Source organism: Schistocerca americana, chromosome 8, assembly GCF_021461395.2.
Source record: "Schistocerca americana isolate TAMUIC-IGC-003095 chromosome 8, iqSchAmer2.1, whole genome shotgun sequence".
In the NCBI taxonomy this organism is placed as follows: domain Eukaryota; kingdom Metazoa; phylum Arthropoda; class Insecta; order Orthoptera; family Acrididae; genus Schistocerca; species Schistocerca americana.
Window position 1 is genome coordinate 348,862,762 of NC_060126.1, and position 288,358 is coordinate 349,151,119.

A 288,358-nucleotide genomic window follows, 5' to 3' on the forward strand; every position below is an offset into this window, starting at 1 on the left:
TTCAGTTTTGCTCAGCTGTTTGAAAAGCATATAATGTAAGAGGTTTATCAGCATAGTAATTCATAAATTTTTCTAAGGGGACGTTTCATACCCTCTACTATCATGGGGGAACAACCTGACGTTGTTAACACATGTCCTACATCATGTCCCTTCCTCTTATCAGTGTTTTCCAAGCGACTTTTCTTTGATGATTCTGCGGGAAACTGCCTCATTTCTTATCTTATCAGTCCATGTAATTTTAACATCCTGTAGAATCACATCCCAAACGCTTCGATTCTCTTTTTTTCAACTTTTATCATAGTCCACAATTCACTCCCATACAATTCTGTGTTCGAAACGTACATTCTCACAAATTTACTCCTCAAATTAAAGCCACCGTATGATACTACAGAACTCTGTTGGCCAGGAATGTCCTCTTTGTCTGTGCTAACCTGCTTTTCACGTCTTCTTGGCTTCGTCTGTCATACGTAACTTTGCTTTCTGGCTAGCAAAATTCCTTCACGTCATCTGCTTCCTGGTTTCCACTTTTTTCATGGTGAGTTCTCATAAATCTCATTTATGATCCTCCTCATTACCTTCGCGGTCTTCAGTCTCTCTCAGACCATATTCTGTACTCAGGAGACTTTTTATTGCGTTCGGTATGTCCTCTAATTCTTCTTCACCTTCCCTGAGGTTGGATATGTCGTTACCGAATCTTATCGATGATGTCTTTTCGCCCAAAATTTCATTCCCAGTCTAGGTCTTTTCTTTTGTTTCCGTCATTACTTCTTCGATGTGCAGGTTGAACAGAAGGAGCAGTTCCAGCACTTCGTTCTTGGTCCTTCATTCTTAGTTTTTATCTCTTGGTTCTAGTACATACTGTAGATTACTAGCATTTTCCTACACCTTACATGTATTTTCTTGAGAATTTAGTACATAGTCTATCATTTTAAATTGTAGAGAGCTTCTTCTGGGTCGACAAAATGCAGATGTCTTGGTTTTACTTAAGTCTTGCTTCCATTATCAAGCGCAGCAACAGGACTGTTTCCCTGATGCCTTTATCTTTCCTAAAGACAAACTGCTCCTCGCTTAAGAGATTCTCAGGTTTTTTTCCCCATTCTTCTATATATTATTCTCGTCAACAACTTGGATACATGAGCTGTAGAGCTGATTATGGAAAAACTCTCACACTTACTTCCACATACTGTTTCCAGTATAGGTGATATGTTTTCGAAAGTCAGATGATTTGTCTGCAGATTCATAGGTTATACAGGTTAGCTTCAATAGTTGCTTGACTGCAACTTCCCCAATGATTTTAGAAAGTCCGAAGGAATGGTACCTCCTCTTCCAAAGCTCTGATAATTTCTGACTGCCGGCCGGTGTGGCCGTGCGGTTCTAGTCGCTTCAGTCTGGAACCGCGTGACCGCTACGGTCGCAGGTTCGAATCCTGCCTCGGGCATGGATGTGTGTGATGTCCTTAGGTTAGTTAGGTTTAAGTAGTTCTAAGTTCTATGGGACTGATGACCACAGATGTTAAGTCCCATAGCGCTCAGAGCCATTTGAACCATTTTTTTTGAATTTCTGACTCTAATATGTCTTCCTTACATCTTAAACTCTAAGTAGCCCTATAATTATTTGAGTAAATCGGTTGAGATGTCGGTGAACGATGAAGGCGTATCATTTCCAATAGGGTGATGCCTAGTAAAGTAATATGGAGTTCATGTCAACGTTCAGGTACTGGACAATGTCAGCCTTCAGACTTCTCGTATAATTTTGGAAGGAAAAACTGTGAAAAATGTAAACCAGAATGTGTGTCATGGAACTGAAATTTCTAAGTTACAGAAAAAGCAAAAATTGTGAATGATGTCTATTAATTTCCGAACGATGTTCCTAGCATTTTGAATATTTATTTGCTGCATAATACAATGTTGTGATGGCCATTCTGTCATATTTAACAGTTTATATCTCTGTGATGGTTGAATTAACTGGTTCCATTATTCAACATACAGCTTTCTCCCTGTCTCTATCTCGATGTTCAAGACAATGATATTAATAATCCATTTTGATATGAAATGCTCAGTTACCTGCAACTCAAAGAACCAGGAAGCAAAGTCACTACAAATCACTGATAGTGTATTAGGATTCGGACGAGTGAACTCTGCTTACAGATAAGTTTATTCACACGATAGTGCAGGAACGTGTTGACACCGGTCCAGTCTGATAGAAGCTGATAATGGGTTTTAATTTGACGCTAACAGCAGTCAAGTTTTATTGGAGGAATTTAAAACTTTCCAGTTCTTCCTCAAATTCGGTGAACTGTGTACCACGTAAAACGTACACTTACAACTTTTTTCGTACGATGTGGAGCACGTGGAATTATTACCTGTGGCTAAATTTGTGAAGTGCTGTTAAATTAACGTCACTGGAAAACTGTGTTGTTTTCCAGAATAATGTGTGAAATAAGGAGAAATCAAGAGATAATAAAAACTAAATGCGACCCTCACAATGCTGCAAACATGCAGTATGTATGTGCTATCTGATGATAAATCGCTAGGCGATTCGAAATCAATGGAAAATAAAAACTGAAGAATAAAACAAAAGGCGACTGGTGGCAGTAATTTCGGTAAACCTTTATTCGTATATTCGTCTCACTATCAGTGTTGAAATTCTTCCAGTGAAGAGCTCATTACTTTTGTGTCCTTAAGACGAAAAATCTGAAATGTGTAAAGCTTAATTCTGAACCAACACACACACACACACACACACACACACACACACACACACCGAAATCAGGTGCATAGGTGCATAGAATCTTGATTCAGTTTTGGACTCAGCTTTAAGTAGTCCATAAATGTCTGTGAACGAAAGCAAATTACAGCGTAAACAGGTTTCATGAGGCAGACACGTACCGCATCGTTGCAACACAGGATGCACGTGGTCCATGCGGAAAAGAGACTAATTAATTGTAATTAAATCTGACAACGTTTCAGTGAGCGGAAGTCAACAAAACAGAAACAGTGAGAGAGAGAGAGAGAGAGAGAGAGAGAGGGCATAGTGCACGCGCAGGCGCCGGTACGCATTAGCGTAATGCTGGTCGTCTTAAAGCGCGTCTCAAAGTCCACGCGGGAAGAGAAGGCTGCGCCCAGCCACGGCGTCCGGCGCCAGACACACACACACACACACACACACACACACACACACACACACGTGAAGCCGCTGGGCCAGAAAAAAAAAGAATAGCTGCGGATTAAAAAAGGTAAAAGGAGGCGCAGGGAGGAGAGGAAGTGGAGGGAGCGCGGCGCCTTGGGCGCTGGGTGGAGCTTACGTAACGCGGACTCCTCCCCCCGCCGCTGGCCGCGCTAGTGGGCCGCCGGCAGCGCGCCACGCGGCCGCCCGCGGAGTCTGCCCGCGGCGTCGCCAGCGTCTCTGGCGGCCAGTGCGGCGGCGGCGCTGCGACGCGGAGGGACGCAGGTACGTCACACACTACCCCTCCAACCCCTCCCGCCTCGTGTCTGTGTGTTTGTATGTGTGTGTGTGTGGGTGGTGACGTCACTAGCACGCCGACAGCTGCCGCGGCCGGAGCCGTTGCGGGCGTGTTACGATTTCTCGCGCCTGTAATCGATATACGGAGGCCGTGTATCGCAAGTTTTCTCCGCGTGGTCTCGTTTCCCAGAACTTAGCTTCTTGGCTGCATTTCACTTCGGCTGGATCGTGGCTACAGTGCTTCCTTGGTAGTCGCGCTCACTTTACTTCACTCAGCACGACAGTGCCAAATAGAGTAGCCTTATTTTACTTTTGTTACTAAATTATTGAATAAGTAAATAAACACCATACATGAAATACTGAAATATTTTGAAGATTCAGCAGATGTTTCTTCTCTTAGCACTTTTTAAACGGATTATCACCCAATTTATGGAACACTGTAGTCACAGTAACCTCCACTATTTTTCTGCTCTGTTAGCAAAGACAGATGTAGAAATTTCTAGTTTCGGGACGGTCGCTGCGTTTTAATGTTGTAATCATAATGTTGTTAAGTAATGATGCTGAAAGTCGGTTTTAACCGAAAAGTAGCGGAGAAGCTGTTATTTTCGGTTAATTACTTTTTCGGAAAGCATTTCACCATGTGTCAAAGCTGACCATCTATTCCCATTCTTGTTTGCGGCAATATCTACAGTTAATAGATGGCGTCGTAAGAAACTTACGCTCTACACGATTACTTAGTAAGAAAAATATATATTTTCAGAAAAATATATATTTTCATTGTAAGCATGACACTTACCTTTCACATTTTCATTTATTTGTTTATTAGAGAAGTCATATTTTCTTATTTGCGACCATAGCTAAACCACTGTACGACTCTTTGCAAAATGAAGCTAATTAATCCTCATAACTAATTTGATTCACTGTCCTGACCAATAATAAATCACAATGTTCACATGTAGAGACAATGATTTCCGCTCCGTTTCCTTCTTTTCCGGCAAACCGGTAGACTGTATGTTAAAATCTTACTTGATTCACTTGTTTATTTACTCAGAGCAAAAAACAATTAGTTTGTGTATGTATCGTCAAAAGAAAAGCGTACTTTCCTGTGTGATATCATTTTGATACTCATATTTGCACTGTGGAATTCCAGCGATAAACGGTTTCAATCTTCTCCGTGACATTCAGCATATCGATTGGACCAGAACAACCTGTTGCGACCTTAATCACTTCTCCGCTTCCGAGGTGTATTAAGAATATTTGAAATAAGCCTGCCGTTTCGCGCTGTTTCCTGCTATAACGCTTTTTCTGTTTTCATTCCGTCGGTGTTATAAAACGTAACGCGTCCTCAGTTTTTTCGCCAGTAACTACAGTTCTTTATTTGAAACAATGTTTAAGTAGTAGAATTAGTGCTGAATGACATTCTATGGTTTGTTCTTAGACTTTTAACAGCCGAACAATTTTGCTGTCCAGTTTCATATGGTAATGAATGTTGCGTAAATTTTGATCTATAGCGTTATTCTTGTCTACTGAGGAATTAATATACGGCTTCAAAGTCGATAAACGTTGATATAAATATGAAATAAAAAGTTGCAGTCTGTCATTTTCTGCGCACCACGTATTAGTATTTTCAGTGTTAGAGACGTTTGTGGTGTGTAACTGTTCTTTCTTTTCACGTGTTTCCAAAAAAGTTTAAAAAAGTTTCTATTATCTTTTGTCCTCTCCGTGCGGTTCAATTGGAAAAGTGCTGAGCAATGTGTTATGTCCTGCAATGCTGTCAGCGCTACTGCAGCTTGAATTTGTTGGAGAGGCTCGACTTATTTTACGTAACATATCAACATTATATGTCATAATGGAAATTTTCTCACAAGTAAATCTTGTTCATTGTAGTTACAGCATGATGTATACGTTGCCATTCAAACACACCAAATGTTATTGCATTTATAATTCTGTTCTATTTTTCCGTCTGATAAATGGCTGATCAAGACGGTTATTACAACAAAGTTCCAAGTTCGAAGTTACAAAATTAGCACGTAATGCAATGCATTTCAAAAATAACACCATACGGTTTTAAACGCTGCCATGCGGTTTAGTCAGTAGGCGTTGAAGATCGTTAAATACAAATAAGACTCGACTTCATAAAGTACACTGATTTCCTGGTTTGGGATGCTTTCGGTCACTAGGTCATTGAAGAGACAAGTCTTTCCGATTGAATGCTCTTATTGTAACGTATTAGATAAAGAGCTGTTATTTTACCGATATTGGAAAAAAAATCAAGGAAAATGATGAAACAAAATCAGTTACCATGACCTACTAACAGATGGAAAGCAGGAGTTTTGTATGTGATCGACGCTGATTCACATCCTAGCAACCTGTAGTGTTGCTAAATAGGCCTATATCCTAAGGGCAGGGCAGATGATGGGAAATAGTTTTTTTTTAATGAGACAAATTTCAGAATATTTTCTCCACAGAATGTTGTAGGAGTGACACTTGCATAAAGCCGGGAATCTAAAACAAAACTTTTCAGATTGTTGCCGAAAAAGTACTCATTAGCGACGAGAAAAATCTGGTTTCCCTTGCTTGCTACGTTGATTTTTACTATTTGATTTTTACTATTTTAACTGGTGTTACTTTAGTGATATATATTTATAGAAGGGAAAGGGGATTTTTATGTAAACATATTGTCAAGGAGCAGCAGTTAGTAAACAACTGACTTAGGCAATAATGTTACTGATTTTAATAGTGCTGTACAAATTTCTGCATGAGCTTATTTGCTTATCAGGTTTCTTAGAAGCTGTTAACAGTCTTTAGTATGTTTACAAGAATGCTTTTCTTTGCTCGGTATCTGTTTGTCCTGTTTGAGGACCACGTTCTAGTCTCAGATGCTTCTCGATTAATGCTTGCCTTTTCTCCAGTAGACATATCTTTTGGGCAAGTCGTAATTTTGTTCTTTCGAATCATTCTTTTATCCTTTTTATTTCATTTCATTTCACCTTGTTATCATATAAATTCCAAACACCACGAAGATGGCAGACTTCCTATCTGCGTGCGAAACTTACAAACTTATTACTAAACTTGGCACAAGGATCTAGACGTGCATATTTTGCTCAAAGAAATGTTGACACACAAAAATCGAAATCTGTTAAGCCAGACCTATCGAGACGCCACATATTCGTTTGCTTATTAGTATTTAGTCTCGATGAAACTGAACAAGAAACCTTCACAATGACCCGCAAACTGCCCACAGTTGAGTGCTTTTTAGGCCACAGTAACTTACCCAGTTCAATATTGTAATGTGTTTTCATTATAAATTAAGACAGTATGTGATATATCTGATGCGCTTTTGATATCTTCGTAATTGTCACTGTGTATGTTGATTTAAACTGGGCGATGGAAACAGAGAAATCACATAATTTTAGAAGAGGTTGACTGAGTTTGTTAACTGTAGAATACGATCGTCTGTGTAGGGAAAAAATCCTGAAGGTGGGAGATCATTCCGAAAACATTGTGTTTAAAATAATAACTAAAATGCTAATTTGACTGGTGTGTTGTTCATTAAAATTAGTATGTGACAAGGACAATGAGTACTTACGATATTATTTTTTATTTCTTATTCAGACTAATTGTATTTACAAGACCCAAAGAGGCAAGCTCAACCTATTTGAAAGGTAGATTGTACATCCGTAGTCTGTAGCGTTTCTCACACGATGACTAAGAGAGTTTCCGTACTGAAAGCGGCAAGACCAAGCTTTCGACTCTATGGACGTACGGGAGGTGGGAGACATACATTAACAGTGGGTGTAAATTTGAACAGCGTACGTATTCCGCTAGTGTACGATGGTCACATAGTTTGGACAGGAACAGAGAGTATCCATATGGGCTGTATTTAAAAAAAAATGTCGACTTAGTTGCTACTCAAGACGTAAACAGAAAAGAACTTTTTTACTCATCTAGATACGTTCGTTCTTGGGAATTTTAGACAACTTTTCTGCACTTGGTGTTGTCTTTCCTGTAACACCTCCCACTGAAATTTTTCATAACAGAGTCGAACTAAATAAATAAATTGGTGAGGAATCGCACAGAACTTCTCTGAATCTTCGTTATCTCCTGCTTTTCTGCAAACTAGTAAAAATTCCAGGTTGATAACAATAATTTGTCGGATGAGAATGTTGTAAACTATCTTTTTGGTGCCTGAACGATACACTCGTATTGTTCTCTCAGTGAATATCAGTTTGGTATCTGTTTTCTCCAAAATAAGGTTCACGCGATCCTCTCACCTTGGAGGCTATCGTAGATATTTAACATTTATGGCATTTCAGTGAAAGATTAGTAACGGTATAATCCAATGATAGCGAATCCTTTTATCTGTTCAGAAACATTGGCAAAGTGGAGTACGGTAACTCCAAAGACAGTAAGGCATAAATTTGGCTGTTTCTTTTCAATTTTGATTTTGTAACAATGAGACATTCGGTTACACAGTGCAAGCTAATTATTTCAACTGCTTTCATGTGAACATACTGACGTTTTCGCTAGTGGTGTAGTCAGTGTTATCCAGCGTATGTTAATGAAAAGAGAATATCAATTAGGTATGTATAACGATACAGATAGGCCTTAGATCTCTTTTTCGGCGTTGTTTACGATTTCGTGGTCCGCACATGAGGAGAAAAATCAGTAGAAACATTTTTTAACTAATTTATGTAAAGTCTTTATACTCGTTATATGACAACGTGCGGTAAACATCTGAAACCTTCAGGAAAGCTCTCTGATACAATTCTCTTCCATCGTCAGATACGAAAACTGCAATCGATTGGTCATTTTTCTACCCTGTACGATACCTGTATTCATCGACAAATACAAAATAATTGACGCAGAACAAACGAAAGAACCCTTGGTGTATCCGAGTCCACCGTTAATGATAAGCTCCTGGAACTTTTCACATCTTTAAGATATCTAGGGCTGTCTCCACGAAGCAATCTGAAATGTAACTGACACTGAAATAATTAGCAAGAAAAAGTAACAGATGACTTAGACGTGTTGTTACGATTCTGGGAGAGCGCTGTGAATCTGTTTAGGAAACCGCACGCAAGATTCCTTAGCGACCCGATATCAAGAATTATTTCGTGTCTGTACGTAGTAGGCTTCTCGGAAGAGGCTGAGCGAATTCAGAGGCGCGCTCGTAAGATCGTATAAGGTTGTTACAGCGCGGGCGAAAATGTAACAGAGACGCTCAGGAAACGAAAATGAGAATAGTTAGTGGAAAGGCGTCATTATTCTCGCAAAATACTGGTGACAAAATTTAGAAAATCGATATTGCGGGTACACTGTGGAGCGAGTCTGCCACTTCCATCGTAGTCTTATGAACGATAGGGAGCACATATATCCATTCTGTCCTTGCTCTACATATTGCAACTATTTTGCAACATCCATGATATTATTATTTAGGGATCATGAGGATAAGGTCAGATTCCTCTTGTCACGCGTGAATGGATCAGTATGTCGTCATAATCTTCCGTCCAAAGACTGGTTTTATGCAGCCCTCCAAGCTAGTCTCTCCTGAGCAGTTCTCCTCATTTCTGCATAACTGCTACAACCGACGTCCATTTGAACCTGATTACTCTGTAGTCCAGCCTCGGTACCCCCCCCCCCCCCCCCTCCAACCACGCATCACTCCTCCCCCTCCAATCATTAACAATTTGACGATTTCCTGATTGCACAAGATCTGGTTATCAACCGATCCCTTCTTTTAGTCAAAGTGTGCCATAAACTTCTTTCCTCCATAATTCGATTTATTACCTCCTCATCATTTGAGGAAATTCATGTTACCATAACCAGCTGCTTTTGCTAATAATGCAGTATTGACGACTAGTTTTGTTAAGAAATTCCAATTTTCAATCTACGTACGTAATAGTAAAATTCTGTCTGTGATGTTTGTCGACTTGAAAATGTAATTTATTTGTAAAACTAGTCGCTAAAAGCAGTTTGGATGGTATTATTAACTTCTGCAAAAGCAGTGTGTCCCAGGAGGAATGATCAATAATCCATAAAGAAATATGACAGGAACGATCACTTCAACCATAAAACTTCATACAGGCATACACCGCATTCCGAACGGTTTCCGAGACAGAACACATTTAATATACATTTTTATTATTTTCTCTCTTATTCAATACATCGTCAGGTACACACACGCACAACCGTTAGTAAACATCACAACACGCGTTTTACAAAGTATGAATTGAAAAATACGTATTTTGAACCGATTCACCTCTAAGCAACATGACGCACGTCACATTACAGCTGTTGTACAGTTCACAATAGACGTCCCAATGTCTCACCGTGAACTTCAACGCATTTCTGAACATATTGTATTGCTTGCTTCTGCACCTTCTGTAATGACACAGTAGCGTACGTGATGCGCGTATGCAGTTCATTTCGTGCATTAGTTCTTCCGAATCCTTATCATGTATGCAAGTCCGAAGTAACACTGCATAGTTCTTCTTAACAACACATATACTGGAATATCGTATTTATCCGCCGATATCAGACAGCAACTTTCTATTAAAATGTCCTCGCCCGCGTGGGAATTACATAATGTGTGTGGGAGTACAGGTTTTGAAGCAGGAACGACGACATATAAATGTTTAGGTCTGGCCGTGAGTCGTGCACGGATAACCAAAGCGGTTGAAGCTACGGCTTGCTTAAAGCAGGAAATCTGGGTTCGAGTCCCGATCCGGCATTAAGTTTTCATTGTCATTATTCCCTTGTACAGCTGATGGTTATTCATATTCGCAACTGCGAATACATTCTTGTATTTCATAACGGCTGCAGTTGCCGCAGTTTCCGTTCCTTTGCGTCATTCTCCTTAACAGAACAATCACTACAGTTTCATATTCCCTTACAAGTCTGGAAAAAAAATGCTCTTGTCAAATGACTGGATCTATCGACATGTTACCGGTCATGACGTACCAAACACTGACTGAAAAACCATTTAGGAAAATGGTCTCCACTGTAGCGTGGCGATTTTCCTGCGACAGTCGATGATTATTACCTGTTTTGTTGATTTCATTCCGTGTAAACGTGGCTTCATCAGTGAATACTATTAATGTAAGTAAATGACAAGTTCATTTAACCAGTGACCAAATTCAAATCGTTTCGCTTTGTCGCCATTGTGAAGATTGTGGGGACGCTGTATGTGAAACGGGTACAAGTTCTCCGCACGCAATGTTCGGCATACACGTGTGACACTCTGATTTGTGCAGACAGTCGCCTTGTGCTGGCAGTAGAACTACGCTGCACCATTTCAGTGATGTGTTGCTCTTCCTGAACAGGTCGTTGAACGGTGCGGTCATAATAAAAATGGGAACTTACCTGTTCCACGTACTGAGGCAAAAACTCTACGACCGGGAATTGGACGGGGCCGGAAAATCCCAACGATATTCCTCGATAGCAACAGGAGAACTACCGTCGCAGAAGCCGTAAACATAAGCCATATCTGCATATTCTTTATAAGTGCAATTGTGTGGCATTTTAGCCAACGAGCGTACAAACACACTTAACCGATACTTCATTAGATTCCTCGCACTACTTCACTCACAATACACCACGGACATCTGCGCGTTCAACATGCTAGTTTAATGGCAGAAAGACATCCAGAGCAAAGACTTTGAAAGCAACGAGCTAGATTGGAAGAGATTAAAAGCCAAAGAGGTTTCTTGTGTAAGATACATACGTGCGCGCCACTAGCCCAAAACAAACGTACATTAAACGTATTCTTTCTCGGAAAACATTCGGAATAGGGCATATGTCCATATGAGATGAAATTATTTGCTTCAAATGAGCCTTCCTGTCACATACCTGAATATTGTCCATTCTTACTGGGACACCATGTATGTTAGAACTACAGAGGATGTTTGACAAAGAACCCATGTTGCGTTCTTCTGAAACACGACATTTCAAACGCTATTTTGTCACAGCCCGTAGCTGTGTACAAAATATAGGTTGACTTTTACACAGAAGATTGCAGCAACCAGCCACTTTTTACATGGATATTTATTTGCTTAAGCAGCGCCGTTACCTATTTCGAACAGATAGGTTCATCTTCAGACGGCTAGTTCACGTTTTACATTGGATTTCGCCTATTGTTTCCTCACCTGACGAAACTTCCTTGAGGTGGTGGTGCCGATGAAGAATTCGCGCCATTATGTTCCAGAGCAGGTTGCTCATTATCTTGCAGCAGCGGAAACTATATAATGCACTTTTTGTGTATATGTATTCTCATAATGTAAAGCACCTTTCATACACTAAGAAGAATAACAATGTTTATTGTTGTGATATCCCCATCTTTGTATACATACTTCCATATGATGAAACTACTTAGTGATATATACACAAAAGTGCATTATACAATTTTCGCTGCTGCAAGATGAGTAACCTGCTCTGGAACATAACGGCGCGAATTCTTCGTCGGCACCACCACCCCAAGGAAGTTTGGTCAGGTGGGGAAACAAAAGGCGAAATATAATGTAAAACGTGAACTAGCCGTCTGAAGGTGAACGTGTAACCGGCTACGGCGCTGTTTAAATAAATGAACTACTTTGTAAAAAGTGGCTGGTTGCTGTCATCTTCTGTGTGAGAGTCAACCTACATTTCAAATGCTCCTATCCTCTCCTCGTTCGAACCGTTTATTGTCCTTGTTTCACTTCCGAATGAGACTACACACCAGAAAAATACCTTCAGAAAGGAAGTTCATAACATTTATATCTACATTTTCATCCACACCAATACTCTGCAAGCAACCTTACGGTGTGTGGCGGAGGGCATTTCGTGTACCATTACCACTTCCCGTTTTTCGTGTTCCAGTCGATTATGGTTCGCGGGAAAAACGATTGCTTCGATGAATTTCTCTGTTTCAGAAATTCTTTTCTTGCTGTTACCAGACTGCGATTTAGATCCTGTTTACTTTGGCCGCTGTAGCTTATTGTGCCTCCCAAATTACAAAACTCGTCCACTGCAGTTAGGGTCTATTTTTCTAATATACATTCTACAGCGTTGCCCGATATGATTCGACTGCATCTCATTATCCTTGTTTCTCTTTCGGTGACTGAAACTAGAGCTGTAAAACTACTGTAGGCTACCGTACACTACCATAAGTAAGTACAAAGTAGTTTTCCTAGTAGCTTTGGTCAATTGAGATCATACCCGCATTACCTGCACGTTATGTGTGTTGCATACCTCTCAGACTTTAACTCATAACGATTGATTTCTTTACGTATTTGATCGGTGTTTTACTAGATTCTCCCGAAAACTGCATGTAGTGAACTGTCTAGAAACTGAGTTAGGATATATAAACGGCAAGGTAGTCTACAGAACATTTTTGTTCTACATGGCTATCCTTCAGTCTGGTACTCATGTTTCGCATTTATCAGTAAGAAAAGGAAAGTGATACCTATGATAACGTTGAAGAACTTTTTTACTGAGTACAATATAACAACACACACACACACACACACACACACACACACATTATTGTTGTTGTTATATATATATATATATATATATATATATATATATGTGTGTGTGTGTGTGTGTGTGTGTGTGTGTGTGTGTTAGTGCATGTTATCTGTAACTGCATCAAAAGTGGTTGCATAAATACGCAGAAATTACGTGAACAGCTATTTTTATTATTTTTAAAATGCAATTTACATTCTGTAAGTGTATAAAATACACAATGGACTAACACTGAATGATGTGCGTTTCTTACCGTGTACAAAACAATCAACCAAACCAAAAGTAAAGAGAGAGAAGTCGACTGCACCCATTTGCTCTCTTACACATTCATTTATGTCTGTTTCCATATCAGTCCTACCAATACTACCGGTAATCCTACGATTTACTACAGCATTTATTTCTGTAGTATACGAAAATTATCGAGCCGTAGCTTTGGCAGAGCGCAACCGAACTGCGAATGGGTAATATTGTCCCAAAGTACACCGAACAGTGGTTGTGAGTGTGTACACGTATATGTCCAAGGCAGCCAGACTTGCGACGAAAAGATGATAATAGAGCCCGACGGGGAGGAGTTTTAGTTCACTGTCACTCAAAACGAGCTGTACAGGTCGGGCGCACGTTATCTCGATCGATGAAGTGGACTTTTACATGCTTCATCCACGTCTGCAGCGCCGCTTAAAAACGTGATACTCCCGTCCACACGGCGGAGAAACGGCTCTAATCTGCTGGGCCGTGATGAAAAAGCCGGTCACCATTCATCGGCCCGCGGCATCGCATTTTACGTGCGACAGTAAAATAAGTGCAGCACACCTCTTCTCCCGCTATCCCCCAAAATCACCGCCGTCGCTGCTCCCGGGACAGTTTTCGTCGCCATGTAAATGAGCGTTACTAGTAGAGAGATTGAGCGCTAGCTAATTTAAATGAGACGTATCCGTACCGGCCTGGTAATGAATAATGGATAGATTCGTCACAGATAATCGCCGGTGACATGCGGCAGGCCCATGTTTCTTCGCCAGCGAGCGCAATAACGTATGCGTTATTCAAATGGCCGCGATAAATATGGCATCAAACCGAGGAGGCCGTAGCGCTGCCGCACCCCACCCGGCGGTCGGACGCGGCGGACACTGTTAAATGTGTGCGGGTGCGCCCGTCCACAAATATTGTTCCGGACTGCCGCTTGATAAGGAGCGCGGGCGTAATCTGCCTTGTCGGCACGAGTTTTCGTCAGAGTAATTAGTGGCGCAGTAATTGGCGCCAGCGTAATGCGACGACACGCCTTCATTAGAGGAACACGCCAGTCGGTTAGCGCGCGCTGCCGCTGTCACTGCGCGGCATTCCCTCACGCCAGCCAGCCATCAGCAGATAAAACACGCCGACACGCGACGGGACGGTCCCGGGCAGAAGCCGCCGCGATGGGCTGCGCCTTCGCTCCGACAGTCCGGAGTCCTTCCGCGCTGCAGATTCACCTACTGGTCCCTGTACTGCAACGTCGACAATCTCTACAGCGTCGGAAGACTTCCTCCAGAAATTTCGGAACAGGACGTGAAGCACAAACTTGTGCAGCCACTCGGTCTGCCTCACTCGACTGTGTCACGAATAGTGAAAACTCCAGTTCGTTAGAACAAATCATCTGCCTGTTTGACGAGGTCGGCGCTTCATGTGCCTACCTAAAATGTGTTTACAAGGGCCATATTTTACTGCAGTTTGTATAGACAAACAAAAATCTATTGTCGAATGTATGAAAGATCACCTCTTCTGAGGACGGTTTCACCGATTTGCTGGATTTTTGTTGTTGAATTCGTTATCGTGAGGACAAGGTTTTGTACGAAAGAAAATTTTTGGAAAATCCAACAGGAAAGTAGGAAGTTAACATTAGTTACCGCAGGTATGAAATATCATCAGTTAAAAATAGCTCGTCAGATTTGATAGATTTTTGTCTTTGTTGCTTTTGTACTTGTCAGAACAATCCTTGTATGAAAGAAAATTTTTGAAAAACCAACGAAAAATTCGCAAATTAAAATCAGCTGTGAAAGATTGTCATTTGAGGACCACTCGACCGATATGGTTGATCCTTTATTTTTGGGTTGTATTCATAATTGTTGATGGTAATAACATTTTTGGTATGAGAAAGAAAATAACAAAATTGTATACAGTTTGACAGTTCTGCTGTGATGTATTTCATAACAAAGAAACTCAGTTTGATAGTTATATACGTAATATATAACTATTTATGTAATACCTAAAGGAGTAACGTTGTTACCCAAAACCTCGGAAAATTCTTGACCGCTTTGCTACAAATTTTTACACGACACTCTAATGAACGTTCGGGCGGACAAAGGCTTTTTTTTGTATTATCTGTAAGATATACAATTATATGTAATATATAGAGGGGAAGCATAGTTACCATTAATCTCGAAAAGTTCTTGGCCGATTTACCTCAAGTTTTTCGTGATACTCAAACGAACATTCGGATGGTACGCGCTATATATTTGTGCAGTATATTACACATATAAATATATATGTAACATATAAAGGGGGAAATTTGTTACGAAGAATTTCAAAAAGATCTTGACACACTGCAGCGGAGTGTGCGCTGATATGAAACTTCCTGGCGGATTAAAACTGTGTGCCGGATCGAGACCGAGGTGCCAAGAACGAGTCTCGGTCCGGCACACAGTTTTAATCTACCAGGAAGTTTCAGATCTTGACAGATTTACTTCAGACTTTTACACGATACTCTATTGAAACGATAGTGGACATAGAGAGCGGGGAGGTGGAAATGGATACAAAAACGGGGGGGGGGGAGGAGGTTATGACCATACGACGTTCGGTCGTTTTGGTACTCAAATGACACAGCAAGTTGTAGCATTACTGGTAGTACTGGTAGCACTGTGTAGGAAGAAAAACCATAAATGAATGTGTGAGCGGGAAACTGGGAGCTGAGACGACTTCTCTTGGTTTTTGTTTGTCTTGTGCATAATTACAACCGCGCGTTATTCAGTGTCAGTCGATCGCAAATGCGTCAATGCGGAAACGATTAACGTTGGAAAAAAGTTAGTTCCAGTTCTGGTCACCTGGTGAAAATCTGGCGCTGTATAGCATCTCGTCGACGTCTCCGGGTTCATGCTGAACAAATGGTGTGAGTGGCAGCTAATAATAAACTCAACATCATGCCTTTCTCATTTATTTGACCTTTGCTGCCCATGTCCCCTTCCTAATCCATTATACATGGAAACAGTTCCATATGTCTTTCTTGCATTCACAGCGCCCAATTTGCAGCTGGTGGCCAAACTTGGAACTAGTTTTTTTTCCAGCATAAATCGAATCCGCATTAACGCATTAGTATATCTACCAAGTTTCGTTGCCCTACGGTAATTGCATCCTCTGCGAATAGGTGCACTTTCTTTATAACCCCCCCCCCCCCTACGGCATCTCGAGACGCGACAGAGGCACGAATTATGGTGTGAGCCGTGGTGTGAGCTGGCGAACAAAAATAAAATAAAAATAAAAATTGTATTCTTATTTCAAACTTACTCCTTCAGTCTTCCTACCAAAGGATTGCATAATCTGGTGCTTTATTGATTATTATTGCACTCTAAACATGCACATTAAACTTCTGTAAAAATCACCAGTAGCTAAGAATCTAAGGGCAATCCCTAGTCAGTTTTTCACTGTTGTGTACTCTTTCATACTTAGGTTTTAACAATTCTCCGACCGACTGTTTGTACAGGATACACGAAATTGTGTTTCGTTATTCCGATAAAACTCTGGAAAAGATATGTAATCAACATCAGTTCACGATCTAAGCTTTCTGAAGCATTCTGCTTACTTATAAGAAAACACACAAAAAGCCCGGTTTCTGATATTCTTTCTAACTTCATACCTCGAAAAAAAAAATGGTTCACATGGCTCTGAGCACAATGGGACTTAACTTCTGAGGTCATCAGTCCCCTAGAACTTAGAACTACTTAAACCTAACTAACCTAAGGACAACACACACATCCATGTTCAAGGCAGGATTCGAACCTCGTCTGATGCAAAAGCAGGACAACCCCACTCGCTTCCACTAGCGTTCGAACATTCTGTAGCCTCGTGTAAACACTTCTCGCCCGGAAATGTATTGCCACAGACATTTGCCGGGTAACAGTCGGCAATGTCGTCATACGTGTGAGATGTGGCCGGCCGTGGTGGCCGAATGGTTCTAGGCGCTTCAGTCCAGAACCGCGCGACTACTACTGTCGTAGGTTCGAATTCTGCCTCGGGCATGGATGTGTGTGATGTCCTTAGGTTAGTTATGTTTAAGTTGTTCTAAGTTCTAGGGGACTGATGATCTCAGATGTTAAGTCCCATAGTGCTCAGAGCCATTTGAACTATTTTATGGGATGTGGCTTCAATTGGTGTGGATTCAATTGTGCCGGATGGAATTGTCAGGATATTTTGAGGGTAATATGCAATTTTTATGAGACGACTTAACTCATCTTTAAGAAGGTTGCGGCAAACAGGAAACATGACTTCCATACACTGTGTCACTTCTCTCAGTGTATTGTGTCAGAGATGGAGTATGTATCATATCATCACGATACAACTGATCTCGCTTATTTAATATAATACGTGCTCCCATTAGTAGAAAAGCTCTAAAATATCTCCGTGCTGCTGTCCACCTCTGGAACAAGTTACCCTGCACTCTATACACATTTCAATTTCCTATTGCATTTATGAAAAATCTGAAGTACTTGATTTGTCAGCCACATAATGTTTCCCAAATAAAGTAACACACATGTGCAGCTTCTCTCGGTCATGCAATGAAGCAAATATTTCAGTCATGCTTATTTCTCTTTTTCTTACTCAGTCATTCACACAAGTTTCTTTCCTAAGCTTTTCATCGTTTGAGCTCTGGCTTGTTCCTCCTCCTCTCCCTCTTCCACACACGTCTCAAGCCCATTGCTGTTAGAGGCCTCAGTTTAAATCCACCGACCTATTTCCATTTTTACGACTTCTTTATTAGATCGTTTTCTTGTCTTTCAATTCAATATAAATTTGGCGATTGATTTTAGGATAACAGCCCGATGCACTAGAGACAGAGCTCACAACTGGATGGCAATGCAATATTAACGTGTTTTCTTGACTATCTGATCTGTAGGGTGAGGAACGAATTGAAAATGGTAACACCTGACATCTTAGATGTTCTGCAGGACCGACATGCTGTGCAGGTAGTGTCGGAATGCGTTCCAGGCGGTACGCAAGTGGACGGCGACGTCTGGGCAGAGAGAGGGGGAAGGGAGGATGGATATCTCACTCTTTCTTTGTCTGTCCGTCTAGTGGAAATTTAGCATTTGATATTACTCTACCTTTTGGATGTGGTAGAGACTTTGAATTTTAAATATAGCTCAGAACTGGTTGACAGTGCAGTATTAACTCGCTTTCTTGCCTGGTCTGTCCCGGAGGGTACTTCGTGTAAGCTGCCATTTCCCCCTCTTTCTGTTCCACTCTCGATTGACTCGCGGAAACGCCGGCCGCTGGTGGCCGAGCGGTTCTAGGCGCTTCAGTCTGGAACCGCGTGAGCGCTGCGGTCGCAGGTTCGAATCCTGCCTCGGGCATGGATGTGTATAAGGTCCTTAGGTTAGTTATGTTTAAGTAGTTCTAAGTTCTAGGGGACTGATGACCTCAGATGTTAAGTCCCGTAGTGCTCACAGCCATTTGAACCACTTTGGACTCGCGGAAAGAACGATTGCTGGTAAGCATGTAAGCTCATACCTCTCTAATTTTTATCTTCATAGTCTTTTCGCAGATGTACATGGGAGAAATCAATATATCGGTTCAGTCACATAAAGAGAAACTGAAGCAAAACTCAAATTTATTACTTGTCTTTGTTGTAAACTCATAAAAATCTTTGAAACCGAATGAAAAATTTCGCACAACCAAAACTGAATAGTAGAAAATAATTATTTAAATAAAAATGTATTTTTAATGTACCACGTTTTAAAATCTGACTTAACAGTGTAAAATAGAGACTTTTACTCATATACAGATTCCTAACCTCATATAAATAGTGCTGATAGTTTTTTATTGTGAATTTTTAATAGCTAGGGAAATATTTTTAAAATTCGAAACGAAAACCGTGGGGCCCGTACAATTAATAACTGATGCATGAATGCATGATAGCATAGTATAGCATGCGTTCCACGCTTTTCGTTTTAAATCTTGCAAGTATTGACATAGCTGTTAAAAATTCACATTAAATTCACAGCAAATAATTGTAACAGCTACCTGTATGCGGTATGAAACATGTATGACGGTAGGAGAAATTATGTAATACCTTTAAGTTTGATTTTAAAACCTGGTCCATCAAAAATATACTTTTATTTCAATATTTTTAATTTATTTACTTTTTTTACTGTAGCTGTTACCGTTTTAAGTGCAGAGATCCTAGTAAGTGTAGGTCTTTTATTATATACTGTAAAAGATGTAGTTGCCTGGTTAGAAGTAAGAGAGATCATGATGATCATAATATTACAAGGTAAAAATGAATGAATGAATGAATGAATAAATGAGAACTGATTGGACAGAAACGACCGTGGAAAATTAACTTAGGCCACTCTGGACGGCAAGCACTACCACTAAGCAGTTAATACAAGATGAATGGGGCAGACGTAGCAACCACTCGCGATTTATCGCCTTAAAGTAATGGATAATAAATGCATTTGGTTTTGTTTTTCTACAGTCGCCTCTTAGGTCAGTTGGTAGATTCATCTCCAGAACTGCGATTGAGGAAGGTCTACAAATTACGGGTATTATGCTCATATCCGAGTTCTATAAACTCTTTATTAGACTTCAGACCTTTTCCTGGACATATTTCTTGAGTCGCTGTGTGTATACTGTGTGGAAAATAGCATTTATTTATCGTGTTTGATAATTTATTTAATACTCTGCGCCTGTTAATGTTGCGCAGGCGTAATGTTACAGAACAGCAACTCAGCAGCAACATCTGTAACAGCTGATATAAATAGCTCCTATATTTAGAGACGAATAATGCTGCCTGCGTACTGGAGCCAATCGACAGACAGAAGGAATGGTCCGGCCGCTGGTTAGCTAGCAGACAGAATCGCCATTGCGTTTAGAAGCGACTTAACGTTCGTACAGTGTATTATTTAATCCTAATATTACACGTAGATTCATCGTTTACGTTGATATGTAAAAACGTAAAGTTATCGACGTACGCCGTCCATTGAAGCTCTACGGCTAAGATAAATTTGTGTTCCTCTATCAACCAGCAACGTACGATATTCATCCAGAACCTTAAAAATCCAATTTTATTGATTAGTATTGACATATACATTTTATAATGACAGTCACTGTCCTGTATTGCGTCGAAAAAGTCTCTCGTAACTTTCGTATTATTCCACGAGATGACTTTCAAGCCACTGCAAGGACGCAGCCAAATTGTGTTAATGACAAATTACACAAAACGTTATTTAGAGCACGACGTGCCTATTTTCGCTAACGTTAAATACGGGATGTTGTGCAGAATCGATCAAATTAGCACTATCAGGACATTCATTATGAACCACCATGGATACGCAGGGTGACTTAGTCAAAATGCGGATTTAGCTTTAGCGATGGACTATTGTTAACGCGCTCACAATGGAAGTTTCTTCGCGTGAGAATAAATATTTAAATTCGCGACTCATTACTGTTTCTGCCCAAATGACCACGTACGACAACGAACAACGAAATAAAACCCGTGTATTCTTATTGTGTTATTTGTCAAATTATTTCACAACTTTTGCCATTAACATTGAGCAACAGCAATAACCAGAAACGTTAATAATTTGCGAAATTGGTAATAGACGAAAGGCAGATGGTTAAGCCCAGTATCATCTAGAAATTAGATGACTTCATTCAAGAAATTAGTTTAGAAAAGTCTGTTATAAGTGGAAAGATTATAAAAACGGAGATATTGTAAGCAGCAACCGAGAATTTTCACAGTAAAAAATCTAATCTAAATATGCAAATCATTCATTTTGTCGGAAGTCGAAACTCGAATACCTTCATGCAAGTGGATTATAAACTAGACAGAGTTATAAATTAAACATATTAGAAGGAAAAACTGCAAGTCAGAACCGTAGATGTCTGGATATTAACAACAAATACTAAGTATTGATCAAAGTTATCAGTAAACAGAACACAATTAACGAAAGCGGTAAGAAAATATGTATGGTGTTGGGCAGTCGCTTAAAGCACTCAACAGTAGGCTAACAAAGTAGATCTCTAAGTACTTCTTGATAACGCAAAGATGGTAACAGGGAGGTGGATCCGAGAACGTCCAAAAGATCTAGATACATAATCGGAAGTCCACGTGACGAGATGTCTGCGTATTTTATGCCATTTGTCATGACGTTCAGCACGCATGTAACTAGTTTTTCTAGATTATGAGAAAAATATATGCGGATTATTGTCACACCTGAAGATGGCAGTTAACATGCCGAAAACGGTAATGTGAGTGTGGAGATGTTGATATAATAAATTATTGTCGAAACGTGCATGGTTATCAAAAAACTAGTTATAAAAAAATTTGAGAGTTGGAATTATTCTAATCTCCTGGGCAGTATGTGCTGTGTTGATTACTTGTGTAAGTAAAGCTGTTTGCCGAACAGGGAATAGTTCCCGGATGCCTCTCTTTCACGAGCAATGAGCCATCCGATCGTAACCACAGCGTTAACGAACCAGTGGATTCTCCCCATTTTCCCGTATGGCTGGAGTGCTAAACGTTATTAAATGTTCAGATATAGTCAAGAAAGCTTTTATCTCAGTAAGCACACTGTGGCCGTTGAGAAGCTAGAACGTAGGGACCGCCACATTCGGTCTTCCGGAGTTGCCCAATACGACTGTAGGATACTTTCACAGTATCTGGAAGAAATCGAGTAAATGCGTGCTCAGCTAGCGAATTTGGTTGCTCTCTGACAGATGTAGGCAGATATTCGAATTAAAGGCGAAAAAATACCCTCTCCTGTCCACTTTGAGAAAGGAATGAAAATAAAACGAGTGCTATTTTGTTGCATCGACAGGCTGTAGTGTTCTCTCTATTTTAGTATCATATTCCTCGTAGATGAGGTTTAAGCAGCAAGTTCATTGATAGTGCTCATGGTACATTGGTTCGCAGAAGCCTCTGTTCTATTCCGAGCCAACTGATATATCTGGTTGGAAAAAAAAAGTTTGTTCCACAACAGTGACCAGGCGAATGACGGATGTGATAAACCCATCCCAAATATTCCCAGCTGAGAACACCCTCTGCCTCATACTCAGGCCAACTTTCCATGAAGTTGACTTTGTATGTGTCCTTTATATCTCTCCACTTAGATGTCACAAGGTAATCTGATCGATGTGACCATGTCTGAAATCCGATCTCTGGCAACATGATCTTAAATTAGCCAATTTTCTCTGCCATTTCTGAGCATCTGTTAATGTAAGTCCAGTTTTGTGACTGCTTACGATTTACTTCACCATTGTTTCTCCAACATAACGCCTTGGAATGCGTCAAAATTTCTCCATCAACATAACATCTTTAAACATTGACAACGAACAGTAGAGTGCTCCACTCATTGTGTTTGGCACGCCTAAAATTCCTTTCAATTTATCTGTCTAGTTTAATCGGTACGTCTTTAGCAGATGTTTTGTTCATGCTCGCAGCTATATTCTTACAGTTTTATGAACAACTTTTGTCCACTTACTTAGTATATTTCAGTCTCAATAATTTTAAAACATCGACAGTCACGAACTGCTTAAAAAAAAGAGAATATCGAAAACAGGTATTGCGTCAAGCCACCCCTCTCCATCGTTTATTTATTTTTATGGTACGAGCTGGTACAGAGAGCGATTTGTATAGTTATATGCAGAAGGTAGCGCTGGGCAGAGTAATTCGGTTGAATGTGATGGCCAACATGGCTAGTAGAACGTTTTCTCGAAGAACTGTGGGAGAATAGTGCGGCAGAAATATGAACTTCGAGATCCTCTGAACTGCTGCAGTCGATGGCAGGCAGTGTCAAAGCTGGAGACTGAAAGAAGTCCTTCGAGTTTCACTGGGACATTCTTAACGCCGGTAAATTCGTACTCTGTAATTTGTACTGTCTTCGACTGCTAGTAGCATTAAATGTTCGTAGGTTACTTTCTTCACAGTTTAGTCAAACGTAAATCAGTAATTACTTGAGACGTTCGTTTGACCACCATAATGGTTTAAGAGGTATAACATTTTTGCTGATGGGATATCAGTTGTTGCATTCCAATCTGTAAACTTGCCTATCGAGACAAGTGTAAGGGGCTTACACCGTGATGTGGGTGCAAACCATTGCACAGCTTCGCATTTTATGAGCAAAAGCGGAACAGATAGTCATGTTCTGTCTTAGTAATAGAAATAAGTTTGACAGGGAATCGAACTCCGAATATTTAAATTTGTAGTTTGAGAATTACCCACACAACCCTCGGTCATGATCATGCTAAATTTAAAGTATAGCCCTCTTGTCACTATTCAGTCGTTGATCTCTCTCAGATAAAATGATAATACGTACAGTATGAATTATATTAAGATGACTCTAGCATACTATTTCATTTTGCGCATGAGACATCTGAGCTCGAGAGAACGATCTGGTGGGTTTTGGTAAAGTATTGAGATAATAGCGGCTCTAAGCAACTACTGTGTATGGCCTATATTCTTATTCTGTTGGTTGGGGCGCACGTATGAGCATTTGCGAGCAACGATAGCGTAAGAATGCCATTAATTGTCATACTACCTATCCAGTTAACTTTGCTTTGTTAAATTATTGTGGTACGCGGTGGCATCGCCAGCATTCAGTTACTTGCTCACGCTTTGGAAAGATGTGTCTTTTCATGCGCTCTTTAAACTATTGTTGTGGAGTGGGGCATGTGAGGTGTCTCTCCCAGCAATAGCAGTTTCCGTCTGGTCCATTTGCCAAGTGAGTCGCAATTTCACTTCTGTTGCACATGGGTTGTACTCTCGGCTGCTGCAAAGAAGTTCTATTCAAGTAACAGACTAGTTGAAAGACATAAATTGCATTACATTAGATATTTACTTCTGCAGCGTTTGTGTAGAAAAATAGCTTCTACGAAAGAAAGATTTGCTCTCAGTCAAATGAAAAGGGCTGTTTTGTCACGACCTGCATACACCGAGAGCAAACTCCAAATTGTCCAATCTCTTCGAAAGCCGGCCCTGGGGGATTGTACGGGCGGCGTCTTTTAATTTTTTGTGCGCCCACGCACACTTTTAGACGCCACTCCAAGATAAAGCAGGGCCATTAGAACACCCATAAAGGGCGGAGAGGTTTCTGAGACAGTCGAGAAGCGTCTCACACCACGAAGAAAGAAGCTCTGGAGGCGCAGCGGAGAAGTACGTCCATTGTAGAGCGAGTTATGTAAGGGGCGGCCGCCGGTAACCTACACACACACTCGCTTCAGTGTGTACTTGGCTGGTGTGTCGTCAGCGAGGTCGTATCCAAAAGACTGCTGCTCTAGCACGGACAAGGAGCCACCGATAGTGGGCGTTTATTTAAAAAAGAAAAAAAAAAGAAAAAAAGAAAAAAGCGCGTAGTTTTTAGAACCACCTGCTTCCACGCCGAAAGTAAGGCTTGTAGCAGGACAGATACAGCAATAGGCGTTAATATTTTAGTAGATCAGCCTAAAAGCAGCGTTACAACACACAACAACGTGTCCCTTGTTCACTAAAGAGCTGGCACATTCTGGCAAATAAAGACTTACTGTGCACAGTTGCCAGACAAAGCTTTACATAGCTTTGCTCTCATGTCTTCACAGACTGTTCACTGGGGCATTTGGTATAGCTCGATCATTGATTCTACATCTGCTTTTACACATACATGCTTCCTCTGCAGTTTACACGTAAGTGTTTGACCGAGGGTGCATTGAACTATATTCAGACTACTTGTCGACCTTTCCACTCCCGAATTGCACGTGGGAAAAACGAACACCTAAACCCTCCTATACGAGCTCTGACTTCTTTTAATTTATTACGGTGATGAGTTCTCCTTTTCTAGGTGGGACTAAAAATAATATTTTGGCATTCGCAGGAGAAAGTGAAATTTCGAGATAACATCTTGCCGCAAGGAAAAGCGCCTTTGTTTTTGTTTTAATGATTTCCATCGCAAGTCACTTTTCATATCCGTGACGTTCTCTTGCCCGCATCTCGTGGTCGTGCGGTAGCGTTCTCGCTTCCCACGCCCGGGTTCCCGGGTTCGATTCCCGGCGGGGTCAGGGATTTTCTCTGCCTCGTGATGGCTGGGTGTTGTGTGCTGTCCTTAGGTTAGTTAGGTTTAAGTAGTTCTAAGTTCTAGGGGACTTATGACCACAGCAGTTGAGTCCCATAGTGCTCAGAGCCATTTGAACCATTTGACGTTCTCTCCCTGTTTCGCCATAATACAAAACGAGTTGCCGTTCTTTCAAATCTTTGACGTCCTACATAGTAAAAATTCCACCATACCGCGCAGCAATTAGAAGATGACGGACAATTGCAGTTTAGGCGGTCTCTTTAGTACTCTACTAATTTACACCTCTTTTACAATGTATAAAAATACTTTTTTTTTCTAATGAAATTTCTTTCATGGGTTTTCATCAGTCCTGTGTAATTAGGTGAACTGTGGAAAATATAAATTTGTTGAAGTCATGAGCATCTACAACTTGTTTCTTGTGATTGCGCACATTTTACTTGTATGATATGTTTGGCTAAAGTTTCCAAATTTCTTGTAGAAAACAGTATTTTTGTTCCTCAAGGTGTCAGTGAGGCAAAGATTGCTGATAATTTTCCTCATTTTTATAAAGCAAGCCATTTTGTTGGTAAATCTTCGAAATATACCCTAAACTGTATAGCAGCGGCGTATCGACAAGGAGAATGAGAACTGTTAAATCACCACGATTATCTTTTTCAAAAGGCATTCAGCACTTACCACTGAAAACTATTGCTACTAACAACAGATACACTTGTCTTTCTCAAACATTGTGTCTACAGAGCAGTCATAAGTAGAACCTGCTAGTTTCTGACAATTTGAGAAAGACGAATCGAGGGAAGAAGAATAAGGCTTAACCACTCGTCGACGACCGGGTCATTAGAGACGGAAGAAAGGACTGAGAAAGAAACACTTTGTCTAAGAGATTTAGAGAAACCAAAGAAACAAATCTGAATGGCTAGACGGAGACTGGAACCACTGTCTTACCGCGCTCAGGGTACCTGCTACACTTAGGGGCGGAGTCAATGCATTTGTTATCAGCATGTAAGATGAAAGGGTTGACAACCCTCCTTTTGTATACATTCTCAGTATTGTAAAACTTTTCCTATTGATAAAATATAGTTTAGGTCACTTTCTGACAAGGATGATCTCTCAGAGAGAAGACGTCTGCAGCTCGTGGCCTAGTAACTAACGTTGCTGCCTCTGGATCACAGGGTCCCGGTCCGACTCCCGGCCGGGTTGGGGATTTTCTCTGCCCGGGGGCTGGGTGTTTTTGTTGTTTCATTATTTCATCATCATAATTATCATCATCATTCGTCACAATGGCTAGATTGTATTGTGGAAAAATTGGACTGTGTAAGGATTTTGACTTTGTACGGGCGCTGATGAACGTGCAGTTGAGCGCCCCACAAACCAGACATCATCATCATCATCATCATCAGAGAGAAGACAGTTCTTGCATTGTCGTAAAGGAGGTGCAATTGCCAGAGTGGAAGCGTTGGGAAAAAATGTCCTTAAGATTTTAGAGGGTTTTCTCCGAAAACCAATCTGAAGTGAACTTTCTGTTTTCGTCTTGCTGTAGTAGGAATCTTATAGTGGCAACGTGTTTTTAAGTGACACGCATACATAGAAACAGCACTTCTCATCTTCATAGTATAGACATTTGTCGACTTAGTCTCTAGTAAAATAACGTAATTTCCATTTACAGGGGCAAACGAAAATAGAAGAAACAAAGCAAATCGCCACAAGTAATTGTTGGCCTACTTAAGATCAGTAATAAACGTGATGACTGGAATCGTCGTCTCTACTGACAAAATGAAATGACCTAAAAAGCTTGGGAGCAGAAAGTATTTTAATTCAAACTGGTGGTTTGTAAGTCTGATTCAAGTCTTTCGTACTTTTCTATTCACCGCAGCAATGTGTTTCACCAGTTTCTTCACGAATGAGTAATTGCGTCTGATGTAAGCATAAAAATTATAACCCAGTAAGTAACAGGTAACCTGTATGTCTGTTAGAAGTCTCAATCATAAGACAGCATAATACACATGACATCAGTAAGAGTGAAGGCATTAGTGTGACTTTATTTTGTTAGCTGAGAGAGAGAGAGATATGACTGAGTGCTTGAGGCACTGCACAGATATTCAAGAAGAGCCTAGATCGAATCCCCGTCCAACCATCCAGATATAGGTTTTAGGTAGTTCCCTTACACCAGTTAAAACGAATTCTGGGCTAGTTCCTTTGCAAAGACATGACCAATTTCCTTCCGCTTCCTTGGCCACTCTCTGCTTCTTGTCTGTTTCGATCTCTCCTACGGGGCTTTAAAACATTAATATCCCATACATAGTTCAAGTGAACTACCTGGCATTGCACGTTTTCAAAACTGTTTCACCGTCATTTTGAATGTGGAATAACAGAAGTTAAGGAAACGTACTGTCTTCGTTTCAGAAGAGAACAAGAAAATTTGTTTAACGTCATCGGTAGAACAGTATACACGTTTCTTTAGTGAAGAATATTTATACTGTTATGTGCCGTAAAGCACGAAACTGCCTTATAAGAAATTAGGAATACCGTGACGCCTTTACCGAAAAGCAAGTTGAGTAAGGAACTGCTATCAGAATTTGGAGAAAGAAATGAGAAATGAAATTTATACGCGACGCTCTTACGAAGTGTCGGTGGGATCATTTGTGCACAATCTAACTCTGTGTTGATCTTATTTATTCCGATAGGCTGCGGGAAGTAACGCTGTTTTTGAAATGAAGCTTCAAACGCTGTGCACGACAAACAAATGTACGCTTTGCTCTGTGGCATGTGTAGATTAGTGGCTTTCTGAACGTTTTCTCACATAAATTAGTGTTTAAAGGAGTATCGTAATAAAGCAAAAAGAAATGCAATCAAGTAATACTGCTCTGAAAAACTACTCCAGACTATTACTTTAATAATTTTTGTGCCCATCTCGGATCCCATCGTCTAACAAAATAAATTTTATAATATGACTTGTGTACTGTCTCTGTGTGAAGGCAGCTGCGTGGCAACTGTCTCGTTCTCGTAACTGTCATGTGACGCTCAGAGAAACATGTGACGATCCACGTACTGTTAATTTTAGGAATGATACTAGGTCAGAAACACAGTGGATTATTCCACCGGCAACTTCCATGCAACTTTTATTCATTCACAAATGGAAGGACGTGACTGGAGTAAACATTTACGACGTAATGGCGGACATTAGCTACTGCTATTCTATGAAAATTACCAACGGCACGGAATTTTTCTGTCATTTGTGCTACGTATATACAAATACGTTACCGTTCCTCCTTTTAAGTGCACCTATTATCACCTGAGGGCCACATGAATTGCTTGTTTTGGCCCCTAAATTGTTTCACAGACGCACTGTAGTTTGAAAAATTCATCTGTAACGAACGTCCTCGTTTATCGTGCTCAGGACTGTTGTCTCCGTTCCCTTTACATACCTAATTACAGGCGGAATTAATGTAACACATTTACAAGAAAATGAAGCTGTTCACAATGAAAATTATCTCTCACTTTCCTGACTATTACTAGCATTTTTAGGCGGCTCTGCAATCTGTAAACAGATATGTAGATTAATTTGTTATAAACGCGAAAGGGTGTTACAGGGATCAACACTGCCATGAATGTTCACTGGAAAACAGTTTATTCCTACGTTATCTTCAGTCATTAGATTTGAAGAATAAGTATTGTCAGTTGTAATGATCTAATCATTTAATTAGTGCGAACATAATCACGTTAACAATAAAGACGCCGCAGGTTCCACTACCTTGGCTTCCTCGCTCTGTTTTGTGAGCAAATCACTAACTGCAAATGTTTGCTCATTGTCCATTGCTTCAGGAATATGTACGAGAAGAAGGACTTGTTTTCAGCATTTGTGTTATGACAAACTTAACATGTCGTTGACTACAGCAGAAAGTGCGAAGGATGCGATGTGTCACATGCTGAAGGTGGCAAAGAGTAGCTTTCCACTCAAGAATGGTCGGCGCCTCGAGAATCGTCCGATATTGCCACATCAGATCTCAACATGTAAATTCATAAGCTTTGTATAAAAATATGTTCTTAATTATGAAGATTTTTCTTCTGATCGTAAGCATGAAACACGGAGATCAGGTGTCTTCAACCTAATTCTTTGCACTGTTGATTCCTACCACCATTACATTATGGAATATGCACAGCAGTTCAGTTTATTTTGTTGCGAAAACCAGACTGGTCCCTCTTTTATCTGAGTAAGTACAATGACTCCTCTACTCTTTTATGGTCTTACTTAGTACAACGATTCCTCTATTCCTTTACGTTTTTACTTATCTATTGCTCTGTTCGCTGGTCTAGATAGTATAATGATTACTAGGTCACCCGGCAAGGCTCCGCATTTGCCAAATATGTATGGAGGCTGCACATACATCCTATATTACTTGCACCCCTCTCTATGCTCATACTTTCGTCTCTCTCTCTCTCTCTCTCTCTCTCTCTCTCTCTCTCCGAAAGTCTCCTTCTCCCCACATCTCTATGCGCATAACCTCCTCTCCCTTCTCTCTGACCATATCCTCCTTCTCCATTTCCGTCTGAATGTTCAGTAGAGTATTGCGTAAAAATTAGAAGTAAATCCGCCAAGATCTTTTCGAGAAATGAATTTCCTTTACTTCACGTCTATGGTCACAAATTTTTTGTCGTCATATTACCAGTTTCGGTCTATAGTGACCATCGTCAGATCTGTTTTATACAAACGTGGCATAATATTCTGGAGCCATAGTGGCATCGTCAATGGCTAAAAACAAAATCAGAGCTAGCATCGTCAAATGTATATAAATAATGGTATATACAAGAGTCATCTTGTCAACAGCACTACTGTTCAAAACAAACTCTTTTCGAGAAGTCTGGTAACAGCGTCAAGCCTTTAGATATTACATATATATTTATATATGTAATGTATTACAAAAATACATAGCTTATATCCGTAAGAATCTTCATTAGAGTATCATGTAAAATTGGAAGCAAACCAGTCAAGAACTTGCCGAGATTTGTGGTAACAATGTTTCCGCATTTATATGTTACATATATATGTATAAATTACACAGTCTATCTGCCTACGTCCATTCGAATGTTTGTTAGAGAATCGCATAAAAATCTGAAGTAAATCATTCGAGAACTTGTGGAGGTTTATCGTAACTACGCTCCCCCTTTATATATTACACATATATATAAATATATTATATATATTACAGAAGTATACAGCCCTTGTACGTCCGAATGTTCGCTATTGTCGTATAAAAAATTGTTGGATTTTCCAAAAATTTTCTTTCAAACTATCATTATCCTAACAATAAAGAACCCAACAAAAATGGTCAACCAAATCGGTCAAGCTGTTCTCAGTGCGGCAACTTATTTTTATTTATATAGATATGTGAAATTCAGATTCACCCTCAACCACATTTGTAGTTATTTCAGCAAGAAACGACAGCATTTTATTAAAAACCGTGGTATTGTGAAAGAAGTCAGTTTGCATCAATTTTCCACAAGGCAAGTTTCTTGGAATGCATCCTGGGGAACTTCTTTTCATTAATCATAACATCAATAGTGCAATAAATTTATATGTTAATTCTCGATACATAATCGCGGGATATATTTCGTTGATCATTTGACCACGCATTGAAATTAATTACTTGCTTTCAAATACTGGAAAATTTGTGGTGGAACGGCGATTTGTTTTCAGTTTCTGAACGAGCCTCATAGTATCTTTTTTAAAGTGTCATTCAATTACTTTCCGCATAAACTACCGGATAAGATACCGCAGCGCTTAAGACAACGGGGTCACATTAGGGCGCAGTGTCGTTCCAGACCATGGCGATGTATACAGATATAAGATTACCGTGATGTCCCCAAGTCACCTAAGGAGAAACCTGCGATAGTACCTTAAATTAGGATATGAACTATTTCTGGATTCTTGTTTACGGAGATTTGCCGTGAAACTGCTTTGTGTCACACTGCTTGTGAATAAGATAGATGACGTAACAAGTAATGCGCTATTTAACAATACGGACGAAAACTGACGCGGGTGTAAACAAATGTTTGTAGTAATGCAGAACAGAAGTAGGGGTTAATTTGCTAATAATGTGAAGCCGTCTGGAGCAGAGCCAGAGGGTAGCTGAGCGAGAAAACTCACGGCTTTGAACGCCGTCTCACCCACAAAGTTGTTCAGTAACTGATCTAAAAATATTTTTGATGTCTAAAAATTGAGTATAGATAGATCTTGTATAGTAGTAAATAAAACTACCTTTTTTTTGTATTAGGCAAGGTTTCTGTGTGACTCATGCTCCAGTTTCCCCAACTATGATACTTCTCAGCAAATAACAAAACTAGGAATTTACCTATACGATAGATCTGTTCATTCTCTTAAAGTATAGTAATTTACAAGAGGAACGTCTCTTCCAATTAGTCACTCAACATATTTGGTCAGCAACTTATTCCAATGTCTCCGCCACCGTAGCAAAGTGTTCAGCGTAGATGACTGCTATGCTGAGGATACGGTACTCCCACGGATTATTCTTTGGTGGGAAGACTGATAAGAGGTGCACTCAGCCTTGTGATGCCAATTGTGAAGTTGCGTGACCAAACAGTAGCATCTCCACGGTCTGGAAAGTCTGCTAAACGGTCGGGATAGTGGAGTGCTGACCACATGTCCCTCTATTCATCCGCATGACGCCTCAAGGCAGAGGATGACGCGGCGGGCAGTAGATACCCCTTGTGCCTTAACGGCCTGGACGAGGAGTTCACTATTTCAATGTCCGAAATCGCTAGGCGCAGCCTTTCACCCTCTTCATCGCCAAAAGCTACGAGATTCGCTAAGAAGATATCCGGGTGAGTGCCGGAAACAGATATGCGAACATGCACAACATTTCCTGTTCAAACTGTCACTCACAAAATCATAGCACAGAAACTGGCAAACTGAAGCCGAAATTCTTAAAGGACTCCCACGAAGCCCTGCCAGCTGAGTGCAGTGAGTGGTCAAAATCTTCAGTTTCTTTATTTGCGGACATACAAAGATACCTTTTCTTCGACCATCGGGTCACTCACCTATCACAGTTATGCGTGCCAGTACAGAGATCTGCATCTGGCTTATCACGGTATGTGTTGCCGGTGATAGATGAATGTACAGAGCCACAGAGAGTGTATGTGCTAGTTTTTTCTTGTCTGGGATTAGTAATATTGGATCTGACAATTTATTTTTGAGCTAAAGCAATGCCATTTGTTCTGTTGTACCGCTCACATAGAATGGGAATGTTTTACGATACTACGTTGTATCTCAAACACAGGCGCAGTAACTTTCATTCGACCTTGGATATAATGTTCTTATTCGCGGTATTTGATCCGACTTACGAGGAGTTTCAAAGGACTCAAGGAATGAAGATGTAGTCATGGCGTCCTGTCGAGGTCATTATAGATGGATCACAAGCTCAAAGTAACTACCGTAGTGTTTGCCTCAAACAATTTGGGGAAATCAAAGAGAGCTTTATATGGATGCTGGCTTTGAACCAAGGGCCTCCCGATGAGAGTTCCTGTCTTAAGGCTTTATCACTTCGCTCTCTAATAGAAATTTCTGTCATAAGTTTCGACCACATTCGCAGAGTGGTTAACATGCATATATGGCTACGTATTCCCATTGTGAAGCAGCATAGCTTTCAGTCACACTTTGGATAATTCGCCAATACATGACAACCGATGCTCAAAAGTGAAATCTATTGCAAAGTCAATATTGTCACAAAAGGTTAAAAACTTCTTCGCAAAGAAAGTGCGTGTGCAGTTCTGTACACTATAATCTTCAACTGACAAAAAAGGGGGACATGAAGCACAACCTTAGTATTCCGCGATCGCAGTGTAAAAACTTTTATTGTCCCAACATGAACAGTTACAATAGTATTATGCTGCCGTCTCTGATCTTATGGAAGTTGTTATGGAAGCGCCAAGTTACATTACAAATAATGTCAAAGCACAAAAGTTGCGCCACACATATACAAACTTGTATCTTGAAGAAAAAAATAAATAAATAAAAAATAAAAATAAAAAAAGCGTCGGACGTGATCCTCCCAAGTGTGCCGCACAGATTTAAAAGCATGTAATGCCACGTGGCACATTCATAACAAGTTCTATAAGATCGGACGATGGAAGCATAAGACTGTCAAAACCAGCAATCTTGGAGTAATAAAGGTTTCTATACTGCGATCGGGGAGTGCGAGGTGTGTTCTCCATTTCCAACCACACAGGTCGCCCCAGAGCACAACATATGTGTACTTGACAAAAAAAGCGCTTAACGTTTAAACGAGACGTAGTAGAACAAAACTGAAAAAAGATCGTGGTCAGAGCACAAATTATAATGGTCGAACATTATTGGGATGAAATGTTCATTTATAAGTGTTATTATATTGAATTATTAGAATTGCTTAAGCTGGAAATGTTGTAGCAGATTCAGAACCAGATACCTTTTGTAACCGCAGATACGCAACATTCGTGGTTTCGCAGGAACTGAATTGACAGTCTTCTATTCCAAAACGCTGCAAACTTTCAGCACGAGTCACCGCTGAAGCGGATGTAAGTGATTCGCCCACCAATAGCACTATCGCAAACACGCAGAATGAAGCTCGATGTAGTGCAGGAGAATCTACTGTTATGGAATTACAATTTATTAGAGCAATAATATTGCACTGAAGAAATTGACACACTACAATTCATAGAATGAAGGGAAAATTAATTCCCTTGCCTTAATCACTGCATTCTCTTCTACAACCACTCTGACAGCCGAGTGCGTAAACGTGCCTCACCCGGGATTCAGGGAGGGAGTGTTGTGTTAGCAGAAGAGCCAACACCATGTTACGAGACGACGCGAAATGCACGCGCTTTAGCTCACGCAGGCTGGCGAGAGGAAGGAAGGACTATACTGACGTGAGATCTGGAACATGACAAGGAATTACAATTCAGAAAGCGGACGTAATTAGTTTGATACTTAACTTTAATCCATTAATGATGAACGTCGCTCTTGACGGTACATGATTCACAATATTATCTGTTCAGAATACATTCTTGAAGAATATGGCGCCTTGCTAGGTCGTAGCAAATGACGTAGCTGAAGACTATGCTAAACTGTCGTCTCTGCAAATGTGAGCGTATGTAGACAGTGAACCATTTCTAGCAAAGTCGGCTGTACAACTGGGGCGAGTGCTAGGGAGTCTCTCTAGACTAGACCTGCCTTGTGGCGGCGCTCGGTCTGCAATCCTGATAGTGGCGACACGCGGGTCCGACGTATACTAACGGACTGCGGCCGATTTAAAGGCTACCACCTAGCAAGTGTGGTGTCTGGCAGTGACACCACAGGGAGCCTGCCCCGGATCGAATCCACCTCGCGGATTAACGATGAGGGCAGGTGAGGCGGCCAGACTGGATGTGGTTTTGAGGCGCTTTCCCATATCTACCACACCCAGCTAGGTAAATACCGGGCTGGTTTCCACGTTCCGTCTCAGATACAAGTCATGCAAACATTTAACGGAGTTGTCAGACCTCAACATGAGATTTATGTAGGCGCCGACAGAAGGGGTACAATAATTCCGTCCGTGCTGGCGTCGGGAAGGGTATCCGGCCACCAGCTGCTACTAACATTGTCAAAACTCATACAGGAAGAAACCGGAAAAGAAAAGGGTGAGTTAGAAGAATCACTCTTTTTTGTTACGCAACATTCACTGAAGTAAAATACTATGTCGGACAATCAGCGTGATGGATTGTGTCTTGCTCCAGATATTGCAGAGTATGCATACAATGAAAGAAAAGTAGATTACTGTTTAACGTCCCGTCGACCGCATGATCGCTAAAAATGGAGTGCAGGCCTGGATTGATGAAATCCCCCTGTCTTTTTTTAGGGAACCAACGCGTTATTTGCCTAGAGTGATTTAGGGAAACGACGAAAACAACGTATATCTGGATGGCCGAACAGGGATCTGAACCGCCATCCTCTCGAACACATATCCAACATCTTACCGCTGAGCCTACTCGCTTGGTCCGAGAGTCGGTAATATATCGATAACAACAATATTGTAAAAAAACTGTCGTAATTTTTTTATTGTACAACCAATAGTCTGTGCGGAACATAGAATTAAGTACCAAGTCGCAAACAACTTCTTAAATGAAGACTGCGGAGTCACAAAAAGTCAGCAGAGAAATATATCTACAGTTTTCGATCGAATAATTGCTATATTTACAATGATTTACGAAACCATTTCTCCCGGGACCCAAACGTGATTACTGGCAACACTGTTTACATTAAAAATATAAAAAAAACTTACTTGTTATTCGGCTCAGCAAAGTTTAGATAATATTATTCTTATACAATATCTTAGTCCCTTAGTATTGTGTAAATTGGAGGGGGAGGGGCAAGAAATGAAAGGAAAGGGAAGGAACTAATGATATCAGCTGCATCAGGACTTGTCCAAAAGAACAGATACCATGCATTCATACAGCAGGAATCTAAAATTAGCATGGAGGATATGGACAGGGACGGTGGTTAGGTGCCGTTACGTGATAATGTGAATCGCCCAGGCAGTGTGCCGAGTCAGACCGCGCACTTTTCAAAAACACTGTGCCTGGGTGATGAAGTGGTTAACGCAACATCCCGGTAAGAACGAGATCATGCTTTCGACTTCCGGACCAGCACACATTTTCACTCGTCGCCGTTGATTTCACACAAAGTACCGACGATGCTGATATCAACAGTTCCTTTCCTTGCCTTTCCTTTCTTCCCCCTCCCCCTTGAGTTTACATAAAATGTAACACAGCTCCGGAACCCGCGTGATGTCCGTTCTTACGGGCATGTCCGAAAGGACAGAAACAACGCATTAATTAATGTAATTACTCTCATAAATTTTGTTATAGGAACAGTGAAACCAAAACGTGACAGATGGAAAAAGTAAGTTAGCTGTTTAATATTTCAAACGTAATCGCCATAACTCTTAACGCATTTATCCCCTATAAAGCTAAAACGGTCAGTACCTTCATGAAAAACATTTGCATCTGCCTATGGAACCATGATTGTAACCAGGCTTTGTCCGAAGATAGTTGACGATCATGAATGTATTTCTTCAAGGCTCCAAAAATAAGCCTGGGGAGACATCGGAACTGTACTGAGGTTGTGTAAGCCCTTCCCAGCGAACCTTCTGCACCGTAGTTGAAACAACCTCGGAAAAATGTGGACGGGCGTTAACCTGTAACAGAATGATGATATCTGTCATCATGGGCACTCTGCAAAAACTGAAGCGCATAATCTCGTCCAAATGACCGGGAATGTTGACAGCCGACATAATTCTGTTGTAGGACAAAGTCCTTCCGCATGTCGCCAAGGTTCTTTCTACCACACTGGAGAAGTTTCGCTGGGAAGGCCTTACACATTCTCAATACAGTTCCGACCTCTCCTCATCCGATTTCCACAGTTTCGGAGCCCCGACGAAAGACATTCGTAGACGCCGATTTGCTTCGGACGAATGGGAGCACGCCCACGTATAATTGTAGTTCCATGGGAAATGGCAAAACTTTTCCACGGCGGCACTGGCCGCCTTGTCTCACAGTGGGAAAAATGTATTCAAATTTACGGAGATAACTTTTGTAATAATAAACAGTTTATTCACTTCTTTTCCATATGTTTCGTTTTCATTTGACAGCCCCTTATAATATATCCAGAGTATGAATATTTCGCATAATCTATTAAAATATCAGGATTGTAATATAATTATTAATAGAACATCTATTTTCTTCAATATTAAAAACACTTTAGCTATACCTTCACATCGATTTTTTTCAATAAGTATTTGTTGAGTACATGAGCAAGGTAAAACCTAATCGAGGGTTACAAAACGTTATTCTTAAGAAAATAATTCAACAACTGGGAACATATGCTTCCTCAAGGTTGGCCTACCCTAATACAGGCCTACTCCAATAGAAGCTGAATTTTTGGAACGTAAAAGAGACAGACGTTGTCACATACTTGATTAAAAATTCAACAAATTTTTGCATCTCTTCTGATACGAATCGCATCTGTAACTAACCGTAACGCTAAGTGCGTAAGCGATATAAATCGGGACGAACGCATAAAAGAAGTCATAAGGCAGCAAATCGATGAGTTAAATGTACAGAGGATATTTAATGTGATGTGGTATGCCTCTAGAGCGAAACACGTAAAATATTATTGCGTGAGTACGTCTAGAATTCTGTTAATATTTGATATTCTCAACACAGGATTAGATAAGGCAGTCTAAAAAAATTCAGGAGCGCGTCTCTTCTATTTATAATTTAACAGCACAGCAGTTCGGTAATGGTAGCTCTCAGATTCAAGTATTTGATGAGAAATTTGGAAGAGAACCGAGCGATGTGTCACGGTGGTTAAGAAACGGGACTCGTAGTTGGAAAGAGCTGGCTTCAGAACCCATTTAGGTTTACCACGGGTTACGTATATCATTTCAGAGTAATGTTGGAGAGTTCTCTTACGTCCATCACAGATGGTTCTTTCATCTGTACTTCTCTGACTAAGATAGTGCTTCGCCTCAGTAATCTCGTTGCCGACACGTCGCTAGCCTCTTCATGTGTTTCTTTTTCAGAAGAAAGAAGATGATACATTGGCCAACAATTTTTTGACACGTTCAAAGTTCCATTACTCCCGACAAAACTAAACCTCTTTTACTGATCCTTCATATACCTCACAAGGAAATCTCCCGCTAATGATATAAATAATTGCTGACGTCTTAGGCCTCGCTCGTGATTATTTGTACTGGTGAAATGATTGTCTCATATGACATTCACATTTATCAGCATGTTATGTAAGGAGGTCCATTACACCTTATGAAGAAGACAATTTAAAAATTATCGAACATAGGTCATTGACTCCAATAAACCTTTATTTATTTTCTGTCGGGCCTGCAGCATGGTAGATGTCTTGTAATGACACTGTAATAATAGTATTGAACCAGAGCGCAGTTGTAATTGATGTTGTTTTATTGCTGTCGATTACACAGTAACAATAGGCTTATTTCAGCTCTGCGGCCATCTTCAGGATATATTCAGGCAAATATGCTTTGTTAACATTTGCCAAATTAAAACTAATAACAATTCTGTTTGACTGTATTGGTGCTTGAATCAATATTGCATTGTGGCACTGTCGCTGTGTTACAAGTTTATTGCTGCATAATTACCAACACACAATCAAATTAAATTGTTATGAGTTGGAACTTTGCAACTATTAACAAAGCATATTTGCCTGCATATAGCGTGAAGATGGCTACAGAGCAGAAATAGTCGTGCTGCTTCTATATTATCTACAGAAACAATCTGGTTCAATACCGGTACTGTTATTACAAACATTTGTCTGCAACTGGTTGGCTGACTTTTTCAACCTCTCCAAGTTTAATATCGTAAAGTTGATAAATTTACAGTCACGTTTAAGATTTTAATAATCATTGACATAGTGATGTCTGCATCTACAACTCTCAAGAGGGAAAAGATGACAATTATCAGCCATTATTAAAGCTATCAGTGGCTCGAGAAGAAGTTCAATACTCTGAGCCAAAATTTTTGATCATTAGTCCAATAACATAAAACCTCAGACAGGTAGAAAAGCGACTTTTAATCAAACCTATAATAATTTATCCTCTACTACTCTTTCTATTCCACAGACGAATTTTTAATTCACAAATAGTGGCCCTTATTTAAAAAAAATAAAGAAAAAAATTAAGCGCAGTTGCAGGAATAGGACCAGGACACTGAGGCGACAAAAGTCATGGAATACCTCGAAATATCGTATAGGACCGCCTTTTGTCCGGTGTAGTGCGGCATTTCCACGTGGCATGAGCTCAATAAGTCGTTGAAAGTCCTCTTCACAAATGTTTCGCCGTGCTGCCTCTACAGTCTTCCATAGCAGCAAAAGTGTTGCGGATGCATCATTTTGTGCACGAAATTACCTGTCGATTGTCTTCCATAAATGCTCGATGGGATTCACGTAGGGTGATCGGGGTGGGCATATCATTCACTCGAACTGTCCAGAATCATGTTCAAACCAATCGCAAACAATTGTGGCCCAGTGACATATTTGGGAACATGATGTCCACGAATGGCTTCTAATCGTCTCCAAGTAGCCAAACATAAACATTTCCTATCAATGATCGATTCAGTTGGACAAGTGTACCCAGTCCACGCCATGTATGCACAGGTCATCCCATTATGGAACCGTCAACAGCTTGCACAGTGCCTTGTAGACGACTCGGATCCATGGCTTCTTGGGGTCTGCGCAACACTCGAACGCAACATCACATCTTACCAACAGAAATCGGGTCTCATCTGTCCAGGCCACGGTCTTCCAGTCGTCTAACGTCCAACCGACTTGGTCGCAAGCCCAGGAACGGCGCTGCAGATGATGTCATGCTGATAACAAAAGTGGTCTCGTCGGTTGTCTGCTGCCATAGCTCATAAACGCCAAATTTCGCCGCACTGCCCTGACAGATGTGTTCGTAATGAGTCCCACATTGATTTCTTCTGTTATTTCAAGCAGTGTTGTCTCTTGTCAGCCCTGACAATTTTACACAAACGCCACTGATCTAGGTCGTTAAGCGAAGGTTCAGATGGCTCTGAGCACTATGGGGCTCAACATCTGAGGTCATCAGCCCCCTAGAAATTTGAACTACTTGAACCTAACTAACCTAAGGACATCACACACGTCCACGCCAGAGGCAGGATTCGACCCTGAGACCGTAGCAGTCGCGCGGTTCCAGACTGAAGCGCGATTAGAACCGCTCGGCCACACCGGTCGGCTTAAGCGAAGGCCGTCGGCCACTGCGTCGTCTGTGTTTAGAGGTAATACCTGAAATTTGGTACTCTCGGTGCACTCCTTACTCTGTGGATCGCGGAATACTGGATTCCCTAACGATTTCCAAAATGGAATGCCCCATGCGTCGAGCTTCAACAACCATTCCGCGTTCAAAGTCCCGCCGTGCGACCATAATCACGTCGGAAACCTTTTCACATGAATCACCCCAGTGCAAGTAAAAGGTAAGCCAATGCTATGCACGTCATACTGCCGCTATATGTATAAGTGTATATCGACATCCCGTGACTTTTGTCACCTCAGAGTGCGTTCAATAACGTTAAAATTAATCATGTATACATATTTGTAAACACACTCTTTCCACATTATTTCAATATAATATCTTCCAGATAATCAGTGGAATATGTAACTAACTACACTGACACATTAGGCACCCTCTGCTACACACAATATAGGGCGCTCGCGGTGAACAGGTGTAGACTGTGACCGCGAAATTCTGACGCTCCGGTGAGGCCACGCTACCAGCAGAGGCGGCGCGATTTTCGCATTCCCGGGGCCTCGAACCGGCTACCAGCGTGGGGGAGAGACGCCACGCAGGCAGGTAGGTAGGCAGACAAACGGCGGAGACTGGTCTGTGTGTGGTCCGTGTGTGGCCAGCGCAGGCAGCCGCCGCCGCGGCCGCTCGCTATACGTCGATAATTGGATTCGTGTAATGGATTCTGCCCTGTCCGGACAGGGACGGCGCGGGAGGCTGGCTTTGTTCGCCGCGGTCCGCGATCGGTGCCGGACGCGTACAGTCGCTGCCGCCGCACCACGGGCTCGTGCCTCGACTGCTGCTGCAACTGCTCCATTCAGTAGCCGCCCCGTCGACACTCATATTGAATGCACTAGTTCCGTATCATCACTTTCTCGTAGAAATGACTTTAGACTTTGTTTCTCCGGGGCTTAACACACACACCGCCGGAAGAAAATATAGTCCACGCTTTCAAAGGTTTCCAGTTAACTCAAGGCTTATTGTTGCAACAATGCATAAGAAGTACATGAAATGATTATAGCCCAAGCGGTTCTGAGGTACCATCTAAGGACCCATGCTGAAACACCTATATTAGTATGTGGAGTAGGCGCCACAGGAAGCAATACAAACTCTCAATCTGGCATCCAGTAGATAGTACAAATGGCGAATGATATCCTGGGATACTTTATGATACGCCAGTTCTACCTGTTCATGTACAAGGGTCGTTAAGTAAGTATTGCCCCCCATTTTTTTCTCAGAACATATTTATTGTTAAGAATCAGAATTTGGTGATAATATTCATCAACATATCTTGTCCATGTCCTATTTTCTATTTCGTCTCCACTACGTTCTAAGATCGTATGGCAGTGTTGTGAAAGAGCATGTATTCCCTACTGGTAAAGGCTCTTGTCCTGTAGGCGTAGCCATGTTTTCACTGCATGACTGAAACTCTCGTCATCTTCAACGTGTGTTCCCCGTAACGGCCCAAAGAGATGGAGGTCCGAGGGTGCCAGGTCTGGACTGTAGGGTGGATCAAGCAGTGATGTTCAACCCGATTTGGCGATGTGTTCCCGGGTTCTCAGGCTTGTGTATGGGCGTGCATTATCGTATTGGAGCAAGATGTCTGTTGGATTCTTGCCCGATCGAAGACGTCGGAAACGGTTCTTGAGGTTATTCAGTATTCAGTATGCCTCTGAATTGATGGATTATCCTCTTGGATCCACGAGAATGATACCATCACAATCCCAGAAAACTTTCACCATTTCTTTTCCGGCAGAGGCGGTTGTTTTGAATTTCTTCTTTTGTGGTGAATGCAGATGATGCTACTCCACGTACTGCCTTTTTCTTTCCGGCGCAAATTGGTGCACCGAGCTTTTCTCCCCTGTAACGATCCGTGATAGAAAGTCCTCTTCGCCAGTCTGCAAACAAGCCAGATGAAATGGTATTTCTTTGAATCTTGTGGTCTCCAATGAGCATTCGTGGTATATCTTTGAATATCCGAGAGTCTCCATCACTGCAGACACACTTCCAATGCTGACCGGCAACTGTAGAGCCAGTTGTCCAGTTTGATGCGCCGCTCTGCACGAATAATAGCATTCGCACGATTCAGCATGTCAGGAGCACTTTTTGTTACAGGACGTCCCGAGCGTGGCTGATCATGGAGCTCTGTTTTAGCATTTCCTGAGACTGTAACTTTCTACAACCATCGCCCAGCTGTGCTCCTATCAACTGCAGTATCGCCATTCACTGCACACAAACATCTGTGGAAGATCACCACGATTTCTTTTTCTGCACACATGAATTCAATAACAGCACGCTGCTTCTAACGTGAATCGTATGTAGACGCCATTTTGACGGTGCACTACGGCTCTGCCACCTGCCAGAATGGTTCGAAACTTCACCGGTTCAAAAAAAAATAAATAAATAAATAAATAAAATCAAAAAATCAAAAAATGTGAAACACCAACAAGGACGTTCGTATACGTATATTAATGGCTTTTTAAAAAAATGTGGGGCATTACTTATTGAACGACCCTCGTTGTTCTGTAAGAGTAGTTGGCTGGCGAGTCGCACGAGTCACTGCTCGTCTCATCATATTCCACTCTTGCTCGATTCGAGACAAGTTTGCTGATCGCGCTGGCCAGGAAGATTGCTACACGTCCTGCAGACCACGTTGACTTTCGCGGGTAGTGTGTCGGAGAACGTTATCCTGTTGAAACAACACTTGACCTTCTTGTAATAAGAATGGCAAAAGAATGGGTCTAACAGCATGCTGCAGACACCGAGAGCTTGTTAGCATCCCTTCACAAACGCCCAAGGCGAACGAGAGTTGTACGTTATTGCACCTCAGACCATAAGTCCCGGGATGTGGTCAGTTTGTCTTGAACGAATGCACTCTACGAGACAGCGCTGACCAAGTCTACGTCATGCCCACGAACAACTACGACTTGCCTGCAGGCAGAATCTACTCTCATCGTCGAAGAACACGGCGGGCAATTCCATCTCCCGAGTGACCCTCTCACGGCACCAGCCGAGCCGTGCACGTCGATGCTCTGGCTTGAGTGGTGTGTGCGTGCCAGTAGTCTCACTGCTGATGATCGGTTGGCTACAGTTTGTGTGGACACGTCGGCGGGCGTCTGTGCTGCGCAGAAGTCAAGACCTCGAGTACGGGTGTTAGAAATGTCCACGTGACCGCTGATACCAGAATCGTAGCACAACTGACGTAACACGTCCATCTTGTGTGGTAGTTCCCCGAAAGGACCATCCCGCCACTCGGATGGCCACAATATGACACCTTTCAAACTCACTCAGTTGGCTGTAGGAAGCGCGCTTGCATCTACTTGGCCTGGTTGTCTGAATGTTTCACACGTTTGCACCACACTGAGCCTTCTGGCTGTGAGCATTCACTATTAAAGGGAATGCTCTGGTAGCTACAGGCACTACGACGTTGAAACCAATAGCAGTACGTAAAGCTACTATTCCCTAGCTGGCATATACCGTCATCGGATCAAAAGCAATGTCGTCTTTCCAGGTGTACTAATTTATTTTTCCATCAGCGTATATGGACACCCAGAGAGGAATGCACGCCTGTGCACAAATGCAGATTCTAACAAAGCCTAAAGGTTACACGGTTGTAAGCGTTGCGGTACTTTTTGCAAGAAGAACGATTCAACAGCTAACTCCAGATCCGTAAACCTAGTTGGAGTTGCCCATAGGTTTTCTCATTGTGTGTACAAATGCGTCCTTGTCTGGCTCCTATGAGAATACTAAACAAAGGGGTCTCCCCATCTTCTTTTGTTATGCAGCAACTAGAATCTAGATACAGGTTTCCGAGGACTGCAATGTGTTGGTCAGGAGTTTCATATAGGCTTACAGTATACATGCATACAGGGGGGCTTGATAAGTCTGATTAAAAAGCAAGAACAAATCTTAGTTTCGTAAAAAATTTACAATATTTCTCGACATAGTCTCCTTTCCGGGATATACACCTGATGCAGCGATCCTGCAGCTATTTCATCCCATCGAAAAAATATGTCCCGTCAAACTGCAAAATATTCATTGAGTGCAACTATCACTTCCTCATTTGGTGAAAATTTCTTCCCAGCAAGCCAAAGTTTCAAGTTAGAGAACAGGAAGAAGTAACTCTGGGCTAAGTTGCGTGAATAGGTTGGGTGGGGAACCAACTGAAAGCCCCGTTCATGCACTTTCGCCATTGTTATCGCTGATGAATCGGATGGTGCAATTTGTTGGCGAAAGAGCACTTTTTTGCGTGCCAGCTTTGGTCCTCTTTCAGCCAATGCAAGCTTCAGACGGTCCAACAATAAAGGTTCCGGTTATGGTTCTGCCTTTTTCCACGTAATATATGAGGATTATTTCATGGTAATCTCCCCACCCTCAAATAAAAAGCATTGGCCATCACCTTATCAACTGAAAAAACTGGCCTTGCCTTGTTAGATGCTGTTTCATCAGACTTTGTCCGTTATTTTGATAGCTGTTTAGACTTTGGTGGGTAATGGTGGATCCATATTTCATCAACAGTCACAAATCGGTGCAAAAAGTCTTGCGGTTTGCGATTAAACATTGCCATACATTGTGTTCAGATGTTATGCTGCAATTGCGGCAATTGCGGCACCGTGCGGGCTGTTATGCACTCGTTCAGTAGAGATGCCCGCACTCTCAGCAGTCTTACGAATATTTATTCCGCAGTCTTGCATTACCATATCATGGATTTTGCCAGTGGTTTCGTGTTGCCTCAGTTCGGCTGCCGGAGCAAGCTTCATCTTGGATGCTTGTACAATCTCGTTTAAATTCATTAATCCAAAAGTAATTGGTCTTCATTGATGGTGCAGAGTCCACATGAACTTCAGCCAGTTCTGTTTTTATTTGTGCGGCAATGCAACCCTCAAATGAGAGTGTTTAGTAGCACCATGAAACTCGGTTTTATCCATTTTTAAAGGTAGTCGACACACTGACAATTTCAGACGGCTGTCAACAATAAATTATGCGCTGTAAAAAGTTGAAATTCCTTATATGAACCTTGGAATAATCAAGCAATCCAACCATGAATGCACAACAAAAAAGTCCCATTCTTTCATGAAAATTTATCAAATTTGTCAAACCACCTTCGTATGCGTACGTGTGTGTGTGTGTGTGTGTGTGTGTGTGTGTGTGTGTGTGTGTGTGTGTGTGTTCCGCATCTCCTCCTAAGTCACCACTGATTTCAACCAAACTTAAAACACGTATTACTATTGTCTGGAGAGAATAGCTATATGGGTAAGAACCACGTACCTATAAAAGGGGCGAGAGTGGAGGTAAAAAAGGTAAATGGCCGAAATCGCATGAATTCATCCAGCATTTGAGAATGAGAGCACTTAGTGACTTGAAACAAATCTTACACATAATTTAAAAGCTTTACGAAACTTTGTCTCGCTGACAACCCCTGTGCAAAATGTTGAAAGGAGGAAAGCTTGTCGCTTATTACGTTTTCGCTGTTCATACAGTAAAACTGTAGATCCAGACACGACCTTTTCATTTCCTGCTGCTTTACTATGAACCGTATTCACACGTACCCATATGTGTACCTGCAAAATTATATCATTGTACGTCACATAGTTCAGGGAACATGACGTCATAAACACGTGAGAAACTGTCGCATTCTACATGACTTATTAATTTCTTACGACTTTGCTAATAACTCTATTCAGAACATCGTTCGCTTACAGTATCCAAATGTATCACTGAATGCACCAGCAAAATTATGTGATTGTATAACACGTTGTTCCAGAGATATGACGTCATAGAGATTGAGTTACAAGAAAACAAAACTACAGGACGAATTTCAATAGAGACGTATGTGAAATATGTGTACAGACATGAGTAAAATACGTTAAACATATATGAAGCATATCTGATATGTGCGTACTGTGGCAATGCCGTGGGTAAAAAGCTGCTCTTAAACCCGTGAATCGATTTCAACTGAATTTGGTACACATATCTGGAAAGAAACACTGTAGGGGTAAGCACCAGTAAACTCCTACTGGGGTAGGAATGATAACGTGGAGAGAACGGAGGGGGAGGAGATGTGCAGACGGAGGGAGGGAAGGGTGACATGGACACACAGAAGAGCGGAGGAGATGGGCATAGTGAGAGGGAGTGGGAAATGGACTGAGGCAGGAAGAGACAGAAAGTGAGACGGGGGAGGAGCAGATGTACAGAGGATGGAAAGAGCAGGAGATGGACAGAGAGGGGGGAGGAGGAGATGGCCTGAGAGACGGCAGAGGAAAAGATGGTCGGAGGGCATGGAAGGAGGAAAAAGAGGAAGAGAAGATGGACAGAGAGAGGGAGGTGGAGATGAGCAGGGAAAGGGGGAGGAGAAGAAAGAGTGAGTGAGGAGGAGACGGACAGAGGAGATGGGCTCATAACGGGGAGATGGGGAGGAGGATATGGACAGTTTTGGGGGGGGGGGGGTTGAAGAGCAACTAAACCGGAGGGGGGGGGGGGACTGGAAGGAACAGAGGGACAGAGGGTGTCAGGAGGAGCAGATATACAGAGAGCTGGACAGGAGATAGACAGAGAGTGGGGGTGGAAGAGGTGGTCAAGAGAGGGCGGAGAAGGTGACGGGCCGGCCGAAGTGGCCGTGCGGTTAAAGGCGCTGCAGTCTGGAACCGCAAGACCGCTACGGTCGCAGGTTCCAATCCTGCCTCGGGCATGGATGTGTGTGATGGCCTTAGGTTAGTTAGGTTTAACTAGTTCTAAGTTCTAGGGGACTAATGACCTCAGCAGTTGAGTCCCATAGTGCTCAGAGCCATTTTTTTGAAGGTGACAGGCTTATGGAATAAATTCGTACCCAGACAACGCTGGCTACTTACATTGTTCGGCAATAATTCTTGGTGTATACTGTGACACGCTTTTGGATAGGAGTGAAGTGTAGCTGCAATGGACAGCTGAATTCGTAAACCAAATATTTGTTCTGAGCACGATCTCCCAATTCGTAATCCAGCCTGTTCTTCAAGTAATCGACAAAAAGTTAATGATTAGTATGGCGCTAACTTTTCTTAAGAAATTCAGTAAGCTAAACGTCCACGTTTTAACTTAAGTTGATTGTAGGATTCCGTGAGACCATTCGCGCCAAAGCTATTTGGTCATGGAACGTACACCGGTGAGCTGAAACATATGAACAACGCCCAAGGCCAGGTTGAAAGCTGTCAGGGAGATTTATGGGCACGCGGCGCAGGAGCAGAGACCAGTGGGGAAACGTTCTGCGACGATACGTGCTGCAAGTGGGGAAATCCACTGAAATACGTGACTTCGGAGAAGGGCTTGGCCTGGCGCCTGCTGTTGGCATTTCTGAAACGGCGAAGTTGTTCGTCTGTTCGTGTGCTGCTGTCATGAGCGTTACGGAAAGTGATTGAAAGAAAGTAAAACCGCGAGTTGGGCCGGCCGCTGTGACAGAGCTGTTCTGGGCGCTTTAGTCCGGAACCGCGCTGCTGCTACGGTCGCAGGTTCGAATCCTGCCTCGGGCACGGATGTTTGTGATGTCCTTCGGTTAGTTAGGTTTAAGTAGTTCTAAGTCTAGGGGACTGATGACCTCAGGTGTTAAGTCCCATAGTGCTTCGAGCCATTTGAACCACGAGTTGGTGACAATGCGTTCGACGCCCACATCTCACCACAGAGCGTTGGTAGGCGACGATCTGAAGCAGATTTGACGATCAAGTACAATAATGGTGAAAGCACAAGTGTTTCTCTGTAATTTGAATCGTTCCACATCCCTCACCGCTCTCCTTCGTGATAAGACTTATGAAAAACGGTGTGTGGGTGAATGAGTGAATGAATTAATTGATGTATTAAAGGATGAAAGAAAATTAAACTACGATACTGAATCTTGATACCAAATGTATACCAGAAGTTTTATCGAAGAAACTGGCCGATGAAAATGTAATCCTGGGCAAAAATTTTTTGGCCAGGCTCACAAGGTAATGTCTCAGGCATTCATTCATTAACGTATGATCAACAACAACAACAAAATCGCCTTAGACATTGATTTGGTTGAGTGGCTTGCGTCTTAGTATACCTCATCCGCAAGCCGGAGTTCCCCGATTTTATTGTATGTACTACGCATTGTTTGTTATTTACTTAAAACTGAAATGAGTGCCTATCACATGATAGAACCGAAATAAAAATAAACTGTTTCTAAAGCGCTTGTACTACATTACTATATACACCCACGTAGCTTCTCTGAAATCCAAGTGCTGGCAAAGAATTCATCGAACCGTTTTCACACTATTTCTCCACCGTTCCACTCATACAACGCTCGGGAAAAATGAAGACATAAGTCTTCCAGTGCGAGGTCTGATTTCTCTTACTTTATTACAATGTTCAGCTCTCCTTATGTAGGTGTGTGTCAAAAAACACATTCTCTTTCGGAGGAGAGCGTGGAGACTGAAATTTCATGAAAAGATCTCGCCTCAACGAAAGCGTTTGTCTTAGTGACTGCCACTTCAGCTCGCGTTACCATAACCGTGACTGTCTCTTCCCCATTCGTGATAGCGCGGTAGTACAAAACGAGCTGTCATTCTTTGAACTTTTTCAGTATCTTCAGTCGATCCAATCTGGGAAGGACTTTATACGACGTGGCAGTGCTCTAGCAGAGGACTAACAAGCTTAGTGTAGTCAGTTCCTTTAGTACACCTCTTACATCTTGTAAGTATTCTGTCAATAAAACGCAGTCTTTGGTTTGCGTTTCCCCATTCAAGTTATTCGTAACTGTGATGCCTAAGTGTTCAGTTAAACTATCAGTCTTTAAATTTGTGTGATTTATCATGTAACCGAAATTTAACCGGTTCCTTTCAGTACTCATGTGGTTACTGTACGCTTCTCATTATTTTTGGTCTATCGCCACTTTTAGCACCATATAGGTATCATGCTTAACCCTTTTTGCAATTCGTTTTGGTCTTCTGATGACTTTCCTAGACTGTAAATGACAGCATTTTTATTATTCTTATACACTTATACTGTCGTTAACTGACCATTATCCGTTTCCCTATCAAAAACAATAGCAATATTTCTGTGTCCATGCGAATGTTCATGTATGTTCATATGTGTGTGAAATCTTATGGGACTTAACTGCTAAGGTCATCAGTCCCTAAGCTTACACACTAGGTAACCTGAATTATCCTAAGGACAAACACACACACCCATGCCCGAGGGAGGACTCCAACCTCCGCCGGGACCAGCCGCACAGTCCAAGACTGCAGCACTTAGACCGCTCGGCTAATCCCGCGCGGCCATGTGAATGTTGTATCAGAAAATAGAGCCCATGTAATGTTTTTATTGATAGGTGCCCTCGCCACTGTTTACATCGTAATTCCTACACTTTTGATGTATTTCACTATGCAGACGTACCACACGAAGTAAAAGGCGGTAATTATTAACACGTATTAGACATATAACAAGAGTAATGACCACTAGATTTGACAATTTCTGCCTACTGACATGACCAGTAGTTCTGTATAGTTGCTAATTTTTCTAGTTATAATGTTTGGTTTCACCCACACTCGTGCCACTGGGAATGCTGATTAGTTATTTCCTGATAGTGAGTAATAAGTCTAATTAAAATACAAAAAGAAAAAGCAACGTCTTTTGCTTTTCACTCTTAAATATTAAACTTTTGTATGAAGAAGCGTCGCAAGAATACATAAAAATTTATCGATAACTATCTGGCAAACCCGGCAGTATGCATGCTTTCATTTTCCAAAACTACTGTTGGAAATGTACAATTTCTGTACGCTAGGCGCAACTACTGTGCATGTTTACAACGCGATGTCGTAAAAGTCTCCTTGGCAACACGTCATCATAGTTCTATAGATGGCCATTGTGTCCGCGTATGGCAGTTTGCGCTTCATAGTTGAAAGCTGTCGAAAGCTCCGCCAGGTGTCAGGGACTTCCTTTAGCTATCCCGACTGAGTAGCAAAGAATAAATGTATTAAAACTTCATTCGGTGGACCAGTTGGCGGCCGTATCACTTACACAAGGTGTTAAAGGGGCAGTGTATAGGTGGAGCTGTCACTCATACTCAGGTGATTCATGTGGAAGTCTTTCTGACGTGATTTGGCAGCACCGTCGGAATTAACAGACTTTGAACGCGGTTGGAGCTAGAAGCAAGGTGCATGCCATTTTGGAAATCCTTAAGGAACTTAGTACTCCGCGATCATCAGAGTCAATAATGTGACGAGAATACCACATTTCAGGTATTACCTCTCACCACGGACATCGCCGTGGCCGACGGCTTTCACTTAACGACCGAGAGCACCGGCGTTTGCGTAGAGTTGTCAGTGCTAATAGACAAGCAACACTGCTTGAAACAACCACAGTAATCAATGTGGGAAGTACTGCGAAAGTATCTGCTAGGACAATGTGGCGAAATTTGGCGTCACTGGGCTACGGCAACAGATTACCGACGCGAGTGCCTATGCCAACAGAATGACATCGCCTGCTGAGCCTCTCCTAGGCTCGTGATGATATCGATTGGATCCTAGATGAATGGAAAACCATGGCCTGGTCAGATGAGTCCCGGCTTCAATTGGTATGAGCTGACAATAGGTCTCGACGGAGCTGTAGACCGTGCGAGGCCGTGGTCCCAAGTCGTCTATACTCTGTGCAAACTGGTGGTCGGTCCATAATGACGTGGGCTGTGTTTCCATGGAAAGGAATGTGTCCCCTGGATGTTCGTCAACTTCAAGAGCTTTTTTAGCTATTAATGGACGTCGTGTTCCCAAATAATGATGGTCTTTGCGTGGATGACAATCCGCCGTGTCAGCAGGCCAAAATCGTTCACCATTGGTTTGACGAACATTCTGGACAGTTCGAGCGACGTAGATCCCGTACAACATTTATGAGACATAATCTAGAGATTAATTTGCACACAAAATCCAGCAACGGCTACACTTTCGATATTATTGACAGCTGTAGAAGCAGCGCGGCTCAATATTTCTGCAGAGAACTTCCAACGACCTGTTGAGTCCATGCCACGTGGAGCTCCTGCACTACACCAGCCAAAAGGAATTCCGACATGATATTAGGAGGTCTCTTTTGACTGTCACCTCAGTGTGTTTATTACAAGGGGTAGTCACAAAGTTTTAATCTTCACCTCGAAGAAACAAAGTTTGTTTGTAGGTACGTGTCGGCTGCTCTGGTACACAATGAAATCGCCACACCATAGTATCATAGCACGCTGCTAGGGAGACCATAACAGAATGGCACAACCCTTTGATAAAGTTGTGTGCTCCCGTACTGTGGCGCTAGGATTTCAGACTGGAACAGGAGCGCAGACATTTACCGGTGAACGAGCAAACAAACTAATAATTGTGTACCTCTGTTTCTTTGAGATGATAGTTAAATCTTTGTTGGCTACCGCTCATAGCTGGTTTCTACAGTTATGCTGATCACAGCTGAAGATTTTAAAACAAAGAGTATCTGTGGACTGCAAGTACTACGTAGTTGAACTGAAGAAAACAAGGAAGGTAGTTCGCCGTTACTTTCACCTCCACATCGGAGTGCGGAAGCCCTAAATGGGAATAAAAACTTAATATGCAACCTGCAGTAGAAGGCGGCTACTGGCCTACAGCTGTCCAGGACGTGTAATTTATTATGCAGTTAACGGTCTTGTTCCATTACGTTGAAGACTCAGCATGGCTTTCCCAGTATCCGATCATGATGTTTATCTTAAAATGATTTGTTTCTTTCTTAGGTTACTGGGTAATTAACATATACGTTTAAGCACAAGAGGCAAGTTTATTGCAAATGCTCGTTAGAGTAGTCGTTAAAGTATCTCAGAAATACTTCTGCTTATAGTATTAATCGCCGATGTGTAATTAATTCCTTTCTCCAGATTTTCCGATAGCGGAAGGTGTTGTGCTGTTCATTTTGAACATAAATCTGAGATACTATTCCAAGTTATAAATGGGACAGCGAAAACTGAATGTGCTCCCATGCCGGGGAAATCCCTATATACGAAATATGAAATCACAAAGCACGTATTCCCAAAAGGTCTACAGTGGTTTCGATTTGTTTTTCGGGATAAGAAATTAATAATTACTTATAGCACATACGGTTAGATGCATCCTAGTTGAAGGTCACTAATTTTCTATATTGTGTGAAAATCCTCATAAAATTTTTTGAGATTAAAATTTGCAAAACAGTTAGATTCTACAGTAGTTGCTTGGAGCTTCGTATTAACATTACGAATTTACCGAGATACACTGTTCGTATGGAGAGAGCACGTATCTCAAGCTATCAAATTCGTCAGAAAATTCAGAATTGCGGGAAAGCAAGACAATTTTTCTTGTCCTGTTACCATTGCTTTCTTACTTTTTTCTTAATGCTCGTACTGTTCGGCAGTTACCAGATTCTATACCATTCTTAGATAATCCGTGAATGCACTCAGTCTGTAATAAATGTCGTCAACGAGACGATGAACACAGACCTCCTTCTTTCAGTGTTTACCCCTTCAGGAAGAGCTCACTTACTAAGCAGACTTAGCACATCTATGTTCGCACTATTTTTTTCATTCTGCGACCCACTGCCCTTACACTCTCTCAATCACCAATTTCCCTAAAAGACGAAAACAGTCCGCATCATACATTTACCAAAGGTGTAAAATTTGCTCCTTGTGTATCTGTATTTCAACTATATGTTGTGTTTTTGGAGCCGTCATCGGGAAACGACAATGCATTTTCTCCGATGAGTATGAAGAATCGCCTAAAACAAAGGGCTGGTCGCTGTGACAGGAAAACGATCGCTAATACATACTCGATTCGCATTTGACTCATTACACAGTCTCGGAATGCAGTGCGCTAAACGTTGAGCTGTGTGTATAGTTCTTGTGGCAAACAATACAACAATAAATGGTCATAGAATTATTCATATGCTGATGGCTTAAGCTCGGATGTAAAGATACTCTTGCTCTCTACCTCAATCTGTTTGTCGATCTATTTATCTTCTTCTACATATATACCCCACAAGTGACTGTACAGTAGATGGCGGAGGGTACATCGGGGTTCCGCAAGAACTACGTCATCCAAGGATTTCCATTTAACTTTCCCGAGCATTTCTGTTACACTTTCGTAAGGGCCTTATTGTCCCGTTATGACACTAGCGACGTGTTTCTGAATTCGTCCATTATCTGCCTTCGTGACTATCTAGTTTTTATTTTATTTTATATTGTAACTTTAGTTCCGTAGAACCAAACAGAGTAGCAATTTTCCATGGTCATGGAAAGAGTCAATACATAAAATCAGCATCAAAAAATAAAAGTTCAAGTGTGCGTGAATTTCTTAGGGACCAAACTACTGAGTTCATCGGTTCCTAATCAGCATCAGAAAAAATAGTAATAGATGAAATAAAATTTACACGAATCCTACGCAGACGAAAAGTTGTTGAGTATATACTAGCATAATAAAAAATATAACATAGGAATCTTCTTAACTGTTTTCCAAGAACTCGCCTATATAATGGAAGGATCAAATTTTTCAATTCAGGCTTGTAAGTCTGTGGATTACTGCAAAGACTTGGTAATTCTTGCAGTAGCTTATTGAAAATGGATTCAGCAGAAGAACACTGTACACCTATCTGGACAAGAGTCAAGGAGGTCCGATCCCAATGCATATTGAATTTTTCGCTAGTATTAACTTAGTAAAGGCTGCTAACGTTATTATTCTTGGGAATAAGGTCACATTGTTACCAATAAAAGTCATTAACGAAAATATATATTCAGAGGTCACTCTCAAAATTTCTAGACTACTGAACAGGCATCTATAAGAAGCTCGCGAGCTGCGAATAGGAAGAGTTACCACCAGAATATGGCACCGTATGTCTTACGCAAACTAAAATAAGTGAAGTAGACTAATTTTGTTGTGGGACTATCATTTACTACAGATAACTTTCTAGAGGTAAATATAGCAGGTACTAAACATGAGTTTTCCATGACAATTTACCATCTAACTGAAAACCTAAGAAAGTGAATTGTTCAAGACTCACTAATCATGTGCCCATTATGTGCAACACAAATGTCAGTTTTAGTTAAAGTGCATGTTAGAAACGGCTAAAACTGAGTCTTACTGTGATTTAGCTACAGACGGTAAACGTATGGCTTCTACAGCACTATTTGATACACTGACTCTGTTTCACTCAATATCCTTCATTACCTAGCTAGTGTCATCAGCAAACAAAAATTTTAGAATCACCTAGCATATACTTATACACAGGGTGTAACGGGTACAGGTACAGATACTTTTATATGTGTTGCCTTAATATGTACAGCCATCAGTGTTTTTCCTTTTTTTCTTTTTTCCTGCATCTAACAGACTTCCCACAAACTCGTCACAAGCCTTACGGACTAATGTTTTTGAGTGGATGTACCTGGTCCACAAAGTTAACGACGCCTGGCGGTATAGACTAACCATTTTGCGTCAACGCATCCACACTTTAACACTTGACCTACTGCCCAGGGGAAAATAAGCAATAATGGCTACCTCTATCCACATGTACTTGGAATTATTAACCAGCCTAAAAACATACAACTTATAATAGCTATAAATATTAGTCTGTAAATGACTTAAATACTGATGTTATCTTGTTCAGTACACCATACTCAGTCACCAATGGAAATATCTGCGATCATAACCGTTACGCCCGGTATCTAAGAAACAGTAGTTGTCCTAGCATTGATACCTGAGGCACGCCCAAATAGAGACTCCAAACGCTGCTCTTGGTTGCACTATCGTCTTGTATACGATTTTCTTTATAGATGCATGGCAATTTCCCAGAACCGTTTCAACAAATCTACATCTTACACTCACCCTCCCTAACACTGATCTTACGTGATGGCCTCATTTCACATAACTTCCTAGTATTATCCCTAATACTTACACAATTTGACATGCTCGTGATGTTCACTACTAATCTCATTATCAAACACTACTGAGATGTTTCTCTTTGTTATGGGTGCTGTCCATCATTAATCTAGATTGAAAGAGATGTTATTCTTTACACCTCTCTTCCTTTGTATCTACCGATCTATCTGTCTATTTATCTACCTACGTACCTATCCATCTCCATTTGATATCTGTGAATTATCCCATCCCGTAGTCGACTGACATGACAAAGTACAATGTACCAAAGCCGCGGGATTTCCGTGTGGCAGTGTGAGCTACGAGCACGCGCCATTCCGTAACCAAAGCTGCTCCGCTCTGTGCCTGACAAGTTTACGGTGTTCCCATATTTCTGTGGAAGAGTGTGGCTGTGGAATAAGAATGGAAAACACGATCATCTCCGTACTGAAAGAGAGATGATCATAATTAACGTGTCGTCGATATCGAGGTTGTTACGGACTGATAACAAGCTCGTAATAGATCAGGCTGGGGAAGGAACGGGCCGTATCAGTTTTTAAGGAACCATCCCGTCATTTTCCTCAAACGACTTAACCACGGAAATCTGAATGACCCGACAGGCCTTTTGAAACTTCTCCTCACGAAAGTGAGTCCGATGGTCAGTGAAAAGTCACCCAATAAGTCCTCTGTATTACGTCAACATTTCATCTTCACGTAGGTAAAGATATATTTTAATTTACATTTACATATATACTCGACAGGTCACCGTGTAATGCATAGCGAGGGCTACAATGTACCAGTATTATTTATTTTCTTTTCTATTCCATTCGCGTATGGAGAGAATGAAAGATGACTGTGCCTTTGTACGTGCCTTTATCTCTTATTTTCATGTTACTTTCTTAAAACAACAGATGACCGCTGCATATCGGTCGCATATTCTTCGTCCTGTACAGTTTCTTTAAATGTACCGACCACGATTTTTCGAGAACAATGTTTTTCTTACAAGGATTCTCATTTAAGTTTGCCAGGCATTCGTTTTGCTTTTGTACCGGCTGCAATGACGTGTTACTATCGCTCCTGAATTCGATTTCTATACCACGCCTGCTTGATAAATACTCCGTATGATACGGAAGTAATGTCAGCAAAATTTTGCAGGTGACACATTTCTCACATGTAAGATAACTTCAAAGTTCCAGAGTGAATTTTCAGTGTGTACGCTGATTAGTAATTCGTTGGTAGACTAAAACTGTGTGTCCTACAGGGGTGCGAACCTGGGACCTTTACCATTTGCTGGCAATTGCTCTACCGACATCGGTATCTAAAAGCAACTCAGACGGAGCCTCATAGTTTTTTTCCCGTAAGTAACTCTTATGCTGCCTTCCAAACTTCATACTTGTTCCCCGGCATATCCAGCAAGCTATGCAGGACAACTTCTCTGTAGTCTGTTAGCAGGAGACAGGTACTGCCAGAAAAATGCTGTGAGTTGTGCTTGCATAACTCAGCCGGTAGAGCACATGTCCATGAAAGACGAATGTCCCAAGTTCGAACCCCGGTCTACAGCACAGTTTTAATCCATTGGGAAGTTTCAGTTTCCTTGTGAACATAACATTTATATCTTGTATTCCACATCCAGTTATTATTTATAGATTGATCGTTGTGATGTGGAGCTTCCTGTCTAATTTTACTGTAACTTAGAGGACAATTTTATGATATATTTATGCCATAACCTACAAAAGTAAACTAAAACACCGAATCGATCGGACAGAAGATGCTGTCAAATAATACTTCTCACTATGTTTGGGAGGTGTCTGTCAGGTAATTCACAACGAAATTTACAAAATTATGTTTTTATGTTCTTTTTTTGCCGGTAAATTTCTAGCTCTACCTACTGGCTTATTTTATACATTCAGTTATACCTTTCGAAAGCGACTGAAATCAAACTTCGTCATCGTTCATAGTTTCAAAAATCTGGAATGACATTTACACACGTCATACACACATCACTCTGACTAGTTAAAACTGAAGAGAAAAATTGTGTCATATTTTCGACGATTTAAGATTCTAATAGTTTCCGTAACGCTACCGTATGAACTCAGGAGAAAACTATGTAGTCTGTACGTGTGTAACTATATTTGTGGCATTGAAAACAACACGGGCCCAAAGAACAGAAACAAAGTTTAAAAAGAAATAGATGTATGTTAAAATCAAATATATAGCGAAACCACACGTCACATAGGTTTAAATTGTTTCTTAATTAAATCTCGCATGAAGTTCCAGGCACATTCCGCGGTGGTTCCTTTTAAAGGACTCGGGCGATTTCTTTCCGTAAATAATATGAGCGTGTGTGCCATCTCTAATGACCGCGCTGTCGGCAGGAAATTAACATCTCATCTTTCTTCCTCCATTTTTTAAAGCACTGTACTGTATTCTCTTCATTGGAACGTTGTCGATTTAGGTAAACCACATAAAATGTGAATCTAAGAAAGTTTATTTTTATCTAAATAAATAAGTGATACACACACAAGAAATTGAGGATATATTGCGATCAGTTTGACTTTAGGTAAGGTAAAGGCATAAGAGAGACTGTCCTAATGTAGCACTTGATAATGGAAGCAAGATTTAAGAAAGTGCATGACATGTTCATGGAAACTTTCGACCCAGAAAAAGCGTTCAACGATTTACAGTGGTGCAACAAGTTCGAAATTATGAGGAAAATAGGTGTCAGCTGTATGTAAATACCGGTAATATGAAATGCGTACAAAAAGCAAGAGGGAATAATAAGAACTAAAGACCAAGAACTAGGTGTTCGGATTACGAATGTTGTAAGACGGGGGTGCATTTCTTCGCCCCTACTGTTCAATCTATACATCGAGGAAGCAAAGACGAAAAAAATAAAAAAAAATAAAGGTTCAATAGTCTGATTAAAATTCTGGGTGAAGGTACATCAGCGAAGAGAATCCGTAGGACCTGTAGAACGGAATGAATGAGGACACACTATGGATTCAGGATAAACGGAAGGAAGACGAAAGTCGTGAGGTGTCACAGAAATGAGATAAGCGATAACTTAACGTCAAAATTTGGGACTGGGATTTAAAGTAATTTTGTTGCCTAGTAACCAAAATAACACATGATGGATGAAGCATAGAGGACACGAAAATTGGGCTAGCAAAAGCAAAGAGGGCAAATGAAGTCTTTTAGCATTAACCGTCGGCCTTCATTTGGGGAAGAAATATTTGAGAACATAGGTTAGGAGTGCAACATTGTGTGGAAACGAATCATAAATGGTGGGGAAAACGGGGAAAGACAATAATCCAAGCGTTTGAGATGTGATACTATAGAGGGCTGTTGAAAAATATGTCAACTGATCAGATAAGAAATGACGAAGTGCTCGCAGAATCGACGAAGAGAGGAACGTAGTCTATGGAAAACATTGAAGAGAAGGAGATTGAGCAGGAGAGCGCGTGTTAAGACATGAAATAATAACTTTCGTGATACTGTAGATGGTGAAAAGTGTAGGGGAAGACAGAGATTGGAATATATCCAAAAAATAACTAAGGGCGTTATATGCAAGTGGTAGTCTGCGATGAATAGATTGACATTGGAAAGGAAATCGTGGCGGGCCCCATCAGACCATTCGGAAAACTGACGACCCAAAACAACACACAGGGGTATGCATTGCAATATCTAGTACCTCACCAATACCATCACCTTACTTCAGAAGTGTTGCCTCCTAGTTACGGTAGAAGTGTGAGACCAAACGTGTTTTAACAGCACAGAGTAAAAACTCGGTGGAAGCATGTGTCAAACATAACTGACTCAAGACCAACGACGTCGAAATATTGCTATTCTCTGCCAACAGCAAGAAATTAACTGTCATTACCTCCCTTTCCTGTTCCACTCGCATATGGTTCCCGGGAAGAATGACTGTCTGAAAGCCACCGTGCGCGCTCTAATCACTCTAATTTTGCATTCGTGATCTCCTCGGGAGGTATAAGTAGGGGGAAACAATATGTTCGATACCTCATCCAGAAACGCACCCTCTCGAAACCTGGCGAGGAAGCTTCACCGCGATGCAGAGCGCCTCTCTTGCAGAGTCTGCCACTTGAGTTTGTTAAGCATCTCCGTAACACTATCACGGTTATCAAATAACCCTGTGACGAAACGCGCCGCTCTTCTTTGGATCTTTTCTATCTCCTCCGTCAACCCGATCTGGTACGGATCCCACACTGATGAGCAATACTCAAGTATAGGTCGAACGAGTGTTTTGTAAGCCACCTCCTTTGTTGATGGACTACACTTTCTAAGGACTCTCCCAATGAATCTCAACCTGGTACCCGCCTTACCAACAATTAATTTTATATGATCATTCCACTTCAAATTGTTCCGCACGCATACTCCCAGATATTTTACAGAAGTAACTGCTACCAGTGTTTGTTCCGCTATCATATAATCATACAATAAAGGATCCTTCTTTCTATGTATTCGCAATACATAACATTTGTCTATGTTAAGGGTCAGTTGCCACTCCCTGCACCAAGTGCCTATCCGCTGCAGATCTTCCTGCATTTCGCTGCTATTTTCTAATGCTGCAACTTCTCTGTATACTACAGCATCATCCGCGAAAAGCCGCATGGAACTTGCGACGCTATCTACTAGGTTATTTATATATATTGTGAAAAGCAATAGTCCCATAACACTCCCCTGTGGCACGCCAGAGGTTACTTTAACGTCTGTAGACGTCTCTCCATTGATAACAACATGCTGTGTTCTTTTTGCTAAAAACTCTTCAATCCAGCCACACAGCTGGTCTGATATTCCGTAGGCTCTTACTCTGGTTCTAGGCGCGCAGTCCGGAACCGTGCGACTGCTACGGTCGCAGGTTCGAATCCTGCCTCGGGCACGGATGTGTGTGATGTCCTTAGGTTAGTTAGGTTTAAGTAGTTCTAAGTTCTAGGGGACTGATGACCACAGCTGTTAAGTCCCATAGTGCTCAGAGCCTTTTGAACCATTTTCTTACTTTGTTTATCAGGCGACAGTGCGGAACTGTATCGAACGCCTTCCGGAAGTCAAGAAAAATAGCATCTACCTGGGAGCCTGTATCTAATATTTTCTGGGTCTCATGAACAAATAAAGCGAGTTGGGTCTCACACTATCGGTGTTTCCGGAATCCATGTTGATTCCTACATAGTAGATTCTGGGTTTCTAAAAACATGATACTCGAGCAAAAAACATGTTCTAAAATTCTACAACAGATCGACGTCAGAGATAGAGGTCTATAGTTTTTCGCATCTGCTCGACGACCCTTCTTGAAGACTGAGACTACCTGTGCTCTTTTCCAATCATTTGGAACCTTCCGTTCCTCTAGAGACTTGCGGTACACGGCTGTTAGAAGGGGGCAAGTTCTTTCGCGTACTCTGTGTAGAATCGAATTGGTATCCCACCAGGTCCAGTGGACTTTCCTGTGTTGAGTGATTCCAGTTGCTTTTCTATTCCTTGTACACTTATTTCGATGTCAGCCATTTTTTCGTTTGTGCGAGGATTTAGGAACTGCAGTGCGGTCTTCCTCTGTGAAACAGCTTTGGAAAAAGGTGTTTAGTATTTCAGCTTTACGCGTGTCATCCTCTGTTTCAATGCCATCATCATCCCGGAGTGTCTGGATATGCTGTTTCGAGCCACTTACTGATTTAACATAAAACCAGAACTTTCTAGGATTTTCTGTCAAGTCGGTACATAGAATTTTACTTTCGAATTCACTGAACGCTTCACGCATAGCCCTCCTTACGCTAACTTTGACATCGTTTAGCTTCTGTTTGTCTGAGAGGTTTTGGCTGCGTTTAAACTTGGAGTGAAGCTCCCTTTGCTTTCGCAGTAGTTTCCTAACTTTGTTGTTGTACCACGGTGGGTTTTTCCCGTCCCTCACAGTTTTACTCGGCACATACCTGTCTTAAACGCATTTTACGATTACCTTGAACTATTTCCATAAACACTCAACATTGTCAGTGTCGGAATAGAAATTTTCGTTTTGATCGGTTAGGTGGTCTGAAATCTGCCTTCTATTACTCTTGCTAACCAGATAAACCTTCCTCCCTTTTTTTATATTCCTATTAACTTCCATATTCAGGGATGCTGCAACGGCCTTATGATCACTGATTCCCTGTTCTGCACATACAGAGTCGAAAAGTTCGGGTCTGTTTGTTATCAGTAGGTCCAATTCTGTGAAGACCAACCTCAGCCAAAGATGGAAAGAAGGGCCACCGCATTACGTTGCTGCTTGCTTGGCGGCCAGCATAACCACTGTTTCGCAGGCGCGTGCACGGACTCACGATTCACGCACACGGCACGAACACTATGGATATCCAACAGACAACCTGCGACTGTCTAATGAAATTAACTGGGAAGAACTACAGTGTCCTGATTTTATCGCCAGTATGCTCTGGCGGATGACGTGAAACTGCGGAATATAATGAGGTAGTGGGACAAAGGAAACCGCTCAGGTAACTAGTGTCTACGGAAAAACACAAACCATCTTGAAAAATTTAGTCTGGAGGTTTTACAAAACACAATTATACTAAGGAAAAAATAATCTGCAGATACCTGCTTCATTTTTCTCCTGCATTATACAATAATTGCTCCTTTTTCAGTTCTATTATAAACCAGAGAAAAGTTAGTAGCTGTAAACTTTCTCTACGCCATGGCTTCTCGCGCACTGTGTTTATCGCCATTGCGAGAAATGTAGGTGGAGATACAAGAGTTTGAGGTACAGTCTAATGTCAGTACAGCTTAATAGTGCTTCCTTAATGTTATTTAACACGGACTCGAGAGAAACGCACCGAATTTTTTTTTTTGTAATGAAAAACACGAACTGAAAATGGGAGGGCCGGCCGCGGTGGTCTAGCGGTTCTGGCGCTGCAGTCCGGAACCGCGGGACTGCTACGGTCGCAGGTTCGAATCCTGCCTCGGGCATGGGTGTGTGTGGTGTCCTTAGGTTAGTTAGGTTTAGGTAGTTCTAAGTTCTAGGGGACTTATGACCTAAGATGTTGAGTCCCATAGTGCTCAGAGCCATTTTTTTTTTTTTTGAAAATGGGAGGAAAAGTAAGAGCGCGCCTATGGAAGCTGTGCAGAGTAATAATGATTTATTTGCATCAGAATTAAAATAGCAAAAGTCACTGTGTGGTGTATGAATGAGGGGACCTGAAAAAAGGTTTATGACACCGTCCTCCCATTTTTTCACGTATTCTGCGCGAGGAAGTGACAGCGTGTACAGTTGAGAATATGCGTCTCTACAACTTTAGTCCTTTGCGTGTTCCGTACGCAGAGGCAGAAATATAATGAAGTCAGGTGCTGGGAACGTAAAGGGAAGCCATTTACATGAGATAGATCACTTTCTCGGTCTGTTTCCCATTCGGATGCATTGAGTACCTCTTTATTGTTTTCCTCCTGTACCTATAAATTTAACTGCATCAGTCATTCCGACTTGATGAAAATTCCCGAGAGACGGGCAGTATCGAAGAACTACATGTGTTTTTTAAGGCACTTCTCCCGTTGGGAACTTCTAACTTCCCAGAATTACTCCAAAGAAAGGTGATCTGTTACTTTTTTCTCATCGTAACACTAACGTTCTCCGAACGCAAACGTTAAGAAGCTGAAAGGAGTCTCTAACATACAATAAATCGTTGATCCGAAATCAACAAGTCCATGGCAGTTGATCTGTTTATTATCAATAGGTTTCATTTACTTTTGTTAAGAATCAACTGCCAGCCCTGCAGCTAGCATAAATTCTTTCAAATATTCATAAACCTCCATACGTCCATCATCCGATAGCCGACGGGACGACGGCTGTTACTATATCTTTAGGTAGTAGAGACAGCACATGTGGCTGTATTATTTTTTGTTTTTATAATACATTACACTATCTTCAGAATCCTCTACAATACAAGGTGATTATGAGGATACTGGATAATCATTACTACGTAACGATTTCTTACACTCTGTGAAATGTATAGTGATGAGTAGGCCTACCTGGTATCCGCATGATCACCTGGTATCCCAGAGGGGCTTGAAGATGGTGTAATATAAAACCGAAATATATTGCAAGTAAAATAAGACCTATAAGTCCAGCAAAAGGTGTCAGAGTCTTTCCTACATAAAGCTCTTCACAAATGTCGCAAACTTCAATAATTAACCTTCGTAAAAATGAAAACACTACTAAATAATCTTTAGCACAAACGGTATTATTTCTCGCATTTTAAAATCTCATTGACCAGCTACCTTGGAAGTGAATGTGTTTGACTAAACTGAGGTAATTTTATCGATCTGCACTTAAAATTACACTTTAAATAGAGATTAATTTGTATTAAAGACCGAAACGTTGTTTTACGTTGACAGTAAGTGATGCGTGATGATGGTGATGATCGTCATTTGCGCTGATTCCACCTACACACGCCAAACCACATAACTGAAAATTGATCTTGCATATGAGAGATGTTAACCGAGAGTTCTTATGTGAGACCCTTCCCACCTTCTTTTCCTTAGCTGAAAATAATGGCGACTCTTTGATGGGCCGGATCTCATATTAAACAGTCCGCTCTACTTCTTGGAGTATAAAATGAAAAGAAACCACACCCAAACATTTTAATTTCGCTTGAGACGATTTATCTGTGGTCCCAGAAAGAAACAGTCCTAATACCACGATCCCAACCAAAATTTTTTGGTAAGTTTCCCTTCGTTATCAGGCGAATGACGGAACTAGAAGAACCCTCCGAAATATTTCCAATTGGGATTCCCTTATTCCACTTTCAGCCTGCTGGATCATTGACCGGAGGGAACCACGTCAATTCAATGGGTCCAATCTCAAATATCATGCTCTGTTGTTTGGAGAAGAGACTGAAAAAAAAGCAAAGAAATGCAATCGTGTTTCAGTAGTTTGTCTTTTACTCAAATCCTCCGCCAGTTGTGATTACAATTTGTGTATTATTGAACTAGCAACTGAGATAAAAACAAGTGAATAGTTTATGAAAAAGTCCATTCTCGGAATAAAAATAAACGTGTAATTTATTCAGTCATGTTGGAGCAAAATGCACAGCAAATCTCGTTTCACTGGCTACTGATGGCACTTAAAAATTACATTATTTCATTTAAGAAATCTGTTGTTACTTGAATATCATGGTAGATAAGGAAGTTTACGTATTAACCATATGACAAAACACTCTTCTCTTTGCATACTATCATGTGACTAAATCTCGTTTCGATATTTCAGAGTGATTATGAGATTTGAAGACCTTTATGGATGTGTAATTCTCACATTACGACTGATATGTGTGACTGAAACTGAGTGCATCACAAACAATCCTTGTTCTCTAGATTGGAGATAGATATAGATTTCCTCCACAGTTTAAAAGTCATTCAATATGTCAGGTAGATTTCATACACAACAGTGTGTGCCGTAACATTTACCAAACGCAAACTCATGGTGAACCTTATCTTACATCCCACACTATTCGAGTTTAATGAAGGTGTTTATTTAATTTCGAAATATCTCAATAACTATGCCCATTAATGATATGATAGACGGTTCATCATGAAACTGACAAATGAAGCTATGAGATGCGAGAGAATCAGTTTTTTTTACCGAATAGTTTCTTTAAAATCGTTTGAACAGACTGCAAAGAACCAACTTGTGCAGACTGCCGTTGATGCAGTCTAGCGAGCTTACTACCTGTCGTGCCGAATGTTACACCATGTGAATGCCTCGGTATGCTGTCCGAACTCCCTGCAAGATAATATTCAAGTTGGCCAGATGTACGGGGAACCTTACTCCGTTTGAGATGGGCTTAAGCATTTGTTTTCAGACATATGTCAAGCTTGATATGGAAACCTATATTTAGTTTACCAAAAGCAGTCCAGAGCAACATCATTGTTCACCCAGTCGTTATTTTCAGTCGCCAAAAATAAAAATTATTTTTCAGCTAACTCAGCAATTCTATTAATACTCTGCCTGACAAATATAGTGAACCTCTCAGAAGGCATGGTCAGACGTCAATATAAATTCGTAAATTTACACACTACTGATGGGCATCCGTCACGTGGAATGGCCACCAAAGTGTATCAGAGTCATTTTGTGTTTAGTGTTGTCACCAGGCCTATTGTGGTATATAATGAGGGTGAGTAATGTCATATGTTGAGTGATCAGTGTGAAGGGCACAAAGATGCGGTGTACTCGTATCACACAGCATTTCCAGCTCGTGACAGAGTATGAAGGGGGCTCCGTTGTGGGTCCCCATTTGGTCAGTTGGTCAAATAGTGCATTATCCAGATTTTTAAAGCATGCAGGTATGACAGTGGCTGAGTGTTGGACTGCATGGGAATGCGAGGGCAGGCATACTCATCGTCAAGATTCCGATCGACCACTACAAGAGAATATCGCTGTACTGTGCACCAACCATATATTTGCCCCTTCACATCCGTGTCTGCCATTCGAGGACAAACAGTGGAGTTCCTACAATATTATGTGTCATTCCACGCCATTGGTCGGAGACTTTCAGCAGGTGGAATTTTGAATTACTCCCCCACACGCAGGGTGCTATTAAAACCACAACACAAATGGCTGCGTTTGGAGTGATGCCGTGATTATGAAGCATGGACTGCTGAGGAATGGCGCCACATTGAGTTCAGCGATGGATCGTGGTTCTGCACTAACCTGGAGGACCATCGATGGTGAATACTGTGGCGGCCTGAAGAGTGGTTCCTTTCTTCCAATGTTTTGGTGTTGCACCTGGCGGCATTGGGTGGTGAGCCGTGGGTTACAGCTGATAGTGAATTCTGATGGTACAACCGTGATTCACGGACGTCGCGCTTTCTCACGTGTTACCTCTCATGCGACAATATCATGGTGCCATTTTTCAACAGGACAGTCTCTTCCAGGACAGGAACGTATACCGGCCCCTGATCGAATCCGCTTAGTGGATTAACGGCGAGAGCCGATGTGGTGGTCAGTATGAGCACAGATTTTAGGCGGTTCCCCACATCTGACTAGGTAAATACTGGACTGGTATCCACGAACCACCTCAGTTACACGATTCGCAAACATTTAGAAAACGTTCACACCCTTTCACATGGATAACATTGCATTGCGGCATGTTCCCTCCCTGAAGGTGAGGGGATGGTGACAGAAAGGGCATCCGGCCACCCCTTAAATTAGCCATGCCAAATACGTAGTAACCATAACGGCCTTGCGTAGGTACAGATCACAGGCAAAAGAAAAAAAAGTCATTTCAGATTATTGGATACGCAGTGACGTAAGAGGTCATAAACAACTGATAGTGCTACAAATTACTCATTATAGAAATGAAATACAGCAATAAACGGTGATGACTATAGCGTCAGGCCAAATTTGGCAGCGGGAAGAATCAGCACATTAGCAGCTCGAATTCCAATTATGTCTGCTGATTCAGTAGTAGGGAGATGTAAAGCCATGAAACTATGAGAGCACTCTAAGGGGACTGAGTATATGAACAAGACGAAAGCTGACCTACCTTACTTAGCTATACGTCGCAGAAAAAAGAATTTCAAATCGCATTTCATTCCGTTTATAAGACATCTGTAGTTAAAAATCAGAAGTATTTTATGATAGATTTACAGCTTGATGTTTGAAATTCGCCTACAATCGTTAGAAATTCTTGTAAAAGTCTATTATTTCTTATGATATTTGCATGGAAAATGCGTGTTTCAAGACATCACGGTGCCACACTCGACGTTTCGAGGAATATCTATATGAGCGAATACAAATATCACTTGATACGGAAGTATCATAAAAGACAATATCATTTGTAGCATTCCGATTTTTTTATAATTACAATATTTATAAAATACATTCTTTTCCAGAGCAAACTACCTCAGGCAATCTTTGATAAACAGTCTCCATGCCTGGTTTGCAAAATCATATTACCCTGAATGCAACTTCTGTGTTGAAGATGCCCAGGTTCGTTAAATGTAAAGGTCTGTGAAAATTTATGTTATTCCTCTGCAGCAAGGTGCAGTCGATTTCTCGTCTGCGGTTTGGGTGCCACATATTGGCGAAACTACGATGTCTTACCTTCTGACTGTCAACGTTGCTCCGAGCCGTTGGTGCTCTTCACGGAATTGTTGATTTTGCTGACTGGTGACGGACACATTAATGTTGCCCTCCAGTCACCTCGCTTCAAATTGTCGCTAAGCAACGGCGTGTGATGCTGTAGAGAACTCTGATAGTTGGGAAGTGTGTCACGTCGAGGTCTGTTGTTTACTCGAAGAGGATCTGCAGAAAATGATAAAATATACAGCGATAATATCATGGGGGGGGGGGGGGGTAACTAGGCTGGGACGACCGCGGCAGTGCCCCCAGAGGATAAGGTGTCTCTGGAAAAAATAGAAAGGAATGAGGAAAAATCAAAACAGATAGGAAAAGTGGAAAAAATAATAAAATGAAAAAGTCAAGAGGAGTCTTTCGCTACGTTAAAATAATTAAATATTATTTCGGAAATCGTTATAACATAAAGATATGCGAATCCGTTACCTCTTTTTCCCAGGTCGAAAATCAGTCTGCATTAGGATAGGATTATTAACTAAGACATAAAGGGAAATGACTAGATACTCGTATGAGCAAATGTTTCAGTCAAAACTATGGCGGAGAATCAGTTATGAGGGGCATATAAAAAGATGTGAAAAGTAACATTCGATTAACAATTTAAATTTAATTCTTAAAGGCATTGTAGAGGCTAGGAAGCTAATCAAGAAACAGCCGTATATTTGATAAAAAACTGGGAACAACTAGAAGTTGTTTGGTGACAGCAAGCTACGTCGTTGGTTGCATTTAAAAACTTGGTACGTTTTCTCCGACTGTCTCATGTAAAACTTGTTACGTGGTTTCTTCCAAGGTACAGGTAAAAATAGGCTTTGTGACTGAGGTATTACATTGTGGCAAGAGTGCGTCCCAGCTTTTTATTCTTAAATACTTAATTCGAGTCAAGATTCAACATACAGCTCTGCTGCAGTACGTTATTGCACAGCGCTACCATTACTAGGTTTCTTGGCAACCTTCTGCTACTGCTGATTTACTGAAGGTAATTTGACATAAATAAGTTATATGTGCAGATCATTCTATAAAAGAGTTAAATTTTACAAAAAAAGAATCTTCAGCCATTCGAAAGAAAAAAAAAGTTATTTCAACTTTGTAAAAGCAGTTAACCTGCAGAAACAAGTTCTAACGCTTTCTTGGACGACAAGAGACTGTGCGGTATTGGGCTTCACGACTCACACGTCTCTCCCAGTTGACTTACACATTGTGCGTGCAGCCGATTCTCTTATTTGGGTCATCAACTACGTCGCTCAAGCCGTTTAATTCTTCTCCGAAGACTGTATCAGTTTAAGGGGGATATTTTTAACCAGCTCTGTATTCTTGAAATAAATTAAGTACTCGTTGGCTCTTTCAGTCAAACAACAATATATTTTCGACTCTCGTCCCAAAATAACAATTATTCTTTACAAACTCCAGCAAACCAACCGGTTACAAGAAAAATGTCAGGATCTACAGTTCATACAGTTACATATGTTCCGCCTCATGCATAAACAAGACATAAAGTAAGAGTCTCTCTATAATACACGCTTCATCTGTCTCTGTAACAATCCTCACGACACCACACACCAAGGAACATTATGCAAACATTCTTTGACATAACATCCAAGGCTCTGTCGGTAACCACTTGTCGGGGCCGCTTGTCTGACGCAGCTCCTGGCTCCTTGTGACAGCTGTCCTTCCTGCACATGCAGATATGTGTGGCGCAGTAAAATGGCTCTCTCGCCCTTGGCATTAAAATATAGGGTGTTCGAGAGGGTGGAGAGCCATGTGTTTCTAGAATTTATCCCGAAATTCTCGAAGCACTACAAAGGCTGACAGTTGAAGTTGTAGAAAACAAGTCTCGTTAATGTAATGAGGGACGTTAGAAAATACATTTATTTTGCATTACAGCTTTGTTTCTAAATATGACATACAGTTGCTCAGCATATTGTGTTGAATGTGTCATGATTTTGTTTTTCCTCGTACCACCGACCAGTAAGTGTCCAAGAGTCTTTGGTTCAAATGGCTCTGAGCACTATGGGACTTAACATCTTAGGTCATCAGTCCCATAGAACTTAGAACTACTTAAACCTAACTAACCTAAGAACATCACACACATTCATGCCCGAGGCAGGATTCGAACCTGCGACCGTAGCAGTCCCGCGGTTCCGGACTGCAGCGCCCAGAAACGCACGGCCACCGCGGCCGGCTCCAAGAGTCTGAACTGGTGATCTTGCTGAGAGAAGAGTGTATTAAGCGTAAGTGTTCTGACCTGCTTTTCCCACATACGGTTCCACTGGGCACATGCCTAAATTAGTGTCTAAAGGGTTTCTTTAATTACCTTGCTAAATGCAGTTTGCATTTTTTAGCTTTTCTTATGTTGTTCCAATGAGGATAGGCCTGTATTTTAAGAAAATTACAAAAATAATTCTCATCAAATTCGCAAACCTTGTGACAACTGTATTTCTTTAACTCTATATAACAAAATCAATGAAATTGAAGGGGGTGGGGGTACCTTTGTAACAAGTAATATTCCATATTTAGAATACCTCACTTCACTAAACAAAATTTTACTTCCAACAAAACTAAAGGATTAAGCAAATAAAATTCCATATATGTGGAAATTAAATGTCACATTGCATATTTGTATAAGGTTATGTTACAAAAAGTGTTAGAAGTGTCACAAAGCTAACCACTTTTACTGTAACGTCAAAGACACCAAATACAACACATTGGCTGACAAATAAGAAATCAACTATATACTTAAAGAGAGATTCATTAACTCTCTTAAGGCTCTTACAAACATAACTCATAAGAGGAAGACATGTAACTAACTCTTCACAGCAGTGGATTTTAAATTTCCAGATTCAGTCTAAAGATCTGGAAAGAACTAATTCTGCAGCTAAGGCCTTCCACTCTAAGAGTATGGACGTCACACCTGCATACTACTTCTAAGAGCGGCGATGTCAGAGAAAGATGGGCTGTAACAGTTTAACGCTATGTCGGCGACAACAGCCTTAGAGACGAATCGCAATCTCGGGAGGGGGAGGAGGAGGGAGGGCTAAGGATATCGAACATGTCCTCTCGAAAGGATCTGTCCCAGAATTTTCAACATACGATTTAGGGAGGAAATCATGGGAAATCTTAACCTAGATGGGCGGACCATAATTTGAATTTCTGTTCTCCCGAATGCGAGTCCATTGTCTTAGTACTCCAACTAATGGCTCTTGTGTAGTCAGAAACAATTCCCATGAAAGTATCATATGTCAGAGTACTTTACGAAACTTAAAACATCTGTGAAAGTGGGGACATTCACTGGAAATTGAATAATAAACGAATTACATCAGTAGAGAAGCGCCTAGACGATCTTCGCGAGAAAAGATGACAGAGTCAGTAACTGGATCTGAAGTAACATTTCCTTTTACTACCTTCCTCCGCAACTAAACACCTGGTTTTGAGGAATGATGTATGTTATAAAAGTGTGCGCAACAGTGCAGTCTTTTTTCATATCTACCATCTATGATGAAGATCTTAAAAATTAAGCACTTGAATTTCTCTCTGACATTTTTTTGGTGACATTTCTCTTCTGTTTCCAACGCAGCTGATGTTGATACGAACTTTATTTAAAGTACAGATATTAAAAAAATCTCTATTGTACAAGACTTGGAACTGACGTGACATCGAGTTGCCCAGAAGTACGCACAACCGTCCTGATATACCTAGGACTGTTGTGAAATCTGAGATTCCTTTTGTCAAGTTAAAACCATTTTCAAAAATGCTTTTCTTCTAGAATGAGTGAAGCATGGTTATCCATTTTGGCAGTACAGTTAATAGAGGAAAAACTTTCAAAAGTCGAATTCGGGGAAGATCAATTTGGGTTCTGTAGAAACGTTAGAACACGCGAGGCAATACTGACCCTACGATCAATCTTAGAAGATATGTTAAAGGAAGACAAGCCTACGTTAATAGCTTTCGTAGACATCGAGAAAGTTTTTGAAATGTTGACGGGAATATTCTGAAAGTGGAAGAGGTAAAATACATTGAGCGAAACGATACACACAATTTGTACAAACCTCAGTTATAATAGTCGAGGGCTTGAAAGGGACGCAGTGGTTGAGAAGATACGTGGAAAAAGACACAGTGAGATGAACGGAAATGACACTTTTATTCAAAAGCACTGAACTCATAGCGATTTATGATGGTCTCCTGGACAGAACAAAATGCGGGACGTGGTTCTTAAGAGGCTGTGCGATCAGCACGCACGGAAATGCATGCTCTGCAACGTGCGCCTATGCTCCCAACAAGTTTGGCAAGGGGTTCTCGTGGTAGAGCGTTCCATTAGGCCGGACCATTCCTCCACAACGAGGTTGACAACTGATGAATGGTCGATGGCGCACATGAACTTACTGCAATACGTCTCCCCACTGCATCCTACATGTACTCGTTGTGATTTAAGTCGGTTTAGGAAGAGGCGGGGGTTGGGGAGGACAGCTACAGGCCAGTCGATTCGCCGAATATCCTCTCGTTCCAAGAGGTGCCCCAACTGAGCTGTTCGATGCGGCCGCACGTTATCATCCACAAAAACGAAGCCGGGGTCAGATGTACCTCTGAAGAGACGCACATGAGGCAGGAGAACAGTGTCACAATAACACTGACCAGTGAGTGTACCGTGTTCAAATATTTGGAGACTAGTACACTCATGCACCATTATGCCTCCCCACACCCTAACACGCGGACCAACGAAATTATCACGTTCTACAACGTTCCTGGGTGCATTACGTGTTTCTTCTCTTCGTCATACGAGAGTTCGTCAAGAATTGTCTGTTAAGAACCATGTCCTGCTTTTTGTAATCTCCAGGGTAAAATCATTAAGTCGAGATGACTTCCGAGTTACTATTGTCTTTGAATAAAAGTGTCATTTCTATCCGTCTCATAGCTTACTGTACTACTATGCAGCAGATATTATATATGGTATAGGATTCATCGTGCTACGTTACTTGGCAGTGACACAAGTACCACTGTAAGTTACTTGTTAATTCTCAGTTCTTCCGTAATCAACCTCAGAGAAGTCGACCATTTTGGGCTAGCATCTGTCACCCCATCTCTCCAGCAGTTTCCTTGTTCATCGCTGGCCCGAACAGATGCACCGTCAATATTGTCCTTTCATGAGAATTAATTTATGTAATAAGGATATATTGAGATGATTGTATGTGACAAGTTACAACTGTGTGTCGGACCGGAATTCGAACTCAGAACCCTGTCTTCAAGCACAGTACACTACCAGTTACGGGTAATGGGTAACACATTCTCCGTGAAGGTTACAAAATTATAATTTTTCACATATACTCAGTTTCCTTTCTCTCCCGAAACCGTTTGAACCATCGTAAGGACTTTTTTGCTCTACATTCATTCACCAAGAATTCGTCTGTCTCAGACGCCGTCTCTTCCAACGAATAGTAGGACCTGATGATGTTTGTTGCTCCACTACATCTACATTACGCATCTTCACACACCACTACGCCCGTAGCAGAAAAATCTTCGGTTTGGTGTGTTAGACGCTATGATATCCTTTGCATATATTTCCGTGTAATTACTTAAAAACCGTTGCCATCCTGACACAGGGTGTATAAGAAATATTTTTACATGTGGGGGAAAGCGGGAGGTGAGCTTCATACCATTAAAGCCTCTTCAAAAACTTCCATAAAAATATGTGTTCTGTAATCTTTCCTTTTTCAGTAACTAAGCAACCATCATTTTACAAAAACATGAACGCAAGAACTCATAACAGAAGTTCAAAATACCCTCCGAATGCTTACGCTCACGCACTCATCAAATCGGGAGCTGTGGCGCCCTTTCAAATACCGTTTCATTGTGTCCAATGGTTATGCAGCCTTCCATGGCACATTAATGAAACGTCTCTATATTAGCAACGCGTGCTGCGTAAACCATTTATTTTTTGTGTCCCCACAGTTGATAATTCAGAGGTCTGAGGTCGGTCATGCAATTCATCCTCTGCTACCTATTCATCCGTGATGAAAGGTATCATCCAGACAAGAACTTCAACAATGTGACTGGAATCTGTTGGAGAAGATATCATCAATTGCTACTTCATAACACTTGTCGAATTTTACCTCACAACGCTTTGAACATACTTTCACCAACAACTCAAAAATGAATAATTTTTTCCGGACATATATTTATATGGACTTCCTTTCTTTTTTTGGTGTGAGAAATCCTCCCCACAGCTTGAAAAGGGGTTCTTCATGCTCTTTCTAGACGTCGGTCCAATAACTGACTTTATTACATTTTTTACTTCTTTCTTTGTTGTTGGTTCACCCCATTGCTCTTTACGTGCCAGTGTGGGCTGTAGACGGTGCGAGATGCTGCTCTGCAACTGAAAATATTGCTAACCACATAAGTAATTTTAGAAATAGTAAAAAAATAAAGTATGCACCAATTTCAAAATTATGAAAATGATTGTTTCATATTCATGACCTTCGAAAGAAATATAAAAATCTTTAAGAACTTGCACTAAAACGGCAAGGGTCTGCACTGGGAATGGACACTTTGGGGTAGGAGTGGTTGAGAGCTACTGATAGTGCAGGTGAGCGATGTTAGCGGAGCAGGAGGGTTGGTGTTTTCGTAATCAGTATGACGCGGGATGGGCGGTGGTAGGCAAAGGTAGGATTTGAACAGGTGTAATGAGGATGGATGCCAAGCCATGGCTATAGATATGAGGAAGAAAGAGTAGTGAAAGGTGGGAAGAAACAAGGGAATCCTGATGTACAGTCGGCTGGGGAGTAAGGTCGACATAGTAGCAGCGGCAAGTTTTGGGGCGTGTTCCGTGTGGAAGAAGGAGCGTGTTAAATTAAATTGCATAGAGAAATTAGCGAACAGTGTATAGCTGTGACGATGGTAGGATGTGAGGGTACAGTGGCTGCAGTAAACCAGGAGTCGAGTTTACGGATGTTAGGATATACCGAAGAGTTCAAGTGTGTGAGGGGGCAGGGTGAGACCTGCGAGGGCTGCCCAGAAAGTGATGCACCGGATTTTTTTTCTCAGCCGAAAACAATGCAAAACATAACGTGTGTATTATTTGAAGTCCCCTAAGCGAGCGCCCCAAGTTTCCGTCACTTCCGATAGATAGCGTAGCTGCCGGCCAGTGCCGGCCGAAGTGGCCGTGCGGTTAATGGCGCTGCAGTCTGGAACCGCAAGACCGCTACGGTCGCAGGCTCGAATCCTGCCTCGGGCATGGATGTTTGTGATGTCCTTAGGTTAGTTAGCTTTATTTAGTTCTAAGTTCTAGGCGACTGATGACCTCAGCAGTTGAGTCCCATAGTGCTCAGCGCCATTTGAACCATTTGCAGGCCAGTTTGAAAATGGCGACTGTAGGTGATGTACGTTACAAGCAACGTGCCGTCATTGAATTTCTCACTGCAGAGAAGGAAATTATGGGAATATTCAAAAACACTTGAGCAAAGTCTATGAAGGATCTGCTGTCGACAGAAGTACAGTTAGTCGCTGGGCACGGTGAGGTCATCAGAAGGCTGTTCGGCGTAGCTCCACGATTTGCAGCGAGATGATGATGTCATTCGCGAGGACAGACGCATTATGACTCGGCAGCTGGCGCTGCGTCTGTCAATTAGCAAAGGAAGTGTGGATGCAGTTATCCGATCTCTTGGATACTCAAAAGTGTGCAAGATGGGTCCCGCAGTGTCTAACAGGGGATCACAAATCACACAGAAAAAATATTTGTCTTTATTTGTTGCAACGATTTGAAGCTGAGGGAGAGGTCGTATTGTCCCGGATTGTGACAGGTGATGAAACATGAGTCCGTCATTTTGAGACTGAAACAAAACGACAGTCGACGGAATGTCGCCATTCCCAATCCCCACAGAAGAAAGAATTCAAAGCAACTGCTTCCGCCGGTAAGGTCATGATCACCATGTTCTGCGACTGTGAAGGTGTGATTCTCATTAATGTAATGCCAACAGGCGGTACATTAATTGAGAAGCATATGTTAACACATTAACAAAACAAAGACGCGCTTCCGGCGAATTCGGCGCCACAGCAACCCAGAAGATGTTTTGCTGCAACACGATAACGCTCGGCCCCTCACAAGTCTGAGGACTGCTGAACACATCGCAAAACACGGTTGGACGATGTTACCCCATCCACCCTACAGCACTAACCTAGCTTCCACGGTATTCCACTTGTTTGGGCCACTAAAGTATGACATTCGTGGAAGACATTTTGAGGACAATGAGGAGTGATTTACACAGTGAAGCTCTGACTCCGCCACCAGGACAAGGATTGGCACCCCAGGGTATACACGCTCTTGTTTCGCGCTGGAGGAAGGCGATAGAGTGGGATGAAGATTACGTGGGAAAATAGTGTAGATAAAACATCATTTCTTCGTTTGTGTAATTCTCAGTATGTTCAATAAAGAATTGTTGAAGGAAGAAGTGCGGTGCATTAATTTCTGGGCAACCCTCGTAAGTATGTTTGTTTGTTTGGTTTAGAAAAGCAAACCCCTATTAGGAGAATCTCAAATCCACAACTCGTGTGGATGTACAGTATCTGATGAAAAGTATCCATGCACCCCTACGCAAAGCGGAATTGTCCACTCGATGTCACCAGAGGCGGAAACACTAGTATAAAAGGAGGTGGGGATTGCTGCGTTATCAGTGGAGGAGCAGGCACAGCAAAATGTGTCCCTCAGGAGAGCTCAGTGATTACGAACGTGTACTAGTCATTGGATCACCCGAGTAACAGATGCACCAGGAACGTTTTAGCCCTTCTGTAGCTGCCCAGTCCGCAGCTCGTGGTCTCAGGGTAGCGTCCTCGCTTCCCGAGTACAGGGTCCCGGGCTCGATTCCCGGCGGGGTCAGGGTTTTCACCTACACCGAGATGACTGGGTGTTGTTGTGTAGTCTTCATCATCATCATTCATCCCCATTGCGATCGGAGGAAGGCAACGGCAACCCACCTCCATTAGGACCTCGTCTAGTACGGTGGTGTGGGTCTCCCGCATCGTTCCCCTACGCTCTGTCAAGAACCCTGGGATTTCATTTCCATTTTCCATAGCTGCCCAAGTCGAATGTTGGTAATGTGAGTGTGAAGGGAGAACGAAAAGGAACAACAACAGCTAAACCAAACCAGGGAGACCTCATGTGCTGACGGGTAGGAACCTTCGATCATTGTGGAGGAACTAAACATTCCTGTGTTCCAAAGCGCTACCAGTAGTCCAACTAGCAGAATGACTGTGAGTAGGGAGTTAGAAATTATGGTGTAGGATGATCGAGCAGCTTCTCATAAGCCACACATTTTTGTAGTCAATGCATTGCGACCCTTTGAGATCGCATAAAGTGCGGCGCCACTGGAAGGAAGCAAAAAAAGAATAGTGTTTAATGTTCCGTCGACAACGAGTTAATTAGAGAAGGAGCGCAAGGCTGGATTAGCGAAGGATGGGGAAAGAAATCGAACGTGTCCTTCCAAAGAAACCATCCTAGCCTTTGCCGCAAGCGATTTAGGGAAATCGCAGAAACATAAATTTGAGTGGTGTTCCCGAAAGCGAGTCTGGTGTGCAAAACACTGCACCACCTCCCTCGGTGATTACACTGGACTTAAGATGAATGTAAAAGACTGATTTGGAGTGATGAAGGCAAATGCATATGGAAAGCATCGCACGATCAGGGTGAGTGGCGTTTAAGTATATGGGCAGAGTGATGGAACTCGTGGAGAGGATATGCTGGCTGCATTGGTATAGTACAGGAGAGAACCGACCAAGCGTGTGGAGTATATTGGAGGGATGTGAACGCCAAGTTCACACGGTTTGTAGTTTTTTTTCTATTGTGACTTTTCTGTTGAATGGGTAGTAGACGAGGTTTCCATGATAATTTGCGTTAGTGTGTCAGAACAAGATATGTTAGTGTTTTGAGCTTCTCGGATTTAGTTTGTATTACAAGCAGTAATAAAACGTGCTTATAATAGATACCAGTCTCCGTACTCTTTAGCTCATTTTGGAGTTGGCGAGGTCTACTGTGGAAGGCTTCGGCTCCCGTTACCGGCGGTCGAAAAATAGCGTTAATGACAACCAGGGGAGGAGGAAACGAAATAAAACCTCACGAGATGACAGGGTATGTGATACTATTTCATTCAATACAATATCAAATAAAATTTACAAAGAAGTTGGCAGTACGAGCCCACTTATCAGTATGATGTTGCATACCCTCTGGTGAAGACGCACGCAGTGATTCGATTGGGAAGAGTGCCATAAGCTAGCTGTATCCTCTCCAGAGGTAAGCTGGTCCACTATTGTTTTAACTGATCCTTGACTTGATGAATTCTGGCACTGCCACGTAGTTGACTTCCGAGCTGATCCCAGACTATACTGTCGCGTGTACACCTGGGGATCGTGCTGGCTATAGGTGTACCACAGCAGATAGTTCAGAGCGACACGTATGGATGAGCAATGTCAGATTCAGATATGGCACAAAGATACAACTGCATGATAGGGAACACATAAAGATACAGGAGGTCTGTGACGTATCGGTGAGTTGTCAGAGTTGACTCATCCCTACCAGCCAAGCCCCTACGTTAAATCCGATGGCTCTCCACACCATGACGTCACGGGTAATACTGGAACTTTGGAAGAATGGGATCCCTCTTCAGGTCACCAACAGGTCACCCAGGGTTGTGCAGAATCGCTATTCATTGCAGAACGCAATACGACAACATCCATTACCAATCCATTCTTCCAGGTCACAGCAGCAATCCATATCAAGCAATTTGTGTTGTGATGTTAACGGCAACAGTACGCATTGACGGTAATTGCCTTGTCCGACTGTTGTTAGTGTCTATCCAATGGTGCGTGATGAGATAGAATGTGCAGCACGTCAATTCTTTTTCTCGGATGGCAAAATGGTTCAGATGGCTCTGAGCACTATGGGACTTAACAAATGAGGTCATCAGTCCCCTATAACTTAGAACTACTTAAACCTAACTAACCTAAGGACATCACACACATCCATGCCCGAGGTAGGATTCGAACCTGCGACCGTAGCAGTCGAGCTGTTCCGGACTGAAGCGCCTAGAACCGCTCGGCCACCGCGGAAGGCCTCGGATAGCAGGCACTGATGTGAAGGATACGATTTCCTTGGCGCACAATTCGGCGGTCCTTGCTCATGGAGGTCAGACGAGATTGAAATTACCTTTCATGACGAGTATGCCTGCCCTCACGTTCCCATGCGTCCAACATCGGGCCGCTGTCACACGGGAATGCCTCACAAATCTGGATACTGCTGCCGGCCACTGTGGCCGAGCGGTTCTGGGCGCTTCAGTCCGGAAACGCGCTGCTGCTACGGTCGCAGGTTCGAATCCTGCCTCGGGCATGGCTGTGTTTGATGTCCCTGGGAGAGTTAGGTTTAAGTAGTTCTAAGTCTAGGGGACTGATGACCTCAGATGTTAAGTCCCATAGTGCTTTGAACCATTTGGATGCTTCACGCGTCAACCAGCTGGTCAAATGGAGACCTACAATGAGACCTCTTTCAAACACTGTCAGATGTTGATATCGACGGCATGTCCGTGTGCTCCACAGTAATCACTGAACAGCTGACGCCCTTCACACCCCTCATATGCCCTGCAAGGATTAGTAACGACACTAAACACCACCAACACTAATGCGCTGTTGTGGCTGTTTTACGAACGGTGTTCATTTTTTTCGGATACAGGTTGGTTTCATTCAGAATCCCAATACACCATATTATTCTCCATTCTTTTGGCTACAAAGACCTATTTAGCACCATAATCTCCATTCAATGCGACGGTGTTATGCCTCCTTACTGGGAGGGCCTGTATACCCAAATGATACAACTGTACTGGTATACGTTGGATCCAACGTCTTGCTGCATCAACAATTTCTCATTCACGTACTGTTTCCCGCGCAGTGCATCCTCCGTTGGGAGAATGAGAGGAAAGTGGGAAAGAGAGAGATCCTTGCTGTAGGGTGGATGAGGAATAACAGTCCAATGAAGTTTTGTGAGCTCCTCTGGGATGTGCTCGATTGTTCAAATGGCTCTGAGCACTATGCGACTTAACTTCTGAGGTCATCAGTCGCCTAGAACTGAGAACTAATTAAACCTAACTAACCTAAGGACACCACATGCCCGAGGCAGGATTCCAGCCTGTGACCGTAGCGGTCGCTCGGTTCCAGGCTGTAGCGCCTAGAACCGCACGGCCACACCGGCCGGCGTGCAGGATTGCCCTGGAGAAGAAGTTCGTTTGCAGATTTGTGGCGACGAACTCACTGAAGTTGTTTTCTGACATTCCTAAGAATACCACCATCCACTTCATAATTGATCGCCGGCCGCGGTGGTCTCGCGGTTCTAGGCGCGCAGTCCGGAACCGTGCGACTGCTACGGTCGCAGGTTCGAATCCTGCCTCAGGCATGGATGTGTGTGATGTCCTTAGATTAGTTAGGTTTAAGTGGTTCTGAGTTCTATGAGACTGACGACCACAGCTGTAAAGTCCCATGATGCTCAGAGCCATTTGAACCATAATTGATCGTTGCACCATGAGAGAGGACATCAAAAAGAATAGACCCTTCAGACTTTACCGGCAGAAGGTACGGCTTTGAACTTTTCTTTGGAGGGAAGCTGGTGTGATACCACTTCATGGATTGCAATTTTGTTTCTGGTGGAAATGTTGAACCCATGTCTCAGCGCCTGTCAATGTGTGCGACACTAAATTGTCACGATCAGCCTCGTAACGCGCAAGCAATTCCACACAGATATTCCTTCGTTAAGTGGTGAAGAACCCAGCGGGCACACACTTTTGCGTACCGCAAGTGGTGGATGAGTGAGCCAGCGCTACCAACAGAGAGTGCCAGTTTAGCAGGGAGGTGTTCGACTGTGATTCGTGGATCACTTCGAACGAGAGTGTCCGCACGTTCCAGCAATCCGAAAGTCACAGCTGTGTGTTGTCTGCCGGCACGCGGGTGACCGGTGTCCGATATGTGTGGCCTTGTTGTGATGATGACAGACACCTCTCCCAACGACTCATTGTGCCTTTGTTCACTTTCAGGTCCCCGCAGACATCCTGCAAGTGCTTATGAATATCTGTGGTGCTCTGGTTTTCTGTCAAGAGAAACACAGCGTCAGCTCTCTGCTTGTAGCGCACCACCGTTATAGATGCCCTTTTGAAGGCTACGTACAGCGCCACCACCTAGCGGAACTTCGTGAGATTACAGGGAAAAGCGAGAATATTCCACGATGTCCCAAAAAAGAATGTGTTGCATTACTTGTAGAGCGCCTCTCGCACCTCACACAGAAAATTGCAACACTAATCATTTACAAACCCGCTAATGGTGAGTACGTGTTCGAAGTTATATTGACGTCCGACCATGTCTTCTGGGAGCTTTACTTTTTTTGTTCGGCAGTGTAGACTGACAGAGGTTTCTTGGAGGAAGGTCCGTGTCGTAATATGCCGCTGGGCTCGGAGCTGGGCTACACGTGGAGACCTCTGGCGGGCGACGTCGCAACTAGCAGGGCGTCGATCAGAGGGGGCGGGAGCGTCGCGACGCGCCTGACGGACGGCGGACGTCGCCGGCAGCAGCCGCAGCCGCAGCGTCCAAATAGGTCGGCGCCGCTGCGGCGGCACTAATTACATTTCCAGAAGAGTGCCCTGCCGTTGCCCGCCACCCGCTGCCTCCGATGCAGACCTCGGCCCTGAGCTGGCCGAGGCGGTCAATTTCTCAGTGAGGAGCACGACGGAGTCCCGGCCGTTTCGACAGCGATGTCGGAGGCTTCTTTCCTGTCGCGTCGATGCACAGGTTATGGGAGCAAGAACAAGAGCTCCAGCCCATTCCGCAAGACGTTCCAATTTCTGCTTATGAAATTATGGTACGCAGAGAGAACAGGACCGGAAAGTTAAGACGGGGAATGAGATAGTAACTGCAGTTGATGACCAACCCTCGGAGTTCATAAAGAACGATAAAGGAAAGAATAATGTAAGATAGGGATTTAACACCCTGTCGACTACGAAGTCCTTAGAGAAGTAGCAGGCGCTCAAAATGGAACACTGTCTGAAAAGAATACAACGGTCTAAAATGGAAAAAGATATTCGAAAATCTCAGGAAAAGTTAATAATGGAACACTGTCTGAAAAGAAGACAACAGTCTAAAATGGAAAACGATATTCGAAAATCTCAGGAAAACAGGTGGAAGTTGTAGGCAAAGACGGGAGATATGCATTACTACACTGCACAAGTGACAAAAGTCATGAGCTAACGATATACACATATACAGATGGCTACAGTATCGCGCAAACAAGGTATTAAAGGACATCGTGTTGGTGGAGCTCTCATTAGTACTCAGGTGATTCATGTGAAACTTTTCCGACTTTAAAATGGCCGTACTAAGGGAATTAACATACTCTGAACGCGGATTGGTTGTTGGAGCTAGATGTATGGGACACTCGATTTCGGAAATCGTTAGCGAGATCTACAGCGACAAGACTATGCTAAGAACACCAAATTTCAGTCCTTACCGCCCATCACGGACAATGCAGTGGCCGACAGCCTTCACTTAATGATGGAGAGCAGCGGCGTTTGCGTTGTCAGTGCTAACAGTCAAGCAACACTGTATGAAGTAACCGCAGTGGGACGTACGACGACCGTCTCCATTAGAGCAATGGGGCGAAGTGTGGCATTTATAGGGTATGGCACCTGACGGCCAAAGCGAGTGCCTTTGTTAACGGCACGACACAGCCGCAGAACTTCTCCTAGGCTCGTGGCCACATAAGCTGGACCCTAGACGAGTGGAGAACCGTGGTCTGGTCATACGAGTCCCGATTTCAGTTTGTAGGAGATGATGGTAGGGTTCGAGTGTGGCGCAGATTCCACGAAGCCATGGACCCAAATCGTCAACAAACCACTGCGCAAGCTGGTGGTTGGTCCACAATAGTGTGGGCTATATTTATAAGGAAAGGACTGAGTCCTATGGTCCAGCTGAACCTTTCATTGTCTGTAAATGGTTGTGTTTGGCTACTTGGATACCATCTGCAGCCGTTCACGGATTTCCAAACAACGATCTCATGTCTCCTGGCCACAATTGTTCGCGCTTGGTTTGAAGGATATTCTGGAAACTTAAGGCGAAAGATCTGGCCATCGAGATTGTCCCACATGAATCCCACCGGACGTTTATGGAACGTAACCCAGAGATCAGTTCGTGCACAACACCCTGCACCGGCAACACGTTCGCAATTATGGGCGGCTGTAGAGGCAGCTTGACTCAGTATTTCTGCAGGATTCAAAGCCTTGTTGAGTCCACGCCTCGTCGAGTTGCTGCACTACACCGGGCGAAAGGAGGTCCGACACGATATTAGGAGGTATCCCGTGGCTTCTGTCACCTCAGTGTATACAGGGTGTCTCTTCTATCAGTCATCAGGCGCATTTTACCTAATGTATCGCCAGATACTTGCGATTTCGTTTTTGCACTTGTGACTGCAGTCAGGCAAAGGAAATAGTGCTCATCACGTCTTTCATGCGACGCCCAGCGTCGGTGGAAAGCGTCGTTTTCTATCCTGTTACAAACAAAATGGGTCTATAAAGGGGTATTTTATTTGCTCATTCGACATAGTGGTACCATATTAATCCATTGCGATATTCATTTAATGACATATCTCAAGAGGGACAGTAAAACACGGCGAATGACCAGTATTCCAAAGTATTTCAACGGCGATAGCACCGCCCTAGCCCGCACTCACCGTTACCGACACGCCGGCAGTGCTCCTCAGTAAACGTTGCTGGGGTACTGACTTTTCTTCGAGTTTTACTGTCCCCATTAATACACACCGACGATAACACATCGCACTAGAATAGTTTGGGACCTTCCAGTCGAATGAGAACGTGAAATTGCGCTTCAAAAATCATTTTTCCCGTAAAGGGAAACAAACCGACACTTTCTGTCGGGACTGGACGTCGCGTGAGGACTCCAGCTACACAAGGCAAAAAATTATTTGCAACTATCTGCCGAGATACTGGAGAAAATTCGCCTAACGGCTCATAGGTGAGACACTCGGGGTATAAAATTGGAGAACAGGAGTGGGGGACCAAGAACGAAGGTCCAGATTAAGAAAGGTGAGAGATAGGGATTGACTCTTTCTACCCTGCTGTTCACTCTGAAGGTAGAAGGTCAATGACGGTCATAAAGGAAATGTTTAGGATTGAGATTAAAATACAGGGTGAGAGGATATCAATGACAAGATTCGCCGATGACAGTGCTATCCTTATTCAAAGGGAGGAAGAGGAATTACGGAGCATACTGAATGGTATGAAAAGCCACCTGAGCACGGAATTTGCCTTGGCAGTACACATATTCAGGATAGGCAGAAACGAGGTTAGTTACGAAATTAACAGCAAAACTGAGGACTATAGAATAGATGATGTGAAGTAATTTTGCTGCATTGGAATAAGATAACACATGGTAGATGAATCAAAGACACAAAAAGCAGACTAGTATAGACAAAGAAGGTATTCCGAGCCATAGGAACTTTTACAGTATCAAACATTGACCATAATTTGAGAAAGAATTTTCTGAGAATGTACGTCTGGAGTACACATGGTATAGTAGTCGTGCGACCCATTTCACAATACTGCTGAAGTATGTGGGACCCGAACCAAGTAGAGCGAACAGGGGTTATTGGACTTATACAGAGAAGAGACGCACAGATGATCACAGATTTGTTTGATCTGTTGGAGAGTGTCATAAATGCTGGAGTCACTGACCTGGGAGACTCTTGAAGATAAACTATCACGAGAAAAGATATTACAGTGCCTGTGTTGTTAAGAAGAACGACGTAATATTCTTTCGGACATCAGTTCCCCCTTCTTTCACCCCCCCCCCTCTCGCCGCCCATCCTCACCCCTAACTGCACACGATGTGTGCGAGTGCAATTTGTGAAGTATGGACAACGACATATGGAACTTAATGTCTGGCCATGAGCTGTGCAGAGACAGCCAAAGTGGTTAAGACGACTGCTCGCGCAAAACGGGAAATACGGGTTTGAACCCGGAGAGGCACAAAATTTCATTGTCGTCATTTCCTTATACAGCAGACGGTTGTTCCTAATCGCAGATGTGAATACATTTCCTTTATCCTCTAGAAAGCTTACATAGAAACTGTCGGGAGCCAGTTTTAGATGATGACCCTAGTTATATACTACAACGCTGAACGTATCGTTCACATAGGGATCCTGAGGACAAGATTAATTACAGCACCCACTGAGGCATTTAAACAATCAATCATCCCGCGCTCCGTACGTGAATGGAACATGAAGAAACCGGCGGGTGTAATGAGATGTACCCTAGGTCATGCTTTCACAGTGGTTTTCAGAGTACGGATGTCGATGTGGAACGAAAGGTGAAAAAGAAACTCAAAGGAAGAGAATCGAAGTGCTGTGGAAGGATGTTGAAAAATTAGGTGGGCTGATAAGAAAAGAAATGAGGATATTCTCTGCAAAATCGGCGAGAAAAGAAATATGTGTAAAACACTGAAAAGAAGAAGGGACAAGACGATAGGACAAGTGTTAAGCTATCAGGGAATAACCTCCATGGTACTAGACAGAGTAGTAGAGGGCAAAATCTCTAGGGGAAGAAAGAGGTTAGAATACTTTCCGAATACTTCCAATTTCGCTGAAAGTGAGACAAACCAAACGAAGGGTGAAAGTACATTCATTACCGAATTCATTCTAAAGGTGAAAGAAAAGAAGCTCGGCAGTTGTAGTGAGTAGACAAGCCACAACCATTAAAGTAGTTGGCGTGGGAGGACAGTTGGAGAACGTTCAGTGTTTCACTTGCGATGAAAGAAAGGTGACAGGAGGGAGTAGCAAGTAAAACAGATTTAAATAGACAGGATTCCCTTTGTCCCTCAAGTATCATCGACTGATAAATTGAAAAACCTTAGTACGCTTTTTATCTGAATGTTTCTTTTAAAGGCTGGAGACATGGGCAGTGAAAGTCTACCATTATCTTTAGTTCTTGTTGGGAATGCTTCTGTGTCTGCTAGTCTGAGGAACAAACTATTGATCCTTTTACCGGCCGGTGTGGCCGAGCGGTTCTAGACGCTACAGTCTGGAACCGCGCGACCGCTACGGTCGTAGGTTCGAATCCTGCCTCGGGTATGGATGTGTGTGATGTCCTTAGGTTAGTTAGGTTTAAGTAGTTCTAAGTTCTAGGGGACTGATGACCTCCGATGTTAAGTCCCATAGTGCTCAGAGCCATTTGAACCATTTTTGATCTTTTTCTGATGTGGAATGTTGCGCTGAAGCTATCATTTTGCGTGTATAAGACGTGCTTATCGATCAGCGCCGCTGGCTAACTATAACTGAGAAACATGTCTGGTACTTCCCATATGAAATAATAAAACTCCGTTTGACTCTTTTTCGCTCTTCACACTCAGTGGAATCACAACTTCAAGACGATACACGTGGAATGGCTCGTCGAAGCGACAGTTGCAAATGCTTTGTGTGACAACAGCGTCACAGTGAGAGGATTTTAGTACACTGAGAGATACTAACACTAAAAATCCGGCAACGGACGTCGGTAGGAAGGCGACTATGCCACTAACTACTCACCGTTCTGGAAGAACAACTGAAACGGCCAATACCACAACAAGTATTTGTTTCCGGACATATGTTTATACAACTTAACCACCCCTGTTAGAATATGGAATATTTTTGGACACCCTGTACAGGAGGCTGTGGTTTATACTGGGAACTGAAGTTCGTAGTTTGAGTAGGTTTTCGCGATTTTCTTCACGTACTTGCTGCTTAACATAGCCCATGATGTCCGTTACACTCCTCCCAGAAAATAGCTCCCGAAGCTATTCACACTGTCTTTTGTGTACACTCATGAAATTTATTGTCCGACCAGATTTTAACAAAACAGTTTATTTTCTGTAACATTTACATCATTTTATAGGGTGAGCACTTAACTACACAATCACCGTTTTGGTCGATGCGTTTTGGTGGAATTTGTTTGTAAGACCATTTCATACCAGCTCGATGGCGTAGCCTTGCAGCGTTAAACCTCTCAACTGGCTGTCGCAGCTGAATCGTGACGTTTGTGTCGAGTGACACACCTGTAGAGATGGAATGCGTTCACAGCAATACTCACTGCGAAACACTTCAGGTTTTTCTTTTTTTACTTTCGCATTCGTTGTCTTCGCCAGCTCACAACCAAAGTCACCTTCGGTCTAACTTAGACCTCATCTGAAGATCGACAAAACAGAGTGGAACTGGTAAAGGCAAAATATATTATTATAAAAAGGGGCTCGTCGCAGATTTTTACGACCTTTCAGCATACATTAAACTAATTCCTAGTAATGTGTTGTAGATTAAAACACGCTGTACTACACTGCCATATAGGACATTCTTTGTGTGCCAATATTCTACCGACAAAATGCCGTTGATCGCAGCGAGTGCCACCGCTTCCCCAAAAATGTCTCTCTACACAAGTATTCCATCCCAATCAAATCACCGTCCAGCCATATGTTCTTTCAACTTAGGAAAACGGAGGTAGTCACTAGGTGCCAAATCCAGACTATAGGGCGGGTGGGTTAAATGTTCCATTCAGACGTTTGAGAACAGCGGCCGGTTTGAAGGGCAATGTGTGGGTGAGCGATGTTGTGAAGAATGCTTATGCATTTGCTCAGAATTCCTCTTCTCAGTTTCTGAATTGTCGTCTGAGATTTTCAGCGTTTCACAGTACTTTCTAACGTTTATTGTGGTCCGAGAAGGCATAAAGTCGACCAATAACACCTCCTTGCGGTCCCAGAGACCGGTTGGTAGGACGTGTTCTGAGGCATCAGGGGATCACAAATTTAGCATTGGAGGGCAAAAGGCATAAAGTCGACCAATAACACCTCCTTGCGGTCCAAGAGACCTATTGGTAAGACGTGTTCTGAGGCATCAGGGGATCACAAATTTAGCATTGGAGGGCAAAAGGCATGAAGTCGACCAATAACACCTCCTTGCGGTCCCAGAGACCGGTTGGTAGGACGAGTTCTGAGGCATCAGGGGATCACAAATTTAGCATTGGAGGGCAAAAGGCATAAAGTCGACCAATAACACCTCCTTGCGGTCCCAGAGACCGGTTGGTAGGACGTGTTCTGAGGCATCAGGGGATCACAAATTTAGCATTGGAGGGCAAAAGGCATAAAGTCGACCAATAACACCTCCTTGCGGTCCAAGAGACCTATTGGTAAGACGTGTTCTGAGGCATCAGGGGATCACAAATTTAGCATTGGAGGGCAAAAGGCATGAAGTCGACCAATAACACCTCCTTGCGGTCCCAGAGACCGGTTGGTAGGACGAGTTCTGAGGCATCAGGGGATCACAAATTTAGCATTGGAGGGCAAAAGGCATAAAGTCGACCAATAACACCTCCTTGCGGTCCCAGAGACCGGTTGGTAGGACGTGTTCTGAGGCATCAGGGGATCACAAATTTAGCATTGGAGGGCAAAAGGCATAAAGTCGACCAATAACACCTCCTTGCGGTCCAAGAGACCTATTGGTAAGACGTGTTCTGAGGCATCAGGGGATCACAAATTTAGCATTGGAGGGCAAAAGGCATGAAGTCGACCAATAACACCTCCTTGCGGTCCCAGAGACCGGTTGGTAGGACGAGTTCTGAGGCATCAGGGGATCACAAATTTAGCATTGGAGGGCAAAAGGCATAAAGTCGACCAATAACACCTCCTTGCGGTCCCAGAGACCGGTTGGTAGGACGTGTTCTGAGGCATCAGGGGATCACAAATTTAGCATTGGAGGGCAAAAGGCATAAAGTCGACCAATAACACCTCCTTGCGGTCCCAGAGACCGGTTGGTAGGACGAGTTCTGAGGCATCAGGGGATCACAAATTTAGCATTGGAGGGCAAAAGGCATGAAGTCGACCAATAACACCTCCTTGCGGTCCCAGAGACCGGTTGGTAGGACGAGTTCTGAGGCATCAAGGGATCACAAATTTAGTATGGAGCGCAGCGTGGAGGGTAAAAATTGTAGAGGGAGACCAAGAGATGAATACACTAAGCAGATTCAGAATGATGTAGGTTGCAGTAAGCACTGGGAGATGAAGAAGCTTCCACAGGATAGAGTAGCATGGAGAGCTGCATCAAACCAATCTCTGGACTCAAGACCACAACAACAACAACAACAACAACAACAGCGGTCCCAAAACGTACTTCAATTAACTTTACCGACAGACTATGAGTGTTTGAATTTCAACGGAAGAAGAGGGATATCACCACTCGCGCGTTGTTATCTGGTCTCTGGTGTAAGGTGGAACGCTGGGCCGGGCGTTGTGGCCGAGCGGTTCAAAATGGTTCAAATGGCTCTGCGCACTATGGGACTTAACATCTGTGGTCATCAGTCCCCTAGAACTTAGAACTACTTAAACCTAACTAACCTAAGGACATCACACACATCCATGCCCGAGGCAGGATTCGAATCTGCGACCGTAGCGGTCACGCGGTTCCAGACTGGAGCGCCTAGAACCGCTCGGAGCCGGCCGGTGTGGCCGTGCGGTTCTAGGTGCTTCAGTCTGAAAACGCGCGATAGCTACGGTCGCATGTTCGAATCCGGCCTCGGGCATTGATGTGTGTGATGTCCTTATGTTAGTTAGGTTCATGTAGTTCTAAGTTCTACGGGACTGATGACCGCAGATGTTAAGTCCCATAGTGCTCCGAGCCATTTGAACCATTTTTGTAAAGTGGAACGCCCGGGTTTCGTCATCAGCGACTATCAAATCCCAACAGATGTCCTTTGCCTCTGCACAGTGGCAAACAAATTGGCTGGAAGAACGATCTCGTTACCATTTCTGGTCTTCCTTCAACATTCGTGGCATCCTCTAGCGCACAGGTTCCGAAAATGCATCTTTTCTTGTAAAATCCTATGGGTGATGCTTCGGTAAACCACAGAAACCAAAATGCAGAGATACATTATCAACAGATCTTCACGTACGCTTTCCTCAATCCTCCGACTGTCAATTGGGAAACTGACGGTCTTCCGCTCCATTGATCTTTGTTTTACAGTGCAACAGGCTGTAAAGTCTCTGCACCACTTGAAACTTGCGATATTTTTTGATTTGCATGCACGACTCTCCACACATATCCGTCAATCAGGGATGCATTTCAATCGGTTCAACGCCTTTTGTGATCAGGAACTGCGCGAATTTTGCACTTGGCGTTAGCGTCGAGCGGGAATTCCATTCTAAACGGCTGTCAACCGAAAACTGAGCGCCTCAAAGAGGAGCGAGTATGCTTGCTTAGGAATAAGGGAAGTGCCAGTAACAACAATGTGGCCACCAACCACACACCTAGTTTCTCCGCGTCCTCACCGCTTTGGAAATATTTGTTTTGGTATTATGCTCGTAAAAGCAGAACCTACTATCTGCTTTACCTGAAACTGATTCTAAGGGTTCGAACCACTTAATATCCCCACATTCTTCGTCACAAATACTCATATAAAATTACTGATTTCATTAACTGTATCGATAAAAACTAGTACAGTTTTACGTCTTGAAGTGTAGAACTTAACGTTTTTCGTTATTAATGCTTATTGCAAGTCCTTTCAACACGTATAGTCATGTTCGGATGCCGAATTCTCACTAGTTGTACGATTTCTCCATCAGGCACTTTCAAAGGAGGAACACAGAAAATGAATACTAATAGTAATTGTAAATGACGATCGCTGAAGTATAGACAAGACAAAATACTGCGTAAAAAACTAAACTCTGTCCGAACGTGCCTCGATGGCGCAGCCGCACCGACCGACCGCCGTGTCATCCTCAACCGATAGACGTCACTGGATGCGAATAGGGAGGGACGTATGGTCAGCATACCGCTCTGCCGTGACCGGAGCCGCTACTTCTCGATCAAGTAGCTCCTTAGTTGGCTGCACAAGGCCTGAGTGCATCCCGTTTGCCGACATCGGTCGACAGACCCGGGTGGTCATCCGTCAAAGTGCTTGCCATACCAGAAAGCGCTTAATTTCGGTAATGTTACGAGATCCGGTGTTGCTGCTGCGGAAGGAACACATAGAAAATGTTGCGGGGAAGGCTAACTGCGTTTTATTGGCAGGACACTTAGAAAATGTAACAGATCTACTAAGGAGACTGCCTACACTACGCTTGTCCGTCCTCTTTTAGACTATTGCTGCGCGATGTGGGATCCTTACCAGATAGGACTGACGGAGTACATCGAAAAAGTTCAAAGGAAGGCAGCACGTTTTGTATTATCTCGAAATATGGGAGAGAGTGTCGCAGAAATGATACAGGATTTGGGCTGGATATCATTAAAAGAAAGACGTTTTTTGTTGCGACGGAATCTTCTCACGAAATTCCAATCACCAACTTTCTCCTCCGAGTGTGAAAATATTTTGTTAACACCGACCTACACAGGGAGGAACCATTACCAAGATAAAATAATGGAAATCAGAAGTCGTACGGAAAGGTACAGGTGTTCATTCTTTACGCGCGCTATACGAGATTGGAGTAATAGAGTATTGTGAAGGTGGTTCGATGAACCCTCTGCCAGGCACTTAAAAGGACAATGGCTAAAACATAGAATGGCAAACGAAAAAAGAAAAACGCTTCTGAAAAAGACACGTTTTAACTCTGTACATAAAGTTAGTTGTTTGGATGCTTTTACTGAAGGCATTGATTTGTAATTTTTCCATGTAAGGAAGCGAAATGTGGGCGACTAATAACTCAGAGAAGAAGGAAACATTGGAAAGAAGTTCGCATCTCGTGGCCTAGTTTAGCGTCGCTGCCTGTAAATTGAGGAGTTTTGCGTTCGATTTCCAGCCGGGTTGGAGATTTTCATCGCACAGGTACTGGGTGTTTGTGTTGTCCTCATCACTGCATCTCATCTTCGTCCGCGTGCAACACCCCGAGCTGGCGTCATATAGGAAGAGTTGCAGTAGACACCTGAACGACACCAAACGATGTCTCCCAACCAATAATGCCATACTATCATTTCATTTTTATCATGTTTGCTCCCATGGGGAAGCAGATGTGCCCAGAGACAAATTTCATTTAAAGTAGTAAAGAGCACAACAATCAATCGCAAATAATGTTTATTAAAGCTCCAGAATTCGGTCACTGTGTGGCCATCTTCAGTCCAGGGAATGTAAGTTCGCAATCAGCCTTTCTCATGAATAGTCCAGTTGTGGCTATGTGTATATATAAGTGGTATTCATGTTTTAATTTACATTTTCTGCGCTGAAGATGGCCACACAGTGACCGAAATCTTGACATGCAATAAACATTATGGGCGACAGACTACTGTACGCTTTACTACTAGTCATTTCATTTTTATTGGAAAAACAACAATTAAGTCGCACTAGAGACTTAAAGTTACTGTTTATTTGAAAATACGGTATTTCATTGACGGCACAATCACACTAATTTGAAAATGAAATTAGCGATTTTGACCCTCATGAGCCATCATTAGATCATAAAACAGATGCTTTTGTTCACTGCCACTACTGCAGAAACCACACCGGATTCGAAAGACAATGTTTAAATTTTGCTTAAAATTTTTCAGCGGTGGCGGTCAAAGGCTTCCCTATAGCGGGTCATTCTTGGTTCCATCAAGAGGGCCTGGTCAAAGAGGGCCCAGTAGCGGACAGAGGTTCAGGGCACGCTCTTGCTCTTGACGTGGGAAACTGACCCTAAAAGCGGAAGAATCAGCGGTGATCAACGGCATGACGACGCAAAAGGCAATGGAAACCACTGCATTAGCCATGTATTGTGTATCTACAGGACTTGTGGCTGGTAACTAAGAAAGTGTGGTAATGACCTCTCCCAGTGCCAAAAGATTCGCGTTTCCAGAAGAGAACTGTCAAGGGAGAAGTGACCATTAGAAAAAAGATGGAAAAATCTGAAAAAGGCTAGTATTCTAAGAGTCTGAGCGTGAAATGTCAGAAGTCGGAATGGGGTAAGGAAGCTATAAAAGCTGAAAAGAAAATGAAATGGTTTGGTCTACATACAGTGGGAATTTGAGAAAGTGAATGGAAAGAACGTAACGATTTCCGGTCAGACGAATATAAGGTAAAATCTGTAACAGCAGAAGATGGTGTAAAGAGTATATGATTCGTCATGAATGGAAGGGTTGTGCTGTGAATGAGTTACTGTCAACAGTTCAGTTATTCGATTGTTCTCATAAGGAATTGGCTGCAAACGAACGGCAACAATAATAGTGCACCTATTCATGCCGACTTCACGAGCAGAAGAGGGTACCGAACTTGTAGAGGGTGTTGAATATGTAATAATCCAGGATGACTGGAATTCTGTAGTAAGGGGAGGGTTAGAAGACAGAGTTACCGGGGAATATGAGCTCGCTAATGGGAATGAGAGAGGTGAAAGAGTAATTGAATTAAGTGTCAGTTAGTAATAACGAACGGTCTGTTCAAAAACCACAAGAGATGGGGCTATACTTGGAAAACGCTTGGAGACACAGCAAGATTCAAGCGGCATTACATCGCGATCAGACAGAATTCCGAAATCAGATATTAGACTGCAAGAGGTACCTAGAAGCCTATATTTACTTTTTGTAATGATGAAGAGTAGAGTGTAGTTTAAGAGAAGCGTCTAGAAGAGTCACTATGGACTGAAGTGAGATGCTGAAGAGCTAAGGGATGATGAGCTGCGTTTGATGCTGTCTAAGGCGATAATGAGTTCTACAGCAGGCAGTTCAGTTTAAGGGGAATAAGCAGCTGGGAAACGACAGTCACATTTGGACAGACAAACATAGGTACAGGGGAGAAGAAGCGTTGAGTAACAGAAGAAATAATTCAGTTGATGGACGAAAGAAGGAAGCACAAACATGGGCAGGGACAGACAGGGATAGAGTTCCTAGGTATTAAATAAATAGCAACTGAAGGGAAGCCAAGGCTAAAAGGCTGCACGAAAGATCCTTAGATATCGAACAACACCCGAAGAAAAAAGAAGAAAAAAAACTGAAACTGAAATGTGTGCAGAAGGCGAAGCGTTTATTGACACAATACTTAGCAGGTGTAGCAATCTGATGAAGAGACTGCCGACGCTATACCCGTCTGTCGAGAATTTTTGCACGGTATAGGATCCTGATGAGGTAGGAATGACAGTGGACATAGAAAAATTGAAAGAGAGACAGCTCGTTTTTTACCATCGCGAAATAAGGGACAGTGTCTCGGATGTGATAAGCGAGTTGGTATGGTAATCGCTAAAAGAAACACCTTTCTTCGTTGCGGCGACATCTCTCATGAAATTTCAATCCGCCCTGCCACGCAGCGTTCGGCGCCATTTGTAGTGCGGACTCGTCTCGGCGTGGTCGTACAGAGGAGAGGAGAATGAACCACAACACCGTGAAACACATCCGTCGACCGGGAGGGGGCAAAGGGGCCGGCGCGCACAATGAAGCAGGTGAACCAAAGGGAAGAGAGCGCCGGCCGGCCAGGTCGAGGGGCCGAGTGCGCTGCTGGCTGTGGGGGCGCAGGCGCGCGCGGACACGTGCACTGACGTCAAAATTGCGCCGCGCGGATTAGCTGCGCCCTCGGGCGCGCTGTTTAGCATTTCCAATTAAAGGCGGGCAGCAGCGGCCGAGAGGACGCGATTTTAATTGCAGATGCCGGGCCAGGCTCGCCACTGGCGCCAGGGCTGGCTGGAGCTGTGGCCGCCATCGAGATGGCCGACCTGACCGGCGGCGCTCTCCACTACAGCGTCCGACTGCGAGCAGGAGAGTGATCACTGCCTCTTCCGACAGCGACACTTGCACGGTTATTGACCGTATTGGTTCATTGTAGGCCATGGCTGTTACAAAGTGGTTCCAGAAAGTAACTTACATTTGTCGTCAACCACTAAGACCTTGCGCAGCTAGAGTGGTGCATAACGAGAACAGCCCACACGTTCGGGTGTCCTGCAGACACACAGTTTTGCAGCGACACGGTCAAGATGTGCATCAGACTGTGCGAGAGAAATGGTGCGGCAACTGCAGACGTATTCCAAAACTGGAGTGTGAGAAACAGTACAGTTCTCGTGGGCAAAACGGCTAAATCAGTGGTCGTCAAACTTTCTTGCTCAAGACCCAACGCTGACAGTGTGGGGTGACACCTGGGGCCACATATATACCAATCCCATTATTAGCAGATAACCTACATATTTTAGTCTGTTATGAGCCCCCAACAGACGACGCGGTAAGTTGTCCACTGACCCTTCCTTTTGTCCCCCTTACTCCACCACACCTCAAGTACTGGGTGATCAAAAAGTCAGTATAAATTTGAAAACTTAATAAACCACGGAATAATGTAGATAGAGAGGTAAAAATTGACACACATGCTTGGAATGACATGGGGTTTTATTAGAACCAAAAAGAAAAAAAAACAAAGTTCCCAAAATGTCCGACAGACGCGTGAAAGATCTCTTGCGCGCGTCGTTTGGTGATGATCGTGTGCTCAGCAGCCACTTTCGTCATGCTTGGCCTCCCAGGTCCCCAGACCTCAGTCCGTGCGATTATTGGCTTTGGGGTTACCTGAAGTCGCAAGCGTATCGTGATCGACCGACATCTCTAGGGATGCTGAAAGACAACATCCGACGCCAATGCCTTACCATAGCTCCGGACATGCTGTTCACAACATTATTCCTCGACTACAGCTATTGTTCAGGAATGATGGTTGAGCATTTCCTGTAAAGAACATCATCTTTGCTTTGTCTTACTTTGTTATGCTAATTATTGCTACTCTGATCAGATGAAGCGCCATCTGTTGGACATTTTTTGAACTTTCGTATTTTTTTTTTTTTTTTTTTGGTTCTAATAAAACCCCATGTCATTCCAAGCATGTGAGTCAATTTCTAGCTCTCTATCTACATTTTCCGTGATTTATTCAGTTTTCAAATTTATACTGACTTCTTGGTCACTTGGTACATTGAAGTACATTAAAAGTCGGCACTGTTCGGAACATTTTGTGTCTACTGTTACACAGTGTTCCCAGCCTCAGCGACATCAAAGATGTCGCACTGTAATTGCCTGACTATGTGTTGTTGTGTTGTCTGCGTGAGTGGATGATTAACTGATTAATGGCGGTAATTACATTCAAATGCGTAGTGCAATATAATGCACACTCACAATATCTACTAAGTGTCTTCAGTATCATTTTTCTTCTACTGATTGGTTCGCATCACAACAGCCTCTCTAATACGCATTTCCTGGCGGGGTCAGGGATTTTCACCTGACTCGAGATGACTGGGTGTTTGTGTTGTCCTCATCATTTCATCATCATTCATGAAAGAGGTGAAATTGGACTGAGCGAAAGTTGGGAATTTGTAAGGGCGCTGATAACCGCGCAGTTGAGCGCCCCACGAAACAAACAGTACCATCATCTAATACGCACTCATGAATCCATGTTATTTCCATCTGAAATTCATGCCATAGCATCTGAGCGGTACGACGAACACACGGCCGTGAGTTGTCAGCAATGGGTGAAAAAAAAAAAAAAAAAAAAAAAAAAACATTACCCCTCTCACATCCTCTAACCATGCGGTAGCCTCGCTACCTGTTCGTCTGCAATTGAGGTAAGCAATTAACTTTACTTAGCCCACGGCCAAATTCACCATCGTTAACTGAAATGAAGCACATCTTAAAGCATTACTGTCTCTCTAAGCACTTTTATTTGTAAATGAGAAGGAAAACTACATTCTTAAGCTCTTAACGTTAGCTGACGTTTTTGGATTCGGCTGTTACTTGTTAGATGCATATTCCTCTAAAATGCGGCTGAGTACTGTGGGCCGTAGGAATATGTGATTCGAGCCGCAGTTTGACGACCAATGGTCTACATTACACACTTACGCACCCCCAAATCCTGGCGGTAGGCGAACCAAATGCAATGTCGATTACAAGCCGCAGTGAAATGGTGCCCATAATTTCACCAAGGCTGCACAGATGTGGGTGATGTTGACTGGGAAGGAATCGACTACGCACCACAATATCGAGGCTGTCGAGGAAGTGATTCGCCGCACTGCATATTTTTCGGCGATTAGGACGTTCACCTTTCTCGAATGGCTCAGTGACCTAGGAACTGGACGCTGGATAGAACTCTCTAACCGTTGTTCAAAGGGACTTAGTGATTATGTTGTCGTATATCTGTGTTTTTTTGAAGCGTAGAGTAAGATTCGATAAAAGTTACTTGGCCTTCCATAATAAATGGTATTTCATCTTTTAATCCCCTCTCCTAAGAATATTTATTGCGACTGATATTTCGATATTTTGTCATTTTCAAGCGCAATGAAAGCAATCGCCAAATATAAATCAATGGAGTTAAAAATAAACAAAACTTGAAACGTAAGTGTTCTTACGTGGGATGTTAAAGTCCACCGTACAACTTTAAATCGTGATATGCTTGAACTTTCTTCTCAGCAGTCTGAACCCAGATATTTTTCTCTTTGGTCTTATTTCATCTCTCTCACTCCATATGAGCGGGGGAGGGGGGGGGGGGGGACCGTTGGGATACCAACGTTACAGCCGGCCGCGGTGGACGAGCGGTTCTAGGCGCTTCAGTCCGGAACCGCACGACTGCTACGGTCGCAAGTTCGTATCCTGCTTCGCGCATGGATGTAGTGTGATGTCCTTAGGCTAGTTAGGTTTAAGTAGTTCTAAGTTCTAGAGGACTGATATGACCTCAGATGTTAAGTCCCATAGTACTCAGAGCCATTTGAACCAACCAACGCTACAACATTCCGCTCTTCAGGCAAGTTTTAAAACTATCAGAATGATCAAATATGATTGATAGGTGAATAGCGGTAAAGAAGTAAACAGCCATATGTATGATAAAACACTGCCCCCCCCCCCCCCCCCCCCCGCGATGTTTTTCCGCCTGTTTGTGAAGACTGATTTCAAGGACTACTGTAGGAGTTTTCATATGCTTTTTACTGATAGACAGACCGGTTCAAAGGAAACGTTTATATATACAATCTATAAAAAATTAGTGCAAATTTGGTGAATTATTGTGAACTAAATTCCACGCAGCGCTTTCTTTCCGTCGAAGATTTGTGTCTATAATTTATTACCACTGTGCCAGACGACGTGTCCGGCCGTAGTTGCTTAGTGCAACTCACACGAAGGCTGGGCGGCCGCTACTAGTGGTACACGTATACCCGCTCTTCCACATACTGTGTGAGCAGTAGCCACGTGGGTAGCACAGAAACACCAATCATATTGCATAAAAATAGAAACAACATCTACAATACATCATGAAAGGAATCGTTCGTTAAGGCAATGTGATGTCGGATATCAACAGTGGTAAAATGAAAATGGTGTAAGCACGCAAAATGTGTGAGCCTGTGAGTGCAAAGATATTAGTATCTCGAATCGGTGGCATATGATTTGTAAAATATATACCCATAACAGATGAATTTGCTCGCTGCATATGTAGTAATGTAAAACGAAGAAACGAGTAAAACTGCGAAAGAAAATTTGAAGCAAGTAATAGCTACATACACGTATATTTAATGGAACATACAAGTAGGTCTAATCATGACACATCAAATGGTAAAAATGAAATGACTTGACAAGTCACAGGAAACAACGAATTCCATTACGAATGCCTTGCTCATTTTACCGATGAAAGCTACCAGTTTCATAGCTCAAAATGTATGTAACTAAGCATTTTACACAACTCTACATAATTAACTTGGGAAAACTTTATAAAGTGTTGTTCACATATTGCACTTGTTACATTGCAGTGCAGATGCTGGTAATGCGTTCTTGTACTAAGCTGAAGGCAACAAATAAGAGGACAGTACAAAATTTGGAAGCACCACGAGAAATAGATGCTAGAACATAAATCTACATGACAGCCAAGTCTGCAGGTTGGGCTGTAATGTTTGGTCACGAATGGCACCAGTGCAATGTCCTCAACAAGCGAAACCGACAAATTGTTGGTGCTCCTATAGTGGGTGTTTCCGTAATCAAGTTAGCCGAAGTGTTTGGTATTTCACGAAGTAGCGTGTCGAAGATTTATACTGCACACAGAGAACGTGGAAAAACATCATTAGATAATCACAACATGGACAGATGTGTATGTTGAATGATCGTGATGCACGGTCATTGAGGACTGTGACTAAAAATAAGAGAACGATAGCTACAGAAGCTACTACAGAACTGAATGTCGCACTCACGAATACTGTCAGCACAAAAACAAAACGGGAGGAGTTTCATAAGCAGAGAACTGCAGGCCGAGCTAGAATTCCAAAACGAGTTATCAGTGATGCAAGCGCCTATAACAGGGAAGCGTGATGTCGAAGGCGAAAAACTTGGACTATGGTGCAATGGAAGAAAGTCATTTGTACGTTTGGGTCTTGTTTCTCACTGTTCCCGACTTCTGGTCGAGTTTACGTCCCAAGAATGAAACATGGCGGGACTTCGGCGAGTATTTGGAAGCCATATCGCCGTATTCCATGGTTACTCGGCAAGGTGGCATTACGGGCAAGGATTATGAGACCAATTTGGCTGATCGTGTCCATCTCATGCTGCAGTGTTTTGATCCGTAAATGATCATTAGTTTCAAGACAATAGGAACGTGTGTTCACTTATGTCGCAGTTCGTAGTAATAGACGGCAAATCATCGAGTAAAACTGAAGTGATATCAGGTGTTCCGCAGGGAAGCGTCCTGGGACCTCTGCTGTTCCTGGTCTATATAAATGACCTTGGTGATAATCTGAGCAGTTCTCTTAGGTTGTTCGCAGATGATGCTGTAATTTACCGTCTAGTAAGGTCATCCGAAGACCAGTATCAGTTGCAAAGCGATTTAGAAAAGATTGCTGTATGGTGTGGCAGGTGGAATTTGACGCTAAATAACGAAAAGTGTGAGGTGATCCACATGAGTTCCAAAAGAAATCCGTTGGAATTCGATTACTCGATAAATAGTACAGTTCTCAAGGCTGTCAATTCAACTAAGTACCTGGGTGTTAAAATTACGAACAAATTCAGTTGGGAAGTGCGGACGGCCTTTCCTAAAGTATACCTTTCGTTTTCCATTTTTTTTCCGAAGATACCCAGTCACGCGTGAGTGGAGGTTTATAAGATATTTTCGTTTGTTGACAAAGTTATTGTCTTTGTTAAGGTTGGTAACTACACAGCACCACCACTATCATTAACACCACCACCGCCACCACTGTCACCACCAATACAACCTCCCACATCACCTACATCTTCATTATAACCAGGTCTCATCGATTTCTTCACATCTGTTTGCAGAATCGTAGTATTCCTCTTCTAGGAGGTTAGCAAATAAGAATCTACCGTATACATTCGTTCTAATCGTCGTTAGGTTGGTAGTAGAGCTTCGTGAGCTCTCTAGTCGCTAGAAAGCACCAATCTCTTTGGCTAGTGGCAGATTTCTGCGTGTCTAATCAGTTACGAAGTAAACTGGTTGTGCCACTCCCCATTTGTACCAATGAACAACATCGTTCTTTAATCCGTATTTTGAGAATGGCTCTGAGCACTATGGGACTCAACTGCTGTGGTCAGCAGTCCCCTAGAACTTAGAAAGTGGTTTGGAACTCCCAAGCGCCAATTCCGAAACATTATCAGGAGCAGTAGCCAACAGTAAACAATGTCACAGTGATATGCTTTGTAACAGGTTGAAGCTCGTAATTCGTAAAAAACGCCCATATCTCTTACAAACGGCGTTCTGTTCTTGTGCATCAACGCGCATCCACATCACTGAAGCATTTCGTAATATGTATTTCAAGGTATAGAGCTGACTTTGTCCATTGTGGGCATGGGACAATGGTTGGTCAAATATTTAACACAGAATTTCGCTAAACAGCAGTGCAAACTGAGAAGGTGTTTTGTTTTCGCTATCAGTTTCGGCAATATGGCATCTTCAGGCACCATATGCACCTCTCAAAAATTATAGATACTGGCATCCTGGAGCTATCTGTTACTGGATGTCGTGAATTCTCAAGTGCTACCTTCGAAGACTTCGCTGCAACTCAAGCCAAGTCTCCGAGAGTAGCACTCGAGCTTCACGACGTCCAGAAACAGATGGTCCCAGCATGCAAATATCGATAATTTTGGAGATGTGCATACGGGGCCTGAAGATGCCATATTGAATAGCAGAAATTGATAGCGAAAATGAAATAAAATAACTTCTCAATTTGCATGGCTGTTTGTTGAATTTCTTTGTTAAATATTAGATATGTGGTTAATATTGAGTTTAATTAGCCCCCTGGGGGGTAAAAGTATAAAGGTTCGATTGTGTTTAGATCACGAAACTAAATTATTTGTAAGAATAATATTATTATCAATGCAAGCAGTTCTGATACGGTTGAGTGAGCTTCATATCTTTCTTGGTTGATTCGATCCCGGGATTTGGATGTTGAATCTATTTTACGTAACTTCTTACGACAACGGAAACACGGATGTATATAAAGAGTCCAGTCAGTTAATTGCTTTAGGTGCCACGAATTTTCTTTTTGAGCAATTGTGCAAAATGTGCTCCAATGTTAGTTCCGGTTTCCACAATCGTATTGATTGTCATCGGTAATTCCCCACTTGTGTAGCGTTGCTTTGGCCACGGCTTGGCCAGTTCTGTTATGGCTGAGTGAGCTCCAAATTTTTCTTCATTGATTCAATCCCGGGATTTTGATGGTTGAATCTGTTTTACGTAACTTTTTATGACCGCCGAAGGAGTCTACTGATTTCTCTAGTCATGTCTTACATTATAGCTCTGTGGGACGACTTGGCCATTGTTTAGTCAGAATGGTTCTCTAGATTCTATTCGGGTGCGTGGTAAGTTGTTTAATGTTTCTTGATTTGTTCAGTCAGTTTCTCGGTCGTTTGAGTTTCCTCAGTTCCTTTGTTACTGCTTGTTATTGTTGGAAATTTGCAGGGGCAGTATTGGCGAACACTGACAATCATGGTATTGGTGTAGATTTGAGAGTTACTGTCTGAATCCCCATCTCGTCATTTAAATGAGTATCTGCTTTGTTGACATGGTTACTTATACCCCAAACGCGGGGGAAAGTGTTCGGCTACAATGTTTGTGCTGTAGTTCTTAAGATGTATGCATTAGATCCCCAGTTAGCAGCAGCCAGTTATCTTAATACGTTATTTCTTGAGTCTTTGTGTCCTGTTAAGTTTTGGTGTTTCCTAATTATTAGGAATCCGAGTCAACCCCAAATGCCGGCCGGTGTGGCCGTGCGGTTAAAGGCGCTTCAGTCTGGAACCGCGTGACCGCTACGGTCGCAGGTTCGAATCCTGCCTCGGGCATGGATGTGTGTGATGTCCTTAGGTTAGTTAGGTTTAATTAGTTCTAAGTTCTAGGCGACTGATGACCACAGAAGTTAAGTCGCATAGTGCTCAGAACCATTTGAACCATTTGAATCAACCCCAAATCTTTTGGGTGTCGAACATGTAGTAAATTTTTGTTGGGAAGATTACTTTCAATTCTCTGTTTGCTTTCCTGTTGGATAGATACAATGAGCAGACTTTAATTTTATTCGTGTATGTAGATAACCTCCAGGACTGTTCACCCAGGACAACACTCTGTTTATTCAAAGCGGCAAAAAGCGTACACACATGGCAACCAAATCAAATGTGATCACAGCCGTACGAGTTCGAACTGTACAAATACTAACATTATCGCTTGACCCAATGTCTTGGAGGTTACAGATTGTGAAAAGAATGTGTGAACGTCGTCTTCGTCACATAATCCACCCACTGCAAACATATTTTTTTACTTAACGCTATGCCGGCCGAAGTGGCCGTGCGGTTAAAGGCGCTGCAGTCTGGAACCGCAAGACCGCTACGGTCGCAGTTTCGAATCCTGCCTCGGGCATGGATGTTTGTGATGTCCTTAGGTTAGTTAGGTTTAACTAGTTCTAAGTTCTAGGGGACTAATGACCTCAGCAGTTGAGTCCCATAGTGCTCAGAGCCATTTGAACCATTTTTGAACTTAACGCTGTCTGTGTGTGACTGTAAAATGGAGACATGTATTATTAAACATCTCGTGAAAATGCTTTCTCCGAACTGTAAAATGTTCCGCTGTCGACCAGAAACTGCTTCATTAATCACTTCACAACAAATAAACGAACCAATTAACAGCACAACACAACAGTAACCATGTGAAGCCTACTTCACACTATTATTGCTACTGTTATTATTATTATTATTATTGTTACTGTTATTAGTGACAGTGGTCAGCCACAAAGTACTGAGAAAAATAAACTTTCCAGTTTCAGCCACTACAGAAGTAAGAAGAGATGTGTTTCACAGTAGCAAAGATGAAGAAGTGCTCATAGCTCTTAGGATATGCAATTTAGAGAACACTTCCACTAGAATCAAATGAACTATATGGGTACACCGGCCTCGGTGGCAACTCGCACTCTGTACGTTACAGAAGAAAGTGCACCATGCAATGTGTTGAACCGCCACAGTTTTGAAGTTCACTTCTGTAAAGCTTCGCCTAATTTATATTTTTCTGGTGCTGTACAGGGTCCCATGAAAAACGGTCAATATTCACTCATATGACAAGAACGATTATTCGAAACAAAAAATGTCTGGTAAACATGTTTGATCATATATGCAGACAAAAGTGACAAATAAAAATTTGTACCAAGGCAGGGTATTGAACCCGGGTCACCTACTCACTTTTTTCTTTCATTTTGTTCGATATAGTTCTTTTCGTTTGGTCTGGGCGGACGTCACAAGACATTCGTTCAAGTTGATCGTTGATTCCTTGACTCAGTTTTTTTATTACAGAGAGCATGCAGCCCTCTGACCGAACACTCTGAGCTACCGTGCCGGCGCTCATTAGGCAATTAGGCAGATGCACTAACCGCTACACCACCGTGACACAGTGGCTTTGTACGTTACAGAAGAAAGTGCACCATGCAATGTGTTGAACCGCCACAGTTTTGAAGTTCACTTCTGTAAAGCTTCGCCTTCCTGCTCAAGCCAAATTCCCATTCCCGGCTCTGCCCACTTGGTATTACCCCTAAAATCTGATGGCATTGCAGAGCCTCTCCAACAGTATTGGAACAACATCTCCCGAAATAATACAGTTGGAAAGCCTTCGTGGAGACCCTCTGCCATGCTGTTCGAATTTGGGGAAACACCAAGTGCGCTGAAGTGTGAATGGGCATTTGGATTAAGGAGGGCGGCGTGCTATGGTCGTGTGACTAGGGCCTCCCTTCGGGTAGACCGTTCGCCGGGTGCAAGTCTGTCGATTTGACGCCACTTCCGCGACCTGCGCGTCGGTGGGGATGAAATGATGATGGTTAGGACAACGCAACACCAAGTCCCTGAGTGGAGAAAATCTCCAACACGAGCCCTTAGGATTGACATTCTGTCGCGCTGGCCACTCAGCTATTGGGGGCGGACGTATTCTATGGTAATCTGTGGAGTTATACAAAGCCACTGTGTCAGGTTGGTGTAGTGGTTACAGTACCTGCTTCATGGTCAGACGACCTGGGTTAAAATCTCTGCGCCGGCAATGGTTGCCGAGCGGTTCTAGGCGCTTCAGTCCGGAACCGCGACACTGATACGGTCGCAGGTTCGAATCCTGCCTCGGGCATGGATGTGTGTGATGTCCTTAGGTTAGTTAGGTTTAAGTAGTTCTAAGTTCTAGGGGACTGATGACCTCAGATGTTAAGTTCCATAGTGCTTAGAGCTGTTTGAACCATTTTTTGAAGAATACGGAAAGACCACAAGCTAACACTGTGCTACGCCTCATAGGGTATATGAAAACCGCGTTCCACTCCTCTCAGAACGGTTTCCAGTGTAATATTATGCCAGAGGTCACCAAACGTTTTTCACAGCGGACCGGATAATCGACAAAATGACGAAAACAGACCACATCATCATTCTGTTGAAAACTTGCTAGTAGGTTCGAAAGCTCTGGAGAAAAAGAAAAACAGCAACGGTGAACGAAAACAAAGTTCATCATTCCCTGTTATTCATGGGCTGAGTGAGATTCAATGCACAACAGACAAGGTCGACCAACATATCTACTAAGAAAAGCCCCGTAGGTGGCTTTAGAAAAGAAAAGTTTACATCTGATGTAGTAGTGCGCACATATTCGAATCTCGCAAAATAAGCAGCAAAAACCGTTAGTGAGATTTTCGAAACTGACATTTGTACTTCCAGATATCATCGATATTTGGTTTGGTATTGCAGCATTCAATCAAGGGAACTGCATTCAAATGTTCATCAGTCAATTTCGTGCGATGTTCTGACTTGACATACTGTTGTTGTTGTTGTGGTCTTCAGTCCTGAGACTGGTTTGATGCAGCTCTCCATGCTACTCTATCCTGTGCAAGCTTCTTCATCTCCCAGTACTTACTGCAACCTGTATCCTTCTGAATCTGCTTAGTGTATTCATCTCTTGGTCTCCCTATACGATTTTTACCGTCCACGCTGCCCTCCAATGCTAAATTTGTGATCCCTTGATGCCTCAGAAAATGTCCTACTAACCGGTCTCTTCATTTTGTCAAGTTGTGCCACATGCTCCTCTTCTCCCCAATTCTATTCAATACTTCATCATTAGTTAGGTGATCTACCCATCTAATCTTCAGCATTCTTCTGTAACACCACATTTCGAAAGCTTCTATTCTCTTCTTGTCCAAACTATTTATCGTCCACGTTTCACTTCCATACATGGCTACACTCCATACAGATACTTTCAGAAACGACTTCCTGACACTTAAATCTATACTCGATGTTAACAAATTTCTCTTCTTCAGAAACGCTTTCCTTGCCATTGCCAGTCTACATTTTATATCCTCTCCACTTCGACCATCATCAGTTATTTTGCTCCCCAAATAGCAAAACTCCTTTACTACTTTAAGTGTCTCATTTCCTAATCCAATTCCCTCAGCATCACCCGACTTAATTCGACTACATTCCTTTATCCTCGTTTTGCTTTTGTTGATGTTCATCTTATATCCTCCTTTCAAGATACTTTCCATTCCGTTCAACTGATTTTCCAAGTCCTTTGCTGTCTCTGATAGAAATACATTGTCATCGGCGAACCTCAAAGTTTTTATTTCTTCTCCATGGATTTTAATACCTACTCCGAATTTTTCTTTTGTTTCCTTCACTGCTTGCTCAATATACAAGTTGAATAACATCGGGGATAGGCTACAACCCTGTCTCACCCCCTTACCAACCACTGCTTCCCTTTCATGCCCCTCGACTCTTATAACTGCCATCTGGTTTCTGTACAAATTGTAAATAGCCTTTCGCTCCCTGTATTTTACCCCTGCCACCTTTAGAATTTGAAAGAGAGTATTGCAGTCAACATTGTCAAAAGCTTTCTCTAAGTCTACAAATGCTAGAAATGTAGGTTTGCCTTTCCTTAATCTTTCCTCTAAGATAAGTCGTAAGGTCAGTATTGCCTCACGTGTTGCAATATTTCTATGGAATCCAAACTGATCTTCCCCGAGGTCGGCTTCTACTAGTTTTTCCAATCGTCTATAAAGAATTCGCGTTAGTATTTTCCAGCTGTGGCTTATTAAACTGATAGTTCGGTAATTTTCACATCTGTCAACACCTGGTTTCTTTGGGTTCAAATGGTTCAAATGGCTCTGAGCACTATGGGACTCAACTGCTGAGGTCATTAGTCCCCTAGAACTTAGAACTAGTTAAACCTAACTAACCTAAGGACATCACAAACATCCATGCCTGAGGCAGGATTCGAACCTGCGACCGTAGCGGTCTTGCGGTTCCAGACTGCAGCGCCTTTAACCGCACGGCCACTTCGGCCGGCTGGTTTCTTTGGGATTGGAATTATTATATTCGTCTTGAAGTCTGAGGGTATTTCGCCTGTCTCATACATCTTGCTCACCAGATGGTAGAGTTTTGTCAGGACTGGCTCTCCCAAGGCCGTCAGTAGTTCTAATGGAATGTTGTCTACTCCCGGGGCCTTGTTTCGACTCAGGTCTTTCAGTGCTCTGTCAAACTCTTCATGCAGTATCGTATCTCTCATTTCATCTTCATCTACATCCTCTTCCATTTCCATAATATTGTCCTCAAGTACATCGCCCTTGTATAGACCCTCTATATACTCCTTCCACCTTTCTGCTTTCCCTTCTTTGCTTAGAACTGGGTTTCCATCTGAGCTCTTGATATTCGTACAAGTGGTTCTCTTTTCTCCAAAGGTCTCTTTAATTTTCCTATAGGCAATATCTATCTTATCCCTAGTGAGATAAGCCTCTACATCCTTACATTTGTCCTCTAGCCATCCCTGCTTAGCCTTTTGCACTTCCTGTCGATCTCATTTTTGAGACGTCTGTATTCCTTTTTGCCTGCTTCATTTACTGCATTTTTATACTTTCTCCTTTCGTCAATTAACTTCAATATTTCTTCTGTTACCCAAGGAGTTCTACCAGCCCTCGTCCTTTTACCTACTTGATTCTCTGCCGCCTTCACTACTTCATCCCTCAGAGCTACCCATTCTTCTTCTACTGAACTTCTTTCCCCCATTCCTGTCAATTGCTCCCTTATGCTCTCCCTGAAACTCAGTACAACCTCTGGTTCTTTCAGTTTATCCAGGTCCCATCTCCTTAAATTCCCACCTTTTTGCAGTTTCTTCAGTTTCAATTTACAGTTCATAACCAATATATTGTGGTCAGAGTCCACATCTGCCCCTGGAAATGTCTTACAATTTAAAACCTGGTTCCTAAATCTCTGTCTTACCATTATATAATCTATCTGATACCTTCTAGTATCTCCAGGATTCTTCCATGTATACAAACTTCTTTCATGATTCGTGAACCAAGTGTTAGCTATGACTAAGTTATGCTCTGTGCAAAACTCTACCAGGTGGCTGCCTCTTTCATTTCTTAGCCCCAATCCATATTCACCTACTATGTTTCCTTCTCTGCCTTTTTCTACTCTCGAATTCCAGTCACCCATGACTATTACGTTTTCGTTTCCATTCACTAACTGAATAATTTCTTTTATCTCTTCATAAATTTCTTCAATTTCTTCATCATCTGCAGAGCTAGTTGGCATATAAACCTGTACTACTGTAGTAGGCGTGGGCTTCGTGTCTATCTTGGCCACAATAATGCGTTCACTATGCTGTTTGTAGTAGCTTACCCGCACTCCTATTTTCCTATTCATTATTAAACCTACTCCTGCATTACCCCTATTTGATTTTGTGTTTATAACCCTGTATTCACCTGACCAAAAGTCTTGTTCCTCCTGCCACCGAACTTCACTAATTCCCACTATTTATAACTTTAACCTATCCATTTCCCTTTCTAAATTTTCTATTCTACCTGCCCGGTTAACGGATCTGACATTTCATTCTCCTATCCGTAGAACGCCAGTTTTCTTTTTCCTGATAACGACGTCCTCTTGAGTAGTCCCCGCCCAGAGATCCGAATGGGGGACTATTTTACCTCCGGAATATTTTACCTAAGAGGACGCCATCATCATTTATCCATACAATAAAGCTGCATGCCCTCGGGAAAAATTACGGCCGTAGTTTCCCCTTGCTTTCAGCCGTTCGCAGTACCAGCACAGCAAGGCCGTTTTGGTTAATGTTGCAAGGCCAGGTCAGTCAATCATCCAGACTGTTGCCCCTGCAACTGCTGAAAAGGCTGCTGCCCCTCTTCAGGAACCACACGTTTGTCTGGCCTCTCAACAGATAGCCCTCCGTTGTGGTTGCACCTTCGGTACGGCCATCTGTATCGCTGAGGCACGCAAGCCTTCCCACCAACGGCAAGGTCCATGGTTCATGGGGAAGGCTTGACATACTACATTTGTGAAAATGTTTGCTTACAGCCATATGTCCGAAACACTGGTGCCATGCCATCGGCAAATTGCTTCAGTTTCGGAAGCTCGATATCGGCTAAGCAGTAGTAAAATACAGTTTTTCCTTCACTGTGCTTTTCTTTCAGCAAGTCATTTGAGCCAATTCAAATCCCTGCGCTGGTACGAATTTTTACTTGTCACTTTTGTCTGCATACATAATCAAATATTTACTAGACTTTTTAATTTCGAATAATCGTTGCTGTCATATGAGTGAATATTGATAGGTTCTTCGTGGGACACCCTGTATAGCACTGGTAAAAATATAAGTTCGGTGAAACTTTAGAGCAGTGAACTTCAAAACTCTGGTGTTTCAACACTGAGCATGATACACTTTTTTCTTCAACGCACAGAATGCGAGTTGCCGCCGAGGCCGGTGTAGCCTTCGGCATTGGTATGCAGTTTTATTGCGCCAGTAATCCGGGCAGCTGCGGGCGACGTGGCGCGCACTGGAATTCGGGTTGCCATGCGCTTCTTGCGGTTTCCGTCTCTGTGTGTGTGTGTGCGCGCGCGCGCGCGCGTGTGTGTCAGTGGCGCAAACAATTTGATGTTTCCATGCAAAGCGCCGCGTCGCGCGCGCGGGCCTTTGTTCTTCCTACCGCGTCCTCTCCTTTTAAGTCGGCGTCCGCTTATCTCGAGCGTGTTTTATGGCAGCGGATACAGAGCCGGACGCACACTTTTATGGGTAATTATCTCTCTTAATGGGAGCGGTTGACGGATGTAAACGACGATTGCTGTTAATAGGGGCTGGATGAACGTATTACGTAAACCGAATGTGACGGCGTCGGGGGTAAAAAAAAGGGAGAGAAAAAAAGCGGCCTGAAACATTTGATCCGCGATAAGAACATTTCTTTACTGCGCCACTGTGTAAACGTCACGAGGACTCGGTCCCAGTTGTTAAAAGCGTTATTACCGCCGCACGGCGTAGCAGCGCGAATGTTTGCGAAAGCTGTCTTCCCCGCCAGGCGTAGCTTTGTGTCTGGCGGGACACTCGCGTTTGTCTCGCTGCACCGCTGCTTGTTCTAGATGCACTTACTCCCGAATGTTCATTTACACTTCTGTTTACCGGGCACGACGTAAATTTGCGTGCATCGCCTTGATCTTCAATGACGTTTCTACCCATCGGTGGGTGACAGCATGAACAAGGTTATTACAAATTACTGAAGCGTTTTCACAAATTTTCTGTAGCTACATTATTTGAAATATTGTCACAGGGCTTTGCACATATAGATAAAAACTCAAAAAACTTCTTTTGACATGTTACAAGTGCTCCACGAGTACCCGCTACTGATTCTGCAGAGCTTTGCACACACATAGAAAAACTCAAAAAGCTTCTTTAAAAATATTACAGGTGTTCCATGTGTGTCCCCCTCCCCATTCCTACTGACTCTGCAGATGTTAAGGTGGTAATCAAGTTGTTCCCACGTACGGCGCAGTATGGCCCGATCAATCTGTTCAAAAGCACTGATGATGCGAAGTCGCCGTTCTGGTAGGTTTGTTAGTAGAGGATGCCTAAACATTGAATCTTTTGCGTCATCCCCCCCACACATACACACATACAAAAAAAATATGATATTGGATTTCATCGGGAGAGCATGGAGTCGATGATATGACTGATGATGATCAGTCCCACCTCGACCGATTCATCGGTTTCTGAATTTCCTATTTAAGAATTTACGAACATCATTATGGAAGGAATGTAGTCTTTCGCCCTTACCGTTTAATCTGAACTTCGATGAAGGAATGATGGAAACAAGAAGAAAGGTTCAGGAGTGCAATAAAAATTCAAGCTGAGAGGATAGTAATGAGAAGGTGCGCTGATGAGATTGCTACTCAGCGAAAGTGAAGAAGAATTACAGGATCTGCTGAATGGAATGAACATTCTAATGAGTACAGAGTATGGATTCAGAGCAAATTGAAGAAAGACGAAACTTAACACCATTATTGATGGTCACGAAGTATATGAAGTTAAGGAATTCTGCTACATAGGCAGCAAAACAGCCCATGACAGACGGAGCAAGGAGGATACAAAAAACAGACTAGCACTGACAAAAAGGGCATTCCTGGTCAAGAGAAGTCTACTAATATCAAACATCTGCCTTAATGCCTTAATTTGTGGAAGAAATTTCTGAGAACGTACGTCTGCATCTCTGTGTTATATGGTAGCGAAACATGGATTGTGGGAAAACGGGAACAGAAGAGAATTGAAGCATCTGAGATGTGGTGTTCAGACGAATGTGGATAATTAGGTGGTCTGATTTGGTGAGGAATGCGGAGGGTTGGCGCAGAATCGGAGAGGAATGGAATATATGGCAAACACTGACAATAATAAGGGACAGGATGGCAGGACATCTACTGAGACATCAGTGAAAATTCCATGGTACTAGAGGGAGCTGTAGAGGCTAGAAACTGTAGAGGAAGACAGAGACTGGACTACATCCAGCATGATTGAGAATATAGATTGCAAGTGCAACTCTGAGATGAAGAGTTTGGCACAAGAGAGCGATAATTGGACGGCAGCATCAAATCAGTCACAAGACTGATGATCGCAAAATATAAAAAAAGAAAGAAAACTATGAAAGTTGGATGGAGCACCATCCAGTTTATGGATGGAGTCCACACTGTCAGTCTCCACTTATGCCATGAGAAAATTTTCCAGCATGTCCAGATACACGTGTTCTGCAACGGTCTTTCCTCAGAAGAAAAATAGACCGTAAACTTCTAATAGTCAGACTGCACAGAACCATTAACTTTTGGTGGATCTCGAACGTGCTGCACCATAGCCTGGTATTGTCGCCCAAATTCGCACATTGTGCCCGTCTGATGTCTCTGTTACTAAAATATCTTGCTTCATCACTGATGATGAGTTTTTCACGAATATCACCCCTTTGTTGCAACTTTGCAGAAAATTCAAAGCGTCCGACGTTGTCATAAGTAGTCAGGGCTCTTTGCAATTACAAACTTCAGCTTCAGTCTTTTCCTTAAAATCTTCAAGACTGTCTTCTATGGTACGTTCAGCACTGTGTTTGCACAGTTCGTCGACTTCCGCGGGCTACGAGTGAAACTCTTCCGCACGCAGACAACCATTTCTTCACTCACTGCAGGTCGACTCGTTGATTTCCATCGCCTAGTGGAGGTTGCAGACGGTGGATCTTTGTAGAACTTTTGTTTTGAAGTGTCGTTGCGCTGTTACGGAGACTGATGTGAATGCATTTCATGCGCAGCGTGCGATTTCTCGGGGCCTGTCGCCATCTTGCCTAAATCCTCACTACTGCGCCCAAGTGACAGAAATCTGAAGTGTTGAGTTTTGTAACAATATGTCAGTTAATGTCGCCACAGTGAATTCATTGAATCGCTTCAATAATTTATAATAACCTTGTACTTGCTGTATCAGTCTGCCCCATCAGAACTACTGCTGTTCGGAAGAAAGTCCAGAAAGAAACTTGTTGGTATTAATTAATTGGAATTGATGAGATATTTTAAAAGTAAAGAATGTATGCACAAAACATTTTTAAAATCTCAGATTTTTTTCAGTCGACCTGATATACACTTAGAACAGACCATTAACCCCTTCCCCCATCTCTGATTGTTTGAAGACTCGAACTCCCACGTATAAAACGACTCGTATTTCAAACGTCTGATTACTTTAGAAACTACTTAATATGCTAAATATTTGACTTCAGTGGTAGAGTACTATGAGAACCACCTTCAAAAGCTCTTTTTTTAGATCTATAAACATTCCTAGAAAAATTAGGCTGATTCTTGTTGTATTATTGATTGCGTTTACTTAAACTTATCGGTTGACTTTCATACGCATTTATTTTGATCTACTATTTCTTTTATGTTGTAATTTCATGCACTGAAACCTTCCATGAACTTGAAGATTTGCTCCTCCATTTGGTGCTACGGAACTTGACGTGTAAATAAATAAATAAACTTTATTCAACTCATTTAGAGAAGTATTTACATTCTTCTGAAACGACCTTTTTTTGCAGGCTATGAATTGTGCAATGATATAACTTTGTACGTATAAATAGTGACATATGTGTATGTCGTCTGCCAAATAGGTAGCGAAAACAGTTGGCAGTAAAGAAATAATAAATTAAAACATGCTTGGTGCTGAAGTTTCACTTCATGAACAACCAACGTTTAGTAGATGATGTATCGTTTTCCTTTCATTATTTTGGGGGACACTAAGCGAGAATAACTTATGTTTAAACTTTATGCTCTCATTATGAAGTGCTGTGTAAATACAGTGAAGTTAAACACAGTTCCTAACTTTAATACTTCACGTGTAGTGTTGAACCTTCAACGTAACATTCTATCTCTTAATGAGTAGATTATCACAGAATTTTACATTTTTAAATTCGGTCAATAGTTGTGCGAAATATGTATTCTTTGGCTTGTTCCTTTATCCCGCATCGGAGCATGTCCGGTGTTGTTATTTACGTATTTAGCATGGTTGGTTTAAGGAGTGGCCGAATGTCTTCCCTGTCTGCCACCCCGTTGCTCCCCGGGACCAAACATATTTACCTCAACTTTCTGTGAGTATTGTTATGCATGGGAAAGTGAGCGAAAGTATTTGAAACGTTTGCGAATCGGGAAGTGCGGCGGTACTTGGGCACCAGCCAAATACTCACCTATCGGGATGTGGGAAACCGTCTAAAAGCCACACCCAGGCTGGCCGGCACACGGACCTTTGACGTTAATCCACAGGGCTCCGGACCCGATGCAGTTCTCCTCTAGAAATAGCTCTGTAACCCCCACGGCTATCCGGACCGGTAACTACTGTGTTTTTTTGGTCAGTCTTCTGACTGGTTTGATGCGGCTCGCCACCAATTTCCCTCCTGTGCCACCCTCTTCATACCAAAGCAACACTTGCAACCTGCGTCCTCAATTATTTGCTGAATGTATTCCAATCTCTGTCTTCCTCTACAGTTTTACCCTCTACAGTTCCCTCTAGTACCAAGGAAGTTTACCTGATGTCGTAATACACATAGTATTATCCTGTCCCTTCTTCTTGTCAGTGTTTGCCATACATTCCACATTACATTCCTCTCCGATTCTGCTCAACCCTCCTCATTCTTCATCTCATCAGTCCATCTAATTTTCCACATTCGTCTGTACACCACACCTCAGATGCTTCGATTCTCTTCTGTTCCGGTTTTTCCACAGGCCACGTTTCACTACCATACAGTGCTGTGCTCCAGACGTACATTCTCATAAATTTCTTCCTCCGATTAAGGCCTATGTTTGATACTAGTAGATTTCTCTTGGCCATCAATGCCCTTTTTTCCAGAGCTAATCTGCTCTTGATGTCCCCCTGGAACCGTCCGTCACTGGTTATTTTGCTGCCTAGGTAGCAGAATTCCTTAACTTAATCTACTTTCTGACCATCAATCCTGATATTAAGTTTCTAGCTGCTCTCATTTCTGCTACTTATCATTACTTCCGCTTTTCTTTCTTTTACTCTGAATCCATATTCTGTACTCGTTAGTCTGTTCATTCCAATCAGCAGATCCTGTAATTCTACTTCACTTTAACCGAGCAGCAAATCTTATCATTAATGTATTAATGCCCTTTGACCTTAAATTTGTATTGCACTCCTGAACCTTTCTGTTATTCCTATCATTGATTTTTTGATGTGGAGATGGAACAGTCGGGGAGAAAGAGTAAGATCCCTGTCTTACATCATTTGTGATCCGAGCACTTCGTTCTTGTTCGTTCAGTCTTACTATTCCCTCTTAGCTCTTGTATACAAGGTGAGTCACATAACATTACCGCTGGATATATTTCATAAACCACATCAAATACTGACGAATCGATTCCACAGACCGAACGTGAGGAGAGGGGCTAGTGTAATTGGTTAATACAAACCATACAAAAATGCACGGAAGTATGTTTTTTAACACAAACCTACGTTTTTTTAAATGGATCCCCGTTAGTTTTGTTAGCACATCTGAATATGTAAACAAATACGTAATCAGTGGCGTTTGTTGCATTGTAAAATGTTAATTACATCCGGAGATATTGTAACCTGAAGTTGACGCTTGAGTACCACTCCTCCGCTGTTCGATCGTGTGTATCGGAGAGCACCGAATTACGTAGGGATCCAAAGGGAACAGTCATGGACCTTAGGTACAGAAGAGACTGGAAGAGCACATTACGTCCACATGCTAACACCTTTTTATTGATCTTTTTCACTGACGCACATGTACAAAAAAAAAAAATGGTTCAAATGGCTCTGAGCACTATGGGACTCAACTGCTGTGGTCATAAGTCCCCTAGAACTTAGAACTACTTAAACCTAACTAACCTAAGGACAGCACACAACACCCAGCCGTCACGAGGCAGAGAAAATCCCTGACCCCGCCGGGAATCGAACCCGGGAACCCGGGCGTGGGAAGCGAGAACGCTACCGCACGACCACGAGATGCGGGCGCACATGTACATTACCGTGAGGGGGTGAGGTACACGTACACACGTGGTTTCCGTTTTCAATTACGGAGTGGAATAGAGTGTGTCCCGACATTTCAGGCCAATAGATGTTCAATGTGGTGGCCATCATTTGCTGCACACAATTGCAATTCTGGCGTAATGAATGTCGTACACGCCGCAGTACATCTGGTGTAATGTCGCCGCAGGCTGCCACAATACGTTGTTTCATATCCTCTGGGGTTGTAGGCACATCACGGTACACATTCTCCTTTAACGTACCCCACAGAATGAAGTCCCTGCAGATGCTGCTCGCCGACCGTGGCCCGTGTTTGTTACAACACGCAACTGAACGTCGGAGGTTTCAAGCGTCAACTTTAGGTTACAATATCTCCGGATGTAATTAACACTTTACAATGCAACAAACGGCACTGATTACGTATTTGTTTGTATGTTCAGATGTGCTAACAAAACTAACGTGGTTCCTTTTAAAAAAATGTAGGTTTGTGTTAAAAAACATACTTCCGTGCATTTTTGTATGGTTTGTATTAACCAATTACACTAGCCCCTCTCCTCACGTTCGGTCTGTGGAATCGGTTCGTCAGTATTTGATGTGGTTTACGAAATATATCCAGCGGTAACGTTAGGTGACTCACTCTGTATATTATATATTACCCGTCGCTCCCTATACTTACTCCTTTTTCCCTCAGAATTTCGAGAACCTTCCACCTTTTTACACTGTCGAACGCTTGTTTCAGATCGAGAAATCGTATGAAAGTTTCATGATTTTTATTTAGTATTACTTCCTTTATCGACGGCGACATCAGAATTGCCTCTCTTGTGCCTTTATCTTTCTTGAAGCCAAACTGATCGTCATCTAACGCATCCTTAATTTTCTTTCCCATTCATATGTATATTTTTCTTGTCAGCAACTTGGATGCATGAGCTGTTTAGCTGATTGTGCGATATTTCTCGTACTTGTCAGCTCTTGTACTCTTCGGAATTGTGTGCATGATTTTTCCGGAAGGCAAATGGTATGAGGCCAGACTCATACATTCTACACACCTACGTGAACAGTCGTTTTGTTGCCACATCCCCCAACGAGTTTAGAAATTCTGATGGAATGTTATATATCCCTTCAACCTTATTTGATCTTAAATCCTCCAAAGTTCTCTTAAATTCTGCTTCTAATATTGGATCCCATATCCCTTATAAATCGGTTCCTGCTTCTCTTCTGTCACATCAGACAAATCTTCCCCCTCATAGAAGCCGTCAGTGTACTCTTTCTATTTATCCGCTCTCTCCTCTGCATTTAACAGTGGAATTCCCTTTGCACTCTTAATGTTACCACCTTTTCTTTTAATTTTACCGAGCGGTTCTAGGCGTCTCGGTCTGGAACCGCGCGACCGCTACGGTCGCAAGTTCGAATCCTGCCTCGGGCATGGATGTGTGTGATGTCCTTAGCTTAGTTAGGTTTAAGTAGTTCTAAGTTCTAGGGGACTGATGACCTCAGAAGTTAAGTCCCATAGTGCTCAGAGCCATTTGAACAATTTTTCAACCACGCGCTATATTCCAAAACCTTTCGATCCGGATGTACCTCAAACATTTAAAGTTAGGCGTGCGTTATCTGAACTACTCGATGTATGTGACTAAACGCCCTACACGAAGGATTGCTACACTTCCGTATTACGTGGCGGTCTCTCGTTGCCAAACGACGTGGCACAGTGGTTAAGACACGGTACACGGGTTCAGAACGAGCAGGATCTATGCTCAGAATTGAAAATCCAGATTTAGCTTTTCCTTGTTTTTTCCAAATCTCTAAGGCAAACACCAGGATGGTTCATTTCAAGAGGACAAGGCCCATTACCTGGAGATATCCAGTGTACCACTCACAGCTGTAATCGTCCATATGTTTTGTGTGATACGCTGAATAACTACTGTACTAGATACACTTCTCATTCCTGTGACTGTGAAATCTAATAACATGATCGGCCTGCTGGGATTACACAATTACATGTATCAGTGGATGCGATCTTACGCTCCTATCTAAATATGACCATTTGGGTTGGTTTTATTTATAAATTAAATTGAAAATGGTTTCATACTGTAAAAACTGTGCAGTAGTAGACACAAAATACAGGAAAGTTTCGCTTCGTCCAATGAAAGGATGTATGATAAAACCAGCGGAAAAATGCTCCTGTCGGGCAACAGAGAAGACAAATATGCTGCTGTTTAAAGGATTCTGACAGAAAAGTCAGGTACCAGCTGCCTCATTCTGCCTTGTCCCGCATCTTTAAAATTAATTCTAAAAATTTTGGCATGAAACTCATTCACTCATACAAGCTCCCATAGCTGAGTAAGTAAAATTTTAATATTTCACTTATGTGACACTGAAATAACGCAAACCTAATTTTACACATCAGGCCTGAATTTACGTGCTCAAAAATTCGGCATGTGCCTCAGTACTACAATATGGGGCTCCCAGATTTCTGAAGATATCGGTGACACTTTACAGCATATTTTCCCTTACTACATCACTTTATTAACTACGTTTTCGCCTCTGACAGTGGATTTTATGTGCATATTTTACTTGCGTGTGTTATCTGTACAACTAAGGTAACAGTGAACATCTGTATATCGTAAATGGGTAGAGTTATCATGAAAATTTTCAAAGAATGTTCGAGATCGGTATCTTAGGAATATACCGTAAAAATTACAGCCACGGGTTGTTCATAGCCGTCTTGGAAGCTGCGGCTCGGGTTTGGTATCCTAAAGCCTTATTTTTGGGGTGTTTCTGGATAACAGATAAAGATTTTTGAAAACAGGAAGGTGGCACATCCAGATAAATGCCTACAGGATATGTGAACATTTGAGAAATTTTTTTCAGTTATTTATCATTTAGATTTCGCCTCACAAAGGATTTTACGAGGGTATTTTACGTATACATATAACGTAGCTTTGAAACTCTGTATCTCGGAAACGGATAAAGAAAATTTTCAACGTTGTTGCAGATCTGGATCTTAGGAACACGTCATAAAAATTTCAGCCATTTACTGTGCACAGTGGTCTTGGAATTCGTGGCTCGGCCTTGGTACGAAAAAATAGTAAAACCCCTCCTTTTTGGGTTTTCTAAGGAACCGCCTCCATCAACGCATTAAGGCGTAGCATACACCAAATCAAATGCGAAATAACCAAACCATTCGCTCCATATGCTGAACTGTGTAATGTTCATACTTCGAGACTGTACTACAAGACAGACAGACACATGGTCCCTAACTCAGGAGCTATTGAAAATATTTGACCCTACCTATCTCTCACCAATAGAACACGAGGTAGGAGCCCCGGAAGACCCCCGGTTTTATGTGCAGTCTTTTTGGTAGGTAGCTTAAGTTGTCACTTGCCTACCGATGTTATCATTCAATATGGGGTGGCTGTAGCCACTCTTGCCAAATCGATAATATTATTAATTTTTGTTTTCTTGCTATAGTGTTGCATCGGGATACCATTAATTTCTGTCGACTTTTTCCACGAGCGAAACCTCTTCTGAGGGCTTGAAATGTGGCAAGTCTACAGCGCCTCTAAGGCCACGTATCCATTGCCTTATCCAGTCCAAGCGGCACTCAGTGCTGTGTCAGAAGGTCTGTGAACTCGATTGGCATCTGATCCGAAGTAAACTTCTTTTGACGAGGTATAACATAAAATCTGAGACAGAGGCAATGATATTTTAGCATTTGATTTTCAGTTTTCCGTCTAGAAAGCAAGTAATTTTATTTTATTACACCTCACAAATGATTGTTGCCGTTACTGGTCATCACTGGGTAATTTCAATGTAAACAACCAGGTAGAAAGTACTTTGCCATCGTTATACTGGAATATCACTCCTGGCTAGCGTCAGCTGAGAGGGAAGGTGAAGCTGGCTATGATGGATCAGCATCTGTGGCAGTTCACGTCACGTCCCAGGCCGTGGTTGCAGTGGAGCAGAGTATGTGTCGTACAGTGATCCTTCATGCTGGTTGAAATGGTCCTTTATTTCGTAACAATCATGGCAGTGAAAATGGAGCTGGAAATGTGGCCAATGACAGGTTTGGCGTCCCAGTAAGAAGTAGCCTGCCAGAACGGCAACCCTTTGTGTACCCCAGGGCGATGGCGGCGGCTAGAGAGGCGGTTGCAGAGCCGCTGACAGCGATGAGCGGTGACCAGAAGAAACTGTGGTCTCTGGCTTGGCAGATGATAGCATGTGTCCCCACTGGCCCACGGACATCGACTGTGCTTGCCCGCACAAGGTCACGATGGCTCATCAGCTAGATGCCCGGACTCGAACACCAGGTCTTCCAGGAAGACTACTGGCTACAGATGACAGTCACTCAGCAAGTGACCCGCCGCTGTAGAGGCACCAAGTCAGTGACATTCAGACCCAGCTCAGGCAGTGAGCTGCCGCTGTTTGCGGCTGAATCTGGTGACAGCAGCTGGATGTTACGTCTCGGTGCATAGAATGTCGCCTACCCCCCCTCAGCTGGCAGCTGGTGATGACTGAGAGTAACTGCTTAGTTTTGGGAGTATTTTAGCTAGGCAGTGCTACAACGCCAGTTTTTCCCTCTAAGTCACTGTGAGAGACCTGGCGATTGAACAACTGTGACATCCTTGCTGCATTCCTCTCTTGTATCAGCAACTTCACAGTCCTAGAGCTATTGTGAAAGTGTCACATCTTCTTCTTTTCCATGCACTGTCCAGCGACTTCCACAACGTCAGCTTGCTGAGTACTGGTTCTTGCACATTAAATGTATGTTCTTGCTACATGGCACCTAGGTACAGAATTTGCCTCGATGCCCTCCTTATCACGTTGTTTTATTGAGTCGTCACAATAGCCGTCTGCTTCACGGGCAAAACCGCAATGCAGCAACACTCTGGGACATGCAACAGGTGTTCGCTAACAGTGCCACGTAGAAAAAGCATCAGAAACTATCAGCAGTAAGAAGTTCCCTTTTTTACAAATGAGACGTGGCAATACAATAGCAAAACATGCCCCATCAATTGTGCAATAATTAACAGGTGATCTATTTCTCTCGTTTCACTGAGTAAAGAGAAAATCGGTCGTGTAAAAATTACGTGAGTGGATGATAGGCTTCAATTTTAGCGGCTATTAGCGACTGTCCGGAAAATTTGAAATGGTTCAAATGGCTCTGAGCACTATGGGACTCAACATCTGAGGTCATCAGTCCCCTAGACTTAGAACTACATAACCTAACTAACTTAAGGACATCACACACATCCATGCCCGAGGCCGGATTCAAACCTGCGACCGTATCAGCAGCGCGGTTCCGAACAGAGGCGCCTAGAACCGCTCGGCCACAACAGCCGGCTCCGGAAAGTTTGAAGCTGGACCGAAAGTAAAGTTACGTATTTAAAATTGCACACAATTAATTCAGGCGCTACAGTCTGGAACCGAGCGACCGCTACGGTCGCAGGTTCGAATACTGCCTCAGGCATGGATGTGTGTGATGTCCTTAGGTTGGTTAGGTTTAATTAGTTCTAAGTTCTAAGCGACTGATGACCTGAGAAGTTAAGTCGCATAGTGCTCAGAGCCATTTGAATTAATTCAGGTAACTTGATGATTACACCGAAATACACTTCGAAAGAAACCATGAAAATCACAAAGTTATTCATAGAATATATGTAGTATTTGTTCCATTTCGATTGGCTACCATGCATGAAATAATAAGTGCTTTATGTGAAATCTATTTCTTGTCGCTTCGAAGCTTTATCGTAGTGACCATCGGTGTACGAGGTCATGCTGAAAAGCAATGTCACCGAACTTTTTACTCTGTTCTCAGTATCGGTTGGGATATTTCATGTTATGCATATTAGTATTCGTTTTGCTGACGCAAATTGCAACCCTCTGCAGCGAGCATTCAGATGTGCAAAATAGAATTGTTGTCTGGAAGATACATTCCGTCTAAATTCACCTCACTGTTCTACGGCATGATGTTGGACAGTAAGCGGTCTGTAGACTATGCATATCATTACGTCGCCAGTACAGACACATGCCGTTCTTAAGTACAGTGTATTTGGTACACGCGTTTCGTAAGCATCATAATTTAGTTCTGTATCTAGAATTAACTTCGCTTGAGACGTTCGAGACATAAATGTACGATTGGATGAGCCCATTCGACCGTGTTGTCTGTGAATAAATAAAAACGAAAACCCACTGATGATGGCACAATGGTGCCGAAACAAATTTGGGTACTGAGAAAAACGGTGTTTTGCACACCTGGCGGACCTCACATCCAAAAAAAATTTTAACTGCAAACACGGCCAATCCAAGGAGTTGCAAATCAAAAAGATGGATAAAGTACTCTGAATTGCAGCGTGTAAGATGGCGATGTGTAGCATACCTGTGGTGATCCGTGAGAAACAGCGTGTTTTAATCGAGTTTCTAGGCGTAGACGACTTCATACACACACGGAGCTCCCTCCCCTTCAGCACGACAATGCCAGGCCACACAAGAGCGCTGGATTCATTGTCGTCGACTATCTTCCATATTGTCCCTACTTGACCGTATCCGATTTTCATCTGTTTCCGGAACTTAGAGAACACTTTCGAGGGCTTCGCTTTAATAGTGTTGAAGCGGCGCAAGCGGAGGTGAGGCTGTGGCTGCGTCAACAAAGTCAGACATTCTACAGTGACGGTGCCAACAAATTACTTTCTTGTGGGGAGAAATGTGTTCGTCAACAGGGTGACGATTTTGAGTACTAGACAAGCAGACACGAAGAATAAAGATGTAGAATGTTAATAAAGTTAGTTTTGTTTAAAAATCTTTAAACGTTTTAACATAAAAATTTGGAGGCAATACTTTTCAGCATCTCCTCGTAGCAATGTCATTATTTATTTTTTAGGCATCTTTTTACTGCGCATTCTTTCTTAAGACATTCATAGTCCTCTCATATGAGTCTATTGCAATCACTTGAAATCAACGGTGGTATCCTGGACGTCAGATGGGTGTGTTCGTCACATTGTCATTTTATTTGCTTACATTCGGCCTCTTCAATACAAATGGAGGAGAGAGAACTAATATGTGGGGAATTGTTATTTCGTCGACATGAGAATCGGTTACCAAACGAGGTATGTACTTCCAACTCCTCCCTCTTCGTGATTTTCTGTGTTATCTGCTATTACGATGTCAAGAACTATTCTCTGTACGTTTACTAATAGCATGGGACGATTTTCAAGTTCATCCTGAGACACAGATATTGTGAGTACTTCATTATATGAATAAATAGAACGGAGGTTTTCCACATGTTGCAAATATCAGCTGGCCTTTTTGCTACTCTGAGACACACACACACACACACACACACACACACACACACACACACACACACACACACACAGAGAGAGAGAGAGAGAGAGAGAGAGAGAGAGAGGGTGAGAGAGAGCGATGGCGAAGGAGAGATGACACCTGGACATACGCAAAGGGGAGGATGGAAATAGGGAGGAGGAAGAAGAGAGAGAGAGTACAGTGTTTAGCGGAAGTGCACTGGCTGTTGAAGAACTGCGATGAAGATTCCACAACACCTCAATGATCGGTCGTATAATAAATTTCAAATGCTGGTCCATGTTGTGAGCAGCAGTTAAAAGACCTAAGGGTTAATGGGTCTGTCAGGGTAAATCGTCAATTAAATCGTATGAGGTATGGAATATATTTTCCACTCTTGACGTGGTTAGTTAAGAATGATTTATAATTATGTCTGAGGCAAAATGTTAACTCTCTAAATATCATCCGTTCAAGACAGTAAACTGAGATGACTGTAGTGAGAAAATTCATAGCTACCATGACAGTAGATAAAAAGATAATATATTTACACTATTAGTAAGTAACGCCGTAGCTTCATCTCACAGACTGCTGAAGACGCGAATGGATTTTATTTTTATAACGTTTAGCAGTTATGAATAATAATATATGCTACACTTAGTGGAATGGTTAATGAATAGAGTGCTCTTCAAAATAATGAGTTATTTGTTTCAGTCACAGCTGCAAGAAGATGCGTGACTACGACCAATTTTAGTCATTAGACGCCAAGTGGTCATCAGCTGGATGGGCTACGGTTAAGGTTAAGAGGTTTGACGTAACAGTTAGATGGTCATAATACAAACCTTTCAGTTTTCGTGTTGGAAAGACTTTGTGGTTCAAAGTGTATGTTGGTTAAAGAGTGGCAGGAACTGAGGAAGTGAGGAAAGAAAATATTTGTAGGAATCCATGAGACCGTACTAAGAAGCTCTGGAGTAGAACTGAAGATAAAACAACGAACCATTTGAGCTATTCACACACGACTCACACCCCACTTTTATAGTGCCAGTTCTGTCTATACATCCAAAAATTTTTTGATGCTTGAGAAGCTCTTCAGATAGACTGAAGGACGAGCACTGTTGTGAGAGGGGATGATATGGGGATGTTGCTTAGTCAAAGCCAACGGAGTATTTCTAGAATAGATATCTCACTTTTCATCGGAATGCTCCCTGCTATGAAACTTCTTGAATAATTAAAAATTAGTACCAGACAGGCTAAAATCTGAACCCTCGCAATTCACGGACAAAGATATTACCATTTGAGCTATGCAGACACAAGGGACAATCTTCACTGCAGCAGCTATATCATCGGCGTGCCGTTTCTTTCGAAACCTCACAGGCACACAGTCATAATGAGTTGAGAAGTTCCAAAACTGTGTATACTCCATAGCAAATATTCTTTGCCGGCCGAAGTGGCCGTGCGGTTAAAGGCGCTGCAGTCTGGAACCGCAAGACCGCTACGGTCGCAGGTTCGAATCCTGCCTCGGGCATGGATGTTTGTGATGTCCTTAGGTTAGTTAGGTTTAACTAGTTCTAAGTTCTAGGGGACTAATGACCTCAGCAGTTGAGTCCCATAGTGCTCAGAGCCAGCCAAATATTCTTTCCGAGAATAGCCCCTAGGTCGGTACTGCGCAATTTTCCATGACACTCATTCTTACGGCATCGCTAGGCCAGAAAGATGTTCTGGGAAACTTCGGGCGAGTTTGAAAAGCGGAATAGGTGCCGGCAGGATTGAATCTGCGGTAGCGGATCCCGAGTCGCGCCTAGATAGCTCAGAGGAGAAAAACATTGCCTGTCACCTACAAGGGCCTGTGTTCGACTCCCAGCCTGACACATAGTTGTCATCTGTCAGGGAATTTCACAAAAGCGTATACAGGGTGGTCCATTGATCGTGACCGGGCCAAATACCTCACGAAATAAGCATCAAACGAAAAAACTACAAAGAACGAAATTTGTCTAGTTTGAAGGGGGAAACCAGATGGCGCTATGGCTGGCCAGCTAGATGGCGCTGCCATAGGTCAAACGGGTATCAACTGCGTTTTTTAAATTGGAACTCCCATTTTTTATTACATATTCGTGTAGTACGTAAAGAAATATGAATGTTTTAGTTGGACCACTTTTTTCGCTTTGTGATAGATGACGCTGTAGTAGTCACAAACATATGGCTCACAATTTTAGACGAACAGTTGGTAACAGGTAGGTTTTTTAAATTAAAAAACAGAACGGAGGTAAGTTTGAACATTTTATTTCGGGTGTTCCAATGTGATACATGCACCTTTGTGAACTTATCATTTCTGAGATCGCATACTGTTACAGCGTGATTACCTGTAAATACCACATTAATGCAATAAATGCTCAAAATGATCTCCGTCAATCTCAATGCATTTGGCAATACGTATAACGACATTCCTCTCAATAGCTAGTAGTTCACCTTCCGTAATGTTCGCACATGCGTTGACAATGCGCTGACGCATGTTGTCAGGAGGTGTCGGTGAATCACGATAGCAAATATCCTTCAACTTTCCCCACAGAAAGAAATCCGGGGTCGTCAGATCCGGTGAAAGTGCGGACCATGGTATCGTGCTTCGACGACCAATCCACCTGTCATGAAATATGCTATTCAATACCGCTTCAACAGCACGCGAGCTATGTGCCGGATATCCATCATAGCCGGCCGGGGTGGCCGAGCGGTTCTAGGCGCTACAGTCTGAAACAGCAGGTTCGAATCCTGCCTCGGGCATGGATGTGTGTGATGTCCTTAGGTTAGTTAGGTTTAAGTGGTTCTGAGTTCTAGTGGGCTGATGACCTCAGAAATTAAGTCCCATAGTGGTCAGAGCCATTCATCCATCATATTGGAAGTACATCGCCATTCTGTCATGCAGTGAAACATGTTGTAGTAACATCGGTAGGACATTACGTAGGAAATCAGCATTAATAAAATGGGGGCCAATTATCCTTCTTCCCATAATGCCGCACCATACATTAACCCGCCAAGGTCGGTGATGTTTCACTTGTCGCAGACATCGTGGATTTTCCGTTGCCCAATAGTTCATTTTATGCCGGTTTATGTTACTGCTGTTGATGAATGACGCTTCGTCGCTAAATAGAACGAGTGCAAAAAATCTGTCATCGTCCCGTAATTTCTCTTGTGCCCAGTGACAGAGTTGTACACGACGTTCAAAGCCGTCGCCTTGCAATTCCTGGTGCATAGAAATATGGTACGGGTGCAATCGATGTTGATGTAGCATTCTCAACACCGACGTTTTTGAGATTCCCGATTCTCGAGCAGTTTGTCTGCTACTGATCTGCGGATTAGCCGCGACGGCAGCTAAAACACCTACTTGGGCATCATCATTTGTTGCAGGTCGTGTTTGACGTTTCACGTGTGGTTTAACACTTCCCGTTCCTTAAATAACGTAACAACCGGCGAACGGTCCAGAAACTTGGATGATGTTGTCCAGGATACCGAGCAGCATACATAGCACACGCCCGTTGGGCATTTTGATCACAATAGCCATACATCAACACGGTATCTACCTTTTCCACAATTGGTAAACGGTCCATTTTAACACGGGTAATGTATCACGAAGCAAATACCGTCCGCACTGGCAGAATGTTACGTGATACCACGTAATTATACGTTTGTGACTACTGCAGCGCCATCTGTCACAAAGCGAAAGAACTAAAACATTCATATTTCTTTACTTACTACACGAATATGTAATAAAAAATGTGGGTTCCTATTTTAAAAAAATAAACGTAGTTGATATCCGTTTGACCTATGGCAGTGCCATCTAGCGGGCCAATCATAGCGCCATCTGGTTTCCCCCTTCAAGCTAGACGAGTTTCGTTCTTTGTAGTTTTTTCGTATGATGATTATTTCGTGAGATATTTGGGCCGGTCACTATCAATGGACCGCCCTGTATTTAGCTGCAGAGCGTTCATTCGTTATGAGAAGGGAGCAGTTGTTTCCCGCTACCCGTCTTAGGAAAAAACGAATGATTTGAAAGAATTGTACATGTAGTCATTGGTTACAGCTGTAATGAAAATTTTTACCACACTCTCATAGCAAATAGTGATGGTAATAACATTAATGTGCATATCATGGCTATGGAACACTGCCAGACATTTGCTAAGGAACAACTGACAATTCGTAAGAAACAACTGCCAATTGCTACCGAAAACCCAAAATTGCTACGCGATCCCCGACCAGTGATAGTAAAGGAAATGCCGATGGTGGGACGTGTTAACTGCGACGAAGCCTTTGCACGAACCCTCTGTGCGTGTTGGACAGTTCATGCAGTACATTGCTGACGAACGTTGTTGTGGAACCGATTAGTGAGACATTTCGTGGTACGGTGGCATGCCCGCCAGACATCATTTGAGTGCTTACAATCGTGGAGGAGCTGCTGGACGGCTGGAACTCAGTCAGGGTGCCACAGTAACTGGTGCGTGTAAGGCGATTAGAAAAGGCCTCTGAAGGTCGAATCGCTATGTGAAAGCTGACCGACTCGTAGTCCTAATGGCGAAAAGGAACAGACATCCCACTCCAAGGCAGATCGCTACAGACCTAGTAAACGTTACCGGTGCACGTGTCTCTGCCAGAACCATATCGCCGCGATTAAATTAGCCTGGTTTGTATGCTCGAAATTCTGTTAAATGCTTCGCACTTCAGCCACGTCAACGTCGAGAAAGAGTTTGTTGGTGGAGGCAGCATGTTGGTTGGGGTCGGCAATAGTGGTCCAGAGTGATGTTCTCCAACGAATCCCGCTTCGACAAGTGATTGTGACCACCAGTTAGTGAGAGAGAGAGGGGAACGCCTTACGCATCATAGGATGTTCACGAATGTCATCGGTATGGCCTAGATACTATGATGTGGGCAGGTTTTTGTACAATGGCAAAATGCCACTGCATATCGTTGCGCGAGGTACCGTCACAGCACAACATGTTTATGGGTCCGGTAGGTATTATTCAGGATTATGTCCGTCTGTTTAGGGGTGCAATAGGTCTTGAATTTTTGTTTGTGGACGGCAATACCAGACCACAGAGGACCTCTGAGGTATCAGACACATTGGAAAGTGAAGATACTGAACGTATGGGATGGCCTGCGTACTTCTCGGACATGAACTCTAAAGAGCATGTCTGGGATGCTCTTGGCAGACGTGTTTCTCAAAGAACACCCCTTTCCCGAACAGGGCAGAACTTTTATTTTTTATGTTATCGTATGGCTAGGGCACCCCGTCAGGCAGACCGTTCTCTGGGCGCCGGTCTTTCAATGTGACGCCACTTCGGCTACCTGCAGTCTATGAGGATGAAAGGATGATGATGAGGACAGCACAACACCCAGTCCCTTGGCCGAGAAAATTGCCCGATCTAGCCGAGAATCGAACCCGGGCTCAGAGGATTGACAATCCGTGACGCTGACCATTCAGCTACCGGGGGCGGACAGGGCAGAACTGAAAACCACCTTGAGAGAGGGGTGGGAAAATAGCCACCACGGACTTCTCTACTCTTCAACTGTCAGAATGAATAACAGGTGCAAAATGTGCATTACTACCTGAGGAGGGGATATTCCTTACTGACAATCCAATATAGACCTTTATCTGCGGATATGACTTGTATTAAACAATATTAATGTCTGTTATCCAGTTTTCCCTTTTAATGAAATCTATACTACTTTTCGTTAGAACTATTCCACTCCATCTCTATTACGTACATACCTGCGATTCGTGTCGTCCATCGTTGCCTGTGATTACTCCTTCCCAACAATGACTCTGTTACGCAGCAACAGTCGACTAGTGTATAATGTAGAAAATGGTACAAAAGAACTCAGCGGAAAAATCAACAAGCGCATTCTTTCTATTTTAAAGCTCGCTCAAAAAAATCAGCAGCGACGGAACATAAATTGTATTTAAAAAAGGGTGGTGGAATTTCATTCGTGTCAAGGGACCCAACGAAAAATGTAATTTCAGTATCGTCACCATTAATTATATAATCCTTGTCTTCAAGCCTGCAAATCTAAATCCCACATCAGGCCGGCTGTCTGTCAGCGGCTGCAGAGCACAAGACTGTGGGTAATCGGCAGCAAGGGGCTGGTTGCGGCGTTCCTCGCAAACTGCCCGCCTCATTACGTAAAGGAGGATGACGCACGAGTGTTGGGAGCCAAACCGCTGCCTTCTGTGGAATTCGACCACAGTCTCGTAATTTATTGTGAAGTCTTCTTTACCACCCACGAGGACCTGCATCGCGTGCGGGAGATACGCTAAGATTTTACTGGCATGGCACTTTTATTTAAGGATGTAAAAGTGGTAAAGGTCTATTACAAGCGATGTAGGCCATTAAACGCTTCCAGAAATAATTACTTCTCACCAGAGAAATTTCTGCTCCTTTCAAACTAATTTGGGATCGGGCATTAATGTTTATGAGGATGGCTTATGTTACTCACATTTTTATTGTTTCTGGTCGGTAGAAGCACCCGTTTTATAGACTTGCTTCCAGCTCCACCTCCATAGCAGTGTGCGATCCTTTTTTTCTATTACAGCACGTCGGACATCATTATTTTCTACAAAAGCTCAATTTTTTTTGGTACCGTAACCAGTGACGCTCAAGTGATCAGATACGTTATTCATTTTACGTTAACCACACCATGTTACCTCCTGTGGTTTACTTTAAGGGAGGACATTAGAATTAACCACATAGAATTAACCTGTTTTCTAAGAATATACTTCCAACTTCTGTTTCCACGTACTGCGATAATATCTTTTGCCTCTGTGACAGGTCAGCAGTGGGCTCTTTACGGTTCGTTTCTGACATGTACTGCTACTCAGATATCAGCATGCGTCATTGTGACTAACTTGACGGTAATTTACTGTTCTCTACTTCGAAGTTATTCTGCTGAAGAAAGCGCTCTTTTCTGCTTCCTCGCCCGTTTAGTTTGATTGCCTAGCAAATAGTTTTCTCTTTCTTTGTGGCCTGTTTCCGTGGAGTTAGATGCTCCATGGAAAATCTCAAAGGCCTGACATTTAAACGAAACACTTCTAATGATTCACCGAGGTTCAAGGTATTGCAACAATACTTGCAACAAGTGGTAACGTACGAGGTCATGTGTAATGTACATAATGTTTAACATTTGTATCAACAGAGAAACTGAAGAAACTGTGTTATTAAGAGGCAAGAAATTGCGTTATTCATGAAAACCAAGTCTTGGAGATATTAGCAACCAGACGAATTCGGTCACACTTTTGAAAGTTACTCAAACATTGTATTGAGATAATGTACTAGAAATTAGCACAAGTACTGAACTAACCTAGGAGTGACGCAGCAATATCCCATTTAACCTTACCTTCTCAGTTATTTACCAACGTAGTGAACTACTCAAACTCTTCGCGTAAAATCGATTTTTTAAAACCTCATTTTGATATGATGAACCGTTTATGAAATAATATGGATGACATGATTCGAACTGATTGAGGAATATGTGATACGCAGCTGTCTGTGTGTTCTCTACAGGGCTGTTCAAAAAGATGGGGCAGATTTCAAACATTTATTTCTTCCAAGCAACAAAAGCTAGAAACACAAGTGTAACGTTCCTGGTAAGAGGAAAGTTCCAAATTTTATGCATTCAGTGTGAGAACCATGTGTTAAACGAGAAATATCATAACGGTGGCTCATTTCGTGTCACACACGAAACAACTGGTCTGTCGTTATCGAAGTCACAGCTTCAACAATGCGATATCGGAGACTTTAAAGAGTGTCAGTCACAGGGGGATAAAAACGCGGACTGTTACGTAACAAGCCACAAGTCATAAGGTGTGATGTCCGAGATATGGGACGCCACCGGAAATGAAGTTCATCTTCTGATCCTCCTCTTGCAATCCAGTGTCCTGGAATGGTGTCATTCAGGTAACGTCGTAAACGCTTAGAGAAGTGAAGAGGGCAACATCTTGCCTGAAGATGAAATCATCTTCTTCCATCGATGAATTTCATTTCCTTATCGTTCTTCCTATGTTATTTCATTCACAAGGTACAAAATATTCAACGAAAAACCGACAGCACTTCCAATTAATGCGACATGTTTTCTGTTACTGTATGTTGATAATTTTTGCTTAGTGACTACCGCTTAATTACAACTGAATGAGACACAGTTTTTGTGTCACAAGCTTTTCATCTTTATTCTTTGCGAAACATCATCAGCGGCCTGGAATGTGTACATATTTTTGTTTATACTGTTTAGTTGACACTTAAGGTGTTGTACATTTAGGTTGTAAACAGTTTTGGAATTTTGCTTTTCTGTGATGTAGTAATAATACAAGGTTGTGCTTGCGGATTTAGTGGATATTGACCTATATGTTGTACTTTTACCGGCCGCGGTGGCCGAGCGGTTCTAGGCACTTCAGTCCGGAACCGCGCGACTGCTGCGGTCCCAGGTTAGAATCCTGCCTAGGGCATGGATGTGTGTGATGTCCTGAGGTTAGTTAGGTTTAAGTAGTTCTAAGTTCTAGGGGACTGATGACCTCAGATGTTAAGTCTCATAGTGCTGAGAGCCATTTGAACCATTTTTTGTTGTATTTTACTTCCTTTGTTAGTGCTATGCTTCATCTTATAATCGGAATTTGAAATTTTGTTTGCAGACAGTCACAAAGTAAAATTATCGACATACCCTGTTATTATACGCAACCGAGGTCGACAGGACTACAAAAGTTGAAGACGTTATAACATGTTTTCTGTTTCTTTATTGATTATTAATTGAAATAAAACTAAAAATGAAACGAAAGCAGCTTCCTTTATCCTGTGCTGGCAGGAAACAGATTCGCATCCTTCATTATTTACCGTTGCATTTTCTCAGTAAAGACGTGAAGGAGCATCTGGATGAAGCTATTCCTTTTGCAGAAGCTCAACCTCCAAGCCGTATTTCATATGTCCCCTTATCACCACTATGAATGACACTCTTGAAAATCTCGGAAATGGCATTGCAGAAGCTGTGAATTCAGTAACGACAGACCAGCTGCTTGGTGTGTGGCAGGAAATGAGCCACATTTTTATATTAACTTTCGTGTAATACATGATGCTCGCACTGAGTGCATAAAAATTTGAAATATTCTCTTTTCCAGGAACATTGGAACTGCGTTTCAATCTTTTGTAGTTTGGAAGTAATAAATGTTTGAAATCTGTTCCTTCTTTTTGAACACTCCTGTATTATTACTACCAGTTTCGGTTTATAACAAATGGCTGAGCACTATGGCACTTAACTTCTGAGGTCATCAGTCCCCTAGAACTTAGAACTACTTAAACCTAACTAGCCTAAGGACATCACACACATCCATGCCCCAGGCAGGATCCGAACCTGCGACCGCTGGCCGGAGTGGCCGAGCGGCTCTTGGCGCTACATTCTGGAACCGCGTTACCGCTACGGTCGCAGGTTCGAATCCTGCCTCGGGCGTGGATGTGTGTGATGTCCTTAGGTTAATTAGGTTTAAGTAGTTCTAAGTTTTTTTTTTTTTTTTTTTTTTTGCTGTTGGCACTACATGCTGGCAGATGACGTTCCTCGGGCATTCGCCCTACCCACACCCTGCCATCGGATCACCACTAACTAACCTAATGACATCACACACATCGATGCACGAGGCAGGATTCGAACCTGTGACCGTAGCGGTCGCGCGGTTCCATATTGAAGAGACTAGAACCGCTCGGCCACACAACCCGGCCCAAGAGCAAAATTCGGAGTTGGAGGTGTTATGGCGTGGTCGTGTTTTTCATGGAGAGGGCTTGCACCCCTGCTTGTCACTGTTGAAGAGCAATTCGGGGATGGCGATTACATCTTTGAACACGATTGAGTACCTTGTTCATAATACACGGCCTGTGGCGGTGTGGTTACACGACAATAACATCCCTGTAATGGACTGGCCTGCACGGAGTCCTGAGCTTTGGGATGTTTTGGAACGCCGACTTCGTGCCAGGCCTCGCCGACCGACATCGGTACGTCTCCTCAGTGCAGCACTCCTTGAAGAATGGGCTGGCATTCCCCAAGAAAACTTTTAGCACCTGCTTCAATGTATGCCAGCATTGTCGATGGAGGGCGCCACGAACTTGTAAGTCATTTTTAGCCAGGCGTCCGGATACTTTTGATTACATAGTTTATTTTACAGCATTGCGTACCGCGGGCAGTAGATGAAAGTTCAGATAAAATGATTGTTTGTATCACCGTGACGATGCACCCTGTCATATAGCAGCACGTCATGCGGCCGGCCGGAGTGGCCGAGCGGTTCTAGGCGCTACAGTCTGGAACCGCGCGACCGTAGGTTCGAATCGTGCCTCGGGCATGGATGTGTGTGATGTCCTTAGGTTAGTTAGGTTTAAGTAATTCTACGTTCTAGGGGACTGATGACCTCAGAAGTTAAGTCCCATAGTGCTCAGAGCCATTTGAACCATGACATGCGTTGGTCTTCCCATGATATTGAACTGAACCCAGTGGAAAAACTTCGGAATGAGTTGGAACGTTCAGCTTCGCACCTGGCTCTAGCGTCCAACATCACTACCTACTCGTTGGTTTCGTTCTTGAGGAGGAATGAGCTGCCACTTCTTCACAAGCATTCAGACACCTCACAGAAAGTGTCCCCAGCAGAGCTGAAGCCGCCATAAAAATAAAGGGTAGACACACCCCATATTAATGTCCAGTAATAGGTGTCTGGATTATTTTTGATCAGATAGTGTAGATAGCGCCTGTGCTGGTGCAGTCATTATTGTGAGATCCCGGTACAGGGGCAATTAAGGGAGACCGGCGATGCGCAGAGTAACGGGAGCTGACGCCTTTGTCGCGCCCCTGAATCACAGGTGCGTGTCCACTGCGAGGCGAGGACTGCACGGCAGGCGTTGTTAATTCGGAGCCGCTCATCTGTCTGCTCGGGTGGGGAGCCGGCGGCGGCGGGCCGAAAAATCCGTCTCCGGCGCCGACGCCGGTGCAGCGGTAGGCGTCCTGACGGCCTGATGTGTGGGGAAGCGGCGGGAGGGGGGGGGGGGGGCATCGGGGTGCGTGAGCGTGCGAGACGTGCGTGCGCGCCGCCTCGCCTAATGACAAGATGGCCGCGCCACGCCGCCTCGCACGGATCATCAAGCGGCGCCGGGGAGGGGAAGGGAGAGGAGGGGAAGAGCAGGGGCAGGCGCCGCTGAGTCAGCCGGCGTCGGCGTCGGCGTCGGCGTCTTCACGCGTCGCTGCCGCCCTGCAGGCGCGGGGTCAGGCGCCGCTTCGTGCTCCACGCGCTGGCTCCTCCCACAGGCTGCGCCGCATTAAAAGCGCTGTGACGTCATCGACGATGTGAAAAGTACAAGTTCACTGACAGTCTATTTTGTACACTCTCTTAATTACCAGTATCGGCAGACATCGGTCATCTCAAAATCCCCTAAAATAATTGGCACAAATGTACCTCCTCACTGATTTGCAAATGCGATGAATGGATAGGCTCTTGAAAACAGATTACATAATGAACATCAACAAATGTAAACCGAGGGCTATGGAATGCAGTCGAATTAAATCAGGCGATTCTGAGGGAATTAGAACCGATGCTTTTGAAGGGCGATGCTTAGGGAGAATGCTGCACATTAGATCGGATAACTCATGAAGGACTATTTTATCGGATTGGGGAGAAAAGAAATTAATAACACAACTTCATTAAAGTAGGTGACTTGTTGATAGGATACAGCCTGAGACATCAAGTGAGAGTTAATTTTGTACTTGAGGGTAGTGTGTTGGGTAACAAATTGTGGAGGGGGCCGAATATTTGACTACAGCAAACAGATTCAAGTGGATGTAGTTTGCAGCAGTTATCCAGAAATAAAGAAGCTTGCACGAGATAGAATAGCGTCGAAAGCTATGTCAAATGCGAGGCCTCCGGTCCAGATTGTATACCAGTCAAGTTCCTTTCAGGGTATACTGATACGATAGCTCTATACTTTGTAATCGTATACAACCGTTCGCTCGTCGAATGATCGTACCTAAAGACTAGAAAGACGCACAGGTCACACCAATACCCAAAAAATAAAACAGGTATCATTCGATGAATTACAGATCAATATCACTAACATCGATTTGTAGTAGGAGTTTGGAACATATACTATATTCGAGCATTCTGAAGTACCACGACGAAAACAGTTCTTCGACAAATAGCCAACAAGGATTCAGAAAACATCACTCTGGTGAAACACAACTAGCTGTTTATTTTCGCGAAGTAATGAGTGCTATCGATAGGAGACTTCAAATCGATTCCATATTCCTAGATTCCCAGAAGGCTTCTGACACCGTTCCTCGTGATTTCTAATCAAACTTGTAACTAATCAAACTAGTATCGGATACGTTGTGAGACTGGATTGGTGGTGTCCCGCCAGAGGGGTCACAGTTCATAGTAACTGACGGAAAGTCATCGAGTGAAACAGAAGTAACACCTGATATTCCCAAATGAAATGTTATAAGCCCTCTGCTGTTCCTCATCTACATAAACGGTGTAGGAGAAAATTTGAGCAGCCCTCTCAGATGTTTGTAGATGGTGCTCTCATTTAGCGTCTTCTGAGAGCATCAGATAACCGAAACCAATTACAAAATGATACACACAAAACATCTGGATGGTGCGAAAAGTAGCAACTGTCTCTCAATAACAGAAAATCTGACAGCATTCACATAAAAACTAAAAAGACTGCGCTAGTTACCGGTTGAATTACGAATGCAAATATGTAAAGGCTGTAAGAAATTTCAGAGGAGAGCAGCTCGTTTCCTATTACCGCGAAGTAGGGAGAGGGAGTGTCACGAATATTAAACGTGAGTTGGTGTGGCAATCATTAAAAAAAAGGCGTTTTTCATTGTGCCAGGATATTCTCATGAGATTTTAATCACCAAATTTCTTCTCCACATGGGAAAATATATTTTTGCCGCCCATCTACATAGAGAGAAGTGATCATCATAATGAAATAAGAGAAATCAGAACTCGCACGGAAAGATTAAAATGTTCATTTTTTCCGCTCGCTGTTCGAGAATGGAACGGTAGACAAATTGCTTGAAGTTGGCTCTCTGCCACGTACTAAATAGTGAATTGTACAGTAGTCATTGTAAATGTAAAAAATAGTCTACATAAACGATTTAGGAGACAATCTGAGCAGCCCTGTCAGATTGTTTGATTGTTTGCAGATGATGCTGTCATTTACCGTCTTGTAAGAATGTAACATAATCAAAACCAATTGCAAACTGATTTGCACAAAATATCTGTGTGGTACCAAATGTGGCAACTGTCAATAACGAAAAGTACGAAAGCGTCCACATAAATATTGAAAAAAAACGCGCTAATTTTCGGTTGCACGATTACACAAACCTAAAGACTGTAAGTTCAGCTAAATATTTAGTGATTACAATTAGCTTAAACTGGAACGATCACACACATAATGTTGTGGGGAAAGCTGCCAGAGACGTAGTCGCCAAACGTGTTTTTTGAATGGTTTCCTAAAACCGCACAAGAGAACGATACATAAATTGGGCATGGGACGTTAGTATGGATCGAACCTGAGCCAAAGTCTTAGCGGTTTCGTTCCCTATTGTCTACGTTACGAGATCAACTGGCATTAATTATAATTGGCCCGTCGCATAAATTTGCGCGTGCATCGTCCTGATTGGCAAACTTCAATGCTAATTAACTCGGAAACGACGCAACGTATCGAATTTATTTCTTAACAATTATTTCTCGGCATAGCCCACTCTACAACATCCTTACAAGCTTTTCAGGCTGTTTCTGAATATTCTGCATCGCTAAGCGATGGATGCCGACTGGTCAAGATACTTTTTGCTACGCCAGCGATGCCGGGACGGATCACTAGTATCATGTACAGAGATACGAGTAAGGTTTGTTCGTGATATTGTAATTCTGTCGAAGTTTTTATCTTTTTTCCTTGGGCTTTAGTTCCTTTTCCAAACTTTTCTTTGGTTTCTCGCTTCCCACGCCCGGGTTCCCGGGTTCGATTCCCGGCGGGGTCAGGGATTTTCTCTGCCTCGTGATGGCTGGGTGTTGTGTGCTGTCCTTAGGTTAGTTAGGTTTAAGTAGTTCTAAGTTCTAGGGGACTTATGACCACAGCAGTTGAGTCCCATAGTGCTCAGAGCCAATTTTTTTTTCTTTGGTTTTCCTTAGTGCTAGCTCGATGTACAGAGTGAGTAACGACAGGGCAAGCCTACAACTGAGTCTCACTCCTTTTCCAGTGACTGCCTGTGTTTCATATCGTTCTACTTGTAGTTTGATTTCCGTAGAAGTTGGAGACAACCTTATATTTTATCAGAGCTACGTTAGAAAATTCTGAGGGTGTATTCCAGTCAACATTCTCGAACACGTTCTCTAAATTTACTAACGCTAAGAATATAGATTTGTCTTTTCTCAATACGTTTTCTAAGAAAAGTCGCAATGCCAGTATTGGCTCACGTGTTCCCAAATGCCTCGGGAACCAACACCGATCTTCCTTGATGTCGGGCCGGCCGGAGTGGCCGAGCGGTTCTGGGCGCTCCAGTCTGGAACCGCGCGACCGCTACGGTCGCAGGTTCGAATCCTGCCTGGGGCATGGATGTGTGTGATGTCTTTAGGTTAGTTAGGTTTTAGTAGTTCTAAGTTCTAGGGGACTTATGACCACAGCAGTTGAGTCCCATAGTGCTCAGAGCCATTTGAACCATTTTTTGATGTCGGCTTCTATCGCTTTTCCCATCCCTCTGTAAACAATTAGTCTCAATATTTCTCAACCGTGACTTTCTAAACTAATGGTCTGATAATTTTACAATATTCTTTAAAATCTCTTAACGATGTGACACAAATGTTCCTCATCCCTGACTTGTGTTTATGATCCATCAACCAGTGCCCATCACTAATCTCTGCTATTACCGACCACTGATGAATGCTTATCATACAGATTCAGACACAAGGTGTATTTCTACCATTTGAGTGAGGTTTTCGAAAAGGGCAAATAGATGCCAAACGAGCAGTCAATAACTCCTGAAAAATTAGATGTTTTGGTTAAGAATAAAACTGATCTCTCTAAACTAATATCATTTCAAAAATTGGATGAATTTTACCAGAGTACAGCGCATGACGTACTAAAAATGTTAGTAAAGTTTTATTTTCCACCATCAGATACGGGGCAGTAACTCATTTTCGTATAGAATGATTCAGCTCCTGAGAGATTTGTCACTGTAGAGGCTAAGGCTTAGGACAGATTCCTGATCAGCCATGCTGTTTCACTCTATAGTGAAAGTTTCTTTCTGGCTGCACCGATTTATTCGTAATGGTGTATGAATGAATGGATAGCCGAGATAACCGAGGAGGATTTTACGCTTCTACGGATTTATAGGCCGTAAGAGGTTTATAGCGTTGGCTAAGAGCTTGCTGCTTTTATATGTATCAAGCCGTTTCGATAAAAAATAATTTTCTTTAATACACTGACAAAATTCGTTTCATATCGTTTCAGATGGCAGTGACGATCAAGCCCTCGATGGACGAACTCATCTGGGGTCCCATTACGATGTATGCAGTCCTTGGTTCATTTGCTGTGGCAGCGGTGATCGACTTCGTCGGTGCTTGCGAAAGCTGCCAAAAATTGTCGCCTCAAGCTAATGAGTAGGAGTGTGTGAGGTACAACTGTGAAAAACTGGTGCTGACTATGATCGCTGAATACAGTGATGAAGTGTAGAAAGATCGCCTCGTAATTATTTGGTAAGAGAAGCTACCTGAGCATCTAGATAAGAGCTCAGTAAGTGGGAACAGTCCAAAACCTATTCATAATTCGCTGATATACGTATAAGGCAGGAGATAGAGAGAAGAGGCCTTGACGGAAAGACATCGATTAGTCATATATGAAATTGGATTGTATGAAACTAATTTTAGCTATGTAACGAATAAAGTATGCACAACAAACTGGCTTGGTAACTGTAACAGTTGCATGTTTTGTACCATGAAATTATTAGAAAAACAAGCAAACACTGTAATTTTTTTCGAATATAACTGTTTCAGCTTTCAGCTTATCTTCCGAAAGAGGTACACATTATATTGTGCTACCGCGAAAATATTATCCCTCTTTAAAACATGAGCTCTAAGGAAGAGTGGAAGGAAGATTCAGAGGTCATTGGAGAAGGAGCACAAGGTCAGACTGAGGAAGCACAGTTGGGTGTGGGGGACGGGGGAGGGGGGGGGGGGGGGTATTGGGTATGTCTCTCTGCATAGGAATCAGCCTGGAATTTGTCTGAACCACTTTCGGAGGGTAACAGAAAACATACATGTGTATGGCTGGGTGTAGGACACATCAATCCACAAGAAAGGAAACAGAACTAACCCGTTGAATTACAGAGTCATATTATTGCGATCGAATTGCAGTAGGGGTTCTGGAATGTATACTACGTTCCATCATTAAGAGATATCTCAAAAAAAGATCTATTAACACTTAACAAACACGGACTCAGAAAATATGGTTCGTGTGGAACACAACTGGTTCCTTATTCACACGAAATAATGAGTGATATCGTCAGAGGTTCTCAAGTTGAGGCCAAATTTCTAGACTTACAGAAGGCTTTTGATTGCGTTTCTCACAAGCGATTCTGATCAAATCGCGTGACTATAAAGTATCGTTTCAACTGTGCGACTGGATTCCTGATATCCTATCAGAAAGGTAACAGTTCGTAATAAGTGACGGGAAGTCATATAATGAAATGTAAATGATATCTTAAGTTCTCCAAGGAAGTATTTAAGGCCCTCTGACATTTTTAATCGGTTATAATTGATGTAGGAGACAATCACATCAGTTCTGTTATATTTTTAGCAGATAATTATTTCGTTTACTGTTTAGTAGTCATCAGAAGATCAAAAGAGTCGAGTAATGACTTAAAAAAGATATATCTATGGTGCGAAAAGTGGCATTTGACCATAAACAATGAAACATTTGAGGTCTCCTTCATGAGTCCTAAAATATTCTGTCAAATTTTGGTTACACGTTAAATTGCGTAGAGTTACGGTTGTCGATTCAACTAAATACATAGGGATTACAATTACGAACAAATAAAATTGGAAGGCGGATCAAAGACTGCGTTTTATTGGCTGACACTTATTAGGTGAAAAAAAATCTATTAAAGAGAATGCCTACACTACACCTGTCCGTCCTCTTGGTTGGTTGGTTGATTTGTCGGAGGGGACCGAATAGCAAGGTCATCGGTCCCATCGAATTGGGGAAGGATGGGAACGGAAGTCAGCTGTGCCATTTCAAAGGAACCTTGCCGGCATTTGCCTAAAGCGATTTAGAGAAATCACGGAAAACCTAAATCAGGATGGCCGGACGCGGGTTTGAACCGTCCTCCTCCCGAATGCAAGTCCAGTGTGCTAACCACTGCGCCACATCACTTGGTAGCGCCCGCTTCTGGAGTAATTCTGTGCAGTATGAGATTCTTATCAGATACAATTGACGGAGGAAATCTAGAAAGTGCAGAGAGAGGCAGCCCGCTCTGAATGTTCACGAAAAGGCAAGAGAGTATCATGAATATTATAAGTAAGTTGGTGTGGCAATCATTAAAACAATTGTGTTTTCCTTTGCGACGAGATCTTTCACGAAGTTTGACTCACAATAATGGTCCTATGTTTTAGCGTTACACCACGTCGCACAGTAATGTCACGCCTTTTTTTCATCAGGCTTCTGACAGGTTTTACTATTTTTTACCCCCTAGCTTCCTCTAGCATCGTACAAGTTGTTGCCTGACACAATAACACATGTACTATCATGCTGTCCCTTTTTCTTGTACGCTACAGCTTTAAAATGTGGAACTGTAAATAGACGTTAGTATTGTGCACTTGAATTTGGCTTCAGATCTAAGAGCAACGCTCTGAACGTCGCAATCAGTCTCTGTACAATGATGAAGTCAGATTTCTCTGGAAGTACCACAATGGAAAACGTATATATGAAGGGAAATTTATTTGTGTACTTACAACAGAAAATATCATATTATTACAGTGACAATACCACCCCCCCCCAACCCGCAAACAACAATGGAATAAGCCAGTTCTATAAAAACGGTAGGTAAGCTCACTTGGCGCTCATAGTCAAATCTAGGACTCATCTCAAGCTATTGACGAATTCGCCAATCCTCTTCGTCCTGAACAACTGACTGTCGTGGCTACTGTCACAGCGCCCATTCATAGCACATAGATGGAATATCTAAGGGTTATCCGTTGCCTCCTGCAGAGGTGATCATATTAATGGAGTATTTTGAGGAACACACATAAAATCTGGCTTCATTTCGCCCAGCTTAATTTTACCGAGAGGCCGATGATGTGTAATGGTGTAGCAGTTCATAGATCATATGATTAACTTCTATCCAAATATCTGGTTCACTGTACACGCACAAGAGAGAAGGAAAGCTGCTATTTCTAGATTTTTTTGGTTGAACGGACATTTGATGGGCAGCTCGGCCACTGTGTACACCGTGAGCTCTCAGTGTGCATTGTTTTGATCACCCTGTCCAGAAAAAAACTGTTTTAAATACATTAGCATTTAAATACATATACAATTGTTTCTGAAGGGTACCACCTGAATTCCGGGATGAAGAATCTAAAGTACATGTTCCGAGAAAATGGATATGAATCACAAGGTACTGAGTTGGGGTTGTCCATGAAACAAAAAGATAAAAATGTTAAAGAATCGCGTGACGATCTGTCTTTCGTGTTTCTTTCTTTCTGCGTTGCTCCATCCAGTAATGTAGGTAGGATCCTGGGTGGAAGTCTCATAAGGTTTATTCATCCTTTGTCCAATCTACCCATCTAATCCGCAGCATTCCTTTCAATACCGCTAGCTCGTATTCATTCTTCTTCTCTCTGAACTGTTTACTATTCACGCTTCACTTCTATTTAAGGCAGACAGTTACAGTGAGGAAAAACATCTTAATGGGAGTAATCCGCCGAATTACAGACCCATATCACTAATGTCGATTTACAGTTGAATTAACATATACTATGTTCAAACACAATAATTTACATCGAAGAAAATGATTTAATGACAAATAGCCAACACGGATTCAGAAAATATCGTTCTTGTGAAACACAACTATCTGTTTATTATTACGAAGTAAGCAGTGCTATCGACAGGGGATGTCAAACTGATTACATATTTATTTCCGAAGCCTTTTGACACCGTTCCTCACAATCGACTTCTAATCGAACTACGTGTCTGTGGAATATCGTCTCAGTTGCGCGGCTGGTTCCATGAGTTCCTGTCGGAAAGGTCACAGTTCATAGCAATTGATGAAAAGTTGTCGACTACATTAAAAGTAAAATTTGTATTCCCCAAGGAAGCGTTATAGACCCTCAGCTGTTCCTGATCTACATAAATGATTTAGGAGCATATGAGCAGCCACCAGAAGATCAAAAGCAATTCCTAAATAATTTAGACAGCATATCTGTTTGGAGCGAAAAGTGACTGTTGACTTTAAATAAGGAAAAATATGAATTCATCCACTATGTACTAAAAGGAATCCGCAAAATTTCGGTTGCACAATGAATTACACAAATCTAGAGGCTATAAGTTCAACTAAACCCTTTGGGATTACAATTACGAATAATTAAATAGGAACGATCACACAGATAATGTGTGATTTACTGTCAGAACGTTTAGAAAATGCTAAGGCTCAAGAATAAATAAATAAATAAGAAATAAAAAACCTATTCTGTGGTACTGTGCGCGGTATTGGATCCTTACCAGACAGGACTGACGGAGAACATCGAAAAAGTCCAAAAGAGGGCAGCTCGTTTAGTGTTATCGCAAAATCGGGGACAAAGTGCCACAAATATGATACGAGAATTGGGATGGAAATCGTTACAACAAAGGCCTTTCTCTTTGCGGCAGGATCTACACATGAAATTTCAGTCATCAACGTTCTTCTCAGAGTACGAAATATTTTGTTGCCGTTCACCCGCACAGGGAGAAATACTCATTATGAAAAAATGAAATGTCGTGTGGCTAGGGCCTCCCGTCGGGTAGACCGTTCGCCTGGTGCAGGTCTTTCGAGTTGACGCCACTTACGCGACCTGCGCGTCGAATACTCATTATAATACAATAAGAGGAATCAAAGCACGCAAGAAAATATTTAAGGCTTCCTTTTTCTTGTGTGATGTTCCAGAAAAGAACGTTAGAGAAGCAGCTTAAAGGTGGTTCATTGAACACTCTGCAATGTCAGTTCGCCGTTCTAATGCAAAGTGCTCCATTTCTGTAACAACACAACAATACGAGCTTCTTCACAACAGCGGAAGCACAAACAGAGTTGTACTCAACATCCGATGAAATGCAGTGTAGCCAACTTTCGAGACAGTATTGCCACCTCACAAGAATTCGACCAGAGATGATTAACTGGTATTTGAGGTTTTATGTGGGACACGACCCAAATATTATTTACCTTCCGTCAGTTGTCATTTGAAAATTGAAAGTGACTAAAGAAAATTCTTTTTCATTACAAAATTTATTTTGGTGCTGATGATGATTAATTTGGAAAGGGGTGGAGCGGGGAGGGGGGGGGGGGGGGTGACCATCTGACATCTGATTACATTCGGGGATAACAGACTCAGAAACGTTGGGAACCAGTCCTGTGGATCAATTTGCAATCATAGATTACGATAGTGTTGCTGCGGTAATACAGCTGTCTCCTTTGGTATCGTTATTAACACGTTGTTCTTGAAGTTCGGGGAATTTCGCCCTTCTCATGTGTCCTACGTAACAGGGAGAACAGATTAACCTGGTTTCTCATTAATTACCTGAGAGTTTATCTAATCCAGATGTCCAGTTTTCACTTAGGATCGCACAAGAAGCACAAAATTTCAATACTGTCCCCTTGTACCGGATGAAATGAGCTAGGGCAGTCAAGAGCTGGAGCCCGCCTCGCGCTTACTCCAGCGCTTCGGTCGGGCACCCATTTTGCCCAGCGACGATCACAAACATCTCCCGCAGCGCGAGCCGAGGCGAGACAAAAAAAACACTGCCTTGTTTTGCCGCGCTTCAATCCTAGCGGCTTGTTTGGGGACGTTAATGGCGTTTAAATTTCGTTTGCTCTCACAAAGGAGTGGATGTTTAGAGGGCGTGGGCACGGAATTGCTAGTTTGGAGCCAATATTTGCGCACCCTATCATTACCATTATATCCGAATATTGCGGACAAACGCGATTCCAATAGCAGCAGTCGCAGTCGCATCGGCGCGACGGGCGGCCGCAAACGCTTCGCATTCTGTTTATCTGGTTATGCCGTCGCTTTCAGGAATCCATTAACGGGCCCCTGCGGGACACAGATCGCGCTGCTTTTGCACTCGCCGCTGGGTTTTTGTATACAATTCTCGTCGAGTATTTCCTGGACAAAGAATGCACGGTGACACATTTGCCGTTAGACCGCGCAGCAACATTTATTTATTTCTGGCCATTTACATGTAACCTTTCATGTAGCAGACGAGGCAGATGAGTAGCTGATGCAGGTGATGTTGAGATCAACTGGAGCCTCTACCTGTTACGAATGGTATCTTAAGGAATTTACTCAGAAAAGGTAAAAATTTATTGCATTTCTTCTTATAAAAGAGGAGGAATGACGAGAAAGGGGAAAGAGAAAAATCTAGATTCTTAATAAAAAAGATGCCGAAATACCTTCTATCGATCTATTTTACGCCCTTTTGAAGATGGTTGGCAGCCCGAAGGCAGAAATTAGTAAACTGTTAGCGGTTCAGACAAACATGTAATTGAATAATACAATGAATAAATAGAAACATTTTTAAAGTTAATGGCGTCTCTACTTCTTTGATATCGCCCTGCCCCTCTGCCCAATCCTTTTATGCCTGCATACTTGTTACTCTAGCACTTATAGGCCTTCGCAGTTGTTTCCCTTATTTGCCACTTACAGTGCTGGCATGTTTCATTAGTAAGAAAAGGAAGACAGAAAAATGGTTCAAATGGCTCTGAGCACAATGGGACTTAACTTATGAGGCCATCAGTCCCCTAGAACTTAGAACTACTTAAACCTAACTAACCTAAGGACATCACACACAGCCATGCCCGAGGCAGGATTCGAACCTGCGACCGTAGCGGTCGCGCGGTTCCAGACTGTAGCGCCTAGAACCGCTCGGCCACCCGGGCCGGCAGAGGAAGACAGGTTATAGTTTAACGCGGTACCGATGAAGGGGGTGGTGACGAATACGCTGGAGATGAATCGGCTTCATTCTTCCTATAAAGTGTATTCTAATTATTACTGAAAACTGAATTTCGTGATACTGCACGCTGCTAGGAGCGAAAACGCTTCACTAAACAAGGCTTCACAAACGATCCGGTTCCAAGTTGAATTGATTCCCTTTTTTTAGCTACGAAAAGCACAATGATTTTCTGCGCTGACATTGTCGCAACTAGCATATTTAGTGGAATTCATGAGCCAAATCAGTAGGTACAAAATATGAGGCTGTCGAAGGTATCACCCATAATTTACTTCAGCGCTTAACTTTATTGGCAAATATGAGGTTTCCTAATTTCAAGAACAGTCGAGCTTTTTTTGTATCGTTTCAACAACAAACAAACAACAGCCTTCCATCATGGTAATAATAGAACATGCGTACAAAAATCATTACTGCATTCTAATTCAAGGTGACTAAGAAACTGACATCAACCGGGAGGTTTTCTGAGAAGTGAACAAGTTCCTGATCACGGTTACAAACCTTCCATTGTTATCATAGTATTGACTATACTACACTCCTGGAAATGGAAAAAAGAACACATTGACACTGGTGTGTCAGACCCACCATACTTGCTCCGGACACTGCGAGAGGGCTGTACAAGCAATGATCACACGCACGGCACAGCGGACACACCAGGAACCGCGGTGTTGGCCGTCGAATGGCGCTAGCTGCGCAGCATTTGTGCACCGCCGCCGTCAGTGTCAGCCAGTTTGCCGTGGCATACGGAGCTCCATCGCAGTCTTTAACACTGGTAGCATGCCGCGACAGCGTGGACGTGAACCGTATGTGCAGTTGACGGACTTTGAGCGAGGGCGTATAGTGGGCATGCGGGAGGCCGGGTGGACGTACCGCCGAATTGCTCAACACGTGGGGCGTGAGGTCTCCACAGTACATCGATGTTGTCGCCAGTGGTCGGCGGAAGGTGCACGTGCCCGTCGACCTGGGACCGGACCGCAGCGACGCGCGGATGCACGCCAAGACCGTAGGATCCTACGCAGTGCCGTAGGGGACCGCACCGCCACTTCCCAGCAAATTAGGGACACTGTTGCTCCTGGGATATCGGCGAGGACCATTCGCAACCGTCTCCATGAAGCTGGGCTACGGTCCCGCACACCGTTAGGCCGTCTTCCGCTCACGCCCCAACATCGTGCAGCCCGCCTCCAGTGGTGTCGCGACAGGCGAGAATGAAGGGACGAATGGAGACGTGTCGTCTTCAGCGATGAGAGTCGCTTCTGCCTTGGTGCCAATGATGGTCGTATGCGTGTTTGGCGCCGTGCAGGTGAGCGCCACTATCAGGACTGCATACGACCGAGGCACACAGGGCCAACACCCGGCATCATGGTGTGGGGAGCGATCTCCTACACTGGCCGTACACCACTGGTGATCGTCGAGGGGACACCGAATAGTGCACGGTACATCCAAACCGTCATCGAACCCATCGCTCTACCATTCCTAGACCGGCAAGAGAACTTGCTGTTCCAACAGGACAATGCACGTCCGCATGTATCCCGTGCCACCCAACGTGCTCTAGAAGGTGTAAGTCAACTACCCTGGCCTGCAAGATCTCCGGATCTGTCCCCCATTGAGCATGTTTGGGACTGGATGAAGCGTCGTCTCACGCGGTCTGCACGTCCAGCACGAACGCTGGTCCAACTGAGGCGCCAGGTGGAAATGGCATGGCAAGCCGTTCCACAGGACTACATCCAGCATCTCTACGATCGTCTCCATGGGAGAATAGCAGCCTGCATTGCTGCGAAAGGTGGATATACACTGTACTAGTGCCGACATTGTGCATGCTCTGTTGCCTGTGTCTATGTGCCTGTGGTTCTGTCAGTGTGATCATGTGATGTATCTGACCCCAGGAATGTGTCAATAAAGTTTCCCCTTCCTGGGACAATGAATTCACGGTGTTCTTATTTCAATTTCCAGGAGTGTATTAGTCTACCAACTTTATTTTGTTTGGCTACTGACATGTCAGATTAAAAGTACGTTCCTTGCCGAAATTCGGACCTGGGACCCTACCTTTTGCCGGCAGGCTCATACTCGCTGAGCTATAAAAGCCCGACTCACTACCCGATCTCACAGAGTTCTCCCCCTTATGCCTCTCTGCTACCATCCAAACTCCACAGAATTTCTGCTGCATACCTTGCGGAAATAGCACTCCCAGTAGAAAGAACACACTACAGTACTGCTGACTGAAGGATTAATTCCGTACACTGACATGTTGTATGCAAACTATTAGGAGATTGTTTCTGACAGAATTAGGTGATGCAATGATTAAGCCATTAAAATGCCCGCCTGCTATTCCTGTTTTAGTTTTTCAGTGGGTTTCCCGAATCGCAAATGCCGAGACGGTGCCTTTGGATAATCCGAGCATATGCTCCGTCTCCACGAAACATTAAAGCCTAATCCTCCATCGTTTATTTTCTTTACTTTTCTGTTCTCAGAAATATATGATAAACCAGTGTTCAATGAAAATCGGTATCGTAATAGATTAGCCGAAGAAAACGGAGGTGCTGAAAAACTTTCTAATGAAATAAACGGAATGATAACAGCACTGAAAGAAACAAGATTTGCTGATCAGCATTCTTTCGATTCAGAAGGATTCTGGATATTTAAGGGAAAACCAGAAAAAACAGTTACGGTAAACGTACCCCCGTTTGGAACAGGTTTCATCGCAAACAAAAAAGTATTAAACTCAATAGCAAGTTCTTAATAAGTTAATGCAAGACTTTCCACACTAACATTCATATCATCAGACAGTATTTACACTATTTTAAATACACATTCACCAACAAACGAGTAAACAAGAATACAGAAAATGCAAACAGAAATTTTTTGACAAAATGCCCATTCCATCGAAAAACACAGTACTAGTACTTGGAGGCTTTAATGCACAAACTGGCAAAGAACGTCAGCACAGATGAATAGTAGGAAAATTTCCAATACACGAAAGAACCAATGCAAACAGAAATAGACTCTTATGCTTAGGCAGGCAGCATAATGTAGTACTGAAATCTACATTCTCCAAAAAACTTCCTAGAATGCAAACCACATGGGTGAAAAATAAATCGATATCGTTTTTATAAATATACACTCTGCAGTGGAGGTACTCAATGTAAAATTGGCCAAGAGCGCCAGTTTGGTTTCGGAACTACCTATCATTAAATACAAAGATAGACCAATATCTAGAAAAATGATCCAATATCAACCCAAAAAGTCTGACGTATAGAAGTTATCTAGAGTAAATGATTACGAAATGGTGTTGGAAAAAAGTATCTAAATGCTGGGAACAAACTCAAAAAGACATTATTGGGACTGCAGAAGAAACTATCCCTCATAAAAATAAATTAAAAGATGCTTTTGAAAAGATGACTGTGATGAGTTAATTATAAAGAGGCAACAAGATTGGAATATCTGAAACGCAAATAAAAATGATAAGAACAGGAAAAATTTTGTAAAAGCGAGGAAACATGCCTTAAAAGGTCTCAAAAAGATCAGAGTACAGCACATAAAAGACCAACTAACGTCAATTGAGTCAAAACAACGCAATGAACTTTTATAAAAGATTGATAAATAGTTTAAAGAAGTACAGGCGACCAATTTTAGGGTTTACACATCCAAAATTTCAAAAGACTGCATATAATAACAAGGGGAATTGCAGAATACTTGCGGAGTACTGCAAAGTACTACACAAGTGCGACCCACCAAAAAAGAATTTCATTTTGATAATGTAATCCAAACACAATCAGATTCAAAGCCACTAACAATAGAGGATCAGAGAAATCATAAAACAACTTAAAAACAATAAAGCATCACCAAGAGGTTAACATAGTTGCTGACTTGCGGAAACACATTAGCGACAACATTATTCTGTGTCTAATAGAAATCATTAATGAAATCTGGACAACATACAGCTTACCATGGGAATGGACATCAGCATTAATACATACGCTACAAAAAAAGGAAAAATAGCAGATCCTAACACTTAAAGAGGGATCGCGCTCCTACCAGTGACATATAAGATCTTGTCCATGGCACATTTAGAGAGAGCTGAAGAATAACTCGATCAACAGCTAGGAAAGTATCAAGCAGAATTTACGAAGCGAAGGTCTTATGCAGAGCAAATATTAAATGTGAGGAGTATAACAGAAATGAGGAAAATCAGAAACTTGAAATACACGATAACTTTCTTAGATTTTGAGAAGGTATATGACTCAACTAACAGAAATGCACTAAGCAACATTTTAAAGGAACTTGGATTCAACTATAAAACATCAAAAGTAAAATTTATGAAGAAGTGTCAAAGCTTTTTGAAATAAAATGAGGGGTAAGAGTGGGAGATAGTTTATCACCCCTACACTTTAACTGCACATTAGATGTTTTGTATCCCACTGGAATGCGGCGCGTGGGTCTGCTTCTGTAATTTGGAGGGTAGGCCGAATGTAGGAAACTAGGAGGAGCAGGTGAGGTACTAATACGTCGGTACTGCAAGTAAAGTAAAAGATGTTTACTCTAGGTAAGACAAGTAATAAAATATGGTTACATAACTTTGGCTATGATGAGCAAGTAGGTGCGAAGCAGGATGTATCAAAGCTAACAGAAGTTACACAAGCAAAATCTGTAGTGGCTCACCCACTATGATAACGAAACAATGTTGGTTGGTCGTCTGCTCGTGATCAAGTGGGCTGAATCTGGAGCGGCGCTCGTAGAGCTGCAAAGGGCCGGATAGAGGGCCCTGTCGTCGGTGTGGATCGTCCGCTCTCGTAGTGCCAACCTAAGAATTTGTACCTACGTCGTGGCATCGTAGCTATCGATACCACACTAGAAAAGATAGTGAGGGAAGAGAGAAAAATCCATCAATACTAAGGGTGTTCAAGTAGGAAGAAACTCGAATACTTGTCTGGTTTTTTCAAATGACATGGCATCAGTTACTAACTGGAAGGTGCCAGAGGACAAATCATAGAACTACCGAAACAGGTAGACAAGATAGGACTAAAAATATGTGAGAAGCCACATTTGGTGCCAGATGCCAATGACGTCCTTCCAATTTTAAAATTCGTAACAACACAATATCTAAAACAAATTGCTTTAAATACCTAGGAGAATGGACAATGAGCAACACAAAAGAACGATAGCCATAGGAAATAGAGTACGTAGAATGGAATGGATATTCCAAATGACAAAAACATGTACAACCAAAAAACTTTGTCCTGGTACACAAAACTAATCACTAACAAACGGTCTTAAGACCTGAAACACTGTACCCAACAGTAACACTTAAACTATTAAGATCTGGGGATCCTGAAAAACTGAAAAATTCTGAAAGAATAATTCGAAGAAAAATACTGAGACCTCAAAGTAATATTAACTTTGAGTGCAAGTTAATATCATGCAAAGAGCTCTATTTGAAAACGGAAAAGCTAACTAATGTAAAGAGGAGATGCAAAGCACAGTTTTGTGGTCACATATACCGACCGAATAATAACAGACAAACCAAGCAGATCTTCAACTTCCTAAAATGCTACAAATCCTATCCCGCATGGCTCACCGAAATTGACAAAGATATGAAAAACACAGGAATCAGAGTGGACATAATAGACAACAGAATACGTTTTGGGGAAGCAACTCAAAAGGCAGGATTTCAAGGAAAGAAAGAGATCTGCAAAAGGAAGAGGGTGGACCCAGGAAAAAAAGGAACGACACTCTCGAATGATGGAGGAAGTCTGAGGGCAATGACAATGCAGAGTTGATTTGTCGTACCCTCCAAAAGAATTACTTGAATAAATAAAGAAACAAAGAACCATTACAAGACTAGCCTCCAGGTTTCATAATGTGAGTTTCTTAGTCATTGCCCCATTTGTGTTGTTGACACTGTACTCCTGTGTGGCTGGCCAACAACGTCGATCTTAAATCACTAGAAAGGCGATACAGCAAAGTTTTGAAAATCTTTGCCAAAGTGCTGTGACTCTCGTACGGAATTACTGGTTTGTATGCCTGCGAAGTGTTCATCTGCCTAAATCGAAAAGGTTCTATTTATCTGTACTAATCGTAAAATCGTGAAGAGATGGTACTCGAATTGATACCCGAGACATTATCGAGGGCCCACTGCAATCCGCAGTGACATGTGGGAGGTGTTCCTGAAGACCACGCCTTTCCCCAATACGGCAGCGCTCTCACGCTGAGGTCAATATAGTGTGGTGCATGCAAGAGCCCAACACAGATCGAGACCTCAGCTACAGCAGTCAATATCATCATCTAGGACCAACGTGTAGTTAAAGTTCCAGATGAACATGAAATGCATGTTAAATGTTGCATTCTGTGCTGCGAGAGGGTAGTTCGTTAACTTGTGCATCAAGTGGTGCTTTGCTAGTCAATGACAGTAGTAAATCATCCAGTGGAAAAGAAGTGTGTCAAAGTTCAGAAAATATTTTATTCATTAATTTATTAAAGTGAACTAATATTTCATGTGTTTCAGTTTGGTGAACCATCTGCCAGAGCAATTAAGGAACCCACAGTTGAGGTAGGATGAAAGTTGTTTTTTCTGGCCACAACACTGTTTGACTTGTTCCCATTGTAAATACTGAATGTTCGGTTTTTCGCACAACACTTCGTTGAATGTGACGGCGATGAATGCCACCGACTCCGAATTTTACTGTTGGCGCTACACACGTTGGCAGATGACGTTCACCGGGCATACGCCATACCCACACCCTGCAATCGGAAAGCCATATTGTGTACCGTGATTCATCACTCCACACAACGTTTTTCCACTGTTCAATCATCCAATGTTTACGCTCCTTACACCAACAGATAAGGATGAGAAGAGAAAGAAGGATGAGTGAAATCCAATGTCGGAGCACAGACTACTCTTCTCGTATAATACTAATTCGACCACGGAGTTTTTTATGGCCATTCAATAGCACGACCGCCATCAATAATAGCAATCGTGTATTCTCCATGACATACTGCGATACAGCTCAGAATTTACTAAGAGCACTCGAAAAAAGTCTACTGATTATTAAATTTAAATTCCCGGAATCTGACTAACGGTGCTCCTCTGTGACAATCTGAATGAAATTAGAATTCATTTTTTATCTGTATACACCAGAAAAAACCATATCTGAAAATTGTATCCGCATATTTCGTAGAACACTAGATCGTCACAGAGCTATTCATATTTTGGAACAAGAAAACTACTCACGTGTCAGTTTTATTAGTTTCCGTTACCAGCGCAGTTAATATTTGCCGTATGTGTGTGTTTGCGTGTGTACGCGTGCGTGTATAATACAGAAGTCTTTGCAAAGTCTGTTGAGATATTGAGTGCCTTAGAAATTAACCGTCAGTATAGGTTTTCAGAAATAACAGCAGTAGTCGTCTTTTGTTATCGTTCAATTTATTTTTTTCATACCGCCACTGGTTTTGAGCCTCCAGATGCTATACACTTTTAATGACTGTCTGTGGCATTATGGGGATCTTGTGGTATTTAACATCTGAAATGAGTCGCTGGGCTATTTGAATCCGGTCATGGTATAATAAAAATTAAACCATAATAAAAGGCTGCTATTTTCTGTTATTTCTGAACATATTTATTCGCCAAGGTCGAGTTTTTCATCCCCTTGATGGATAAAAGATTTAACGTCAATAATTAATGGAAAATCAAAGCACTATATTTAACGAAAATTCGCCAGAAGAGTACTGAAGGAAGTTAAACGAGAAGAAGATGTGACTTCTGGGAGAAGATAGGAATACTAGGTGTTTCTCCCAAGAGTAGTCAGGCGTATTTTTTCTGGTGTTTACTTAGATACTTACAATTTCGTTTTTGAATTGTGTAGCTGTAGTCAGCCCAAACGAATACCGTTCATCACATCACGTGACGCCCAGTGTCGATGGAAAGAGTCGGTTTGTTTCCCGTTACAAACAAAATGATTGTTAAAGCGGAATTTTAAGTGCCCATTCGTTAGAGCATGGAATGGGCACGTAAAAAGTCTAGTGCGATATTTGTTTTATGGACATGTATTAACAGTGACAGCAAATTTCGATGCATAACGAGTACTCCAGAAGCGACTCCAGCTATACAAAGCAAAAACTAAATTAAAAATATCAGCGAAAACACCAGAAAAATTGTGCCTGACAGCTGTTAAAAGGTACACCCGATGTATAGGCTAATTACGAATATTTACGTGCCTGGGTATGATATATAACGCATAATAAGAAAAGAATTTTACAGAAGTTTCAAAGACTATTGTTTGATACTGAAGTATGAACCATTTACAAAGTTTTTGAAACAGAACATTCATGGAGCAAAACCGAGATTTCAAAGAAATGACTGAAGTTGTCTGCTGGATTGCATCCAAAATAACGACGTAAGAGAGGAACTGATTATAAAACCGGGGATATATTCATACATCAAATTGTATTCCCTCCTATAGCGGATGGACGAAGAAATATCACTTGAAGTAATAACACTTTATCGATCCAATAGAAAAGAGAAGTTCGGATTAATGAAGCAAGGATTTGAGTGAATCGTGAAAACGTTAACGTCTGGAAGTAGAATCTTGGACAGAAATAATGATGATTAACAAAAGAAATACACGCTTACTAGCTGAATATCCATATTGGCCGAGAATGTATTCCTTCGGATGTTCTATTAGCCCATCTCCTTCTTCCTCCTCTCTCTCCGTCCACCTAAACCTTAACCATCTCTCTGTCCATCTCCTCCTGTCTCTCTCTATGCCAATCTCCTCATCCCCCCTCTCTCTGTGAAACAGCTCCTCCCCCCTCTGTCAATCCGCTACTTCTCTCTTTGTCCATCTCCTCCTGCTCGCTATAATTTATCTCCTCCTCTTTTCTTTCTCTGCCATCTCCTCCAGCTTCTCTGCGTCCATGTCCTCACCTTTCTCGTCCATCCCCCTCCCCCCGTCTGTCCTCCACCTCATCATCCTTCTCTCGGTCTCTCTGTTCCTCCCCCTCTATCCATCCCTTCTTTCGTTTCTCTGTCCACCTCCTCTGCCACTGTCCATCTCCTCCTACCCATATCTGTGTCCATCTTCTCATTCCTCCTTGCTGTCGGTCCATCTCCTCCTCTCCCTTCTCCCTTCTCTCTCCACGTCATCATGTTCTCCCCAGTAGGGGCTGGTGGTTCTTACCGAACAGTATTTGTTTTAAAATTGTAAGTAATACGTGTACTTAATTTGGTTGAAATCATTCCTAAGATTTAGAATGGGCTTTATACCGTAGCTTTGACCGTATACTTACACTATGTGATCAAAATTATCCGGACACCTTGCTGAAAATTACTGACATGTTCGTGGCACCCTCCATCGGTAATGCTGGAATTCAGTATGGTGTTTACCCACCCTTAGGCTTGATGACAGCTTCCACTCTTGCAACCATATGTTCAATCAGGTGCTGGAAGATTTCTTGGGGAATGGCAGCCCATTCTTCACGGAGTGCTGCTCTGAGGAGACGTATCGATGTCAGTCGGTGAGGCCTGGAACAAAGTCGGCGTTCCAAAACATCCCAATGTGTTCTGTAGGATTCAGGTCAGGACTCTGTGCAGGCCAGTCCATTCATTACAGGGATGTTATTGTCGTGTAACCACTCCACCACAGGCCGTGCATTAAGAACAGCTACTCGATCGTGTTGAAAGATGTAATCACCATCCCCGAATTGTTCTTCAACAGTGGGAAGCAAGAAGGTGCTCAAAACATCAATGTAGGCCTGTGCTGTGATACTGACACGGAAAACAACAAAGGGTGCAAGCCCCCTCCATGAGAAACACGACCACATCATAATGCCACCGACACCGAATTTTACTGTTGGCGCTACACACGTTGGCAGATGACGTTCACCGGGCATACACCATACCCACACCCTGCAATCGGAAAGCCATATTGTGTACCGTGATTCATCACTCCACACAACGTTTTTCCACTGTTCAATCATCCAATGTTTACGCTCATTACACCAACAGATACGTCGTTTGGCATTTACCGGCGTGATGTATGGCTTATGAGCAGCGGCTCGACGATAAAATCCAAGTTTTCTCACCTCCCACCTAGCTGTCATAGTACGTGCAGTGGATCCTGATGCAGTTTGGAATTCGTGTGTGATGGTCTGGATAGATGTCTGCCTATTACACATTACGACCCTTTTCAGCTGTCGGCGGTCTCTGTCAGTCAACAGACGAGGTCAGCCTGTAAGCTTTTGTGCTGCACGTGTCCCTTCACGTTTCCACTTCACTATCATATCGGGAACAGTAGACCTAGAGATGTTTAGGGGTGTGGAGATCTCGCGTACAGATGTATGACACAAGGGACACCCAATCACCTGACCACGTTCTAAGTCCGTGAGTTCCGCGGAACTCCCCATTATGCTCTGTCACGATGTCTAATGACTAGTGAGGTCGCTGATATGGAGCACCTGGCAGTAGATGACAGCACAATGCACCTAATATGAAAAACGTATGTTTTTGGTGGTGTCCGGATCCTTTGGATCACATAGTGTACATGCGAAATCGCGCTGCAGCTCATTTCCACGCAGCTCAATATTTATGACGTGGTACCTTCTGAACTCTGTGTCGTACAAGGATATATTTTTTAGGTGCATTAAACAGTTTATGTGGATACTACCATTAAACTTTTTTTGCAAATGGAGACAGTAGCAAAGAAGTAACACATTAAAACTTAATGCTTGAAGTGACAGTTTTACTGCATGAACAGCGAAAATGTAACATACGAAAAGCTTTATTCCTTCCATCATCTTGTGGGGTAGTCATCGAGAAGAAGTTTCATGAGGTTTGAAATATGTGTAAAGTTTGTTGCAAGTCTCCAAGTGTTCCCATTCTCAAGTACTGGAGAACTGAAGTATGAGTATTATCACGTCGTGGGCTACTCTACTTTTTCAGCCTCAATCTCACCCTCCTCCTTGGATAGGTAGGTGGCACTCATCCCCTCACCGATGATTCCCAGACAGTGATTTGCGTGCCAAGGTTAGTTGAAATCGTCCAGTGGTTTAGGAGGAGATATGGAACATACATGCATACGTACATACATACATACATGCATAAATAAGTACAACCATTTTTATAGTATGTAAGCAGTAAAACTCATATATGTGTAAGAACCTCTCCCGCCATTCCTCCTACTGCAGAGGTCTGTTATATACCATACGAGACTACTCAATTGTAGAATTTCGATTCTGCTATACGTCACACTTCGTTTTCAAAACTGTCCCTGTTGCACGAGGTATACTACTTGTTAACCACACTGTGGATAGAATCTAATCCACGGGAGATGTTTCTGTGAACATCCTTCTCTAATTAGTTACTTTCGTATGGTGCTCGAGAAAGTGAAAACGCAGATACACAGAGTAAAGCGACGGAGAGGTAACGTGCGAGCGTAGCACGCACACAAGCACACACGCAAGCACACACACAAACACACGCAAAGAGAGAGAGAGAGAGAGACAGAGAGAGAGAGAGAGAGACAGAGAGAGAGACAGTTGCCAAGCAAGAAGGTGCGCTAGTAGGGTCAACAAGGGAACGGAGCACAGCGGTCCCGGATCCCGCGGCTAAGCTCGCCTCCCTACCGCGGGTGAAACATCTATAATCTCCCTCTTAAAAGCCTTCCACTCAGTTGATCTCAGCACATAACATTTTATTGAGGCTTGCGACCCCTCGCGCTTTGCCATCCCCTGCAAAGGCGGCTAAGGAATGGCTGAGGTATCGTCACGAGGCGACGTCGTTGGCCACGGCGGTTTCCCCGCATACTCTATAGCCGTGTTGCTGCCAAATACTTGCTGTTGGGCGCTGTTCCTCAGGCTACGTGACATAACAATATTCGGGGTCTTTGTTTCAACTTGAGACAGCTTATTATGTCGTAAACGACGCATCGTAAGAGAAAAAAACAATTCCAGATGAAAAGTTAATGTTAGTAAAGGGGATATCTGTCTGTGCTATGCGTGGGCACTTTCTGGCCACGCCTTCTGCATATTCGAATTCTGCACCAGAAAATACGTACGATTTATTCAAATCAATGTTTCCCATTCTTGGCAGATGTCGCTGTAATCGACAAATATCAGAAGTGCCTGTTTTTGCAATTAAGAACTGGCGGATTTGATTCTACGTATAATTTACGATGTGAAATAAAACCTTGATCCCTAATGATTGATACTGACCTTTAGACGTTACTTGAGTATTGTAAATGTGACTGTACAGTACAAGTGGGCCAGACATTGACATTTCTGGCAAAAAAGGTACTTGTATCGTAACATAGTTTCCCGTTCGCTAGCGGATGGATTGTGCTGAGTCCACAAGCCGGCTACTGACAGAATACAAATCACAACCACTGTAATACGGAAATACGTCTATGAAGTGATAATGACAGGTGCACCTGACATGAATACTCAGGCCTCTGGCGTTGGTGAGAGGCAAGAGGACTCACAGAAATCGTGTAACCCAGTGGTGACAGGCAAGGGGAATAATCGGTATCAAGTTTCCCAATGGGAACAGAAAACTATTACGTCAACTTCGTTGTCCCTCGATTATACTAAATGTAGTTTCTAACCAGACAATGAAACGGCTAGTATATTGTACCGTACAATAAAATTTTTAACACTACAGTAAATTTCGAATATAAGTATCAACCGCTAGAACACAAATGTTTACATTTACATCGTCGATGAAACGTAGAATCAAGTTTGTCAGTTCTTAATTGCAAAAACAGGCACTCTTGATATTTGTCGATTACAGCGCAATCTCCCTGGAATGAGAAACAATGGTTGGCGTAAAATGTACGTATTTTTTGGCGTAAAAACAGAATATGCAATAAAAATTGGGTGGGGACGGGGTTCACGTTTGAAAGTACAACTTTGATCCCGCCCAAGTAGGAGGCGTGGCTAAACGGTGGCCATGTATAGAACAATCATATCCCGTTTACTAATATTAACTTTTCACCTAGAAGATTTTTTTCGTACGATGCGTCGTTTATGAGCTAATTAGTTGGATGAAATCAAGACAAACTGCCTGTACGGTAAGTTTTAGGAAGTGCTGGCAGAGGCTAATTCCAAAATAACATGTCGTGTGATATATGTACAGTTTTGAATGGTTGCTGTTAGAATGTAACCCAAACAAATACAAAAAGTGTTAAGCAAAGACAAATTAAATTCAAAGTTATTTTCATAAGTTATATCTCTAACTTTAATGCACATCTGAATTCTCTTCGCAGCACCATGTTAGCTCTTCAGAAGACGTCTTGGCGTCATTTTACAGAGACAGCACGATTCATAACCCAAACGATGAATTCGTGTCTTATGTCTTATATTTGTAGAATTCGCCTTTCAGTCATCCCCTCGGGGAAAAATCTTAAAGGGTAAGTTGATACGACGTTGGTGGACAAGAAACGTGACTATTTCTGCCCAGCCATCTTCAGGTTTCGGTGATGTGTCACTTGAAGACTAAAAAATGCGGGGGACCAACCTTGCTGGAGCCGGCCGAAGTGGCCGTGCGGTTAAAGGCGCTGCAGTATGGAACCGCAAGACCGCTACGGTCGCAGGTTCGAATCCTGCCTCGGGCATGGATGTTTGTGATGTCCTTAGGTTAGTTAGGTTTAACTACTTCTAAGTTCTAGGGGACTAATGACCTCAGCAGTTGAGTCCCATAGTGCTCAGAGCCATTTGAACCATTTTTTGAACCAACCTTGCTGGAAAAACATAACCCAAGGAACCTCTTCCAGTAACACTGGAAACCTGGTTTGCGGGTCTAGATAATGGAGCCCTGGAAGGCGATGCGGTGGCACAAGAGGCCCAGTCAGCTGATCGTGTATCAAACCAAAGCACACATTTCCAGAGAACTGACCTTGAATATCTGTCTCCTCAGAAGCATGTTGTTTTCTGTCGGATCACTGATGTGAATGTTAGTGTTATTGATACCATAAGAGTAAAAATGCCCTCGGCAGTAAACAGTACCAATGAGCTTCTTCGGCGGTTTGCTGTTAACTAACGACAAAGACTGCAACGGGAATTCCACTGCCAAATGCAGAGGAGAGAGCGGGTAGACTGAAACAGTACACTGAAAATCTCTATGAGGGGAGGACATGTCTGATGTGACAGAAGAAGAAACTGGAGTCGATATGGAAGACGTAGCGGATCCAGTACAAGAATCAGGCTGCAAAAGAGATGTGGAAGACTTACGATTGAATAAGGCAGTAGGGATGGGTAACATTTCATGGGAACTTCTAAAATCATTGCTGGAAGTGGAAACGAAATGACTGTTCACTTTGGGGTGTAGAATGCATAAGACTGGCTATATATCATCAGACTTTCAGGCAAACACCATCCACACAGTTCCGAAGATTGCAAGAGCCGACAGGTGCGAGAATTATCGCACAGTCAGCTTAAGAGCGCATGCATCGAAGTTGCTGACAAGACTAACGTACAGAAGACTGGAAAAGAAAATTGAGGATCTGTTAGGTAACGATACGTTTGCCTTTAGGAAAGGTAAAGGCACGAGAAAAGCAATTCTAACTTTGCCTTTGATAATGGAAGCTAGGCTGAAGAAAATTCAGGACACGTTCTTAGGATTTTCCGATCTGGAAAAAGCGTTCGACAATGTAAAATGGTGCAAGATCTTCGAAATTCTAACAATAAGAGTGGAAAACCAAGAACGATTTGCTATGCAAAACAGGGACGTAATCATTCGCCTCTACTGTTCAATCTACACATCGAAGAAAAAATGCCGGCCGCCGTGGCCGAGTGGTTCTAGGCGTTTCAGTCCGGAACCGCGCTGCTGCTACGGTCGCAGGTTCGAATCCTGCCTCGGGCATGAATGTGTGTGATGTCCTTAGGTTAGTTAGGTTTACGTAGTTCTAAGTTTAGGGGACTGATGACCTCAGATGTGCTTAGAGCCATTTGAACCATTTTTTAAAGAAGAAATGGCAGAAATAAAAGGAAAGTTCAAAAGTGGATTAAAATTCAAGGTGAAAGGATATCCCTGATAAGATTCGCTGATGATATTGTTATCCTCAGTGAAAGTAAAGTAGAATTGCAGGATCTGTTGAATGGAATGAACAGTCTAATGAGTACAGATATGAACTGAGAGTAAACTGAAGGAAGCCGAAAGTAATAAGAAGTAAGAGAAACGAGAACAGCGAGAGACTCAACATCAGAACTGGTCATCACGAAGCAGGTGAAGTTAAGGAATTCTGCTACCAAGGCAGCAAAATAACCCATGACGGACGGAGCAAGAAGACATCAAAAACAGACTAGCACTGGACGAAAGGGCATTTCTGGTGAAGGAAATTCTACTAGCATCGAACATAGGCCTGAATTTGAGGAAGAAATTTCTGTGAATGTACGTCTGGGGAACATGGACTATGGTAAAATCGGAACAGAAGAGAATAGAAACATCTGAGAAGTGGTACTACAAAAGAATGATGAAAATTGGATGAACTGTTAGGGTAAGGGGTGAGGTGGTCCTTCACAAAATCGGCGAGGAAAAGAATGTATGGGAAACACTGACAAGAAGAGGGGACAGGATGACAGTACATTTGTTAAGACATCAGGAAATAAATTCTGTGGTACGAGAGAGAACTGTACAGGGGAGCCGGCCGGTGTGGCCGAGAGGTTCTAGGCGCTTCAGTCTGGAACTGCGCGACCGCTACGGTCGCAGATTCGAATCCTGCCTCGGGCATGGATGTGTGTGACATCCTTAGGTTAGCTAGGTTTAAGTAGTTCTAAGTTCTAGGGGACTGATGACCTCAGAAGTTAAGTCGCATAGTGCTCAGAGCCATTTGAACCGTTTTGAACTCATAGTGCTCAGAGCCATTTGTACAGGGGAAGAACCGTAGAGGATGACAGTGACGGGAATACATCCTGCAAATAGCTGTGGATGTAAGTTGCAAGTGGTACTTTGAGCTGAAGTTTCTGATACAGGAGAGGAATTCGAGGCAGGTCCCATTACACTAGTCAGAAGTTCCAATCGTCTCCCTTAACATTATTCGTTAAGGTGTTCAGTGGACTGTAAATGATAAGGAGAGAATCTGTCTATATGTAATGAAATTCGTATTCTGGTATGTGAATGCGTGTAGAAATTCTGTATGTTCCTGTTGAAGGGCTACATTATACCAATTGAATAATGTCTTGCACTTCATCCACACTCTGGTACATGCAAATTCGTGTGTATATGCGTGTGCTGGTCCCATACCACCTAAGAGTAAAAACTCTTGAATCCCATACTCTTCGGCTAAGAAAACATCTACCATACTCTCTGTAAGTGATAGCAGCTTTCGCGTTAAACACATCTACGGAATACCAAGTCAGCATATATATATATATATATATATATATATATATATATATATATATATATATATATACTCCTGGAAATTGAAATAAGAACACCGTGAATTCATTGTCCCAGGAAGGGGAAACTTTATTGACACATTCCTGGGGTCAGATACATCACATGATCACACTGACAGAACCACAGGCACATAGACACAGGCAACAGAGCATGCACAATGTCGGCACTAGTACAGTGTATATCCACCTTTCGCAGCAATGCAGGCTGCTATTCTCCCATGGAGACGATCGTAGAGATGCTGGATGTAGTCCTGTGGAACGGCTTGCCATGCCATTTCCACCTGGCGCCTCAGTTGGACCAGCGTTCGTGCTGGACGTGCAGACCGCGTGAGACGACGCTTCATCCAGTCCCAAACATGCTCAATGGGGGACACATCCGGAGATCTTGCTGGCCAGGGTAGTTGACTTACACCTTCTAGAGCACGTTGGGTGGCACGGGATACATGCGGACGTGCATTGTCCTGTTGGAACAGCAAGTTCTCTTGCCGGTCTAGGAATGGTAGAGCGATGGGTTCGATGACGGTTTGGATGTACCGTGCACTATTCAGTGTCCCCTCGACGATCACCAGTGGTGTACGGCCAGTGTAGGAGATCGCTCCCCACACCATGATGCCGGGTGTTGGCCCTGTGTGCCTCGGTCGTATGCAGTCCTGATTGTGGCGCTCACCTGCACGGCGCCAAACACGCATACGACCATCATTGGCACCAAGGCAGAAGCGACTCTCATCGCTGAAGACGACACGTCTCCATTCGTCCCTCCATTCACGCCTGTCGCGACACCACTGGAGGCGGGCTGCACGATGTTGGGGCGTGAGCGGAAGACGGCCTAACGGTGTGCGAGACCGTAGCCCAGCTTCATGGAGACGGTTGCGAATGGTCCTCGCCGATACCCCAGGAGCAACAGTGTCCCTAATTTGCTGGGAAGTGGCGGTGCGGTCCCCTACGGCACTGCGTAGGATCCTACGGTCTTGGCGTGCATCCGTGCGTCGCTGCGGTCCGGTCCCAGGTCGACGGGCACGTGCACCTTCCGCCGACCACTGGCGACAACATCGATGTACTGTGGAGACCTCACGCCCCACGTGTTGAGCAATTCGGCGGTACGTCCACCCGGCCTCCCGCATGCCCACTATACGCCCTCACTCAAAGTCCGTCAGCTGCACATACGGTTCACGTCCACGCTGTCGCGGCATGCTACCAGTGTTAAAGACTGCGATGGAGCTCCGTATGCCACGGCAAACTGGCTGACACTGACGGCGGCGGTGCACAAATGCTGCGCAGCTAGCGCCATTCGACGGCCAACACCGCGGTTCCTGGTGTGTCCGCTGTGCCGTGCGTGTGATCATTGCTTGTACAGCCCTCTCGCAGTTTCCGGTGGGTCTGACACACCGGTGTCAATGTGTTCTTTTTTCCATTTCCAGGAGTATATATATATATATATATATATATATATATATATATATATATATAACGCTATTTTTCAACGTAATCTACAGGCCCGCACTCGCTCGCATTCCTGTAAGCCGTCAATAAGCAACCACAGCTTGTCACACACCAATAACGGACTTCCGTGTACCAAGTTATCACTAGCAAGTACACTCAATGCGCCACTCGTAGACCACGCAGTACACAGTATCAACTGTAAAACGACCAGCATTCAACTGTAGGCCGCAAAAGCACTCAGGCAGTGCTCGTCTTGACATAGAGAAGCCCCCTTCTACGCCTCCACTGGGACCGCTGTCTGTCCGGCTGGGAAGGGACACCAGATGCTCCACCGGGCTGTTGTGTCCACACAGCGGCCACGCCATGCCGACGCCGCAGTGACGTCCGCCTGACAATACTTTAAAGTCGGCCGTGGTGGCCGAGCGGTTCTAGGCGTTTCAGTCCGGAACCGGGCGACTTCTGCGGTCGCAGGTTCGCGTCCTCCCTCAGGGATGGATGTGTGTGATGTCCTTAGGTTAGTTAGGTTTAAGTAGTTCTAAGTTCTAGGGGACTGATGACCTCAGATGTTAAGTCCCATAGTGCTCGGAGCCATTTGAACCAATACTTTACTAAGCGCTACAGTCGCAGGTTCAAATCCTGTCTCGGGCATGGATGTGTGTGATGTCCTTAGGTTAGTTAGGTTTAAGTAGTTCTAAGTTCTAGGGGACTGATGACCTCAGATGTTAAGTCCCATAGTGCTCGGAGCCATTTGAACCAATACTTTACTAAGCGCTACGGTCGCAGGTTCGAATCCTTCCTCGGGGATGGATGTGTATGATGTCCTTAGGTTAGTTAGGTTTAAGTAGTTCTAAGTTCTAGGGGACTGATAACCTCAGATTTTAAGTCCCATAGTGCTCGGAGCCATTTGAACCAATACTTTACTAAGCGCTACGGTCGCAGGTTCGAATCCTGCCTCGGAGATGGATGTGGGTGATGTCCTTAGGTTAGTTAGGTTTAAGTAGTTCTAAGTTCTAGGGGACTGATGACCTCAGAAGTTAAGTCACATAGTGCTCGGAGCCATTTGAACCAATACTTTACTAAGCGCTACGGTCGCAGGTTCGAATCCTGCCTCGGGGATGGATGTTTATGATGTCCTTAGGTTAGTTAGGTTTAAGTAGTTCTAAGTTCTAGGGGACTGATGACCTCAGATTTTAAGTCCCATAGTGCTCGGAGCAATTTGAACCAATACTTTACTAAGCGCTACGGTCGCAGGTTCGAATCCTGCCTCGGAGATGGATGTGGGTGATGTCCTTAGGTTATTTAGGTTTAAGTAGTTCTAAGTTCTAGGGACCTCAGAAGTTAAGTCCCATAGTGCCCAGAGCCATTTGAGCCAATACCTTAAAACACCAGATTCGCGAGGTCCTCACTCACGGCTCTGCCAAGACCTCGCGCGTTCCTCTCCGTGCAGCGACTGACCTCTCCAACCCCTTCACGCCCAGCCTGCAGTTACAGAGACCTCAGCCACCGCGCCATTCCAGCCCCTGGCGGAGGGGTGAAGTGGACTGCGGTAGTCGCCGTGAGATTGCGGACCACTGCGACTGCGGCGAGGACGTAGCCTCTCCGTCGTTTCTAGGTCCCCGGTTAACATAATATAACATAACTAGACAGTACAGTGAAATATTTTGAGGAGCGATCAGTAAACATGTATTATGCGACCGTGAGCAGCTGCTTACAGCGGTCAACTAAGTGCTTACTCGCGAGTTGCAACTGATCGTTCAAAATGTTACCATCTCTCTTAGTACGACGTTTATATGTTTCAAGTTCTTCTGGTAAAGCTAATTTCCAGCCTTTTATTTCCTTACGTAAAATTACAGTTTCTTACAATGATCTGAAATTAGTAAATGTTCAGCAAAAGAAGAATTATGAATATTTCCCCCTTTTTTCACGCAATAGGTGCAACCAGTCTGCCCTATATAACAGCTAGGGCAGTCTTTTCATACGATTTTATAGACGCCTAAATTTGTAAAGGATCTCGTTCAGCACTGAATTTTTCTTCAAAATATTTTTATTAGAAGGTAGCTTTACAATCGTATTTTCTAGTCGGAAGACGGCAAGTCTTGTAGGACATATTACCTAAGAATGGTGTAGAAATGAACTTGCCACTTCCCTTTTCATTACTCTTAAGTTTGTCGTACCCGAAGATTATACAGGGTGAGTCACCTAACATTACCGCTGGGTATATTTCGTAAACCACATCAAATACTGACGAATCGATTCCACAGACCGAACGTGAGGAGAGGGGCTAGTGTAATTGGTTAATACAAACCATACAAAAATGCACGGAAGTATGTTTTTTAACACAAACCTACGTTTTTTTTAAATGGAACCCCGTTAGTTTTGTTAGCACATTTGAGCATATAAACAAATACGTAATCAGTGCCGTTTGGTGCATTGTAAAATGTTAATTACATCCGGAGATATTGTAACCTGAAGTTGACGCTTGAGTACCATTCCTCCGCTGTTCGATCGTGTGTATCGGAGAGCACCGAATTACGTAGGGGTCCCAAGGGAACGGTGATGGACCTTAGGTACAGAAGAGACTGGAACAGCACATTACGTCCACATGCTAACACCTTTTTATTGGTCTTTTTCAGTGACGCACATGTACATTACCATGAGGGGTGAGGTACACGTACACACATGGTTTCCGTTTTCAATTTCGGAGTGGAATAGAGTGTGTCAGGCCAATAGATGTTCAATGTGGTGGCCATCATTTGCTGCACACAATTGCAATCTCTGGCGTAATGAATGTCGTACACGCCGCAGTACATCTGGTGTAATGTCGCTGCAGGCTGCCACAATACGTTGTTTCATATCCTCTGGGGTTGTAGGCACATCACGGTACACATTCTCCTTTAACGTACCCCACAGAAAGGAGTCCAGAGGTGTAAGATCAGGAGAACGGACTGGCCAATTTATGCGTCCTCCACGTCCTATGAAACGCCCGTCGAACATCCCGTCAAGGGTCAGCCTAGTGTTAATTGCGGAATGTGAAGGTGCACCATCATGCTGATACCGCATACGTCGACGCGTTTCCAGTGGGACATTTTCGAACAACGTTGGCAGATCATTCTGTAGAAAAGCGATGTATGTTGCAGCTGTTTGGGTCCCTGCAATGAAGTAAGGACCAATGTGGTGGTCTCCAATGATTCCGCACCATACATTTACAGCCCACGGTCGCTGTCGCTGTACTTGTCTGAGCCAGCGAGGATTGTCCACGAACCAGTAATGCATGTTCCGTAGATTCACTGCCCCGTGGTCTGTGAAACCCGCTTCATCGGTAAACAGGTAGAACTGCAACGCATTCTCTGTTAATGCCCATTGACAGAATTGCACTCGATGATTAAAGTCATCACCATGTAATCGCTTATGTAGCGACACATGAAACGGGTGAAAGCGGTGACGATGCAGTATGCGCATGACACTACTTTGACTCAGTCCACCGGCTCTCGCAATGTCCCGTGTACTCATGTGTGGGTTCATGGCAACAGCAGCTAACACATCAACTGCACCCGCTTCTCCTGTGATGGGCCTGTTAAGGACCCGTTTGCGTGCTACGACCATACTTGTTGCATACAGTTGGCGGTAGATGTTTTGCAATGTGTGGCACGTTGGATGCTCTCTGTCCGGGTACGGTTCTGCATACACCCGGCAGGCTTCAGCTGCATTTCGTCGACACTCGCCATAGATGAGTCTCATCTCCGCCTTTTCAGAGTTCGAATACACCATGGTCACAGTTCCTACAACACTATACTATCACAGACGTCTGGTAACACGGTGTACTACAGTTGGTCTGCGTGCGGAGACGAATGCAGAATAACAATAGCAACAAGCGCTACATGCGGACACTGCGACAGCTAGACCAAACCACAACAATGCACTACAGGCACACTCGTAAACACGGTCGTCATCGTAAACATGTCCCTGCAGATGCTGCTCGCCGACCGTGGCCCGTGTTTGTTGCAACACGCAACTGAACGTCGGAGGTTTCAAGCGTCAGCTGTAGGTTACAATATCTCCGGATGTAATTAACATTTTACAATGCAACAAACGGCACTGATTACGTATTTGTTTATATGTTCAGATGTGCTAACAAAACTAACGTGGTTCCATTTAAAAAAACGTAGGTTTGTGTTAAAAAAACATACCTCCGTGCATTTTTGTATGGTTTGTATTAAACAATTACACTAGCCCCTCTCCTCACGTTCGGTCTGTGGAACCGGTTCGTCAGTATTTGATGTGGTTTATGAAATATATCCAACAGTAACGTTAGGTGACTCACCCTATATATTATGAAAACCAATACAGTCATTTGGAGCTTTGTAAGAAATGTTATGTAGCGACAAACCGGTTTTCGGTGTGTTACGCTATCATAACGCAACAGTAAACTTGATGCAAAATATCACGAAATTATTTTATCCAAGTACCGACCTGGAAGAGCAGCTGAACGGAATGGACAGTGTCTTGAAAGGAGGATATAAGATGGACATCAACAAAAGCAAAACGAAGATAATGGAATGTAGTCGAATTAAGTCGGGTGATGCTGAGGGAGTTAGATTAGGAAATGAGACACTTAAAGTAGGAAAGGAGTTTAGCAATTTAGGGATCAAAATAACTGATGGTCAAAGTAGAGCGGATATAAAATGTAGACTGGCAATGCAAGGAAAGCGTTTCTGAAGAAGAGAAATTTGTTAACATCGAGTATAGATTTAAGTGTCAGGAAGTCGTTTCTGAAAGTATTTGTGTGGAGTGTAGCCATGTATGGAAGTGAAACGTGGACGATAAATAGTTTAGACAAAAAGAGAATAGAAGCTTCCGAAATGTGCTGCTACAGATGAATGCTGAAGGTTAGACGGGTAGATTTCGTAACTAATGAAGAGGTACTGAATAGAGTTGGGGAGAAGAGAAATTTGTGGCACAACTTGACTAGAAGAAGGGATCGGATGGTAGGACATATTCCGAGGCATCAAGGGACCACCAATTTAGTCTTGGAGGGCACCAAGAGATGAACACACTAAACAGATTCAGAAGGATGCAGGTTGCAGTAGGTACTGGGAGATGAAGAACCTTGCACAGGATAGAGTAGCATGGAGAGCTGCATCAAACCAGTCCCTGGACTGAAGACCACAACAAACCGACGGAGCATTCAATTAAAGCAATAAAAGTTACTGAACACGGTGAACTTAAGTTGCCAATGTGAGTGGTCTTTATAGTTATTTAGTTTCATAGCATATAATTTGTATGAGACTTATTGTTGATGAAATCTTCAGGTGTTATGAGGCCAGTCATGGCGTAATGTTTTTGCAACGTTTCGCCGAGTTTACTACTCGTCATCATCAGGCAAAGATGATTATTTTGTGCTAATAAATAGATATGAAATATTACTTTCTATTTTCTTTGAAAAGGACACTGACAACCTCCGAGCTCGTACTCCGTTCTTAATAACCTCGTCGTCGACGGGACGTTAAGTCCAAACTTCCCCCGCACTGTAAGTGAACAAGTGGGGCGCCGCGGCGGGTGCAGGTGCTCGCCGTTGCTGCTCGTTTCCAAAGCGATTTTTTCATCCGCGCTGATGAGAGACGCTTTTACGGCCATCATAAAGCCGGCTGCAGTTTGCAGTTAGCTTAACATCCTGCCCACCGCGACCGGGCGTCTCCGCGGGTGGCGCGGCGGCAGCGGGAATTCGGTTAGTTAGCGACCTGCGCTAACAGCTCCGGCAGAAGGAACGGCAACTAGCGGGCCACGTCAGCCGGCGTTAAGGCGGGAGCAAACGAAGCCACGAGACCGCACTTACAATATCAGAACTGCTGTACGCCGCAGGAACGCGGTTCAGCTCGTAATTGAGCCATTGGGTTCAAAAATGGCTCTGAGCACTATGGGACTTAATTTCTGAGGTAATCAGTCTCCTAGAACTTAGAACTACTTAAACCTAACTAACCTAAGGACATCACACGCACCCCTGCTCGAGGCAGGATTCGAACCTGCGACCGTAGCGGTCGCGCGGTTCCAGACTTTAGCGCCTAGAACCGCCCGTACAACACGGCCGGCGAGCCGTTGGGATTTCTGGTTTACGCACTTTGCGCGTACCATTTTTAGCTAATGTCAGAACGGCAGCCTTAAAAACACGTAATACTGGAGATATTACTTTTCCATTCCCAAATTTCTTCACTGTCTCACCATCTTGGAGATAACAATAACTGATAACAATGATATTATATTGGTTTAGGGATCTGGAACGTACTGGAGGGTTGCTGAATGTCAAGAGAAACTTTTAAAAACATTTATCTGACATCAGTAGTCCAAACAAGAATCAAACAATGCTGCACAGCTGTATCGTATTACCAAATTCTTAGCAAAAACATTAATTCTCGAAAATATTGTCGATACAAGTAAATTATCTTTTAAGTTTTTTGTAGAATTGCAGTTAATAAAATTATAACTTCATCAAATAAAAACCTGCATATACTATTAACTCTCTTACTAGTATAAGTAGGCTGTTTAGGTTTTTATGTTGGTAACGTCACGTAGCGCTCTGTATGAAAATCACTGGTTGTGCTGTGTGCAGTCTGTGGCTCATTGGCATTGTTGGAATATTCGCTATTGTAGTGTGGGGCAGGTGGATGTAAACAGCGCGTAGCGTGACGCAGTTGAAGGTGAGCCGCAAGCAGTGGTGGATGTGGGGAGAGAGATGGTAGAATTTTGAGAGCGGACGATCTGGACGTGTGTCCGTCAGAAAGAGTAAATTTGTAAGACTGTATGTCACGAATTGATATATATATATATATATATATATATATATATATATATATATATATATATATAATGACTTTTGAACACTATTAAGGTAAATACATTGTTTGTTCTCTATCAAAATCTTTCATTTGCTAACTATGCCTATCAGTAGTTAGTGCCTTCAGTAGTTAGAATCCTTTATTGACCTGGCAGTACTGGCGCTCGCTGTATTGCACTAGTTCGAGTAACGAAGATTTTTGTGAGGTAAGTGATTCATGAATCGTATAGATTATTGTTAGTCAGGGCCATTCTTTTGTGGGGATTATTGAAAGTCAGATTGCGTTGCGCTAAAGATATTGTGTGTCAGTTTAGTGACGATCAGAATAACTAAAAAGAGAAATGTCTGAGTACGTTCAGTTTGAAAATCAAATGACGTAAAAGATTTACCAGCACTGTAATTCATTATTTTTCTAAGTGGACGTTGCTCTAGGCTTTCACAAATCACACTTAGTTCTGAGCAACTACACCCTAACACACTAGTCATACGCTGTAGCGCGAAGGGAACTGGTATAGGCATGTGTATTTAAATACAGAGACATGTAAACAGGCAGAATACGGCGCTGCGGTTGGCGACTTTTATACAGAGGGGTCCAAAAGAAATGTATCCACTGTTTAAAAGTCCATAACTTGCAAACTAATTGACGGAATTGTCTCATTTTTGGTGAAAGTGTAGCTTAAAGTCCAACTTAAAGATATGACTGTAGGTGTTCGAAATGGTGACCATGAACATCCACACACAAACCATGCTGGCGAACTGCAACACGAGCTACTGACTGCAACGTGTTCAGTTGGATATTTGCACATGAATGTACGATGGATTCTCGAAGTTCATCCAGTGTCGGTGGATTTTGTCGATAAACGACGTCCTTTGGTGTTCCCCACAGGTAAAAGTCCAGAGGAGTTAGGTCTGGGGAACGTGGTGGATACTCCACAGCACTTCTACGGCCTATCCGTCTTCCTGGTAGATTTTCGTCGAGATACGCCATAACACGGTTTTCCGTCTCCATACAAGTCTCGGATGACTGGTAAAATGGGTGTCTGAAGCTTCTGGAGGTACATCTCACCGGTAACTGTGCCGTGAAAGAAGAATGGCCCAGTCAAGTCCCGGTAAGACAACCCCCACCACAGATTAAGTCCAGGCAAATTCACGACTTTGTCTACATGGACGTTCGGATTTTTGGCGGCCCAATAGATGCAATTGTGGCGATTTACTGTACCATTGAGTTTGAACTGTGCCTCATCAGATCACACAATCATCTCTGCAAACTCTTCATCGTTGCGCACCATGTTAGTAAACCACTCACAGTACTCCATTCTACGATCTGGGTCATCCTCATTCATTGCGTGTAGCAATCGTGGGCTGTAGCATTTCCACTTCGCTGTCTTCAAAATTCGCCAAACACTTGAGCGACTCACTCCAGTTTCACGGACACACTGTCTCACAGACGTCTGTGGTGAGCGAGTAAATTGTTGTAACACATGACGGGAGTTAGCTGGACTTGTTACAGGTCGTCCAGATCGTTGTTCGTGTACATCATTAACACACAGCCTTCGGCTTCAAATTTGTCTCGAATGCGACGAATCGTTAAACGTGTCGGTGGCTCTGTTTGATACTCATTTCGCCATTGCCGTTGAACCTCATTAATGTTTTCGTACTTAAAATACCACTTCATAACTGACTTCCTTTCATCGAATGTAAGCCTTGCGCCAGTCATATTTACTCGAGTAACTAGGTGCAACTAAGAACAAAACACCGACCATCTGGCGACTGTCATCTGACGAAACAAAACAACGCAATACAATTCTTGTGTGGCGATTGCCGGAACTACAAAGTATTACACTACCAAAGATGAGACAACTCCGTCATTTAGTTTGCCAGTTATGGACTTTTAAATAGAGGATACATTTTTTGGACCCCTCTGTATACAAGTAAGACAAGTGTCTGACGCAGTTGTTAGATCAGTTACTGCTGCTACGATGGTAGGTTATCGAGATTTAAGTGAGTCTAAACGTGGCGCTATAGTCGGCGCACGAGCGATGGAACACAGCATCTCCGAGACAGCGATGAAGTGGCGATTTTCCCGTACGACCACTTCGTGAGTGTACCGTGAATATCAGGAATCCGGTAAAACATCAAATCTGCGACATCACTGCGCCCGGAAAAAAGATCCTGCAACAACGGGACCAACGAGAACTGAAGAGAATCGTTCAGCGTGACAGAAATGCAACCCTTCCGCAAATTCTTTCTGATTTCAGTGCTGGGCCATCAACAAACGTCAGCGTGCGAACCATTCAACGAAACATCATCGATATGGGCTTTGGAGCCGAAGGCCCAGTCATGTACCCTTGATGACTGCACGACACAAAGCTTTATTCCTAGCCTAGGCCCGTCAACACCGACATTGGACTGTTGATGACTGAAGACACGTTGCCTTGTCGGCCGATTCTCGTTTCAAATTGTATCGAGCGGTATGGAGACAGCCTCATGAATCCATGGACCCTGCTTTTCAGTAGGCGACTGTTCAAGCTGGTGGAGACACTGTAATGGTGTGGGGATTGTGCAGTTGGAGTGATATATGACCCCTGATACGTCTAGATACGACTCTGACACGTGGCATGTACGCAAGCATCCTGTCTGATCACCTGCACCCATTCGTGTCCGTTGTGCATTCTCATGGCTTTGGGCAATTCCAGCAGAAGAATGCGACACCCCACAAAAAATGGCTCTGAGCACTATGGGACTCAACTGCTGAGGTCATTAGTCCCCTAGAACTTAGAACTAGTTAAACCTAACTAACCTAAGTACATCACAAACATCCATGCCCGAGGCAGGATTCGAACCTGCGACCGTAGCGGTCTTGCGGTTCCAGACTGCAGCGCCTTTAACCGCACGGCCACTTCGGCCGGCCTGACACGCCACACATCCAGAATTGCTACCGAGTGGTTCCAGGAACACTATTCTGAGTTTAAACACTTCCGCTGGCCACCAAGATCACCAGACGTAAACAGTACTGAACATTTCTTGGATGCCTCGCATTGCTGTTCAGAAGAGATCCCCACCCCTCGTACTCTTACAAGTTTATGGACAGTCCTGCAAGATTTATGGTGTCAGTTCCCTCCAGTACTACTTCAGAGCCGGCCGGAGTGGCCGTGTGGTTCTAGGCGCTACAATCTGGAGCCGAGCCAGCGCTACGGTCGCAGTTTCGAATCCTGCCTCGGGCATGGATGTGTGTGATGTCCTCAGGTTAATTAGGTTTAATTAGTTCTAAGATGTAGGCGACTCATGCCTCAGAAGTTAAGTCTCGTAGTGCTCAGAGCCATTTGAACCATTACTACTTCAGACATTAATGGAGTCCATGGCAGATGGTGTTGCGACACTTCTGCGTGTATGCGGATGCCCTACACGATATTAGGCAGGTATACCAGTTTCTTCGGCTCTTCAGTGAACAATGCGGCAGAAAATTTATAAAGCTTTTCTTATCACCATCAATCGTATACACCCATTTAAAAATCATACAAAATATACGGTCATCATTTAACACAAACCTGATAATTACAAGCATTTTAATTCTTAGGCACTACCCATCCCATTGAGCGATCTGTTCCTCAAAACGTCAGACAGCGTTACTCCCTTTCTGACTTCACATAGTGTATCAAATTACCCGTCGTCAGCTACAGTAGCGGGAGAGTCCAACTTCCTTGACTGTCATATTCGACCAGCATTGAACAGAACTGTAATACACTTCAATTATGTTCGCGAGCGCAATTACATGGCGAGAATGTCTCTTGACTGGTTACTAAATCTGCCGATTCTCCAATTTCATGTAATGTTTGTCTTAGCAGGAGCCTGAAAATCAGCAGCACGTTCCTCTGCCCAAGCTTGTGCCTTGTTAAACTACGCACTGTGATACAGGATACTCGAGCAGCAACTAGCGGATACAACTTCCACCTATGCACTGCCCGGCTCGCCACCAGCTGCAGAGTCCATCGCTCTCCTCTCTGCCGTGCGTCAGTGGCCAGCGGTGCCGTACTGCTCGGTTCGGTGCGACCACAGTTATTTACCTGCAGGCAGCCACGCCACGCTGGTACTCGCCGCTCTGGCCGCGTATCCACTCTCCAACTCTGCTCCCTCTGCTCCCTCTTTACAACACTCAGATACCGATTATACAAACCAGCTGCTTAGCTTGCGTCTCTGAAAAACAACCGACGAACTACGGCTCGACGCTTATCTAGCAAGATCGATACTTGGAGAATGCTCAAACTGTTACTCCCTTGGTCTCGCGGTTCTAGGCGCGCAGTCCGGAACCGTGCGACTGCTGCGGTCGCAGGTTCGAATCCTGCCTCGGGCATGGATGTGTGTGATGTCCTTAGGTTAGTTAGATTTAAGTAGTTCCAAGTTGTAGGGGACTGCTGACCACAGCAGTTGAGTCCCATAGTGCTCAGAGCCATTTGAACCATTTTGTTACTCCCTTTTAGGATTATTTATTTTTGTTTTTAGTGAATTCAAATTTCACCAAACACGTTAAACCATATTCAGTGGTACGTAGAATAAATTGAGGAAATAATTATATTAATAAAGTATATACAGGGTGTAAATTTTAAGCTGACAAACTAGAATAACTCGAAAAATAAGCTTTACACGAAAAAAATGTGTAGACTTAGGTTTAGGTTAGTGGTGTTTAACGTCCCGTCGACAACGAGGTCATTAGAGACGGAGCGCAAGCTCGGGTTAGGGAAGGATGGGGAAGGAAATCGGCCGTGCCCTTTCAAAGGAACCATCCCGGCATTTGCCTGAATCGATTTAGGGAAATCACGGAAAACCTAAATCAGGATGGCTGGAGGCGGGATTGAACCGTCGTCCTCCCGAATGCGAGTCCAGTGTGCTAACCACTGCGCCACCTCGCTCGGTGTGTAGACTCCAAAGTTGATTATTTGCAAGGGGGACATCTGCTGGTGCTAAAATTAGCCCGCCATCCCATCCCCATGGGGGTAAGGGGGCGGGCCCCCATTTTTTATTGCAGAATTAGACTCTACATAAAAAAAACTGTGTACATTTTGTCTTAAACAAATGTTTTGGTTCTCGGTAGTTTGCGCTCTAATTCAAGAAACTCGTTGTTCTAGTTTTTTCGTGGAAAATGGTTACGGATAAATAAAAATATACTTATTTACTTCGTAGGATGTTCGGTTTGTTAGTTAGCTAGTCAGGTCATTTGTTTGATAATTAAAAGTCGTGTGCCTTCATGACCACGAAACAAACAAAACTTATCCGAATCTGCGGAAAAAATTAATATTTGGGTCAACATTTGTTAAACTCTAATTCCTCTCTCTCAACTCCGCCCCCCCTCCCCCCATGGAGAGAGTGGGAGAGTTTTAGTTTTTGCTAATCAAAATTTACGAAGTAAATAAATAATTTTTATTTATCCATAAACGTTTTCCATGCAAAAATGAGAACATGGATTTTCTTGAATTACAGCGCCAATTACCAAGAATCAGAACAAATGTTTAAGACAAAGCCCAAGGGGCTGGGGTGGCGGGCTAATTGTAGCGTCAGCAGATGTCCCCCTCGAAAATAATCAACTTTGGATTCTACACATTTTTTCGTGTGAAGCTTATTTTTCGATTTATTCTGGTCTGTCAGCTTTATATTTTACACCCTGTATTTATACAGGGTGATTTCGCAAGTGGAAACAAATTGCAGAGAACGATCGACGAGAGATACTCATTTGAGACATAGCAAATGTCTATTCCGAAAAGATGTCAACAAAGACCTTACATACCGTTCTGTTCTCGTAAAATGTGAGACATTTTGCACCATCTCAGCAGTTACCTATGGCCTCTAGAGAAAACGTATCTCAGTACAAAATTTAATTACAAAACGAAAAAAAAGCATTTTAATGTTCTCTTTGTATGTTTTTCTTTAACAGTTCAGAAACTATGGCCTCTATCGAAAACGTTTCTTAACTTAAAATTTAACTACATTAAATTTACTACAAAAAGATCCTGTTCATTGTTTTATTTAGAGCTAATAGTTCGTGCATAGTGAGCGAGAAAATACGAAAATCTTCCGTGTGGCTTTTGTAGGCATTGCAGGCTGCATAAAACCCAACGTTAGGGGCAGCTGGGTCACTCAGTGTCTGTCGGAGAAGTCTGACAGAGAAGAAACCACATATCTGCAAAGGTTTATGTTCTACTTATGTATCCTAATACCCGTAACTTCTCCCTTAAATAAACAATCCCTTTTTTTTTCTTACAGGTATAATCGTAAATACTCAAAGGTGTTGTTTCACTGCGATGGTGTTTTCGTTGTTGCGCATTGCTAGAATTATAAATGGGGTAACACACAATCCTGTTTGTTGTGATGACAAGCGAACAACACTCGTATATTTCTACCTCGGAGCTCAAACCATTGCTAATGCAGGTTAATTTCAGGGTAAAGATTCATAAGGAAAAGAAGGCACTTTTCTGGGACTTCAGTCTCCACTAAATTCAGTTGTGAAACACTGATAACTTATTAGCTCTCAAGCGTAAATATATGACATAATGCTCAATGATGAAGTTTCATGTCTGGTACATGTGTTCAGCAGTATCAGAGATTTGTCCTTTACTGTAGCGCATTCCGAGCGGTTCTAGGTGGTACAGTCTGGAACCGCGCGACCGCTACGGTCGCAGGTTCAAATCCTGTCTCGGGCAATGGATGTGTGTGATGTCCTTAGGTTAGTTAGGTTTAAGTAGTTCTAAGTTCTAGGGGACTGATGACCTCAGAAGTTAAGTCCCATAGCGCTCAAAGCCATTTGAACCATTTGTATCGCATTTTTACTGGTGACGGATGCTATGAGCTTCCAGGCCGATACCACTTCTGCTTACAAGGGGAGGCCGCCAATTGTGAAATTCAGATTCGATGCATACTGCGCATAATAAAAGCTCATGGCCAGAGGTGTAATGTGGCAAAGCACCAAGATGCAATTCTGAGCCGTTGTCGAGAAAATCGACAGTTAAAAGAAACCGTTGCCGTGAAATACTCTCTACGATTGATGATCTTCTACAGCGTCGTGGCGCAGTAGTAAGCGCTTGGGTTCGTTATCCGAAGGTCGCCGGATCGAATCTCGCGCCATGCAACCTTATTTTTTTTAGTATTAATTCCCGGCAATCAGTTGCAACAATTATGCATATAATAAGTTGTTGAAAGTCGGTTGTCGTGGAAAAACTGGCGACTACGAACATCATTATGTTTTCCGCAAACAAAGTTGTATTTCACGAATGTTATTAATTGTCTTCATAATGTTAACCACGTATAGTTAACGGAAGACGTAGAAACGATATTCCGAAACGAATACGTATAGCGTAAGTCAAACGTTCGAATTAGAATAGAGACCCCACGAACACAAATTTGGTGTGGCAGGTATGAAATATAAACTCCGTTACTCGCTCGTTACACTTGAAGGAGCCGGCCGAAGTGGCCGTGCGGTTAAAGGCGCTGCAGTCTGGAACCGCAAGACCGCTACGGTCGCAGGTTCGAATCCTGCCTCGGGCATGGATGTTTGTGATGTCCTTAGGTTAGTTGGGTTTAACTAGTTCTAAGTTCTAGGGGACTAATGACCTCAGCAGTTGAGTCCCATAGTGCTCAGAGCCATTTTTTGAACACTTGAAGGACAGATGTTGAATGGGCCGAAACGAGCCACCGCATAACAGCGTAGTTGCCTGCTAACTTCGAAAGAAGGTAGACGCGGTCCCTAGCGCAGCTGATAACATCGTCGAAAATCAGTGCGGACGGGAGAGCTTTCGGTACACCCTGTTAAAAAAAACGGAAAAATGGAGGCGGTACAACTGGAGAGCGATCCGCCTTCACCAACATGCATAAGCAATTCATTAATAGTTTATATATATATATATATATATATATATATATATATATATATATATATATATATATATATATATATATATATATATTTGAATTACAAAAACTAATAATAAAAAAAATTGCATGGCGCGAGATTCGATCCGGTGTCCTTCGAATTACGAACCCGAGCGCTTACCGCTGCGCCACGACGCTGCAGAAAAATTATTAATCGTAGAGAGTATTTCACCGCAACGGTTTCTTTTAACTGTCGATTTTCTCGACAACGGCTGAAAAGTGCATCTTGGTGCTTTGCCACATTACACCTCTGGCCATGAGCTTTTATTATGCGCAGTATGAATCGAATCTGAATTTCACAATTGGCGGCCTCCCCTTGTTAGTGTCATTTAATAAATGGGCAGAATAATTTACCGAGCAGTAATGCAAATGACTTGGTTTCTACTGGAAATAACAGTTTCGTAGCAACAGCAGCTCATTTCTTTATTTTTTTTTTTTTTTCAAGGTAGCAGGCCCATCCTCCAGATTTCGTTCTCGGTCAGATCAACAACATAAAATGTTCCCTGTTCACAGTAAAGGAGCCGGAGTGCAGGATGCTGGATTGATTGATCTGGAAGGAAATGAAAACTTGAGTATGGGGCTGCGATCCAGAAATTGGCAACGAACAAAGAAATAACCGAGTAGACAACTGGAACTGTAATGACACGTGGAGAAAACGTTTTCTGCATTACTTTGCCCACCTCTGCGTGCTGTGTTACATTGAACGAGGGGCGCACCCGAGAGCATCTCGAAAAATTTCATTTGATGTTCTTCCTCATCCATCCTACAGCCGCCGCCTGGAGTGGTCTAGCGGTTCTAGGCGCTACAGTCTGGAACCGCGTGACCGCTACGTTCGCAGGTTCGAATCCTGCCTCGGGCATGGATGTGTGTGATGTCCTTAGGTTAGTTAGGTTTAAGTAGTTCTAAGTTCCAGGGGACTGATGACCTCAGAAGTTAAGTCCCATAGTGCCCAGAGCCATTTGAACCATCCTACAGCCCGGATCTCGCACCTTCCGCCTTCCACCTGTTTGGGTAGGTCATGTTCGGACCCAGCTCCTGATCAGATCTCATTGTCTTGCCTCTGACCAAGTTCCTCTATTGTCAACATGGCCCCTCACAGTACATTGTCAAGGTGAGGCATGTTTTGGGGGAGGAGTGTGGTATCACAATGCATACACCACAGTGCCTGCTGCCATGTGGGCTTAGTCACATGTCACTCAGCCTACTGCTGGCCAACCCCAGCTCATGTGCAGGGCCGCCCGGGTGGACAGTTCAGGAGCAGCTTATACTCATATCTATCTACACAGTAATATAGTTACTCCTAGCCAGGTTACCCACGCCAAATAGCTACATGACAATAGTGCACCAACCACGCTGTGCCATGCAGTCATAGACTCACCGGAAGTGGGTATACCCCCGTGCTGCCAGGGCTTTATTACTTACTGCATGTGGCACCTCACTCAGCAATCTCATCTTGGATTTAGTTGTTACTGATACCTTGTTGCAGCACCATTTGGTTTTCTCTCTTGTGGACTAGTAACTATGCCTGGAACTGGACTGTCAACTGTGCCTGGAACTGGACTATTCAGGTACTTCTACTCAGAACTCAAGTCATGAGGTTCAGCCATGGACTTCGCTTCTCACTGCCCCAGTACCAGTGCTAGGTCAGTTATTTAAGTGTTGTTGTATTCTGTTTTTCTGTCTTTACTTGAAGAGGAAGGGTGCAGTCTGCGGGAAGCAGTACGCGGATGATGGGAACGATATTAATGCAGCAAGACGTTGACTCCGACGTCGACCAGTAGAGTGGTGCCTTGCTGGGACACAGGCCCTCCCAGTGAAATGGCGTAAGACCGTCCCTCTGAACTGACATTATGCTGAAAAATGGGGTTTTGTAGCCAAAAGTGTTGGGAATAATATGGTGTATTGGAATCCCGAATAAAGGCAACCTACTCTCAGAAAAAAATGAGTTGCTTTATTTATTGAAGGCCTGTCGTATTTGTTCGCTATTCATTTCGCGGTTTCGTTCCGCTCAACACAGCCGTCATGCTGCAACACGAAATTGAAACTACGTCTTTAATTACTTTTTATTTAAACATTGACCTACAGAATTTTCCCTGACAAAGACAACTCAAACTTAACCTATTCATTTATTACCGACAACATACAAGACCAACGCAATGTGACTGCTATGCAGTGACAACATAACTTCCAATAATTAACCTAAAAGAATGGGCCTGAATTGCAAGAAATCCAAACAATAACAAAAATCCAAAAATATGAAATTAAAGAAATATGAAATATGTAACTGCCTCCAACTCCCTTAACTGTCTAAACTCATTTCGATCACGAACCACATTTTTTTTTTGTATGTCACTTACCTCACAGAAAATCTTCGTAAGACGAACTATAGCAATTACAAAAAGCAGCACCTACTGCCAGCTAAATAAAAAGATTCTAACTACTGTAGACTCTAATTACTAGGAGGCATGTGGTTACCAAAAGAAAGATTTTGTTGAAGAGCAAACAATGTATTTGGAAAATTTTACCTTACTCATGTGACATCTAGTCCCAAAAAATTATAAAGTTATCAATAATTCCACAACCCAAACATTACCAACAATATCTATCCTCATTTCACGTTTCCTTGCGTCTCACTTTACAATGCTTGTCCTACCAACACAGAGTCTCCACTAAGAAGCATATGTCCACACACTTCTCTATGCACTCGGTAAATGCTAGTCCGTCCAACCACGGAATCTGTTGCCGAGGGCGCAGAGTGCTGTCAGTGATATTAACACGATCTGTAGCGCTGCCAACATACAAACAGGCTACTTAAAAAATCTTCACTTTTGACAGGAAAGAAGCTGGAAGGCAGTATGACGACTTGACTGATCTGAAAGGGATCGAAAGACTGAGGATAGGGCTGCGGCCTCGAAATAAGTAGCGAACAAATAAATAACAGAATAAGCAACTGAAGCCGTGGAACTGAAAAATAAAAACAATTTTGCATTACTCTGCATACCTCTGTGTGCTGTGCTACATTGCAGTAATGTTCCAACGGCTGCTATAAATATGCGACCGACGGAGTTTAGTGGAAGGAAATGAACTTCCCTGTCGGAGAGTTGTGGCCATCAAGTAATGCATGATACTTGCTTGTTGACAAAGTTCATTCATGTTCCCGAAATATTGTCTGCGGAACAATACACTACTGCCACAGTATATGCTTGTGTCTCCAGTAGCCGTTTATTTATTTTGCCTAGTGCTACCGGTTTTGGTACACAGTACCATCCTCAGACCATCCCCCGATTCGCAGTCGTCACGCTCTCTTCCCAAATAGGTGTGTCAAATAGGTCATTCACTCTTTGTAGTATAACAGCTAAAGGAACTGAAGTACGCGAAAAAGAACAAGCAAGTTTATGATGTTCCTGAAAGCGTTGCGAAAATATAGATATCTCAACTGATAACAGCAATACTGTCTTTTGAATTTCAATATTTAGTTTAGTAATGGGAAAGTAACGAAAGGGAAGAAAAAATAATGTGTTCGTGCGACCCTTCCCGCGTCAATGGAACAACGACTCAAAAATATTTGACAACTGTGTCCCGCATGTGCCTCTTTCAGTCGTAAATTGTTTGGTCCCTGAATTCAGTACGCTGTGTTTTAATACTGCCGCATTAAACAGAAAGACCATTTCGAAAATACCTCCGTTCCGTCTGTCAGTCATATTTGCGTAACAAATTTACCTGACTCACCGAATCACGTTTTCCGGAATTCGAACTCGAATTAATTTTCTGTACTCCGTATTTCATCGCACTGCAGTAATTTGCCTTTATTTCCCGAGCTGCAGCGGCCAGGGTTCGTTAATTAAGGGCTGCTTTGGGAGCGCGACCGCAAACTAGTGGCGCGGGCCTCGCAGACAGCGATATGAGCAAACTAGGCGATGACCGACACACCTGGCGCGTATTTACGCTGTGGGCTGTTGGACGCGTGTAGACCGCTGCGTTCTGATGGGGCGATTTCGTCCGCTGAAATATTTCCCACGCTCCTCTCTCTAGGGAAAGTGAATACTTAACATACACACTGAAGGTGTAAATCACGCAACAATATCGTAAACTAATGCTAATTCATAACATTTGCAGCAGCCAGGATAGTTTTCTTTCTTTCTTTCTCTCTCTCTCTCTCTCTCTCTCTCTATCTATCTATCTATCTATCAATCTATCTTTTTTCTATATGTGAGGGATTTATTACAAAAACCAAACAAGCCCGAAAAATTTTTGAGCTAATACTGCCTTGCTCTTTATGTCACCACACCTATTTTATGGTGGCAGTATGTCAATTACTGCAGGTAGGTAACAAATTGACACCCCTCCAGTGCCAGTCACCTGCTTCCAGGCGCCATGGACTATTTCGCTGGTTTACTCTGTAGAGACACATTTTTGAAATTCTCAGTAAATATGGGCGAGTAGCACCGAGGGTTTTGCCGAAAAGGGGGGGGGGTAATTAGAGGAAACTTTGGCATTTTATCCACTTCACCCCTCCATGATCACGCCACATAAGGACGTGAAACAGGAGCACAGAGAAACTTAAATACCCTTTGCTGCTAAGGATCATGTTCCTCTGAACAGCCCCTGCTGGCTCCATTCTGTACACCAGAGCAAAAATTGCGGTCCCACTGCGCTCCAAATGGGTTGGATTGCGTTGAACGGGAGCACTAGCCCAGGGTGTCCTTAAAGAAAGGTTAAAATGTCAGGGAGACGTCAGCAGTATAAAAGATCGTCAAGAACTTCTTCCTGTTGCTCATCGCACTGCAAACTGTCGTTTTCGACCGTGAAATATATGAGAATCAAAGTTTCAAGGAAAGGAGTGGTTTTATTGACGCCCTTTGTGCCAGCCCCTGAGGTCTTTTCGTGTCGATTCTGAGCGTCGGTTTATCTTAAACATGTTCCACGGCCACTCATAAGAGAAACGCGTGATTTCAACGTTTGGAGTCGCGGTTCTGACCTCCAAAGTAGGGGGTGAACTGTAGTTAAGAGGGGCTGTGAAGACCTTCCATCACGTATCGTGTCCACGGTGTTGTTGGGCAGAATTGCGGTGAAATTTTGTGCCAACATGACATCATTAACCCACTTTACGCGACACATTCTGAATTCTGTCTTTTCTCACCCCATACTGTTGGCAGTGTCGTCGAGCCCAAGGGTAAATCGCAGAGTACAACACCAAGAACTGCATGGGTGCAATTTTCAGTCATGTACTGTTCTTTCATTGGACACAGCAGTAAATCTTTACCAGTCAGAACCTTTTCTCCAATATTATTTTTACTGACGAATGTTCTTTCTCAAAGGACAGGTAAATACAGAGAACATGCGTTACCGGTCCACAATGGCTTAGACAGTTGGAACATCATCATCAGTGGTGAGTTAATATCTAGTATAGGATATACGTTGCTACAATTATTGCCCTTTATGTCATCAGGTGTAACTTAAATGACAGGGCATATGCCAACATTCTCACAAGAATACTTTCTCGTCTTTTGGATAAAGTACACCTAAGAACCATAATGCTTATGGGGTACCAACACGGTGGATGTCCAGCACATAAGCCTCGCGTTTATGCCTCAACCGATGCCATCTTGCTAGAAGGATTTGTTGTGGAGGGACAGTTGTCTCCTTGAGAGGCACCCACTTGCCTTGCTCATACTGTGGCATCAAGCAGTCAGGCCTGCAAGTTGAGTGGTCTGCCAAGAGAGTGGATTCATTCTTATTTATCGAGTAACATGAACTCTAGTACTCACACTTAAGTTACAAGTTATCCTCCTATATGATTAATACGCAACGGAAACACGCATCTGACTATCAGTAATTTGCAGAACTCTGACTGTACACTACGCACTGGCAATACCACATTTTCTTTCTTTTTTCATTTAACGGCTTTTGTCAACACGTGGCCGCCGCACTGAATATGAATGGCGCACACATTATAAATTTGGAACATTATGACAACATACAATTCGAAGGAAAAGTGCACCAATTTTTTTCTTTTCACTATCTTATTTATTCCGATAAATTCTCTAACCCAAACACACAAATTCTACAGCCTACAATAATAACACATGAGAAATTCCGCCCAGTGGGCATGGCTTTACAATAGTGAATCTCTATATTATGGTCTCGTAATTATTTAACGCTACAGTGCACTTTCTGGATAGGATGGTGGATCTTTTATTATACCTCACACTTCGACTCTCACAATCATCATCACGAAACTTTCCTCCAGACCGAGCGGTATCGAAGGAACAAGCATAACATACTAATCTTTTGAAACTACCTTGCTACTCTCCCATGCAAACCACACATACCCAAATTACATGACATACATCACACTGGAATAAGAAATATAAAACACTAAATAGTCACAACACTATCACTTTCAGCTTTCCCACTTCAATTAATATTTATCCCAGTTTCACACGACACTGCCCCACTTCGTAATTCTACTTTCCTACTATGAACTCTGGAGATATATCCACGTCTTCCTGTGCAATGCAAGCCAAGTGGCGTTGCTGGATAGACGGCCGACTCACCTTGCTACTCTCTCAGAGTTTGAATCTAGCGTCACACGGAATTATATCACGCAAGGCAATATTAAGAACGTATTCATCACACACGCGAGTCCTCAACTGATACCATGGACGAGTACTTCTCTTTATCCTTTGTCTCATACACAGATTGAGACTCACACAGTACTCACCACGTGGAAGTACTCGTCTCTAATTTCAAGTCCTGCACACGCCATTTCTTAAATATTTCAACTTATGGTACACACGCTATTTCTTAAATATTTCAACTTATTGTACACACGCTAGTAATTCAGCTCAACTTAAGCACACGGAAGTATTTCAACTTAATTCTACACGTGGTTTCATTGTGACCGTTGGTCACTTCCGAAGATTCCTACAATCCCATTAATATTACCTGCCTGACATTTAATTCTCCCCACAAAAGTTCCTGAAAGAGAGAAATTAATATTTCAAGCTACTCTTAAATATTCCACATGCATACCATGTCTCCACTCTTTCGTCATTACGGAGCACAACTAAAACAGGTCTTAACAGCACAAGATCCAGCGGCAGAGTGCTCTGGTAAATTTCATCTCTTTGGTCCCACCAAAGGTGGCCAAAGGATCGACTCAAAGATGATCATATACTCACATTCACCATCTGCGGTTAGCAGACGACCATACATTTATTCATTTCACAGATCTCACCAAACTGGATGTAGGGATTTACTTTGTGGGAGTGCACATGTGATCAATTAAATAAATAAATTGTCTTTCTTTCCCACACTGGTATCCGGCTTCGCTGTATTAATTGAAATTGAGTTATTTTACAAAAAAAAAAAGTGTTGTTCTGACAAAAATAATGAAGTATGTTGTACCTATTTTCAATGTCGGGCGGTACTGTACCCTTTCATCCTGACTTCCCTCCGGGCTTTTTATCTAAGGATGACCGTAAGACACAGCCTATGGCGATATTCCAGAGACTCCAAAGAACATCAAGGGACGTATCATGGTTGGTTGTAATTCATTTCAGCAGTTAACAATGGTAGCAGCTATGAATTCTTTCACCCAATGTGTATCACTGTCCACGGTCCTTGCTTTGATAATTTCTGAATATTCTACCGGATTTTGGACCCGCAGTGGATTACAGTTAGAATCGCGCCCTATCAAAACCACGGTTCTGTAGTATTGGTACACTACATAAAAGGCGTAGCAAATGATAGGATTACGGGTAGAATTTGTAGCGTTGGTATGGAAACAAACACAAATCAATGTATGAGAGAAACTGGGAGACGAAGATTTCACTTTTTTGTGTGTATTCACTTTGCACACAACCAGAACCACACGTAGTTCAGTGTTAGTCCACTGCGTATTTTATATCCTTACAAATTACAAATTGAATTTTGTAAGAAATAAAAATTAGTTGATCGCCCAACTTCTGCACCTTTGCGTAACCAAAGCAGTTGCATCTGATGCAGGTACACTTTACATGCACAAACATAAGGAATCTATAAAATGTTATTTAGTACTCCATAGAATGTTCTTCTTCGCGATAAAAGGCAAGAGATTTCTGTTATTGTTGATGACTAGAAAAGCTGACGATATACGGAACCTGTGTTTGAAACGTTTTTGATGCACAGTGTTTTCATTTTTAATTTTACCTTTTCTCTAGATTATTGCCTTTTCTAGCGCTGTATTTTAAATCTGTATTTTTTATGTATATTACCATACATATTGACAGTTTCAATTTTGCTATGAATACTATTTATTTTAAAGTAATAGGCAGGAAGATAAGTATCTAGAACAAAAATTTTTCGTAGGTAATATGGCCTTTTACATATACTCACTCAGTTTCTAGACGGTTAACGGCTTCCGATTTCTACTAGACCCTAGTAAGACATAGATCACATTCGTAATCAAAGAGACGTAAATGAGGTAACGCCCAACAGGTATGCGACACACCTAGCATACAGATAACACGGTTATCAATTTAACTGACCAAGGCTACTAGGAAATCTACCTTGCGGATGAAAGTCTACGGTAGTCCACGATAGTTTTACATCTGTAATTACAGTACTACAAATTGGTGATAAAAATTCCCGTTTCTGTTTTGTTTTAGGCACCCTAAGTTAAATGTTGTGTTTAAGTGGTAATGTGATACTTTTAGAACAGATCTTTAAGAGGAGAAGAGGATTACTGAAAAAAATAGGCCGCTATTTAAAAAAGACGTGCTGCTCTCGTACAGAGGGGCTGTGCCATGTCCTGTACGGTTGTTGGGATGGTGTGGTGCGGGGTGCAGGGGCAGAATCTGTGATATGCCCTAAGGTGCTAGTAAGACACTGCTACCAGGATATATATTAATTGCTCATGAATACGTAGTGGCCTGGCGAGAAGGTGAAGCTCACTCAAGGTGGAAATGTATCGACACCTGTGCCCCTCGCAGTTCTGTCTGCTGCAGCGACGGTGATGCACGCAGGCAGGCAGCTACATCACAGGGGCTTGCTGACCAGACACACTACAGACATTACATACGTGGTCCTGGTGGCCAGCAACATGGCTAGCAAGCTACCAAGGCACTCTCGTTGATGTCGTAGATAGGGCCCTTGGAAAGAATCCAGCAACTCTGCATGATGTAGCCGTAGTTGCGAAGTATTATGTCACGGCCTTTCAGCAAAACGGCCAGCGACGCCAGTGTCTGTCTGCTCGTAGATGCAGGTCAGTGGTGGTAGCTTGGCAGCTTACCAGGTACCATCAACTAGGCCTCAAGGAGACCTGGTCGTAAGAGGCACCAAGTCTTCTCATCCACGAAGGCGAAGACGAAGTGGCAGCAACCCATAGCACCCAAGTCCTTCAGGCCGCGCTGGATACTACATCGTAGATTGAAGTCATCTAGGTGGACTGTCGATAGAACGTCCCACGTCCCGCCTAGGACTGGTTACCTGCAAGCTGAGAACTGATCTTTGGAAGTTAGAGAGTTTGGTTGTTACGTTCAACTCAGTCACTGAAAAATGATGCCCTCTCTGGAGGAATTTGTTCTCAAAGTACAATAATCAGTAGGCTACCCCTGGAAGGGCACATTACTGTACACTTGCCGCAGCAAAAATAGTAACAGTGTGTGAATAATGGACTCTCGGTCAGTTAGCTGCCCTAAGCTAGTCTCTGAATATTATGTAGGCTAAATGGCGAATATGCATATTTTAACTTATGGAAATTAGCTTATGTGAATAATAATTACTCAACAACTGGAGTCACTCATTACAGTCCGAATGGATCCCAGCTTTTACACACTCCTCAGACATTCATGGCCCTCTATTAACATTATTTACCTTTCCAGCTGTGAACGGTAACGGGGAATATTTATACCGGTCGGTCTGTTAATGACATTGTCTTGTGGCAAGAATGACCGAATAGGCCCTCAGTTCCTGAACCCGTCAGCACTCTGCAATGCACTTCAGTGTCACCACTCTTCTCTTCAAGCTTTCAGTTTGGTTATTTCTGCGGCATCTATGTGCAATTAAGACGCTCTTGCGAATGGCTAGCACGTTGTTATTTCACTACACATTCTGAACAACGTGATGCTATGCTCTCTTCTTCGTGAGGTCAATCTCCTGAATTGGCACCTTAACCATATAGCTCGGTTGGCGTGTGCTAATGAACTCGGTGTTGCGCCCATGCTACAGGCAAAATATCGACTTTTCCTCCTTTTTGGTATTCCAATCTACATATTGCGTACTACCGTCTGGAATATCACTCTGGAGCGCAACTGTTCATATCTTCGTAATGAACAAAGTTACAAGAAAGGCCGTCATGTTAGTACAATTTAACATCGCCTCTGGCTCTTGAAGTTGCTCCGTGTGTGCCGGCCGGAGTAGCCGAGCGGTTATATGCGCAATAGTCTGGAAGCGCGACCGCTACGGTCGCAGGTTCGAATCCTGCCTCGGGTATGGATGTGTAGGATGTCCTTAGGTTAGTTAGGTTTAAGTAGTTCTAAGTTCTAGGGGACTGATGACATCAGAAGTTAAGTCCCATTGCGGTCAGAGCCATTTGAACCATTTTCTTTTGCACCGAGTGGTGAGGAAACAGTTCAAAAGTTCATTCAGGTGCGTCATATTCAACTAAAGTGACTCAGTGATAATTATATCTCATAGAGCTCTGCGGACGTGTTGACTGCTTTCTGCATCACAGAGACCCGTATTGGGGACCACGTGAGTTGAATACTTACAAATGATGCCTCTGTTAACTTCAGTGCAAACTTTAAAATTTACCCACTTTTCAATCTATGTAAACTTCAGCACATACGTTAAAATTCACCCACTTTTCAATCTTATTCATTTAGAAGGCATAAGTGCAATTCAATGAAAACCTTAATCACACACTAAGACAAAAAGAAAGACGTACCACTAAAAAATTGTTCGAATGAGACGGGAATCGGTATATGTGATACACAGTAGAAACAGACAACTGAGTACTATTTTAGAAAAATCGAATGTTTTACTCAAGATAAAGAGATTCAGAATTGAGCAAGTCAGTAACGCGATGTACCTCCGGCCCTTATAGAAGCTGTTATTCGGCTTGGCATTGATTTATATAGTTATTGGACGTCGCCCTGAAGGATGTCGTGTCACGATCTGTCCAATTGTCGCGTTAGATCTTCAAAATATAGAACTGACTGGACGGCCTTGCCCATATTCCTGCAAACATTCTCAAGTGTGGTGAGGAGTGATCATACTGTTTCAGGCGGCAAGTGAGTGCAGAACTTTTTGCTTTTGGGTAGAGCTAGAGTGCCATTTCTTGCCCAATATTTTCGCTTAAGGTTGGTGATAGTGCACCCAGGTTTAGTCTACTGTAAGAATTCTGTCCACAGATGCATTACCTTCTCCTGGAAACGACGCAGAAGTGCCTCATAGGCATCGACGCAACGATCTCTTAATTCAGCACTCAAATGACGTGCTACTCATCTTGCCGACCTTTTACTGAATCGGAACACATAATGGACAATTATTCTGTGCTGAACCAACAGCAATATCCAAGATATAGCTAACTCGTTTATAGTAATACATATAGCTTCCTTCGCGAGCTCTTCCGCTGCAGCAGTGTTTCCATTCGTCACAACGCGGTGTACATGGAATGTCCTTGCAGCGTCTTGCACTACAGGAGGGCCTTTTTTAAAGTTTCTACACCACTCGTACAATTGCTGCAATAACACACTCGCATCGGCGCAGTGTGATTTCACAATGTAATGCATTTCCACTGGCTTTGCATCTTCAGCGTGTAAGTACACCTTTAGACAGGATTTGAAATAAAACAATTACAGCTGCAGATAATGTAAGAATCCGAAGAGCCGCAGTTCGTCATCAGGGGTCGACCTAGTCTAAGTAGGCTACTCTTTTTAATAATAGAATTACTAGTGTAAGTAAAACAATTAAGCCCTGATAAAGTGAAACTACGCCTTGTTATAATCAAACTCATGACCCAACTAACCAATTTTGTAATTTCATCCGACTTCGCCAACGAAAAAGGAAATAACGAGTGTAGCTCATACTTATGAAAATCGAAGAATTTAACGAAAAGCAGGCATAGTATGAATACAAAGATCACTCTTGAGATCCTAACAAAATTACTAAGTACAGTAGTGACCAGTGTACAGTCGATCATTGTGCAATTTGAAACTAGGTCCCTCTCTAGTTGGCTGGTTGGTCAATTATGGGGTAGGGAACCGGACAGCGAGCTCGTCGGTCCCATCGGATTACGGAAGGATGGAAAAGGAAATGGGCCGTGCCCTTTCAAAAGAACAGTCCCGATATTTGCCTGAAAGAATTTAGGGATATCACGGAAAACCTAAATCAGGATGGCCGGAAACGGGTTTGAATTGCTGTTCTCCCGAATGCGAATCCAGTGGGCTGACTAATGCGGCACCTCGCTCGGTGGGCCCCTCTCGTTAATTGCAATTGTCATATATAAAAAGTGAGCAACTTTCGGCAGCACATCCCAAAACCATTTGAATAAGGTGCAGCTCGAATCATACTGAGTACCTCGATGTTGGACTTTCTGTCATTTACTTATTGGAACATGGACACATACACTATAATGTATTACGTTCTCAGCGACAGCGTTTCTTGATTCAGCGATCGTAGGCTTCAGGAACTTCGTTAAATGTAGCTGTTAAGTAGACAAAGGTAGGAACTTGCCACTAGTGAACGCGAAATGGAGCGGACAATGCAGACACTTCAAAGTGTGCGTAGATATTTTATAAATGAGTAAGTAAAGCGAAAAGGAGAAACAGCATATGATTTTTTGGAAAATCGAGCTATCATTAGACTCAAACCAATACCCCCCCCCCCCCAAGCAAAAAAAAAAAAAAAAAATAGCACGATTCGATGAAGAACATACGATGAGCTTAACTGATAGATAGAGTTGACTGAATAAACTTACGGACTGAATGGTATAAACAGGGTTTTGTAACCAGCGTAAGGCTTAAAGAACACACAAATATACGAAACTTCCTAACACTGTTCTGAAAATCACAGAAAGTTCAATACACAAAATCAGTGAAAATTAATCTGTAGGTTGCGAACACCGCACGAATGATCTGATAGCAAATCTTCCCAAAGAGCAGACACTTCGAATGACCACAAATAGATGAAACTTTCTATCAATAACTGCAAAGAGCATCTAACCTCCAAAAAGCCTCGAAAACACACTCTTCCAAAACCTATACAAAGCATGTACGTTGCACCGTCAACTCGCTAGTTGGCTGTAAATCCCCAAAAGCCGTCGGAGGAGGCCGCTCTTTCCCCTCAACATATCGAAATCAAAGAATCCATACTGTATATACCGATACCGGTTAAAAAGTCTTCTTTTGCAGGTATCATCAGAGATAAGTTCGCCAATTACTGACTGAAAATCATTGACAAATCCATAATGGACGTTAACAGGGAACTTTCAACTACTCAAAGAATTTCTTACAGATTGATGCTCCGACGCGGTGAAAGTCTACAATTGGGTAGCCGTAATAAAAATCTGTTGCAGCTGAACTGTGATTTACATAGTCACAGTTCAAGACACAAAAATAATTTTCGTGTAGACATCGACTCCCCGTCTAGCGATCAACATTCATGTGCTCTGTTTAGAAGATGTTCTACATCCTCCTGTCCAGTATCACACAAGAAACTGGTGATTCATGTTGTTGTTGTTGTGGTATTCAGTCCTGAGACTGGTTTGATGCAGCTTTCCATGCTACTCTATCCTGTGCAAGATTCTTCGTCTCCTAGTACCTACTGAAACCTACGTACTTCTCAATCTGCTTGGTGTATTCATCTTTTGGTCTCCCTCTAGGATTTTTACCCTCGACGCTGCCCTCCAATACTAAGTTGGTGATCCGTTGATGCCTCAGAACATGTCCTATCATCCGATCCCTTCTTCTAGTCAAGTCGTGCCACAAACTTCTCTTCTCCCCAATCCTATTCAGTACCTCCTCATTAGTTATGTGGTCTACCCATCTAATCTTCAGCATTCTTCTGTAACACCACATTTCGAAAGCTTCTATTCTCTTCTTGTCCAAACTATTTATCGTCCATGTCTCACTTCCATACATGGCTACACTGCATACAAATACTTTCAGAATCGACTTACTGACATTTAAATCTATACTCGATGTTAACAAATTTTTCTTCTTCAGAAACGCTTCCCTTGCCATTGCCAGTCTAAATTTTATATCCCCTCTACTTCGACCATCATCAGTTATTTTGCTCCCCAAATAGCAAAACGCATTTACTACTTTAAGTATCTCATTTCCTAATCTAATTCCCTCAGCATCACCCGACTTAATTCGACTACATTCCATTATCCTCGTTTTGCTTTTGTTGATGTTCATTTTATATCCTCCTTTCAAGACACTATACATTCCGTTCAACTGCTCTTCCAAGTCCTTTGCTGTCTCTGACAGAATTACAATGTCATCGGCGAACCTCAAAGTTTTTATTTCTTCTCCATGGATTTTAATACCTACTCCGAATTTACCTTTTGTTTATTTCACTGCTTGCTCAATATAGAGATTGAATAACATCGGAGGAGGCTACAACTCTGTCTCACTCCCTTCCCAACCACTGCTTCCCTTTCATGTCCTTTGACTCTTATAACTGCCATCTGGTTTCTGTACAAATTGTAAATAGCCTTTCGCTCTCTGTATTTTACCCCTGCCACCTTTAGAATTTGAAAGAGAGTATTTCAGTCAACATTGTCAAAAGCTTTCTCTAAGTCTACAAATGCTAGAAACATAGGTTTGCCTTTCCTTAATCTAGCTTCTAAAACAAGTCGAAGGGTCAGTATTGCCTCACGTGTTCCAAACTGATCTACTAGTTTTTCCATTCGTCTGTAAAGAACTCGCGTTAGTATTTGGCAGGCGTGACTTATTAAACTGATAGTTCGGTAATTTTCACATCTGTCAACACCTGATTTCTTTGGGATTGGAATTATTATATTGTTCTTGAAGTCTGAGGGTATTTCACCTGTCTCATACTTCATGCTCACTAGATGGTATAGTTTTGTTAGGCCTGGCTCTCCCAAGGCTGTCAGTAGTTTTAATGGAATGTTTTCTACTCACGGGGCCTTGTTTCGACTCAGGTCTTTCAGTGCTCTGTCAAACTCTTCGCGCAGTATCATATCTCCCATTTCATCTTCATCTACATCCTCTTCCATTACCATAATATTGTCCTCAAGAACATCGCCCTTGTATATACCCTCTATATACTCCTTCCTCCTTTCTGGTTTCCCTTCTTTGCTTAGAACTGGGTTTCCAACTGCGGTCGTGATATCCATACAAGTGGTTCTCTTTTCTCCAAAGGCCTCTTTAATTTTCCTGTAGGCAGTATCTATCTTACCCCTAGTGAGATAAGCCTCTACATCCTTACATTTGTCCTCTAGCCTGCTTAGCCATTTTGCACTTCCTGTCGATCTCATTTTTGAGAAGTTTGTATTCACTTTTGGCTGCTTCATTTACAGCATTTTTATATTTTCTCCTTTCATCAATTAAATGCAATATTTCTTCTGTTACCCAAGGATTTCTACTAGCCCTCGTCTTTTTACCTACTTGATCCTCTGCTGCTTTCACTACTTCATCCCTCAAAGGTACCCATTCTTCTTCCATTGTATTTCTTTCCCCCATTCCTGTCAATTGTTCCCTTATGCTCTCCCTGAAACTGTGTACAACCTCTAGTTTAGTCAGATTATCTAGGTACCGTCTCCTTAAATTCCCACCTTTTTGCAGTTTCTTCAGTTTTAATCTACAGTTCATAACCAATAGATTGTGGTCAGAGTCCACATGTGCCCCTGGAAATGTCTTACAATTTTAAACCTGGTTCCTAACTCTCTGTCTTACCATTATATAATCTATCTGAAGCCTGTCAGTATCTCCAGGCTTCTTCCATGTATACAACCATCTTTTATGATTCTTGAACCAAGTGTTAGTTATGATTAATTTGTGCTCTGTGCAAAATTCTACCAGGCGGCTTCCTCTTTCATTTCTTCCCCCCAATCCATATTCACCTACTACGTTTCCTTCCCTCCCTTTTCCTACTACCGAATTTCAGTCACCCAAGACTATTAAATTTTCGTCTCCCTTCACTATCTGAAAAATTTCTTTTATTTCATCGTACATTTCTTCAATTTCTTCGTCATCTGCAGATCTAGTTGGCATATAAACTTGTACTACTGTAGTAGGCATGGGCTTCATGTCTATCTTGGCCACAATCATGCGTTCACTATGCTGTTTGTAGGAGCTTTCCCGCACTCCTATTTTTTTATTTATTATTAAACCTACTCCTGCATTACCCCGATTTGATTTTTTATTTATACCAAGTGAAAATAAAATAAAAAGCATGCTTCATAACCCACTTTTTCTATAACTTACTTGAATATCAAGAGTCAAGGATTGAAAAACTGTGTTTGCTATTTTCATTGTAAAGCTACACTGCAATTAGTAATGTATTGTAAACGTACTGAATAGTTAAAATGCTGGTATATATTTTCTTTGCCAAAAACCATTGTAATTAGGCAAGAATTAAACTATTAACATTAGATTTCAAAGAATGTACGTTTGGAGCACAGCGTTGTATAGTAATGAATCATGGACAGTGGGACAACTCGAACAGAAGATAATGGCAGCATTCGAGACGTGGTGCTCCAGAAAAATGTTGAAAATCAGGTGGGCAGGTAAGTAATGACGAGGTTTTCAGCGGAATGGGTGAAGAAAGGAACATGTGGAAAACAAAGACAAAACAAGGAACAGTACGATATGGCACAGAACGTATTTTAAGTATCAGGAAATAATCTCCATGGTAGCAGAGAAACTGTAGAGGGTAAAAACTATAGGGGAAGACAGCGACTGGAATATATCCTGCAAATAATTGAGGACGTAAGGTACAAAGTGCTACAGCGAGATAAGGTGGTTGGCACAGGAGAAACACGTGCTGGGAAACGACTCAGCAGCTGTTGTGGCAGAGCACTTGAAGGAAAATTGGGAAAATACTTCGAGTAGATTTCCCGACCATGTTATAGTTTTGGGTGGAGATTTTAATTTACCATATATAAACTGGGAGACTGACAACGTTTATAACGGGTGGCTGGGACAAAGAATACAGTGAAATTTTTTAAAGTGCATTATCTGATAACTACCTTGAGCAGTTAAACAGTTAAACAGTGAACCGACTCATGGTGATAACATATTAGACCTTCTGGTGACAAACAGACCCGAACTATTTGAAACAGTTAACGCAGAACAGGGAATCAGCGATCATAAAGCGGTTACAGCATTGGTGATTTCAGCCGTAAATAGAAATATTAAAAAAGGTAGGAAAGTTTTTCTGTTTAGCAAAAGTGATAAAAAGCTTTATCTCAAGTACAGATAGTGTTGAGGATCAGTGGATAAAGCTCAAAACCATCGTACAATATGCAATAGATGAGTATGTGCCAAGCAAGATCGTAAAAGATGGAAAAGAGCCACCGTGGTACAACAACCGAGTTAGAAAAGTACTACGGAAGCAAAGGGAACTTCTCAGCAAACATAAATATAGCCAAAGCCTTGCAGACAAACGAAATTACACGAAGCGAAAAGTAAAGTTCTATGTACTGACTTGGCAGAAAATCCTAAGAAATTTTGGTCTTATGTCAAAGCGGTAGGTGGATCAAAACAAAATGTCCAGACACTCTGACCAAAGTGGTACTGAAACAGATGATGACAGAATAAAGGCCGAAATACTAAATGTCTTTTCCAAAGCTGATTCACAGAGGAAGACTGCATTGTAGTTCCTTCTCTAGATTGTCGGACAGATGACAAAATGGTAGATATTGAAATGGATGACAGCGGAATAGATAAACAATTAAAATCGTTCAAAGGAGGAAAGGCTGCTGGACCTGGTGGGATACCAGTTCGATTTTACACAGAGTACGCGAAGGAACTTGTCCCCCCCCCCCCCCCCCCTGCTTGCAGCGGTGTATCGTACGGCTCTAGAAGAGCGTAGCGTTCCAAAAGACTGGAAAAGGGCGCGGGTCATCCCCATTTTCAAGAAGGGACGTCGAACAGATGTGCAAAACTATAGACCTCTATCTCTAACGTGGATCAGTTGTAGAATTTGGAACACGTATCATGTTCGAGTGTAATGACTTTTCTGGGGACTAGAAATCTACTCTGTAGGAATCAGCATGGGTTTCGAAAAAGACGATCGTGTGAAACCCAGCTCGCGCTATTCGTCCACGAGACTCAGAGGGCCATACCCCGGTAGATGCCGTGTTTCTTGACTTCCCCAAGGCGTTCGATACAGTTCCCCACAGCCGTTTAATGAACAAATTAAGAGCATATGGACTATCAGACCAGTTGTGTGATTGGATTGAAGAGTTCCTAGATAACAGAACGCAGCATGTCATTATCAGTGGAGAGAAGTCTTCCGAAGTGAGAGTGATTTCAGGTGTACCGCAGGGGAGTGTCGTAGGACCGTTGCTCTTCACAAAATATATAAATGACCTTGTGGATAACATTGAAAGTTCACTGAGGCTTTTTGCGGATGATGAGGTTGTGACAACGGAAACTTGTACTGAAATGCAGGAGGATCAGCAGCGAATTGACGCATGGTGCAGGGAATGGAAATTGAATCTCAATGCGGACAAATCTAATGTGCAGCGAATACATAGAAAGAAAGATCCTTTATCATTTAGCAACAATATAGCACGTCAGGAAACAGTTAATTCCATAAATTATCTGGGACTAGGCATTAGGAGTGATTTAAAATGGAATGACCATATAAAATTAATCGTCGTTTAAGTAGATGCCAGACAGAGATTCATTGGAAGAATCCTAAGGAAATGCAGTCAGAAAACAAAGGAAGTATGTTACAGTACACTTGTTCGCCCACTGCTTGAATTCTGCTCACCAGTGTGGGATCCGTACCAGATAGGGTAGATAGAAGAGATAGAGAAGTTCCAACGGAGAGCAGCGTGCTTCGTTACAGGATCATTTAGTAATCGCGAAAGCTTTACGGAGATGATAGATAAACTCCAGTGGAATACTCTGCAAGAGAGACGCTCAGTAGCTCAGTATGGGCTTTTGTTGAAGTTTCGAGGACATACATTCAGCGAGGAGTCAAGCAGTATATTCCTCCCTCCTACGTATATCTTGCGAAGAGACCATGAGGATAAAATCAGAGAGATTAGAGTCCATACAGAGGCATACCGACAATCTTTCTTTCCACGAACAATACGAGACTGGGATAGAAGGGAGAACCGATAGAGGTACTTAACGTACCCTCCGCCAAGCACCGTTGGGTGGCTTGCGGAGTATGGATGTAGATGATGTAGACTTATAGTGGAGAGGAAATTTCGCTGACGGTCCCCAGTGACAATAGGCGTGTCTTTTAGTTTGTTATGCCCCTGAGGGGCGGCAGGGTTTATGCACTCTGCGGCGCCTGTATGCCTTGTGTGTTGCCTATAATCTTGTCATTTGCTCTGTACAAAAGGGAGTAGGGCCAGCAAAATTAAGGTTCCTGATTCGTGTCTAAAATATCTTTCTCAACTAAGGGACTCTCATTCTTCCGGCTTTTTTTTTTTCTTGAAAACCTCTCTGTCAATTGAGATGGGAAGATACCCTAGTACGCAGTACAGCTAGTTAGCAGACCTACTATTTCTGTGAAGTCTCATCGTCCAGGGCCGGCGGATACTAAAGGATGCCTAGAGATGCCAAGAAGCGTCAGTGAACGTTTTGTCTGCAATAGAAATAGTACCCCTTGAAGTGATTTAAAAATCACCCCTAGACATCTGTTGCAAAGGGATTGAAACACGCCATATCATGGGGAGGCAGCACCGTTCATTTTTCTTTTTCCAGAGCAGCAGCTTTGTTTCTAATTTAAAAACTAAAACTACAGTCTACCCTAATAGGCGCTGAGGGTCGAACGGTACTGACCGAAGACCGTCTCATTTTCAAGCCTTGGGTTTACCTGGCGCGGGTATGGAGGGGAATGCTGTCAGCGCACACTTTTCATGACTGCTGTCGCTACTTCTCAATCAAGTAGCTGCTCATTGCCTTCACAAAGACTGAGTGCACCTCGCTTGCCAACAGCTCTCGGGAGACCCATACCCAATCCAGACAGCGCTTAAATCGGTGATCTGACGAGAATCGGTGTCACCAATAAGCCAAGTTCGTTGGCTCCTTTCTGACTTATTGATTAAATATATATGACATAAGCGGGAACAGCATTAAGCAGCGCAGCTATAGTTTATTTTTGATACAATACTCAGGTCAAGTTTGTGTGATTTTCTCATCTATTGTCAATGTGCACCTTTACTAGTGTCCCCAGCTCGTGGTCTCGCGGTAGCTTGCTTCCAGAGCACGGGGTCCCGGGTTCGATTCCCGGCGGGGTCAGCGATTTTCACCTGCCTCGAGTTGGCATTGTTGTGTCGTCTTCATCATCATCATCATCATCATCATCATCCGTCACCATTACGGTAGGAGGAAGGCAATGGCAAACCACCTCCACTAGGACCTTGCCTAATATGGCGGTGCGGATCTCCCGCATCCCGCATCACTCCCCTGCGCTGTGTCCAGGTGTATGGGACTTCATCATCATCATCATCACCTTGACTAGTAAACGAATGAATGAATGAATGAATGATTGAATTTGTACTTACACGGCTTTCTTGTCTGTGACGCAGCAAGAGACTGCCTGCTGTTGGTCATTTCTCGAAACACATGCATAGCTCCTGCCTACCACCAAATTGACAAAACAACTTTCAGTAATTTTATTCCATTTTTAAGGTTTTCATGTGTGCCGGCCGCGATGGTCTCGCGGTTCTAGGCGCGCTGTCCGGAACCGTGCGACTGCTACGGTCGCAGGTTCGAATCCTGCCTCGCGGATAGATGTGTGTGATGTCCTTAGGTTAGTTAAGTTTAAGTAGTTCTAAGTTCTGGGGGACTGATGACCACAGCTGTTAAGTCCCATAGTGCTCAGAGCCATTTGAACCTTTTTTTTTTTTTCATTTGTATCATCCTCGAACAGTCTTGCGAAATCGGATGAATCGTTCTGAAACACCCTGCCTGTATGGAAATCTCTTGTGTCTTAAAATGCATAAATAGATTTGGCCTTATTCTATGATAATCCTATCTGGGAAATGAGCGTTCAATTACTGACAATGTATAACTTTCGGCGATTATGTCTAGAGAAAAAAGAAACTGTTTAACGTTTTGTGAAATGATTTGTCTAAAAGTAATAAATATAAAAAAGGTTAGAGAGGTATTTGCTGCTCGAAATCATGTTCAGGAAATGAGATGCCTATACCTCTACAACTCTTTCAAATTCCTAGTCAAACATTGAACTTTGAACTCTCGATCGATACCTCATTTTCTGCACATGATTCTGAACATCATTCAAAGGTGCGTCAACAGTTTCTCTAACCTATTTTATTTCAAATTTTACGACAAATCATTTCACACAACATTTGACAGTTTTCTTACATATTATTTTTATTATCAAATCTATTTACTCTTAATTACTGTTATTACTTCCAACCAATTGAATACTTCACTGCAAAAGTAGATACCCCGCTGATAAATTTTATATCACTGTATCCGGTCTGTGTGGCCGAGCGGTTCTAGGCGCTTCAGTCTGGAACCACGCGACCGCTACGGTCGCATGTTCGAATCCTGCCTCGGGCATGAATGTGTACGATGTCCTTAGGTTAGTTAAGTTTAAGTAGTTCTAAGTTCTAGGGGACTGATGACCTCAGATGTTAAGTCCCATGGAGCTCAGAGCAATCTGAATTTGATATCACTGTTGTTCATTTCCCAATCTTCCTTTGGCTATGACAAAAATTTTCCCTCAAGTCACGAATTTAATGTTTGGACAAATGGAACTCTATGGGTCCAGAGAACTTTTTTAAGTCCCAAACGTCTGTGTTGTACACCTGCAGGCTGAAGCGAAGATTGAATATTTCTACCATGGCTGGGATTGTAAACCGGGTCTCTTGCTTTCATTCGATGGTGAGGTACTACCCAACACAGTTGGAGGGCCTCTGCTATGCTATTCGAACTTAGGGAGAATGCCAAGGAGGTTGGGGCAGGAATGGGAATTTGGACTGTGGAGGGAGGCGTTTAAGGTGAGTCCATGCAGTTGTGCAAAGCCACTGTGGCAGTGTGGCTTTGCGGTTAGCAAAACCGCCTCGTGAGCAGGGGACCCGTGTTCGAAACACGGTCTTCGTGCAGATTTTCATTCGTCGCTTCAGTTTGCATATACACATCACAAATTTTTAGAAACTACCCTGATAACTTTCAAGCAAGTATACTATATTTTTCACTGCTCAATTTGACACTCAATTTCTCCATTTTCAACTCTTCCTTTGGATTTGAAAATTCGGGCAAAAATCTGTTGTGTGATTTCAAGAGAGCCTAATTTTCGCTTCGCTCTAATATTTGACCAATTAGAGGAAACTATGGGAAGTTGTTGAAAAGGTATGGAAAGGTATTGGTCTGAGAATCCAGCAAGTGCGGCAAATGGTGAGGTGCCGCCACGGCCTGCAGTAGCGGCTCCGCTGCGTGGTGAGTGACTGCCGATGGATGGCCCGCGATACGGCCGAGTTATGGCCCATTGTGCCGCGAGCTGCCTCCGCTCCCCCCATTGACGGCAGCGCGCTGCCCCGGCTACCGCGCCGATTTCGCACGTTGTACGTTATCCCACTCAAAACTCGCCGGGCAACATCAGTCAAATTCTACAGGGATCTTTGGAGACTCTCTCGCCGAGCGAGGGCAATTTACACGGCTTCCATCATTACTGACATGTTTCAGTACTTGCTGTTATCCGAGTTAAACATACACTGGAGTGTTAAAAGTCTTGCGATAGCGATATGCACTTATACAGGTGGCGGTAGTATCGCGTGCACAACGCGTAAAAGGGCAGTGCTTTGGCGGAGGTGTCATTTGCACTCAGGGAATTAATGTGAAACGGTGATTGTGGCCGCACGATAGGAATTAACACACTTTGAACGTGGAATGGTTCTTGGGGCTCGACTCATGGGCATTCCATTTCGAAAATTTCTTTAAAGTCAGTACCGCCATTAGACTGTTGTTTATTAACAGTGTTATATTTACACTTACACAATCATGATTTCGGTTTCAAAATGCCATTTTCAAGTGTTTTTAAGTGTTATAAATTGCATAAGATGGCATGCTGTCGTATTAAAATACACTATTAGACAATTTATAACACTTAAAACAGTAGATAATGGCAGTTTGAAGTCGAAATTATGATTGTGTAAGTTGAAACATCCATTTAGAAAAATTAAGAAAGACTGTGCTATTAAACCTCTAGGTTATTTGATTTTCAAACAGCTGAGTAAAACTGAACGTACTCAGTCATTTCTCTCTTTACTTATTCTGATCAACACTAACCTCACACACAATTTTTGTAGCGCTACGCAATCTGACTTTCAATAATCCCTACAAAAGAATGGCCCTGACTAACAATAACCTATACCTTTCATGCATCACTGACCACACAAAAATCTTCGTTACTCGAACTACTGCAATCCAGCGAGCGCCAATACTGCCAGCTAAATAAAAGATTCTAACTACTGAAGGCATAGTTAGCAAATGAAAGATTTTGATGGAGAACAAACGATGTATTTACCTTAGTAGTGTTCAAAAGTCATTATATATGAGTTCATGACATCCAGTCTTACAAATTTCCATTTTCTGACGGACACACGTCCAGATCGTCCGCTCTCAAAACTCTGCCACCTCTCTCCCCACATCCACCACTGCTGGCGGCTCACCTCCAACGGCGAACGCTACACGCTGTTCACATCCAACTGCCCAACACTACAACAGTGAACATTCCAACAATGCCAACCAGCCAAAGACTGCACACAGCACCGTCAGTGATTTTCATACAGAGCGCTACTTGGCGTTACCAACATAAAAGCCTAAACAGTCTACTTACATAGAAAAACCTAAACATCCTACTTAGAAAGTGTAAATGTAACACTGTAAATAAATAACAGACTAATGGCGGTAAAGACTTTAAAGAAACATATTATGACTGTGGCCCCGCGTTATGAAACAAAATCATTTCGGAAGTCATTAGGGAATTCAATAGCCTCAGATCCAAATTGTCAAGACTGTGGCGAGAATACCAAATTTCACGCACTACCTCTCACCGCGGGTGTAGCAGTGGCCGACAGCCTTCACTTAAAGACCGAGAGCAGAAGCGTTTGCGTGAAGTTGACAGTGCTAACAGACAAGCAACAGTGCATGAAAAACCCGCAGGAATTAATGTTTGACGTACGGCGCACGTATCTGTTAGGACAGTGCTGCGAAATCTGGCGTTAATGGGCTATGGCAGCAGAATATCAACACGAGTGCCTTCGCTAACAGCACGACATCGCCAGCAGCACCTTCTCCTGGGCTCGTGACCATATCGGTTGGACGCTAGACGACTGGAGAACCGTGGCCTGGTCTGATGAGGCGCGATTTCAGTTGTTAAGAGTTGAAGGTAGAGCTCGAATGTGGCGCAGACCACACGAAGCCATGGACCCAAGTTGTCGAGAAGGCATTGCGGAAGCGGTGATGGCTCCATAATGCCGTGGCTCCGTTTACATGAAGCGAACTGGGTCTTCTGGTTCAACTGAGCCCACCATTGACTGGAAATGTTTATGTTCGGATACTTCGAGACCATTTGTAGCCATTCGTGAACTTCACGTTCCCAAACAACGGTGTAATTTTTTATGGAAAGCAACGTTCCATGTCACTGGGCCACAATTGTTGAAGGACATTCCGGACAATTCGAGCGAATGGCTTGACCACCCAGATCGCCCGATATCATTCCCATCCAACATTTATGGGACACAATCTAGAGGTCAGTTCGTGCACCAAATCCTGCACCGGCAGCACTTTGGCAGTTACAGACGGCTATAGAGGCACGGTTTCTCCGTAGTTTCGCAGGGGACTTCCGACTTGTTGAGTCCATGCTGCGTCGAACTGCTGCACTACGCCGAGCAAAAGCAGGGCCGGGACGACATTGGGAGGTAACCTATTACTTTTTTTTCATCAGTTGTTGTTGTTGTGGTCTTCAGTCCTGAGACTGGTTTGATGCAGCTCTCCATTCTACTCTATCCTGTGCAAGCTTCGTCATCTCCCAGTACCTACTGCAACCTACATCTTTCTGAATCTGCTTAGTGTAATCATCTCTTGGTCTCCCCCTACGATTTTTACGCTCCACGCTGCCCTCCAATACTAAATTGGTGATCCCTTGATGCCTCAGAACATGTCCTACCAACCGATCCCTTCTTCTGGTCAAGTTGTGCCACAAACTCCCCTTCTCCCCAATCCTATTCAGTACCTCCTCATTAGTTATGTGATCTACCCATCTAATCTTCAGCATTCTTCTGTAGCACCACATTTCGAAAGCTTCTATTCTCTTCTTGTCCAAACTATTTACCGTCCATGTTTCACGTCCATACATGGCTACACTCCACACAAATACTTTCAGAAATGACTTCCAGACACTTAAATCTATACTCGATGTTAACAAATTTCTCTTCCTCAGAAACGCTTTCCTTGCCATTGCCAGTCTACATTTTATATCCACTCTACTTCGACCATCATCAATTATTTTGCTCCCCAAATAGCAAAACTCCTTTACTACTTTAAGTGTCTCATTTCCTAATCTAATACCCTCAACATCACCCGACTTAATTCGACTATATTCCATTATCCTCGTTTTTTTCATCAGTGTATTAGGCTAATTTTGTAAATCTGCTTTTAATTCTCCGTGGGACGTGAGCTTTTCGAGTAATGGCTCATTGTAGAGTCCGGGACTTTTCAAAAAGTGGTTCAAATGGCTGTGAGCACTATGGGACTTAACTGCTGAGGTCATCAGTCCCCTAGAACTCAGAACTACTTAAACCTAACTAACCTGAGGACATCACACACATCCATGCCCGAGGCAGGATTCGAACCTGCGACCGCAGCGGTCGCGCGGTTCCAGACTGCAGCGCCTAGAACCGCTCGGTCACGCTGGCCGGCGGGATTTTTCATCCAAATACGAGATGGGTTGGTAGTGGAGCAGAGTTAATACCTATTGGCAATTACATTTTAATTACCTTTAAACTCAGCTGTACAAAAATTTTCTATCCATTTTGGTCTTTGATGGCCATGGTCCGATCTGCGTATCTGTTTTATGGCCGAAAAACAAAAACATAAATAACTGGACAGTGTAACTCACGTAATGTAATACATAAACCAGCTGGTATTGTCTTATGTGACAGGCTCCATAAAGAAGCACATGAATGTCAATATCTTAAAAAAAAAAAAAAAAAAAAAAAAAAACTCCATAGAATAAAAGCTGTTGCGCCAATACGACGTCGTCAATTAAAATCGAAGGCGGAATACATTAATCAACTCTATAAATAGAAACCATAACACTACGTCCATCATGCCGACATTTCATAAAGAAGATTCTAATTGGTGCGAATGTTGACCTCATATTGTGGTAACATCACGATAGCAGAGAATCAGCGTATTTGGCGACAGTCGCCAGGTAGCGTACCTGCACTCACAGCTTAAAGCACCAAATTTAATAAAAACATAATAATAATTATAATAGCTAAAGAACACACGTTGAAACATTAATCAGTTACTAAACCATTAGAAAAAGGAAGAATAAGGGCTATATAAATATTTAAACTTCCCATCGCTGACGGAACTATGGTAACACAGTCTTGTGATAAGCAGAGTCTAATATAGAATTTGGCTCAAACTGCAGTTAAATCATAAAACTCAGGATCACTGAGTTGCACTCTGGGCCGTTTCATTTTAAGAGCTAGTACTATACAAATTTTAGTTAGGAATATACTAGAATAATAAAAAAAACAAGTTGTAAGTTCCAAATATCTCAATAAATTTAAAGCTGTCTTCAACCCGAAAGTTTGTTTGAACGCCAAAATGCTTTACTAGGCTTATCTTATTGCAGGGCTATGCCTATATTTTCTTCAGACCTGTGAATTACAACGACAGATTCAGTGTCACCTACAGTTTAGCGTAGACTTCGAATTACAGTGCAACTCGGAATTATAGCGTTAATAAACCTCGGCAGCTGTGAAGGAAGTGAAAAATTACAGGACTAAAGGGGGATCTAACCCGGGACCTACGGAATTACAGGCTGACGCTTTGTTACCGAGACACCCAAAAGAAATAAATGCTGATGGACGGTAGAGGAGCGTTCTCTGATATGTCCATTTTTTTCCATTTTCCATTAGAAGGGTGTACTCAGTCGTGTGGTAATTAACCTCGCAGAACGTACAGAATGCATCACAGTGCTATCAACAATAGGATGAGTAGAAATCTTTCATTACATTCTTCAGAATGCATGTGGATAGCACTCTTGGTCGATTTAGTTAAGGATAAATTCTCGAGGTGGACGCACACCATTGTATCATGATTGTCCTCTCTAAGCAGATTGAGGTCTCACAGAAACACAGTGTGTCATTTTAAAAACCGACCAGAATGAGTAAATGGTTGGAACACTTTTAAAAGCGTAAGATTAGCCTCTAAGCTTCCAAATTTTCCAGATCTTAAGCATACTTAACATGCAAGGGCTGGACAAAAATATGGAGATACCATAAGAATACATGCTGGAATATAATTACAAATATTACCCAAGCCTGCAGTTGTCCACGACCGGAAAGTGTGCAGTGTCCCCAACGCGTCAGTCATAGTCGGAAGAGTGTTCTGTGTAGCTGTGAGTGCATTTTGTCCGAGTTAAGTGCATTCGAACTTGGGCAACTTCTCTGGCCGTCACAGTCATTAGAGCTCAATATCATTTAAACTTTGTTTTGGAGAGAAACGTGCATGAATGCTATTCACTTGCATCTTTTGCTGAACTTGCCACTGTTTATGAGACAGGGGTCCTGGTTGCTGTGTGCCTTAAGTTTACTATGTTAAATGATCGGGACTGATTTGGAAGATCAGTTCATACACTCCATCGTAAATCAGCAAGCACTATGTGGGAAAAAAAACTTTAAAACTTTTTGAGTACTGAAACCAGTCTTTCTCTGCCGTGAACTTTGTTCGGGAACATGGACTCAAATACCGTCAGGTCCGAGCTTTCCTTGATAAAAATAATTGATTCAGAATTCTCTGACTTGCTTTATGACATAGCAGGTAGGTGGCTCACTTGCGGTAAAGTTCTAAAGTTCTGTTCCGTTTTTACGGGACCCAAAACGACGAAATGGATGTTTCTCTTATTGAAAAAGATAGAGCTAATCCACAGCTGATCTGGCTGACAAACTTAGCATTTTTAGTCGACATTACAGCCCACATGAACGAACTGAACGTGAAACTTTAGGGAAAGAATAACCTCGTCTTTGATGTCTACAGAATCATCAACGGATTTCAGACAAATCTGTCATTGTTTGTAGCACAATTGGGAAAAGGAAACCTACTTTCACAGTTTCAAAGAGTTTTGTGCTGCAGCCGCCGAAGACAACAACCCTTATTTACCGATAACGAAAAAAAAAAAAAAGAAATTCGCCGGCCGAAGTGGCCGTGCGGTTCTAGGCGCTACAGTCCGGAACCGAGCGACCCCACTACGGTCGCAGGTTCGAATCCTGCCTCGGGCATGGATGTGTGTGATGTCCTTAGGTTAGTTAGGTTTAATTAGTTCTAAGTTCTAGGCGACTGATGACCTCAGAAGTTAAGTCGCATAGTGCTCAGAGCCATTTGAACCAAGCCATTTGAAAAAAAATTCAAATGTGTGTTAATTCCTAAGGAACTAAACTGCTTAGGTCATCGGTCTCTCGACTTACACACTACTTACACTAACTTAAACTAAATTATCCTAAGAACAACACACACACCCTGTAAGTAGGCTGTTTCTGTTTTCTTATTGGTAACGCCACGTAGCACTCTATATGAAAATCACTGGCTGTGCTGTGTGCAGTCTGTGGCTAGTTTGCATTGTTGTCTGCCATTGTAGTGTTGAGCTGTTGGCTGCTAACAGCGCATAGCGTTGCGCAGTTGGAGGTGAGCCGCCAGCAGTGGTGGATGTGGGGAGAGAGATGGCGGAGTTTTGAAATTTGTAAGACTGGATGTCATGAACTGCTATATATATTATGACTATTAAGGTAAATACATTGTTTGTTCTCTATTAAAATCTTTCATTTGCTATCTATGCCTATCAGTAGTTAGTGCCTTCCGTAGTTTGAATCTTTTATTTAGCTGGCAGTAGTGGCGCTCGCTGTATTGCAGTAGTTCGAGTAACGAAGATTTTTGTGAGGCAAGTGACTTGTGAAAGGTATAGGTTAATGTTAGTCAGGGCCATTCTTTTGTAGGGATTATTGAAAGTCAGATTGCGTTGCGCTAAAAAAAATATTGTGTGTCAGTTTAAGCACAGTCATGTATAATTTTTCAAAAGGGGCCGTTTCATATGTCGACCATTAGCCGAGGATACCTCACTGGAATCTTCTGATTTTTTTCTTGTAGTTTGTGTAATTAGTGTAACTTTAGTTTATTGCTAGTGCGTAATTGTAGAGAGAATCTCCTTTGTAGTTGCAGTCTTTCATTGTTGTACAGTAAAACAGTTGTGGCATGCATGTAAATTTGCACCAAGTATTTCGCAGCTGCGCTTGGAATTAACTAGACATTTTTTTCAGTGCTATGTTAATGTGTTCTCTTATTTTTGCTCTTCAAATTGTGCTTTTCTGTGTTATCGAGTGAAATATTGAGACAATAGTGGCGTGTGAAAACGTAACACTAGGCTCCAAAGTAAACTGAGAAATAATAGTGACGACGAGCGTAGCTTATCAGCACCACTGTGTAATGAATTAACAGACATTCAAAGTAGTAATTTGGTAATTGGGCATAGGGAAATGGAGCGGGTGGCAAATAATGGTGTAGACAGTGAAACAATTAGTGAACAGGGAAGCATTATCGATCGATCAGTCAGCAACAGCTCGCCTCAGGATTCCGAAATGACAGGACACAATATTGCAAATACTGTAGACTCAGGTTTTGGGTTCTCACCGTTTTCTCAAATGAGTCAAGACACATTTTCCGCTAGTCAAAATGTGAATGTTGCCGGTGCAAATTCACTGCCGAAAAGCACTGAAGAACATGTTTCAGACACCAGTGCATTGTTATTACAGTTAATGCAACAAATGGGACAAAGGCTACAAAAGTTAGACACAATGGAACAAAATCTTCAAAAGTTAGACACAACGCTTGAACAAAATCAGAAACAAATGGAACAAAATCTTCAAAAGTTAGACGCAATGGAACAACATCTTCACACCACGCTTGAACAAACACGTGAAGATTTAACTACTGACTTACATAAAATCGAATCGAAATGTCAAAAAGTCTGTAACGACGTAGAAACACAAATTTGTGAGCATTTCCAAACTATTTTCTCGCGTCATGAAAATGCATTACAGAATCACGAAGCAGCCATAAAGGAACTGCAAACTATTGTTCATGAAAATCACGACATCTTGCAGGCTAAAATTGACTCAGCTGCATCTACCGATTCGGTTATGCAGCTTGCAAAAACTCAGGAAAACTTAAAAGACACAGTAGATACGATTTCAACACAAATGGACACTCTGAAAATTGGTTCAGAAAAACACACAGAGGAAATAATTTCACTAACGGATAAAGTAGCCGAACTTTCAGATCAGTTCACTAACTTATCTACAAAGGTAGATGATGATCTGAATGACACAAGACCTGTAGCCTTCACGGACATTGAAGAGTATGAACAAATTAGAAAATTCAAACAAAATCAAAATCAAATCAATACACAGTATAAAAGAGAAATCCGGGAAGTACAAGATCAGTTGGCACAAGTAATACCAGAATTACATATTTCAGAGGACACTCGCGCTCCAGTACGGGAAGAGGGACATAGAAATACGGAACAACCACAAAATAATAACACAGGACACTTCGGAAATTATGAAAGAAATTGGCAAGGCGCATTGGATTTTGAGATGGAACCGCCGAAACGAAGTAACAGTGAGCGATGTGCGACTCACCGACACCATGATTTTGACTATAAGCTGTTCATTACTACATGTAAATTCAAAACTATTAGAATTCTGACAACGACATTCATCCACAAGCATGGCTTCATCAATTCTCTCATTGTTTTCCTCCCAACTGGTCATTGGAGCACAGGTTAGAATTTATGTGTGGCTATTTAGAGAATGAACCAGCTTTAAGAATGTGATCGGTCATTCACGGTTGCCACAGTGAAGGAGAATTTTATCATGCCTTTCTCTCAGCGTATTGGTCTCAAGCTACACAAGACCGAGTAAAACATAGCGTCATAATGATGAAACGTTTCGAACAATCTGAATTTTCCAGTCTTATGAAATATTTTGAAGACATGTTGCATAAGAATCAGTTTCTTTCAAACCCATACAGCCCCTGAGAACTCATCCGCATTTGCTTAATCAAATTGCCTGAACATTTTTGATATATTATTTTAGCAGGACGTTGCAAAGACGACATTGAAGCTTTTCAGGGACTGTTACAAAAACTGGAAATTGACACTGATAATCGCGGAACGCGAAAACAGGAGCACAACAATGCAGGTCACATCCGTCGCAATTCCGCGATGAAAGAAATAATAACTGGACACGACAAGGCTATTCTCACAACACAAATCGTGACCAAAACAGACACCACCCGTATGACAACCGTTGGCAGAGTAGTAATAATTACAGGGAAAGATCACCTCTCCGCGGTAGTGACTATCACAGAGACAATCATAGAAACAGACAATGTGGGAACCAAAATAATTATTATCAAGAGAGAAAGAATAACTTTAGATGCAACGGTCCAGCGTGCAGTTACGATTCAGGGAGAAATTCTCCACCACGTGACCGACAAGAAAGAAACTATGGAATCTACCGACATAACGACAGACGATATGATCGTAACGACAGACTTGAATTGCATCAGAACTGGCGAGATTCAAACAGAGCAGGGCACTCTCAACAAGGTGAATTTGTAGAAGTTAGGCCTCCTAATCCCAATAACGACGCGCGCCGACTAAGAGACAGACAATGACTCGCACCGCAGGCAGCCACGTGCGCCGGCTGGCTCATAGAAAAATAACATAGCTAACCTTGAGAAAAATTCCAGTATTCTTTACCGACGTATACCGCATGATAATTACGTTCAAGTTGAAACTCTGAGTATTGTGAAGAGTAAAGGATTGCACCTCATTTCACATGTAAAACCGTTTATTGAAAGATAATCTGTTTTTTAACTTAGTCTTTGCCATAAAACTTTTCACTTCACGCTACTAGTACAATTTGTCTCACTGAGAAACTGTTAACATGCAACAATGTTTTGAAGTTAACTATCCAGCCTAGAACCTAGGGAACATTTAAACAGAAATTACGAATGCATTGTTATAGTGAACAGACGTCACAGTGTGTGTACATTCTTGCTTGTTGGTTGCACGATTATGTAACGACTATAAGGCTTTCATACTTAGAACATATACTGGTACTGCTAATGAGATTTTAATGCAACATTTTGGTTTACTGAAAAATACATTCTGGATTTAAAGTATTTTCTGTGAGATACCAGATGACGCAGTGGTTAGTTTATGTGACAGCTACATGATTTTATCACGACGCTACTAATGAGTGACAATTTACAATGTTGCTTTTGAGGTGTTTCTGTTTTATATCTGCACAGTTTTTCTGAATTATTCTGGAAAGTAAAACATGTTTTAGTAGTAACTTTTGTGGTATAGCTACAAGAAGACAGCCTTTTCTGTAGCACAACAATACGTTACATTATAGTACTTTCTTCATCACGGCAATATGCATAATAACTACAATATCTATACGCAAAGCATCTCACTTTTGTTTATGATGAGGTGAGTACATTGACTTCAGCAGAACTTTGCTTACAGAGGACGATAACTACGACACTTCAACAGAATTATCTTACAGCAAGACGCACATTTAGCGCTACAGGACACACATTTCAGTGATTAATTTTGTACTTCAAACATTTATTTTTAAAGATTTTTGAATTACAAAGAACGTTTTCCATGATACATTTCATTCCATTGCTGTAATCTGTACCACCTGAGGTTATAATTACATTAATCCTCAGTGGGGTACACATTTACTTTGTGTACCATGTGTTTGGCAAGCACAAGGAGCCCTAGCTAATATGGTATTTGCTTATACAAGTTTACACATCGGTACCATATTTCTCTAACACACAAATTACACAGCTATCTGATCATTTAACTGAGAGATAAACATTTTTTTACTACATCAGTGACACACGTTTACGCAATTACACAGTTGGGTAACTTCACACTTATGAAATTGTATTTTGTCAGTACATTGTGAACTGTTCATATTTTTTTGGAACCATTGTGATACTATGAGAGCTTTGAATGATGTATTTGGTAAGGGAGCATGATTTTTAAAGTACATTTGAGGTAGATGACACTATTGAAATGAGCAGAGAATTTTTTTTTAGGTTTTGACATTATTGCAGAAAGCTACGCCTTTTTTGAGAGTTGACTGAGGTTTTATGATGTTATGATGACGATGTGTATTACGCTGTTGCGGTATGTTTATGATCAATAAGCTGATGCTATATGAGGAATTTGATTATGCTACATATTTATTATGATGAAATATTGAAGAAGTGTCGACGAATATGTATATGTGTAATAAGGTAAGGAATACTGAGTAGTGCTTAGGGACTCTGACTTGTGAAAAAGTATGTTGGAAACCAAGAATCGTACTTTAAGAGTTATGAAATGTGTCTAAATGCATGAATGTATCACAATGCCGACGAATATTTTTTGGACACTGTTATATTTATAGGCTTTTGTTTCTACAGATTTGCAACGCAAATTCTCGAACCGTGAAATTTTTATATGAGACTGTCACTGTAGCGCAAACTGGTGTCGTAAATATTTCGGTAAGAAAGCCAAGTGACCTTGATGTAATGGGTCTTGAGCGGCCAGCTGTGTCTGACGCCTGGAGGAAAAGCCATTAGTGTGTGCCTTTACGACACCCTCAAACTTGAAAACATGATTACACTGTAGAGTTCTTAATTTCTGATATTTACTGAAATGAGATGATGAGAAACATTTCATGTCTATTGTCTTGCTAGTTGAAAGATTGTTTACTGCCTTATGAAATGCCATATGGCTAGTGAATGACGTTTCACGCCTTGCTTTGCCTATTTTGTTTAATATCTAGTTCCTAGCTGCACTGCAGCACTGGTTAAAATAAAATTTTATAGATGTACTAATATAAATATTTTATGCCTACAGATCCAGTAAAAAATAACTTTATGATGGATGTACTCCAAAAAAAGAGGGAGCACAAAAAGACATTTCCACTTCACAGGAATTGCATACATAATTTTTGTCAGTGACTTGGTAACTTGTCTGCTAGAGCAAGTTACAGTGATGCATCACCCTAGTGTTAAGATGTGACATAGGTATTAGACATGGCCATCTTTACTGTAATATTTTTTCTGCTTGAGCTTTTTCATGATTAGATATAAGTTATTGCATTTGCTGCTCCTGTTTGCCAGGCATAGTGTTATTAAATTTCACTTTGTATTACTCTGTTAATCTAGTTTTACTACTGATTTATTCCCTTGTTTGCTGCACATTGCCTTATATTAGTTGTAATATTGCATTTGCTTTGCTAATTTATGCTGCTTGCTTTGCCATTTATATTTTTTATCATTACTGTTTGTGTTAATTGTTTTGTGCTGCTGCATTGCCTTGTTCTTAGTTTAGCATCTGAGCTCAGTAGATTGAAGTTAGCTTAAGAGGGGGTAGACTATATAAGAGAATGAGTTGTGATGAATTGGAAGGAATGCATTGAGAAGGTATAAGAAAATGGTTTGGCCAAAAATGAATTTTGAAAGAGGATATGAACAAAAAAAGTAGGGTTTAGGGACTACACGTCTAGGTAAGATTTTCTTGGCAATAAATGATGAGGTAAGATAATGGTAAATAAATAATGAGGTAAGAAATGTGTGAACATATAAATACAGAATGCATGCTTGGATAGGATTTTTTTGGTGGAAACAAATGTTGAAATAAGACGAAAAATCTATGGAACGAAGTTTTGGGTTGGACTGCAGTACCAAATGTTACACTGAAAACAAATCCTGTCCTGTATTTTGGTGTTATTACACTCTGTGAATTTGTGTTTTTCCTGTCTGTATGTGTTTAGCTAATAAGATTTACGTTGCAGAATTTTTCTAATACTATGTTATTTACTTTGTAAAGATGTTTAGACATTATTTATCTGTTCTGTTTTGTTGCTCATATGTGAAGCTGATGTTTCAAAAGTTATTCTGATCTTTATGTATGTACTTATGTCATAATTCTTGTAACACTGATGTGCATGTTTATTTATATTCTTTTGTAAAGCCTGTTTTACTACAAATGTTATCTGTACTGTTATGTTCTTTAATGATGTGTTTTGTACCTTTGTAATTGTATTCTTATGTTGTAATTGTATTGACACCAGTTCTTCAAATTAAGTTACATTTCACTGCACACATTTCTGTTGGTCATAGTAATACACAATATGTGAGAAGTAGGGACTGTTAGTGTTTGCACGTGTGTTACTAATTCAGCAAGGGACTGGATAACAGCATTGCTGGTTCTAAGGACAATTCCAAAAACTTTGTGAGTGCACAAGTGGTGGTTATGGACTTGCTATATTATCCGCAATACTCTTCAATGGTGATTGTGCACCTGCACAGTCACAACAGACGGCTGCTGGCCATCTCTACAGGGACCACAGTGGGTCTGCATCTTTGATGACCCACCAATACCATTATTTCTACAAGGACTACAGTGGGTCTACACCTTTGCTGACTCACCAGTACCATTATTTCTACAAGGACTACAGTGGGTCTGCACCTCTGGTAGGCCACCAATACCACAATCTCTACCAGGACTTCAGTGGGTCTGCTCTGTGATGACCTACCTAGCAATATTCTTCAAAACTTCGACTGACTCTGCTGTGGGTTTGCTCTGTTGTGGCCCATTACCTGTCAGCATGTCAAGAGTCAGCACTGTCTTTTTGTTGGAAGGACAACACTACTTCTTCAAGTCTGCATGGAAATCCACTACTTCCGTGTGCATTGTCTTTTACTGCTCAGACTTTGAGAAAAGAAACGGCAGTTTTACTGTGATGAATGATCAGAAGTGTCTTTATGGACTGTGAGAAAATTTTAGCATTTGACCAACATTGTATCAATAAGTATGTGCATTTGATTTCTTTGCTACTGTAATTGTGAAAAAAAATTTAACAAATATGTATTGGCCAGTACCCAAAGCAATTTGTAAAATTTTTGTGGGGAGCATGGGGGCTATGTAAGTAGGCTGTTTCTGTTTTCTTATTGGTAACGCCACGTAGCGCTCTGTATGAAAATCACTGGCTGTGCTGCGTGCAGTCTGTGGCTAGTTTGCATTTTTGTCTGCCGTTGTAGTGTTGGGCTGTTGGCTGTTAACAGCACGTAGCGTTGCGCAGTTGGAGGTGAGCCGCCAGCAGCGATGGATGTGGGGAGAGAGATGGCGCAGTTTTGAAATTTGTAAGACTGGATGTCATGATCTGCTATATATATTATGACTATTAAGGTAAATACATTGTTTGTTCTCTATTAAAATCTTTCATTTGCTATCTATGCCTATCAGTAGTTAGTGCCTTCCGTAGTTTGAATCTTTTATTTAGCTGGCAGTAGTGGCGCTCGCTGTATTGCAGTAGTTCGAGTAACGAAGATTTTTTTGAGGTAAGTGATTTGTGAAAGGTATAGGTTAATGTTAGTCAGGGCCATTCTTTTGTAGGGATTATTGAAAGCCAGATTGCGTTGCGCTAAAAAAAATATTGTGTGTCACTTTAAGCACAGTCATGTATATTTGTTCAAAGGGGACGTTCCCACCCATCCCCAAGGGAGGACTCGAACCTCCGGCGGGAGGGGCCGCGCAGTCAGTGACATGACTGCCCAAATCGCGTGGCCACTCCGCGCGGAGAAAAAAAAAATTCATGGCTTGACGAGTCACTTTTTGGAGAGATTTCGTATCTTGACAGAAATGAGAGTGACATTCTGCTGTTCCAGAATCTTGATGACGTGCCAGTTGACTATAATTGCAGCTAACTGGTTTTCAACCAAATCACTTGCTGAAGGAAAAGCACAGAGAAGGAAAAATTGTATTTCAGTACTGCTTAGCCGATGTCGAGTTTCCGAAACTGAAGCAATTTGCCGATGGCATGCTGTCAGTGTTTAGAACATAAGGCTGTAAGCAAACATTTTCACAAATGTAGAACCGTGCGAGGTGGCGAAGTGGTTAGCACACTGGACTCACATTCGGGAGGACGACGGTTCAATCCCGTCTCCGGCCATCCTGATTTAGGTTTTCCGTGATTTCCCTAAATCGCTTCAGGAAAATGCCGGGATGGTTCCTCTGAAAGGGCACGGCCGATTTCCTTCTCCATCCTTCCTTCACCCGAGCTTGCACTCCGTCTCTAATGACCTCGTTGTCGACGGGACGTTAAACACTATTATCCTCCTTCTCGTTACAAATGTAATATGTCAAGTCAGAGCAACGAACGAAATTGATTGATAAACATTTGAATGCAGTTCCCTTGAATGAATGCTGCAATACCAAACCAAATATCTATGATATCTTGAAGCACAAATGCAGTTCCGCAAATCATACTAACGGTTTTTGCTGCTTAGTTTATGAGATTCGAATATGTGCGCACTACTATGCGAGATGTAACCTGTTCTTTTCTAAAGCCGCCTAATCGGTGACTTTATTTAGTAAATTTGTTGGTCGACCTTGTCTGTTGAGCATTGAATCCCACTCAGCCCATGATTAACAGGGAATGATGAACTTTGTATTTCGGTCACCGTTGCTGATTTTCGTCTTTTTCTCCACAGCTCTCGTACTGACTAGCAAGTGTTGAACAGAATGATGACGTGGTCTGTTTTCGTCATTTTGTCGATTATCCGTTCCCGCTGTGAAAAATGTTTGGTGACCTCTGGTTAATATTACACTGGAAACCATTCTGAAAAGAGTGAAACGCGGTTTTGGTTCAAATGGCTCTGAGCACTATGGGACTCAACATCTTAGGTCATAAGTCCCCTAGAACTTAGAACTACTTAAACCTAACTAACCTAAGGACATCACACACAACCATGCCCAAGGCAGGATTCGAACCTGCGACCGTAGGAAACGCGGTTTTCATATACTACATGAGGCGTAGCAGTGTGTTATGTTTGTGGTCTTTCCGTATTCTTCAAAAAATGGTACAAATACCTCTAAGCACTATGGGACTTAACATCTGAGGCCATCAGTCCCCTAGACTTAGAACTACTTAAACCTAACTAATCTAAGGGCATCACACACATCCATGCCCAAGGCAGGATTCGAACCTGCGACCGTAGTAGCCGTGTGGTTCCAGACTGAAGTACCTAGAAACGCTCGGTCACAGTGGCCAGACCCGTATTCTTGTCCAGCCATTGTATGTAGTATCAGAATGATGCATACATACTTGTGGTAGTCCTTACAGAGCATTGTAAACTACGCTACTGGCCACTAAAATTGCTACACCAAGGAGCAATGCAGATGATAAACGGGTATTCATTGGACAAATATATTATTCTAGAACTAACATGTGATTACATTTTCACGCAATTTGGGTGCATAGATCCTGACAAATCAGTACCCAGAACAACCACCTCTGGCCGTAATAACGGCCTTGATACGCCTGGGCATTGAGTCAAACAGAGCTTGGATGGCGTGTACAGGTACAGCTGCCCACGCAGCTTCAACACGATACCACAGTTCATCAAGAGTAGTGACTGGCGTATTGTGGCGAGCCAGTTGCTCGACCACCATTGACCAGACGTTTACAGTTGGTGAGAGATTTGGAGAATGTGCTAGCCAGGGCAGCAGTCGAACATTTTCTGTATCCGTAAAGGCCCGTACAGGACCTGCAACATGCGGTCGTGCATTATCCTGCGGAAATGTGGGGTTTCGCAGGGATCGAATGAAGGGTAGAGCCACGGGTCGCAACAAATCTGAAATGTAACGCCCACTGTTCAAAGTGCCGTCAATGCGAGCAAGATGCGAGCCGGATCATACGCCAGTATGGCGTATGGGAATACACGCTTCCAATGTGCGTTCACCGCGATGCCGCCAAACACGGATGCGACCATCATGATGCTGTAAACAGAACCTGGATTCATCCGAAAAAATGAGGTTTTGCCATTCGTGCACCCAGGTTCGTCGTTGAGTACACCATCGCATGCGGTCCTGTCTGTGATGCAGCATCAAGGGTAACCGCAGCCATGGTCTCCAAGCAGATAGTCCATGCCGCTGCAAACGCCATCGAGCTGTGCGTGCAGATTGTTGTTGTCTTGCAAACTTCCCTATCTGTTGACTCAGGGATCGAGGCGTGGCTGCACGATCCGCTACAGCCATGCGGATAAATGCCTGTCATCTCGACTGCTAGTGATACGAGGCCGTTGGGATCCAGCACGGCGTTCCGTATTACCCTCATGAACCCACCGATTTCATATTCTGCTAACTGCCATTGGATCTCGACCAACGCGAGCAGCAATGTCGCGATACAATAAACTGCAATCGCGATAGGCTACAATCCGATCTTTATCAAAGTCGGAAACGTGATGGTACACATTTCTCCTCCTTACACGAGGCATCACAACAACGTTTCACCAGGCAACGCCGGTCAACTGCTTTTTGTGTATAAGAAATCGGTTGGAAACTTTCCTCATGTCAGCACGTTGTAGGTGTCACCACCGGCGCCAACCTTGTGTGAATGCTCTGAAAAGCTAATCATTGCATATCACAGCATCTTCTTCGTGTCGGTTAAATTTCGCGTCTGTAGCACGTCATCTTCGTGGTGTAGCAATTTTAATGGCCAGTAGTGTAAGATACAACATTTAATTTACGTCGGTTTTTTACAGGGGTTCAGGTGTGACTATTGATTCTGCTGACCACTTTTCACGGCTTGCGCTGCCTCCACGCTGTTGAGTTCCCCGCGTAACGCGGCCGCGTATTATATAAAAGCTAGCAGCGGCATAGAGGCGGACACGATCCGAGCCTCCAACATCGGCGAGAGGCTTTCGCCTTTGTCTGCGGGCTGGCCGCTTACATCAGTGGCTTCGTTAGCCGGCATCCGCGTGGCACAGCCCGCCCTGCTTACACAACGCCCCGTCGCCTCAGTGCTCGCCGACGGCGCTCGAGCAGGGCAACCTGCTGGTTAACCAGGAACAGGGTAACTGCCAACGTCAGCAGCCAGACGCCTCTCTACGTTCACATGTGTGAGCCATCCCTCTCTCCACTGTGTAGCGCATCACAAGGGGATGCAGTCCTGTGGTGTAATGGACGGCTGATAGTAATAGGAGTAGATACACTGTGGAATCACGGTGTTACGACCTCCTATAAAGGTGGCGTGCTCGTAAGAAGGCGGCCGCTTGTTACGTTCTGCGCAGAGAGACGCTTTACGGGGCAGCCATTGTGATCTCTGTTCTATCCCATACTGCACGATCCAGCCCGTTGCCTCCGCTGGGAAATGGCAACGGTGCGGTAAGGCATACATTGATCCTTTGTTTCTGCTTTAAACTCTCCCATAAAAAATTTATACGCTGTGAGAACTATCTCCATTGCCTTTAATGCAATGCTTGCGTTGTTTGCTTTATGATTCCCATTCTGAGCACTGCAGTGATGAAGTAAACTCACCATATCGAAGCTAACATGGAAATCGACGTAAATGTTCCACTTGCACCACGAAGGCAACGGAGGACGAGGAGCTTAGTGTTTAATGCCTAGTCGACAAATTTGTTGAGGCCGAATCAGCATGGTTTTAGATAGTATTGCTCGTGCGAAACTCAGCTTGCCCTTTTCTCATATGATCTACTGCGAACTGTGGATGAAGGGCAACAGGGAGGTACCATATTTCTAGATTACCGGAAAGCTTTTGACACGTAGTCCCATTACAGGCTGTTAACGAAGGTACGAGCGTATGGAATAAGTCCACACATACGTGAGTGGCTCGAAGACTTCTTAAGTAATACGAGGGTAATCCCAAAAGTAAGGTCTCCTATTTCTTATAAGTACATAGACCCGTTTATTTCTACAACGGATTACATCAGTTCACAACTTGAACATTTAGCTATTTTTCGACATAACCACCATTTCTGTCGATGCATTTTTGTAGACGCTTTGGCAGTTTCTGTATTCCCATGTCAAACCAGCTCGCCGCCATGCTGTTCAGAACGTTATAAACCTCTTCTTTCACGTCGTCGTCGGAGCTGAATCGCTTTCCGGCCAAATGTTTTTTTAACCTAGGAACAGGTGACAGTCACTGGGCGCCAACTCAGAACTATAGGGTGGGTGGGTGATTTATGTTCCACTGAAACTGTTGCAGGAGAGCAATGGTTGGCCGAGCGATGTGTGGGCGAGCGTTGTCATGGAGTATGTGTACGCCCTTGCTCAACATTCATCTTCTCCAGTTCCGAATTGCCCGTTTGAGTTTTTTCAGAGTCTCACAATACCTGTCGGCGTTAATTGTGGCCCCAGCGTTTCAGCTCCGATGACGAGGTGGAAGAAGAGGTTCATAACTTTCTGAACAGCATGGCGGCGAGCTGGTATGACATGGGCATACATAGACTCTACAAAAATGCACTGACAGAAATGGTGATTATGTCGAAAAATAGGTAAATGTTCAAGCTGTAAACTGATGTAAACCATTGTAGAAATAAACAGGTCTGGGTACTTATAAAAAATAGGAGACCTTACTTTTGGGATTACCCTCGTAGAATCCTGTATGTTGTCCCCGACGGCGAATGTTCATCGGAGGCAAGGATATCGTCGGGAGTGTCCAGGGCATTGTGACAGGACCGCTGTTGTTGTCTATACATAGCAATAATTTGGCGGACAGGGTGGGTAGCAATCCGTCGTATGCTGCCGATTGTGTGGTGTACGGTACGGTGTCGAAGTTGGTGACTGTAGGAAGATACAAGACGACTGAGACAAACTTTTTGGTTGGTGTGATGAACGCCAGCTAGCTCCAAATGTGGAAAAATTTAAGTTATTGCAGATGAGTAGGAAGAATGAACCTGTAATGTTCAGTTACAGTGCAACTACTGTCCTGCTTCACACACTGAAGTCGTTTAAATATCTGGGCGTGACGTTGCAGAGCGATATGAAATGGGACGAGTATTCGAGAACTGTGGTGCAGAAGGTGAATGGTCGACTTCATTGAGAGAATTTTAGGAAAGAATGGTTCCTCTATAAGGAGACCGCAGATAGGAAGCTGGTGCAAAATATTCTTGAGTACTGGCCGAGTGTTTGAGATCCGTACCAGGTTAAAATGGCTCTAAGCACTATGGGACTTAACATCGGAGGTCATCAGTCCCCTAGACTTAGAACTAATTAAACCAAACCAACCTAAGGACATCACACACATCCATGCCCGAGGCAGGATTCGAACCTGCCACCGTAGCAGCCGCGTGGTTCCGGTCTGAAGAGCCTAAAACCGCTCGACCACAGCGGCCGTTCCGTACCAGGTCGGATTGAAGTTAGAAATCGAAGGAATTCAGAAGCTAGGTTTGTTACCGGCAGGTTCGAACAACACGTGCTTCGGGAACTCATATGGGAATCCCTGGAGGAAATGTGACTTCCTTTTCGATAAACGCTATTAAAAAAATTTAGGGAACCAGCATTTGAAGTTGACTGCCAAACGATTCTACTACCACCAACGTCTGCTGCGTTAAGGACCATGTCGATAAGATTTGAGAAATTAGGGCTTGTACGGAGGCATATAGTCAGTTGTTTTTCCCTAGCTCTAGCCGGCCGGGGTGGCTGAGCTGTTCTAGGAGCTACAGTCTGGAACCGCGCGACCGCTATGGTTGCAGGTTCGAATCCTGCCTCGGGCATGGATGTGTGATGTCCTTAGGTTAGTTAGGTTTAAGTAGTTCTAAGTCTAGGGGACTGATGACCTCAGATGTTAAGTCCCATAGTGCTCAGAGCCATTTGAACCATTTCTCTCGCTCTGTTTATGAGTGGAACAGGGAAGGAAATGACTAGTAGCGGTACAGGGTACTCTCCGGCATGGATGGTTGCGGGATATCTTATGTAGATGTATATGTAGAGGTCATTAGAGACGGATCACAAGATCGGATTAATAATGGAATGGGAAGGAAATCTGCCGTGCTTTTCCAAAGAAACCATCCTGGTATTTGCCTGAATCAATTTAGGAAAATCACGAGAAAAGTAAATCAGGATGACAGGCCGCGGGTTTGAAGCGTCGTCCTTCCGAATGCGAGCCTAGCGTGTTAACCGCTGCACACCTCGTTCGGTAAGAAGGGAACGCTACAGGCTGACGCGCCAGAACGACGCAACTTCGCTTGACACCTTCTTAAGAGACAACCTTCACTCCTTCCCATGCCGCTAAGTAAGTCAGGCATCGGCAGATGCGCTATTGCGGGCGCGGGTGTTCGCGAGAGCCCATACCTGTTGCTTGCGGACGCTGACAGCCAGCAGTTCCCCCGACACCTCTGCCACGGTCGCTCGTTTGCTACCGATGCGCACGCTGCAAGACATTCCTGTTTACATCGTGCCGTTAATGTTGCCTGTGTCTAAGTGTCTTTGGCTGTTCGTAATACGTAAAAATTAATGAGAGGGAAATGGCTGAGAAAGAGTTAGATCCGAAAAACGAGAATGAATCGGATGCCTACACTTCAAACAACGGCGGGAAGAAGATTAAATTTTTACTGGCACACAAATCGGCCCTCAGTGACTGTTTCGTAATGCTATTTTATCTGCGTGGAAGAAGTAAATTCTGAAATATTTTCAGCTCCTTCCCGGGAAATTCGTGATAATTTTCGATACATACAAGACCACACATCTCAAGCTAAAACACAAAAGAGAGAAAAAAGTAATGTCATACGAATGTATGTCATTTCTCGAAAATGTTACTATTGTTTATAAAGCGTTATGTGGTTTTGCAATCAGTTTAACGCTTCCTTATACCGTATATACAGGAAGAGAACTATGCCGTCCAGAATGATGATCCACTGAGAGTCAGCTATCACATAGTTCGTAAAATAGCCAAAGCAGCGTCTTGTTGCTGCCGCAACAATCTTATGTCCATAGACCCTTCTGGCTTTGCAAACGGTTCCTCTTTCAGTTTTCTTTTTAAATGAAAGAACACATGTAATGGGTGTTGCTCAACTTGCTGGATTCATGAGAGGTATTGGCGTTGAGTTCACCTTGATAAACGAACTCTCTGATTTAGCGTCAGGAAGTCGTTTCTGAAAGTATTTGTATGGAGTGTAGCCATGTACGAAAGTGAAACATGGACGATAAATAGTTTAGACAAGAAGAGAATAGAAGCTTTCGAAATGTGGTGCTACAGAAGAATGCTGAAGATTAGATGGGTAGATCACATAACTAATGAGGAGGTATTGAATAGCATTGGGGAGAAGAGAAATTTGTGGCACAACTTGACTAGAAGAAGGGATTGGTTGGTAGGACATGTTCTGAGGCATCAAGGGATCACCAATTTAGTATTGGAGGGCAGCGTGGAGGGTAAAAATCGTAGAGGGCAACCAAGAGATGAATAAATGAATACACTAAGCAGATTCAGAGGGATGTAGGTTGCAGCAGGTACTGGGAGATGAAGAAGCCTGCACAGGATAGAGTAGCATGGAGAGCTACATCAAACCAGTCTCAGGACTGAAGGGCACAACAACAACAACAACTGATTTAGTGCCAATGCAGATACAGCTACGGCCGACGACAAATTTTCTACCCTAGGAAACATTATTGACAAATATGACCCTAGTTGGTAAAAACTTTCGTCGATCGCAACAGATGAATCTCCTGTAACCATTAATCAAAAATCAGGTGTAGGTGCTTTGATGAGGAACAAGGCGAAACAAGTTGGTATCCTGCAGGATACATCAGCGTTGCACGCCATATCACATCGCCTTAATCTGCTGGCAAAATGTGCCAAAATATGACGAGGATGAGCAGTATCTTTCGTGAAGTACGCTGGCTGTGTACACGTGTTTTGTTTTAGAGCGTTTTTTTCAACTTACGTAGAGATGCAAAGCTTTATGAGACGAGATAGCACATAAAACAAGCACATTTGCGTAAATTCATTTCCTTTTCTTCACGACAGAGTTATTATGAGCTGTTGTTACTTTTTCAAATAACGGCATTTTTGTGTAACACCAGGTTCCTCTCTAAAGCTACACTTCCCAGGATACTACGCAGATGTTATTTGGCTCTGTAAGAATTCATGCCTATTACGAGAATGCAAAGAATACTGACGTCACTGCAGACTCGAGTGTCAGTTGTCAATTGCGTATTACTGGGAGTGTTTAGTGCTGCGCGCAAGCAAAAGGACGCGACTGCACGCCCATCGTGCCCGCACGGCGGTACACATGCGGTAGCTCACGCGCCCTGCCCTGATATACACTATGTGATCGAAAATATCCGGACACCCCCAAAAACAGACGTTTGCATATTAGGTGCATTGTGCTGCCACCTACTGCCAGGTACTCCACATCAGCGACCTCACTAGTCATTAGACATCGTGACAGAGCAGAATGGGCTGCTCCGCGCAACTCACGGAATTCGAACGTAGTCAGGTGACTGGGTGTCACTTGTGTCATACGTCTGTAGACGAGATTTCCACACTCCTAAACATCTATAGGTCCCTGTTTCCGACGTAATAATGAAGTGGAAACGTGAAGGGACACGTACAGCACAAAATCGTACAGGCCGACCTCGTCTGTTGACTGACAGAGAACGCCGACAGTTGAAGAGGGTCGTAAAGTGTAATAGGCATCTATCCAGACTATCACACATGAATTCCAAACTGCATCAGGATCCACTGCAAGTACTATGACAGTTAGGCGGGAGGTAAGAAGACTTGGATTTCATGGTCGACCGGTTCCTCATACACCACAAATCACGCAGGTAAATGCCAAACGACGCCTTGCTTGGTCTAAGGAGCGTAAACATCGGACGACTGAACAGTGGAAAAACGTTGTGTGGAGTGACGAGTCACGGTACACGATGTGGCGACTCGATGGCAGGGTGTGGGTATGGCGAATGCCCGGTGAACGACATCTGCCAGCTTGTAGTGCTGAAAGTAATATTCGGAGTCGGTGGTGATATTGTGTGGTCGTGTTTTTCGTAGAGGGGGCTTGCACCCCTTGTTGTTTTGCGCAACACTATCACAGTACAGTCCTAGATTGATATTTTAAGCTCCGTCTTGCTTCTCACTGTTGAAGAGCAATTCGGGATGCCGATTGCATCTTTCAACACGATCGAGTACATGTTCATAATGCACGGCCTGTGGTCGAGTGGTTACACGATAATAACATCCCTGTAATGGACTGACCTGCACACAGTCCTGAGTCCTATAGAATACCTTTGGGATGTTTTGGAACGCCGACTTTGTGCCAGGCCTCACCTACCGACGTCGATACCTCTCCTCAGTGCAGTCCGTCAAGAATGACTGCCATTCCCCAAGAAATCTCCCAGCACCTGATTGAACGTATACCTGCGATAGTGGAAGCTGTCATCAAGGCTAAGGGTGGACCAACACCATATTGAATTCCAGCATTACCGATAGAGGGCCCCACCAACGTGTAAGCTATTTTCAGCCAGGTGTCCAGATAATTTTGATCACATAGTGTAAATGTAGATGAGATGTGGCTTAAATGCAGAGTAATAGTGTGTGAAGTAGGTGACAATTTATATCAAACTAGTTTACGACCTGCTTAGTGGTTGAGTTTACAAAAATGCTGAAATACGAATTTTTTATTTTATGAATGAGAAACCAAATACCAGTTTTCGTAATTCTAGCTTCAAAATTCCCTTAATTATCAAAATACTTTAAAAACGCCTTTCATTCCCTATTTCACCCCTTTCGGATTGGAACATCTGACAATCCCCTCTTAAACGATACCTTCAGTATAAGACCCACACCCCCTCCAAACTTCAAGTTTCTGTCTTTAGCGGTTTGGGCTGCCCAGTGATGAGTCAGTGAATCAGCTTGACACTATTTCACCCATCCTAGGGGTTGAATTTCAGAAAACGTAGAAACACTGGCACCAATTCGAAGATTTAGCTTCAAAAATTCTTTTTCAATGAAATTTTTTCCTAAAACATTTCACCCCCTTAGGGGTTGAATTTCCAGAAACAGTGATATGCGTATGTTTTATTTCTAACAGAGAAGCCGAATACAAATGTTCATAGTCTTAGCTACAAAAATACTAGTACAGTGAAGTATTTCCACAAAATTTTTTCATCACTCGTTTCGCTTCCATAAGGGTTTCATTTCAAAAAACAGTGAAACACGTTTTTTTTTATTTCTTACTGAGAAGCCAAATTTAAATTTTCATAGATTCAGCTTTGAATATGCTTCCACAATAAAATATTTTCATTAAAAATCTCATCCCCTATTTCACCCTCTTAGGGGCTCAGTTTCCAAGAACACTCACACGCGTATTTTTTTTTTTATTTGCAGTTGAGTTGTCAAATACCAGTGCACATTGATGTAGCTTTAAAAATACGTTAGTAGTTCTTTAACAATGATATTTTCAAAAAACGGTTTCACTACCATTTCACCACCATAGGATTAAATTTTCCAAAATGCTGAAACACGTTTCTGACCGAGAATCTAAATACCGGTTTTCGTAGGCATAGCTTCAAAATTGCTTTAATAGCGACATTAAAAAGATCTTCATCTTCTATTTCACGCTCTTAGCTTTCGAATTTCGAAAAACCCCTTCTTAAACGACGCTTAAAGTATAAGACCCACATCTTTTCGAAATTTAAAGTTTATATTCTTAGTGGTTTGGGCTGCGCTATGATGACTCAGTCAATCAGAACATTGCCTTTTTTATAGAGATAAATTAAAATAACAATAGATGGTGCTGATCCACCATGGTACACAAAACGGGGACGGAACACTAGTGCAGGAGCAACGAAAAAACCATAGGAAATTTAAAAGAACGCAAAACCACCAAGATGGGCGAAGTTTTAGAGAAGCTCGAAATGTAACGCGAACTTCGATACGAAATGCTATTAATAGTTTCCACAATGAAACTCTGTCTCGAAATCTGACAGAAAATCCAGAGATTCTGGTCATACGTAAAGTAAACCAGCGACAAGACGCAATCAGTACCTTCCCTGCGCGATGACAATCGTCACATTACAGATGACAGTGCCCCTACTATTTACTAAACACGGTATTCCGAAACTCCTTCACCAAAGAAGAAGTAGTAAATATTCCAGCATTCGATATATCCTAGGGATGGCGAAGCAGCTTAAAGCACTTAATAAATGTCCAAGTAGTATGGCAGTTAGGTTCCGTTCAGAGTATGCTGATACACATTTAGCAATCGACTACAATCGCTCACTCGTCGAAAGCTCTATGCCCAAGGACTGGAGAGTTGTACAAGTCACACCAACAGTTAACAAATGAAATAGACGTAGTCCGCTGAATTACATACCTATATCTCTAACGTCGATTTGCAGTAGGATTTTGGAACATATACTGTGTTCGAACATTATGAATTATCTCTAAGCAAACGATTTATTGAAAACACTTTTGAAACACAATTAGCTCTTTATTCTCAGAAAGAAAAGAGTGCTATTCCTAGGGATGTGAAACTGATTCCATATTTTTAGATTTCCAGAAGGCTTTTGAAACAGTTCCTCACAAGCGACTTCTAATCAGTTTTCGTGCATGTGGAGCACCGCCTCAGTTGTGCGACTGGATTCGTGATTTCCTGTCGGAAAGATCACAGTTCGCAGTAACTGACGGGAAGTCATCAAGTAAAACAGAAGTACCATCTAGTGTTCCCCAATTAAGTGTTATAAGCTCTCCGCTAATCCTGCTCTACATAAACGACAATAGGAGACGATCTGAGCAGCGCTCATAGATCGTTTGCAGGTGCTGCTGTCATTTACCGTCTTGTAAAGTAATCAGATGAACAAAACCCATTGCAAAATGAAAATAGTACGGTACGAAATGTGACAGTTTAAGTAATGAATCATGTTAAGTAATCGACATGAGGACAAAAGAAATGCGCTAAGTTTCAGTTTCGAGATAAATCAAACAAATCTAAACGCTATAAATTCAACTAAATACTTAAGGGCCACAATTGCGAATGACTTAAACTGGAACGATCACATAGATAATATTGTGGAGAAAGCTAACCAAAGACTGCGATTTAGTGGCAGAACCCATAGAAAGTGCAACACGTGTCTTAAACGTACTTCTTTAGACTGCTTGTACCACACTCGTCCGCCGCTGTGGGGAGTATCGCTGTCCGGTGTGAGATCCGCATCAGATGGGACTAGCGGAAGGCGAAAAAGTTCAAAAAAGGGCAGCTTGTGTTGTATTACCGTAAAGTAGGGGAGAGAGTGCAACGGACGTGATACGTGAATTGGGGTGGCAATCATTAAAAGACAGGCGGTTTTTTGTTACGGCAGTGTCTTCTCGTAAAATTTCGAACTTTCTCTCCCGCTGCGAAAATTTGTGTTGGCGCCCACCTCCATAGGGAGAAATAATCATAATAATAAAGTAAGAGAATTCAGAGACCACACAGAAAGATTTAAGTGGTCGATTTCCACACGTGCCGTTGGAGAGTGGAACGTTAGAGTAATAGCTCGAAGACCATTTGATATAGCCTCTGTCATCTGGAACCGCGCGACCGCACCGGTCGCAGGTTCGAATCCTGCCTCGGGCATGGATGTGTGTGATGTCCTTAGGTCAGATTGGTTTAAGTAGTTCTAAGTTGTAGGGGACTGATGACCACAGCAGTTGAGTCCCATAGTGCTCAGAGCCAACCATACACTCATGCTCATAAATTAAGGATAATTGCAGAATGTAGTGCCACACAACGTGACACTACACAAAACTGGTGCTAATAGCATAGGCACATAGGGAACACACACAACACAGATTTATAAGTCCACGGTATTGGTGATAAGTTGAGAAAACCGTCCCGAAACACATGTGCGACAAAACGCAACTGTTTCCTGAGAATGTACCCCGACATCAATATGGGATATGATCACCATGCACATGTTCACAGGCTGCAGAACGTGTTGGAATACTCTAGATCAGGTGGTCGAGCAGTTGCTGGGGTATAGCCTCCCATTCTTGCACCAGTGCCTGTTGGAGCTACTGAAGTGTCCTAGGCGTTTGAAGACGTGTAGCGATACATCTACCGAGAGCATCCCAGACGTGCTCAATGAGGTTTAGGTCTGGAGAACAGATAGGCCACTCCATTCACCTGATATCTTCTGTTTCAAGGTAGTCCTCCACAATGGCAGCTCGGTGGGGCCGTGCGTTATCATCCATCAGGAGGAAGGTGGGGTCCACTGCACATTTGTGCAGTTCCTCTGTCAAAGACATGCAGGGGTGTACGTGCACCAATCATAATCCCACCCCACACCGTCAAACCACGGCCTAGATACAGGTCCCGTTCAAGGACATTAAGGGTTGGTATCTGATTCCTGGTTCACGCCAGATGAAAACCCGACGAGAATCGCTGTTCAGACTGTACCTGGTCTCGTCCGTGAACGTAACCTGGGACCACTGTACCAATGACCATGTACTGTGTTCTTGGCACCAGACTCTACGGACACTCCTGTGACCATTAGTCAGTGGAATGCACCTTGCAGGTCTCCGGGCGAACAAACCATGTCTGTTCAGTCGTGTGTTGACTGTGTGTCTGGAGACAACTGTTCCAGTGGCTGCGGTAAGGTCCCGAGTAAGGCAGCCTGCAGTACTCCGTGGCCGCCTGTGGGCACTGATGGAGAGATATCGGTCGTCTTGTGGTGTTGTACTCTGTGGACGTCCCGTACTGTAGCGCCTGGACGCATTTCCTGTCTGCTGGAATCGTTGCCATAATCTTGAGATCACACTTTGTGGGACACGGAAGGCCCGTGCTACGACCTGCTGTGTCTGACCAGCCTCCAGTCGCCCTAGTATTCTACCCCTCAAAACGTCATCAATATGTGTTCTTTGGGCCACTTTCAACACATAGTCACCATTTGCACGGCTGAAAACGTCTGCACACTTACTCGCCGCACCGTTCTCTGACATGCACCAGCGCACCTCTGCGTATTTGGACCGCTGCCAGCGCCACCGTGCGACGACCGCAGGTCAAATGCACCGCATGGTCATACGCCGGGTGATTTAAACCCGCAAACCGCCCGACATATACATCAGTCACAGCAGAATATACAACGCTACCACGAAAAATTGATATACCATGCAGAACATCAATGATCTTAGCGACATCAACATTCATATTATAGTCAGTCACCACACCTAAAACCGGGATTTTTTCTGCCTGGGGATTGGGTGTTTGTGTTGCCCTAATGTCAGTCAGTGGCTAGAATGGACTGTGCAAAAAATTGGACTGTGTAAAAACTGGGACTTTGAACGGGCGCTAATGATCGCGCAGTTTCGCGCCCCACTAACCAAACATCGTCAACATCTAAAACCGTCTTGGGAAATTGTTGGACGTTAACGAAACACACGATACACTCGACGACGATGCATCTTGGCGAATGAGTAACAGCGCCGGAGCATTGGCTTATATATCAAAGTGCTCTCGGTTGTTGCTTCTCACTCTCAGTAGAAAAATGCACATGCTCGGAAAACAATCTCTGCTGCCTTTAACGTACTACCAATTAGAAAAAACAGTCAAGATCACAGAACGTGTAAACAGCTATCTTCACATTATGAGCACTATAAAGATATGAAAGTGCTTGTTAATTAGAGAAGTCAACCTTTACACAATTTACAGGTGCAGTTCGGAAAGTAAGGTCGGATCGGCCGCGATATGAAAACCACAGTGAGAAAAAAAAAATTATTCACAAAAGTTAGCCACACCTTCCAGCTACCTCCCTAAATAGTCGCCGCTCCGACTTAGACATTTGTCGTGGCGTTGTACAAACTTTCCATTACCCTCGCCATAGAAAGCAGACGCCTGTGATTTCCACCAATTCTCTACGCTGTTCTGCCTTTCGTTGTTTGTGGCAGTATGTTGCCTTCGCAGCCAGCGGTTCGTGTGAGCAGAGATAAACAACATAGGGAGCCAATTAAGGGCTATATTGTGGGTGATCAAACACTTCCCATTGGAAACGCTGCAGGGGCATCTTCATTGCCCCTGCAGAAAACGGCTGAGAATTGTCTTGAAGAAAGAAATTCATGATATTTATGTTATGTGGAACACATAGCTTCAGGCGAAATCTCTCATCAAGTCCACATACTTGACGGGAGACACTGTTGCTTTAGGCATTTCTACGTGATCACTTTGCGCTCTGAACTAAAAAGAGCGACGTGAAGCGATCGACAGGCACGCTAAAGACACTGCCTAACACATCTGTGCAAAGTTCCATCGAACTTTCACAGTGGTTTCCATTTCTCGCCGAATCGGACCTTACTTTCCGAATACGCCTCGTACAAAGTATCTGATCAAAGATAACCGGGCATCTGTTACTGGAAATTAAGTTTGGGTGTGTCCACTCTTCTCCTTTATGACGGCTGCTTGAACTGTGCTGGGGACACTTTCAACAAAGAGTCTGAATGTCTGTGGAGTAATAGCAGCCCATTCTTCATCAAGAGACGAAACCAGAGAACGTAATGATGCTGGATATTGGAATATGGAGTGAAGTGGTTGTTTTAACTGATCCCAAAAGTGTCCCACTGGATAAGATCGGGACCTGTGCGGGCCAGTCCGTTGCAGGAATGTTACTGATTACAAACTATTCCGTCACAGATTCTACTTTACGACACTGTGCATTGTCGTGCTGGTACAAACACTTATCGTCTCCGAAATGTTCCTCTAATGTACGCAGTGTACAATGCTGGTTGGTATGTTCGTATCGTTTCGCACTTAACGTTTATAAGCACAATAAGGAAACAATGCGCTAACCCCGAAAGAAAAAGCACATGGGGTAACAGCATCTACTCTGTACTTGGCACTTCACATGATGGCAGGTAATGTTCTCCGTGCATTCCACCACCTACGATAGTTTTGGTTAAACGGTCTCGCATAGGTCAAAATTATGTCCGTGTTAGATCATATATACTAAGTAATGTAGTGACCATCCTGACCCATCACTCACTATAATGGCTGCTCAGCACTAGATGGTTGAAGGTAAACGAACAACGATCAGATTAATAAGTTTCGTAATCGATTACGCGAAGAAATAGCGGATAATGGGGTATGATATAATCAATTCAAACAGATGCACTATTAATATGTATTTGCAGTTTAACACGAACATAAAAAATCTTCCTGTAGATCTCAGAGCACTTGGCCAGAGTGGAAGAGAGATTGTATATTAATTATTCTATATCGGCTCCTGAATGCGATAGTGCGCTGTAAAAGTGTTGATCGAGCAGTTGTATGATATGTCATCATGAGTCAGAGATTTCCATTCTAATGCTTCTGATACTGAAGGGTAATAATCCTTCATATTCTTGCAGCCATTTTTAATTAGTCAGCCTCCTCTCATCTGTACCTCCTGCTAGTTTGCTTATAAGCCTTTTTTGTATAATTGGTGAGAAGTTACATACTTTTCTGGAGATTGTTACTCTTCCCCCAAGTTCCTCATTCCTTTTTCTTCTTCTTAGACCTTTGGCTGTTACGCCCTCTTGATCTCGATATCTTGTGCTCACTAGGAAATAATTTATTGTTAATTTACTTACGATACTTGTATCCTTCGTTCATTTATTTTTCTTAGCGTCTACGACTCACTTCCATATGTCGTGGTTGCAACTGACTTCGTTTTGTAGAACGTCAATAGAGTGGTCTTCCTCTCTCACTTTAGTTTTGGGGGCTCTGTAGATTGTTCTGTCAATGTAATTAAATCTTTCTACCTCCTTTCGTATCTCTATCACTGTCGTGAATGAGGCAGTATTTCCTAAGATGGTGAACGAGTTTACACTTTCTACTGTCTGATCGTTTATTATTAGTTTGCGCGGAATTGGCTCCTGACCCCTGCATGACAAACTTCCGTTTTATTTGGAGATACTAACAGTTTAAGTACCTTATAAAAGTTGATAAACTATGAGCAAGTGTTTGGAGTGCGTTCTCGCTATCAGCAATTATAATCTGACCATCAGCAAAGAGTAATGTTATAAAATATTTCTTTTCGTTGATGGCGTAAGTATAAAAACTGCATTTACTTGTCCACTGCCTCATAATGCTGCCAGTATACGTATTACAAAGAATCTGAGACAAACTATGTCTTTACTGCCAGACTTGTCCTGGTCTTGGATTTTCCATTTCCTATCGCGCCGATTTCTGATCCTTGGTACAGGCTTTCTACTACCTTTACTATGTGCAAAGGTATTCCTCTTTTGTTCATTGTTCCCATAGCTTCTCTCTATTCTTTATCGAAAGATTTCGCTTAGTCTATGAATGGTAAATGTGCCTGTATACTGATTTCTGTTTTGTACCTTGTCTTAGCTGAGAGATACCCCCGTAGTTTTCGAAATTTCTTCTGTAACCTCTCTTGTAAATAATTATTATTATAGCAAGTTTACAGTCCTCAGGAAGCTTATTTGTCCAGAGTCCGTTAATATAGCTGCGAAAACTAGATTTCAGTGTGCGGGATGCTTATTTATCTGTTCGTCTTCTTCGTGAATATAATTTTCGTTAGATTTTTATTTATAACGTCTCCTGTTGCCTAAAGTTCGTTATAGTAGTCCAGCCTTTCTTATCATTTCTCTCCTTGCATTATCTTTTGTACTTTCTTTCAAGTTATTCATCATTTTATATGTAAATTCCTGTCCACCATGACAATCGTTGCTCACTTCCGAGATGACCAATGAAATTTTCCGGAATAGTTCTTCTGCTTATTTAGGTAGTATTTTATATTCTATTCTATACAAGCTGTCCTGTTCTGCACCCATTTCAGATATGGCTCTTTTTTCTTCTTCTTCATAAATATGCAAGGGAGGATTGGAAAGTAACGCACAATAATTTTCTTCTCGTCTGGTACTGCTGCTGAAATGTTGAAATTTTAAGACGATATAGTTTGAAGTTTGCGCTACAGAGGACGTTTTGTTTTCACGTGCAGCTCTAGCGAGAGAACCCTGAACTACGAAGCAAACGTGCCTTGCATGTCACTGTCGTCAACTTGTGAAGAGCAGCGAAGTGTAGTTCGATATTTGTGCGGAAAAGAGCAGAAACCGAGTGAAATTCCCAGAGACATGTCTGGCGAGTATGGAGACCACTGTATGGACCGTAGCAATGCCTCCAGGTGATGTGCATTTTCCAAAGAGAGTCGCGTGAACCTTAGTAATTCGTCACGCTCCCGGCGACCGATAACAGTCGCTACCCTGCAGAATGTCGGAGCAATTGAGGCAGCATTTCTGAACGACCGGTATGTGCAACTGTGTACCTTATCGCAACAGCTCAACTTTTCCTATGGTATGTTGACACATATTTTTCATGACACTTTGATATTTTGTAAACTTAGTGCTCGCTGGATGCCTAAGAACCTGACAGACAACCACAAGGGCCAGCGAATGATGACAAGCTTGGAGCACTTAACGCGTTACGCCGCAGAAGGGCACTATACTCTGAAAGGAGTAGTCACTGGTGATGTGGTCGTACCACTATACGCCCGAAATCATGTAGGCCTCTATGGAGTGAAAACATACTGGTTCCCCAGTACGAAAAAAATTCAAAGCGACTCAATCATCCTTGTAATAGTGATCTGGAATACGCATGGTACGTTACTGGTGGACTTTTCTGAACACGGGATCATTGTGAATGCTGCAGCCTACATTAAAATTTAGATTATGTTGGGTAGTGTCCTTCGTGACAAACGGCCTAGCATTAATGCTGATGGTGTCAAACTTGTCCATGATAATGTTCTTCCCATGTTACTACTCCTGTTTGTGAGAAAATCGACAAATTTGGGTGGGTGGTGCTCCCACATCCACCATACAGTTGAGACTTTGCACCGTTGCAGTTTCATCTGGTTTGGCATTGCCAAGCTAATAAAGAAAGAGCTGAAGCATTACAAAGTTCATCAAAACTCATCTGGAGCAGATGCAACAAGCATTCTGTATCACGAAAGACAAAATATGACACCATAATACATTCGTCAGAACACAAGCACTTTATGCGCCAGGACCTATGGCAGTTGAAACCACACCTCTAATAGAAAACATGGGAACAAGGGGAAGTCATGAGGAAAATTTTGCAATCAAAAGATTAAAATGGAAAGTGAATGAAAAATAAATCACAGTAAATTTATCAAATTGAAATCAAAGGCACAGTTACTGTTAAACAGACAGTTTCTCAGATTGGTTTTTGCTATAGGACGCCACCACACCAAGGCACTTACACCAGAAGGGGGAATAAAACACCGGAAACTATTGTAAACATCAATGTCTGTCTGTCTAAACTCGAGCAGCCACCTGAAGACGAACTTGTCAGTTCAAAACCGGTAACGACACTATTTGTGAAAATAAACAGCGTTATTAACATTGGCTGGTTACTGGTATATAAAGAAAAACGGAGGACAGAATCCGCAAGAAAGCCGACCTCAACTTTCTGTACCTGTACATAAAGGTCACGAGCAGTCATATCAATTTTTTTGAACCCCTTGTTATCAAGGAAAATTCATTATAGCAAATCAACAAAAATTAAGGAAGATATAAAAAAATGGCATTTAATAGTAAATCGTCCAAGATATAAAAATAAACGAGTACAACACGATCCACATTTATAAACGTGATGAAAAACCCATGCGATAGAACATGGGGTGGACTGAAGTACGCAAGAAAAACACAGTGAACAAATAAAGAGATACTGGAACAAAAAGAAGAAACAATGGGCTAAATCTTTACCACGTCAATCTACAGACATTCAACGACGACTCCTTCCCCTGCACAACAGTGTTATCAACAAATAGTTGCAGATTACTGTCTGCTCTCTTCAACGGATCATATATGCTCATGGAATTATCACGTTTCCCTCCTGCTCATGTGATGAACATTCCCCATGTAGGACAAAGTATCAGTTTTGTTACTAAAACACTTTCGATCCAGTCACACATTTGAGAATCTTTTGTGTATTCTCGAACATTAACTAACAAAAAATATGGAGATACAAAAATTAGCATTTAAGAGTAAATCATCCAGGATATAAAAATATACAACATACTCTACAATTATAAATTCAACCAAAAATTCGCGCGATATAATTTGGGGTGGACTGAGGTACGCAAGAAAAACACAGCGAGAAAAGCACTACAACGTCAAATGCTTTTCGGAATTGTAGCACTGAAGAACTTGCCTGTTGGCCTGCATCCGTGCTGCGTAGGGTATCGTATACGAAAAGCGTCAGTTGTGTTTCACTCGAGCTATGCTACTTTGTATATAGGAAGTTTTCCCTCTCTCTAGAAAACTCGATGTACTGAAGATAAGAATACTCTCAAGGTTCCCGTACAGGACATTGTAATGGACATAATCAATTCTTGTTAGTAGTCGGCAAGTTAAAAGTAAAATTTTAATGGTACCGATTAATATGTAGAGCTCTTGAAAGCAGGTGTTCTGAAGCAACTACATCACATACAACTACAGGACAGAAGTACTGGAGAAACTACAAAAATTATTACACCATTAAGGAGCAAAGTGTCCCTTTGTGTTTAATGATTTTCAAGTGAGACTCTGATGATCAGTGCACCATTCAACAGTTCTCTACACAGTCGTCTGTGTACCATGTAGCTTAGGTGTGCTCAGTTCCCTAACAGAATGAAATACTCGTTAGTAAAGATACTTTACGAAAAGGGTGAAAGAGATAATGTACACCTGTACCGATCAATTTCTTTGCTACCAGTGTTTTCGAAAGGTTTTGAGAAAGCAACATACCAGAGAGTAGCGACATATCTCAGTACACGTAATTTGCTGTCAAACCTGGGTTCGGAACGAGAGTATCAACAGAAAATGCTGTTTATTCTTTTCTGTATGAGGCACTAGAAGGGCCAAACGGTAGGTTGAGAAAAATAGGTACTTTCATTGATTTAACAAAAGAATTTGATTTTATGGATCATACGACTTTTGCATCACTTGGAACTTCAAGGGATTAGGGAGGAAGTACAACAATGGTTCACTTCATATCCGGAAAGTGCGAAGCGGAAGTTTGTCCCCTATGCTACTAAACAGGGAAGAGGTGTGAATGTGATTGTGGCTGTGTAAAGTGCGGTGGTGGTGGTGTTGCTGGTGGGGGATGCCACATGGATCAGTTCTGGGTTCACTAAACATGACAAATGATACTAATATGACAAATGACACCAAAATTGATTTTCGCAGTTAACACCAGAAAGAAGAGAAATGTAAATGATGTAACTGATAGTGTACCATAGGGTAGCCACAGACAGGAGCATGTGCCTTTCAGAGATCAGTTTAAAGTAGTTTAACTACTGACATGGAACGCTTGTAAAACCAAAATTTTACTGTCTATAGGTATGCAGAGCAGTTGGATTCATTCTGGGACAGTATGCACGGTTGGCACATTTCCCCCTCCTATATGTCATTGATGATATCACACTTGTTGCTAGATTTTCCCTCCCCTCACTCCTATGAACTCATAGGCCATTTTCCCTATTCATAAAACGGTAGGAAATATAAAAATGACACAAAATTAAAAAATTAAAGATCGCGGAGTGAGCCCAGTTGTCCTAAGTTAAAATACAAAATGGCGAAACTTAGGGCAACCTTTATGATGGAAGAATCCAAAATGGCAGACCTAACATAATTGTATTAAGTATAACATTGAAGAAGGCAGACTGTTTTCGTGGTTGTCAGAATCCAAGATGACGTACCTGGTGGATACTGTAACAGCCTGCTAGGTTGCCAGGTCATTACATCTAAGTATAGAATCCAGTCCTAAGTCTTAAACGGCAGGAAATTTAAAAAAAAGTTATTACTCTTCTCCACTATTATAACTTTACAGTTTACTTGGACTATGAGTCCATTTACCCTAACCTTAAAATGAACAAGGCTTCCATTTTTAAGCAATTCCCTTCCACCTGCCCCCTCTGATGACACAGTTCACTGACAAGTCTTTCAAGTTTATCAGCTGCCACCTTTAATTTGAAACTCAAGTAATGAAGTTTTGGTCCACTTATGCTATGCTCATATCTAAAGTTTAAACATTTGAAGCGGGATAAGATGGGTACAACTGAATATTTATTGAAACATTTTCCATGGTGGGCCAAAGAGGACTATCTGTTGACAACACCTTGCCTGTGGTACACTGTGCGATGCTGGGAGGAAGTGGGGCTGCTTATCATGCAGCTGCCCTTCCAAATCCTACAGTGGTTGTGTGTATCAAACTGCTGGCACATCTCGCAAAGTCTCACTGTGCTATTACTATCACACTCAATGGTTTTAATCTTTTAGTTTGAAACGTCTGTTCTTATACAAAGATATGTGCAGTGCAGGTTATGTGCTCATTGTATACAGTAAAAAGGAACACTGTTAATGAAGTACAAATGCATGTCTCCTTACAGAAAAGACTTGTGCAATGTGGAAGTAACAACATGTTGTATGTAATAGCACGTCCATATCATAAATAGTTATTTGGCAGGATTGAGGCAGAAACAAAGAAAAGTGAGCAAATTTTGACACAGCAGTGTTTTTGAAAACAGATTTCATATTTGAGATAATAAACTTTTCAAAATATGTGTCCTAAGAGATGGATTAGTTTACACAGGTTCAGAGTTCATTTAGTAATTATATCTTTTTATAGAATAACGAGATACAAAAATTGTATACAGTATTTACAAAATTAACTTTGTCATGTACAAAAAACCTATATACAACATAGGCCTCTCAGATTAGTACGATTTTACAGATTGAATCACTAACACGATTTCAACATCATGGAGCACACTTTGACCACAGTTTAGAGGGTCAAAGTGCATTCTTACTGTTGATGCATTTATGTTTTCAATATTGTGGAATCCACATTAAGCACCGTTTATAGCTAACACTGTAGTGCATGACATGGAATATGTATAGTTCACCTATGAGACATTACAAAAAACGTAAACATAATCCTGATTTGTATGGTCAGCAGAAAAGCAACTACACTAACTCCCAGACATACTGCATAAACAATACATACAATATACAATCTAATGTGCATATGCCAATGCACTCTCACAGATAGTGTGCTCTCTAGCTCACACACACAGTAAGCATTCATACAAACACACGCACACAACACACACACACACACACACACACACACACACACACCTACACACACACACACACACACACACACACACACACACACACACACACAGTGCATATAAACACTATGATAAGTGAATCATGCTATTACACTTACACAGACTCACACACACATTTTCGCTATATGTACAACATATACATCCACCCTACCTCCCAAGTGAATGGTGCATGCAGTAAAATCCTAGTTGCATCAGCAAAACTGATCCTCTTATCATCGCAATCTAACTGGCTAAGTGATGCAGTATGTAACTCAAGTCTCCACAGTTGCATATTGACTTGGCTCACCATATCCAGAGAAAGATGTTGAGCACTGCCAACATCACAATGTAGGCACTTGAAGTGATCATCAACGATGAGAGCAACTGAGACCATACACTGCATACCCTTAGCCTGCCTCTGGGTGGCACCTGTGCCTATATGGTATGTGTACATTTTTGAGTGCAGACATACAGATTTCACAGTCTGTGACATATTTACCTCTTGAAACTAATAACATTATTGTTAATCTGATTTATGAGATAAGGATTATATGCTGCATATCCAGATATGTCAAATGCGTTGGGGTGGCACATTATAACTTCATGTGGATTACAGCCCTTCACCAAACACCCAACAGATGAAAATATCCATGTCTATATCAAGGAACACAACATCAGCAATATGAACTTATGAAAACTCATAATGAAACTGGTACATATGGAGTTTAGATATGTCTATTTTACACATAACTAAATAAATGGCATTCATTAACTCTACCAAAACCTTTGTGTGTGCGAGAGAGAGAGAGATGATTACTTGCAGAAAACCTCAACATAAGCTGTATTAGTCAAGGATATGCATCCCATCTCAAGCTTCTCCTCTAACATACGCATGTACCCATTAGTGCCATCAGGTTGCACCAGCCATCGCATAATACAGAGCTGGCTCAGTCAAACATAACAGCACATAATGGATTGTCAGCCCCATCCATGTTGAGGGCGTCAGGCTCACTAGAAATAGAAAACAGTGCTTGTAAGTACACAAGGGCACACACAAAAACAACAGCACTCAGAAAGCATTCCCACTCTTACATATACAGATAAACTGCTAACCATCATCATCATCATGGCTCTGAGATGTGTAGGCCAAAATATTTATGCATTTGTCCAGATTATGTCACCACCCCTGTGACACTGTCGATGCAGTGAACTGGATGGGTGGTAAGACATCATAATTCAACATTCCTGGAGAAAAACCATGAATAAGTATTAGTACACACATATGCACAGACATGCACAGACACGAAAAGTCACACACACATTCACACATGATACACTGAGACTGTGCAGCCAAATCATTGTTGTCAATGTCCATACATCAATTCACAATCACTGTCAGTGCTGTGAACTGGGCATGCAGGTGGTAAAACACTATAATTTAAAATTTATAGAAAAAGTATTCTTGCAGAAGGCACAGGCAGTATATATATTCATGAAGCCTTTTACATAGCATCATCATCATCATCAGAATCCTCAGACAATATGGTTTAATGGACTACATCTACAGGGTTGCTAAAAAATTGTTATCATTCAAAAATCCTAAAACAATAACATTCAAAAAGTAAAATGTGAGGCCTTCCTCTGAAATGTGTTGCATTAATTATGCAAGACCATCTACACTAAACAAGAGGGGCAGCATGCTATTCTCCTTGGTCTCAAGATGAAGTCATTTGCTGCCACTGCTACCACTGCTGCTGGAGTGTTTCGTAATGCTCTTGATGTAATTCATACCACAAACAGACTGAAATAATATATGGACTACTGGCTGGCATTATATAACTGTGAATGGGCCCATGGTGGTGGTGGTGGGGGTAAAATTCACCCAGTAATGATGCACCTGGTCTTGGGGGATGAGAGGAAGTGTGTGCACTCAGGGCACATGTATGAAATGATAGAAGATGAAAAATTGTTTTAAGTTAAAGATCTTTTATCTGCCATGTAAATTAACACAAGTATTACATTATCTAATGAACACACCCAATATTCTTCTTCTTCAACTTATGGAGATACATCAGAGGACACTAATATATTTCCAGATTTCTTTGTCCAGAGTTCTTGTAAAATTCATGTATTGTATAACGATTTATCACTACATCTCACGCAAACAATCAGTTCAATGTGATCAAAATTTCGAAATGATGTCTCATATCTTCAGAAGTAATCTGAAGCATTGCATGATCATTTAGACTTAAGGTTAGTATGCTTTCACGTGTCATGTAGTGGAATTTCATTTCTCTAATGTTTCCTCAGAGTGACGATTGTAGAGAATGCTGTGTGGGTAATAAACTCTTTTCTTTAGATGTGAACTGTCCATATTTAGCAAGGAAGTCTTAGATGTCAGTTATAAAATTGGCAAGTTTGGGAAGACATAATGAAATGGTTTAGATGTAATACTAGACCTACAAATTTATACAAGCTTCTGCATAATTCCCATTTATGGGAGTAGTATATAATGGGATCATGGATTAGTAATACAAATGCAGCAGTGTTTGCTGGGAAGTTTTGAAATGCTTTGAGTTCAGTATGAACAGCAATCATCACAATCTATACACTCCCATTCTGTTTTGAGCAATTTATAATTTCCATTGGAGCTAACGTCTTAGAGTCTATTGGACTTAGCTAACAACCATCTGTCTCTCTACCCCCAAAGTACATTGGATGTAACGTACCATACATATAAAACAGCTGGCTGTAGATTATCCCAATCTTGTTGCAAACTGCCACTGGATAGTTTTCTGAATTAAGGTAAGCTTGTGCATCTATTAAATTGCAGTTGTCAGATTCATTCAAAACACATATCAGGTTTGCTTTCATATTAGTCTAAAATGCAAGTACGTTAAATTAATATATTCTCAAATGACGTCAAGTTTTAATAATCCATGATTGTCAAAATACTTTTGGAAGAAATGGAAATTCAAAAAGCTCCCATTATCTAAAATCTTTTAAAAATTCCTCATCAGCTATTTTCCAAATTAATTTGTCAACTGCAGTATTGGTCTCTTCAAGATTGGCAGCTCCATAGATGTATGCATTATCATAAATTTCAATTTGTACTAAAATGAGTTCTTGCTTTACATTAAGTAGAATGCGCTTTAAGTCCTCGAAATAACACATCAGAATCTTGAGACGTTTGTGAAATGTGCATTAGCTCCTGTCGACATATGTTATCCACCTGTTACATCCTTGACTTTGTCGCCTAGCAAGGTATGCTATCACATTTCACTAGAGCGTGCAACTTATTTTGTCTGATAGTTTTCACAGCACTGTGAGCAGAGACCTTTTTCACGAATTTTCCCTCCAGTTATAGGAAACTGTTGCTTGGAAAGGTTAAAGCATCCTGGTGATGGATGATAACGCGGGTCTGATCGTTGTTTTCGAATGTTAACGAATGAAACGCTTTGTTCAAGAAGTGTTCCTGGGGGATAATTCATTTATTATATGTAACTGAGGCTGTTATGGTGAGTAAAGATATTTTTCTTGCACGGTTTAAAGCCTAGTGATTTGAGGAACTGACGGTTATTTGGTATTAACACATCATGCTTCCATTGAAAGTTGATGTGCTGTTGACTGCATGTGCTGGTGTTATGCTGTATGTTCAACATCCTTCAAACGTAAAAATTTAACCGATTTCTTCACAGTGAAATTCAATGAGGTTCCTATTTTGTTTCTAATTATTCAGTCTGAAATCATCTCATGTCTGAACGGTCACTGGAAGGTAAAGGGCGCTGCCTGGAGCCTCCACAATTGTGTATCTTAGACCAACTGTAGGGAAGAATCTGTAGACTGAGTGAATCAATTTGTCATTGAGATATGAATTCATTGCAATATTACACTCTACACAAATCATTCTAAGTGATAATATATCCACTAATTGTGCTGACACATGAAATTTATTCTCTTCTGTGGAATCTGTTCTTTGGAGATACCAAATAGTGATCCTATTAAACCTGCGTAAAGTGTTACATCCTTGGTCGTTCTTATTACAGCTTTAAGAGTATCGACATTTGTGCCCAACTCGACAGCTGGAAAGGCCTATTTTATACATTTCAATCATCAATGTCATCAGCACTGTGGGGTAACTACTATCAGAAAAAAACATGTCAAATAACTAAAAATAAATAAAAAATAGAACAAATAGCCATCCCTTGAGACTCGGTGTAAGTTCATCAAGATCTTGTATTACACAGTCCATCAACAGACCAGCGACATACTCTGTAGAAATGCTGATCGAAAAGAATGGAAACATTATTGAAATCGTAAAATCTTAACATTTTTGTTGTTGGACAAATGATTGTTCTGAATGGGTAAATGTCCAAAAAAAATTGAAACGATTCAGTTTTTACACTTTTCCTCTTTAATATATTCGGAAAGAGCTATTGAGAAAACGCGAGCTAACAATGGAGCAGATAAAAACACTGTCCAATAACATGAGATAGCTGACGGATAATTACAAGTGATAGGAAGACAATGATCGAAGTCTGATTCTCAAGAGTCAGGTAATGTAAGCCAAACATTTCTTAAATAGCTTAATGCATGTACCAGCGTTAAAAATGTGGCCATTAACATACGTCTTTTAAAGTACTATCACAGTAAGAGAGCAAGAAAACCATTAGACAATATTAGAAGAAAAGCAGCATTTCGAGCGTTTAGCACAGATGAAAAGTAAAACCTCTAAATCTCTTAAAAATTCATAAGCATTTGTTAATGAAGCAGAACAATGTATACACGCAAGAACTGTAATTCTTTGAAACAATACGAGAACAGATATAGCACAGATGAAAAGTAAAACCTCTCTTAAAAATTCATAAGCAATTGTTCATGAAGCAGAACAATGTATACATGCAAGAACTTTAAAAACTTTGCAAAAATACGAGATCGGATACAGAAACAAACCATGGGCTGTTCCAACAGAGAGAGGTGTAGAGTGGTTCAAATGAAAGACAAATTAATTAGATAATTATTCTCGACAGAAATTAATTTGTCATTTCAGAGCACGGTATCAAAGAAATATCAGTTATTAATTAGAACACATGTAGTTGTAAACTAAGGGACCAAACAATATTAATCAGCAGTTAACCTGTCTCTTTATTTGGGATTTAGTTCAACACGGGACAAATTATTCGACTCCTGGAGGAGCACATATACGTGGACATCAATAGGATGAAAGTAGGGGCGTACACAGTATTTCTGATCATCAGGGCGCCAGTCTGTGACTTACGTTAAAGTCAAAATCGTTCTTCAACGTGTTTAGAAAACAAGACCTGGTAGCTGTTGATTGTGATCCGTTCAATGGGTGAAAACGCTAAATTATGTTTCGTTCTTGGTGCTGTTCTAGGAAAAGTAAATTGAATGACTTCATTATATTTCACCAATTCCCTATGCTAACAACACAAACACCATGCTATACCTGACGCCTAGTGGTTACAAGAAGCTGTAATAAATTGCCATATAACATGATAGAAACGCAGTAATGTGTGTGAAGTAAGCTTTTCTAAGTAAGTGACAACAGCGTCCATCATGGCCTCCAAGCCAACTGTGACTTGCCAGTGATTCAAAGTGTGTGAGTAGCATTACCTACCCAGTCAGGAAATCATATGCATTACTGCCTTAACTATAAATGAATCTTTTAATAGTTTCATAATTAACTCGAAGAATATTCACAAGAGTAGATACATAGAACATAATAGTTGTTTGGATGACTACCTGTAGAGAGTGCAGATTGTGACTGATTACTTATCAGTGCAACTTAAATCACCATTCAATATTGAAGATTTAGCTTTTCTGATGTTTCCATAAATCGCTTAGTCTGAAAGCTGGGATGTTTCCATTGAAATGGAGGCGGTGGATTTCCTTTCCCAAGCTTTTCTTGCTCTCCGTCTCTAGAGAACATATTAAATCCTAATATTCTTCCTTTCTAAATTATTGCTGTTATGCTCTTCAGTCCAAAGATTGGTTTGATGCAGTTCTGCACCTTACTCCATCTTGTGCAAGCCTCTTCATCTCTGCATAACTACTGCAGTCTACACGCCTTTGAACCTGCTTAAGGTATACATGCCTACAGTTTTCAACTTCCTCTCTCCCCGCCTCTCAACACACATTCACACTTTCTGCATTACGAAACTGAAAAATCCTTGATGTCTTCTGATGTGTCCTGTCAGTCAAACCGCTCCCTTCTGGTAGTCTGTCGTACCTTTCTTTTCTCTCAGTTTCGTATGCCTTTATTAGTCACCTGATCTACCAGTTTAATGTGGAGCATTCTTTGTAGCAAAATATTTCATAAAATTAAATTTTCTTCTTGTGTGAACTGCTTAAACTCCACGTTACACTTCAGACAAATGCTTTCAGAAATGATTACCTAATACTGTAATTTACATTAATTGTTCAGATCTCTTTTTCAGGAACACTTCTTGTTTGTGCCAGACCCATGTGCAGCGCAAATACCAAAACTTACCTGCTAATTTTAGTGTCTCATTTCCTACCCCATTTAATTCGAATCCGCATTCCATTACCGTTGTTTTCCTTTTGCTTATATTCCAAGTTTTGTACTACCTCTGACAGACATAATTAAATATCACTTGTAAAACTTAATTAGTACATATTTTTTTAAAAATTGTGGAGATTTTAATTTCGTCTGCAGAATTGCGACACTTCGACCACTCCTAGTGATACAAAAACGACCCCAATACGAACGTCAGTTTGAATGTCAAAGCGCCACATCAAGCAAGGTCCTTTTAGAGCTGTACCTTTTTATTTTGATCTGGGAATCACGTTGCCCAGGAAATGGGGAAGCGGCAGATTCCTTTGAAGTGCATGCATGCAAAGTACTGTCCCCGTAAAAAGTTATAAGAAAATTGTACGACCAACCTTAAAGTTACGAATCTGAGACTTTACTAGTAGGTGACTTAATTAGCTTAACACTAGCTCAGTCAGCGTCCTACTAGAAAAAGACAGGCATCCAAGCATGACAAGAAGGTCGGTGCTGTATTCGTGTACTCCAGAGGTTAAGTTTCAGTTCGAAGTGTGGCGTGATTCATGGAATCTAAAGCAAACACACAGTCGAGCTTTCAGCGTCGCTAATAACTGTAGTGGTCTCGCCATCTGGCGTGATACACGCGCGGACCTAAGCTTTAGCCAAATTAGCGCTCCCGTAATGCTCGTTAGCTCGCACGTCATACGAGAGCTCCGCACGCATTCTTCTCTATTTCTATATAACGCGAGCACACGCTGCTCTCCGAATAAAAGACAGCTATTCACTTGGGAACGCAGTACTTACCTCTGTATTAATTACATGGAAATGACTTGATTTACAACGTCGCAATAAGCCAAAAACAATTTCAAACCATTCAAAAGGTTCAAGACATCATTGCCGTAGTTACTCAGATATCTGAAATTGAAACACAATCGATATTTCTCCCACCTGCAACATTGTAAGGGAAGCGAGTGGATATTACTTCTTTATTTTCTGTATGCTAACACGAGGACTGTTAGGTGATGGTAATAAATTTTGTTTACTGTAGATATTCAGTACAGTTAATCCTTATCGCATAGTTGGCCTACAACACTATTTTACTGAAAGGGTTAAAACGTTAGGTTATTCCTATTTTTAGACAAAATCACGACCATTATCTTAACTAATTTTTATCGGTAGTAAGCAAATATTAAATCATGGAGATTTCAATCCACATATCGTATAGTTGGACTGTAATCTTCGTTACAACAGTAGCAAAATTAGATGGCTCGAAAGACTTTCGAAGGATAACTGGTTTCGGGATTCACACTGAGATAATATATTAAAACTGGTAGCTACATAGTTCTGTTTTATCTTGTTGTAACAGATCATGGGATACTGGAGCTGCTCTAGAGATAGAAATACGTAAAATTCAGTTGTAGGATTTCTCACAACACTACTTCTGTACAGCTTTATTTTACAACACACGCAAAACTGTAGATCTATCAGCCTCCTCTCTATAATGTGAAAGATATTCATAAAGTTTTCACGAACCACATAGATATTACACTGCTGGGCATTATAAATGATACATCAAGAAGAATCACATATAATGAAATTTTACTTATTTTATGTATGCAGTGTAGTAGGAAGAATAGATGATTTAATTTTAAGTGAAACTAAGCACGGAGAGATGCCACATCTAGCAGCAAGCAGTCAGATAGACATCCAGTCGAAATGAGCTGGATAACAGACATGGCTGCGTCTTTCTATGCTGGTTCTACTCGAAGCGAGAGTTCATCAATCGTAGCAGGCGACGAGTGATGACATTCGAGTCCCTTGTCAACCAACTAGCAGATGATTCAATGGCCGCAAGATCTGGAGAACATGCTGACCAACAGTCGAACACACAATATATGTAGTTAGGTTATACCAGCACAAGCGAATTATTTTGCTGAAAAATAGTGTCATGGACACTTCTAAGATACATTGCAACCACCGATTTTAAGAGACAGAAAGGTAATGTGTTGTCCAGAATACAGGCTATGCAGGGTGCGCGGGTATGAGGTGATTGAGGGATGTACGCAGTGGCAGCCCATACCATCACACCAGCTGTGGGCCCATGTGGGTCTGACATATGCAGTGCGGCTACGTTCGATCTCCGCAGACCTTCCACTCATGACACACCTATAGTGATTCCGAAGGCAAACAGGGACTCGTCTGGAAAGACGAAATGGTGCTACGCACGTGTCCAGTGTTGGTTCTGGGCGAACCAGTGCCGTGTGCCTCTCTCTGCCACTGAGTCAAGGGAAGCACTAACAATGGTCGCTGTGCTGACAGCCACTGAAGATTCAGATGGATATTTCTAATGATGCGGGCTAGCCCATTTTCTAAGGTAAATGAAGTAGTTTCACGATCCTGAATGGCAGAAGGAACAAAATGTTTGTCCTCTCAGGCGATACTCGTATGGGGCTGCTGAGGTCCTGCATGGCATTATATATAGCCCTCCGCAGTCCATCGATTTCATATTCGTGTGATAGGTGTGTAATGCTGACTGTCACAAGCAGCAATATACCGGAATGATGAACTGCAGTTTCGACAGGCCACGACCACACCGCTACCGTAGCACGAACTTTCAGATGACGTACCTCCATAACTGATGTCGCTAACCCACAACTCCGCTGTGGTACAGTGATACTCGACTCGGACATGTGTTGGTTCAGATCTTGGTGATGGATGAAATTTTCGCTGAGAATTTTGGGGTGTCAAGGGAAGGAGACTTAGTGGCGATGAGTCCCTGACAACCAATCTCCGCGCCAATGTCCTGGATTAAGAATGAAGTCATGTAATACTATCGATGACGAACTGTCACTCAGATGGGAACGCCTGACGCTCCATCAGTGCTATACAAGAAATGCAGGCTACGTGCTGGCTCTGGATTTCATCCTCTCCCATCATCATCATTATCATCATCATCATCCTCATAAAAAATAAACATAACAAATACATTATATACACATACATTACACACATCTACATTTCAAAAACATAAATACAACACGATTTATTAGGTCGCTCTTCTGTGCGGTCGTTCGGTACAAAGTTTGCAGTTCATTTTAAAATAAGTTTCCGATGAACTGGAGACTTGAAATTTTTAACTGAGGTCCAAACTGGATGACCGTGTAATAGTAACTAGCTTTCTTGTCTGTCTCATTCAGATAGCCCTCATACAGGTGGGGTGGGGGAAGATTGATAATCCCTGACATCTCGGCTTCCCTGCATAACTCAAAATGGATGAAAATGCAATAGTAACTCGATTTCTTTTCTGTGTGATTCATCTAGCCATCATACAGAAGATGGGGAGGGGGGGGGGGGGAGGAGGGGAATTCATAATGCTTGATATTTCAGCTTCGCTGCAGGAACGATGTATTGTGCAGGTGGTATCGGCAAGTGAACTATGTTGCATGTGCGGAATTATAATATGGCGTCTAGGTGGCTGTGCTATATCTGCCAGAATTAGTATGACTTGTGGTGGTGGCGCTATGGTGCCGCGGGACCACGCCCACCTTTCCAGCCAGTTTTTGCTAGTGACCGGACTTTGTTGCAGCTCTACCTTCAGATGCATATTCGCTGCAATGTTGTGTCGTTCTCAATACACACCGTTAGTCTAGTCTCAGATTTGCCTAAGCTTTAGGTTTTCTCTCTTGGATTAATCGTTGGAATTCTGTTATTCTGCCATGGAACTTCCACTGTTCATTTTCGTCTTGTTGTTGTCCTCCTGCCCATACTGGGCTAACCGCTGCTGATGGCCCCTGATCTGTTGGCCAGTATCTGCTGATTTTTTGAGTCACTCCTGAACTTTAACAGAATCTGGCTACAATATTTTGCGACAGTAAAATTTCACACAGACAACAGTAAAAAGCAAAAAATAATTATTTAAATAAAAACATATTTTTAATATAACGCAGTTTTATATCGGACTGAAAAGTATAAAATAGTTTCTGGTAGCCCCCTACAGACACCTAACTCCATACATATAGTTCTGACAATTTATGATTGTGAATTTTTAATAGCTACGAAAATACTTGGATAAATGTGGTGCACATGCAATAGAAAATAGCCCGGAGGTTAAAAATGCATCCATTAATAATGTGTTGCATATACCCCACATTGGTTGTTAAAAATTTTACAAATTTCTTCACAGCTATTAAAACTTCTCGATCATAAATTTTCAGAACTTCTATATGGGGTTAGGAATAAATATGGGGCTAGGATAAATTATTTTATACTTTTTAGTCAGACATGTTATTTTATAAATTAATATTTATTTTATTTAAATAATAATTTAGAAATTATTGTGATGAAATGTCTATTCTCTCAGAAGTTTCGTTAATGGATCAATAAATTGGAAATAAAATTGACTGCTAGTTGTTCATTGCCCTTGAATTCTGAATCTGTCTTAACTAAATTTTAACGATACGAGATTCAAGGTTTTCTGGCAGTCAGACACTGAGCTATGAGCCTGAGACATGGATGTGCCAAAAAGTCTTCAAACTCCGACTGTCTGCTTGAAATTTCTAGACAAAATTCTGTAGATAGCTACTTCATTCGCTCACTACGTACGTGAGAACCACTTGGTTCATGAGGAAGGGAGGAAAATGAGAGTTAAGGCTTTCATGGCCATCGATGTTATTCTAGATGAAGTACCATCTTCTCAGGAGTTACTACTGCAGCACTAACCGACTCCATCACACGATTGCGTTCGCTACTGTCGGTACTCAGTAGACCTAGACTGTAAATTACAACTGTACGCAGGTGATGCCATCCTGAGTATGCTTCTGCACTGGCACTTCTCCCTCAAAAAGTTTACAGTACGGACAAGTGAAAGCAACATCGTATTGAAAACCTGTCCGCAAATGACAGCGCTACATTGTACAGCCTGGTCTACCAAACCTGCTGATCTCGATAGGCACTTAATAGTCTGTCAGACGCTATTCTCTCACATTCGCCGATCTTGCTGTCTTCAGTCGTAAGACAGTCGTGGCACAGTTTACATAAGCATCTTTCAGAATAACATGGTTGTGCTGTTGGTAGAGAGTTATATTCGCCGGTCGCCTGGGAACGTCACTCGAGACCTACAGGAGGGCGTTTGCTCGTTGGCAGTGCAGTTCTCGTGTTCTCGTGAACGATAAAGATCTGGTAGAGACCCATAGTGACACTTTTAATGTTCCAGGAAGTCTCAAAGAACTTCCGTTAGAGAAGTGAGCCAATAGCTCGCTTGACTCTTCGACTGTTACGTCACGAGTCACTGTGTTAAAAGCAGCAGACTCTACTAATGGTGAGAGGGAATGGAGCGTCAAAGGCAGATAAAACGTAATGTGTGTCAGACATGTACGTACACAGTTCTACGTTTGTTTGCGTCACATATATTAGGATTCGTGAAATACTTATCGGTGAATGTCTCGGTTAGCAATTTTTTATCTCAAAGTTATTAACATACATAATGGATGTTTACCATTTAATTTGTTCATGGGGAACAACACACACAACTAAAATGTCTCAAACCCGAACAGGAGGCCTATAGAACAAATAACGAACGAGATTTATAAAAAATGTAATTTTGTATTTGCAGACATGTGCTTACGTTGATGGGGGCTCTGAATCTCGTCCGTAAACGTAAAGCACATTTCAGCGTCAACGTTTAGGTATGTTGTTCCACAGTTAGAAACGGGCTTGCCCGAATGCATCTCTTTGGCGCAGTTTGATGCGTAATAAGACGGCCAGGTTTCTCATAAAGTCAAACTAGAACAACATTCCTCCCTTGATCTCCACCCTAATACCGGCCGGGGTGGCCGAGCGGTTCTAGGCGCTACAGCCTGGAACCACGCCACCGCTACGGCCGCAGGCTCGAATCCTGCCTCGGGCATGGCTGCGTGTGCTGTTCTTAGGTTAGTTACGTTTAAGTAGTTTTAAGTTCTAGGGGACTGATGACCTCAGAAGTTACGTCCCATAGTGCTCAGAGACATCTGAAACATTTTGAACCATCCTAATGAACATATTGTCCAGTCCATTGAAAATGCTTCCTTCTGCGACAAACGGCGAGCGAAGCACACAGTGTTGGTCGCTTCAAATGTATAACATTTTAGTGAAGCCTTTGTGGAATATACTTGATAATATCACCAACGTGGTGGATTCTGAAAATGCAGAGAATACCTTGGATGCGAATGAGGTCCTACCCTTTCAATTTTGTAGCAACAAATGCTTGTTTGTCCTTGCTGTTCTCGGTTGTGACTTCTCAAGATGAAGAATTTGAAGATGGAAATTTTTGCCACATGAGATAAATTCGAGAAGTGTTTAACCGATATTGAATAAAATCAGTTATGATGGAAACGTTAGGTGTAATCAGTATTTACTGCACCAATTTTAGCTGCCCACAGCCGTAATTATACACGTCGGTGAGCCTTTATAGATAGTGGTGAAGTAAGGAATAGGACAGGAAACACAGGTATAACATAACGATTATTCATTTATTTATGTATTTATTACATTTAGCTGTACATACCTATTATTGAGCATGTTTGTGGGTTTTGATGCAGAAATCTTTTAAACACAAATGTAAACGACAATATGTGCTTTGGATAAATGATGCAGTTGGGTGTTGAGCAACTTGAATCTTCCGTGCAGGAAGGTTTATGATAGCGTTACGAATATGGAGTTCAGTATCAATGTTGTCGAGTAAAACTCCGTCATAAAAACGTTTAGCGAACTTTTTCGTCTGTGGAAAGAAGTATACAAAAAAAATGCCTCTGAGCATTATGGGACTTAACAGCTATGATCATCAGTCCCTTAGAACTTAGAACTACTTAAACCTAACGAACCTAAGGACATCACACAACACCCAGTCATCACGAGGCAGAGAAAATCCCTGACCCCGCCGGGAATCGAACCCGGGAACCGGGGCGCGGGAAGCGAGAACGCTACCGCACACACGAGCTGCGGACAAAGAAGTATACATCCGAAGGCTGAAGCAGGGAAATTGTGCCAAATGGTATGGTTACCTACATGTTTTTATTGTTTTTATCTGGAATTACGAACATATCCTGTGGACGAGGTGACAATGAATCCAGAAATAGACAACATTTTGTTCCAATATTGGGAGAGAGACAGTTATCCTGCCACTGTTCAAGAATACTCTTGTCGACTTGGCACGATTTTGAAGCCGTTATGTATATTATATGTTCGGATGTCGGTTCATTCTCTTTTGCACCACGGGACCAAATGTACCACTTGGTTCTCGGAAGATAATAAGTAGTGAACGAAGAAGTCTACCTTCCATGGAAATAATTGCCTGCATTATATACGAATGTGATATTCCAGACGTTGGTTCACCCTGACGATGCTATAATTAAATTCAGATTAGTCGGTATTTAGAATTTCAGCTGCTTAATAATTAGAAATGACAGTGTCCGTGAATTCAGTATCAAACGCAATCGCAGATTTGTCATCTCTTCTTGCACTTGAGCATGGTTGTCCGTTACAGACTGCATAACTCCGCGTAACACAATCCTGTGAAGTGACTCAAGATTCCACAACCAGGTAGATCCAGCTTTGAAATCAGTCAGTCCACGCGCTCTAGCTTTTGTACATGCTCATCTTGTTTCAGCATCATGGACAACCATGAAATTAGCCTTCGCCTCTTGGAAAGTAGATCAAACGTACTCCGATATGGTTTTGAGTTACTCACGTTTTGCTCCTTGTTGTTCATAATATCTCTGATAACGAGACTTAGATACGCTGATCAACCAGAACAGTATGACCACCTACTTTATAGCCGGTATGTTCTCCTTTGGCATTGATAACAGCGGCGACACGAAGTGGCATGAAAGCAATGAGGCCTTGGTGATTCGCTGGAGGGACTTGGCACCACATCTGCACATACATGTAACTTAATTCCCATAAATTCGGGGGAGGTGGCAATGGGCTCTGAAACCATGTTCAATTACATTCGAGATGTGTTCCGCCGGGCTCAGATCTGGCGAGTTGTGTGGAGTGGGGGGGGGGGGGCAGCACATCAATTGGTACTCGCTACTGTGTTCCTCGAACCATTCCATCATACTCCTGGCTTTGTGGAATAGCGGATTATCTTGCTGAAAAATGCCATCACCGTCGGGAAATATGATCATCATGGACGGGTGTACCTGATCGGCAACCAGTGTCCGATAATCCTTGGCCGTCATGGTGTCTTGCATGAGCTCCACTGGACGCAAGGATTCCCACGTCAAGGTTAGCCAGATTATATTGGAGCTGTCGTCAGTTTGCATCCGTCCCGAAGCACAGGTGCCAAGAAGCTGTTCCCCTGGAGACGAAGGATTAGCGCTCACCCACCGGTGTGATGAAGAACGTATCGGGATTCATCATACCGTGCAACGCTTTGCTATTGCGCCAACGTTCATTGGCGATGCTCACGGGCCCAATTCAGTCTTACTCGGCGATGTCGTCGTATTAACATTGGCACATGCTTGGGTCGTTGACTGCGGAGGTGCCCCGTTAGGTGTGTTCAGTGCACTGTGTGTTCAGACACGTATGTATTTTGCCCAGCGTTAAAGTCTGATGATAGTTCTGCCACAGTTCGCCGCCTGCCCTGTTTTACCAGTCAGCCGAGCCTGCGACGCCCGACATCTGTAATGAGGAGTGTCCGCCCAACCCCATGACGTCTCGACTTGGTTTCTCCTTGGTTTTACCACGTGTTGGAAACACTCAACACAGCACTCCTCGAACACGCGACAAGACGTGCAGTTTCCGAAATGCTCGTGTCGAGCCTTCAGGCCATCACAGTCTGCCCTCGGTCAAAGTTAGATAGATAGCCCGCCTTCTTCATTCAACACACGGACAGCACGCTCACTGATACTAAATGCACCGTGCCTGTGTCTGACTAGCATTCCTCGCTAGGTGACGGTGCTATCACCTGGACGGGTTTACATCGATAATAGGTCGGTGGTCATAGTGTTCTGGCTGAAGTGTTGCTTAATTGTTTTCAATGACCAGCCTGTATTTTCTTGCTTCAGTTACCTACTTGACATAATCGAAAGGAACATAGTTATTAGCAAAAGGCCCGTAAGCTGTTTCGATATTAGTAATATCCTCTGAAGGCATTAGCATTAGTCCTTCATTCTTCAGGATATCAGTGACAGTGGCAAGTATCTTGATAATTATTGCAGTGTTTCTTTCCTCTTCTTGTACTTCACGTGATGAAGACGGTAATTCAGACCGGCGTAAAATCTGTAACTCCTTGTATGTGTCAATTCTCATTGTGCGTGATACAAACAGAAATACAAATGTCTACTTTCAACTTACTGCGTCATTCTACACAAATACTTAAGTGTCAGAATATACTTCTCTTGCATTGCCTAGGCACTATGTTCCGGCGCGCGTGAATTACCTGCGACTGATGTTCTGTTACGAACCAGCTGGAATGTGCATCTAAAATATTCATTACTGGCATCTAGTGGATCGATTATGCCTACGTACAAAACATGAGGTCAAGCCCGCGAGACACTACGCCAAAGTACCTTGTTCGTTTATACACAGCACAAGACCGAACACTTGTCTGTTTTGTATCCTCCGTCGACGTTTGTGTTACCGTACCTCTGCAATGCCTGGGCGACGTTATTATCGTCGCCGTTGGCGGAACATTGTGCCTGTGTACAAGTCTTTGAAAGCAATAGACATTGACCTCGCTGCCCAATTCAATAAGCAGCAGCTTATTGGTGGTCCAAATGTATTTCGTGGACAGAGAATGCAGCTCACATGTGATGTTTCTGCTGTATTTGGAGCCAGTACATGGTTGACATTGGCTGTTGTATGGGGGAACCACGCAGACAACGGTGGCCTTGAAGCTCTCCCTGATGTAAGTATTCTTTCGTGGAAGACATGGAGTATATCAGAGACAAGCTAAGCTAAGGTCCCGTATGGCACTTTGCTTCCTGATAAGCCGTTTGTTTTCTCAACAAGAAGAAAGAAGATACTGAACGCTGACGAGTACCTGTTTATTTGGGCCGCAGTAGGCAAGAACAATTGTAAAATAAATATTACTGTGACTGTGTTGTATTATAGACAATAAATCTAAATTCCTTATCTCCTTTCTTAATTCCTTGCCTGTTCCTTATCTGTCCTCTGTGACTAAATGCTGCTTGAAAGGAAATCAGTCGAGTCACATATCTGCGATGTTTCTTTTGGATCGCAGCACGAACTGTTATCTCAAACATGCACTTGTTCGTAATTATTAAGGTTTTTCATGCACGAAAAGCCTAAAACGGAATACGAATTCCGCACGTCACGCGGACGGTTCCCGTTCTTGTCCCTTGAGGGCAGCAACGGACGACGAACTAAAAACCATTGGGTTGTTGCCGCCGGGGCTTCGATAAGGAGATTCGACGATCGAGAGAGAAGGACACAGAGAGCGAAGTTGCTGGTTCAAATGGCTCTGAGCACTATGGGACTCAACTGCTGTGGTTATCAGTCCCCTAGAACTTAGAACTAGTTAAACCTAACTAGCCTAAGGACATCACACACATCCATGCCCGAGGCAGGATTCGAACCTGCGACCGTAGCGGTCACGCGGAAGTTGCTGGTTGGAGAAAATGCATGAGACGAATTATATGATGCGTTTTGCATCATGATTTGATTTTACGTGTTATGTTTCTGAAAGATGTAGTGGAACTAAATTTCACTTTTAAGGGCTACGTTTTGTCAACCGATTTACAATCGTTAATTACAAAAACATGTAAATGAAAATCATTGTACAATCAGACAGCTATCCCTTTTGTGATAGTAACATAACAGTGAAAGTTTCTTATATTATTTTAAATATTTCGTACACCTACATGAAACCTATCGATCTTTAAGTTCGTGGCCAACAGCTTATTACACCTATTAATAACCTACCTATTCAAAGTTCGTGACTAGCAGCTTACTGCACGCTACAAATACATCTAACATCATCATCACTCCACTAAAAGTAGAAGCAATTTACTAAGACAGAAACAAACAAGAATTTGAGGGATTTGGGGTTTCTGGTAATGTATGTTCAGTATTTATTGGGTTTCGTTATTACTGTGAGTATTTTGGGAAAGTTTTGAACATAACATTGATTCGGTGAGTGTATTTCGTAGTTTTTTGTTGTATTTTGCCTTATTTCTTTATCAGTTGACTATGGAATATTGATTACCTTTAGAGTGGCGCGTATTGGCTTTCGGTATTGATGTTGTATGAATCAGTTGATTTCTTATTTCACCACCAATCGTTAAAATTTCTTTGGCGGTTGGCCAGATCATCACTGCAGATGATCACAATTAAACAATAACATATCGGGATGCAGTGATGGGCTAATAGCCACTCCTGTGGGCTTCCGCTACTCTTTCCTAACGCCACTTCGGTGGTCTAAGCGCAGTACCATAACTCTTACGCCCATATTGTGTTTCTGAAATTTGTGTTTCAGATCGTCCAAATCTGTTCTTATCCTCCGGTTTTGCTTAGGATGATAGTGGGTGCAATCCAAGATGGCAATAAATTGGTGCTTGAGTTCTGGTTAATTATGTTTACCACGTTTTGAATGTAAATAATTTCTTTTATGATCGAGACCCAGGCATTTGGGTTCTGGATTAGTCCCACTGAAGCACATGGAGAGCCCAGTCGTTGCTGCTGGAATCACACGCGATGCAGTTGGCAACCTTTTGAAGACAACAATCAGATTAAAGGACGGTAAGTCAAAACATGTGGTGCACCTTCAAAGTTTGTGTTGTTACCCAATGAACCTGGTTAGATGACAGACTGACAGATGTAAAAGTAATTTCAGGAGTACACCAACGAAGTGTAATAGGTCCGTTACTGTTTACAGAATACAGGGCGTTTATTTTACCTTGAGGCAAAAAAAATCTCGAAAACGACGGACAACACGAAAAAATGTTGAAGGTGAAAAGTTAGTAACGGTCTGTCTGCACAACAACTGGACACTTCCTACCCATCCCTCTTGCGTGGGAGGGGCCAACTTCGTATTTTCAAACAGTAACCCCCCATTTTTATTGCATAATCGGATTCTACGCCAAAAAATAGGTTCGATTTACTCAAGCCATTGTTGCCAATTCCTGATAGATGGGGCTGCAATTGAAAAATATCAAGTTCGACTGTTTTTGTAATTAAGAACCGACACGTATTATGCTGAATTTCATTTACGTTGTCCTAACAGTGATATTTATGTTCGAAATTTGTATTAGTGTTGCAAATTTGTATGTACAGTACAATATGATTAGCCATTTCAGTGTCTGGTTCGAAACTACTGTTACCGTGATCCAGGAACTACGACGTCGATGTAATAGTTCGTCAGATATGTCAGTGTCTAGCCGTATTACTTGTACTGTACAGTCACATTTGAAACACTGAAATAACATTTCAACATCGGTATCAACCGGTAGAACACCGAGGTATAAATTTACATCGTAAATGGAATGTAGACACAAATGTGTCGGTTCTCCATTGCAAAAACAGGAACTCTTAATATTTATCTCTTGCAGTGCCACCTACCACGAATGAGAAACAGTGGCCTGGGTAAACCGATCGTAATTTTTAACGTAGAATCCTAATATGCCGTAAAATGGGGGTTCCTATTCGAAAATATAAGTTGATCTTACCCGTGCAAGAGAGGTAGTTAGGAGCTGGCCAGTATAACACAGGCTGCTATCACTTTGCTAATATTAACTTTTCACCTATGATATTTTTCTCCCTTGATACGTCGTTTTCAGATGTTTAGCTGTTTCAAGTTACAATAAAAACACCCTCTAGATAAATAACGTGGTGCATAATGTCGAAAGCTCCATAGGGCTATTCGCAGATGCGGTTGTCTACAAGTAGATAGCAATGCGAAGTCTATAGCGAAATACAGGAAGACCTGCAGAAAACCGATAACTGGTGCAGAGACTAACAGTCGGCACTGAACGTAAATGACTGTATTGTAGTGTGCATAAATAGGTGAAGACACACGTTAGTGGTCGATTACACTACTGTCGACAAATCACGGGAAACAGTAACTGCCGTAAAATACCTAGCAGTAACTATTCGGAGCTACCTACAGTAGAAAGACTATATAAAACTATATGTAGAATAATCAGATCTCAAGTTCACTGAAAGAATCTTAAGAAAATGTAATTCATTCGTGACAGATAACTTACAAAATACTTGTTCGACCTATTCTTGAGTACTACTCCTCAGCCTGGAATCCTTATCAGGTTGGTTTAATATGAGAGATAGAGAAGATCCAATGTAAAGCGGCACGTTTCGTCACGAGATCGGTTAGTCGATGTAGGAGCAATAGGAGGTGCTCAATAACTTCGGTGGCAGATACTACAAGAGAGGCGTTACGCATCACGCAGATATTTACTGGTAAAATTCAGAGAGAGTACATTCAAAAAAGAGTCGGGCAACATATGACTTCCTCCACATACGTCCTGTAAATTGACAATAACCGGAAGATTTGAGAAATTAGAGCTATTTGTCATTTTGTCCTGTATTCACGAATGGAAGAGGGAGGAAGGGAATAGATAGTGGTATCTGAAGTACCCTCCGCCAGAAACCGTAAGGCGGTTCATGGGTTACTGATGGAGATGGAGACGTAGACGAGTATTTAGAAAGACTACTGTGAGTGTATGTGAGAAATTGAAGATCGGCACGTTATTCGTTGCAGAAAAACGATGAAAACAAATGTTCCAAGTGGTCACTCCACGGAAACTCACCGGCAAACCAGTGTGAATCTATTTCGATAACAACATGTAAGCTGTCTGAAGATGAATGTACAACTTCGTATCAGGTAACGGTGCTTCTTCAATGAGCTGAACCAAAATTAAATCGTGTCTGATTGATGCTGTACATTAACAACGCTGTGTATCATTAACATTCTAGATTTTCCAATGATGCCATTATTTACAAAATAGCAAAAATCGTAGGGCTTGTTGTGGTTCGCTACACGTAACATAATTCAGTTTTTTTTCTAATTTTCGTTTTATTATTTCTTGTAACTGGAGCTGCTCTCCTGTGCCAACCTCTTCGTCTCAGAGTGGCTATATTCCAATCTATGTCTTCCTGTACGATTTTCACCGTTTACAGCTGCCTCTTGTACCATGGCAGTTACTCACTGATGTGTTGACACATGTTCCATCGTCCTTTCTTTCTTCTCATCAGCATTTTCCACATGCTCGCTCCTCTCCAAACCGAATCTGCGGAGAACCTCCTCGTTAATTGACTTATCGTTTCACTTAATTAGCAATATTCTTCTATAGCATCACATACGCTTCGATGCTCTTTTTTCCCGGTTGTTCTACTACAACGATTTAGTTTCAAACGCATAATTTCAGAAATTTCTTCCTCAAATTAATGCCGATATTTCATGCTAGTATTCTCTCGGCCAGTATTGCCCTGTGACAATCTACTTTTATTGTCGTTGCTTCGCCCGTCCTTGCTTGCCATACCAGTTAACGGCGCAAAAATTTATTGATCTTTGTTTTGAACATTTGCGACATACTGAAAGTTTGTCTGGTGTAGCACAAAGTACAGAAGTCCCAGAGTGATGATGAAGTGAGTGGTTACGTAGTCACCTTCTATATTTTTTTTCATGTAAACGTATGGAAACTACAATGCTGTCACTCTTTAATTGATGAGAGTGGACACTTTCTAGGAGTGATATTTTCAAGCTTGTTGTTCTTAAGAAATACATACAGAACATGTTATGAGTATTGTCTGACTATCTCGTACAGCAAAATCTAAATCAGTACTCCGTACCCCACTGCCGGTGAGTGTCAGAAAGTGCTTCTGGTACCACTATATACAGGGTTTAATAAAAATGTGAGCCACAAATTGCAGGACACATTCCTCACACGTAGACGAAGAAGTTAAAAATCATTTTCTCCAACTCATTAATCGTGGGAAACACACATGAACGGAATGTTAAAGTCATGGTAACATGCACTCTCGGTGACGTCTGATTACATTGTGCACCGTTAGTGTTTTGTTTCACATGTCCCTGCTACCATGCGACATTCTTAATTGCTTGGTGATTGTTTGGTAAGGCCTGATTTTCTTCCAATCAGGTTCAGCGCACAAGTTATCATAATTAGAGAATGTTCCACCTGATTTGATAACAGAAGTGTCTTTGGCTGTGCGACAAAACATGAATTTCATGCACGTTGGAGCACCTACTCATTTTAGTGTTAACGTCCATCGGCTTAGAAATAACAGATTCGAAGGTAGATGGATAGGTAGAGATGGAGCAATTGCCTCGCCTCCACGCTCTTCGGAACTAAACCCATGGGATTTTTATTTGTGGGGGACATCTGCAAGCTTTTATGTATGGAACCCTAATACAAGACGTTCAAGGTTCCGTGCCCGTATTGTGGAAGGCTGCGAAACCATACGCAACACTCCACGGATACATCAGAGCATCCGAAAGTCACTGCGACGGCTGGCTGATGCATGTATGACTGCCAATGGAGGGCATATTGAATATCTCCTGTGAGAAAGGGTTGCATGTGATATGGTGGTGCTTTCTGTTCGTGTGCTTTACCCATGATTAATGAGTTCAGGAAAACAAAATCGTTTTCAGATTCATGTTGATATAACATAATTTCATTATCTACGTGTGAGGAATGTGGCCTGAAATTTGTGCCATACATTTTTGTTTCACCCTATGTGTATTTCGTATTTCATTCACGAATAGTGTGTGGAAACAATTGGTCTACGTGAACCATCGTATAAGCTCGTGAACCATCGTATAAGCTTCAATTTCTCTCATGCTCTCGCAGTGATTGTTTCGAAAGGTTTGTGTGAGTGTATGTGTGTGTGTGTGTGTGTGTGTGTGTGTGTGTGTGTGTGTAAGAAAAGAAGTAATTTCCCTGCTTGTTCTTGGAACATACATTTCCAGCATTTCCAGGAATTTAACAGTAATCCTCACTGTGATGCACGACACCACTCTTGTAGCACCTGTAAGTGGAGTTGGATGACGCCTCGTATGTAATAAACGAGTATGTGACGAAAGGCGGTTTTCTACCTCTTCTATTTATTGTGCCTGGTAAGGGTGACAGTGATCACAAAGAATTATGAGACAGACTGTGTTAAACTCGCCTCCTAATTTCGCTTCGGAGAAATACGTTCAAAAGTGGTGTCCTTCGTAGGTAACCCATGGAAGTTTCAGTTCCATTATTATTGTTGCTGAATCTGTTTTAACTAGTAGGGAGCAATAGTGCGATCACTTTCATGAGATGACTTCCATCTGAATTACAGAAGTGAATTAAATGAGCATGTAAGCCACGAGCATTTGCAACCGGCTTTCTGCACCTCTTTCCTTCACAACTAATAATCTTTTGGAAATTTTTAGATTATAGAACAGGCAAGACCACACGGCAAGTATCTAGGAAGGATGAAGTTCTGGTGAGTGCAACGACGCAAGAAAACGTCGCCGTTGTTGAGAAAACTGTTCAAGACCACAATAAAACTACATTTAAGGGCATTATCGTTGAAGTGCTTCACGTGCTGCATCCAAAATCAAACGCAAGTACGACAGAGACGGAATACTTTCGTCTCCATAGCCACTCCTCTCCCCTCTTTGGTAGATGAGGAGATGGGCACACCTAACCGTTTCAGCACTCACCACTTCCATATTAAAAATAAGAATCAGTCGGCATAGTTGGTCGTTCCTGATAAACGTGATGAATTGTGTGCTGTGCGACATGAAAGTATTGAAAAGAAAATAGTGGCAACTTGCATCTAAAAAAGTACCCATGCTGAACAAAGGGTTGCACACGACTGTATGCTCACTTGTCAAGAAATCTCGAGAACGATTGTTTGGGACCATCGTGCTGCGTTACAATAGACTTTGAAACACACATCCAGTGTCGAGAGCATTGCTTAAATCACTGCTGATGGGTCGCCTGAAACGAACAGACCACTAGTGGTTTAACAAATTATTTGAAGCATATTGGGCGTAGTGAGTCTTTAGAACGTCTTCGAACGAAGTACAAAGCAATGAGATCAGAAGCACACCATCCAATAATCATTAAGAGTAAGGATATTGCGGGTGTTCCAAAAATACACATACCATACAGAATGTCTGCATACAAAATACAATACTGAGCAAGGTCTTGAAATGGGTTAGCATGTTGGACTTGCATATTCAGAAGTACAATGGTTCAAATCCATGTCCGGTCATCCTGATTTATGTTTTCTGTGGTTTCGCTAAGGCAGTCCAGGCAAATATCGGTACGGTTCCTTTGAAAGGACACGGCCAGTTTCCTTATCCATTCCCTGAAAGAATCAGAGCTTGTGCTCCATTTTCAATGACTTTCTTGTCTACCGTACTGTATACCCACTTGTTCCTTCTTTTTTTGTTTTTACAAAGTATGGCATCACACACATAACTTTTCAACATCTGTGCTCAACCAACTGTGAATCTCCACGACAAATTATATCTATCGAAAATGTCTCCAGATAGTGTGATTGTACGACAGTAGTGACGTCTATAGCATTTACAGAGGTAGAAGAGCAGATTGACACAAAACGGTATTTCAGAATTAGAAAGGAAATACGCTAAAAGACCTAATCGTTAAACTCAATGCAATTATTCACATTGAATGCGCAGGAATACAATGAGCCAGTGTGCAAGAAGACTAAAGGAGGGCAGGAGGTAAGGGGTGGGAATACTATATTTGGAAGGTAACTAAACGAATCGTGATTTATGTAGGTAAGAACCAGTAAGGTAAGGCCCAAAATGTATATAAGGTGTCTCTCCTAAGAGTCGTCAGGCGAATTTTCTCTGGTGTTACAGCAGGTATTTGCAGTTTTGTTTTAACAACGAATAGCTGGAGCCAGACCAAACAAATGCTGCTCATCACGTCCTTCATGCGACGTTTGGAATCGATGGAAAGCGTCAGTTAGCTTCTTATTACAAGTAAAATGATTTTCAAAGTGGAATTTTATGTACCTTTTCGGCAGAGCGATCCCAGACTAGTCTAGTGCGACATTCATTTCATCGATATATATTAACAAGGACAGCAAAACACGAAGGATAACCAGCACTGCAGCAGCAACACCACCACCTTGGCCAGCGCTGACGGCTATCGCCATGCAGACGCGTGCTGCGTTGTCGCTGCAGGAGTACCGGCTATTCCTCGTATTTTACTGCTTCTGCTAATACATATCGGTAAAAGGAATATCGTAATAGACTAATCTGGTAGCTCTCTATTCAATGGGTACGTAATATTCGGGTTTAAAAGTCACTTTGTTTGAAAAAGGAAACAAACCGACGCATTCCACTGAGACTGGGAGTCAAATGAAACATCTGAGCAGTATTTGTCTGGACTGACTCCAGCTACACATTGCGGAAACAAAATTGCAAATATCTGTTGGCACTACAATGAGATTTTCACTCTGCAGTGGAGTGTGCGCTGATATGAAACTTCCTGGCTGATTAAAACTGTGTGCCCGACCGAGACTCGAACTTGGGACCTTTGCCTTTTGCGGGCAAGTGCTCTATCATCTGAGCTACCGAAGGACGACTCACGCCCGGTCCTCACAGCTTTAATTCGGCCAGTACCTCGTCTCCAACCTTCCAAACTTCACAGAAGCTCTCCTGCGAACCTTCATTCTAGAAATATCCCCCAGGCTGTGGCTAAGCCATGTCTCCGCAGTATCCTTTCTTTCAGGAGTGCTAGTTCTGCAAGGTTCGCAGGAGAGCTTCTGTAAAGTTTGGAAGGTAGGAGACCAGATACTGGCAGAAGTAAAGCTGTGAGGACCGGGCGTGAGTCGTGCTTCAGTAGCTCAGATGGTAGAGCACTTGCCCGCGAAAGGCAAAGGTCCCAAGTTCGTGTTTCGGTCGGGTACATAGTTTTAATCTGCCAGGAAGTTTCATCTGTTGACACATCAGAGAAAATCCGTCTGACGACTCTTAGGAGAGACTTCCTATATTTAGAGATACCCATTCAGCAGTGATATAAGAACCGCTCTTGATTTATATCAAGGTTGCAGGCCTCCTGCGTTGCTTAATGTCGCACCTTCACATCGCACGTTACTTCCCGCAAATTGTGGTACACAACAGTCGACTCGTCCTTTTACCAGCACCAACCTCATCCATGTGATTACTTCCTGTTGTGAAATCGTCTGCTTTAAGTAAGATTCACCTACACTGAAAAATTTTAACGCCAGTACTTGGAGAAAAGTGAGGGAAGAAACTGTATTTCCAAAAAGATTTACAGGAGTAAAACAGCATAATTATATAGTATTGGTTATAAACAGTCTTGGTTGCAATTTTACTTTTTTATTTTTGAACGACGCGTTTCGCCTTATTTAGGCCTCTTCAGGTTATCTACTTACCACCTGAGCCCCCATCTTAATCTCTTACTCGCGCCTGGGGACGTGTTATGCAGATCTTGGTGCCTCTCGCGTCCATCTTGAAAAGATAACCTGAAGATACCTAAATAAGGCGAAACGGGTCGTTGAGAAATAAAAAACTAAGAAAAAACTAAAATTGCAATCAAGACTGTTTTTACCCATTAATGATAAGTCCTGGTTTGCTGTATGCCACATAGGGATCGGAAGAATTTCTATAATTACTGAGTTTCGTGCCTAGTGCAGTGAGAATCTGTAGTGTTCAGAAACATTTTGTCGTTTCCTTTTTGTTCATTTCATAATTGTTCTATCGAGTCTCGCACGACGCTTCTGCCTATGTGGTGCCAGGATACTGCCGATGGCGCGATGCACGTGCGCAACCGGCTTTCGCTAGCGAGCGTACGTGCCCCCCACGCGGTCCTGGCGGGGTCGCCAGATAGCGCTTGGCGGCGCTAGCGCTAGGCGGCAGATAGCATCGCGGCGAGCGCGCGCGCTGCATTCGCGGCACGCTCCGCGGAGGCGCCCGAATAAGGGAAGCGCGGGCGGCCAGATAGCGAGAGAGTAGAAGCCCGGAGCCCAGGGCCCAGCGCACCGCAGCAAGCCACGGCCGCGGCGTGCCCGCCTGCAGCCAGCCGCCAGCAGCCGCTTTTCATGTAAGGAAATGCGCAATTACGCCATTCAGCGCGCGTGTTTTATTGTGTGAGCATTGTGCGGGCCGCTCCTCCCCTTTCTTCCCTTTTCCCTCCCCGCCCCCTCCCCCTTCCCCTCCCACCCGCCGGGGCTAATCAGGAGGCCTCGCGGCGGCGTGGGGCGGGCCGGGTGGATTTTTTTAAACAGTGCGCGCCGGGAACCTCCTTCACATGCGATGATGTCGCGCGCGGTCCGCCATACAAGCCGCGCATTCTGTTCCCGTCGCAGAGGATACGCGAGCGTTTATTTCATCCCACCGTGAGTAATTGACAATTTTGTCCGCGGGCGCGGAGTGGGTGGAGATGTGACGCCGCTGCACAGCTGACAGGTAATCGTTCGTGCGCGGTGCTCGCGCGTAACGTACGCCGGTGGTACACCGCAATTACTAAACGACGACAAGTAATCATAATTCAGGTACAGACGGTATCGCATTCACCTTTACGTACGGCTTTCCTCCTTTCCAAACAGGCTATTCAATGCCGGCAGTATAAATTCTGCGTGGATCAAAACACACGTTTTTCAAACTGCGCTGTTACCAGCCGTTAAAAAATTTATAAAGGAGAATCTTGTAGTTCTTTGCTTATGGTAACAGCATACCACGCCAAATTACAATAATAATGAGTTAGGCACGAGGACGTATAGAGTGGCCTTTTCAGGCTTTTTTTTATCATGGTTAAACAGGCTAATGAGGCCCAAGACTATACCTCCAAGGGAATAAAATTGGCAGTACCCTGGAAATCGCTGTTACCTTTGAGATGCGCTGAACTTTTTAAGAGCGAAAAATAATAACTCGTAAAAAGCAAAATTACAGATAGAGGGATAAAAGTCGCTACATATCTCGCAAACTAAAGTAGAAAAGTTTTAAAAGGCATGTTACCTTCACGAATTACTGGAGACTGTTTCTCTCACTCCCTCTCTCCCGCCCCCCCTTCCCCCCCCTCCCCCCCCCCCCCCCCCCGCACACATACATACAGTGTGTTCTTCCTAAGATCCGTAAGGCGCATTTTCTCTGGTGTTTCGACAGATATTTTGCATTTTCGTTTTTCAGTGCTCAGCTGGAGTCACCTCGGACAACTACTGTTCATCACGTGTAGGTGCAAAGCAAAACGAGGGTGAACCAGAACTCTACCGACAAACTTTCAGAGGTGATGGTATGGAGAAAAGCACGCAAAAAATATTGGTAAACATAGCATCTAAAATGCATATCTTAAAAGCTATGAGCATGCTTTCTGGATTGTTTCCATACGTACAAGCACACAGTTCCAGTGACTCCCCAAAACATTGCCAATGGCTAACTCAGCGCTTGACCCGAAAGTACACAAATTTCCCAGTGCAAGTGGATATCCCTGTTTGCTTCAACGTAAAATACTGAGGTCATTATATCTGATTACAATATGTTATGACGTAAACTGGGAGTAAACCTTTGTTGAAGTGCCACCTCACAAACCGCTCTCTGTTATCTTCCAACAAACTGACCAACAGAAATAGAATTCGCACATTTAAGTTGTGTTTGTGTAAAATCAGCTAGACTGACGGATAGGCATTGCCCATATATTCAGCATGGCATTGTCTGGTGAATTTGTGTGTGTTGTATTTTTGTACAAGATCAGCATATAGTTCATGTTCGTCACCATAGCTCGAGCACATGAAGTGTGTGGTTGTCTGTGAGGGCAGCACTGTGCCACTTGCTGTTTTCGAGAGACACGTGTGGAGGTATTCGTAGACTCAGGAAGCACGGATTCCGGACAGCTTAGGGTACCCTATTATTTGTGGTTCAAATGGTTCAAATGGCTCTGAGCACTATGGGACTCAACTGTTGTGGTCATCAGTCCCCTAGAACTTAGAACTACTTAAACCTAACTAACCTAAGGACATCACACACATCCATGCCCGAGGCAGGATTCGAACCTGCGATCGTAGCAGTCGCTATTATTTGTACAGTGCATATTATTATCTTCTTCGTGCAAGAAATAAAAAATAATAAAGACCAACACAACTCATGCAACTGAAGTAGTTCTACAACGTACCGTTGCCCTTTCCGTTCATACATCGATTGTTTGCTGTCCTCTGTCGCCGACTGTCCAGGGTGTCTATAAATTTTATTCAGCTCTTATGAATGTAACATCTGTACGCAAAGTGGACTCTACTGGAAATTTATGTTGCATTCACGATCTGTACTAGCAACGTATTTGTAAAATCAAATTCTCCGTTCTTTGGTTGTCCTTGTGAAAAATTAACTCACGGCTACACGGACAGCAATCAACTATCACATGAATCGTTTGAGAAAAATGCCGGGATGAAGGACACGGCCAGGTACTTCGCCCACTTCCTAATCAGAGCTTGTGTTCCGTCTCTAATGACGTCGTTGTCGACAGGACGTTAAGCCCCCATTTCAGCTGCCGCCAGAGCTACAGCCTCTCTTACTATTTCACTGCGGCCTTGCGTGTAGCAAGTATCTGGTAAGAGATTTTTACGACGACCATCACAGTAATTCAGTCTTTCAACACTACTATAAAATATTTACCTTCATAATTCTGTAAGTGTAAAGTAACTTCTCCGCCATCATGCGTATGTGTATTTCGTTATTTTATTGATTTATTCATTCTTGTAACCATGAAATATTGCTTCAAATGACGATTCGAGGTTCACTTCGTTTACGGTCGTTAAAAAGAACAGTGTCCGATGCCTCTTTCTTTAACTTGTGTCCCCGATTTCTGTTGGCGACAACAGATGTATAAATTGTTTGATAATACTGTCGACTACATCAGTGTTTCTATGTACATCTGCTCTCCAAAAGTGAGGACTTGGCGAGCCACGGAGTGTAGAAATTGGACCAATTTCATTTAACATCGTCCCTATTCGCGTGGTAATGACGACAAAACTCAGGCCGTAGGCACGTATCTCTCCAATTTTACTCTCATGTTCGCTGTACGAGCTCGTCACAGCAGGAGCAAATACCTTTCCTTGGCCCATCTTAGTGTATTTACTATGAGAAATTTAAGAGTAAGCTATCCTGTTACCTATACACTGCCTGACAGAAAAAAAAAAAAAGATAAGCACCCATATATCGTCGGATGTCAATGTAATTGGCACCCGTACCTACCAGCAGTGGATTTGTAAATGATTAGAATTATAATTCTCTGTGACAGTTAGAACGACCACACAGTGCATTAGTGTTGTTTTTGTTTATGTTGTTTCAAGTACTGGTCGGGTATAAAGGGGCGTGAACAGCTACAGACGTACGACAACGCTCTACTCCCTAATAAACCCCTGTTCGACTCTGTGGAGTAACATTGTACCTGACCCTTATACGAACTGTTACAGAATACGCTATTGCGGTGTAGGGCAAAGCAGCCAATAAACATATTGACGCACTGCACCGGGTACAAAACAAAGCTTCACGCCTTGCATTGCGTTTCCCAGGGCGAGAACAGAACACCAGAGAAGTGGAGATGGCAGGCGTACCACTTCTTGGTGATAGATTTAGGAAGACTGTTCGCCAATTCTAAGCACTGGCGCAGCAGTTAGAGAATGAGTTTACCGCCAAACTGGACAACCAGGTCCACTGGCGACCGACCTCTGGTTGGCCGGACCTGCTACTCGAGCAGAAATTCAGTGGCAAATAGCAAGATCAGTTGTACAAAAATTGGATGACAAGAGCAGACAAACAATAACCTTGAAGTCTAAATCTCCCAATCCTAGAGTATATGTAAGCTAGGCATCATGAATGCTCATATTATGAAAACAGGTTCAGAGACTTTCAGACGTCAATGTGTGTGTGTGTGTGTGTGTGTGTGCGTGTGCCCGTGTGTGTGTGTGTGTGTGTGTGTGTGTGTGTGTCAGACGTTGAGTATAGCAGCGAACGACAAGGAGATTCCGCGTACTCTCCTGAGAGAGCGTTATCAGCACCTTACAGAGTTTGAAAGGCCCCTCATTGTTGGTCTCCATTTCGCTGCTCTGTCAAATTGTGCAGCATCCAGATTTTTCGGTCATTTGGATGTGACAGTGGTCCGATGCTGGACTGCATACTCGTCATCAAGGTTTCGGTCGACTATGTCTGGAGCCGGCCGAAGTGGCCGTGCGGTTAAAGGCGCTGCAGTCTGGAACCGCAAGACCGCTACGGTCGCAGGTTCGAATCCTGCCTCGGGCATGGATGTTTGTGATGTCCTTAGGTTAGTTAGGTTTAACTAGTTCTAAGTTCTAGGGGACTAATGACCTCAGCAGTTGAGTCCCATAGTGCTCAGAGCCATTTGAACCATTTTTGACTATGTCTGACTTCCATAACGGAGTATCGCCGTATTGAACACCAAGCATATCGTAACCGCAAATCTGCTCCTGCCATCAGAGAACAAGAAATAGACTCATCTTAACATTTTGCGTCAATGCATAACATTCTCTGGATATTAGCAGCTGCCGGACAAGTGAATCCCGTCCCGTTCGGAGGCTGCCCTTAACATCACAACACAAACGGCTGCGTTTGGAATGGTGCCGTGTCCGGGGACCACGGACTGTTTACGATTGACGTCGCATTGTGTCCAAAGGTAAATTGCGGTTCTACACTGCCCCGGATGACCATAGTCGGCGGGTATGTTGGCGACCTGGGGAGAGATCTCATTATTCTAATGATTTTGGCGAGGCACACTGGTGTTCTTCGTGGCGTCTTGGCGCAGGGAGCCGTCGGGCATGATTTCAGGTCGCGGCTGCGGGACTCTTAGGCTGCAACAGAATGTCACGGACACCATACGCTCTAATGCGTTCCTTCTCATGCGACAGTATCGTGGTGCCATTTTTCAGCAGAACAATACTCGTCCACCCAGCGCAAGTATCTCTATGAACTCTTGGCGTGATGTTCATGTACTCTCTAAACCAAGAAAACACCCAGATCTGTTCCCGATACAGTACTTCTAATGTGTCTCGGACATGTTATTTCGACTAGTGTATTTCCATACAAATTTATGGCGGTAAATTTCATGTCGTCTGTGGCAAGGTTATTGTCACTACATGATACTGCAAATAATTTTCACTTCTAGTAGTGTATTTCTGAATTTCTGTACTGATTTCAAACGTAAGCTCGCTGCTAAGGCAAACTACATCCGTTGATAAATGTTCAGTAAGGGTTTGCTTAATATTTCCAACTCCGACGTCAACCCCGTTATCCACTATACCAAAGACCAATTACAGCAGGTGTTTGCCGCTGTATAAGATACAGTGGCCTTGTGACACCCTTCCTAGCCGCACAAGTGTATGCACCCAGCCCAGAGCGCACGCAGTGCCATACTGACAAGTGTACTCATACAACCAAGTTCTTTCTGTGTTGGACGCGATGTAGTAATCACTGACATAACATCACGTACACTCTCTACTCACGAAGTTTTATTTCGTTTCGTCCTCATCATCTGAGTGCTATAGATGTTTTGTCAGGTAGTGTAACAATTTTATTGTGACTTATCCGGCCTAAATTTCTAGGTAATTACTGTTGATTCAAAATGATCCTATGTAGCCGGCTGTACAGAAATAAGTAAACCGCCGTAATGCGTCTTGTAGAAAGAATGACTCCACAGATGTCAAGAACTACCATCTAAGCTTCTCTTACATCGCATTCCAAACTTTTTCTGAAGTTGACGTAATCACGCTTAATCACAAAGCTGTGAAGGAATGGGATAATCGCAAATATGATTTCAAAAGTCTAGCCTTCTCATTCACTGTTGCATTTGGGTTTGGTTTAGTTCCTGCCTATGAAAAACAATCCAAACCATTCACTAGGCTATAGGTAAGTAATTCGCAGAGGAACACCAGTTCATCAGCGCTGGAAAATATTACAGGATTTGGGCCGAAGTATCGAACATGCGGGCGTTACAGCTCTCTCTCTCTCTCTTTTGATCCTGCAGGCAGACTTAATCGATTCTGACGCGATTAAGCGTTATTAACTCGTTTTTCACAAATATGTTAACGTTGGATACAGAAAAAAAGGAAACGCCTGCACACTTTTCTCTTTAGGATTTGCAGCGTCACAAATTCCCCACCTTAGATTGACATAGTACGTCAACCAGAAATACGAATAGTAAACATTCCGACAAGCATTTTCATGACACACCAAAACTAAACACTATCCACTATACCTTGAAAACTGTTCAGGTCCTTCCACTCTTCCCCTAAGAATAACTCACAATTTGGAAGAGATAGAAACCAGCGAGTAAAGATGTTTTACGTACTCTAATTTATTTATTTAATACGGATCAATCGATTTAGATAGCCTTTCACGTGGGAAAAAAGTGTACATTCCGCAAAATAAGGTGACTCGTATTATATCTGGGTCCCATGGTACACACTATGCACACAGCTGGAAATATTAACCAAATCCTCACTGACCATTTATCAATGGATGTAATTTCTATTAACAGTCAATTTACGTTTGAAATCAATAAAGAAATTCTCAAATACGCTACTAGAAGTAAAAATTGTGTGCACTATAATGTAGCGTCAATGACATGCCACAGATAAGAGTGAAATGCACAGCAATAAAATTCTCCTGCAGTCCTTTCGCCGAATTAAAATGTCGGAGAGACATTACAATTTTTTCAAAGTGTAGATTAAAACTGTTTTACCTTAATAGCTCATTGGATACTGAAGAGAAATTGTTGAACAGAAATAAGTAGTCAAGTAGAAAAATGGTTCAAATGGCTCTGAGCACTATGGGACTTAACATCTATGGTCATCAGTCCTCTAGAAATTAGAACTACTTAAACCTAACTAACCTAAGGACATCACACAACACCCAGTCATCACGAGGCAGGGAAAATCCCTGACTCCGCCGGGAATCGAACCCGGGAACCCGGGCGCGGGAAGCGAGAATGCTACCGCACGACCACGAGCTGCGGACAGTAGTCAAGTAGAAATGTGTTTAAAAACTATTTTTCAACCCATAGTTCCACATTTTTAACTTACTTGACTAAAACTATTTTTATAGGTAACAGACAACGAGCCGACAATTTTCCGTCGGAATTCTCAGTACAACAAAACACTGACTGATACAGACTAAGAATTTTCATTCTCAGTTAACTCCAGTCTAGAAGAACTTGAGACAAACAATGTGCGGTGGCTTTTTGATAAATAGGAGGAGACGACAGTCACACAGGTTAGCTGGGGAATGCCGCATTCTGACCTGTTTACTAGGCAATGCACTGTGCAATATGTTCTAGAGCAAACAAGTTGAAAGCTTGTATGACAGACAGAATTTATATCATCCAAACGTTCAAGAATGAAAGTTTCTGTTACTGTTTGGATAAACACTTGTGATGCGTTGGTCCGAAACTGTAAACTGTAGCGCTAAGCTTTCTCAAGTGATCTGTCCGACCCACTAGGGAAGTAAACGGGAAAGGTAGAGATCCGATTGTTTGGCTGCTTGATTGGTTGGTTAATGGACGACACAGCGAGGTCAACAGCCCCTCGGTCAAGAGGTAGTTCATCTGGAGTTAGGGACGTCCGTCACAAATGTGATCGGATTATGAAAATATGTATGACTGGAAAACCTAGGCCTCGAAACCAATGTTTGTTCCATAATTGATAAATAATTTAAGGAGAAAAGCCGGGCTGGTAGGTGGATCAGGGCAGGTGAGAGAACCCCCACAGTTAGCCGATCTTCCCCCATACCTCCGATAATTTGATTAAGGGCGAATACACTTTCAGGGTAAAGAACGGTAGCAGCAAAGATTGGTAGCGTTAGGAGTGAGGAAGCTAAAAATGTGTTGCGGAGATCCGAGTTCTAAAAAGTCTATTCACCGACAGCTGGGACGAAACGTAAACAGTGTCACGTGAGCGACTACGATGGTTTCCAGAGAAAGCATTCGGTGCTCACGTGATACGTAGGGGTGTGGAAAATCCTTGGCGCACGCTTTGCGGCTGGCGGCGTTCGGCTGGCTGCCGAGCTGTCACAGCGGACCGTGAGAAGCCTGGGCAACAATGTACGAAATAAATCTAACAATAATGTTAAAATAACGTTAAACTGGGTTCATTCTGTCGAAGCAGATTTATTTTCATTCAGGTTGCTTGCATAACGCTCCATTCAAACACAATTAACTGTTAATTTTAACCCGTAACTGGTACACCTGGGTCCCAGGGACCCGAGCGAAATTTCTTTTTTCCAGCTCCGTGATGTGTGTGGTAGCACTGACTTCCCTCTCCCTGTACTCTCCTAACAATCAACTGGCTACCAGCCCACAACATTGTTGCAGGCGTTTCTTTGTTAGTTTTGTTTCTATAAAGGTGATCGGGTCCCGTGGACCCAGGTGTACCGTTAGTGAAAGTTTTCTTTTCGTGGCATTATTTCCGGTATCTTGGATTTACGGTGTAGTGCTTCAGAAAAATGAGCGAGGAAGATACTACAGATAATCTGAACGAACCATTGGACAGTGATATTGAAGACATAAGTGGAAGCGACAGTGACTATGAAATTAGTGAACATGAAACTGGAAGTGATGAAAGTGATGATGGAGACAGTAACAACGAACAATCTGGAACTAATTATATCTATGGAAGAAACAGATTCAAGTGGTCAACAACACCCAGCATACGTGGAAGAACCTCTCAAACCAACATCATTGCTCCAATTCACTTTCCTGGCATACGTAATGCAGCTAGACAGGTAACAGAAAAGACCCCTCTAGCATTTTGGGAACTACTTTTCAGCAAAGAAATGATTGCAGAGGTAGTACTCAGAACCAATGAAAAGATTATGTCATTGCCACCTGAGTCAAAAAAGAATTCTTTTTCAAATCTAACAGACAGTACTGAAATAAAAGCTGTCATAGGTCTTTGTTATTTGTGGGGAGCCTTCAAGTCAAACAACGAAGATCTGAATGGTTTATATGCTACAAACGGCACTGGTAGACCAATTTTTAGGGCAACTATGCCCTTGAAACGTTTGCTGTTTTTATTACGTTGCCTTCGTTTTGATGATGCAGCAACCCGTGACGCAAGGAAACTCACAGATAAACTGTACCACATCTCTTGGCTCTTCAATTCATTGATAGAAGCTTGTCAAGAAAACTATTCAGTCGGAGAGTACGTCACTGTTGACGAAATGCTTGTAGGATTCCGTGGTAGATGTCCATTTAGGACGTACATTCCATCCAAGCCACGGAAATACGGTATAAAAATATTTATTCTAGCTGATGCCAAAATGCACTACTGTTTGAATGCAGAGATATATTCGGGAAAATCAGCTGTAGCCATCCCGCGCCGTGTCCTCTTACCAACAGCTGTTGTCATGCGGTTGGTTGAACCAATCAAGGGAAGTAACAGAAATGTGACAGGGGACAACTGGTTCTCAAGTGTGGAGTTGGTCAATGAGTTGTCGAACTGTAATTTGACTTATATTGGCACCATGAGAAAGAACAAGGCTGAGCTACCACCAAGCTTTTCAACAGCAAAGGGCAGAAATGTGTCTTCTTCAATCTACGGATACTCTGGTTCTGTAACAATACTTTCACACGTCCCCAAAAAGAACAAGGTTGTCAACCTGATATCGACAATGCACCATGGAGAATGTATGGTGGAAAATAAGCCTGAAATAATCCATGACTACAATAAAACAAAAGGTGGAGTTGACGCACTTGACGAAAAGACGCATAATTACACGACTTCTAGAAGAACAAGGCGGTGGCCTATGGCAGTCTTCTACACTATGCTAGATATAGCAGGTGTAAATGCTTTTGTTTTGTACCATGGGAAAGAAGATACTGATGATGTGACACGCAGAGAATTCCTCATTGAACTAGGTACACAACTCATAAGTGATTGTATGAAAAGAAGATTGGATTCTCCATTTTTGAGAAAAGATATCCGAAATTCCATTTGTGATATTCTAGGCATGACCCCCTCCAAGGCATCAGGAACATCCCAGGTTCACAGTGAAGCTGGTGCTACTAAATCGAAGAGGAAAAGATGCTCAGTGTGCCCATCTAAAAAAGACAGGAAAGCATCCCGGGCGTGTGCCAGATGTCGAACACCATTATGTTTGGAATGTTCCACTGCTTTATGTCCAAACTGTTTCGGTAGTCTGGATGAATGAAATAACTGAAATGGACTGGTGAAGATGCTGTATAATTGAAACCTAATATTTTGTCATAATTTCTGCTATTTTCAAAGATCACATAGTCATTTAGCTGAGAAATGTACTAAAATTTATCCAAAAGTTGTGCCTGCAGAAATTTTTATATTGATTTTGAACTTTTCTTCTGGCTTACTGTTGTGAAGCATAGTACATTTTGTGTTTAAACGTGAAGTTTCAGTTGTCTATCTTACTATTTGTAACTGATGTGCAGGACTTTCCAAAAGTATATTTTTCACATTTCGTATTTTATGCAGTTTATTGTCCTTTTTTGTAACATCTTTAAGGTATGACCATAAATGAGGAATGTGGTTTTAAAACATTAGTAACAAAACATTAATAAAAGTTTCATATTTAAATTTCATTTAAATGTGTTTTTTTTACCAAAATATACTCAAAACTTGGGTGGGTCCCGAGGACCCAGATGTACCTTATGTGTTACAATTTATAGGTGTACCAGTTACGGGTTAATAACAATACCAGTAATAATAATGATAAAGGACGAAACAAGGTTCACTCTGTCCAACTTGAACTGTTTTCATTGAGGTTTATAACAAACCGCTCCTCTCTCTCGTCTATAATGCAGTCTAATTTCCACATTTGAGTTTCCACTTTTTCTACGACATGGAGGACGCACTTGTTCCAATCCTCTGCAGTCACTGTTCTTACTGCTTCTTCTAGCAGTACTTTAACTTCCGATATTTTGTATGTTTTGTTTTTCGCTGCAACATAGCCTTTGATTCTGGCCCACACTAACTCGATGGCGTTTAATTCACAGTGGTACGGAGGAATTCTGAGAACAGTTTTCCCTGCATTCTTCGCCATTTCATCTATTGCGTATTCGTTGTGCGCTGATCAGTGATTTTTAACTAAGCCTTTCTTGAACATACCGTCTTCGAAATCCATGTTTTTTAGATTTTATCCACTCTGATATTTCGTGCTTATTGGAATTCGCATTTTCTCCGAGAATGGTGCGGCGCGTCATCAAGAACAATAACTGCATTTTCCTGAAGCCCAAGAAGAACATCTTGAAACCACTTCTCGAAGGTTTCGGCGCACATCTCCTCATGATAATATCCACTTTTCTTGGATTCGAAAGTCCATAAACATCCTTCAACGAACCCTGCTTTGCTGCCAATGTGTGCGATAATCAGACGTTCTTTACCTGATGGGCCCTTGCTTCCGGTGGATAATCCGGACAGAAACGCTTGTTTTGAGGAATTTATAGTATCATCTACCCAGACGTAACTTCGGGTATGCCCTGCGTTCACCCACGTCTCGTGCAAATAGTAAATGGGTCTGCCTTCACCTCTCAACCGTTTAATGGTTCGAAGATAACGCCGCCTCCATAAAATGATGTCATCCCTGTCTATGAGCATGCTATCGCGCCCACGCCGGACATATTTGAAATTCATTTCTCTCAATAAAATATAAAATGTAGTTCTCCGAAATTTGCCCAAATCTACATCTTCGTTCTCGACTGTAAGCACTTTGTCAACTGTTGGAAATTCGTTACGAAAAAAAAAATCGTGTACTTTCCTTCGTATCGCATTTTTATCGAAGTCATCAACACTTTCAGAAAGTTTCTGTCGTAATTTTCCTTTCTTGGGAGACTTCAAAGAGTGTGTGGCCTTGTACTCACTTATCACACGATACACTGAAGAACGTCCAACACCTGTAGCTGCAGCTGTTTTCGAAACAATGTCACTCGACTGCTCTGGATGAAACAGTTCCGTTTTATACTCATTAAGAACCATGTGCTTTTCAGAAGAACTTAATGATTTCTTCTTTGCTCGCTTCTTTGGAGGACTCAGAACTGACACTTCGACCTCGCTCGCTGAATCCGTGGATAACATAACGAGGACAGCCGTATGTGATGCTAATGAAATAAGTGAATATATAAAAAAAAAAGAAACCATGCGATGTTATTGGATGCGCAGATAAATAGCGAATGCTCAGCGTAGCTACAAACCCATTTACTTACTCTAATAATCAACAAATAGTCTTTCAAGCGTCTTTACACATGAACTTAAGATATCCTGAAATTGCCGCTGTGCAACACCGACTAACGAGCTCACACCTGCAACTGAGACGGCCACACTAACTAAGCACCGCGCCTGCGAACCGCACAATGCATCGCTCACAAAGGACAAATCGTTGCACCCATCGCATTCGAACAAACTACAAAATTAAATTCAAACCTTTCTGAAACTTTTCTCGCTTACACCCCCACAAAAAAATTTAAAGGGGAAAATTTTGTCGCTTACTATATTTCGGATGATCATTTGGTAAAAGTTCTGCATGAGACGTGAGATGTTAATTTATTACTTCACTATTACTGACTCTATTGGGTAGAAAATTTTCAGGCGTCATCAACATATAGTCGTGAAGGCAATTATAAAATTATTTTGCTGTGGGACACACAGTTTAGGAGATATGGCGTGATATATATAGAGTAACGCGAAAAAACAACTTTTCCTGAAAGCTTAAATATTTCTCTTTTTCAGTGACAATAAATTTTAATGTAACGTAAAAAAAGGTGTCGGAAGGTAGTTCTCGGATCACTTTATCATGTTCAGGTGCCAAATTATAAAAAAAAAACACTAATTTCATATTTTAATTTCTGACGCCCCTGCCTTGTACACCCCTCCATGGCAGCGCTGTGGTCACGCGCCTTGCCGTGTTTACAGTTCATCTCTTGTTTTGATGAATGGAGTATAGTTCTAGTTGAGTTACTACGTAGGTGTCAGTGAGTTGTTCTTCATTTCCCTCTGGGTACCTGGAAGCAGAAGGCCATGTACACGCTGCCGGCCTTGACGTCCGGTGGGCAGCAAGTACGAGGGTTGGGACTTAAATAGTGGCAACTATTTATTCACAACCGATACAAAAGAGTTACGTGTTTTCACCAGTTACTGTCCTTTAAAGTAGTCACCAGCGTTGTGTAGAACCCGTTGCCAGCGATGTGGAAAGCGTAGTATACCGTTAGCAGAGCCTGTTCTGTTGATGGTCCGAATGGAGCGGTCTACTGAGTGTCGAAACTCCGGAAAAGTTCTGAAGCGAATGGTTCAAATGGCTCTGAGCACTATGGGACTTAACTTGTGAGGTCATCAGTCCCCTAGAACTTAGAACTATTTAAACCTAACTAACCTAAGGACATTACACACATCCATGCCCAAGGCAGGATTCGAACCTGCGGCCGTAGCGGTCGCGCGGTTCCAGACTGTAGCGCCTAGAACAGCTCGGCCACTCCGGGCGGCTGAAGCGAATGCCACGAAGTGATTCCTTCATCTTCGGAATCAAATCAAAGTTACAAGGACTTAAGCCCGGGGAGTACGGTGGATGGCACAGTACTTCCCAGTACCATCCACCGAACAGAGAGCCACAGCTTGCGCTGTATGCCGCCGCGCATTGTCGTGCAAAATGATGGGTGAGTTGCGCAGAAAGTGTCGCCGCTTCTTTCGTAAAGCTGGTCGCATGTGATGCTCCAAAAACGAACAGTAATACTGTGCATTGACGGTCTGCCGTGGAGGAACGTAATGCGTTAGGATAACACCATTACAGTCGTACAAGACAATCATCATAACTTTAGACTGTTCCATTCGCACCATCAACACAACAGGCTCTGCTAACGGTATAATACGCCATCCACATTGCTGGCAACGGATTCTACACAACGCTGGTGACTACATTGAAGGACAGTAACAGGTGCATACATGTAACTCTTTTGTATAGATTGTGAATAAATAGTTTCCACTATTTAAGATCTGACCCTCGTAAATAAAGGTGCACCGGCTCATGTTGTGCTACAGCTGCCACTGAACCAAGTGTCGACATGCGCTGAGCTCAAAGGCTCGGTAGCTCAGCGTGTTCGGTCAGAGGGTTAGCTACCCTCTGTAACAAAAAAACTGAGTGAATGGATCAACGGAGAACGTAAAAAATGGGTGTCATCGGACGTCCGCCTCGAACAAACTCAACGAACAATATCGAACAAAACAAAAAAAAAGAAGGTTCACGAGGCCCATCTCCGGTGCGCCAGACCATCGGGATTATCAGCAGATGCTAACGTATTCTAGGGCATTGCTTACTAAAGCAGCCGTCAGCCATCGCCACTGAGATTGCAGATTGTTCTGGACAACACAGGTCTTGCTAGATCCGCCCACATTAAAGGTGTGGGTTTCTGCTTCCGTCCGTGGAGGAAAGTGTGTGTGTGTGTGTGTGTGTGTGTATGTGTGGACAAAAAGGGGGGGAGGGGGAGGGAGACGATATAGCAGTAGCGGGGAACTTTCATCAAGGACTTTTTAAGGTAGTGTAAACTGCACATACTATTAAGTACCTATGCCCATGGGGTGGTTCTATACCATAACGGTATCAGGGCACCTACTGCTGAACATTAATGTGGAATGTGTCCACCTTGCGACGGTTTGCTCTTTGCTGGGATTACTTTCTATGAAGTGAATGAATGTTGTGGAGAAATGGCAACCACTTTTTCTCAAGAGCCGAAAAGCAGAGAAGGTCGTGATGTTGGGCGCTTGGATCTGGGGCGAAGTCGACGTTCTAACATCCCACTGGGCTCGGGTCGAGACGTTGGGCCGGCCAGTCCATTTCAGCAATGTTATCGTCCACAAACCATTCTCTCACAGGTGCTATTTCATGGTAGGGTGCATTGCCATGATACTACAATCATGGTCTCCGAAAAGTTCCTCTACCACAGGCGGTATGAGATGCTGCAAAATGTGTTCGTCATCATCCACATTATGGCGTTCTCTTAAGAACAGTAAGCTGATCACATCCTAACCATGAAAAACACCTGTTATGTTTCTCGTCGTCAGTTGTTATGATGACAAGTGGCCAATGCAAAATAGAAACATAATTTGCTGGTTTGGCAGTGAAGTCGGTAAGGAGCTGGCTACATAGTCTGTATCTGCAACGAGTGAAATAATTAGTACTCGTTAGTAAAAAATAATGTATATTGTACTTAACTTGTGTTACAGGCTTCTTCATATTCTGCGTACATATAATTATAAACAGATATCTAGAGAGGCATTACTTGTACCGTACTTAACTAAGCGCCTTGTTAGAGGTTGCTACCTATCAGCTGAAGGCTATGCTGCATTCCTAGTTGACGTCCCGAACAAGAGCTCGCTAGATACTTGTCACAAACCGCGGAGCGGCTCTACTCGCGGGTCCAGCGATATCTATTACCGACCGCGGTCGATATCTGCAACACCTAACAAGTATGGCGTCGAACGTTGATACCACAACACCCACATGCCGTAACACCACCGCCTCCATATTTCTCTGTTGGCACTACATATGATGGCGAGTAACGTTCTCCAGACATTCAACAAACCCAAACACTTCCATCAGATTGCCAAAGGGTCTAGCGTGATTCACCACTGCGGATCTCTCGTGTAAAGTTGTCTACTGTCCGGGGGCATCGCTCTTTAGACCATCTCAAGTGTCGCTTAGGAGTGACTACAGAAAAGTGTGGCTTATCGTATCCCATTCGTTTTTTCTCCAGACGTGAAGTTACCGTGTTACCTGCATTGCTGGTAGCACTTTGGAGCTCAAGTGATTCCTTCCTTTGCTATGCTCGATGGGTCAATCAGTCAGACTATGATGTCTGCCTGCTGATGGTTTAGCTGTTGTTGTTCTTTGAAATATTCAGTTCACAGTCATATCATCAGCACTTGACTCAGGCAGCAGTAGAGGGATTGAAATATCCATGATGAATCTGTCGTACTGATGGCATCCAATGACAATCCCCGTTCAAAGTCAATGACCGATCCACCGTGCTGTTACATTCTCTCTGCTGACAACACCATACTCTTCGTTTCCTTTTATACTGACGACCCAGCCTCCAGTGACGTCTAGTGGCCAGTTCCGCTTTACACACAGACGTCACATAATGTACACGTACTTTACCTTTTGGAAACGATTTTTCTTAACTCATCTGCCTTCTGACTGCTTTGGTGCTGCGCGCCACGAATTAACCTCTAGCCACTTCTTACAAACCGTTTTTTACTCCTACAGTTTATTTCCTGATGTCGTAACACATATACTATTATCCTGACCCTTCTTCTTATCACTGTTTCCCTTACCTTGCTTCCTTCGCCGATTCTTCCGTAGCACGATTCTCTTCTGTATAGTTTTTCCCCAGTCCACGATTCACTGCCATGTAAAGCTGTGCTCCAGTCGTACATTCTCAGAAATTTAGTCTTCAAATTAAGGTCTGTGTTAGATGTCAGTAGACTTCCCCTGGCCAGAAATACCTTCTTCGTCTGTGCTAGTCTGCTTTTTCTGTCCTCCTTGCTTCGCCCGTCATGGCTTATTTTGTTTCAAAAGTAGGAGAATTCTTTAACTTCGACTGTTTCATGACCACCAATTTTGACGTTAATGTTCTCGTTATTCTCATTTCTGCTACTTCACATTACTTTTGTCTTTTTCCGCTTTACTCTCAATCAGTATTCTGCACTCATTAGATTGTTCATTCCATTCAGTAGATACTGTAATTCTTCTGCACTTTCACTTTCTTCTTTTTCCAGTCTTTTTGTTCCCTATTGGTTTTAATACATATAGTCTTTCTCTATAGCTTCCCCTATTTTTCTCAAATTTTCGCACATCTTGCACAATTTTACATTTTCGAACGCTATTTCTATATTGTCTAATCCTATGAGTGTATTTGGATTTTTCTTCAGTCTTGCTTCCATAATCAAGTGCAAAGTCAGAACTGCTTCTATGGCGCCTTTAGCTTTCCTAAACCAAACTGACAGATCCTCAACTTTCTTTTCTATTCTTCTACATATTATTCTTATTAGCAGCTGGAATGCATGAGATATTGAATTGACTGCTTCAGTTTTCACACGTATCTTCCCTCGCTATGGTCGGAATTGTGTGGATATTACGTTTCCGAAGGTTTCATGGTACGTCGCACGTCTCATAGATTCTACACACCAACGTGGATAGTCGTTCGGTTGCCGGTCGTCGGTCTATGTCTGTGTCTGTGGAACAAAGTTCTCAACGCGGAACTGAGCGACATAATTAATATAGTTATTTATTCATCGAGGGATTTTCTGATGATGGTGCCTCATCGTAATGCAATGAAATGAAATACAGTACTTAAAATTTTAGAAAGCGTTCTGGAGCACAGCGATCGGTATGAGTGCTAAAAATCAGGTGACTTTTTGTTTGATATCTACCGGTTTCGGTCTTTCCTCAGACAATCTTCATGCTTTTCACCGGCATTATGGCCACTAGTGGCTGCAGCCGGAGCAAAATCCTTAGAAGTGATGACCTAAGGATCTCGCTCCGTCTACCACCACCAGCAGCCGTAGTGGCGGTGAGAGGCCTGAAGATGGTCTGAGGAAAAGGTCGAAACGGATGCTAACGAATAAAAAATCTGAAAACGCGGTCGAGACAGTTTCTATGTGATTTTTATAACTACGGTAGCTCAAAATGTACAGACAAACAGCAAATATGTATGTGGCTTTATGAGAAAAGAACTGATGGTCGGCCTGGCATTTCTGAAGCAACCTTCCCGTCATTTCGCCGAAATCGTTTAGGAAAACCTCTCGAATATGAGGTCAACGTCTTAACAACTGTACTGCCTCATAATGTTGCTCTCTACTGTGCAAAGAGCTTTTTATCATACAAAATTTGCACGAGCAGACTTATAAAAAATAGTTTTGCAGCGTTTCTTCGCCTGGCTCTACTATATCATTGCACAGAACGCCTGGCAGCCGGTAGTGACTCCAGGATCACAAAAAAGTTGCTGTGGCTTTTACACAACCTTCAGTCTGTCCGATTAACTGGTTCCAGGATCGTAAATATCTTACAATGTCCCATGAACGTCTCCGCGGCCTCCCTTCAGTCCGTCTGGAAAATTGAGTCAGCATACCTCCACGATGAGTGAGATGTCGAGCTCACGAGAATGAGAAGATATTACTACCATGAGCTACAGATATTCGGTACAAAATTTTCTTGTAAAGTGCATTATTTAGTGTATTGTAATATAACAAGGTGTTGTAATTTTCTCCTTTCGTGATTACCACTTTCGTGAGTTGCATTTGTCGTCTTTAATAGTGTATTGAGTATTACATATGAATTATTTTTAACTGTTTCTTAATATATGTAACTTAGTAATCTTTTTTTCATTTTCTTGCGCAATTGATCGTTCAGTATTACGAAGAAAAATTTATAAGAATAGGAGAGGATAGAAAATTATTGGAAATCATAGGAATGAGGATAACATCTTGGCTCGAATATTTACTGCAAAGAAACTGCCCGCAACGAGTAGTCACTGAAGGAAAGAATGTAGGGAAGAGAGAGAGAGAGAGAGAGAGAGAGAGAGAGAGAGAGACGAACATGTTATGGTAGGCGGAGGAAAGTGAGGAGTGTGCAGCCTGTACCTCGCCTCACGTAAATATACCAAAGAAAAAAGGAATATCAGATTAATGAGATTAATTCTACTAATTTGTAACATATCATCCCTCTAACTATACAGTAATGTGTTATTCATTCATACGTTGCTCTCAAATAAGCTGATATGATTGCGCAAAAGTTTCCTAGGCATATCACTTCCACATAAATGATGTCACCTGTAGACCGAATGGGAGTAGATAATAAGTATTAAGTGTGAACAAAAATAAATAAGTTTCCTGTTGTTCGCAGGTTGACACGAGCATCTCCAGTTGAGGCCATTCTACAGCTTGAATGTTAGTGGTACAGCGCACATAAGAAATTATTTTCATTTGGCCTCTCGAGAATGATGGAGTCAGTTTCAAACTTTCTAGCTCACAGAAAATTGGAGGGGAACTACATGAATCGAGCTGGAATCTCCAAGACAGCAATCATTAACATTTGTGTAACGTAAGTGTTGAACTTATTTATTAGTAATAGACACACAACACTTCCTTAGGAGACGATATTTATCATTGGTGTCCAAAGATGCTAAACACTGTTGTAGCAACGGAAAGGGTCCCGACCATCAGTGGAGGAGGAGACAAAGCGTATATCTACATTTACATAGATATTTCGCTAGTCATCGCAAGGTGCGTTGCGGAGTTTTCCGTGTTCCACAACTAGTTGTATGTTCTGTTCCAATCGTAAACAGAGTAAAGGAAAAACGACTGTCTATACGGGGTGGTTAGAAACAGTCTGAAAAGCTCGTAAAGCTGCTGCAGGATAGCTTGAGAAGTAATTGTTAAGAAAAAAGATCCATACCTTGCGCTTTTCCCCATTTAATCGGCGTTGAAGTTAGACGATATGGCTCTTGCATGCATAAATTCAAACGGCCCGCCAGAGACCGTGTTGCCAAATGTGTTCTTCGTTTGGTTTCCTAAAACCGAGCAATAGAGCGATACATCACTCGTATGCGAAACGGTAGTGAGGATCGAACCTGAACCATCAGCTGAGCAGTCTCGTGCGCTAACGCTTAGAGAGCAACTGACACTAATTGTATCTGGCGAGCCACTTGAACTGCGCGCGCAACGGCGTGATCCACTAACTTAAGTACTAACTAACTCGGAAACAGCGCAACATATCAAACTTTTTTCTTAAGAAGTGTATCTCAGTACAACCTACCCAGAAACACCTTTTCAAGCTTCTGAAACTGTTTGTGACGACCCTGCACACGTTCGTACTAACCCTAATTTCTCTTATCTTCGTGGCCCTTACGCGAAATGTACGTTGGCGGCAGTAAAATCGTTCTACAGTTAACCTCAAGAGCCAGTTCTGTAAATTTTCTCAATCGAATTCCTCGAAAAGAACGTCGCCTTCCTTCCAGGGATTCCCATCTCAGTTTCCGGAGCATCTACGTAATACTTGCGTATTTTGCGAACCTACCGATAACAAAGCAGCAGCCCGTCTCTGGTTCGATTCTATGTCTTCAATCAGTCCGATCTGGTGAGGATTCAAAACACTCGAGTAGTACTCAAGAATGGGTCTTTCTAATGTCCTGTATGTCACCTCCTTTGTGGATGAATCACACTTTCCTAAAATTCTCGCAGTAAACCAAATCGACCATTCACCTTCCCTTCTACAGTCCTTACATGCACGTTGCATTTCATATCCCTTTTCAGCGTCGCGACTAAATATTCAATCAAAGTGACTGTGCCGAGCAGCACACTATTAATGCTGTATTCAAACATTACAAACTGACTCGCGAATACTATAGGTTTTGTTTGTCCTTTAACTTTGGATATTGTTACCATATTATACAAACTATGATATTTTTTTGATTCATCATCTGGTGACGCCTGTGATTACTAAAAGAGATTTTTTTTTATTTTCTAGCATGTTTCGACAGTCTCGGACATGCGTCTTGAGAACCACTAGCTGTGCAGCAGGGCCATGTGATGTTAGACTGACAGTCTGTCAGTAACCGTTTGAGACGACCGAAACCGTTGATCTGAAAATATATTTGATGCTGCATTAGTTTGTTACAGTGGTAATAATCACCAGAATCTTCACAGTAAACTCATCTCATTCTTTCACCCAACATATATGGGACAATGGAATCCTTTATTTTTCACTTTTATTCACGCCGCGCGCAAACAGCACGTTTCCGAATTCCAGCTCCAAGCCTGACGTACTGTATGCGAGCGAAAAGCCCCCAGATTATGAGAGGGGAACATCTTACAGGCCGATGTTCCACTGTGAATACTGAACCACACTGGAATTACGTATCCATTTTCTTTTTCTCGTCATTTGATACCATAACAACTAAGACACTGGGTTGCCTGTTTCCTAACAACTTTAATTTCTTGATAATTTTCCAGTTGCGTTATCGTCATCAGTAATGGTAACGAGGTGTCTCGATTTTTCGTTCTCTTCGCAAATATTCTTAATCTTCTGGACTTAAATCAGTACGAATGATTAAACTGCCCGTTAAGTGTTCCCTCATTAATAACAAACAAATAATTAATTTTATCATTAGAACAGCGATAAATGATCTTTCCTGAATTTCACCAGGAAATTTTCAGTGCTGCCTATAAGGAAACGTAATAATAGGAGAGGATGAAATAGGCAAAATGGTTCAAATGGCTCTGAGCACTATGCGACTTAACTGCTGTGGTCATCAGTCGCCTAGAACTTAGAACGAATTAAATCTAACTAACCTAAGGACATCACACACATCCATGCCCGAGGCAGGATTCGAACCTGCGACCGTAGCGGTCGCTCGGCTCCAGAACGTAGCGCCTAGAACCGCACGGCCACTCCGGCCGGCTGAAATAGGCAAAAGGTGGGGTAAACAAATCAGGTACCTCCTGTATAAGCAACGAACGAGAAGGAGCTATAAATCTAAAAACAATAAAATTGTGTTACATATGACATATTAGTATTAGCATCTGCTTCTACAGAGGTAGGACGTAATTGTTCAAAATTGTTAAAATTCAAAAAGGACATAAATTAATTTTTGTGGACATTGATAGGTATATTGAACGCCTTTTTTTAGAATGAAAAATAGAAAACATGCAAAATAACTATGCCTCGAATGTGCAGGAAGAAAAATAAATTGATACAGTAGGAGGAAAAACTAAGATCCAGAGTAAATACGCACAACGAACCTCCTACAAAATGATAAAATATCGTTTTTATTGTACCTAGAAATATACGAAATCTTCCTAAAGAAGGATGAACTCATATTAGACGATAAAACACTAAACATTAATTGAAATAACTGGAAAAGATGTAACAAAAGCAGTCACTCACTGATATGAAAATTGGGAACTGGAAAATCCTTACAAGAAAATAACCAGCTGAAAACAACAGAAAATACTATAACGACAAACAGCATAGGAACCAACACGACACCCTAACGATTTAAGCGAACAAGAAAGATGGGAAAGGTACGTAACTCAACCAGATGCACACAGTTAGCAAGAACATACATATGTAAGCTTGTAAAGTATCAAAAAAACAATCAAGGGAGATAAATTGATCGAAGTAGCATAATAAAACTCTAATGTACAATGAAAACAATATTCGTGCAACAGACGTAGAATAATTTGAAAACTACAGCGTAGATAACATTTCTGCGACAAAAGTGACGTAGCTGAACAAGCTGGAAGTAACATACGAGCTGATGGTAGAGATAACATGAACGAGGAAATACTTCTATTAAATCGTTCTTTCTCTATTTCAGGTACGTGTGTAAAGGATAAAATAGTTCGAAAAGAGCAGAATATGTTTGACAGTCTACTGATCTTCGGGAAAGGCTATAGAAAAGCAAATATTTACATAGTAGAATCCTACTGAATAGGGCAATAGGGTATCTGCTAAAATAACAGCCAATCGATTCGGAAGACAATGCTTGCATGCGTTCGTGAAGATCGTTAGTGGAAAAATGCAGCTTTTATGTGGCAGCAAATAAAATTGTAATAATAAAAATATGCGAAATATTTCCCGACGGATTTGTTACAAAAACTGCATTCGGACCACCTGTAACGTTAATTCACTATGAACGTCCGAGTTTCCGAGAATAACCACCATTGGCTCTGCCGAGAAATCGAGTGCCTGTCGAAGAAACAGCTATAGCACACATGAGTAAATGTTGCAGCACTGTCCAGCGCAACCAGAGATTACGATGCCATTACCATGACATTTCACTTGCAGTACCTTCCGACGCGACGTATAAAGCGGAACATATTCTCAAAGACAAGAGTAAAGATGTATACTTTGCATTTTGAGCATATAATTGACTTCACTTTCTGCAGACTGAAAGAAAAATATTTTGTTTGGGACCGTAGCAGTTGAGGAGGAATGGAAAGATTTGAAAGCAGCTCTTATTACTTATTCTTTACGTGTCGATCTCGTCATCGACTTGCCGGCCGCGGTGGCGGAGCGGTTCTAGGCGCTTCAGTCCGGAACCGCGCGACTGCTACGGTCGCAGGTTCGAATCCTGCCTCGGGCATGGATGTGTGTGATGTCCTTAGGTTAGTTGGGTTTAAGTAGTTCTAAGTTTTAGGAGACTGATGACCTCCGATGTTAAGTCCCATAGTGCTCAGAGCCATTTTTCATCATCGTCTTTATTGTGTACACAGTTAACAAACATGTTTTGTCTGGGACCAAAACAGCTGAGCAGAATTGGAACGATCTGAATGAAGATCTCGTTACGATAACCGAGAAGGTCTGTGGGAAACCCAGAGGTACAAGGATATGGAAGCAAACTGCCTGGTAAATGGCAGAACAAGAACAACGTGATAAGAAAATACTTCAGAGATCGCACTGAGTCACCATACAGAATCGCTAAGAATTAGCCACTTCCGGCGAACACGTTTCTCTTACGCCGATGATTTGGCATTAGCGAATTAAGTGAAACCTTTTAAAGATATTGAAAGTCATCTCATAGACGCACTGAGAGCGTTGAGCGTAATCCACTTCGTCCAAACTCAGTTAAAACTCAACTGTGCGCAAAATAAATGGGAGTCACTCTGGTCGTACTCTGACGTACAAGCAGCACTGCGAGAATACGAGAATGAAACTGATCCAGAAATAATATCCTCCGCAAGACCCTTGGTAGTGTGTGTCTGTGAGGGCGATCTCGACGACAGACCCCGGGAACGACAGAAACAGCAACATGTTACAGTATTTCAGAGTTTGCGTGCACATCTGCTACGTATCTACCCGAACAGACAATGTTGACAAGAGAGTAAACGAAACGTGTTGGCCTATTACAGGATGGCTATAATCTACGCCACTTTTTTCAAGAACTCTACCAGTTCACAGGCATAGCGTCACTGGATGTTCGTCGTAAAGTAGTTGCCAATGCGAAGTGAGCAAATTAGACTTATCAGGAAACCCATCCATTATATGGGCACATTTCAGTGGCCCCTAGATTGAAGTCTAGAAGAAGTTCCACTAATACTACTTCCGTGCTGCAAGCAACAGCAGCTACAGGATGGATTAAAAACTGTGACTTTCTCGACTTGAGAACAACTCGAGCTGGCCACCTCATTCGTAAATCTACCACTTGTACATGATAGTGTTGAGTTCAGTCAACCGTCTTCGATCTGGAATTAGGAGATCCAGGAGTAACCGCCAGAAATGCCACTCCCCTTTGGATGGCGCCAGCTATGACTGCGATAAGAACACACTATGGAAAACCTTCTAGTCTGTCAACTATGCCCTGCATTTGCACAAAAGATGATGATCTGCTCTTGAATCCGAGTGTAGTTGACACTGCAAGATTTTGGACGACAGTAGTGTAACTTAATAGGTCTTTCTCTCTATTGTTTTTAATGGTAATTATTGTGAACTGTATTTGCAGCTGACATGAATAAATAAAACAGAAGAACGATATAAGTGGTTTAACATGTGGATTGATGAATTCAGAGAGTGGAAAAGCAGGAAAAGGTGTATGGGCTGATGAAAAATAGAAAAAGTTGATGGTAATTTTTGTTCAGGATGTTAACACTGAATAATGAAAAGGACAGATTGCTACTCATCGTAAAGATGACACGCTGAGCTGCTGTTTTCATAGTACTGGATGTTGGCACTGGCAAAAGCTCATGTAATTTACGTAATTTCACGATGTAAGAAGCTTCGCGCTCGTGCAGTGCTACTATATTCTTACAGTGAAAAGGCTCACTTCTGACGACGAAGTGTACCCATATGGGAAGATTTTTAAGTGTGACATACGTTGAAGCAAAATCTTTTGTTTTTTCACTTGATAATGGCCTTGAGGTCGAAGCTGCTGTTGTGAAACAATCTCTACAGTT

The 288,358-nt window shown here is 42.5% G+C and overlaps 1 long non-coding RNA gene across 1 annotated transcript; it reads left to right on the forward strand.

Moving 5' to 3' along the window:
* The first annotated feature begins 3,350 nt into the window (after positions 1-3,350).
* On the forward strand, positions 3,351-137,641 carry LOC124545336. Its single transcript, XR_006967605.1, has 2 exons — positions 3,351-3,450; positions 137,178-137,641. It is a non-coding gene; the product is annotated as an uncharacterized LOC124545336 (long non-coding RNA).
* Positions 137,642-288,358: the final 150,717 nt, after the last annotated feature.